This window comes from Spea bombifrons, chromosome 2, assembly GCF_027358695.1.
Source record: "Spea bombifrons isolate aSpeBom1 chromosome 2, aSpeBom1.2.pri, whole genome shotgun sequence".
In the NCBI taxonomy this organism is placed as follows: Eukaryota; Metazoa; Chordata; class Amphibia; order Anura; family Pelobatidae; genus Spea; species Spea bombifrons.
The window spans coordinates 95,748,098-96,036,455 of record NC_071088.1 but is presented as its reverse complement, the minus strand read 5'-3'; the positions used below and the strand labels follow the sequence as shown (position 1 = coordinate 96,036,455).

At 36.9% G+C, this 288,358-nt stretch overlaps 1 protein-coding gene and 1 pseudogene across 1 annotated transcript; both read right to left on the bottom strand.

Annotated features, from left to right (window-relative positions):
- Positions 1-55,313: 55,313 nt before the first annotated feature.
- Positions 55,314-57,510, bottom strand: LOC128475071 (acrosin-like). Its single transcript, XM_053457537.1, has 5 exons — positions 57,384-57,510; positions 56,833-57,031; positions 56,206-56,471; positions 55,841-55,986; positions 55,314-55,676 (listed from the first exon to the last, which is right to left on the bottom strand). The coding sequence occupies exons 1-5, from the start codon at positions 57,451-57,453 to the stop codon at positions 55,413-55,415; spliced, it is 945 nt and encodes a 314-aa protein (XP_053313512.1). The 5' UTR covers positions 57,454-57,510; the 3' UTR covers positions 55,314-55,412.
- A 27,659-nt stretch (positions 57,511-85,169) lies between these two features.
- Positions 85,170-85,333, bottom strand: LOC128481136 (uncharacterized; annotated as a pseudogene).
- Between the last annotated feature and the right edge of the window lie 203,025 nt (positions 85,334-288,358).

Below are 288,358 nucleotides of genomic sequence, written 5' to 3'. Positions count from 1 at the left end.
ACGGCCATTTAGCTTGGGTGAAATTTGGGGGCTTTTTTTGATTTGGAATGATGTTCGAGGGGAATTGCAAAAGGGGGAGGTCCCTGACAAACCTTTCATGAGTTTGGCTTATAGCATAAGTGGGCAACTATCTAAATCAACTAAACAGGGGGAAATATCTGCTAATGTCCCTGTAATACACTACAATAGGGACTACAGCTTCTCCAATCCACCCTACAACAATAAATGTTCTGCACTAAAATAAACGATTAATTAACTTGCAGTATGGTAGGTGAGCAATGAGCATTAATTACACGCCAACTCTCATCAGTCTGTAACTACTACTACTGACACGTTAAAATGGCGTCAACACACTTGTATAGCTAATGCTTGTCCCTTCCCCTTCTAAATGCTGATTGGCCAGAGTGAAAAAACTCCCACAGGTTGTTGGATCCAACAATCATAGTCATATCCATGACTGAAACAACCCCCTGTTTGTTTCGGCTACCAGTCATTGATATTTACCCTCCTACACACACTCTCTCCCACTTTCCCCCATCAAGAAGTGCCAAAACAGCTTGTAATTGTGCTAAAATGGCTTATAATGGTGGGTACATGCAGGGCCGGCCCAAGACAAAATGCCGCCTGGGGCGAAGTTTAAAATGCCACCCCCCCATTATCTACCCTGCTGCCCCCCCCATTATCTACCCTTCCTCTCCCTCCCTATTATCTACCCTACCCCCCCTTGTACTTACCTTTCAGCAGTCCTGCGGCGAGTCTCCCTGCTCGGTCTCGGTGCCGGCTTGTAATGCTGAGCGCCGGAAATGACATCATCTTCCGGCGCTCAGCATTACAAGCCGGCGCCAAGAAAGAGCTAGAGGGCTTGCAGAGGAGAGAGGAGCGCCGAGCAGGTATTGACAACTTGGTAAGTGAAAACCACTCGGCGCCCCTCTCTCTCTCTTCCGCTTTTTAAAAAAAAAAAAGGGCTTGGGGCAGTTGCCCCACTCGGCTCCATTGTCGGGCCGGCCCTGGGTACATGTTGCGATGAATGGATGAGGCATGACAAATTATCGACACTTTTGCAGTAAGTTTTCTACAGTTTCATTGGCGATTGCCCGTACTATCATTGATTTGTACGAACATATGAAACAGGCAATTTTCGTAAAAAAAATGGAACAGGTGGCAAGATCTCCCTCATAACTCCTCCAATGACCAGCAGCACAGCAGGGATCTTGATTGCTGGCTGTTTTGGTGGCAGAGTGGCTGCCCTAGGCCCAGTCATGCTAAACAAGAATACGCCTCTTGTTGGTTTCTTGACTATGTTCTCTGGATATTGAATCAGTTACTAGTGAGCTATTTTTTGTTTGTTTTTCTTCACTTTTGTTATTGTATCAACCCCTTTGTGTTTATCTGTGTAATGTTTTTGTATTTTCCTGTGCTTTTTCAGGTTTGGTTGATATTCATCCTGAAAATGCAGTGGTATCTGTTTTTGTTATACCATGAGCCAAACCCTTATTTGCTATTTTATTTATATATTTATAATCCACGCTTTTGTGATAGCTTAATAGATATTTTTGCTATGTTAATTGTATACCGTTGCACACTATGTGCATTGCTACTGAACATGATTGGAAAAAGATAATAACCATAAAACTCAATGGAGCAATAATGGCTCTCGAAGCTTGGCATTTTTAGGAGCTTACAATTGTTAATGTTCTTCAAATCACACACACCCTCTTAAGATTTTATGCACAGAAGGTACTGTGATCTCAGGCACAAAAAATGCCTGAAACCTGATGATCTGTGTCTTGTACGTGTTCATCTTTCTATTTATAATGTAAAAATGCGGATAAACGGCAGTCTTCAAATCTTTGTTAGACGAGTGAACTCTTGTTTTAATACCCATGGGTAATAAACAGAAGAAGCAAGCCAATGTGGCAAAAAAACAGGTAGGGGAATACATTTGAATGAAAAGGCAAGAATTTAGATTGTTGAAATCAGAAGGGACACTGGCAGAGTTTCAGACTTATAAAGAATGCAAAAATATTACAGAAGGTCAATGAGAATCGCTGAGACTGAAACGAAAGAAATTATTGCTGAGGAAAGGAAATAATCCTAAACTTTCTTAAAATATACTTAGAGAAAAAAAGGTTAGAAAGAAAGTAAAAAAGCTGCACAAGGAAAGAAATTAAATAAAGATAAAGAGAGAAAAGGCATTTAGTCATACCCTTTAATATATGTATTGTAAGAAGAGTAAATTGTTGGCGCTATGTAAATAAAGGCTAATAATAATAATAATAATAATAATAATACATGTTTTAACTATTTATTTTCCCCCTTATTAACATAAGCCTGGTCATAGTGTTTTTGGTCAGGAAGCGATAACCTGTAGTAATAATAATAATCATAACAACAACATTTAAGAGGATGTCACCGAAAGAGCTATCTTTTTTCCCTATGGCAAGCGAGAGCGAGATTGTGTGAGTGAATCTGAGCGATCGTGGGCACATGTATTTTAGAAGAAAATTCAGAGCTTTTTGCTTTGTTTTTGTCTGATTCGTGTGGGATCTGGCCTTATTTTCTTGGCTTTGTACAAATCGCAGAATTTACCAAAATAAAACAGTAAAAATCTGAATGCAAAAGTCTAGTGTACGGTTCAGTCTAACTAAGTCAATAGCTTCAATAAATGATTAACAAATAGTATTGTATATTGTAAGTACCAACCGGAAACCAATAAGTATCTATGGTCATGAGGTGTTTAACTCCTTCCACATTATATTCCTAGTATCATGAAATCACTTTAATTAGCATTATCGTATGATTGTAATGTAGCATGAAGTATTTGGTTTTTTCAATTAAATAATACATATTGCACTATTATATAGTAGGTTAATTTCATTTTCCTTCTGTAATTGGAACATTGTAACATCAGCATAAGACTGCTCACTCAGAACATATTCTGCATGGCTATTCCTTTATCATCAATTCCACATGCAATAATATCCTGAACAATGTTCTGGAGAAAATACTTCTAAATTACAGACTTTTAATTTGGTCAGGGCATGGTTTACACTCAGGGCTCATTACTTAAAAAAGATAAAATGCTTTGCGGGAGGGGTATATTCATAATTTGGTGAGTATTATTGTACAATGATAAAGATAAGTCTCTGAAGATTCACACTTTACTCAAAATATGAAACTGATCTATTTAAGCAGTGCCGTGAAATAGAAAAGGGTTAAGATATCTTCTAAGGAATGAAACCACAAATATTATGGGAACTAATTTCCCACTGAAACTGGCAGTGTTGATTTTTTTTGGTGGTGATCAAGCAAAGCTACCATGAGAACTTGAGGAGCCCAGAGCAGTAAGCATCTGTACTGAACCCAGGGCCCAGAGTGTTGACCCCACTTACCCCACCTAAGGGTGGCCCTGGTGAGAGATTCAATGTTTGGGGTTTATCTAATAAAGATGGAGTAGGTAGGAAACGTTTCAACTCTCTGAATTCTCCATTATGAAGACTTGACACGTTTTTCTACAGGGCTAGATATCTTAATAATACACTTAATAATTACATTGGTAAGGTAAGTTTTAAAAGGTCTCACTACTTAACAATATATTGTCCAGGGTCAGCCAAGCTGCCCTTACAGCAGATGTTCACAGGGGTTGGCCCTTCAAATTTTTAGAAACCGACCTTGTTAGCTGTGGAAAGAAAATAAATAATGACACCTTTACTGACAATACTGTATTGACAACTAACAATACAAGGTACTAATATGTCCTCTGTCATCTATAACATTTACAGGATGCAACAGTATGTGCTGAAGGGGTTAATGAACATGATGGAGGTTATAGGTCATATGGAGGCATTCCTTGCTAATAAGTAGATTGGACTACAACTTTCATCAAGCTCAGCTGTAGACCAGTTATAGTATAACATGTGGCATTAATTATCAACTTTATACTTTATATGGATCACAGCTCCTACATGTTCAACTAGCCCATGAATGTGCATGATGTAATTTAAGATTTATAGTGGGGGGTCCCTACGAGCCAAGCAGAAGGCAACCCGTCCATGTTTGGTTTGTAACTGTCAAAAAAAAAACCCTCTACCTCAGATGTGCTTACTTTATTTACAGGATTATCCATGCTTGTCTAGCGGGGGGGCATCTGTACTGTGCATTTTCTTGCAGATACTTCCATATTAAAACTCTGATGTGTTGCTCGCTCAAACAGGCTGATTGGGGGTAGACTTCTGTATTTTTCAACCTTCTCTGCCACCTGTCACAAGCAACTTTGTGCAGACTTCTGAAGAGTTATGGTCTTTGTCATCAGCCACTATGTTAATCCAGCCCTTGCCATAACACAAGTCCTATACTGCATTCTTATGGCTAGTTTTTTGACTTGGAATCATGAAAACAGTTTTGACTCTGCTATACATTAATCACTCAATATAATATAAAGACAAACTACAGTCAGAGAAGATGTTTTAAGGGTTAATGCAGGAAGAAAATACTTATAATTAAATGGGCATGCAAAGAAAATATTAAGAGGAAACTGGTGATCAAAGTTATTTTCACAAGACATAATGCAAATGAGGTACCTTGAAATTAAAGGTGCTTTTAATTTCAGAAATCTTTACAGGTCTTCTATCATTCCATTTATTTTGTCAAATATGATTATTCTGTGTACAAAGCAGAGAGTTAAGTCCTAGAAACAAATAAAACAAACTAGAACTGTATGGTTTAGGGAACCTAACTTTTTGTTTTTGTTCATTTAACTCATGCATTTGTTAGATCAAAATATTTTCTGTCCTGTGTCACAAGCATAAAGGTAGTGAATCAGCTACCTAGATTTAAAATGGAAATAGTTTGTGTTAAAGTCTTATTTATATTTCCAAAGTGGAAAAATACAAAGGACCCAAGGAAAATTCTATATCAAATTCCACTTACTTGCTAAAGGCTTACGGAAACTGAATGCACTGCAAATTACATTATTTAACATCAGCAAAAATATTTATAGACCATGAGTAGCGTATTTCTTGAAGAAAATTTTGCTATTCATCCTCAGATAATTGGCATTTAAGAATGCTGTTTTATCAACATTATTTAATTAAACTCTGTATCAGTTTTTTATCCTACGCTATAAGCAAATAAGCAAACTATCACAATAATGTTTTAATATATTCAGCTATGAGTATTCTCATGCCACATTTATTTAGACTTATACAGTACGTTAGTTGTATTTAGTGTAGTTTATATATTAGATATAAATATGTAATACTAAGAAATGAGTATTGCATTACTTAATCTCAGTTATTTGTGGGCTGCAGTACTTTACGTTATGTGATTCCTATAGCTGGTGACTTCAAAAAACTAAAGTGTGATACAATGGAGAGAAACATGAGAAATCAGAGTCAAATTACCATCTCCCCAAAATAAAGGACTTCTAGCTATATGGATATGTGTAAAGACGGTTTACAGCCTGTATTTGTGGGAGGGCTCATGGGAGGTACTTATAGTCCCCTTCAGGATCCCTTCTCTCGGGGGGGTTGTGCGTGTTCGTTTTTCAGGGTGTTCTTCGTTGCAGTGGGGCGGCCCCTAGTTTTAGTTCTTTTTGAGGACCATGTGAGCGGCTATTTTATTTTGTTTAGAGCCTTTAATGTATGGTGCACTCACCAGGGAATAAACCTATTCAATTGAAGACGTCAATTGGTACATTACTTGGACTGCTTGTGATTTATAGTACCAGTTTGATGAGGCCAAAATCTATGCTGCTTTTTAGGCCTATGACGGGAGGTGACCTTGTGTCAACAATGTAGAATGCTAGGCACATTTGAATGTCTTTGTGCTGGCATTGCTGGTCATATTTGCTTTTAACTGTCAGGCTTTACCACCCTAGTCATACAGGTGTCATGGTGCCAGTCGCAGAGTGCCCTAGATTTTCAACTTATTGTATTCATATAGGGGAATGACATTAGCTGAGGATTTTGAATCATATTATAATTTTTTTTTTACTGACTAGGACAATGGAAAAAGCTTGATCTGTGTCTGGACTCTGATTTCTTTGGGTCATGCACTTCATCTGGGTCAATGTCATCTTTGTTTACAGCATGGACATTTTTTTCCGTGACTGGAGTGGCACATTTTGGCAAAGTGGTTAAGTTTTCCACATCATTTGAATATTTTTTCCCTTCTAGAACATTGATAGCGGGCGGTATGTAGTCGCACCTTGTGGTAGGCGCTGAGTCAGAGCTACGAGGTTGTAAAGCTTGTCCATAAGTTTGGATGTGAGGGGCACCATGTTGCCTCCAGTTCAACGCCAATGCTCGTGTGGCGAGAGACCTTGTGAATAACGTCCCCACATGGAGTGCATGGGTCTTTACCTCTGGAGATGGACAGTAGAATGTTTTTTCTAGTGTTAGCTCTGACCCAACATTTAGCAATTTGCTCAACAAACAAAATGGTCATAATATGATTTTAATGTCATAGCACCATGTGCAGGTAAGGCCCATGTATTGAAAATGCCTCTGCCCTTTTCTCCAACCCATGACAGAAGGCAATAACATTTTTCATCCTCATCCTTACTTTTCAAGGGTTCGCTGAACATGAGAGCTACATGTTGTTTCCGCCATTCGTCAGGTAAGTTACTTGATTCCCAGTTACTTGTGGGCGTGGGGACTCCAGCTGTATCCATGTCAATAGATCAGTTTTTTTTCTGACACTATGTTGTTATTATTATGCTAATTAGGTTTATGTACCAATAAAACTCAAGCGCCAGTTGTGGGTAAAACTGTGTAGGTTTATTATAGGTTGAAAACAACAATGAGTAAATAACAATTGCTCACAAGGAGATTACCAAATCCAACTGCCCTAACTCAAACTAGATATTGTATATATACTGTAATCACACAATTTGAATACTGTTATGTGATTGGTTGGAACATACATATGCAAATATAATTTTAATGAAGACCCAGAGACCTCCATTGTAGATAATCATGTGATATTTGGAATGGCTTTCCCTGTGCGAACACCACACTGGGCTGTTTATGATTGGGCTATCACACACAAGCTAGCCAATCGCTGTTTAAAAAAAAATATACAAAAACTAGAAATGTTTTAAAAATCTGCAAAATACCTTAGAAAATGTATTTTTAATCAGACACCAGTGACTACAAATTTGTGGGAGTCCCCCTTTAATGATAACAAAACTATATAAGAAGTATTCTAAAAAGAAATCCCAAAAGTGTTAATAGGAGACACAATTATGTTAAAACGATTCTGGTTATTTTGTTCATTTCTGAATGCAAAACTGTAAAACGTTTCTATCTTTGGAATATATGCTGTGTGTTATTACAATTACGTTATACATAATATTTTTTAAATTTGCAAAGGATTAGCCTTTACTGTATATATAAAGAGCAAGAATAAAACATAGACCTCTTTTAAGATGATGGGTTGATTTAAAACTCTCTCAACAGAAAATCAGTAATTTGCAGAGTAAACGAAAGAAAAAAAATACAGACTTTCATGTTATCCAAAGTGTAGCAATGACTCTAACCCTTGTCTGACTTTTAAATGGAATAAATTTAATGATCTTAACATAGTCCTTAGTGAACCCCACAGGGATAGTGCTTTATATATAATTTAGTGTTCTACTTCTGACTTACATTATAGATAAAAAAATTGAGCTGTCAGTAGAAGACTGTCACATAAGCAAGTTCTTGCAAGAATTATTTTACTTCCTCTGTCACTTTGCTTTATTTCTGCAAGAGTAATTGTCAAAGCTACAGAAATAAGGGGCAATAACCAGAACACTCACTACTCAAGAGACATTGTGCGCCTCAGAAGTGTCCTTTTATTTTTACCTTTTCAGTCTTTCTAACTCGTCAACCTTATTAGCAGAGTAATGTTACACTTTAGTCCCTTTAAAATATTATTGATACTCATCAGAATACGGGACTATTATGAGCACGAGCCTGGCCTCCCTTCTTTTAATTAAGACTTCCGAACAAGGTTTATTGGTCAAAATGTAGCAAAAAAAAAAAAAAACGCATTGTGAGCAGGCTCAGAATGGCCTCTCATGTCCCTTTACTGCTGCTTGTGCAGCTGATTAGTCCTTTACTGTGTATAGGCCTGCGGGACACAAACTGTAAACACCTCAGAGTGTAGCACGTGCCTGCATGTACCCAGACGCATGATTATCGGCCACTGCTGAGGTGGATTTTAATCCTCAGTCCATTTGTGAATCGGGCCCGCTATTCTTAGATGGAGTTAGTTTTGAGAACAGATAGAATCATCTAGTGAATACTAAGCATTTTATGAATCACTTTTCTTTATTTTCCAACTTCTTTTGCAATAAATTACTAATAGTCAACTGCAATTCAGTAACACAAAAATATATCTATGCCCGATCCTTCAACTTCTCTGTTTTTTTTATCCATTATCGTTTGTTCTCTGCATCTTTGTCAACACACGCAATTCTCTTCTTAGCATACAGTATTCCACTCTATTGCCCATGGCTCTCCCAGACAAGTTAGTGAGACAGACACATATCTTTTATGATTATAATTATATCTTTTATAATTTAGCAGTAAATTCTAGTTTGATATGCTTAATAGCCTTTTTTTCTTTTCTGTTTCTCAACTACATTTACTTCTTAATGTACATAGATTTCATGTCATCAAAATCACTTATTTCTACCAGTATTTCCTCTCAACTGTCATGCTTGTGACTCTCATACAAGAGTTTCCTTCACTACTGAACTAAACTGAACTAAACTGGACATGTCATAGTATGTATTGCTTTTTAGAAGTATGTGAATTGTTATTAATCTACCAATCTTTATAAGGGATAATGTCCAGTTGGCTGTTGGCCAACAACACCACATTGACAGATAGGGTGCTACTGCATGGCCTGAGGCTGGATATGCATAGCCGCATGCTACATGTAGTGTTTTCACATGTAGTGGTTTCACATATAAACATGCCAAGGCCGCCTCGACATTGCCAGTCTGGTCCTGGTGTCCACCTTCTTACACATCCGTTTTTGCTCATGTGGGAGTTACAACAAAAAGCAAACAAAATTAGGAGGATTCATTGATAATTACAACATTCGGATTTGTAGGAACTTTATTTTTGAACAAATTTGCCAATTTCATGGGTTCATATGAATCTCGAATAATGAAGAGAGTCCCCAATGAAACAAATGAAAACAAATGGCAATTTTTTTTTCATAAGACTCATTAATACATTTGCCAAGTTTTGGGCAAACGACGACAGTTTTTTCAATTAAAAAGTTAACAGGTTAGTTTGTGGACAACACAAAACAATAACTCTGAGTTTTAGTTGTTGAAATACTGTTCCTGAGTAGAATGTTATTACATTTATGAGAACAGTTGCATATATTTTTCAAATTTTCAAATATTGGGGAAATTCACTCCAGCACCAAGGTGCTGCATGTGCCTTGACAGTGACATCTGACAGTGACTGACTCCTGTGTCATGCCCGGTCTCCAACCGCGTTTACTCTAGACTATGTGCGGTTTCCCTGTCTGTCTTCCTCCAGTGCTTCACATGCCTGAGCTTTTTTGCTTGCTGCATTTGCGAAACTCACCTGCTGGTCATCTCATCATCATCAACATCAGCAGCCTATTTACTCAGCATATAAGCCTGCCTCAATCAAGTCTTCTTGCTCAGTTGTTTCTAATGCTCATACACTGCAGTCCATTGTATCCTGACTATTTTCTCTGTTTACTGACCCTGGCATGATACCTGGATTATGTTTTCAAATCGATTTTGCTTGCAGTGCAAAAGTCTAGTAATTGCCCAGGAACAAATCATGACTATAAACGTGAGTTTAGAGAAGTTCATGGAAACTACCTTGTGATGATACAGAGGACAAGAGTGAAGAATAGATACAATGGTCTTATTAAGATGGCTGATTGTGGCTAACTTCAAATTGTTGACAAGAATTACACATTAGCTTTAAGCTTCTTTTAATCTACACTGTCCTATACGGTACATAAAGGAACAAAACTTGTAAAATCTTATGCCTAGCACTTTTGATTGATGCTTATATGTGATTCAAATATATAAAAATCATTAGGGACAATGAGCTATTAGGTGATTTTAACATCAGAATGGAAATATTTTAATTAGTAAAATACTCATTATCGCATTCTAATAGCACAAAATTGTTCATTTCCTTGGTTTTTGGCTTCCCTTTACAAATAATTAAACTTAACAGTCTTTGAAGGTCGGGTTTACTAATCTTTTTTTTTTATTTCAGTGAAGCAATATTTCTGTATTTTACAAGAGCTACATAAGTCACTTTCTCCCATCCAGTGCATTACTTAAGCAGACAATATCCATAGTAATAATAACTGATGAGTCTAAACTTCAAAAACACATGATAATTAAAGTTAACGGTAGTTCAATTGAATCTTATGAGTACTTCAATCACCATGCATCTGAACCATTAAGCAATAATAGCATAGCTGTGTTTTATTAGGCAATAATCCCGTCCCCAAGTGGGTAAATTATGATGCTATGGTCCAAGTTTATTTTGATTAAAGAATTGGCTTATAGCTGATGAAACAGTTCCTTGTTATAACCACAAACTCTTTGCATTCCTTTGTTTTAGATCACTTAAAATAATTAGATCATCAATGAAAAAGCAGCAGAAATTAATGCTGGACCTTTTAACATTGTATATGCAAAATCCTTTTAAGATATTTTGGCTACTTATAAGGCAATTCATATTATCATCATCATCATATGAACCCCACTGACCCTGCACCTCTGATTAGTCCATCTGAGGAATGTATAGAAATTGCCTATAAGAAGCCTGCTATTCGGAATAAGTCATAACGGATAGGAACATAAGAAATAGCGTACGTGCATTTGCAGTATTGTTCCAGGCAGCTCAACCCTAACTATATAAAGCTGTCTGATGACATTCCGGAACATGGTCCTGTAATGACATTGCCCAAGAGACGTGACAATGCCTCAAATTGCAGGACTAGCTTGGGTTATAGAGGGCATGTGATCATCCTACAGTGAATAATTCTGGTGATCATACATCGTTACTCATACTCATACTCACACAGACTCTCTTATGCAGACATGCTCACAGTTTTAGAATGAGACTCGGTAGGTGGCTACATCACACCAGGTAAAAACACTTGAGAAATGCTATACTATAACTGTATCATAGGTACGTTATTAATAGTATTTTATGAATATTAAAATGTTATATTAATTTTTTTTAATAGAGTCAGCAGATTTTGTAGTGCTGTTAACGGTAGGGAAGAATGACAACATTTACTAGACAATATAAAATAACAATTTTAACATATGTCAAAACTTGATGATACAGAAGAAGAAGAAGAAGGCTCTACTCTTGCAAGGCTACCTCCTATTAGGTGGCTGAGGGTGAAGTGAGACAATAGGAGAGGACTGCTTGGATGAGTTGATTGTAGAAAGGGTTATGTTGATCTTGCAAGTGGGCATGGTGGGTGGTTTTCTTAAGATGCTGATTAAGGGTATTTCGAGGCAAGGTTATATGCTTCTCTCAATGGATGGGCTTTTAGTTAGTGTTTAAAACAAGATGAAAGCATGGATACATCCTGCCTTGTTGTGGGGGACATTTTGAGCCCCTTAGTACCAATTGAGCATCATTTAAACACGACAGCCTACCTGAGTATTGTTGCTGACCATATCCATTCCTTTATGACCACAGTGTACCCACTGATGGCTACTTCCAGCAGGATAATGCACCATGTCACAAAGCTCACATCATCTCAAACTGGTTTCTTGAACATGACAATGAGTTCACTGTACTCCAATGACCTCCAGAGTCACCAGATCTCAATCCAATAGAGCACCTTTGGGATGCGGTGGAATGGGAGATTTGCATCATGGATGTGCAGCCGACAAATCTGCAGCAACTGCGTGATGCCATCATGTCCATATGGACCAAAACCTCTGAGGAATGTTTCCAGCACCTTGTAGAAAGTATGCCACGAAGAATGAAGGCAGTTCTGAAGGCAAAAGTTGTACCTAATAAACTGGCCAGTGAGTGTATATCCTATGCGACATTATGTATTATAAATTATATATTGTATGTATCTTAAGAAAAGATACTTGCATATCAATAATGTCACTTTATTAGATCATTACATTTATGTTTCAGTTAAGCACAGTTCAGTATTACAAAATAGATAGCAATATGTTCTAATTATCTATTCGTTGGCAAAATGTCTGTGTCTTACTTGGATTCAAGATGTGAGCTTTTCACAAAACTCTTAAAAACCTTTTGTCAATAGCCAAAAATGACAGCATCATGTTATGTCACAAATATGCAGCAAAAGTACCTTATGCATCTCCCAGAATACATTAGATGCAAGAACTATTCCTACAACAATTATTGTGTTAAAAGACTACAGAGAAAATGTGGGAAGTTACATGGTTTAACGTGTTCCAAATGATTCATCTGCAATCTGTGGAATATCAATTCAATATCTAGTTTCCTAGTTACTTGTAATTAAAAAGGTTAGCCTCATGAATAAAAAAGGTATGAATGCCTGCTAACTTGTAGGATTGCCAGCTGGCACAATACACATCACACGGTAAAGAAAGCACAGCAAGATTTTTCTAAAACTCCATGGAAATTATAAAATGTACTCAGCCTGTAGCCTGTTGGTTGTACAAGAACAGAATGTGCAAGAACTGAGATAACGTTTTGTAACGAGACAATCTTCGTCGGCTTTGATGCAGTCTAACACCAAAGTCACGAACAACTCCTCTTGTAGTAAATTCTGTAAACTTTATTTCATGCTTAAAACTCGGTCCCTAACATCAAACTTCAATATCTGTGATATGTGATTGAATATTAAGTTTGTATAATTTATTTAAAATTCTTTAAATCACTTTGATGTATCATCTGATATGAACTAGATAGACACAGAAGCAGAATGCAACATCTGAAGGGAAAATTATTATATATTTTATATATATATAAAAGTATTGGGACACCTGACCATTTCACCAACAGGGACTTTTATGACATTGCATTCTAAATACAAAGTTGGTCCCCCCTTTGCAGCCATAACAGTTTCCACACTTTTGGGTAGGCTTTCCAAAAAATTCCAAAAGAATCTCCATTCCAGTTCATCCCAAAGGTGTTTTGTTAAATAGGGTTGATATGTTTGTGCAAATTGGTAGACAGGTTGCGATGGAACTTATGACTGATGTAGTACAGGAGTGGCTGTGTGGTTTCTATCCAATGGTACAAAACATGTGTCAGTATTGAAAGGGTTAAACGCCCTTGCTAAGGTTTATTTTTGCTTGATTATGCATGTGCAGTGTGTTTTTTTTATATGGTGCCTACTTTTAGTTTAGTCAGGTCTAGTGGAGGTTAGATGAAAAATGTGATGCTTTGAAATGTACAGGCAAAAATTGATATTTCTATAATGCGGTGGTATAAATATAAATGGGTATAATCTGGTGGTATACTTAAGAGCAAAATTATTCTGATAACAAACGTCATGTGTGGAATCAAAGGTTTCTGATTATTTCAACATGGTAGGCAGCAAACTATTTCCATTCCTGGGAACTCTCTGGCGTTATATTTTCCCAAATTATACATTATTTTTCTACAATCTTATATAGCTCCTTTAATTATTCTGCCACCTAATTCAGTTGATATATATAAACGGAATGATATTTAAAAACTCGGTTCATCATCATTATGGAGTTACCATCAGTTTCCTAATGTTGCTTAAGCTTGTTGCTCCTTCTGCAATCATCAAAAGCTCCCATAAACATGCTTTCATCGGTGTTACAAACATTAGCCTAGCATTTTGGCCTATCTCTGATAATCATAACTGAGAAATCCCTGGCTAAGTTTATTCTTGTTTGGGGAAGGAAACATCATTTGGTCATGCCGACTCCCCAACTACTCTCCTTCCATTTCCAGCCCACAACCCGGCCACTATAGACTATCTGGGCCTAGCCCTAAGCACTGCTAGCCCCCTCAAGAATTCTCTCCTCTAAAAGAGGCTGTTGGTGTGGCAGAGCCTGTCCTGGCATATGTGTCTGGGTGTTGGTGTGGCAGAGCCTGTCCTGGTGTGTATTTGATCATCGGTTCCTGGCACTTTACTTTCTGTAGGAATAAATTGAACTATAGTCACTTTAAAGGACAAAAGTGAAGGTTTTGTGTTATTTAATCTATTTCAATCTGCATATTTTATTAAAAAGAATTAGTTGTGGCTTCAGGCGTCCCGTGTATGATGACTTTTTTTAGTGTACTGACGTACTCTCAACCCCATCACATTCCATTCCATTACATTACACAACATGTGTTAGAAAATCAGGACAAGATGGACATGGATGGTGGGCTGATTCGGTAGCGCAATGGACCACTTTACTAGACTTGCCCCCCAGGCTGTAGGCAGCCAGCCCTCCCCTGTGCCAAAGTATATTTGTTATGCATTTGTAAAAGCACTTTTGAGAATTAAAACATGTAATGTATTTTACAATTATCAAATTTATACAGACAATGTATTTTCATAATAATGCAAGCAACATTTTTACATGTACAGTGACATAGATTTTCCCAAATGTAGAATGTATGAAAATCTGCTACAGAATTGTTAATTAACTGTCTATCGCATGTAAGCTTAATTGGATATACTTCAATTTCAGAATTATAATTCCATAAGCAAATGTATGTGGAAACCTTTCTTTTTCCTAAACTTTATAAAGTTCTAATGTACGACAATGGGCTACGATAAAATACAAATTTACTATTGACATTACAAGACAGTAGAATACAAGATGTAAAAGCTTAAATTATATTAGGATAATGGGTATTCAAAATGCAATAATGTAATCATAACAGCTTTGTGAGACATTAAAATAGATTCTATTTAACTTTATTTTAAATAAAAGGTACAGGGGCGTAACTAGAAACCACAGGGCTATGGTGCAAAAATTCACAACTTGTCTGTGTCTTCTTTGCCCCTTGCCCCCTTCCAACATACACTCTGGCACACATATGTAAACATACTTACACAAATTACACACACTTACTCATACTTACTAACACACATGCACTCATTTATTCTCACACACCCCATTTCACCGACTTACACATACATGCTCACACACAAACACCTACATATACATGCTGACACACAAACACATACACTTAAATTCACACACACACAGCTACACATCCATGCACACACACACAATTACACATTCATGCTCAAACACAACTACACATCCATGCTGACACACACACACAATTACACATCAATGCTGACACACACAATTACACATCCATGGTCTCATACACAGACACACAATTACACACCCATACTAATGTACACACACAATTACACATTACACATCCATGCACACACAAGTACACATACATGATCACACACATAATTACACATTCATGCTGACAAAGAATTATACATCGATGCTCACTCACGCACACAATCACACACCCATACTCACTCACACACACAATTACACATCCATGCTGAGACAAACACACTATTATATATCCATCCTGACACACACAATTACACATTCATGCTGACACACACACACAACTACACATCCATGCTCACACACATATATACATACATACCTCTCACCAATCCAGCAGCTTTATTTCTGTAACATGACCCCACGATACGCTCCTGTCTCCCTGTTCCAGTTCAAAATAGTTTGGGAATGGCCCTTCCGACCTGGAGCATTGCGGTCAAGGTCGGAAGGGCCCTTTGTAAACTATTTTGAACCAGTAAAAGGAGACAAGAACAAGTGGTCACACCGGGCCCTGTAGAGGCACCCCGCTGCGACCGCTGCAACCCCTGTAGTTATGCCAGTGAAAGGGCATGAATGCTTAGAACGGAGGCACAGGCAGTCTGTTTGGTTGCAAAGATAGCACAGGCTATCTGTTTGGGGCAAAGATGACACATACAAGCTGTTTGGGGGCAATCATGGCATGGACAAGCTGTTTGGGGGCACTGACAAGTTGTTTGGGGCAAAGATGTCACAGACATGCTGCTTGTGGGCTAAGATGAGACAGGCAGTTTGGTTGCAAAGATAGCACTTGCAAGCCATTTGAGGCCACATATAACCTGTTTGGAACAAATATGGCACAGACAAGCTGTTTTGGGGCGAACATGACACACGCAAACTGTTTTTGTGCAAATATGGCACATACAAGCTGTTTGGGGACAAAGATGTCATAGGCATGATATTTGGGGCAAAGATGGCACAGGCAAGCCATTTGGGGACAGACAAGCTGTTTGGGGCAAAATATGGCACAGAAAAGCTGTTTGTGTGCAAACATGGCACAGACAAGCTGTTGGCTGGCAAAGGTGGCAAAGGCATACTGTTTGGGGTCAAAGATGGCACATACAAGCTGTTTGAGGCAAAGATGACACAGAAAAGCTGTTAAGAACAACTGCCTTTAAACTTCGTTTTCTATTTGGTTTAGCACACATTTTACAGCGAGAAAATGCATTTTCCTGTAGAATGGAGTAATTGAATGAAAATATTATTTATGTTTCACATTTGTTATGGAATAATCGAATCTATGAGCAAGGACTCTTACTAGCTTTCTGCAGCTTCAAGACATTGTCTAAGGGTTTGTGCTTTTAACTATTGATCACACTCCCTTTCCTTAAGCTTGGTAACCTGTAGTAACAGTGATCCTTTAATGTTGAATACAAATATTAACTTTTAATTTAATGTAATTTATTCTAAGTGTCCAAGAGGTTAATCAGTGGAAATAATTACCAATTATACTTTCTTATAATCCAAGTAAAAAGAAATTACAGAAGACAATAATTAATATTGTCTGTGCCGGTAGCTAATAACACAACATGATTTGATATCATTAATAATATTTTTCCCGAACGCTTAACAGGAAAGTGCATTTGGCTTTATTTTAATTCTGTATAATTTAAGCACTCCTTAAATAAATCCCACTGCATAAAAAAAAATCCAGCATTTGTATTTTAGATTGAATTTTTCTGTTTTATTATTTATAAATTTATATATGTCGACTAACTTGAATAAATTATATAAACAGAAAAAAAAATCCTGAACGCCCTTTATACCACATAAAAATAGCTTGTTCTGATTTTTATTTTATCAGCCAGAAAAGTCTGACTTGTCGTTTCCGCTTTCCAGTTTGTCTGACAGTGGGAGGGAATTTCCTCCAAGCCCTTATCAGCTTGAACCACAACCCCTGTGCTGACTTCTCATTCCCTGACAAACTGCACTTGCTTAATCCCAATCCAAGCGGTTTTAATGAGTGTTCATTTTCTGTACATGGTAATTTGAAATGATTTTGCACACTGTATTTTTCATACACAAACCCGACCATTTTAGTGCATTGATGAAAAATGTACAACGACTAAAAGTCTGTTACGAAAAGTCTCAAAACACAATAGGTCAAACCTAATGTAGTTACACAGTTTCATATTAACCTAATATACTATTATATTGATGGTGACATCAGAAGAGACACAGGGGTATAAATCACATGTTCCTCAGTATCTTGTTTTATGAATACAGTGACGCTCTTACATGTATCACCTATTAAAGACAATGGAGATGATGAACAAAGGCACAACAAGTGTCTGGTATGAGCCATGCCAAATACCATGCTTCTACCATAATGATGTGTATAAAGGAATACTTATACATAAAATATACCACTTTACATTGTTGCACATCTTTTCTTTGGCATTAGTATAACATTCTAGAATACTCTCATGTAAAGTAATGTATACTTTATTACTTTATTACAGCATTATTTAATACTTACAGATCATTGCTGCAAATAGTTTAAAGGGACGGTAAAGGTATGGGAAACTAGACACTCCAAACAGAAAAATACATTTGTATGCCTTTAAACCTGTATCATCTGCTGATTCTAATTGTAATCTAATATTTAGGATATATTGTCTGGGAACAAGCGTTGGCTGGGAGATTTCCTCAATAATTGTTGCATTGCTGATTGGTTTGAAAGTCAAATGTAACCTATTGGTGACCTTCTACTTTGATGGATATATACTGTACATACACATATTGAAAATACATTAAACTCTTGGACTCCTGATGTCTGAATATCTCAAGGGTAGAATTGTTCTGAGAGTTTAAGTGCGAGCTTTCGAGACCAAGTTGTTAGGTCCCTTCCTCACTCATTAATGCCTGAGGAAGGGACCTAACAACTTGGTCTCGAAATCGCGCAATTAAACTCTCAGCCAATAAATGGTATCATTTTAACTATACCTTTCTCCGATATGCACATTGGAAATAGAAAGAAGTTGATTTTTTTATTTGTTTGGCAATTTATGTTCAACAACACCCTCCAGTACAAAAAAAAATGATTAAGTATCCCAAGATTCCTTAGCCCAAACACTACAGTAAAAAAATATATTAAAATAATCACTACCTCCAAACCCCTTGATCCAGTGGTATTAATACATTTATAATATAGGGTAAAATGTAAAGTATGGATGTGATCCTCTTGAACAAATAAAAAACTATCTATGTGGGGCATTGCTGAAATCAGACGGTGTTGTAAAACATAAATCGTATCATTTTTCCGCTGTGACACCTACAGTGTAGAAGAAATTTGGAAATACATGTATTCTTTCCTATTTAAGTTTTTTTTTTTTACATATTATCAATATATAATAATTTTTATGTTTTATATATATCTATTATTTTAAAAGAAAGCCCCACTTGTCAAGACCAAAACAATATATAATTTTTGTGTGTAAAAACGTGGAAAATCAGGAATTGTAGTTTAACATATGGTAAAAATCCCACTAAAACACAATATGAAGGGTATAAAAAATACTGGTCCTGAAGAGGTTAAATTGTTTTTCCTGTATGGTTAAGTTTTACTACTAAATAAACAGAATTACTGTGATAATAGATGACATCTGCGCCTCCTTGATTTACTTATAACATATTATTATATATTTTACTGATTGTTACTCTTATTATTATCCTAAATTTCCACTGAAAACCTTACCTCGATGTCAAAAAGCTTACCATTGACCAATTATACCAGTCTGAATTGCCTTGTGATACATTTTCAGTCTAGAACTTTAGTCCTCACCAAAAATATCACTTTTCATTCTTTTTATTGTGTATGTGCACACTCCAGGCTTTATGAAGGTACATGCAAGGTATGATGTGAAAACTATATGATGTGAAAGGAAATACACATGAGATGACTCAGGAATTCTTTTGTTCCCATGACTTTTAGGAGCTAAATAGTTATGAAAACATCTCCTCCATCTTATAGCACATTGTACAATCCTGATTTGCTTTAGATAATAGTTTATATATTTGTTCAACATTCAGCAAAAGCAGCTGTTCCATATTACAATTACAATCAGTGGACATTTCCATATGTCCAGGAAACATGGTAAATGCGGTGTCTCTGAGATTAAAGGCAACAGCTGAAGAAGGACTTAAATTGCAACCCCTATATTGGCTCTCTTGGATCATTTCAACCAGGGGCAAATCAATTTATCTGTTTTATGTACAGGTACTAAAACATATGAGATGGCAGAATTTTGGGAGATTTTCTTTTTAGTTAAATATATACTTAATTAACTAATGAATCAATTAATTCCTATTTACTTTGCTAAAATCTGTTTTTTTAAAATATTTTCAATCAAGTTTTTGTTGCACTGTAATCTGGTGATCCTAATAAAGACGGGGATGAGTACATGATGCCTACTACAAATATCAAAAGGTGATCAATATCACTGAATATTCAGTAATGATCTTTATACTAATAACCAGTCATATTATTATTATTATTGTAATATTTAACTTTTATTTTTATTAAACTCTGCTTTTAAAAAACTGCATTTTGTAATATCAATATCAGAACAGGGCGATTTGGCAGACGCATCTAGAAGGCAGCACACTTTTAAGAAAATTATTAAATGGAAAGAGGAGGACTGGCAATATATAGCCCAGGGGACAAGTCCAAACACGTAGCCACCTGTTCTTTCACACTGAGTTCTTTCCAGTCCAGTCCAACTCAGATTCCCCAGAGGAGCTGCATAGAAAACCCACAAGGGAACATAAAAATGATCCAATAGGGGTGTAAATGCTGCCTTAAGTCCTTGTCCTTGAGACTTCAGGAGGTGGTCCAAACTTTGTCAATCAAAGCAGCTGTGGGGGTAGTTGTCCTCTTCCCCCCTTGCCAGTCGTTTCTGGAACTTAGAATCCATATATACGTGGAATATCAGGTTATACATAACAAAGAAAAAGGAGTGGGCCAAACTATTTAAGTAAGAACAGCTATAATTAATATTCCATAATGTTTACTTGGTGTCAAAAAGTCTGTATAATCCTAAAGAACATATTGCAAGTTCATACCTGCATTTATTAAAATGCAAGTTTTTGCAATGCCAAGTGTCTATAGGAACAAAGGACAACTATTTAAATTAATGAGTAGCAGTAACTTCATTTTTCAGGAATTTGGGATTAAAGTTAACTGATCCCCGCAATGACACATCCACGTCTTTGGCATTTCAACTTGCCAGACAGCCTAATGTGCTTGTGAGTAGAATTGACTTAACATTCACATAGGAATACACAGCAGAGCGCATGGAGGTTGCAGGAACTGCCCTTTCTACTAAAATTCTTACATGAGTTTGTAAAATCTTATATAGTGTTTTGTTTGTTTTTTATCCAAAAAATGATGTACACTCATGGGTATAATGCTGAACATCCAATGTGTGTCAATACCATGGCTAAAAATATACATATGGTATTCCAGTGTTAAAGAAGACATCACCTGGAGTATCATATATCCCGAGTTAATAGTCTACTGTTGTATCCACAAAGGTCAGGATAGACATATAACATATGTTCAGCATCTGCTCCATGTTTACATGTCGCCAAGTCTCAGTGCATTAATTCAATTAGTATACCTGACCAGCTTTATATATCTTTCGTTTCACTCAGGCTTCATTTATCTAATGCACTGTTTTTAAACAACAAACTTCACTGTTAAACATCGAAAAATCTGACCTCTATGTATTTAGAATAGAAATACATGCAAAAGGTTGCAGTTTAGTGATCCTTTTTTTTTGCTTAACCTGTCATTTAACATATGTACTCGCCTGTATGTTTCATTATACTAAATACACTCAGAAACATTATACTTTTACAACACGATAAACAGCTCAAGCATACATCAACAGACCACAAAAGAAAATATATCATTTCATTTCCTTGATCAGTATGAATTATTTTATTTTTAATGATATTTTGCAAGGCATTATTCAATGTTCATGCAGGTAGTATATTCTTTTTGTTGCATGTCATATATATTTAAATGACATTGAAAATGTAGACTAAAACATAGCAGATGTTAACAAACTAGATAAATATTATATGGTATATATTTTGTGGAAAAGAAAAAAATGTTGGTGCGCTAAGCTAGTCACAGGCTCAAATAATACAAATGTATAATACGAGGCCTATATTTTGTGCCTAAATCCTGGTAGCAGAGGGTTACTAAGCATGGTCATCTTGGATAATAAGACTTTTTAACACTGATTTTCTGGCAAACTTTTACTTTTATTTAAACCCAAAACAAAAACCAAAATCATAAAAATAAAGCCTAGTTCCCAATTAGAGCCATGTCTGAGATAAACTCTGCTGGCCCAGACTGACTAGCCCAAACATCCACTAATTTGGGACTCCCTGTCAGGCCCAGCTAAGCTAGACACCGAAAAACCTTCACAGAAGTGCAGGCATGTAATGCCGCGCGTTAGGGTCTCTCCTTGAACTGGGAGCACAGGGAACCTTCCTCTCCTCACAACAGCCTCCACGATTCTGTGGTTTGAGGGAGTTTAAATGTCAATTTTCTGTACATGTTGCAGGCTTCGTAAAAATGTTGGACTCCTGGCTTGGACATCCAGTCTGTCGCAATAATAAAGTGGGAGCATTGTCTCTCCAAATGCTCCACCCCAGGGACCTATGCACTAAATTTGCACATGATCCATGCATAAAATACAACAAAGCTTATCGTACTGTATATATATATATATATATATATATATATATATATATATACTGTATATATAATGTCAGGTCTGCCTTCTCTAATAAGGCAGACCTGACATTCTAAATATGAGTAAATAATTCTAAATACTCATCAATTGTCGTATATGTTTATTATTATTATTATTTGATTTATGGATATGATTCCTCCATTAAGCAGTGTAACTCCTTTTAGTTAGATTCAATGACAAGGTTAATATAAAGTGTATCAGGTGATAACACTATTGCAATGAAATAACAGGTATTATAGGAACTGCATATGGGAATGCTTTTCAGATTTCCTGTTATATCAATTAAGCACATTTCCTTCACTATGAAGTAACTTGTCTGAGTGTTGTTCACTTTTAATGGGAATTACAGATCACGTTTTTGACTCTTGGGTCACAGAGAATGTCTGAATTAATTAGACTCTTCTAATTACATTGATGGTAGGGCTCAAATAATTTCAGTTCATCAAATTATATACAGTTTCATACACTAAGTAGTAATTACAAAACACATTTATAGATGTTTTAGAAAACAAATATTTCAAAAAAATGTCTGTATAATGGCAGTTATCACATACAAAACAAAATAAATTAAAACACCTTTCATTTTCTAAATTTTAATAATAGTTCCTTTCATCTGCTTATCCATGATTATTTTCATGGATTTATTCTCTAAATTGTGAGTTTTATGGAGGACTATCCATTATGAAGGGCCAGCTCAGCTCTGCTAGCTGGACACACTTATCAAGATGAGTCCTTCAAAATGTATGATGAACACCAGGGTCAACACTGCAGCTCTCCTTCAAACTTACTTGAAAGTTTATGGTGTAACGAAGAAACCCTGGCTTCATTATAACATTGATATGCCCACTTTCTCAATTTGTTACACTGATAAACACTTCAAAACAGTGTTTTACATGAATGAACAGTTCAAAAATTGTATTTTACACACCAGAGGTTGTGATGAATACCAAATTCTCAGTACCGTGGAATGGGCAATGGACACATTGGTTTTATTAATCACGAGAATATGAAGTCCATGTACTTTCTGGGCAAACAGGTCTTCTCGTGTACACAGAAAAGCCGTAACAACCTACCCACTGATTATACGCTGTTAAGTAGGGCCCCTGATGACCCACATGTTCTCATTAATCAACAGCCAACCTCTAAGCTGGGTTTTTACCAGACCCTTGCTAGAATCTTACACATATGTTCTTCATGCTTATACAGTTGACAGAAGCTCTGCTTGTCACAGGCTATCACTGTTCATTGGTTCGATTCTGAAAAGTTGCTTGTCCATTCAAAGCATTGCACCGTTGTATCAAGAAGCACTAGTGTTGTCTGAAGCCATGGATCCAAACAAATACATTTTAATGTATCTTCTCTAGCTATCTGTACCGTGGTGCTTCCGGACGTTTACAACTTTCAATCCTCATTGGGAGAATTAACTAACAGCCTCTAATTATGTGAGTTCCTGAACTTACTAGGCACCTGGCAACAGAGAAAGCGATTTAAAGTAATATAAAACATTTATTGTCTCTGACATATAAAAGACCAACCCAGGCCCAACACAGGTGTACAAAAATTATTTTTTTACATCGATAATACAAATATTTCTAACAGATTACCAAAATGAGTCGTTTTTAAAACAGTTTTAGGCTTGAAATAGTAATACTAAAACATGTTGTAACATTCCTTCAGATAAGATAAAGTATATCGCTAATCTAGGAAAACTCCTGGAAAACGCATGAGAAAGTTAGCAAATATCAATGCATTTACTCAAGAAAAAAGTTAAGACGGAAAATGTATTTATGTTGTGATAACGCAAACTCCTCAGGGAACTGCCTTGCTAAAAATGGTAGTTTCATTAATATGGAAATGGTTAATACACGTACAAAAAAGAAAAAAAAAATGTTAAAAAAACAGTACTGCCATTCTTAGCTATCACCTATTATCCCAGATAGTAATTATTTATAAGTTGAGCCCAAATTCTTTGTCATGTATTCGTAGTTAACATAGACGATACCAGTTTCCGTTGATAGGAACTGCCAAGGGGATTTGCATAGACGAGATATTACTGTTTTTAAAATGATAAGTTATAAATACAACTGGGACTTTAGGAATGCACACAGTTACTACGAAGGCACATTACACGGCATTGTGTAATTTCAGTCGTTGCTTTGTGATTCTTTTAAGACTAATACTTTTGAATGTAAGATGTTTAAGGAGGGTCCTTTTGTTCCTATAACTCCAAGTTGTTATGTCCTGTTCTCTCCTTGTAAAGTGATACAGAATGTAAAAGTGCTACACAGATCAATAAGTAATAATAATATATGTTTTCATTTAAAACATTCAAATGCTTCTTTTAACTAAAATTGCGTATTAGGAAGATTCCTTATAAGCATTATTCATGGTGATAACTGTAACATAATTATAAAATTAATCTAACTATATTGTATTAAGTACATTGATCATTCTAACATTATAGGATTATATACATTTAACCAATACTACACCTGGCAGCGTGTAAACATTTTTTGAATTCCAACAGTGTACAATGGATAATATTGCCAATTTTTTCTATTATTAAAAAAGGCTGTTATTCATAATTTCCATTCAATCGATGACATTAAAGATTAATTATTTTTTAATAATGTTAATCTAATCTAAACGGCCGCTGGGTGCTGATGCCGCCGGCCGGCGCTACTTTAATACTTTTTTTTTAATTTTCATATGGCAAGCCGGATCGGCTATTAAATGAAAAAAAAAAGTAATAAAGCAGCGCCGGCCGGCGGCATCAGCACCCAGCGGCCGTATGCGATGGCCGCCAAGTGATGGGAGCAGCGTGAGGGGTGAAAGCTCCGCCCCCTCACACTCACCTTTCACCACTCACGCTGCTCCCATCAGTATGCGGCCATCAGTCTGCTGGAAAACTTATCTAAACGGCCGCTGGGTGCTGATGCCACCGGCCGGAGCTACTTTAAGCCTTTTTTTATTTATTTAATATGCCGGAACGGCTTGCCATATTAAAAATAAATAAAGTATTAAAGTAGTGCCGGCCAGCAGCATCAGCACGCAGCGGCCGTTTAGATTCGATTTCCAGCAGTCTGATGGCCGCATAGTGATGGGAGCAGCGCGAGGGGTGAAAGGTGAGTGCGAGGGGGCGGAGCTTTCACCCCTCACGCTGCTCCCATCACTTGGCGGCCATCGCATACGGCCGCTGGGTGCTGATGCCGCCGGCCGGCGCTGCTTTATTACTTTTTTTTTTCATTTAATAGCCGATCCGGCTTGCCATATGAAATTTAAAAAAAAAGTATTAAAGTAGCGCCGGCCGGCGGCATCAGCACCCAGCGGCCGTTTAGATTAGATTTCGGGCGGCCTAGGGGGCAATTGCCCCCCTGCCCCCCGGCCCAGTCCGCCCCTTGCTCTTTACTTAAAGGGACTCTCCAGCCATTATATATGCATTTAAATGCATATGATAGCAGTGTGGTTCCTTTAAATTTTTGTGTTGTCCGCAATAGACCATTTGAATGTATGTACTGTAAAGCTACCTACATTGTTGGAGCTATATACAATAATTAATAATAATAATAATAACAATAATAATACATTCATATCTGCCGATACTATGCCAAAACATAACAGACCACTTAAAATTTGGAATATATGGTATTGTATTAGACCTCATTTGCATTATCTATTCATTTCAACTATTAATTAAGGTTTTATCTGTATGTTTCTATGACATTCGTGATATCAGTACTCCATACTCCCCCCTCCCTCGTTAATAATTCTACCTGAAGATTAAACTCTTGTCCTGTTGGGAACTGTGATACTTTTGTTTATAGTTTAAAGTATTCACAAATAATGCTACAAACAACTACATAAAGGACAGCCTCTACACTATTGCCTAATTCATCATCCATGTTGAAGTTTTATATGGTAACAATGTTCATTCAGTAGTACTCTAGATAGTAATGAAGAAGTAATGTGTTATGGGACAAATGTTTCTCAGTAATTACACTCTGAATTCCCTTACAAACCAGCGACAAAAGTACATCTTAACATATGTTGAAAGGTTAGAATTGAAAAAAAATATTAAGGTCAACACATTTAACTATATTTACTGCACATAACTTTTTTCTTAGCCCAGTATTATACACTAAAGCTTATTTTTCAAAGTTTACATAAAGTTACAGTGGCTTTAAACATAGCTTAAAATTAGCTAATAATAGTAATAATAATAATAACAAGCAGCAATACACCTTTATGTTAAATCAATTGAGACTTTTATTGTGAGAACTGTATATATTTAATAACTTGAAAAATCTCTCATTTCCAGCATTATTAAATGATGTATATGGCTTCATATTTGACCAACTAGACATATGCTCAATAACATAAAATATTATTTTGCCTTGTCCTGTAAACTCTAGAGTAACATCACTGAGCTCTGGTGTATGGGCAGAGTTCACTTAGATCTTGGCCACTATGAATTCTAGTATTAATATACATATAACCCAACATGTTTTTTTGCCACCATCTGACTAGCCCTTAACCCTTCCTAGCCACAATAGTTTCCCATCCTCTCTGGGTATTTTTGAAGTAGGCACTAGTTCAAAAAAGTCAAGTTTATATAAAGTCAAGTTTTGGAGCTCATGCATTCTGGAGGACACGTACAAGCTAGAGAAAATGTGAAGGGTGCTAACATGGCTTACATTTGAAGACTAAAATGTAATAAAAAGACCACCTCCCCCTTTCATATGTATAGCTTTGAAGTATTTCAAAGGCAAATACAGGGTCTGCCTACCTGATTAGGTTCTAAGATGACAAGAGATTTAACTTTGAGTTAAGATCCAGTCCAAAGTCAAAAGAACACTAGATTTGAATGCTCTGTTCAGTTAAAAAAAGCATCAGGGTCACAGATTAATTATAACTTGCCCCTTATAGCTCCAGTAAGCAGTTCATATTTAAAAATATATTGATATGTAGATAAAGTGCGGTGCTGCAAAAAAAAATGTAATGTAAATATAGCATAATGAATTAAATATATGATGAACTTTGACTATAATCATACAGTTTGTAAAAACAAATGTTAAAATTTGACAGCAATGTCCTTAGGCTAGGGTGGGAACTTTAAGCAAATGAAATCAAACCACACTTGTTAAATCAGTACATAAATCATTCAGCTTTAGGAAAATACATCTGAATGTTCCATTTGTATTCCGGTGTTATTCATAAGCTTCAAAATGATTATTCCCTAGTATGGATCATTGCCTTTTTATATAGAAAGATTCATATTTATCTTTTGAAACAACTGCTGTGATAAATGACAGGATGGGAAAAAATAAAGATTGTAGAGCGTTTTGAAAGTTTGAAAAGTGGAGACAAAGTCTGATGCAAATCGTTAGATCTTCACGGGCGTCTTATAAAAGATATGGCAGAAACACAATGGTAAAAAAAGTAATCTGTTAAGTTTACAACGAATTGTGCAGACCATACATTTATTTATGTATGTCTCCAATGTGTCATCCGCAACATTATGTACAATCTTGAACTGTTCAAGATGAACAGTATTTATTTGAGTACATTAGAGCTATCAATCCATTCCATGCCTTTCTGCTAATGAAAGAGACTAATGAGGTGTCTTGAGTTTTGGTTTCTATAGCTCAAAAATAGTTTAGTTTCTATTGCTCAAACAGGAAGCAAGATATATATTTCTGTTTGCATATTCAGACTTGCCAGAATGTTAACCAGGATTTAAAATATTCCTTATACTGTATAGCAAACATCTAATTTGCTTGAAGGGACACTAAATTGGCAGATATGACCTAAAATATACATAATGTTATTTGTGCTGTCAAATATTTTCAGACGTAAGAAAAATATGTAATCATAATCATGTTACAAATTGCATCTAGTCAATTTATTCTATTCGCTTAACGTGGAAATACTTTATTTGCTGGTTCGCCAATAAAACTTACAACAAGGGAAAACAGTCTTAGCACATTTAATCCATTTCAATATTATGCAGTTTATATAAGTTTATTGAATATTCATGAATTATCGCTAAAAGCCCTAAAGTATTTCCTTGTTTCTGTTCCATGTTCTGCGGTCTTTTCTTTACTTTTAGACAGACAGAATTGCTCTAACTTGCGAGTAAAAGAATCCAGCCTTGATTAGTTTATAACATTGTAAAAATAACTTATCCTCATGCAATCAAATGTTAAAAGGGGGTTTTGAGGGACACTGTTAAAATAAACGTTGTACCATGCAAAAATAGAAAAGTAAATGGTAGAGTAAAAAAGGCAAGCAGACAGGATATATTAAATATCTGGATGCAGAGCAAATGAAATATATTCATTATCCTGATGCACCTCATGCTGTTGTATCTCAAACTAGAGCATTTCATTAATGTGGCACTGGCCAGATATACAAAAAAGACAAGGTTAAAAAGTAAAGGTATAGAGTAGTAAAGTAAAGTAAAGTAGTAAAAGTAGTAAAAGTAACGTTTGCACAATGATTATCTTAAGTGTTTGCGTAAATAAAAACTATATTACATCCCATGAGCACTTATATCTGCCTGTTAGCTTCTCTCTAACAGTATAGCTACTGGCAGTCTCCATACTGCACTGATGGATCATTACTGTCGGAAGCCCAGCTGTATAGACAGTGACTCTGCCAGCACCAGTACTGTGACTGTGATATAGTCTGTTGGGCTTTTTTCTCATGTTCCATCCCCACCAAAAACTACATGCATACGCACTTATTGATGAAATACATTTTATTTCTTCCATTGGAAAATATAGTATGGCTGCGATGGCCTCCAATTAAGACACAGTGATACTCCAGACTTAACATTGCTTATAACATACATAAACAGCATACAAGACATCATCAATATATATTATAACTACATAACATTACCCTTGCTAAATGCTGAAATAACCACATGGTCAATATGTGAAGTTGCACTTAAATCCTTCATCAAAGGGAGGGGTTCACAAACACTACAAAAGTATGACAAAAGTATTGGGACACATAACCATTACACCAACAGGCACTTTTATGACATCGTATTCATAGACATTCATATGTAGTTGGTTTCCCATTTTGCAGCTATAACAGCTTGAACTCTTCTGTGAAGGCTTTATACAAGATTTGGAGTGATTATGTGGGAATTTTTGCCCATGCATCCAGTAGAGCATTTGTGAAGTCAGGTACTGCTGTTAGACGAGAAGGCCTGGCTCACAATCTCCATTCCAGTTTATCCCAAAGGTGTTTGATGGGGTTGAGCTCAAGTCTCTGTGTGGGCCAGTCAAGTTCTTCCACACCAAATTCATCCAACCATGTCTTAATGGACCTTGCTTTGTGCACTGGGGCACAGTCATGCTGGAATAGAAAAGGGCTTTCCCCAAATTGGCTCCTCATGGTGCTTGCAGGCCCCACCAGATCAGGACTCAAATTGGGAGGCATGTTAGCGATGCAGGCCCCAGGCTACATCTGGACATGACACCCCCAGAAGCAACCCCTCCCAGGCCACTGAGCAGCTCCCAAATAATTTCTTGCAGCCACCCATCACCCTCCTCTGCTGCCAAAGACCTTAATTCATCAAATACATCTTCCATGAGGTAAAACAAATGATCACTACAAACGATCTCACTGCCTAACACACAAATCCCTGTGCCCTATCCTTCCTCAATCATGGTACCCTACCTGAGGAAAAGACCTGAGAGGCCCTGACAGCTTGCATTTTAGATATACTCAGCTAATAAAGGTATTAACTTCACTCTACTTGTCTCCTAAGATAACTGTTGTGCAAATCTTCTTATATAAGTAAGTTCTGCTGACTAATTTTCTTAATGGTTAAAAAAGTTTTATGTCATTTTGAACAGAAATGTTGCTTTTCCAGGCAAATATTTTCCAATTACCTGTTAGAAAATAGCAGTCACTTGATATTTATAAAAAAAATAAGAAATGCATCCAGGTGACTATAATGAACTATAACTTAGTAGTTACCTGCATATAAATATACACACTTATTATATGAGAAGGTAAAGAGAAATATCAATATTTGTATTATATTTATTTTGTAATTTAATTCAAAGCTGTAGTGCATTCTCTTTTATGGATAAAATTTGTAAACCTTAATATTAAGATAGCATAAAACAATGTGCATTAAAGCCCAGATATTTGTCATATGCCTTTGGCAGGGTGAAGATAAAATGTGATATATGTTAGGTATCCAAATTGCATTTAAATTTTGTACTCTGCTATCCCGGAAATAATTAAGGTCATGGAGTGCACAACTAGATCTTAAATCATTTGTATTAGTTAAAAGCAAAGTTACAGTCTTGTGAGCACTTTTCCTATTTTTATTGCATATCTTGGCATTGAGGACTCCTTTTTTCTCAAAGCGACCTTTTTGCGATGTGATTATAAATTCAAAGCTTGCCATAAGTTCATATAAGCAAGAGACAAACTCTGTGTTCAAACTATGAATACAATTTGGCACACAAAGAATTCACATATTCAATCTACCCATCAATCTTTTTTCTTCTTGGTCTTTGGCTTAGATCAAGTACCTGTAAGAGGCAAAAATTTAATTTAAAAAATCAAAATAAAAAGTATGAAATGTAATATTCTATCCAGAATGTAATAGACCAGTTAAACTTTCAGTCCATTATTAACCGTAAACATTACTGTGTGGTTTAGGTCGCCAGTATGAACGTGATAAAAGTGGAAAACACTTGGTGTAGCTATGAAGTCATTGTTGAGAACACTTTTAATTAAGATAACAATTATGCTCAATATAACAAGAGAAACATTGTATCCAAGTACTTTTTTTTTATAGAAGATAGAAAGGCACTATTTAAATTAACTAAAAAGTTATTATATATAGCAACCTAGCTAGTTTAAGCATCTAATACCATGTAAAAGCCAGACTGGAAAACATAACAGTAAGTATAGTAAATATCGAAAAAAACATTGACAATTTATCAGTGTTGTAGGCTCAGCACATGACACGTGTTTCACTGCTTTTCTACAGTTTAATATTAATGTTAATGTTAATGTTAATGCTTAAAGGAGTGAGGCTCAATGTATAATGGCAGCTTGTGTCTGCTAACAATCCTGCTGTCATTTACAATTGCACTTGAGATCTTGTAACATTTTATACCACCACCATGACTACTGTGAACTATTAACACATCGTGAGTAATATTATATGATCTTATTACATTACTGCGGCATTATAAGTAGCATTCATATGCTAGCATATCCTGTAGAACTGTACATTCAGGCTACAACAAACAATGTTTCAACAGATGCTGAAAGCATTGAAGGCCATGATCGCCCATAGCATACTATTTAAAGTCTTAAAATAGCATTTAAAGGGTAGTCTGACTTCACACACATTACAGAAATAGAAGCAAAATGATTAACCTTAAATGTAGGGAACAGTGTAGGCAATATAGTTACAAGCTCCCTATGTAATCTATCTCCCACCCCTGGCATTTACTCTCTAACAAACTAGAGAATCTTGTAGATTTGTGTGTTCAGATTCATACGAATTGCAAATGTACAGAATTTTGATAAATTCATACGAAGCCACGAGAACAAAGCAAAAAAGCTGTTCAAAATATGTGGGCCCACACTCATTCATTCACTCTCATGCTAAATATTTCCCTACCTTCTCTGCCGACTACTTCCACTTCTGCCAATTACTTCCGCTTCAGCATCTTCTTCATCTTCTATCTTCTTCCTTTTTTTCTATCTTCAATTTGCTATCTTAAATTTTCCATTTTCGACCACATCTCTGCAGGCATAACCTGGCAGGAACTTCCTGCAAAATGGCGGTGCCTGTGCAAAAGAATAGGCTGATGACCGTGAGAGAGTGAGAGCATAAAAAGAGTAAGTGAAAGTGAATGTGGGCAACTAAATGTGTTCCCGAAATAAAAAGGCCCCCGTATTTACAGCCAAACCAAATGGGCAGGGAAATTAAATTCATTGTCAAAAAATGGTGGACCTTGTGCATACATTTTGGAAACTGGAATGTTACTATGGCAACAGATGATAAATTATATTTCTTCCAACAATCCTCTGTTCTTGATCAAGTTCGTATTCCTCCACTATGTCAGATCATTGTGTTAAAGGGACACTCCAGCCATCATTTACACTTTAATGGATATTATAGCTAAGTGGTCCCTTTAAACTTTCACTGTGGCAAGTGCATGGACAAATCCTGCAGAACCTCCCCCAAAGCACTTGCTTGCTTGCCCATGCCCCAGCTATTTGCCATGCAGGAGATGTGCTGAACAGATCTCCTGATACGTGAAAAACTTATCACCAGCTAATTCCAGCGCTGGCTCAGTGAGCTATCCATTGGGGTATAATGAGACTCCTGCTGCGCATGCACAGAAAGTGCTCTCATTGATTTTATCAGTTTTTCCAATTGCTTCAAGCAGCTTCAATCAGTGGATTGAAACAGCGAGCCACAGAATAAATTGTTCTGCTGTAGTTCCTCTATAAGGTAAGTACCGTATTTGCAAATGCTCTGAAAAATACCCCTCGTCTTTTAATTGAGGTCGTCTTCTAAACAGACCTCAAATAGAGGTCTGACTATGAGACCAAGATCCAGATCCCCTGCAGCGCTGCAGGGGACCCGGATCCTCCTGTCTGGTAACCTCAGCTGCTGCCGGCACTTACACCTGGCGTCTATCACTGAGTGCCGTGGAAAGCGTAGGCAGCAGCGGAGGTTGTCTACGCGCATTGTGCATACCTTCCCCAGCTGCCAGAGAGGAGAATTTCCCGCAGCGCTGAGATTTTGGGGGGGGGGGTCGTCTGATAATCGAGCAAATACAGTACTTTTGTTTTTCACTCTTTTATGGTATATGCACTCAGAATACTTGTTATAGGTCATATTATACGCAGCCACACTCTTCTTCACACATAAATACATGTACACTTTTGCCTCTGCACGCAAACCTATATTCACACCTTCCTATCTCACACATAAATCAGTCACACATACAGAGTCACTATCCCCTAGTTATAAACATGCAGAAGTTGTCCGAAGCTGGTGTTGGACTGTCAGAAAGCCTGGCTCCTTCACAGTGTGATCCACAGAGGCAGCTGAAAATCTGGACATCTTAAGTGTCTCTATTATAGTGATGCAGCATGTGGGATAAACTTCTGTGGCACAGAGATCTGGACAAGTTGTTTCAGGATGCAAAAGAGGATGTATAAAGAAAATAAACAGATGGATGGGCAGATGGATTAGTGCTAGTGTCAAGATGGTGGCTAGCAGAGGGCTTGTGGTGTTTCAGAAAAGCTACAAGAAAAAGACAGGTGATTTTTTAAGATAAAAAAGAGAAGGGAGTTATGGCTGTGTTGCTTCATTTACAGGAAAACATGCATAATAACACAAAATATTAAATACCATATTTGCTAAGATATAAGATGAGGGTTTTTTTTTCAAAGCAAATGCTCTGAAAATACCCTTCATCTTATATTCGAGGTTGTCTTATAATCAGACCTCAAACAGAGGTCTGACTACAAGACTAAGATCCAGATCCTCCGCAGCGCTGCAGGGGACCTGGATCCTCCTCTCTATCAACTGGTGAACGTCTGCACAATGCTTCCTAACACTTCCGCTGGGGCTTCTATGACCGACCGGTGACTGGTGACATGACCTTCCGGTGCTCCACCAAATCTTTAAGAAATTTTGCTAAAACAAAAATATATCTTTCAATGTCTGTGTATGTATATCAATGTATATATATCATCTATGTAAGTTATTCAGCTTTTAACAATATGTACCATGTGAATGTACAGCTACAGTATAAAACTGTTATGAAACAGCATTCATATAAAAAAAGGATTAACAAGAATAGGAAATAGGTGACTGTATCAAACTTTAACTTGATGGTTACCTGGACAAGAATGTAAATGTTTATAATTTGAAAAGGGAAAGTAAATGTCCATGTAATTAGATGTTTTGTAATATATAAATATATTGTGACCGTATTTCAAAATGTATATTACTATTCACTCTTTGAATGGTCTACAAGTAAACACAGAACGTTCTCATATGTAGCTAGTTCTTTACTGAACTAATTTTCCTTTTAAAATACCTGATGAGTAAAATATATTCACCCAATCACCATGGACTACATGTTAATTCAAAATGTTTCATTAACTATTATTGATAATGACCACCAGCCAAAAGGGTTGATTTATTAAATAGACACATTGGGATGCCAGATAACACATTATTAATAGAATTGCATCTGGCTTTTTTTAATATTTTAATAAAGCCTCCCCTATCACATAAAACCAATTTGAAGTCGTAACGAATGCAAAATAAATCTCTGTCGGGTTGGGAATCCATTGTGACTTAGGAACCAACCTTTTAAACACTATTTTATCATCACCATCCTGGGCTCAACGAAGCTTTAACTACTAGTATTTTTCTGTGCTTGGTTTCTCAAGCAACCAACAGTAATAACATTCAAGCAGACAGTTATTTCCTAATAAACAAAGCCCATGCAGGCTTAGGAATTAGCTCCTCCTTAACTCATAGACCTACTTAAAATCAGTGTTCTCACTAGAGTACTGTTTAATAAAGAGTTTCATTCCTTAGCACTTTCAGAACCGCAGGAATCACAATTTCATTGTGTATAAGACTATCGTTTTAGTATAAACGACCACGGTAATGTGTTAGTTTAAATAGAAAATGTTCAACCCTACTGTGATATTTTATCAAACATGATGTCATCTCTTTGTTGTGCGACTAAGCTCAACACGCCTTGTATTGCTAATGTACATTTGGTTCTGAACCTTAGTAATGTTGCTTAAAGTTAACACAAACAGAGCCAGGCTATAGTTATAGTTAATAGATGTAATTTTTGCCCAAGTACATGCAGATGTATTATGCACTAAGTATAGAACTTAACATTGTATCTCTTCTGAGGATGTTACTGTGCATTACATCGTATATTTTTAAATGATGTCTTCGTTTAACCTCATTATTAAGCACTCAGTAAAGACTAAACCAGTAAATGTCCTTTTTTAAATATTTTACAGTGATGTGATTTACAAATGAAACCTTGGCAAAACAATTGGGTCCAACTATTTCTGAGAATAAGTAATGTTTTAATATCCTTGTTAGAGATTAAAATCAATAGTTTAGCATGATTTTTTGTAACCACATTTTCCCTTTCATTGTCTAACCGACTTCATTAAATAGGACTTCAATAACTGAACATCTGGTGTCTAGTGTCTGTGTGTATATATATATATTATATATATATATATATATAGGGCAGGATTCAGAATTTTGACATAGTTATTGATTTGAAGATAGTAAGGGTGTGGAACAAGAGGACTTCTTCAATTTCTTTATATGAGACAAAGTTACACTTATTTTGTAACTGAACATATACCCCACTGTTATTAATACTTATAGTAAAAAAAAACATATAGATAGTCTATAAATATTGACTGTAATAACTCCATAGAAAATGCAAATTGAAGACATACACAGTAGCCTTCTTATACAAAGCATACTACAATCATTTATCAGAATGTTTACATTTCATATTGATAGCCTTCTGAATGATTCCAGGTGGACCAATCAGTCCTGAATTGTTGGTTTTACACACTTCCTGAAAAGCACTAACATTTGAAATATCAAACTTTTAAAATCGTGATAACACATGTATGTATGATGTTGTGGATTATGTTCACAGCTGGTAAACAAACCACACACAGGTAAGAATCAGCACGGCTGATTAGGAATGCTGACCTTATAGCTACAAATTCTAGTTTTTGATGGCAGTAAACATTAAAAAAAGAAAGCTAATTAACTTCAAAAAGCCAATTTAAATATCTAGATTATATCGAGATTATAAAAAGTATATAAAATTACACATTTTACTTAATTTTACCTAAAACGCATTAGCCTACAGTATATGGATGCAAGAAAGAAGCTGCTGCATAAATAATACAAGGAAGTATGTAAAAGAACAAGAATTGTAACCTTTTGTTGTCAATTCTAAGTGTATGTCACCCATAAAAGATCGTACCAAACTGTCTTCCGCTGTTGTTAGTAGAATTACCGTATAATAGAGGGTGCCCTTCTTCAGAGCCTAGTAAGCTTGAGGGGACACATTGCTATGTGCTGGTCTTCAAAAATAGAACCACAGCGAACATTAAGAGAATTCTCAAAAAATGTCCAAGCAGATACGTATTATTCAAAAGATGAATGGCTGAAAATGCAACACTCCTGCCAAAGGAAAATTTAAAAGGAAGATGTTTTTACTCTGTGTTTCTGCAGGCAGTTATGTCACATATGTTGTGATTTTGATGGCATGACAATTGACATTTACGATATAAAGCACATGACAGTTCTGAGTTATTGCACAGGTCATGACGTCAGAATGTGGATATTTGCAGTCGCTGCTCTACTTTCACAGTAGTCAGCATTCCCACTGGTTTTGGAAAAAGAAAAGCCAATGAAGGGCCATGCTTAAGAATACCTCCTCAGGAGGAAAATGTCATTTTACATTGAGCTCAATGAGGGTGCTATCAAGACTATATTTATTTTTTCATGATACTTCACCATTAAGTGGATCCTACGAATCTATCTTCTAAATCAGCACTTTCTAACATCTTCATGTAAGTGGTGGGGGATCATATAGATCGACAGTCTGAAGGAGTTAAACCTGAGTATATTAATAATGGTGATATGGTTATACATGTATGTATATAATCTCCAAGAAGTCATTGGATAACTCTGTTGACCTGATTGAACTGAGGCTGGATGCCCTCAAATGTTGACAGTTCATATATTTACTAATACAGGAGATAACTGGAATACATACAAGCACATATGAGTTGCAGGTGTGGTAATTTTATTTGAATGACAACTTTTATTTCCTTACTTTAAAAGCAAATACTGAAAAAATAATGGTAAACATTAAAAAATGATCAATAAAAAAGCAAGTGTACCCAGAGGGTAATGCAGAACAGATAATCAGTCAAAACCAGCTACGATACACGGAGCAGGTAGTCAGACAAGTCAGGTGCAGTACACAGATTAGGGTAATAAGGTACAAAATCATTGGGCAGATGTAGGCTCTTGCATTGCAGAGCCTTGCCTGTCTCACCCCTTCTGCTGAGGCTCCAGCCTTCCCTACCCGACAAGACATGTGCATCCGGCAGCCATCAGGTAAGTGCACACTGCTTGAAGATCTCACACTGGCTGGCAGCAGCCTGTCTGCTGGTAGATGGAAAGAGTGGCATGACAATAAATTAATTAAACAATGCATGCTCTCCCTGTCCCTTCATCCCCTGCCATGTAGGATGGGAAATGTGCTAGTAAAAAAATATAAACTTAAAATAAAACAATAAATTGCCTTACAGACCCACCCCTAGTCCTCCAGATAAAGGAAGGGGGGAAGAAAAATCCAGGCTGGGAATATGTATTAAATGGGAAAACACTGGGGACGACTGACATGGAAAAGGACTTAGGAGTCTTGGTTAACAGTAAATTTACCTGTAGCGACCAGTGTCAGGCAGCTGCTGCTAAGGCAAATAAAATCATGGGGTGCATCAAAAGGGGCATAGATGCCCACGACAAGGAAATAATTCTACCATTGTACAAGTCACTAGTCAGACCACACATGGAATACTGTGTACAGTACTGGGCACCAGTGTACAAGAAAGATATAGTGGAGCTGGAGAGGGTTCAAAGACGGGCAACCAGAGTAATAAGGGGAATGGAAGGACTACAGTACCCAGAAAGATTATCAGAATTAGGGTTATTTAGTTTAGAAAAAAGACGGCTTAGGGGGGACTTAATAACTATGTATAAATATATAAGGGGGCAGTACAGAGATCACTCCCAGGACCTATTTATACCCAGGACTGTATCTATAACAAGGGGACATCCTCTACGGCTGGAGGAAAGAAGGTTTCTACACCAGCACAGACGGGGGTTCTTTACAGTAAGAGCGGTGAGACTATGGAACTCTCTGCCAGAGGAAGTGGTAATGGTAAACTCAATAAAAGAGTTCAAAAGGAGCCTGGACATGTTTCTTGAAAGCAATAATATCACAAGTTATGGATAGTAGATTAATAGGGACAGAACGTTGATCCAGGGATTTATTCTGATTGCCATATTTGGAGTCGGGAAGGAATTCTCCCCCTGGTATGGGGCAATTGGCATCTGCTTCATAAGGGTTTTTTGCCTTCCTCTGGATCAACACAGTAGGGACACAATAGGTATATAGGTTGAACTTGATGGACTTTGGTCTTTTTTCAACCTTATGAACTATGTTACTATGTTACTATGTAAGGTCCTTCAATGTATCCATTGAATACCAGGAGTGTGGATAGTAACGATCAGTGTTCACACAAGATGGGAGCAGATTCTTAAATGGCCGCTGGTTGCATGTTATTGATAAAGTATATAAATTCATTTTATAACGAGTATCTTCTTCAGGCATTGCCTTACATAAACGTGTAAAAATCCAGAATATCGTATTATGGAACAAAACGCTATATCTTTTTTGTATTATTCAAAATACTTGTACATTTGGTTCTTTATCCCACCACACTCTCCAGCATTCACAGCTTTTGTCAAAATACATTTTTACTTATGATCTCATCAAACATGTCTCTTACCATCCCATAAAAAATGTTTATTCTTTACAAAGTCCTCCTAATAACGCCTAAACCCTATATTTATTTACCACACATTTTTTTTTACGTCTGAATCCAGCCACTTGCACTGAGGATGGAAGCCATTACCAGATTATCCACTATATTTTTTCACCTTGAAACATTCTTACTTAAGCATAATTTTCACTGGGTAAATTTTACACCCACCATATACTGTATTTAAGTGAATACTTCAAGCACACTCTTAGGTATATTACTTCATGTAAAGCACTATACTTATACATCAGCAATTAGTATATCTATGAAAATCAGCTTTTCAAGTCCCCGAAGAGGCATTCAATGTACTATACTCTGTGTTTGCCTGAAATAATAACATTTTTTAATTCCTGGCGTAAAAAAAATTGTGTAAATACTGCTTTCATCAAGGAACCTCCTACTACGCAGAGAAAAGACAATCTCACCATACTGTAAATCTAAATGCCTCTTTTTGTGTGTAAGAGATACTGTTATGTATGTAAGCAATGATTCATAAATTTGCAGAAAAGTAAATAAAAAAGCAATGTGGTTGAATCCTTTTTATTTCATAAAACCATATTTGTCATTTCTATAATTCAACTGCTCTTTTGCGAGAATGAACATTCACGCTATAGTTGATCTCATTAAGATTGTGTTGAATCTCACACAAAGGTTCTAACAATAATAATAATACCGTTTCATTATTTAGCAAACCTTTGAGCAATTCCTAATTAAATAATATTTAATGCTCTAGCGCGAACATAAATCTTTAAATGCAAGTCAACGAACAATGAACTATTTTGCTCTTTGTATAATCTCAATTATTGCTGAATTGGGTTTCTTTGGAGCATATTTGAAAATAAGTTAAACTGCTTTATTTTCGGCAAATATTGCCTGGTTTAAGCTGACTGAAGCATAAACTCAGAGAGCCATTTAAGAAGCAGGATGTTAGTGGAGATAGAAAAACGTACATGCAATTGTTGTATACTGAAGTTATTCATCGTTTCAAAACATAGATTTAGCCACCTTTCAAACTGCAGCTACTGACATGCAGCGGTACGACAATAAAATAGCTGACACGGTCTTTTTTCTAAGCTTATTCTGATTTCTGACAACCACAATTTTCCTATTAACCTGTTTCATCACCAATTTTATCCTTTCTCATAAGGCACATCCAAGAGCTACAGATCTTTAACCCCTTAAGGACAATGGGCGGTCTCTAAACCCATTGAAAACAATGCATTTGGAGCCCGTACATATACGGGCTTTGTCATTAAGGGGTTAATGTACAGTACAAGTATTCTTTCATGGGTTTTTTTAATAGCAAAGACTGTATTCCTTATACAAAAAAAACTAAATGTCTACTTTGATTTACTTTAAAATGCTTAGTTGCTTAACTCTTATTTTAATTGCAACTGAAGATTCCAGCCATTTTCTGCTCGGGCATCTAAAAAGGTATTATCCCCTAATGTGTTATGCTTTGATGTTATTTTTAGTTTATTTTATATATCTAATTTGTAATTCATATAAAACCAAAAGTGTAATAATTAGTACGTAATGACAAAGCACAGGGGACACTTGCTACAAAGAGACTACTAGCCCACTGGGTGGACAGCCATCAGGGAGAGAGCACCATAATAAATAATGTAAAATATGTTCTATATGAAAACAGTTGCTAACATCTACCATTTAAAAGTCACAACAAACATGTGTACTGTGCCCAATATTTATATATTACTACTATTACTAGGTTATAAGCCAATCGAGGCAATACCAAAACTTTTAGGTCATCAGCTTCACAGATAGATATGCTTACACAAAGTGTTTTGTATATTCCATTTTACCTGTCATTTTATATCATTTTAGGCACATAAAGTGATGACAGCTTGACTCTTATGCATAGCAAACATTGCGTTTTTTTATTTCCCCCGTAACAATACGATATTGCAACTCATAACATTTAATATCTTCATAGTCATAGGGGGATGTAGTTCCGTTCTATAACCGTTATCACACCTTTTGTAATAGAAACAAAGCAATAATATTTTCATTCATGCATTCTTGAGAGTAATTGACGGATTTAAGTTTATCATGTAAAAATACAGAACTTCTGGGTAGGGTTCTCAAGTTGTCATATGATGAAAAAGGGAAACGCTGAATAGAAAAATAAGTGCCAATAGGAACAGTATTCAATCCAGAGAAAATATTATTTTGTGTCTATAAAATATGAGTTAGCGAGAATAAAATGAAACTGATTTGGCGTGACATAAATAATTTGTCAGAAGTTTAGATTTCCAGGTGATTTATTCAAAAGTACTCCTTACATATGATAATAATTCTCATTATAGCTCTTATATATCAAACTCTACCCGAAAAATACATGTACTCTAGCTCCCCATGCTTCCTGTAACCTCTGGTCAACTCTTAACCAATTTGTTTGGCATGCCACATTGCAAGAAGAAAAATCTATATTTTGTCCTCCAGATGAGAATAACTGAAAATGATATCCATTTGGCACTTAAAAATATGATTCAAGTTCTTATGTTAAATATATACTTATTATATCATCTGGCACTTCAAATTAAGATTCAAGTTCTTATGTTAAATGACATTTGTTGTCTTTGTATTAATGTTATTTTTGTTTCATTTTTAAATGTACTCCAGAAAACCAGATAGTTCTCAAGGTATTCTCTATGTATAATAAACAACTAAGATTAAATACAGGTCTTGCACTTAGGAGCAGGTAATTGGCATTAGTCACTTCTGTTTGCAAGTATTTCTGGAGAGATCACGTTGTTAGTCTCTGTGTTCAGATGTCTGGAGCATTAACAACTATCTATCTTATCTTGCTACCCTGTTTTAGTCCTCGTTGTGACAAACGAAAGTGCCCTAGAATGAGAAAAAGTGGAAGGGTTTTGAGTTGGGCACTGAGTATTCCTCGGCCGTCTTTACCGAAAATCCTACTCTGTTCCCTGGATTAGTAGTTAGCTCTGCTTGGCTTAGCACGTTGTCCTTTTCTAAAATTCCCTAATATGGCGGACAACACCAGTATTATTGGTTGAACAAAGAGACAGCTTTATCATGGAAGCATACAGCACATTTATAACCAGACCCAATCAGAACACAGTATTGGCAAAAGACAACCAATCAGTTTGCTGAGAAAGAAGCTGGTTGTCAGGTGCCGCCCTTCTAAACACCTTTTAATTCAGGGACCAATAGGAAGCACAGCTACCTGAACCTCCATATAAGGATATTCAGGGATACGGACATAGTGACCACTGGCAAAAGGGCCTACTTTGCTGCCTATTTTAACTTCCCGGCAGCAAGGCTTAACCTTTATTACAGCGGCCGTTTAAGTAGCATTCTCAGGGAGAAACAGTTAACAACAATGTAACCCACACAAGAAAAAGCAGCCCCTAGCAAGGCCTCCGTGACAGGTTTTCCCTCGTTTAGTTTGCCACAAACCACCAGGAACAAGGGGTGCAAAACCTTCAGGTCTCCGCCAAATCATGTAGTTAATATAACATATTTTATTTTCTTATCTAGTATTGTCTAATATTTGGCCTTAATCTAAATCGTTCTCCCATGCTTTTCATTTTAATACATTGAGGCTTTTACAATGTAAATAACATAAAATGTTAAACTTTATAACTATAAAAAACATGAAGTAATGTCTATGTGAATTTTCTACTTTAAAAATATCAGTGTGTATAATTTGAAGAGCATAGAATCTAAAACATATACATTTAATGTACTCAGATTATCCTTCAATCCACCAACCCACACATTTTTCTGATTATGTAGATATGAAGGTGGTAATAATTTCACTTAAAGGACTAAAAGCTTGTGTTTTGACTTCCTGGAGCTGCCACCTTAACATCCATCATTAGAAAACGCTCTCATGCATTTTACATTTACCTGCTACCAAATGTGTTTACTTTACGATTCCCTTAAATCTTTTTAATGCATACATAACTTTCTAATGTATTTAACATTTAGAAATATAATTACTTAGAATTGGAATTTGATTATTTCTATACATCATATCATCAGAATAAAAGTTGCTAAAATGCGAATTGTTTGTACTTGCAAAATTCACATTGCAACACCAATGCCCCCTCCCCTTGCTATAACTAAATAAAAAAACAAGAGTGTATTTTTATTTTAACCCTGGGGGCCAGGATGCATTGCTTGATGCATTGCTTGGAGCACTGCTTAGGGTCTGTGCCTCTGATTAACTAATTTAAATCCCCATCCCACTATGGAAGGTATATAGGGCAATATATAGGGTATATAGGGCAAGCCCTCCCCATCGCCTCACGCCCCATTTCCCCTATCACCATTACCTCATCCCAAATGGGATGGGGTGGGGGCATCGCCCCCCCCACTCCAGTTAACAGGGAGTTCTATTCAGTTGCCCTTTTGACTTTTCTAATTTTAGAAACAAAATTTGTTGCCACTCACCCTCACTCACGCTAACTCACACTCTCTTATCCACTTTCTCTCACATTCTTATTCACTTTCCCTCGATGTCTCCCTACCTTCTCCGCTGACAGTTTCTATGTCCCTGTCTCCAGGGGAAGGGGCGAGGCACTGTCATCAATAAGAACCACAAATTGCCGTCCACTATGTCAAAATGCAACCCCGTCTAATTGGCATCTTCTGACGGAAATGTTGGTCATATCTGAATCAGCGCTGACTGGTATACACTTTCTATGCTCCCCATATTAAATCCAGATACATGACAACTGGCGGGACATATCGCTGTCCTTCACCTCCACCTTTCGAAGAGGTAAAGGAAGGCCCTGCCAGCTCGCGGCGGCAGGCCAAGTCCAGGATTTTTCTTGGCACGCCATCTGCTTCTGTTCATGTGTAGGGCACGTGGGACTGTGCCTTAGACAAAAAGGAAACCTTGAACACATGGCCCTCCTCCCACTTCTTGGAACAGGCTCTGTCAATTCAAGCCTAACTGGAGCATTATTAGAAGTATTCTGTGCCCTCTCTAAAATTTCCAGCTAGGGGGCTCTACCACTTTTGGTAACTTACTACCTAAAAAGAGACTCCAGTTCTCCAGCATCAGCCATTATTTTATTCTCTTTTGTTTTATATAATTTTATGGGAATCACCTGTCCATAGAAGATCCAGGCAATAAAGAGGTAGGACCCATACACCACCATCTTTAAAAACACATTTTTTCCCCTGCAATATTGTTGCGGACACCAATACTAACTACAGTTATGACAACAGTCATACTCCCACTTCCCTACCAATCCAGGGGGGGGCTTTCTCTACATACTGCTTTATCTATGGCTGTTTTCTATGGCTGAATTTGCAGTTACTCCAGGGAATCTTAAATAAAATGTTAATTGTTGCATTTATGTACCTGGCAATTCTTCTATGACTAACTTTCTGTTCAGCGTGGTAGGCATGTTTTATGTCTAAATACATCACAATGAACATTTTACAACTCTCATGTGCACCATAATATGAACATTAGGAAATCAATGACAAGAAAAAAAGGCCTTTTACCCAATTATCATTTATATGTATTCCTGAAATGCAATATCAATAACTGAATGGTGTATTCCATCAGGTTGAGCATTTTAATTGTGTCTGCTGATTTTATAGTACATCATCACATTTGCAAAATGGACAGATGTATATATTAGTCTCACTAGTTAACATATTTTTTCTACTGTTTAAAATGGATTTGTTGATTTGTTTACCCAAATAAATGTCTCAGAACAAGGATACCAACTTTACAAACGTCTCTTTTCACAATCATATACATTTTGGAGATATACATTTAAACATTGTCACTTTTATTGTATTGCAATTTCATACCTTTTACCTAGTTTATAATTAGTAATTTTAATTATTATTCAAACATATTCCATGAGCAGCTTCAGACAATAAACCCCCTCTATTAAAAGACATGAGCAGTCTCAGACAATTAACCCACTCCATTACTAGACAGGAGCAGTCTCAAACAAGTAATCCCCTCCATTACCAGACCTGAGCAGTTTTAGACAATTAACCCTCTTTGTTATCAGACATTACACACAGTCACACAAACAGACAAACATTTACATATACACACATATCACACACACAGTCGGCTTCTTACCTGATGCTGACTGCAGTTTGCACTGAGCTCTGTCTAGAGGGACTCAGCCAATCAGGAGAGGTTTCTGAACTCTCAGCCAATTAGATTTACAGATTACTCCAGAGAACACGTTTCCACTGTCCCAGAGTCCAGTGTCGGTGTGCTTTACACCACTATAGCCAAAACTTGGCATAGCACATAGTGATCTTTGGCTTCTGTGCAGCTGGTCAGCTGGTTGTGTTTTCTCGCTTGTCTGAGCTGTTGTGACATTTCTACTTCACAATAATAGCCCTTACAGTGGACAGGGGCAGATCTAGCAGGGCAGATATTTCACAAACTGACCTGTGGCAAAGGAAGCAACCTATGACAGTGCCACGTTTAATGTCATTCTTCTTTAACCCCTTAAGGACAATAGGGGTTTTTACTCGTAGTATATTGTGGGACAATGGCTCTTTTAACGTTTTTCAGTGTTGCTGTTTAGCTGTGATTTTCTTCTTTCTCATTTCGTGCTCCCACACATATTATATATTGTTTTTTTCAGGACAAACAGGGCTTTCTTTAGATACCATTATTTTTATCATACCATCTAATTTACTATACAAAAAATGATAAAATATGGTGATTTTTTGTTAAAAAATTACTTTCTCTCACTTTTTAAACCAAAAAACTTTTACTCATCTGCAAAAACTAATGATAAAACCTGCTAAATAGATTCGACTATTTGTCCTGAGTTTAGAAATACCCAATGTTTTTATGTTTTTTTGCTTTTTTCTGCACGTTTTGGGGCAATAAATACAGGTAGCGTTTTGCTATTTCAAAACAATTTTTTCCCCAAAGTTAGTCATTCTGCCCCATGTGCCATTTCGGGTATCTTTGAAGCCGGCCAATGCAATTTACCCCATCAAACCATATATATTTAAAAACTAGACACCCCAAGGTATTTGAAATGCTGGTATTTTAACCCTTTCCATGAACTAATTCTACCACTAGCCTTTGTCAAACTTTACGGTAGTAATTTTTTTTTGTATTTTTTTCACACACGTTGTACTTCAGGTATAAATGTACCGCTCCTGGTATATGTCAGTGTCAAACACCCCCCCAATATGTGTTCAGTAACATCTCCTGAGCGCAGTGATACCCCACATGCAGGGGTTTGTTGGGTTATTTGGGAGGTAAAAGGCCACCTTTGTGAGGTGTGTATATTTTTGCCATTTATACATCTGGTCACTCTGTGCCCACGTCCCATACTGGGGACATCTTTGAAGCCGGCCAATTCAATTTACCCCATCAAATCATAATTTTTTAAAACTAGGCACACTATGGGCATTTATAATGCCAATATTTTAACTCTTTGCGTGTGGGATTTTTTTGGGAAGATACAGCGCTAATTGTATGTAGCGCTAATTGTGTATAAAAAAAACATACATATATACCTATTTGCACTTTTTTCGTGACTTTTTTTTACATGTAACTATATATATATATATATATATATATATATATTTTTTTTTTTTTTTTTTTTTTTTTTGAAAAAAAAATTTTTTTTAAAATTTTATTTTTTTTTTAATTTTTTTTTTACAATACACTGAGGCTGTGTAGCCCCCTCTGAGGCTACACAACCTCAGTGTATAGTTAAAAAACGTCATTGCCTCAATGAAGAGGCAGGCTGGAATGGGGGGTGAGTGACTGACAGACCAGGTCACTGGGATCGGGAAGTTGTGAATCCCCAACCCCCCCCCCCCCGGAGCATTGCAGGCTTGCCTCAATGAAGAGGCAGCCTGGAATGCCCCTCACCCGATTTGCATCGGGTTCGGGGGGGGGGGGGGGTTTGACAGACCAGTGATTTCAGTCACTGGTCTGTCGTTTAACCCACCGATCGCCGTGATTCACTGTGAATCACGGCGATCGGGAGGTTGTGAAGCCCCCCCTGAGCATTGCAGGCTTGCCTCAATGAAGAGGCAGCCTGGAATGCCCCTCACCCGATTTGCATCGGGTTCGGGGGGGGGGTTGACAGACCAGTGATTTCAGTCACTGGTCTGTCGTTTAACCCACCGATCGCCGTGATTCACTGTGAATCACGGCAATCGGGAGGTTGTGAAGCCCCCCCCCTGAGCATTGCAGGCTTGCCTCAATGAAGAGGCAGCCTGGAATGCCCCTCACCCGATTTGCATCGGGTTCGAGGGGGGGGGGGGTTGACAGACCAGTGATTTCAGTCACTGGTCTGTCGTTTAACCCACCGATCGCCGTGATTCACGGTGAATCACAGCGATCGGGAGGTTGTGAAGCCCCCTCTGGGGCATTGCAGGCATGCCTCAATGTAGAAGCAGCCTGGAATGCCCCTTACCCGATTTGAATCGGGCTCGGGGGGCGTGTTTAACAGACCGGTGATTTGCATCGCCGGTCTGTTGTTTCAACCGCCGATCTCCGTGAATTGCGGAGATCGGAAGGTTGCAAAACCTTTTTTTTTTGTTTGCCTGGATAGCCTCACTTGTGAGGCTTCCAGGAAAACCGCGATGCCGCCGATCGCGGCGAAAACGCCGCGGTAAACGGCAAATAACGTTACCACGTACATGTACGGGCATTGTCGTTATCGCGTTGCACGGCAACCCCGTACATGTACGTGGATTGTCGTTAAGGGGTTAAAAGCTCTTCAGTATGACCCATTCTACTGCCAATGTTTGTTTTTGGAGATGACATGCGTATGTGCTTGATTTTATGCACCTGTTAACATTGTGTGTGGCTGAAACACCTAACCTCAATAATAAGGAGTGTCCATATACTTTTGATCATACAGTATGGTGTACTTCTGTATTATTTATATATGCACAGGCTGTAACATCTTAGTTCAATTCAGGCAGACTGTAGGAAGAAACTAGGAGTTGACTTTGCTAGGGGAACAGGGGACAAGTGCTGCCTCCTGGGCAGTGAACAGCTGCTTTGGTGATTCCTGCCAGATGGAGAAAGGGAGAGAGGGGATTAAAAAAAAGTTGTTTTTATCTCAAATGGATCACACAATAGCCTTATCACATTTTTTTTTTTTTTTAAAAATGGTAAAATATAAAAAGAGTATTTTATTTCTGCAGTTCCTAAAAATAACATTAGGCTTTCTTTTACTTAATTTTGCACTGAGACCCTTATGTATTTTGTTGATCACAAAACCAACATTTTGCTTACCAGGGAACTGAATCAGTGGGACTGCGTTGCATTTTAATCCAAAAGAAACTTTCACGCACCATTAGTGAGGCACTTGTGTGGCAGGAGGAGCTGCTCAACTCTAAGGTTTGGTCAGAACCTGCAAATATGCACAGCACAAAAAATATACAAAAAAGAGGAAAGGCCAATCTAAAAAGTAGAAAATTTAAACTCCTGGGTTGTTGCTAGACTAATAATGACCAATACATATATAAAACAAAGGAAGAATTCAATACCCATTAAAAAACACTCCATTAACACCGCATTAATATTGGTGATTCCTTCAAATTATATGGCCATATATTGCTTAGCCCGCCATATAGGGGTGAGATTTGCCCCATACAGACATTAAAGGGTGGGCAGGGAGTAGACAGGAAATGGACAGGGAGTCATCATGGTCATAAGCCTATCCTCTGTCTGGAGAAATAAATGGATGACTGGGAAAAGCAGGGCTTTATCCAGAGTTTACCAAACTGTTTTATAATATAGAAATATATCATACAGAATGGAATCTATGTTTGTACTGACAAGAGCGTGTAACAATTCGTAAAGGTTTGCCAACAGCTGCCGGCAAAGCTCACTGACTTGTAGAAACTGAATCTGGCTATATTTACCAATTAGTACTTTATTGTTTTTCAACATTGGTAACACAACTTGCTCTCTGTTGTGAAAAGCTGCATTGTAACCTTAGATGTTAATTGAATGGATTGTTTGGTTTCTCACTATGAAAACTGATGTTTTATAAACCTCATCAGTCAGCACTTTATTTTTTAAACATAGCTAATCCTGCTTACCTTCTGAAGAGTGGCTAATTTAAATTGGCACGAAGTATTAATTTAAAAAAACTAAAAAGATTGTTCAATTTTAATTGTGCACTTAAACCTTAAATAAATTAAATATTGTGTATAAAATGTCATATATTCAAAAAAGTCTGCTTGTTTGTTTATTTGTGGTTGCTGTACATGGGCAAAATTTTACACATCAAATAAATTATTTTCTACTAAAAAATATTTTTTACTATGAACTACTTTATTAATCATGAACTCCAAAATGTTGAAACTCCTCATTGCTGTTATGTTTCAAACATTTGTTCAAAGTCCAAGAGCAGCAATTTAGATAAGGTATACTCGTGCAATTACCTATTACATTTAATTTTAGTTCATATTGCCCACTTCTATCAAAAAATTGACATAGAAGGTAATTATAGTAAAATTAGAGTGTTATTATCTGTTTCAGATCACTCTAATTATGTTTGATATTGTTGCATTATTCATGCCATAATCAGTTTCTATATAAAATTACAGTACACTTAACAGCCAAATATATTTAAATACAAATTTTTAAATCTGAATGATATATTCGTCATCGCACAGGAAGACTAACTTTAATTCTTCGTATTGAATACGGTAAATATTGCACTTGCACTTTGTAAAAAAAGAGAAGACCCACAATGTATGGTGCAGGAATCCGTTAAGGAGACATTCCTATTCCTGCTAATAATAGAGTTGTGTATCGTTGTGTAATCCCAGATCCCAACACTTTCTGCTGATATGCACATATGTTGTTGATTGCAGTGTCTAATTCGTGGTATGAACTTTTTTATCACGCAGAACACTTTGTCATATGCAGCTGTATCTTGAAATATAATAAATAAATCATAGCTTTATCTTGTATCCAGAAAAAAGTGTTGTGGAATAAAGACTGTTACTGTAAGAAACATATTTATATTTGTGGGGGCAAAAAACATTTATGTTTGTAGGTGCCTTAAAAAATCTGTGAAAATACCATCTTCCACATCCATAACTTTCCTACCTCCACATAATTAATCATCTCCAGACATAAGCCAGAGATTATAACTATAACCCTTGTTTTCCCCAATTTCTTGTAAGTTTTCTGGACACTCTGTAGACTATTATCAAAAGAAGGGGCTTATTGCGCATTGGTGGTATATGCCGGTATATATGCCGGAGTGGAAGAATTTAACTTGCCCACACAGAGCTCTGACCTCAATCCCATCAAACACCTTTGGAATGAACTGGAAAGAAGATTGCGAGCCAGGCCCTCTCGTCCAACATCAATGCCTGACCTCACAAATGCTCTACTGGAAAAATGGACAAACATTTCATTCAGAAGCAAAATCTTGTGGAATGCCTTACAAGAAGAAGGGATGAACAACTATATATCAATGTCAATGTATTTAGAATGCAATGTCATACAAGTCATAATGGTATAATGGTCAGGTGTCCGAATACTTTTGTCTAAATAGTAAATACTGTATATACATATCCATAATGCTCTACATGGTACACCTTAAATTATTATTAACTTGCTTTTAACAGTACTAAATATTTTTTTTTATTATTTTAGGCTGCTGAAGAAGCTAAGTGGCAAAAAATACATTTATACTATTTTAAAGGATGTTTAAAAATGCAGTTTTTCTGTTATTTCAACTTGACATAGTTCCTGTCACTAACCTCTTGCTGACCTTGACATATATGTAGAGCATTTTTGTAGCGTGTCCTCAAACAATTACTATACTAAATCAGATGTAGTGAAGCATGTCATCCTTCATGATGCATGTCACATCTTTGTAAAAGCATAGTGTGTTCCACTAGAGTGATATTATAGTTCTCTGTATGTTACACTGTTTGCCACACATATATATATTTGAAAATAAAACTTAAAGGCAGTGATTACAGTCCAGCAGAGCACATATGCTACATGCAATGCGACTATGTACTATGCACTATAAAGGCAGGATCATTACAGGGACAAAGACACAAAACAGGGCACTATAGCGATTTTACACCATATGGCTAATGAACCACCCAACTGGCAGAATCTGGGAGCCTTACTGATCAGGGTGAACATAATCCCTAAATTAAAGAAGAGACGGTGTTTTAATGTTGTCAGTAACAGCAGACTAGCAATACCCTTTTCTTCCTTAGATCACTCTTCTGCTTCTACTGCCCTGTCTTTCTTCTTCTTTTTTTTGTACAATCACTTAACTAATTTCCTGCCCTCTAATTTCCTCCTTGACCCTCTTGAGTCTGATTTCAAACCTCACTCTACTGAAACAGCTCTGACAGAGGTATCCAATGACTTGCTCTTTCCAAAAAGTCACTTCTCCCTGCTAATACTCCTGGATCTGTCTACTCCTTCTGATACTTCTTCTTCACTCAATTTCTTCCATAGGTATACATGGTACTGATCTTTTCATATCTTTATAATTGTTTTACTCTGTCATGTTCTTTGACAAGACATCTTCACCTCTTCCACTTTCTGTGGATCAGTCTTTGGACTTCTGTTCTTCTATCTTTACATCCTGTATCATCTATATTCCAATAATCTACCTGTTTTTCCTGGATCTCTCTCATTCATGTATGTCCCGTATTACTAACCACTTGTCTGCTATTTCTACTTGAATATCACAACACTACCTGAAACCTTACAAAATCTCATTATCTTCCCTCCCCCATCTCCACCCTAGAACCGGAACTCTCAATCCGCATTAACAGCATGCCTGCCAAGCCCATTTTAACTTAGCCCTGCCATTCATCCCTTACAATGAATCCCTTGCCAGATACTGCTGCATTGCATCCCCCTTTGCCATACTCAAGAAGCCATAAAATCTCTAGGTAATTCCCGTATTATCTTACTCCTTCACTATTGCAACACTCTTCTAGTCGGTACACCTTTGTCTCAGCTCTCTCCTCAGAAATCTATCCAAAATACTAATGCTAGGGTTATTTCCCTTACATTATGTTCTTTTTCTGCTTCCCTGCTTTATGAAACCCTCCGTTGACCCCTATATCCTCAAGAATTAAATTGAATATCCACATACTAACATGCAAACCCTTCCAGGGTACTGCCCCCATACATTTATGCTTTCTAAAATACTCCCATGTACAACTTCAACATTCTTCCTGTGGTCTAAGGCTGTGTTCCTCCATTATCACCACTATCTTTTATGCCACTAATACAACTCATCTATGGCACTATATCCCCCGATATAGATAGTAAGCTTGTGAGCAGGGCCCTCTTCACCTAATGTATAGATTTGTCTTATTCTAGTTTTGTCATGCCCTCTGAATGTATGTACTGTAAGAAAAGCTGCATAAATGATTGGTACTATATAAATAACACATAATAAATACACGTCTATACAAGGTGTAGGCATACATGTGAATGTTAAAAAATGTGAAATGTTACAATTAAAATTTAGGTAAGGAAACAAATCCTAAACTTTCTTTGACACGGAAAAGTATTTCAAATGATAAAAAAATGGCTTTGGCATCCCTTCAATAAATTAAAAAAAAAAAAAAAAAAACAGGAAGTAATGCTAACCTAATTCCTGCACTAACAGACATGTTGTAAGTTCATTAACAGGCTGGTGTTTCAGGTTCATTGAAGGTCACAGAGGTCAGCTGCTCACTGAATAAATTAGTTGACCTCCATGAACTACTTATCAACAACTTTCCCTGTGCAGTACTAATTCACTCTTCAAAACAATTTATCACCAGCTGTTGAAAAGTTATAGTATTGTTTTAAACTGCGTGCAAATTAGAGAGGACATTGTGATTAACTATCATTCCAAGTGTAGCAAACAGGGAGTTCTGCTTTTATCATTGAAACACATTTTATGCATTGTTAGCAATAGAGGATCTTTAATACCCCCTCATGACATGTATAATGTAATAATTATAAATATATATTAAAAAATATGCAGAGTTTTTACATTTAGACTGGTCTTTCCAGATATTTTGCTTTGTGTGTCTATAATAATTTTTGGATCAATTTTAATTAAAAAAAAAATTAAACGTTTAAAACTAAAATTTCATACTTAATAAAATGTATACAGAAAATTTTACTTGTCAGTAAAGTTGGTACAAATAATAGGCACAGCTTTGTGCAACAGTAAATATTCTAAGCACTACAATACTGAATCAAAACAACTGTTTAGAGATAACAGGCATAAAACACTTTAATACAAATATCATTTAATTGTAGATGGCTTTCAATTTGCAGTGATACACTCCTTGCCTTCATAATTATGTAATTCTTTTTTGCAGAATTGTCTGTGACAAATGAAGTTTTATTCAGCCAAAAGCAAAATAAAACATTTTGACCTAGGTCATTTGTTATTTTCTTTTGGCACACAAGAAAAACAACTAAAATTTGTTCCCCATGAATTCTTATCTTGAAAAGGAAGACAATATAACTTTCGAAAAGAATAAATGTAGAATGAGCGATAATAGTGCCCCAGACAATTATTTTTTTTAATCTCTACCATAACAAATGTGTAGTTAAAAAAAAATTGAATGATATTGTAATGTCTGAGATGAAAGGACAATTTCGTCTGTTTGTTGCATACTGAAACCATGAATGTTTACCACTCCGAGTAGAAGTTTATAGCTTGATAATGATATTTAGGACTTCCTAACCCAGTAGGTTTAACTACAAAGTAAGGTTCTTAAAGAGATACTCCAGCCATATGTTCTTTTACATTTTTTTGCGGTGTTTCAATTGCAAATGCATCCAGCTGTTAGCGTGGTATACCAACCCCAAGTACACATAATGAGATGTCAAGGTTTGTGAAAACAACAACATTTGTATTCATATAGCACCAACAAATTACACAGCGCTTCTTACAATACATACATTCAAGGGGTATGACAGGACTAAAATTGACAGATTGAATGTTTTTATTTGTGCACATAAATATTCTAAAATTTGGCAAACTTTTTTTTGTTTGTGTGTTGACATGTAGATGTTCTTATTTCGGTACAACAGCAATTTATTGAACATATTCACAGGGTTTTGTTTGCCATTTCATTTTATTCCATTCAGCACAGAGAGGTTGTATTGATTATCTGGCCCGGAAAGGATTATGTGTGATACAAGGCTTAAGTTCTCTGGTGAAAAAAATGATACGTTTCATACTGATAGCAAGTTGATGTGTTTCTGTTAGGGACCTTATCTGTGTAGCGGTCCTTCATCTAGACAATCAACCTTATCTGCATCACTGCTCTATGCGTGAAAGGATTAACTAGATTTTTGCAGGAATACCACGTTAAAGCAAATAGAAAAGTGTTTTCCCCTAGAGTCAGAGATTTCCCAGATTTTGTTATAACTGATACAGACTCTTTCGCTTTTATAAACAGAACAGCTTTTTAATTATTTAAAATTGTCTTTCTAAAATTAAAATCAATGTTTTAAATAAATAACACATTAATCCAGAGCAAAATAATAATAATGCTCATCATGCTCAGGCAACCAGTACATGCACATCACTTTCAGCCTCCTTGTTCCCTCTCCCTGTGTCCCCTACACACGGATCCATGCTACCACACACACAGATATATATATATATACATCCATACATTTACTCTCCCACCTTACCTGAACTGCAGATCTTCTGCTGCCGCTCGCTGACTTCCGTGGGGGCTGCTGTTTCCCCCCTGCCTTGCTCAAGCAGGAACAGGAACTGAGCGGAGTCATGTGATGCGATGTGCATTCACGTGACTCCACTAGGTTCCTGTGCAAGGGTTCGGATCAAGGTAAGCAGCAGGTCCCCTTTCTAGTTAAAAAAAAAAACCACCACTGTATAAGACGCACCCAATTTTTAGACCCCAAATTTTTCTAAAAAAGGTGCGTCTTATACATGGGGAAATATGGTATATATATATATATATATATATATATATATATATACACACACACACACATACATACATATATACACTGTTAATTTGGTAATATTCGTTCGGTGTGGCTATGCAAGAAAAAGTAGGCTATAATTCAGTAACATTTATATACATACTAGCCAGTCCTAAGCAATACACATTCAAGAAAATAAACTATATCCACAGCATTCTAAAGTAATCACACGTACACGGCTTTTTTATGCTTTCCTATTTATTGGCTTACTTATCTATACAATCAGGTCTACTCATCGCTGACATGTTATTCTCTATTATAAAGAAGATGGCCCAGATTTGATGGAGTCTTCTATTTCTGGAGCACCCTAAAATCAATAGGTCTTCTTGCCAGCTTTGCCGAGTTTTTCGGCTAACACAATCAGGTCTACTCATCGCTGACATGTTATTCTCTATTATAAAGAAGATGGCCCAGATTTGATGGAGTCTTCTATTTCTGGAGCACCCTAAAATCAATAGGTCTTCTTGCCAGCTTTGCCGAGTTTTTCGGCTAACACAATCAAGTCTACTCATCGCTGACATGTTATTCTCTCTTGTAGAGGAGATGGCCCAGATTTGATGGATTCTTCTAGTTCTGGAGCACCCTAAAATTAATTGGTCTTCTTGGCAGCTTTGCCGAGTTTTTCGGCTAATTTTGGCCAGATTTTTTTAGCGGCCTTCATCTTCAGAGATTTTGATGCAGGTTTCTTCTCGTTGTTGAGGTGTTTAAAGATCCACTCGAGGTAGAACTGGGTCGAGGTGTAGACTCCAGGGTTTTGCTTCTGGCCACAGCCGGAGCCCCAGCTGGTTATGCCAACCACAGCATAAAACTTAGTTTTGTGGTTTTTGCACATCAAAGGTCCACCACTGTCACCCTGCGTGATTCAAAGAAAAAAACATTCCTTAATAAAGACTTTATTATCATTACCAACCAGCTGTTCCTCGGCACATTTTTAGAAAACAAGTACTGCCCAGGATGTTGAAAACATTAATGCATCATCATTGAGTAAAAAGGACATGCAGGGGGAAATTGGCTTACCTGGCAGCTATCAATGCCTCCCTGTTCATATCCAGCACAGAGGTTGTAGTTACCCAAAGCTCCGTTATACCAGGTTGGGCTGTTGCAGCGTTCCACTGGAATCAGGTTCACAGGAGCTTCCTGGAGGATATCCGATGCTTCAGTAGCTGAAGAGAAAAAAGAGTTATTTAATGCAGAGTTGGCCTCAGAAATCTTTGGACAAATAGAAACCTACAAATGGACTCCGTGCCATCTACCACCCCATGTGCCTCCCACCACACTTACAATGGGGCCATCTGCTCCCAAAGTCCAGAAAGGCACGAAATCCATGGAAAGGGAGAAAGTCTATAGATATGTACAAAATCTATGTATAAAGCTGTGCTTACATCCTTCTGCAATCACACCCCAGCCTGCGATGTAGCAGTCGTCCATTTTACTCAGTATCGCCTGTTTGGCAGGGAGACACGCTGGCTGAGTGTAGTCGTCAAATATAATGGGCTTGTTCAGCTTAAGCAAAGCAATGTCGTTGCTCTCCGTTTCAGGATCGTATTTCTCATGCTGAATCTTTTCTGTTATGGTACGGATCTGAACCTTTGTCCCCATCTGTGATAGTTGGTTGGTGCCAAACACAAGTCTCCAGGAAAAATATTCACTGAATAAACCAAGGTACATTTTATGAGTTATCTTACTTTTTCAAGCATTAATAAATACCATATTAACCAGAACACATGCTGTGTTTGTTTTTGTGTTATGTCATCAAGGAACGAGTCCCCACATAAAGTCAGGTGTTTAAATTTCCCCCAAAATAGTTGTGTACTTTGCATATATATTCAGGAAATAAGCATATCCATGGTTTCTCCTAAAGAATAGATGACTAGGTTTCTGATTATGGGATTTATGTTAAATGTTTCTATTAAAAGATTCCAGTTAGTTGTAATGTAATATGCACTGGCCCCTGTCTCCTAAACCATTCTAATTCTGCATTTTCTGCCATAAAAAATTAAGTTACTTACTTGCCGATATCCTTAAAACAATGGGCAGCTGTCAGAACCCACGAAGGATTCAGGACGACACCTCCGCATAAATGAAAATACTCTTTGTCGATTTCCTCCTGGATACTCACTGTCCAGGGCCAGTTACCGGGCTCCGCATCCTTTCCCCCAACCACGCGGGAGCCACGGAAATCCTGCACTAGGGGTCTGTTTCCACAGACTGAAACGGAAAGGAGAAACAGGAGATTTTGGTTTAAAGTAAAATAACACACAAAAAATTTTACTCCTTTATATTTTTAAAGAATAAACTAAGATTGAATTTATTGGTATTAACAGAATATTAATAATCCAGGATTCACATTTTATATAATATGTGAGATTTAAAACTATTTGACAGTTAGGCAACAACCTGTTTAAATTAGTACAAAGGATGAAAGGGGGGTTAAATATTTAATTATAATAGAATAAGCTATAAAACTATAACATCCATAAATTGCAATGTTAATGGTAACAATCTCTGCCTTATATTTTCCTTAAAGCTTCTGATGCCAAATTCTCTGTAATAAACTCACCTCCATCTTCAGAGCTCCCAGAAACAATGAAAAGAGCCCAAATTATAAATCCGATTAGGAACAGCTTCATGGTTAGTGCTGTGCACTAAAAAGCTGTCATCTTATGCACAGACTGCATAGAATATGTGTACCTGTGTGTATTATGACATTGTCAAGGCCTCTACTAGGTCACAAAATAATGAATCTCAGCCAATCACAGGCACACATTAAGGATCAAGGCAAGAAAAATGCAAGAAAAAATTGTGCTTCTTCTCTATCATTTAATAAAAACTATTAAGTTGCTGCTTTCATAATACAAAAAGTGATCATTAAATGCAATTAAAGGAAGACATTGAAACGAGTACCCTGTGTTTGTTTATTCTATTTACCCTTATATATATAAGTATTAAGCAATAAAGCATGGATCATGCAAGTTTGGGATCACAGGAATGTTCCTGTTTTTAAAAGAAAAGCAAATTTTGTCCATTAAAATAACATGAAATGGATCAGAAATACAGCGCAGACGCTGTTAATGTTGTAAATGACTATTGTAGCTGGAAACAGCGGATTTGTAATGAAATATCGTCATAGGCGTAGAGAGGCCATTTATCACTCCCATCACTCCTGTGTTCCGATGACTTGTTTAATCCAAGTTAAAAAGGCTGATCGTTAGAGAACCCTTGCAAACAACTAGAAAATGTTCTAACAGCTAAGTAAACTGTGTAAACGGTTTAGTGTGTGTGTGTGTGTGTATATATATATATATAATTATTTATAGATATATTTATATAAACCTACATACACTTTAGCAAAATACACTTACTCATACACACATATTCAAGCTCCCTTGCACTGAGCCTAACAATGGGGCAAATGGGGCAGTTGCTCCGGAGCCCTGGCGGTTGGGGCCCCACCTGCTGCAGTGTAGTTGAAGCATCTGTCCAGTACTTGGGTGGGTGAGGTGAGGGTGTAGATGGAGACTCACTTGCTGTATGGGGCTCCTCTTCCAGCAGGGGTATTTGCCAACACACAGACTCCATTACAGGCATCAGAGATGGCAGAGTCAGTTTCCAACTTCCTGTCATGTGATCCTGTGACAGATCTACCAGTAACAAGCTCCTTCACCAGTCACATGCTGCAGTCAAATGGAAGAAGTTAAAATGGAGGCTTCATGGTTCTGCATGTAAGGAAAAGGCAAGGATCCCCAGCCATTAACAGGAAGAGATGCTCTGCAGGTAGGAACTGTCAGTGTGTATACTGCTGTGTGTGTGAATATATGTGGGGATATCTCTATATGGATGCTCATGGTTGTCCTATTCTGAATGTATGTCTGTCTGTGGGTGTACATGTATGTCTGTGTGGACATGTATGTCTGGGTGTGGACATGTATGTCTGGGTGTGGACATGTATGTCTGGGTGTGGACATGAATATCTATGTGTGTGTGTGCATGGATGTCATGTATGTACTTGGTTATATGAAGTCATGCAGTAGCTGTTCATGGAGTTTTGTTGTATAAAAAGTGGCTTTTCATGATAGTCCCTCTGGCTTTGTGGCCCTTTCTGTTCCTCTTGGATATGTTTCACGGGGATGATGCTGTTTGTAGGTTTTTAATCCCAGGTGCTCTGGCTGTCTATGGCTGAATAAAACAGCACCATATATATATTAGGGGAATGCAGTAATCCTATTGAGCAGCCAATTACTTTCTAGTGCACTGTGTGTGTTTTGTGTATATATATATATATATATATATATTTATATATATATATATATATATATACACACAGTGGATATAAAAAGTCTACACACCCCTGTTAAAATGCAATATTCTTGTGATGAGACAAAGATAAATCATGTCAGAACTTTTTTCACCTTTTGATTTTATTACAGCAATCGGTCTTTTGGGGTAAGAGTCTGTTAGCATGGCACATCTTGACATGGCAATATTTGCCCACTCTTCTTTGCAAAAGCTCTCTTTGCGAAGACATCTTCTGTGCACAGCCCTCTTTATGTACGTGTTCTTGCCTTTTTGCTTTAAGTAACAAGATCATACTAATCACACATTGCTAGGTACCCTTCTAACAATATAAATATAATACATGTAGGAAAAAAAGGTAGTCTGTTACCCTGTAAGGATTAAGGTATACGTTAAAAAAAAAGTAAAAAATTTGAAAACTTACTTTTGTCTTGATCTAACTGAACTAAACTAAACATTACTATCTAGCTCTGCATTTATCAAATATAGTTTCCTTGTGTTCTAGACAAGGTCATTTCCAATGTGCACACACATATAAAATCAGAAAAAGTGGCCCTGCCAAACCTTGGTACTGATTTTCTGCCAAATAACTTTCATAAGTGTGATTGCTAGCAAGGAAAGCTCATTAAACTACACAGAGATGTACAAAGGGCTAACCTGCTGCTTAATGTATTAAGAGCAGATTTCCCATTAAATAACCCAGGTCTATGTGTTGCAAGGATGCCCTTCTAGTATGATCTAATATTTAAACTCTATGCCAATTACTTGAATAGCATTCCTATGTATTTTCACAGAAGAATGAGATAACACAGTTCTGGATTCAGAATGAGATTACACTGTGACATTTAGTTTAGTGTCATCATAGGTTTTCATTACAGATGCAAATGTCCAAAGTTATCTCCAAACCAGGGAAAAGTTTAGGACCCCCTTTTACTTCTCTTAAGCGACATAGACAAAGGGTCTATACTTACTGTATGCACAATTTTATTGTGTCAAACACTGTTGTGGCTTCTTCTTCTCCCAGATGCACTTGCCTGACAACCCAGCAGGGGACAGGGTGATAACCTGGTGAGACTAGTGAGGATACTCCCCTCAACCAAGCCAGATGTATTTTCTCCTTTTCCATATCATACCAGAGAACTCTCCATATTTGACCCAGAGCCTGTGGGTGAAACCTTGCTTCCCCCTGAACACTGGGTAAGCTGCTTCGTTCACCAGGCAGAAGAGAGGTGTTTGGCCATGCCAGTTTCCTGCCCACTTCCCACCCAGTAAAGACTGTATGGGGCTAATCCTGCACCTATGCGTGACTGCCCCCCCCCCTATATGCATGGCAACCACTAGATGGTAAGCTCTTTTGAGCTGGGACCCTCTCACCTGTTGCTTCTGCATGTCATCTTGTTATGTTATATACCTATTGTTATATCCTGTACAGAGATGCAGAATTTGACGGAGCTATAGAAAGCCATAAATAATAAGAGGGAGAGCTCCGTCTTTCATACCCTAGGCATGCCCCCTATCGAGGTGCACAGAGACCCAAACAGTATTTGGTTGCATGTATAGCTTTGCATTCTCCAATCCCCAGAGGATAGTGCGAGGTGTAAATTTAGCTATGATAGAAATATAGTTACAGATACAGTTTAATATTCACTGAGAACCAAGCTTAAAGCTGCTTAAGATTCATACGTTAATAGTCTGACAGCTGCCTCATTAATTTTCCATGACTACTGACAATAAGTTTAAACATCTGCACCCATATTTCACTTTAGCGATCGTAGGCTTTATTGGATAGAAGTGCAAGGGGAAAACCTGAAAGTCCTTCGAGGGTGCAGTTTACAAGTTTACATTCTCTGCATAAACAAAAGTCAACTCTGTTTTATGAAGAAAAGCAAAAGGCAGGATTTACTATAATGTCAGTAAAATAATTTAAGGCCAAGTAGGTGATTATTTTTTATTGAAAATGATTAAATGAAATCACTGCTGTAAGTCACAGTATTACTTTCAGTTTGTTTTACGGATTCAGCATGAATTTTTATTTTATTAGACCCTGAAAATCTGTTACTTGGTTTCATTTAATGAGCAGGGAAATTTGCAAAGCTACAGAGGAACCCAGAGTGGCATTACAGACTCGTGACATTTAGGAAAAGAAATATTTTTTTGGTAGAAAAAAAGGCCTTGGAGGGTGGATGTGCTTTAAATTGCTCACGGCTAGTTTAATTAAAGTTCTCTAAGCTGGTGTAAATTGCAATAAGAAATAGTCACAATGTTAGCACTTTGAACTTTAATCAATACGTTGTATGGTGTGATCAATCAATTCCAAACATATTAACATATTAAACATATTAAGTGAAGACCTTATTTGACTTTCCCTTCTCAAGAAATGAATGGCTCAGTGACACTGCCTGTAGCATTTAGTGCTTACAAGCTGAGCAGGAAATGTGCTTGAGTTAAAAGTAAACTTTTCTTATTTTATGTTTATTTTTTACACACCTCTATCAAGTGAGTTATGAAAAAAATGTATTAAGATACAGTCCATATTAAGCACTCTATTACTGACTAAACATCATGTGACTGGCTGAGGATGCTGGGTGTAAAAGCGACAGGCTGTTGTCTGAATGGCAGCAGAAGAAGCTTTATACCAAAGCACCACTATAAAAATAACAGATTCATAGCGGCCAAATGTTCCATTCTAGGGGGCTTTGGTTCCCTCAGAATTCTTCGTTGGTTATGTGTTCTACAGTATACTTTTGTGTTCGGATCTGTACATATTTGTTGCAATTGAACCTTGCTTCGTGTACCTGGGCACAGTCATGCTGGAATAGAAAAGGGTCATCTCCAAACTGTTCTCACAAAGTTGGAAGCATAGCATTGTGTAAATTGTCTTTGTATGCTGACGCATTAAGATTTTCCTTCACTGAAAGTAAGGGGCCTAGCTTAAACTCTGATTTCAATAAATAAGAGTTGTGTCCCAATACTTTTGTCCATATAGTGGTGCACAATGCAAGGTCAATGAAGACATGGTTGGATAAGTTTGGTGTGGAAGAACTTGAGTGGCCCGAACAGAGCGCTGACCTCAACCTCATCGGACACCGTCGGGATGAACTGGAAGGGAGATTGCGAGCCAGGTCTTCTTGTCCAACATCAGCGCTCTGTTCGGGCCACTCTAAAATTCCCACGGAAACACTCCAATATCTTGTGGAAAGCCCTTTCCGAAGAGTGGAAGCTGTTAGAGCTGCAAAGGGGGGCAACTACATATTAATGTCTATGTATTTAGAATGCAATGTCATCAAAGTCCCTGTTGGTTTAATGGTCAGTTGTCCCAATACTTTTGTCCATACAGTTTATGTACACCATGTTTTTAAACAGATTAAAACATTATTAATTTGTTGGATTAAAAATGAACATCTACAGAGCACCAACTATTCCAAGACCATGTAATACAAAATTATCCTTATTTTTTAAAAAAGCAAACTATAATACAAATTACAGGCCTTGCACTGTTAAATTTATAGCCTAACATGCAAATGAAGCCACTTTAGAATGTCTGCATGGTTAAAGTGGATTCAATTGACTTAAATAGCAGTGAATTTTTTTAGTGATCTCCAGCATTCCATAGAAACTCTACAGGAGGGCTGGCAACCCTGGTTCTCTGAAGGCAATTACTGTATGCCAAGCTGGTCTATAACCAACGATTATATTGCCCTCAAATGAGTTAAACCATGCAGGCAAAGAACATATCACGCAGCACTTTGTAATCATCTCCATAGATGCAGCTTTTATAGCTATTACATTATGGCATTCTGGATCTGTAAAGTGATGTGTTCAAAAACCAGGACCATAATTTATGATACAAAAATTTTCTGCAATATCATGTCCTACATGGATAGCCACAGGACAATCAACAGAGTCTTTATATAATTTCAGTTTCGGTAAGGCCTTTATCAACAATATTTAACAAATTAACTTATTAATAGAGATTAAAGTGATGGCCCATATCCCCGTATGTCAATATTGCTGTTCTTTAATTTTTCTGTGAATTCTACACTTAGTGATCAATGTATAGCCCATCAAAATAATAAAAACTGAATAAAAATGCAAAGCACGGTGTGGGTTTTTATCAGAAAATGTTAACAGAATCCAAATACAGTCTGTGTTTTGGAAATGAGGAATTGTGATTTAAGAAATATTTTACAAATTTGGATAGTAAAGAAGAAAGTTGCACTTTCACAAAGACCTTTAGTTAGAAGGATTATATCAAAACCAATCTCTATTGTTCCATTATTATACAGCGCATGAAGGAATGAATAATTGTGTTTAACCCTTTCTCATATGATTGCAATTAATCAAATTTTTAGATTTCTAAATCTAAATAGTGGGTTATTTGCTGGGAATTTTAAATACATATATATATTTACTTAATTTCACCACATGTTAGTGTGTGTCATACACTGTATCACTGTTATTTTTTTTGCTTTACATGCTCATGAATGCAAACGGCAGGCAAACAATACTTATATAGATGTTTAAACATGCAGTGGCTCATTAACAGCTATATGCCAACTCCAGAAAATTCAACTCTTAACATCAGTATTTTCATTGCATCATATTTTCAAGATGTCTAAATGACCCAAAATTATTTGTTTACTACTGTGGTCAGTCAAGTTAAGGGTTAAATCAACTGAGCAGACTAAGCTGAGGTAGCATACCCTTGCAAAGCCAATCACATATTTACTAAAGTTCATATTGTTTGAAAGGGCACACAAGTGGCTGCAACTTTACATTTTGCTAGTTTCAGGCAAGGGCATGCAGAGGCATGTCAGAAGAATGAAAATGCGCATGTCGTACCATGAAAAGTGAAACTTTAGTACAAGCAGCAACCCCCTACAACAAGAAATAATAATACAAATAATAAAAAATAAATTACCTTAAAAATGATGATTCAGCATCAGAGGACTTTGGGTAAATTATACTTCAGTTTTCTCTACATAATTGAAGAATTTCATCATAGCCCATCTAGGCTAGGGTTAGTTCTTCATTTAAAGCCAAAATGTATGGAAAATGGCTAGTTATTGTAGAAGCCAAGATTAAACTAACCGAAAAAAGTTCTTGTAGTATTGAGAACTTAGATTCTCATCAGGGAGTGGAACCAGCACTGTTTCAATTTCTGGAGCCCTACTTAAAGGTGTAGCTTTTTAGGACGTCGATGGAGAGGATTATCTGAAATCTTGATTGAAATTTGAACGCAAGCTGAGGTTTTATGAAGAGTTGAATCTTTTCCAGAGTCTGTGTTTGCACATGTTGCGTAAATGGCTTATCAAAATAGGAACTTTTATTAAAGGTTCCCTGTTGGTTGGCCTACATTAATTCTAAACTAAACAGAAGGGGAAGATGTTTAGGGAAATAGGGAGCAGGAGGGGCCTGGGGGCTAGCCAACACCCTACAGACTATGGGCCCTGGCCTTGGAAGGAGTTCTGTATTTGGAGAGGTGGGTACAAGGAGTCTGTTGGGACTACTTCTCTCCCCCCCCCCCCGGTACAGTGTGCTTCCACAATTACCAGAGATTCTAAGGACTGTGGAGCTTGGATACAAATTTGGGGAACCTGCATTTTGGGAGGGGGTTTTAGGACTCCATTGGGTCAGAACTTACAGGACAGAAACCTCTATGGCATGTATTTCCATCAAAAACCGCCCATGTCTTCCTCATAGACTACAATACCATCCCCCTAATGGGCTGAATTGGGGAAGGGTGCAAATACTGAGCAGTGTGCAAAAGAAGGCCTAATTGAGAACTGTGTGTGTCTTGTGTGACTATTGCATGTAAATCACCCACTTATACTGTTTCCCATTAAACTGAATTCCTAAAGCATCTAGTCTCCATTGATGTTTCTTGAGGGAAAGGCATTAGAGGCTGATATTCTGACATCCGCCAATATTAAGCGAGAGGTTCAGCGGTCAGAGTTGCGGAGAAAGCCAACTTTAGTGGATATATCCATTCGAGATACTGAGATCTGTAAAAAAGGGCATTGTAATGTTTGAGGGGGAAAACGGGGTTTAAAGAGTACCTCTAAAGGAAAATCAGAGACTTTCCTTTAACAATTTACTGTAATCAAGGTCTAGGCACTGGTATAAGTAGCTTCCTACTTCATATGGTCTTGCAGCAGAATTTGAAGCAAAAAGAACCAAAAATTGTTACATCTGATTGCCGCAGTTTCCACCACCAATGAAGCAGGTCCCAAACAAGAGGAGGCTTGCTTGCCTGTGTTATGGACTTATTTTTCAGCCTATGACTGGAGAGATTCCAGACTAGAATAGGAAGGGTGAGTCAGAGCTGAGCAGAGGAGTAAAGAAGGTGTTAATAGTATACTGCTCTTCCTGCAAACAGGCCCTTGATGTGGTCTGCTGTTTCTAGAGTGTATACTGCTGATGTCCAAACAGTACACTGAAACAAGCGTCAGTGGGCAAATCATTTAGCAAGCTACTGCACAGGATCTTGAGGGAGTCTGAAGATGCTGCAAGTACCCATAGTAAGCCTGAGCCCTGCAGTGTCCCATTACCAGGGTGGTGAGACCAGAGCTACATGTGTGTGAGAAGGCAGCATCTGTTCCAGCCAGGAGAATAAAGAGGCAGCATTGAAAGGCTGTCTGAAGACATTAAAGAAGGGTACATTAAACTTAAACTGAACTACATAGGTGCAGCAGCTGGGTCCTTATTTTATGATGCCAGTTTATACATCATGTGATTATTCTAATGTGCATGTGCCAGTCTGATGGCAGAGCAAGGTAAAAGGGGTTAAATATATATCTTAAATACTTCAAATCAAGGTTCATTCACTTACTGGTAACTTGGAGGTAGATTGCAATTGGAGAATGTCTTGCATACTTGTGTCCCATTATACACCACCTTTGCAGTATCCATAAACACTTATGATGATATGTATTGGGTGAGAGATGGTTCTGGGAGTGGGTGGGCTGGAACACCCCTTAGCAAGTGCTGTTCCAGGCAGTATGGGAATAACACCAAACTGAGGCTCACAACAGAGAGGTGGACTACCTAGAAAAGTAGTCAATGAGCTTAAAATAGTTAGGAAAAAAATAGTAGTCATGGGCTTGATGACTGCAATTAGAAAATAATGATATCTAACAGAATTAAGGATGTGCCACATAAGTTAAAATCAAGTTTTCTGAACGTGTGGTTTATGACCACCCACAAATAGATTGCAAACATAATATGTGAATTATTATTACTATATTTCCTATGAGGCAGGTCAGGCACCTGCTTTATGTGTCTAAAGATTTATAGTCACATGCTTCTACTTCTAAAAGATCAAATTTAACAATGTTTTTGGAGTTGCTCTGAGGCTGTGCAGTCGCTCACATCCAAATCTAATTTCTTTTGATCTACATGAGATACAGCATGTGCACCAAGGTTGGTGACTTGTTTGTTCTTAATACCGCATCGTATGTGACTTGAATACAATGAGCAAAACACTCTGTTTAAGACATTTTTCCCCTGCAGAGATCTTGTGTTATCACAGAGAGCATATCATCACTTACCCTGAGGGTCGGCATTATTGAAATACTAGTTATTGTTCCTAGTCTGGCCCTGATAAAGGCTGTTTAACAGTCTTGAGTTGTGGGTGTACTGTTATGTAGCATGAATCTGTGAGATATGTACATTTGTAAAAGGCATATCTGCAGTAGGCGTTTAATGTTTAAATCTGGACTGATGCATAAATTAAACTTATTGAATCTTCCTCTGTAGATCATTTATCGGAAGAAAAAAAAATTGACCTGCAACAAAACATCATTGCAGCCAATTTACAAAAGCAAAAGTATTTTTTTTTTGGTGGGCTGTTTTACTATAATCCGTTCTAATTAATCATTAGACTTGTGAATTCTGATTAATACAAGTTAATACAAATTGTAAATTTACCAAATTTTGGTAAATTTGGTGATTCATACGCCCACATTTATACTCTCTCACACTCTCATCCCTGTTTACTCTATCTCACGCTCTCTTAAGTGTTTCCCTACCCTCTCTGCCAACTACTTCCACTTCTTCATCTGCTATATTTCATCTTCTCCATTATTTTCTTTGTCTTTAATCTGCTATCTTCAATTATTTTGTCTTCATCCGCATCTTCACGGACATTTCCCTGTGAGAACATTCTGTCCGCGATCCTCAAATGCACTTTGATTTTGCCCTAACTTGCTTGATTTTGCTTCTGGTGACGTCCTCTCCAAAAAGGGAAGAGAAGGTCACCGAAAGTGATGTAATTTTGCCCTAACTTTTTTTAGGGTTTTTCCCTTTTTTTAGGGTTTTGCCCAAGTCAATATGCCGGCACTTTTGGTGATGTCCTCTCTGCCTAGTTATGTCTGGGGGTATACTGAGGAAGATGGAAGATTTAACACAGCAGATTGAAGATAGAAGAGAAGGGAGAAGAAGCGAAGGTGGTCGGCAGAGAAGGTAGAAATTTTTTTTAGCGAGTGTGAGAGTGAATGTGGGCACCGGGCAATTACTTTTGTTCCCAAATTCAAAATGCCCCTGAATTTTCGGCAGAAGCGAATAGGCAGGGAACGTAGTGCGTTGCTTGAAACTGAGTGGGGGCAAAGACGAACCAAAAAATTTGTCCGAGTTGTTGGCCCATTTGCACATCTCTATTAATCATAATGATCTGTTATGAAGAACTTTTTTTGAATGCCATGCATATCTGTATGTATTATACATATATTATGTATTATATTATTAGTTTTGTTGCTTTATGTAAGTAGGTTGACATTGCAACACACAATAAGAGAAAAAAACAAAAACAGGTTTTTCTTATTTTTACTTGTATAACTATCCTTTTTATCTAATTCATAACTAATTATTCAATAAACTCTCGTCTGTTTCGCATTTGTAGAGTGATATAGCGGATTCAATATTTCAGTCATGCTATGATCAGCTATTCATCAAATTCTTACTGAAGCTTGAAAGGGTATCTGTTCACATTATCATATTTGTCAATTGGCTTATCAAGCAAACATCTGACAATACAGTTTTTGTCACAACATCTTAACATCTTTTACAGTGTATTATTAGTTTGTATCTACCTCTACAAAAGTAAAATAGTACAGTCAAAATTTTAATAATGCAATGTTTGTATTATTTTTTAATATTTTTTAATAAAAAAGTTTTTTTTTTTTTTTAAATAAAAATAGAAAGAAAATAGACTTGTACATGTCAGCTTTTATATACAATCAGAGTGAATATTAATTTGAGAAACAATGCTTGTATGTTATGGTTTGGGAAACTAAGTTTATTACTACTATAGCTTAAAAAAATATTTGTTGCACAAGGAGATCTGACAGTAAATGATTATACACCACATTATATATTTTTCACAGTAGCCATCTTTTAGAATGTGTAATTAAAAGGAAGAAGTGCTAAGCCAGCAAAAGCCTTTCCTGTTTACCCATGGTATGGCCGTCAACTTCTCTTAAAACATCTCTAATTGAGCATGTCTTAAAAAAACCTAAGGATAAATAGTTCATCCATCATGACCTGCCATGTGTCAGTTTTTTTTCCTGAACCTTGTGAAAAAAGTAATGGAAAAACAACTTGACATCATTCTCAAATGTACTCATATTATTACATCTAGGAGAAGAACATGCTTTTGATTACAAGCACTTTTTTCTTTACAATGACCTTTCAAGTTTTGACACACACATGCCAGGTACACTATATAATTTTGAAGGAAAATTAACATGGCACATTTTATAATCATTACTGGCTACACATGCTGTCAGCTGAAGTTTGAAGTTAACCAAATGTTGAGTGATCGACTTTGGTCCTATATAAAGCATATATCTAAATAAAGCCTATAGTATAACTTTAAAAATAATTTAAATTTAAAGGAAAAATATTTTTCTTGAGTATAAAATAGAGTGCTATTTACAGTAATGTAGGTTAGCATCGACAAAAACTTGTTTTTGGCCCATTTCGTTCCAACAAAGATTATAGTATGTGTGTTGTTCTTTCTAAACTACAAATAACAAAATCAGGTGGGAATACCATGTTTCCGAATATGACTGTACACCCATTTAATCAGTGGAGGAGATTATAATTGTTTATTCTCAGGTGGTGTTACTTTTTTCACAACGCCAAAGCTTTACCTTGGGATTTGGCCTAACCAAAAACTTAATTGTATAGTACATTCACTAATTGCACCTACATACATGCAGTATATAGATCAAAAGTAGCAGAAGAAAAAAATGGCCCATCTACTCTGTCTTTTTTTTTAATCACTTTCATACTTACTTTACAAAAGTTTCTTGGATTCCTTTACTGTCGCCTATACACAGATGCAACACATTATCATTTAGTATCTCTATCTATACAATACAAAAAGATTCTGAAGCGGAACTGACTGGCAGACTGTATCATTTGACTGCCAGACTCGGAGGAAGGTTGCAATAACTGTATATAACATGCAGCTCAGCCTTCCTCTTACATTTTTTAGCTTTAATTTTTTAGGAGAGCTACCTGTTTATTTGCACAAAATGAATTTAACAAATTTTCAAAATAATGAATGTCCTATTTAAAGTGTTATTTTTTTCCTGCATTATTTGGACCATACAGGTGCTCTTTCGAACTCACATGATCTCATGGGCCACAGTCATATTAGGAACAATGTGTTTTCATATGTATCTTATTTATGTTTTCAAATATACTTTTAAAATGCATGATTTTGAACAAAATATATTACCTGACGTATGTGCCGTGTGCCCAAAAATGCCACAAAGAACTATATGGGGCTCGTATTTAATTATCTCCAAGGCCAGTTTTAATTCCCAGCCAAGCCCTGATGCAATGTGAGATTCTCACCCTGACTCTGTTTCAATACTTGTAACTTTTTTCATTAATAAAATTATACAAAAAGTCTATGTTTTCATACAAATATAGTTCCAATATCTCCAAAGAAACAACAGTGAATATTTAGGGTGTCTATAGATACTGTACTCAATCATGGTCATTTTAACTATTATTATTATCATTATTATTACTATGTTTTGTTTATAATGCACCAATAAATTACCCAGGGCTGTACAATATTTGGCCACAAAACCACCAATGTCCCCAAAATACATATTTGGTACATATACAGGAAAACCGTGCAAAATGTGAGACTCAATATGAGACTGGTATTCACCCTCATTTTGACTTAGGCAATTCTCCAAATATACTAATTATTAAGTATTATTACAAGGACCTCTCTCTTTAGATGGTGGTTTGCAGAGGGCTTGACATATTTCAGGAAAGTTTTTGGATTCTTGCAAGTGCCTCTATTCAGGTGGTGGTTTGCGGAGGACTTGGGATGTTTAAGGATAGATGAAAAATTTTTTATAAAATCAGTGAAACTTGCTTACACCCTGTGAAAATATACAGTTATTGCAACCAACATGTTATTTTTATATTTACTTTTCTATTTTAAAATCTATGACAAAAATAAAATCTGCTGCAGAGAACAAAAATCTAGATACATTAAACAGGGGTTTATGTACAAACAAACTGCTGTGATGTTCACTGAATGTCCTAGGGGGTCTGACTCTTCTGAAGTTGTATGAAAGATGATTGAAATAAGTGAGTTGAAATATTTGAAATAGCTTTAAAAAGGAAATGCAGTCTCAAAAGGCTAAACACGCACTACATGAAGTCAACAATCTTACAGGAAGTCGAGTATCATGTAAACGTAAATACGGGTTTGTTTTGAAATAAAATCATTCCTCTTCATAATGTATATTTCAGCACCCAATGGCTTGGGTAGTTAAAATTACATAATGATTGTTAATTCTACATTTAATAACTTTACCAGTATGTTTTCTTTCCATTGGCATAGTTTAACATGTATGTTATTTTTCTTACATTTCCATTAAGGTAATGGAAGCAAATGAATTGCAAAAAATTGAGTTAATTTCATTTTTCAAACCAACACTGCATTAAATCCTTAGTTATAAGTTTCTGAAATTTAACAGAATTTATTATTATTATTATTTATTATTATTATTATTAATATTATATTATATTTTATATATATTATATATAATATATATATATATATATTCTATATAATATATATTATATATATATTATATATATAATATTTTATTTATATAGCGCCAACAATTTATGCAGCGTTTATTCCAGTACTTATATTCAGGGTATATAACAAAACTAGAATTAACAGACTAAGCCAAACCGATACATTAGGTAGAGGTGGCACTGCTTTCAAGCTTACAATCTAATTCCATGTATCTTTATGTATTCTCTATATATCTAAGTCACCAAATTATCTTGTAAATGTTACACCACCAAAATTGTTTTGACACATATTCTGAAAAATATCATAAAGTATACCATGTCATACTTAAAAAAATCCTTAGGAAACTAAATAAAGAGAGAGAGAGCAAGAGGTATCATTGATCAAGAGAAAAGCTGATCCACTGAAGATAGTTATGTCGCACAATGTTTAACAAGAATCTCTATCCTCCTTAAATTAATTGATTTCCTTAAGAAGAGCCAACCAACACTCCACCTTTGATTTGGGTACTGTTGATCATATTCAATACACTGCTTCAGCTGTTAAGGAACGTCCCCACAGTAAAGCCAGTCCCGTGTAAAATAACAGCTGCTACATGCACTCACACCAAATAGCAAAGCCTAATTCCAGCAACACACGAAATACTTGAACAATCATCCTGTTGCCGGTAAGGGAATTTTGATCTAGACAGAGGTCATTAGTGCCATGAAAATCTGTAGGAAAATTTCAACAGTGCATTAACAGCTGACTCACCTCAGGGACACTCTCCTGCCTATGTTGTGTCTGCCAATTTCTTCTAGTGCTGAACGAGGTGTGATAAGCATTTGCTAATCATTAAAATACAAGTGTGTGTTTGTGTGTAGCTCTTTCTTATAGTTTGTTGCTCTATCTATCTATCTCTATACACACACACCCATTTTGTTTCTAAATGAGGCAAGTTAGGTGAACCATTTATTTACCCTTTTGCTAAAGGCACAGTCAGTCATGCTCAATGAATGGATTAGCAATAGTTGGAATTGCAAAAATATCCACTATAATGTGTTAAAATATAAAATTATATAGTGACTGGTGCTCGATATGGCATTTCACCACATCGAAGTATTACAGTTGGCCGAAGAGTGAATTATTGATAGTGGGGCATTTAGAAAACCCGTAATATAATTTATGTAGACTAATTAACTGTAGAATTTTAAGGTTGTAGAACATTGCGATACACTCAGACCCGCCAATATGGGGCAGGGGAATTTGAAGCTCCAAACACAGACTGTCCTCTCCTAAACAGAAAAACTTGGGTGGTATCAAATCTAGGATTCACAGGGAGTGAATGTTCGTTCTGTACAGAGGTATACTGACCAGTCACAGTGTGTATTTAAAGGGTTCCAGATGCTGAAGTAAATGTGTGATGTCACTTGGGTGTGGGGGCCCTATTAAACTTCCTGCACACAGAAAAAAAAATGAATTACCTACAGTTCCATGCAGGGAAAAATCATTAGTGGAGAAAAACAAATCAGACTGAGGAAAAACACATTATAAGGTCAGACGTCCTATTCAAATGCCTGAACTTCACATTTTTAACAACCTTTTCCATTTGCAGTAATAGTCTGGTTCTTTAGTATCAGTTGTATTAAATTTTATGTATAAATGTTGTATCTCTGTTGCCATAATTGGCTACACTTTACTTGAAGCAGTAAAATAGGTAACAGCCCTGTAATAAAACCAAATAACGTTTGGTTACACAAACAGCCTTGTCAACAATTTATGTTTATTAAGTACTTAATAACTTTGAAAAAATGCTTACCTTGTTAAAAGCAGAATAGCACCCCCTCAGCTCTCCATGACCCCCCCCCAGTCATGGCTGCTAGAAGCAGCCAATCACTGCCAGGAATCAACAGGAGTGCCAAATGCAAATGGGAGCAATGGGTTGTATTAAAAAAGTGCGAGCCAGCATTGGAGGTGAGGGTTGTGGTATCTGCCAAGGCCTTCTTTTTCATTGTGGAAAAATGGGCATTTGACATATGCAAATGGGCCGAAAATGATTAGGACAAATGTTTCAGTTAATTTTTGGCCCATTTGTTTCAAGGCAATTAGTTCTGTTTCCTGCCCACTCGTTGAGGATAAAAATGGAGGGATTTTTAAATACAAAAACAAAATTATATACAAATTTAATGTAAAGCCCTTGCTATTCGTCTGCACTTTATTCTCAGATATAGGATGGGGACACATATTAACATCTGGCTATTCAGTCTTTAGTTCATGGAAAATCCAGCCCGCTTAAAATATAATGTATACATGCGTGTGGATATTTTTTTTTCAAAGTTGAACAAAATGAAAATATTGTTAAATTGCGGGCAATGAGCAGGAATTTTCTTCTTGGGTTACAATAAATTCTATTCAGTTGTAATAACTGCAAAGCGAGAAAACCTCCCGTGGGCACCTTGTTTTATTCCAGAATTTATGTCCAGAATTTATGTTTTCTGTAATTGCTAATACTTCCTTTTTTCTTTAAAAGTACAATACATAATAGCATATGCTTTTCTCAAAGGGCGACCACCATGCAGAAATCTCCCATGTATATAACCAGACCTTTCAATAACCTTTAAAAGTAGCTCTGTAGTTGTGTGCCCGCTGCAAATGTATGTTTATATATAAATTTGTCCACATAGTTTACATATACACATACCCATGTACTTACACTCAGTCCGACCATCCATCTTGCAGTTTAGCCTTCCAAGACATTAAGGAGGGCAGACTATTAACAAAATAACTATCTATGAGACAGGGAGGAAAACAAAACTGACAGCTATATTTATGAGCTTTTTAATTGCAGACATAATGCGTAGTAGTCACAAGCCACACACTGACTCAATTTTAAAATGCATTAGTATGTGGAGCAGTCTAGAACAACATGCAGGTTCATTTATATTATCTGTCACACACAAAATACTCCTACAAACAATGTGCATTTGTCAACCTAAAACAAGGAGTCATGGGGAAGAGTAACATTTTAAGATGTCACCGTAGAAAACAGATGATTGCTCTAGATTTAGTAGTGTGATTTGATGAAATTGGGTTGGGGGCATGGCTTAGGTCCTCATTTGTAGATATACTGGAAAAAAGGGGTTGTTACAAAAAAAAAAAAAAAACCAACAACAACATGTGAAAGAAATTATGTGCAATGACATTTTAGATGGTTTTTCTGGGAAGCAGCCTTTGACACGGATAATTTGGATTTTCAGATTACACTAAAGTTTGGCATATTTGAAGTGTTACACATGCAATCTAAATGTGTAGCATTCATAGATTTAACATTTCCAGATAATCTTATGTTACAATTATTGTAAGATTTTTTTTTTGTAATGCATTATAGTATTTTCATACATTCCACACACTCTATCAATTCAATATCTTAGGATCTACAATGAACTTTTACTTATAAATAAAAGTGAAATAATTCTTATAACAATAATAATGCACTAATAGCTACAGACAATTGGCCATTAAAGTGGCCAATAGATTCAAATCTGGGCAGATGGGACATGGGGACCAATTGATAAGGTGCCTATTTTTCTGGAGAAGGGGACATGTCGGTTGGTCACGTAGGTACCAGGGGACTCACAAGAGTAAGGTAACGGTTTCTGGTGGGGCATAACTATAACCAATAAGTATATAAATAATAATAATTTATAACAAATATATGCTAAAAGTAAATAAGTAATAAGTAAATATCTATTGTTTCAATGTAACACCAATGTGAATAAAGTGTAATTGAAAAGTAAAAAACAAATACTTAAATCCAAATTGTGGACAATGTTTTCTGTGAGACAAATGAATTGAACAACCCAGTTTGTTCAAACTGATCTCCGCTGTTTGTGGTATCCACAACCTCTAATAAAAGGGTTCCGTTCTGTTTTGTGACAGCTTCCTCATGAGCATTAGCTCAGGATATACAGGAATCAAACGGAAGAGGAGATGTTTTACAAGCAAGAATAACGATTTATTAAAAAATAGAAAACAATATGCTCACATAGATAATCGGCGTTCAAAGCTCCGTCTGTGTAGTCCGTGCTACTTCCAGGTGGGCATGACGCCAATGTGCATAACGCGTTTCACCCAGTCAGGCTTCCTCAGATGCATAGACCACAATTTGAATTTAAATATATGTATTGATGTTATTGAAGATCGCACAGCATTTCATTTATTCACTTTATGATATATTTGTTAGAAATTATTGAGCGCTGCACTTTATCTACTTAATGTCTATAGTCACATGGGGTTATGTGCTTAGTGCTGGCAGCTTTTCCAATTTTTGCACAAAGCACTAGATATAATTAATTACTTGTTTGCAGGGTGTTTTTATTTCGTACAAATCACAATTTATAAGTTTATTTGAAGTGCCTTAATTCACTTTGATCTAGCATAACTATAACCAACTATACAAATATATGGTAACTTACTCACAAATATGTTGTCTGCAGAAAGGTACTTTCCTTAATCTACTTGGAGATTCTGTACCCCCTTTTGGTAGTTTGTTGTTACATAAAGAAAATATACAGCAAGAAGAGAGCACAACCTAAAAAACATAAAGGGCATACATATTCAGATTCCTTCTGCTAGAATAATAATGACCAATAAATACACAAAGTAAAGCAAGAATTTAGCGCATACCAACCGAATACTATTAAAAAAAACCTAAGGCATAAATATTGGGGGTGTCTTCTCCTAGTCTTGTAAAAACTACAGTTCAAGTTGAGCTGATGGTAATTTTATACCTACATGCTACATATTCATGTTTTTTTTTTATAACAAATAAACTGTCACCGGTAACAAGCGTATTTCTTTTATTCATTAAAAATAATCAGCAGTTGTACTGATTATTGATCATAATTAATGGATGAGAGTTTGGTAGATATTGTACCTTCTGTATGGTTGGGCCCTACAATACCACACACTAGTGGTTTTATATAACAATGAAAATGTTCAGGGAAAAGTTTAAAAATACATAAACATTTTCCTCAATAGGCCAAACATTATCACTGAGTCCCCAGAACAGTCATTTTCTGATATAGCCCATCAACTCAGTGAAAATGCAATATAAATGCCAAGCCCAGTGTACCAGAGGAGATGCTGATGCAGGACAGGACACTGTGTCCCCACAAGAGAAAGTCTGGCGGTCTCCCCCTCGGGTTGAGCCTTTTGGGTTAGAGTGACAGTGGGACTTTCCAATGATCCCTCAATAATGGGGACAGACGCAAAGGGTTTACACACAGGATATCAATATATCAGAGTCAAGATGAGGAAGCCAGAAAAGGATAGTCAGGGTTAAACGGGATTAAATATACAGGATCTTGCCTGCCTGGACCCTGTTATATACTGGCTGTCATGTATACTTGCAGCCACCCTTCCCTATATGAGCATCTCTGCTACTAATTATCTGGACAGCTAAGCCATGTTACCTGGGTGGAAATCCCTCCTTAAATACCTGGGATTTCCATCATTCAAGTAGCCTTTTCTGTGTTACTTTGGTTTTGACCTAGATTGTTCTGACCCGGCACTCTGGTTCCTGATTTGGGCTTCTGTCTGTAATCCGCTGGTACTGACCTGACTTGCTTGACCACCTCTCCTTGCCCGAGTGTTCCTGCTGTGTGCCTTGCCAGTGGGTTATAATGCCGTGTGTCCAGCCAGTGGGTTATGCTGCCGTGTACACTACCAGTAGGCTATCCTGCCATGTGCCCTGCCAGTGGGCTATCCTGCTATGTGCCCTGCCAGTGGGGCATCCTGCCGTGAGCGCAGTGCCCTGTCTGAAGGCTTCCCATCTTGTGCCCTGCCAAAGGGCTTCCAGCTGTTTTCCTGCCATGCGCCCTGCCTGTGGCTACCAGTTGTGTTCCAGCTGTGTGCCCAATCTGAGGACTTTTCAGTAGTGTATTCAGCGCTCTGTCTGAGGATCTTCGAAGCCGTGTTCTCTGTTGAGAGCGGAGCCTCCCTAGTCACGCTTCAGTGTCCTGTCATTGGACTATCTTGTCGCGTGCCTGGCCGGTGGGCTGTCGTGCCCTGTGCATCTGCCTTTGTGCCCTATTCAGTTGTGTCGACCAGTCCTGTCAGTACAAACTGTATCATATATATACAACTTTCTGTGTTTCTATTTGCTGTCTGTACCTACGTACCAGTCACTATGCATCATGGGGTACAGACAGAGTCCCTGCTATGCCCTGCATATAGGCTCCTCCTTGACTCCGTGGCCTGTGTCCTGACAGACATAATTCTGTACAGTACTTCTGCCTGCGCCCATCTTTTGTTTCAGGCCGCAGCCGGCCGCTATAGTATGCAAGAATCATAGAAGAGCTCCTGGTGAATCTCTCACACTGTGGTAGAAAGGTGAACTACTACCGTATTTGCTCAATTATAAGACAACCCTGATTATAAGACGACCTCCCAAAATTTGAATATTAATTTAGAAAATTTAGAGTATAAGACTACACAAAAGTCTTAGTAGTAAACTATTTTTTCCTATTTAATAATAAACTATGATTGAGAAAAATGCATGTTTTTGTTTTTATTTCCTTTTAGTTGCCAACCTGTCCCCCAGTTATGCCCATATGCCCCACGGCTTGCCACTCTGCACACCAGATATGCCTTATACCCCCCTATATGCCACTCTGCCTCCCTGATATGCCTTATACCCCCTATATGCCACTCTGACCCCCCTCATATGCCTTACCCCCCCCGACTTACCAATGCATCCCTTGACTTGTCCCCTGGTGTCAAGTGGGGGCAGCCGGTGGACGTCTGCATGATGCGTGCAAACAATCTCCGCTGCTACCCGGGACTTCCGTTGGGGCTTTTAAGCGTCACAGAAGCCCCGGCAAAGTGTCGGGTAGAAGCAGAGGTTGTCTGCGTGCATCGTGCATAAGTTTACCGGCTGCCAGAGAGGAGGATCCAGGTCTCCTGCAAACAGGTCTGAGATTTTAACGTTAACTGGATAGACTCCAAAAATGACAATGCCTATTCCAATTTTAAGGAAACCTGAACAGTTAATATCTTCTGCTCTCGTAAAACAAAAAATATAAATATTAATATACAAATAAATATTTTTTTAAAACCCTGAAGAACACAGTTATGCTGTGGACAGTTAGCTATCAACTGATTTACACAATATTTCTATTGGTATTGTATAAAGTATTTTTGTCATGTGGCCTGTATACAATTGCACCTCTCTGAATTCCGTTTACTGAATTTTTGCTTAGCATATGAATTTTCTTGCTTCGTTAAGTGACTATGGTAGGTAATACACTGCTAGCACACCACATGGGAACCTATTAGACAATTGTGAACAATCAGCTTTTTTTATTTTGTTTTCTGTACTTAATAATTGGGAACTTACGCAGCTCAGGATAATAACATTTGATTTATTTACAATTCATCAAGGTATAATTCCCTTTGTTCTGCCTTTTTAAAAAATATTTATTTTATTTATTCAAAGCGTTTCTGTCATGTTTGATAAAGAAGAATTACAAAACTGAAATTTTTTTCAGTCTTTTCTCAAACCAACAACCAGAAATATTTGCTTATTTTAAACTTGTGTTAACTATAAACTGTCAGTTACTAAAGACGAATTAATGTCAGCAACAGCTGGTAATACATGTAATTGACCTGGTATGTAATGTATATGCACATCATAACAGAAGGCATACTTGATACTGTTTGATATTTTATGTTTGCAAACTTACATAAGCATATTACATAAGTTGAATCTTGAGTATTCAGAATTTGAAAAAACTTAAAAGTCCAAGTCCAATAACCTTGCATTTGTTTCATGATTAGTTGGTCGTTTCAACTTACAAAAGTGCAGGAAAGAAAAAAAAAGTAACAAAATGGAAATCAAAGTTCAAACTTTGAAGAATCAGGTCTCCAAATTGCGTTTTTATTTCTTTATACACGTTGGAGCTCATTTTGCCTGGACTACAATGAATTTTACGGCATACAAATTGAAGAGTGCATTCTTTATTATTACTATATTTTATTTATATATCGCCAGCAATTTATGCAGTGCTTAATACAATACATATATTCAAGGGGTATGACAAGACCAGAACTGACAGACTAAGACAAACCGATACATTAGGTGGAAAGAATCCTGCTCGCAAGCTAATCCTCTCCTGGCTTCCTCTACTAAAATCAGGAAGCATTAGTATGTAAGCTTATTGCATATGGTCACTAACATTGAAGTCAATATAATTGACTGAAGGGAATGGGAGTTTTACTGAGCATGGATGCACACCAATTCAGAGAAGCATACAACCAAGCCTCCTAATACCCTAAACTTACATCACAAAACAACATACATCCTTCCCACCTTCAAGTTCTCCACAAGATCTTCACTACAATCATATCATCCTCATACAGTCCCCCTCCTTCAGTCTCATCCATACGCAACCTCTTCTTCTGTACCAGTTGTCTTAACGTGTGTTAATATTAATAAATTCTGACTAGCTGATATTTAAGGCTATCTCTAATGGGCCGATCTCCCCTTCTTAGCCTTCTCTCCTCTACCATTCCTTATACATAAGCATATAGTTGAGCCCGTACCTTTTACTGTTCATAGAATGCCAGTTTGTTAGCCATAATGGAGTTTGATTCACTTACACAAAAAAACTTCTGCAAAAGTATGTTGATAGATTAATTGCACAAGTCAATAGAAGATCCAATTGCATTAATATAATATAATATATCATTTAATCACGGTATTAAATGATATATGATATTTTTTACATTTCATCCTGTATGCGGGGATTGCTATTTAATTACTTGGGACAGACTTAATTTAGCCATCGAGTGTTAGGTTGCAATTAGCAGTAACTTTTTTTGTCCTGAAATCACTACTGCCTTGAGTTTCCTTAATTGTTGCATTATCACTTGTTTATGGAAATATTTGCTTTTTTGTTCACATTTTATTCTTTGTTTTACATCTATAACTCTGTTCTAACACTGCCGGCAATAAAGGTGGCATCATTAAATGTGAAAGTTTTTGCTTTTATGCCTCATTGAGTTGGCCCTGATTTCCCAAGTCAGACACAGAACAACAAGCTGCTCAGTAACACGGTTCTACTGAATAAAATATTGAATGTTTAATATCATTTCAGGAATGCCAGAGGCAAAAAGGACAACTACAAGAGAGTTTTGCTTTCAAAATATGGGCATACTATACCATCATGTGTATCAAAGCAATTACAAAGGCAGTTCCTTGATAAATCTGATGTTATGTTTTGCTGCACATCTGGAACCAGATGACTTTGGGGCTTTCTATTAAAAAGATTTATAACTTATCCCAGCAGCAAAACACTATATAGCATTTAGTAGTTTTATGGATCAAAAATACAGTTATGCTATATGTTTTAAAGGTGCAGTTTCATCTGAAAAAGTAACACTTTCGCAAAAAAAATGTACCTTAAGAAACATCATTCCTAGTACTGTGGAATGCCCAACCCTCACCCAAAAATGATTTAATCACGTAAAATCTTTCAAGTCATATTTTTCCCCCAAGAAAGCTTCATTTTTACGTGACACAAAGCAGGTAATTTTCGGACAACAGTGTTGTCTGCTAGTTTCCGTGTGCATTTAATACATACAATGTCAATTGTTTGGGTTAATAGAAGTATAAAGTTGCTTCTGTAATTTACCTCCTTTTTGAAATTGTTTTGATCGTGACCTTAGTATTCGGAAATATAGTAGAGATTGTAAATATTGTAAAGAGTGTAAACATAGTGAGCAATTTTCCCAAAAATCTTTTGATGATTTGTTGCAAAAGGGCGGAGCCTCTTGGTATTCCTTCTCCCAGACAGGGAAGAGGGTGTGCCTCGAAGCTCTGCTCTTTTGCAGAAGTTCGCCAGGAGGCCAAAATAATGAAGACAGAGTCACAGAGATAGCATCTATCTGCACTATCCAGGCCTCTTGGTGCAATTCTGCAAAACGGCAGAGCCACGGGGACAGCCTTTCTTCATTCCAATTGGAATGCTCTGTCCTTTTGCAGAAATTCACTAGGAGGACAGTTTCACGGATAAGTGGACAAAGAAAGAAGATAGAGGCAAGAGAAGAAGCAGAGCTGTGGGGCAAGGAGACAAGGACACAGAAGTGGTTGTCGGAGAAGGTAGTGAGGCTTTCAGAGAGAGTGTGAGAATGTCAATAAGAGTGTGAGAGAGTGTGAATGAGCCTGAGAGAGTCAATGAGGGTGAATTTAATGTAAGACTTTAATGTAAGAAGTCCTCAGAATTTCATCTGAAAACTAGTGGACCAAAAACTAAAAGAAAAATTTGTATGAATGACTTTTTTTCCTCTGGGCTATTTCTTTCTTGGAAGTGCAATTTTGTAAGCAAACCAGATAAACAAAAAAAAAGAAAGAGGAACAACTTCTTATTATAAATAGCATATTATGAACAATAGCATCATTAGAAATAGTGTGGTTTTTGTGTAGTGACATATTTATACCTAAGTTTGTTTATGACACAATATGGTTATATCATTCTGTAAAAGAAGACATTCACAGTATTCTTTGAAAATCACACTGCTCTTCCATATTCAAATACTTCAACAGACCTAAAGGAACCTCAGTGGTCTTGACCAGCTACAACCAACACACTTTTACCTCTCTTTTCCAACATCTCAGCCTTCTCCTCTCCTGATGTTGGAACAGCGAACCACAGCCATACTCTACACATGTATTTTCAACATACTCTTCCCAATCTGGTTTTCATCCACAACATTGTACTGAGACAGCTCTCACCAAAATTACTAATGATCTCCTTGTAGATAAAGCAAAAGGTCATTTTTCCTTATTTATCCTCTTCGACCTCTCTTCAGCCTGTTGAATACATACTTCTCCAGCAAACTCTTCATTATTATAGCAGCTGTGGCACAGCTCTTTCCTGGCTTAAATTCTGTGGTCTCTGATCACCTCTTTAGTGTTTCCATCTCTGACACACGTTTGTCTCTTCTACTGCTCTCAGTTGGTATGCCACGGGACTACGTGGCCTCTATTATTTTGGATTCTAGTGCCACTTCTATGCTGACAACACGGTAATCTACCTTTCATCTTTTGACCTCTCTCTTACTAGCTTACTTCACTAACTCAACCTTTCCTTCTAGTTATTTCCATGTGTCTCCTATCCCCAATGCCTTTGTTCTTTCTGCCCCCTATTTATTCTAACCAGTCACTAGAGAAGCATTCTAAAAGAAGCATAGATGTCCTGATACCCACAACCTACATTTCTAAAGAAAAATCTGCTTACCCAGGGCCCTCTGTAATATTGGTTAGACCATGGTCAATCATTTGCTCGAGCTCCCTAGCATGCAATCACATCATCTACCCCAACAACAACAAAAAGAAGTATTTACCACACTGACTTTGCAGATTAGGAGGAAACGGTCTTCCCTTCTTCTGACCGTAGCATGACTTTGCATGAGACACCCTCATGCCACATGCCATTGGCATGATACTATGCCTATCGCAAACGAATGGTGAGGGTCTGGTGATCCTTTGTTCTATCTTTCACTATGCCACACCTCTCTTTTCCTTCCTTGTGTAATTCAGGTATAGATGAAATAAACATGTTTATTTGGGACATGGAACCACAGCATTGAAGATATAGATCAACTGAATAGGACATACAAACCCTGTATTGGAAGGTATAGAGTAAATATATAACACATGGACACATAGCATTGTCACACACACCAAAGGTCTGCCAGGCACCCAAATTGCATGCATAGGAATTGACCCAGCACCCAGACTGCTTCCACAGGATCTGCCCAGCACACAGATTGGATGCATAGGACTTGCCATCTTTTTCCCTAAATAGCTTGTGCATGCCATCTTTGTCCCCCAAAAAAATCTTTGTCAGTGTCTCCAAACAGCCTACCTGTCCCATCTATGTCTTCAAACAGCTTGCCTGTGCTAAACCTCCAAGCAACCTGCATGTGCCATATTTACCTCCAAACAGCCTACCTGTACCATATTTGCCCCCCAACACTTATATATCCGTGCTAACACACATATACTCACACACTGCAAATTCTCTTTTACCCTCCAGTGGAAGCAGGAATCCAGCAGTGTCACTTTAAGTGACGTAATGTGACCAAGCTGCGTTCTTGCTTCCCCTGGGCTGTAAAAGAGAGGTAGGCTGCGGGCTTATGCGGACGTAGAGTGGTGGGCACGGTGGAAGTTGCAACCCCTGAGACCGCGGGCTCAAGGGACAGCTTTTTTTTTGCCCTGCATTAAAGACGGCCCTGTTTTTTCCTGTCTTTGAGATCTCAATGACACTTACTTCTTTCAAATCATCCTTGCCCAAGCAAACCATCACCTACTGTCTTATTCCTCTAAACTTCCTAATAGATGGTAAGCTTGGAAGAGCAGGACTCTCTTTTCCTTCTCTACTAGTAACATGTGTTAATGTTTTTGTCAACAAATAGTGTTGTTAATCAACAATTAGTTAATCATAGCCAAGTAATATGAAGATCACTAAAGGTATACCTAAGAACAATTGGAATGCAAGCAAAACAACCAATAGGAACATTCCATAGTTTGCTATTTAGGTTGATTCACATTTTGGATGAATTCACCACTTTGCATTAACAATTTAAAACATAATCCTCATTGTGTTCTCAGTACACGTGGTGCTGTGAGAATTAAACAGATATTTTCTTAAGTCTCTTTGTTCCTTTACATCTTAAGACAAGACATCAGTCTTAAATGCTTTTATGAACCTGCTATTTCCCCTTTTCTATTCCAGTTAAGACGCATACCACAAAATTCATGTGGTTCTTTCCAAGAAAGTTCTAATTGTGTACATGCACAACTGTTCCGAATTGTTAATTGATGAATTAAATTTGTACCAACTGAAAAAGGCAAATCACTCCACAGTTACATTGATGTCCTATCAGTAACCACTATAGGTTTAAGGGATCCTGGTGTGCATTTAGTGGGATTAGGCAATCACAATGGGAAAACAAGCATGGCTGAAATGTTCCAGATATCCTTGAGGTACCTCTATACTTAGTTAGTCTATGTTCAAACATATCCATGTATGGGAATGATGACCTGCTAAAGTAACATCACCAACATCTGGATGACACGCCATGGAGGCAAAAGTAAGCATTATAACAGTGAAGGGAAGCAGACAGGGTAATTCTAATTATTTAATTGCCTTAGTATGGTAGCATTTCACATCACTAGCTCAAATTGCATTCATTTTTAAGTTAGAAAATACGTTATTAAAGTAATCTACTCGGCTTTGTAAGTACTAAAACCATGTGGCTGCATTTTGTTGGTGATCGTAAGACTAAATAATTAAATGCCAGTAAACTTATTAAACTCAATTATTAATACCTTCAAACAAAATGTAATCTTAAATGTTGTTGTGTCATTGTATTTTAAAAAGACTAAGCATGTGCTCAAGATATATCTCAAATATCCCAATTGATACATCCCAGTTTTAAGTAGCCAAAAACTGCAATTGTAGGCTGAGAGAGTTTTAATTTAATCAGAACTACTAGTTCTTCTTATTAATATTGGCCGGTATACTGATTTGTGATATAAAGCCTTTCCAGTTATATATTACTGTAGTTATCAAAGTCAAACTTGGACAACTAGGACAAATATTGATATTTCTGTCTTCTGCATTTGAAAACATCAAATTTTTGCGAGGGGGGTTTACTATTTTGCCGCAGATTTTTTTTAATGACCTACTTTTTTAAGACATGGTTACAGTATGAGACATGTAAATTAACCTATGGTAACAAATGAAGTATGTTTTAATGAATCTACACATCCAGTGACTGGATTTTATTTGGTAAATTGATGGATGTTACGTTGGAAATAAAAGAATATACATCGTTTTCATCTTATGGCTTATTTCTGCTCATCTGCATGTCCGCCTTTGATATGGAATAGAAAAAATGATTTATTAATCTAAAATGTGCCCTTGTATAAATCATTCCAAATCACCTAACGTATTTGCATTCATTTAATTTTGCACTTGGACAACAAGTTGTTCTCAAAATGAATTTATTATATGGTCCACAGATAGGGGACGTATCAGATATTAGAAAAACAGGTACCACACCTGATATAAGCCAAAATGCAAAGAAGCAAGTTTGCCATGAAATTAAACTGTAGCAAGTTTCATGGGACATTGAAGATCAAGAAAGGTCACTTATTACATTTACTACCCTGCAAATCCTTAAAAATAGGGCCTTTCTTAAACTTTAGGAAATAATGGCTTACTGTCTGTATAACCAATTGTGCAGATTATGTTGGCTTTATATAAGAATAATAATAAGAATGGGCCCCATGTCACCTTATTAATCTTATCAGTTCATATTTACATATTCCAAATCAGACCAAAATCACACATAGGACATCAATTGTGTTGGCACTTTATAAAAAAGAAATCCAAATAATAAGATAAATGTAATCACTATTCCGTTTATCCTTTCACCTAAAACGAACATAAGATGCTTTCCAGTCTTGGATAGAATGAGGCCAGTTTATCTCATTTTAATCACCAGAGGGTATAGTAAAAATAAACCAATTTAAAAGCAGGTTTCATTTTGCGTTTGATGTTGTAAACCCCAAGGATCAAATGTACAACCTTTTTTTTCAGGCATCCAAAACTTACTTTACACGTGCCAATATTCATGCTTTAATTCTACGAAACAATTTTAATTCTCAAATCGTATCCTTTGCTTTGCATTTCTATTTTGGCCTTACATTTTTACATATTTTTTTCTTTCAGCTCTTTGAGTTAGATTCACGTTAAGGTACAGTTCTTGCACTTTAATGTGGCTTTATGTTTTGACCTTGCTCCCTTGCGTTGGTTTTGTTTTTCTAAGACATTTGAAGCCTCGGCAGGCTGTGTCAGGTTCCGGTGTGAACCAAGAAAAAAACAGCTGTTTGCTATCAACTTTTCACCTGTGCCTCCTCCAATTATTGTACCCTTGATGGGGAACTGTACTTTGTTGTGTCTGTCTGCTATAGGCTCTGTTTTGTATTTCAGGGAAAAGGAAAGCAATTCAGTTACTGTTGAGGCATTTCAACCACTCAGTGTCAACTTATCACTAATATTTCCACTTTTCTTGTGCTAAATATACACTTCCCTAGCTATTTTTCCATATGTTTCCCAATCTGCATTTTTGTTCATGTTGTCAGTGCTTCAACAAAATTTCGAGTTGCTCTGAGGCTGGATCGTCTGTCAATTTCCATGATTACAGTAGTTAAGCCTCTTAGGCCTAAACTCATCAAGCATGATTAATTTGTAGTTCACATTGCTGGAGTTAAAAAAAAATAGAATCACTTTGCATTAGATCTCGAATAACATTTAATTCAGCGTGATTGTTGCTTCTTTTTTCTCTATAAGGCAGCATACGTCTTCTTAAAGGTTTTGATTAAAATTACAAGATTCTTCGTGTCAGTTATATTTTTTAGTCTTACCTTAGTAAACACAAAAATAAATGGGAGTACATGGGACATACAATTAAAACACATGATTTTATGTCCTGTTAAATTTGAGGTCGGCAGGATTTTAAACCCAATATAAGCTTCTATGAAAGACCTACAGTCATACCTGGGAACTCTTTGATGGGTTTCATGTTGACTTATTCCTACTCTGCACTGATGTGATCAGATCTAAGGCTCCCAACTGGTGCTTTTGCTGCAAATATGTGATGGTCCATACCCTTGCTTGAATGCAGGTGAGTCTTTAAATAATGACAAGTCATTGATAACCAGCCAACCCGCCACATACAGTCTTCACAATGGGCTGCTGGGCTAAGAGTTAATATTTCAAGAGTCTCAGGGTTGGCTTATTTCGAAAGTTGGCAGGTATGACTGTATACTTTGATACCTCAAACCAATAGTAAACCAATCTATAGTAAACCGAGCGTCCCAGCAATTGTAAATATGAGTGTTTTTATTTATTATTATTATTGTATCTATATGCTGGAGTCTGCATTTACATTATGCCCAATGTCAATACCTTAAAATACAACTAAACTATCACAAGGGTAACATTATTTTATACCATGCTAATTTTATACCATGGTTTATAGCTTCCTTCTATATATCTGCCTTTCTATCTAAAATCAGTATATATCTGTTTCTCTTTTATATGTTTATTTCTGCTACTAGTAAATGAGAAAGCTCTAGAGTAGAACCTTGAGAGTCAAACGGACATGGTCTTTACTTGTTGAGCAAATCGTACATGATTCATGTAATTTATGTTTGGGTGAAATGTCATAAAATAATAAAATTACATGTATCCCTTTGATATACTGAGTACTTGTATTAAATATAAATGCCCTTTAAAGTGAGCAGCTAACCTACTGTAGGTCAAATATACATTTCCGTTTAGTAATCATCTTGATAGCAACTGTGTCACCTAATGTCTCATTCCCCCATCAACCTCCTAATAGAGGATGATAGCTCTTAAGCTCCTCTCCTTTTTCTGTACCATGATATCTTATATTTCTTCATGGTATTATTAATCTTCGTCAGTATCTGTATACTCCCTTTATTATAATGATATGAAATGTGTTAGCACTTAATAAATAAAATGTAATGTAACATAGCGCAGAGGAACCAGCTATGGCTACAGGCCATGATCAGGGAAGGGTATTTATGAAGGTTCTGCTTTCCTCTATATCGTGAGCTAATCTAAGTAAGCACAGTGCTATAAAGAAGTAGGCTTCACTAGTGTACACTTGGATACAATAATAGTTAGGTCCTTTTAAAAAAAAAAACAGTTGCTCAGGCCTAATACTGTCCAATGTCCTACTTCTTTATGTGAGAGAACATAGGCTTGTGCCCTGAAACAAGTGAGAAAATACCTCTGTAGTTATTGGCATCACCTATGGGGAAATGCATTCATATAATGTATCTCATTAGTCTTGATGCATTTTTTATGATACAAGCCTAATATCTCAGTTCACATGCCCAACTGGGAATCAATCTTGTATTCTGTTTTGAAGGCCTCTATGTTTCATTCATTCTGTTGTAATAAAAACTAGACCTGTGCGTTTGGATGCATACAAACTTTTATTTTTAGCAGTCTTCAGTTTTCCTTAGGAATTTCCAGTAATAGTGAGTGTCCCCAGCAAAACAAATAGCAACATTTCTGAAATTTCAGAAAGATTTGTCCAATTGTTTCCCACATTTTGCTGCTATTACAAGCCTTTTGGCACAATTACAATCCATTTGAGTGGTCTTTAATGAGATAAAACGGGAAGGGACTATGTATAGGAGGGTACATATAAATGATATAATGATGGGCCGAAACCTACCCTAGAACATTTTTAGGCCTTCCAAGGGAGATGTCAAAGCAGCAGTCAAATAAACTATCGAGACTGCTTGGTCATTTTATTGCTGTTGGAGGTGCTTCCTTCTTCAAATAATGGGCAGTGTAGGCTGTCAAAACTAATTAAAAAGTGCAAAAAGATCCCTGGCACTTTCACTGCAGTGTGAAGGCAAGCCAGCAGTTGAGGGAGGAGCAGGAGAAGGCAGGTCTATCCAACCACTATCTACGTTAGGATGCAGTCAAACCCAGTCAACTTCACTCTGGAAAGGATGGAGTGGGCAGAACATTAGGGTGTCCAGCACATTGTGCAGAGTGGAATGGGCAAGCCATTGAGGGATGAGACCAAGAATCTAAGCCAGAGCACTGCCACTTTGGGCCAGGTCACCACCTACTTACCTACCTTAAAAGTACATGAAACAAAATGAGTGTATGAGCAACCTCCACACATATGAGATTATACTTGGAGGTTGAAATGCTGGTCATATGCGAGTTATCATGTACATCCCTCTGTGACCTAAGAGTTATGGGCAGGTTGGGTGATTAAAGCTTTAAGAGCCAGTTTCCAAAGCAATTTTGAATTTGCCTAAAACTCAACATACAAGGCACAAGTTTCCATACCTTTAGAGGGTAGCATGTTCAATGACAATATTTGCTTTCAAAACAGAACCGGCATTCTATACAATGCATTTTGGTAAATTGTGTTTGTGGATTTATACAACAAGGCAATGCTAAAGGAAGAATAGGCACCTTGACATTTCCCTGCAGCAAAATCCTTTCGCAAACATGACATTTGGCTATGTTTTCATATTTCTCACTGCAGTGAACTTCGGTATATGGCTTTGTGTGTACATTTGTGCAAACTGTCAATATACCTCTATATAAATCACCTAAGTCAACTTAGTTAATGCACAGGCTGCTTCCAACTATTTCTGGAGGTTTACTTCCATCACAATTGTATAACTCTGACTATTTTTTAAGACAATCATTTAATTTGCACCCACTCTGTTTTGCCCTTTCTGATACTAAGTATGGTATTTACTCATTATTTGAAAGTGACCTTTACATAGTTCATTTAAATCCACTAAGGTTATTGTCAAACTGCAAAAATGAGTTTATTCTTGCACAGTTTGCACATTTAGCTTGGAACAAAATGTAATTATTGTTAAATTAAAAAACATCAAACTCATATTAGACATTGTGATATTAACAACAATCTAATTAAATGCTGATGTAATACACTTCTTTGGGAATAGAACCTATGGGATTATCGCTCTAATGTCATTCTTACTCTGTTTATGTAAGCACTTTCCTAGACAAAATAAGTGGACTGTTCACTGTTCCTGACTCACCCTGTAAAGAAGAACTCATATTAAAGTACTTTGACTACTTTAATATGTATTCTTCCAAAATAAAGTAAAATATAATAAAGTACTTGCCTTAAACAGAAAAGGCTGCCATATGAAACCATTTTGACCGGAACTCACCGAGAATGTACAACTGCTTACTAACTAGCCTATTCTATGGAGCATCCCCACTTGGAAACCTCTCACGTTTTTGCTCTTGTGAGCCATTACAATGTAAAAATATCCACTGACATATCAGTCTAAACCTTCGACAAGAGCAGTCAAGAACCAAAGTGCTAAGCAAATTTCCTCCGAATGAGGGCACCGACAAACCCAGATGTGCATTTCGGTCTTCATGGGCCTCATCAATGGGTATGGTTTGTATTCCTCTAAACACAAGAGAGCAAGGAGATCCACGTCTGGACTCACCTTGAGGCAGTCCAAGGGACCCCTGAAATGCCAAAAAGCATGTTTGAGATGAACACACTGAGGGGGACAGCTGTTTAATAGCCTGTCCTACAGTACATCCCCGCCCAGGAGGGGATCTCAACTTTTAGCTTTTTCATGCCATTACAGAGGAAAAATCCCTACCAATAAATCCTTTTAATCCTGCCACAAGGGCAGTCCAGACCTGAAATGCGAGGTAAATTTCATGAACACAAGGTTACCAACAACCCCAGATGCACTTTTCAGCCTTCACGGGTCTCGTTAGTTGCCCCCCTTCTCCATGGGGCGACTAATCTTACCACTGATTGGCTGCTTGAAGCTGCCAATATGTGGCAGGAACTAGGGGGTGGGCAAATGTATATAGAGTATTATGTAGATTCCCACCATGCATTTGCAACCTGAACAACACAAAAATGTTACCTTACCTTGAAATAATAATTTTAAAATTGTTTTTTTATTAGTGGTGGAGTCATATTATAATGTTATATATACATAAACAATTTGTATCGTGTTTCAGCATACTATTTATGCATGGCTGGTTCTTATATTCAATATTTAATGATTCAACATTGGATGCTTCCGAAGTTTCAGGAAATTGTTTTATATTTATTATTTATTTTAACTGCAAAACAAACCGAGTTAAGTATTCAAAATGAAATCCTTGCCTTCTACAAATTAATTCCATATTTAATTTGACCCTGGGCGGTGCTAAGGGTCCTTACTATCCAAAAACAGGTTTCAAGAAAATATGATCGTATATTATCGATACAACCGAGAGCACGTCTCCTTAAAATTAACAAAAATAAATATAATTCTGTTTTACATTCAGTAGGAACTTGAATAACGAATATGGTTTTTTTAAAGATATTAATAATTCAGAAAGTTGCATGCGCATTTCATGCAAGAAATAGGGCAGGAGCGTTAGACACTTGTCAGTTCCCATTGGGAATACACTAGGAGTGCTACATTTCTTAGTCAGAGCCATTTCTGACGCAGATAGACATATCAGGCAAATGCTTGCTAAAGAACATAATGTCACACTGATCAAATGTTCTGGTTCCTTTTTATGTATATATGGTAGACACAAATTAAAAAGCTAGCCATCATAACTTGTTATGATCAGTTTCCTAGCAAATTACATCATTTTAAAGCATTTTGTTTCTGGTTAAATTCTATGTAAGCTGCTCTTACACTTATCAAAGGCTGGTAAAATAGTTACTCATAAAAAATATATTTATGAACACAGATATAATTTAATACTTTGTTGTTTATTCTGTACATTTAATGAGTATTACCGTATTGTCCCGATGATAAATCTTTAAATTAGGGGTGCGGCCTATAATCGGGTTTAGATATTTTAAATGTCCCCCTAACTTATCCACAGACTAATTCTGTGCCCTTGTCTCCTTTCATGCGGCTTGCTTCTTCTCTTGTATCTTCTTGTTCTGTCTTCTCATGTTATTATTATTATTGTTATTATAATAATATAATATTGCAGACGGATTCACAGAGAGGGTTCTGCATCTCTCTTACTCTGCACACCTGGCTGCAATATTCCGACTTCTTAGCCAAAAGAGCGGAGTCATGAGATAGCCTCCCATTCATCCAATCGGGGAAATTGGTATGCCCAAAAGTTCTGCCCTTTTGCAGAGGTGCGCCAGGAGTCAAGGCTAAACACACAGGGACATGTGGGAGACAGTGGAGAAGGTAGTGAGAGAGTGATGTGTGAGCGAGAGAGTGGACTGTGAGTGAGAGTGTGGGAGTGAGAAAATACGGTTTTAGCTTTTTAGTAATGTTTTTTTTATTATTACATTTTCTTTAAGTTAACATCAAACTTTAGGGATCCAGCCTATAATTGGGCGCGGCCTAATTATACCATAATCTCAGTGGAACCCCTTTACGCCATTCAGTGAAATTTCTCGGCCAAACCATTTCCAGAGGTCCCTAGAAACACAATAAAAAAAAAGTATTTAAGACATTCTAGCTGAAATTTGAGGGTCATAATAATATGCCCTAGGTCTAACCAAATATGTCATAAAGCAGACTTTATGAACTATCATAGATCTTGCAGATTTTTCCACATCAAACGGTTTGTACAGAAACAAATGTAAGTCTATTGCCATATGTCACTTGGAACTGATCGATAGTGTTGCTGTTACTGAATTCAGCGATAGATGCTTAGATTACTGACAGCTTACATTTATGATTAGTATCTTGTTTTAGCCAATTAGTATAGGGGTGATATATGGGACTTTACAGGCTTCTACCCCCAGGGAATAATCCGTTCCACCTAAGTTTTAATTTTTGGTCTTATAAGCCTTATTTTATTTATCTAGAGACTAATAATTGATATACTTATGCAAGAACTATTCACTGACTACTAGAGACATTTCTGATAAACAACATATATAGATTCTAAATTTTCTAAAAATTACCTAAAGAGGCTGACTCAGATTCCTTTTTACCTTTCAACCATATGACTTTTTTAAATCCCCTTCAAGATCTTTGCTTTCTATAAATGTCATGTGGCACAAAGCAAAATACAGTTTGGATGAGAAACTAAAGGACATGATCGTGGATAAAATAAATCATTATGGCATGAGCAAAGGAAATATTTAATATATTATTTTCTTCAGGTGATCTCCAATAGAAATGACATTTATTAAGTTTCTTATAATGTGATGTGGAAGTGGAATCTTCTATGACATTAACGACATAGAAACATACAATTTGATGGCAAATAAGAACAATTCGGCCCACCTAGTCTGGCTGTCAGATAATGCCAAACCACGTCCTCTAATGTCACTGTGAGGTTTCCCTTGGTCCATTTATACAAAAATACCAGCTTAGTAGTGACTGTTTTTTTTTTTTAAAGAAACCTATAGTAATAATAAATCACTGGTATTTAGATCAGTAAGATAAGCTTTGTACTTACAAGGTATTGCTGGCATGAAACCTGCAATCAAAAGTATCAACAGGCCCCCCCCCCTCCACATTCTAAGTCCAGAGGGTGTCATAAAAATCTCAAATGAACATATAATTAACCTATTAAGATCATTCTCAATATAGACAAGCAAAATGTTCAGGTGTTTAGTGGCCAGTAAGCTTGATCCATCCACAGCCTGGGGCATACTTGACCTTTTGGTCCACATGGGACTCAAGGGAATATTTAAGTGCCTTTAAAATTGCCACCAATTATCAACAGTGATATTGTATTTGAGCCATAAATACAGTTCTTGTAGCAATTTCTAACAGATATTTCCAATATTACTTGGTAGGCATGGTAAGATTATTTCCTTTGCTTTTTTTATTCTCCTTTAAAATTTAGAAAGTACCATCATGTGTCTGTTTATTTTATTCTTGTCACATTCCAGACAGACGGTTTGTTAATACTAAATGAAAAATTGTGCAGATGGAAACTCAAATGTATCAACTTCATACAACCATGTTCACTTCATAAATAATCTAATTTGTTAAATATAAAAATGCAGAAATACTATGCTTATATACCGTAAATAGAACGCCAGAATAATACTAGATACATGTAGATACCAACAAGCTTTAGGCAATATAAACAAAAATCCTACTAAAAAGTAAAAAAAAAAAAATTCTCTTCTTAACAACTATTATTATGTTTTTTTTTGTTCCCACATTATACCGGTTATATTGAAATCAGTGCATATTCAAAGCCAGTATCTTTGGTACTAAAATCAACAAAGAATTGACCAAACTACTCTACTTTTGCCCCCTTGCTCATTGCATTGATTGTTAAAAACACACCTGTCTATGATGATTGTAAAAATACTTTTTAACATTCTATGTGATACTGATGCTGGATTAAGGGATAATTGATTGTTACAGATATTTAGATTGCTAGAAACATATTTAGGTTGTTCGAAATATACCTGTCTAGGATGACTGAACAACTATTTTTTTTTACATTCCATGTGATACTGATCCTGGATTAAGGGATAATCCTGTTGATTTTTTGGGGGGAATATTTTAGCATTTTTATTATAAAGTAAGCATTATTGTAAAACATAAAATGCACCCAACTCATTTTAAGGCATTTCCTAAAGTCATCAGGGGAGAGAGAGCAATGACAAAGGTGTTCTCTATACCCATCATATGTTGGTACAAAATAACATATATATATATATATATATATATATATATTTTTTTTTTTTTTTTTCATGGTCCTGCGTTAGCTAACTATTCTATGACCCTGGAATTCACTGTGTATTATATTTGCTGTTGTTAACCAACTTTTAGGATAGAACCTTTAATTCATATATACTGTGAAGTTAAAAGTAGCACAATAGTTACATTGGTAAAACAAGCAAAGAAGAATATTGGCTGACCTCCTGTACCTACACATGATAACATCACAGACATGTACTATTGTGCACGATAAACCGTGGGTACTAATGTTTTTTAACAAAAGTGTTGTTTTTTAAAAAAAAAAAAAAAATATTTCCCATGGGATTAGACAGAACTTGGATATGGTACTCAGCTTTGGTGATGACTGGTCCATAAATCACATTCCTGAGGGCATCTCACTGAGCGGAGAGCATGCCCTTTCCTTGAACTTTCTCAAGATAACACTGATGTTTGGGAAAAGGAAGGTGATTAAATCACACAAAAGGTCCAGACATGTTATTATTGTTAGTTTGGCTTGTCTGTTACAAACCAGCCTTACTGCTCTATCTTAGCCGAGTATTAGGAGGAAGTATTTTCTCCCTGATAAGTCGACAGGGACAAGTGGAAAGGGCTACTTAGACGAAAATGTTAAAATGTATTAATGCATGTTTTAGTTTGCCAAAGTGAAATGCGGAGAGATCTACCATTTCATGTGATTCTTATGCTGTGATCAAACGAACAGATGGTTTGGATTTTGCAATTTGTGGTCATAAATGAAATATACAGATATTATGAATTGCAGTAAATGAAACATGGCCAATACTATTTACTTTTTATTTAATATGAGAAAAAAGAAAATTTGTAGGATGATGCATAAGGTCTGGTTAGCCAGTAAATAGTCCATATAGAAAGTGAACATAGTCACACTATTGCCATTATAAGATTATGTTTACATTATTATACTATAACTATTTGCTAACTTTACCTAACTTGGCATTTTAGCTTGTACTGCAATGTTCTTCATAGTTACACCTGCATAATTAATGAAATGAGGCTTTTTATAGCACTTGTGGTGTCTCTTGATCGGGCCTCAATGCACGTGGTACTTTGCTTATATTCAGGTAAACATATTCCCTTGATAATATGTGAGCATGTGAGTCCTGCTTTTTGTAAACGTGTCCTAATTAGATAAAAGAGGGTTAAGGTTTGTTTTTCATACAGCTCTAGGACTTTTTACAGTATATATGGATTTTAAACTCTTAGAAATGCCATTTGATCTAGCAAGTATACTTTCAGAAGAAAATAATAATAAACAATTCCAAATAAGTATATTTAAAAAATGTTTTACTTCACAGGTGTTTTTTTCTGAAGATAATTGAATTTTGGCTAGATAAATCAATCAGTGGGAAAGACATGCTGACTTTATAGCCAATGTTTATTTATAAAGTGTAAAAAGAAAGGCTTCGTACTGTAATAAAATGTGTAAGATTTTTTGTAACAAATCTAAAGTGACCAATTCTAAGGAAAAAATGTACTAGATAATTAATCCTTAATAGACTTATTAACAAAATATTTTTAATAAACTAAATTTCTTTTACTATACTTACCATGTTTAACTATACTTAGGGAACATGGATGTCAGCATTACTAACCTTTATTAAGACATACCGTTAGCTTGAATTTTTATTTGTCAATCGGTGTAATTTGTGGAGATACTTAGTCTGAGATATAGAATTATATAACCAATTTTCTGTTCTGAAGTTCTCTCCCTTCTCCTTATCCTATCCATACAAAGGTTGCATAAATGAACAATAATCAGCAACTTAATAGAGGAGAGATAGCTGAGATGGGGATGAATAGTCATTAAGATCCTAAGAACTGGATGTTAAGACAGCTGATCCCATGGTGTTCCCATAGTGAGCGTTTCCAATAAATAAATATTGCTTATCCATTAATAAATACCATTACCTACTGTAGGTTTATTCTTTGTATACAACTGTAAAATGTATGATTTGGGCAAATTAAACTAATTACCATATACGGACTTTGCAAGAACATTAATCTCCAGAATATAAACACAAACAAAATATTTTCTTCTAAACGTCTATTATAATAATTTGAAGAAAATGGAAGAGCTGGGAGGGGAGATAAATTATTGCGTCCATGGTTTGATCCACATAGTGTGTCAACCCTGAAAAACCTTATTAGTAGGAAACAGAAGTACATTTTCTTGACTTTAATAAATTCATAATATTCTCCACATAGCAGTACTAAGCATTAACTTTAATATGGTGTACACACTTAAAACACTGACAGAATACATTATCTATTCATAACCGAGACATGGGTACGACAAGCATAATTGATTCTATCAGTATCAATGTGCTTTATCTTGCTTTTATTTTAGAACAAATAAGATTACTCTTTTGGCTATTATGGCTATAGAAAGTAGCTTACATGCAAGGCCATTTCTCAAAAATTGTTTAAACAAATTCTCTTTACCGCTCCCTCTAAGCCATTAGTGTTTGTCAAAATACTGAGGCAAATTTAAAACGCCAATTAAAGTATGTTTTCACATGGGCGAACAGCAGCCCGATTTGGGGTAATGTACAACGGAATGGTGCCAAGTTTGCATGGTAAGAGTTGAAAACGTAAAAAATATGTATACCACAGTAATGAGAAAGCAAGATTTAGGTTAGAGGTACTCCAAGGGACAAAGACTACCACCATTAACACTTGGAGTGCCAGCTATGTATGACACATGCAGCTGGCAAACTGGGCTTATGATGCCAACTATGTGCCTATGTGTACTTTTGCCAAGCAGATTACCAGGCTTTTGGTGAGTTTGATCTGGGAGCCACCCACCCTGAACCTTAAACTTCCAAGTTTCCTGAGATTAGCCAGTCCCCTTCTATGGATTAACCTAGCTTCCATAACTAAGAAGCACCCATCTTAACTCCTATAAGGAGGACATTATCTCGGGGGTCAGCACTGAGAAGTTCTTATGTATTTACATACATTTTCCATGTACTTACAGACCGTAATATACACTATACGGACCAAGTATGTAAACACGTGACCATGTCACCTATATTAGCTTGTATTCCGCAGCCCTGTACAATGGTTAAAGATGACATAACAAGTAGTATATAACATAACATTTGGTGGCATTTTGCAGTAGGTTGATTTATATGACGAGACAGGGGTCACCGTCTTTTGGCAAGTTTCAGCATTGACTAAAGGTTAAAAGGAGTAGCACAATTTATTTGTTTAAATTGTTCATTTTAATTATTTTCCTACTTAATGTTAAGGTGTATCAATTTCCGTTAATATTAAACATTTCGAAACATTTGGTAAACCATAGCAGCCTTTAAAATCTGGATGAAGAGCGAGAGTGTTTATTTGTCTTTATTTTGCCAATCATGAGTGCAGAGCTCATTGTAGGAAAGAAAGATTTTAATTATTACAGCATAAAATAAGATAAAATGCAGTAAACGTGATTTTAACTTAAGAGATTGACAAAAAATAATGGCAGTAAAAAGGTAAAAATCGAATCCCTGTTTCTTATAATTATATGTTGGGAAAGGATAAAACATAGAACAGGCTTGAAGTGTCTAACCAACAACGCTCTCCACGGGTGACAATTTTGTGCATACTGTGCTCCCGTGGTGAACTGCAGTTAGTGGTTCAATTTGCAGAATAAATATGGTAGAAGGCTTATCAGACAGTCAAGACAAATGGTGCAAAACATGTTCCTTGGTTCTCATAGTACAAAGAGCAGCAAAGAATAAAGAAAGTCTACAGCCAGAATGCAAAACAAACTCTTATTTATTACGTTGTTCAGTGCTAAAAATGTTTAAAATAAAAAACTCATATATAACAATGCTTCATAATATAATACATGTAAATCAGGTTTTTCCCTTTTCTTGCATCTTTTGTTTCATTGTGTAGTAAGCTAAGTGAGTCTACTCAAGTTCCATTTACAAATAAAAATAAGCATGGCTGAACCATGGGAGCAGTCCTATATATCTATACTTCTCCAGATTTACACGTTTATACCCACCTGTAAAGTTGGAGTGGAGTGAGGAAAAGGGAGATGTCTGGACAGGACAGTAAGTAAATTTTCCCAATTGCCATCTTCCAAGAAATACATAAGGCCCTTGCATTTAAAGTCAATATATGTAACGGATTTACAAGCAAAGTATATAATTTAGGTTTGTTTTTTAAATACTTTTTACCACCCACTCTGCAGGTGATGGAGTGAGGGGGAGAGGCACAAGTGTGCTCCATGCCTCCCCAAAGGGTTGATTTGACTTTAGCCCCATCCCTATGGGCATGAGGTAGATATAGGTGGAACCTATGCCCCCTGAGGGTATTTATTACAGGAACAGGGTGAGGGAGGTATGGAGTAGACAACGTGCCTCCCTAAGGCTTTTATTTTTTGCTTTAACTCCTAGTGATGTGGTGGGGATGGAGTGAGGGTACGTATATATGTATGGCAAGGGCCATATTTAATAATATTAAAAAATATGTATTTTTGTCTTAAAGAGCTGAAAACCTGCTTCTTGTAGACACTTTGATAATATTTTCTGAAAACCATATACATCAAAAATAACCAACCCATTTTGGAAAGGTACATAGGCCTTTTTTATATTTTTACCCTTTCAGTGGATACAGGCTTTAGATATGCATATATCAATTAGAAAAGGAATACCAATTCTTTCCTATGTGGGTGGGGGGTGGGGGATTGCGGTCATTCAATTTTAATCCAAATTAAAATCCAAATTAAAAAGAACAAAATAAATCAAAAAGTAAATGTGATACAAAAGAACAAAAATAAGTCTTGTTCATACAATACGTTGGAGTCAAATGCTCAAGCAGTAAAGTAGTAAAAAAATGCAGCGAGGATAGGTAATTGGCTTAGTTTTGGACTACTGTATTGATTTAACTAGAAAGGAGAAGCTAAGAGGAATGATGAGGTAAAGCTGTTATTTATGTAGGCTGTGGTTTTCATTGCTTCTAAGCAAAGATGTCAACTGGAATAAGACACTGCTTATTCAAAGCAAAAATAATAGCACAAATCAAATATTTCTTCAGCTCCCATGCTGTGGTTAGTTGATCCTCCACTGCCCTCACTTAACTTCAACTTTACAAGAACATGTTGTTGGAACATCCCATAGTGTATGACACTACTGACCTAAGGACCTACCGAGGTCTGATTTCCCTTTTCACTGTTGTTGAGCGTGCTTCTTTATAAGCGGTAACAGTCTTCTGTTGCTTATCATTGATTCTGTGGCATGGCCTTCTATATTGGCCTTCCTACTTTTCAAATTACTGTAAGCAATTAGGTAAGGTAACGTAAGGTGCATTTGGTACATTTGGATAGCAGCTGCCTCTTACTAATTGCTCCTATTCTCCACGGGATTACTGACACTCATGTCCTCTGCTTTCCCGGTGTGGAGGTAGGCAAGGGTTTTGGCATCTCCCTAGTAGTTTTAGAAAACTAAAAATTTTACTCTGAGGTCAAGTATTATACATAAAAGAAAAGAAAAATATGTAAGGTGGAATAGCTGCTAAAAAGTTTAATAGAGACAGGAACTTCATAATACTATAACAAAGAAAAGTGTGGTACTTAAGTGGTATTGAATGTTTAATATTTAATACCATACTTAATTGTAGATATATATATATATACATATATGTTCATTACAGGTATTAACACTACATGCAAAACATATGACTGGGTTGGTCATATTTTTCATTTAAAAATTCATCCATCCAACAAAAATGTTCAGCATTTACTTATATTGTTTTTTGGTTATTTTCATTACTATGTGGTTTAGATTTAGTTTGCTTTAAGATTACCTGTTGTCAGAGGACTCATTTACATATTGTGTTGATTCCGTATCCATTTGGCATATGACATGAATATGTAAAGATCATTTGTCTCACTTTGCTTGCAGATTTTGAACTTTTCTCTCTTTGTATTTCTGTTTCTGTGTGATCAACTATGACTCCTTGCATGAATGTTACTGTACATCAATTTATTTGCTTGTTACAGTCATGTTTATTTTACTTTTTTGTGGAGCGTAATTAGATTTTCAGCGAAAATCCAATTTGCGAAGAACAGAGAATCAGCTTGAAATTAAACGGAGGAAAACAGAAAAACAAATAAATGTCATTTCTTTCAAGTGCAACATAAAACCATGCTTCCCCGTATTTCTAAGAGTTCCAGATCTCGTTTTACATGTAACTTAATAAGTACTGCATTTTTGTATATTTATTTTTCCCTTTAATTCCTACTTGTTTGGGGTTACAAGACTACATACACACAGACGTAGACACACGTACACAATTGTAAACGAAAATCAGTTTGGAAATCTACTCAAGTTGTAGCTTGTTATGGTTTCAAACATGCAGGCTAAATACATACCTGTCATCATGTATATATCTAGCATTCCAATCACAACCTCTGGCAGTGAAAACTCCCTCTCAAATTAAGGTTTATTGGAGTAACAATCCCTCCTCAATGTTCAGCATTGAAATTACTGACCTCACCAATCCAGTGACAGGATAATTGTGATCCGGACTAGTGTGAAATCTTAAGAATGTTCTTCTGGAATTGTGTTGCCACAGTTTCATATGATTAATGCTAGTTGTTGACATATTCATTTCACATTTCATTTTACAGAAGGAGCAGCACCTTGAAACAAGCCATATTTTGAAGATAGATTGAAAATCTGTTTTCGTGCGTGGCCCCTCTGCACACAGAATGCAAAGGATACACATTACACACGTATGCAATTACGTGTATGAATGTGTTGATGGAGTAGAAAGTAGAATGATAACATTCTAGCAATCAAAAATTGTTGCCATATAAGATCACAATCTTACAGTCAATACAGTTTTAAAATGTTATAGAAAATGTATACAAGTGAAAGGAAACATTAAGGAAACCTTAAATGTAAATAATAAAAATTGTCAGAAGAGGTACAGAAGAGGTCACGGTAAAGGTGACACAGTAAGGGAGTGATGAAAGGGAGTAAATCCAGGCCCGGTTAAATGTGTGAAGTTAAAATAATGGTGGTGCTCAATGCAGCAGTCATTACAGGTCGCACTGTGGATGGTATAACAGTAAAACTATGCGTCAAACAAAAAAGATGACGTTATAGTGCTGAGTTAATTTTGTTAGATATCTTTTTTAGAAACCAAGGTAATGGGACAAATCACAACCACCAGGGACAAACCTTTTCTCTACCTATAAATCAGCAAGAGACCACTGCTAGTGTTCTAAGTTCTTCTTGTCTGCACATGGTTCTTAGAGGTAAAGCCATAGATCTTGGGCTCTAATGTTAAGTATGATACGTTGCATTTTAGTAACAACCAAGTAACTGAATTAGATTTATACAGATTTAAACATTCTTGATTACTTCTGTTCAGAAATGTGTGTGTCTGTCAGTATCACTGGGCTTGGTGCATTATTTCTACCTCTCATAGGGCCCCAGTATCCCTTTACCTAAAATAACACTCAACCAGGTATCAGTTTCACACTGCCTACATCTGAGAGATAATAACCATACAGAACTATATTTATTCTGCTTTGATGCCCATATATCTCCTGGGGCTTCAGTCAACCATCAAGATAAAGTTTAAACCCTACCATTATTATTTTTACACTTATGCGCCACCCGCGTTGAACTACAATATCTGTAAAAGGCAATATAACAAGGATCTTAAAATAGTGTTAGAGGGTAGAGGAGGTATAGAGCACATTGCAATATTCAGCTGTGTAGGAAAAGAGAATATTACTCTCTACTACTATTGTACATATGTAGCTTTACAGCTTAGTAATACTTACTGCATTGCAGTGGTATCTCTAAATGGGGTCTATTTGCTAACAATTAAAATCGCTGCTTTAATTAGCAGTTAGATATTCATTTGATTCAATTTGCGTCACATGCTGCAACTCATATATTCATAATTATAGAAGTTGTTTGCAAGTCAATAAGAGTTTAATATTTGCAGGTTCCATGATGTGCAACTCACCACCAACTTACAAAATAAAAAGGCCAAAATAAAATAAATAAGTCAACTTATTAAATTCATAAGTACCACCAAAAAAGCACCCCCAGTATTAACCAAGGGAGGCGGTAAGTCTCCCACCTGGTTGGCAGTGGGATTGGGGGTTAAATTTAACCCATCCATCCTTCTTAACCCCATGCCAAGTGGGATGGGGGTTTGAAACACAAGTTAATAGACTTCTATTATAGTCAATGGAGTATGCAATTAATCTTTTAACTACTTAATGCCATTGGTGCAGGAGAAAATATATGTATATATACATATAAATATATAGATATAAACATATATATAGATATAAATATATATATACTTACATTTATATATACTGTTAGGTCCAAAAATGTATGGATAGTGACATACAAAGCCAAAATTATGAAAATTGTGTCACTGCCCAAATGTTTTACATTTTACAATCCTTTGTTTCTAAGAGCAGATCAAATTTTTAATGTCCGTTTATGTTTGCTGTTTTAATTGTGTTACAATGCAACACACACTGGAAAGTGTTAATCTATTTGAGAATTTGTAAGAGCTAATGGCTGGTGGAGAGAACTTTCACAATGATCCCACAGTTATATAACTGAGAATTTAAGAGAAAGCTCTTAGTACACATCCACCCCCCTCCCTGAATAAAGTCTGGTGAGATCTGATGCTGGAGTAGAGACGTAGGCATTAGTAACACTTGATCTCAAGCAACTATCTTAACACATTCGACATTCCTGTCTCTACAATGAAATTGCTACATGATCTAAATAGGGGAATAAGTGATTAAAAAAATATTGCTCAATATAATTGCAATGTGTCCTTGGAAGAAAGCTGGAGGCCGAAGCGTTTGGTTGGAAATTTATTGCCAGGTTTCTTTTGTTTTGGAATGGAAATTGATTATATGCCCATTCTCTTAATTACTAACTTTTTAGTGGCGTGGTTACATGTTTGGTGTACTAACTGTTTCATGATTTACATTTGCTGTCACATGCTTCTCCCCATCGGTCCACATGTTTCAGTACCCAAAAAGCTCTTGGGGATAATTTAGGGTGAAAGAGTTAGCAGTTCTGTTCTATTGCAAAGAAACTTAAGAACAAAAATATTTGTTTTAGCCAATTAGAATCCCTTTCATTTCCTAAATGTATTGCGTTAGCTTTCCGTTAATAATAATTTGGAATAATATTTTTTCTTTAAAGTAATCTGGTTTGAATTTTCAGTCAATAGTTAAAAAATTCATACTGCCAGATTTAATTTAAAAGCAATTTAAAAGTTAATGTATCCTTAACTGTGCATTAATGATTTCTTATATTGCTGAATGATGCCTTTAAAGTCACTTTCACTGCAGAAATATACCCCAATTTTTTTTAATGAAATCATTGTTAAAAGAGCTAGCTTGTCTTATCTGATTTTCCTTTTATTAAATGTTTCCATTATTCATTTTGCACATAATCCCATGGGAAGAAAGACACTACTTTATCAATTCTCATTATATGGAATAGATCCACTGAAGTTTTACACATTTTTCTTTTTTGTTATTGTTTTAAAGTATGTTCATTGAATCTATTTCATTTTTGACAACTAGGTGTCAAAAAAAAAAAAAGAGAGAAAAAATGTAAACCAAACTAGTGGACAATTTCAACATTAATGTTAAGAAAAAATGGTCTTCTTATATTTTGAATAAAGTATTACATGTATGCGATACTTCTTCCATCCACGGATGAGACCAAAAAGGATTAACTAATATCGCCATCCCCCCATATCATGGCCATACCCGGGAACTCTCCAGGCTTGAGGTGTAGCGCTGCTCTCCACATTCTATGGGGCAAAGTAGGGGTGCTTGGCCATGGCTACTTCCAACTTTTTAAAAGCCACTTGGGTTACCCATGTCCTCATATAGCCTCTCCCTCAGAAAAGGGAGATATATGATTATGACAATTTCAAACAAAGAGAAAATCCATGACTACTTAAATCTTATATATCTTTGAATTTATACTTATATCAGCATCCTTATTGTTGTAGATATTGTTTTCTACCTAGAAGACTATGTAGAACCTGCTTTTGTTTAGCTCTGTGAACTGTACATATGTACCACTGTTTAATAATTACATTTATTCACACTCTAAAAGAGTCCCTCACGTTACAACTGCAAAATAATTAACATTTGTATGAAATTAAGCCTTTAAGAATCGCCACTGAACTGTAAATACCAGTTGCTCAGCTAGGCAGTAGAAATATCAAATTATTTACGTAGTGTTTACTTCTTACACTTGGGTTATCTCAGGTTGAGAATTTTACAATTATTTCAAATGCCACCAGTTTGAAATGTCCTTTTTATTCTGCCTGAGAGTTTGTGCTTTGGCTGATATGATTAACCCCCGAGTCTCCCGCTAATGGAAATAGATTGTGTGATGAAGAACGGTCTTGATCTTTGACTCTGTACTAAAGTTTAATCTGATAAACAAACTCTTGAATTACCTGACTAGTCATGGATAAAAGCAGACAATAACTGAGGCAGAAACTTTCAGCTGCACTGTGATTTTGGTCGTAAATTCGTATTATGCTTGATATTTTTAACTTGAAATAAAAAAAAAATATTATGTAATTGAAATCAGTACTTACAAAAAGCAGCAGCTACAACATAAATTTAGTACCTATAAATAATGTATATGAAATTCACACCTAATACAAACTTTAATATAATAATCACACACGTATGTGGCTCTAATTTTTATGATTAATTCATAGAAATATAGAATGTCAGATAAGAACAATTTTGCCCATCTACTATGCCTTTTTTCCTAAGGATCACATCTTAGTCATTCATTGCTTTTATGCCTATCCTGTGCATGTTTAAATAATCTTACTGTATTAGAATCCATCACCAAATTTGTGTAATCTTGTAACACAAGATTATTACCTGTAATATGTTTATAACTTTTATTCATACTAAAATCACAAAACTTGTAACAGCGAAAATGTTGTATTCTGCACACATATTATGACAATGGCATGACACAGATGCTCTGTTCTTTTTTTTTTTGCTAGTTTTAACAATATCACAATGATATATAGTATGTTTATTAAACAGTTGCAATTAAAGTTTCATAATAAAAAGTAAAATTTCTAGGTTTACCACAAATTTGACTGACTAAAGTTTGAAACTTGTATTATTAAGCAGCAAAACTAGAAAAGTACCGTATATTCCGGCGTATAAGACGACTGGGCGTATAAGACGACCCCCAACTTTTACAGTTCAAATATAGAGTTTGGACTATACTCGCCGTATAAGACTACCCCTCTACCCAGCGTACAACAACCAGCCAATCACGGCAAGCAATGTACCTTACCGGTGATTTGCTGGTTGATTTGCTGACATATACATACATGCACTGCCCTTACACACACACACACACATATATATAATATATATATGTGTATATATATATATGTGTATATATATATATATATATATGTATATATCTACACATATGCCTGTCCATACATACACATTTATACACTGCCCTCACCACACACCCCTGCCTTTACACACACATGTATATGTATATGTATATATATATATATATATACACACACGTATGTGTATATATATATATATATATATATATATATATATATACACACACCAGCTTACAAATACACTGACCATATCACACCAACATACATACACTGCACTCACACCCCTTTCTCCCCATCTCTTACCTTATCTTCTGTCTTCTTTCTTCCATCCAGTTGTGGGAGCGCGAGGTCTGGCACTTCAGACCTCAGCTTCCCTGCTCCCTCATCACTACGCGCCGGCAATTGATGCCAAGCGCCGGGACATGACGTCATCCCTGCGCTCGGCATCAATAGCCGGCGCGTAGTGATTAGGGAGCAGGGAAGCCGAGGTCTGAAGTGCCAGACCTCAAGCTCCCTAATGTTGGTTTAGTTAGAGGGAGGTCATGATCTCCCCAACCAGCCCTGCTGATCAGGGCTAGTTGGGGAGATCACGATCTTGCACCTACCTCGGCGCGGCCCTGAAGACCGGCCCAGGGGAGGCGGCTTCTTCACTCGCCCCTCCCCTAGAGATTGGTGGCTTCGTGGGAACCTCCGGCTTGGTAAGTACCCGATGGATGCATTTCTTAGGGGTTTCTAAGTTAGTACCCGGCGTATAAGACGACCCCCCATTTTTAAGAAGATTTTCTGGGGTTAAAAAGTCATCTTATACGCCGGTATATACGGTACTATGATTGAATTTCTGTAAAATTTAAATTTAAGCACTTGTGAGAATGCACAATTTTAGATATCACTATACACATACACATGATGCAATGAACTATAAGACGAAAATCTGAACAAATACTGCTTAACGCAATATGGACGGAAACTATAATGCCTTTAGTATAGAACATTTCTGTAAAAGGACTAAAACCACATTTACAGTAAAGATGTCAAGGTACCGGGTATGCACAGCCAAATTGGTGCGTATGTGAAGATTTTCCAAGCATCTTGGCCTGGTCTCTATTTTAAATGTAATTTTCAATCCTTGGACACAAATTGATTTTGTGACTTTGATAACAAAAAAAAGCTGGAACTGGAGTTTGGACCAGAAATGTTCTATTACATTTCCCTCATTAAATTCACATGAGTGTAAGAAGAAAAAGCAAAGAGGCCAATACAATTAATACTCATTTGAAAAGAACAGAGGATGAATACTTAAAATGTTTGGAGATGACGCAACTGAATACCTTAAAAATCACTAACCTCGGGTAAAGATGGAATGTAGTTCACTCAAATGAGACAGTAGTAGTTCATTGTTCGTCATCAGGCTTTTCAAGCATTTGCAAATCTGTCCACATGTAAGTTATTTCATAACCTATTCAGTCTTTCTAATGCCTCAAAATATGTTTCTTGTTGCCTTCAAAATATTTTCTGTTTCAATCCAAAATGAACGTGCCTCCTATGAAAAGGTGTATGTTTGAGTTTATAAATGCAGGTGAGGGGTTGAGGGCAATATAATGTGTGTTAACAGCATTGCCTTATAATTAAGGTTCTTGATACATTTCTTAGTTGGTATTGTCACTAAAAATATCTATCCTGTCTGGGATGCCCACTGTCACAGAAGCCTCCGTGCCATGGGCTCCTGGAGAGGAATGAGTGCCAGCCTTCTTCCTACAGACTATAGGCCCTGGTACAGAGTGCCACGTTTCCCAAAGTACAAGAAACTCTAAAGACTGTGGAGCTTGGATAGATTTGGGGCGCCTGCATTGTGGGAGGGTGTTTATGTATGGTGTTACTCTCCATCGTTTCTGGACTTACAGGACAGAGACCCCCATGGCCAGTATGTGTGACTGGATCTGATATCCAGCAGGTTTCAGACAGAAGTCAGGAAAATGCCGTGTTCACCATCCTCCCCACAGACTACAATAGTGACCCCTTACTGGGCTGAGATGGGCTGACTGCAAATACTGAGCCATTTGCAAAGGAGGACCTGATGGAGAACTTTGTGGGGCTTGTTGTGTCTATTGTATGTAAATTGCCCCTTTACCCCTGTGTTTCCAAATAAACTGAGCCCTGTTTTCACCTCCCCATGAGTGTTGTCTGATGCTTGGGGTAGGCTATGATCCTTTATTGTCCTTTTCAGGACAATAGCCACACTATGTATCTACAACGCTGGTTCTGTCTGACACTGAAGGTGGTACTCACTCTCATTAATTCTCTCTTACACTCTCTATCAATGTCTTCCTACCTTCTCTGCCCACTGCTTCTGTGCCCCTGTCTCCTTTTATTCCGCTCCGCTTCTTCTCTTGTCTCTTCCTGTTCTTCTGTATTCTTTGTACAATTTTTCCCCACAATTGGATGAACATTGGAGAAATTGTCCCCATGGTGCCCAATGCGACAGAGACAGGCATACGGATGCGGTCAGTGAGACATTGAGAGAAAGTTTGACGGAGTGAATGAGATTGTGAGAGAGTATGAAATAGCGTGAGTGATGGATCTGAGGTCTGAATAAAAGATTACCTTGATTATAAGATTCATATGATTTTTTCTTATCCATGACAGGTAGAGTTGTCAGGAGAACTTACAGGAGAGTTGTGAGTAATTTCCTCACTTTACTATTCATTATGAACGGCCAGCTGAGTTGCCTCTAAATAATGTGTTATTTAATGTGTAAGGAGACTGAATTTAACTATACGTTATACAAGGCTAACCAACAAGGGAAGGAGCTAAAACACAAGTTCCCTTTAGTTAATAAACCCCTGAGTGTGACCTACCCTATAAACAACAGAGTTTTATACGATCACATGGGCATGTATTGTCCACCCACATAAAAGACACATATTAAGCCCAAAAACAGGCTTGACCAGGGCCGCATGATAATTTAAGGTGGGCTGAGGCAGGTCAATCATAAATATAAATACTACTGTGTTCGATGTATTTTACTGCATTTTGAAATGTAAAATAAAAGTTACATTTTTTGCTTTTTGGGAGGATACAGATGCTGCTGCATTAACCAAGAAGAACTGTACATTTATGATGAAAAAAAACAGCAACAGGGGGCACAAAATATCTGCTTAAAAAGACACATTGTAGAAAATGTAATTTAATTGGTTCAATCTCTCTAAAGTACTGCATCGAAAGTACTGATCATTGCCTTCAATTTTCCAGTAGGTTTCTGCTTTGAATAAGTAAATAGTGGGTAATGGTTTGTGTCAAAGTCCTTTTAACACTCCATTAAACATAAAGCATGACAATTTGATCAGATGTCTATTTTACAGTCAGAGACTGACTTCTGACTTTGGGAATCACTCAGCTGCATCAGGTCACATCATAAGAGTCCTATTCCTATCTTCTCAAAACCCTTCTTAGCTTTATCTGAGACATATTTAGAATAATTGCATTCTGAGATCACTTTTTAACTTGCTTTTGACATAATCCTACAAGTTCAAAATGAGGCTAAAACTCAGCTTGTTTTAATCTGTAAAATGAACTGCTTGTCCAAGCCACTTAAAAAGCCAAAAAAAGTAAAAACAGAAGCTATATTTGCACAAATGTATTGTAACCTGCTGAGAATCATTGCTGTTTCTCTCTCTTACATTTGTAAAAATATATCTATATATATATAAGTCTTTATATTGTGTATGCACATATAGTGGTGTATGTACATGTAATACTATTAAATTATATGTCATATTCTCAAACTTGATTTTTTTTCTTAACAGTGGTCACATCTGTCACACTGTGCTAATATAAGCCATTAAAATAAATCCTAAATCAATGTAGTTCTGCTATATTTTATTACGTTTGAATGCAGGCTCAATTGTAATGTTCTCCAAATCCAGCCCTAATTAAGGAAATTATTTGCCAATGTAGGTATCTGGCACATACTTATTTTTAAAGACACATGGCTATATGAATTAATTTAAATGTACGAATGGAGTTGGGATACACTATATTTTTTATGATGTCACTTTAATGATATCATATTTTTAAAGGGAAAATAAGTTAACCAACTAAGTAATTATAATTAAGCCCACTGTGACTTTCTGTCCTTATACAGGTGGAGAATTATCCTAAATAAACGCTCTTGGGAGTAGTCGCAGTGACAGAATATCCAGTTGCATGTAATTTCTATAAATATAAGACACGCTCATTTAAACTGAATTAAACTTTATTTAAATCTAGTTAAAATAGCTTTAATGTGTAATTGTCCCCCTGCCTATTTATAACATTTCAGTGCAATGCTATGCACTCCAGTGAATGGTTTTGCACTCCGGCACAACTGTATCTGATTGCAGAGCCAGACTAGGCATCGGGAAAACCGGGTAGATGCCTATTCGTCCTGTACCTGTTGGAGCCGTATGTACCTTAGTACAACAAGTGCTGTAGAGTCCTTCTTTAGGTGTGGCCACGTGCCAATAGTTTGATGACATCATACTAGAGCCATGCGCAGGACTGCTTTTTTAATCCCGCTCCCGCTGATTTTTTGCCCAATCCCGCCCTGCTCCCGCAATGTAGGTATTCCGCTCCCGCCACATTTAAGGCCAATCACGCCCACCTCCTTACCTGAACTGCAGATTTCCCGCGCAGTCCCGCAAGGCTGCTCTCGAGTTGCTCCCTCACAGCATCTCTTCTCTTGCTCCTCCCAGGAACAGGGCAGAGTCATGGGAAGTGACGTCACATCACGTGACTCCGTTTTGTTCCTGGTCAGAGCAAGAGAGGCAACACTGTAAGGGAGCATCGAGAAGGCAGCCTTCCGGGACTACGCGGGATTACCGGGACCCGCAGGTACAGTGCCTGAACGCCCGCTCCTGCCCGCAACCCCAGCAAGACCCCCCGCGCCCACAAGTTTTTTGGCAGGTCCCGCCTCCCAATGCAGTCCTCTACATCATACCCTCTGTGGGAAGATACTATTTGAAACAGGTCTTTGTTAACATGCTTCTTAAGAATGTGACATACATAGAGATATATAGAATGACATACACAAAGAGAGACAGAACTACACAGAGAAAGGCGTATAAACACAGAGAGCTCAAAGAACTTAGAACTGCAGTTTGATTGCACTCAAAAAAGACTACAATTTAACCAAAATAAGGTTAATAATTTTAAAGTGTCACTAAACTTCAAAAACAACATTGGTTTATTTAGTTTCCATTAATATATCTTTATGCCATCATTCCAAGATGGAAGCTTTCAGACACTAATGTTATGTTGTCAAAGACTTCAGCTTTACATAACAAGTGTTATTATTCAGTATTACTTACAGCAAGCCATCTGGTACAGAATGAGAAGATGGGCCTGTTCTTTTGAGGACACTGTCTATAAAGTATATGGATTCAACAATGTACAGAAGAGAAAAAATGCTGGCATGAGAGGGAATATATTAAAACTAGAAGAAGGTCCGCGTTTTAGATGTAAAAGTTTTAGTTCACTAGAGGGTGGTAGGTAAGTGGAGTTTGCCTTCCAGCAGGAAAGTAATATGGGGTAATACATTGAAGAAATTCTCAGCGTAGGGTTTTCTCCTTCACTTTTTTTTTTAAAGTTTACTAGTTTGTTTTTTTGAAGTTACATAGTTACATAGTTACATAGGCTGAAAAAAGACATGCGTCCATCAAGTTCAGCCTTTCCTATATCTGTTAATTTGTTGCTGTTGATCCAAAAGAAGGCAAAACACCCCAGTTTGGCTCTTTCCAATTTTGCACTAACTCTGAGGCGCCTTTTTTTCTAAACTAAACAGATTTAAATTAGTTAACCTTTCTTCATAACTATAGTGCTCCATTCCTTTTATTAATTTTGTAGCCCGCCTCTGCACCCTTTCTAGTGCTATGATATCCTTCTTTAGAATAATTGCACAGCATATTCAAGGTGCGGCCTTACCATTGATTTATACAGAGGCAAAATTATATTTTTATCCTGCGAATTGATGCCCCTTTTTATACACGACAATACCTTACTGGCCTTAGCAACTGCTGACTGACATTGCACATTGTTGCCTAGTTTGTTGTCTATAACAATTCCCAAATCCTTCTCATTTGTCGCTACCCCTAATTCAGGGTGTAGGTTGCTTGTGCATTCTCTACCCCAAAGTGCATAACTTTCCATTTATCTACATTGAATTTCATCTGCCATTTGAGTGCCCAGTCCCCCAGTCTATCTAGATCCCTCTGCAGCACAGTAATATCCTGCTCGCCCTGTATAACTTTACCTAGTTTTGTGTCATCTGCAAACACAGAAACATAACTTTCAATGCCTCCTGCCAGGTCATTTATAAATATGTTGAATAAAATTGGTCCCAGAACAGAACCCTGAGGGACACCACTTACCACTTTTGACCAGCTTGAAAATTTACCATTTATAACAACTCTCTGTTCTCTATCTCTAAGCCAATGTTCTACCCAAGAACAAGAATTTGCATCTAGGCCAATTTCCTTCAGTTTGAATACTAACCCATTGTGTGGAACCGTGTCAAACGCCTTGGCAAAATCCAAGTAGATTACATCCACTGCAACACCCTGATCGACACTTCTACTTACTTCTTCGTAGAATGCAATTAAATTAGTTTGACGGTGTCATCTGTATATTCTCTACATATATATATTCTAGTTCTGGTATCGTAGTGCAATCCACTAAACTAACACCGGATTGTCCTTATAATACTTAATGTTGTAAAAGATGGAATACCTCAGTCTTAATTAACTAAGTGGACTGTACTTTGTAGCTAATGGGAGATAACAGTTGCAATATAAAAATAAAACTGACTCATTCAGAGCTACAACAGATCTCTGTATGCAACACTTTATTAAAGAGATTTGCTCTTTAATTGTGCACAGGATAGACATAAGGCAATGCTTAACAATTTAGAAAATAACATTGCTGCCCTTAAAATATTTTTTTACTTCCTTATATGCCAGATTGGTGGTGTTGGGACTGAAAATGGCACTAATATTCTGGTATTTGAATGCCTTTAACAGATTTCCCTTCACTGATACACTTTTATTACTTCTCACTTGATACCAATGAATATATTTCTTCAATATTTTCTATGATTATCTTCAATGTATATGTATTTTGCTGGAATATTTTGGCACATTTCTTGAATTGTCAGCCTAATAAGATTTTTGTTACAATCATCTTTATTGAGAGTTGAGTGGTGATTCAGAAGGATATAGTGATATTTTTGTTGTTATTTTTAAGTATTTCATACTTTTTAATACCTATTCAAAAATTGATATCCATTTTTACTAAATACATTTATTCCAGGAGGATTGTGGATATTAGTTTGTTAACTGAAATCTAAAATAATCAGTAAAATAATGTTATTTTATTAAAACAGATGGTTTTCTTTTAATACTGTGAAACAGAATAGTTGTGCTTTATTTAAATTTCTTAAAGACACCAAATTTTCTTCACTAGCTCAATTTGTGTAGAGAATGAGAAGCTCATACTTTCTCATATTAGAGCAGCCCTGGACAGAGGCTCCACTGGCAAAGAGGGGGTGTCAGCCTTCTTGATAGATGGGTTTTAACGGGAGGACCTGAAATAAAAAGAGGACAGTGGGACCACTTCGCTTTTCACTAAAGTAAGACATAGACAGCCAGTTGTTTTGTTTTTTTTGTTGCTCTTGCCCTCCCTAGGTTTTTGGTTCCCGTGTTCTGTGTTGTTCTCCCGGTGTTATGTCTTAACCTGTTTTAGTGCGGGAATTTAACCACCGTGTGATATGGTCATGGTAGTGGTTCACAAGCCTGCAGGTTGAGCACAGGATACTCCTTGGACCCTTAGCCCCAGTAATGGAAGATCTAGTTATATGTAGCCACTATGGCATGGGATGGCCCTTGCTTTGCTCAAATAATACATCTATTGCTATTTCAACTATATACTTAAGTAAGGTTTATGGCTATATGTTAAATAACTTAAATATGCCTTATTACAATCAGTAATTGATTTATGGGATACGTCAATCTCATTGTGACAATGTAAAGTGTCAAGTTGTACAGTGTGGGGAAAATCCTCACGATGGCCATTTAATTTTAATTAAAGTGAGCTGTAACTTTCACAGTGGCTGTCTTTTAATTAATTGGGTGCAAATTGATCTTGAGTGCAATGGTCTTGAGTCACAAGCTAAAAGCAATGAAGTCTTTCAGTCTTTCTTCTTTGAAATCCTTAATTTCCAGATCTTCAGTTTACTAACCATTGTGCATATGTCCTAACATTCAAATACCATAGGGGTTTATTCACTCCTGGTTTGTAGGACGGTTGTCATTTCAGCTCCTTGTCTTGATTATACATTATAAAGAAAAAATAACTTTCAAACAAAGTAATGCATTTCAATATGTCGGTTTATTTACCTAATTTGGCCAACCTCAGTGAGGCATCAACACCCATTAGGTGAATGCCTTAAGTGTTTATCACCCAACAATGGCACTTAGTCGTAGGCATCTGCATTTTCTTGTTTGAAAGTTATTTCTTCTGGAGGTACAGACTCAAATTCTGTTGTTTGTTGTTCTGGATGAAGGTGGAAGTGCTGAGTGCTTGCACAACGTGTAAGTATCAAATCCTATGCATTATGGATCAAGGTGAGCTGTTTCTTGTTTCGAGTATGCATTATAAAGAACCAACTTCGGTCACAGAAAGGACATGGCTGCATAATCCATAGTTAAATCAATGAATCGTCTTCAGAGTCCCCATCACCCAAAGAATTAGGCATTATGCAGGACCAGCTCAGCCTTTGCCAGCTTTGGACCTTCACAATGAATAGTGGAGAGAGCAAGAGAGTTATATTGTCAACTCTTCCATTAGTGATTAAAACATTTTAATCTGAAACATAGCTCTATAAGATAACCCATTCGTTCTTTATGTCATCCACAGTTATGGACTAACCATTTTGCAGCATTTTTACACTGTTACTTGTCAGTTGCATAATTTGAAAGTTTAACAGGAACATTGATGTCACTGGTGTTTTGAGGGATCAATAATGCAAATTTGAGTTTCTTTCATCTAAACAATATTTCATTCTATTTATTCTCCAATATCCTATGAATGTCACTAGTTCTATTGCACATATAGTCACTATGCTGTTGAAATGATTAGCATGACAGAACACAAAACAAGGAAGGGTCAAGACTAGCTCATATACAGTCTGTAAAGACTTTAGTGTTTAGCTACAAGCAGTAATTAAAAAATAAGTTACTGTAGATCTTCTTACCGTACTGTATGACACAAACATAGCATTGATTAAACCAGCATCGGGGTGCGCTTTCTGTTTAACCCTCCAGAAAGCGCAGAGGATAAATTGTTTCAACATACACTTCTGATATACCATCAGCATGTTTACTGTACCTGATATCATATATACTACATCCAGCTTGCTGGTTAAAAGGCCATAGATTTACCATTCTGATACTGTTCTCCTGTGGATTTATATTTCACTGTGTCCCCTTCTTAATGTACACATTAATGTCCCTCTTAAATGCCCCTTGCCATCCCTGCTTCCGTAAAGCAGAGACAGGTACGTGTTGGCGTTTAAGTCCTGTGCAAGTGATAAGCTTCTTATGGGTTTCTGATTAATATTAATCTATTTCTTCACGTTCAAAAGAAAATCTCATTAAAACAATATATTTTTCTGTTCTATTATCCTGTGCACAAATATGAAAACTAGTCATGTACTAAGTCATATTCGGTTGAGAAGTAAAACAATATGTGTGCATGAGCCAAGCAATTATATCACTCAAATGTAGGCATTATGTAAATCTGTTCTTGTTAGATGGCCAATAACTGGCTTAAATTTCCCCCACATGGAAACACACTGAGCCATGTTAACTAATTTGTAAACAACGTCCTTTGATGCCAGAGGCAGCAATTTCATTTAAGTCAAGTATTTTTATGATCAGAACATCACATTCTAACCACAGGGCAAATTAGCTCCTCCCTACACACAATCCAGTTTCCTGTAAAAAACATGTCGTCGGTAACAAGAACGCAGGTTTTTTTCTCATATGTTTCTGTTACCAAGTAACAGATCTACGAAATATGTATCTCTACAAAATAAATCACAAGATTTCCCCAGGTTTTTTAAAACATTTTTTTAGAGATTTGTAAAGGTTTGTAAAGCTGATCTGTCAGTTTTCTCATTTCGTAAATTTTCCAGTTTTACACACCAGATAAACTTATGTACTTGAGTAATATTATATATGTAATATGTGGGCAAAAGTATTGGGACACCTGACCATTACAACAACAGGGACTATTATGACATTACATATTAAATGCATAGATATTAATATGTAGTTGGTCCCCCCAAAAAAATCCAGAAGATCTTGGAGTCGTTCTGTGCGAATTTTTGCGCATTTATCCACTAGAGCATTTATGAGGTCAGGCACTGATGTTGGACGATAAGGCCTGGCTGGCAGTGTCTGTTACAATTCATCCCAAAGGTGTTTCATGTGGTCTACAGGATTTTAATGGTTGAGGGTCTTGGTAGGATCTGCTCTGACGCAGGGGCTGGTTATAGGTGCACTGCCTAATCTCAGGGGTCATGCCTCTATGTTTTTGTAGGTTTAGGAGGGATGTCAATTCATCATTTATATGTCATATTGTGAAATTGCTGATTGCACTTGATTGGTTCAGGCAGCCTTTGTAAGGAGGGATCAAGGAGAAGGAAAAGAATTTCAGAACAGGAAATAACGCTGGCTCTGCCACTCTGAACACAGATCTAATCTTTAATGACGTGAAGTTTTAAACTAAATATCTCTAAAACATTGAAAAAAAGTACAAGCGATAATATAATTTTAATGAATTATATTAGTTATGCTACATGCTGTAATGGAGACAGTTGGCGTTAAATTATTATTTGTAGAAAAAGTTACTACAGTAAGGTTAGGTAATCTGAAAATGCCAATTAATACAGTTGCACTGTTTTGTAAAATAGAATGTTTTTCCAAGAAAGACTAATGGCTATACATATTATACACTACAAGGATGATTACAAGTGATACCTTTGTCTGAAAGCAATATCTCCATGCTAAGAAAAAACAATCACATATGTTTAAGGATGTGGAAAATTATGCTTGGTAAAAAAAGCTAGTTACAGTATATAGTAGATGACCTACTCCTAATTCCCCCATGGAGACGTTAAACAGCTTTAAACAGCACTGCTCCCCAGGAAGGCCTCTAATGACATAACAATATGTAACACATTTCTTTTACATCTGGGTATAGGGAATACACTTTAGAGAACTCACTCAATAAAAGGATTATTCCTTTTACAGAGACATTAGATCAGCAGGATTTTGTTCCATAAACATTCTTAACTAAGCAACCCTATAGTACTGCACTTCAACCGGAGAGCCGTTTTCATAAAACAAAGTGTACTTTATGTTACAATACTGTATAGCATGTCTAAATTACTTCTTAAAATCTCTGCTCGGGCATTTTACAATTAGCCATATTAAACCTTGTCTTTCAGAACTGCTACTTCCCAATGAGGTTTGTTTATTTAAGCTACTCTTGAAAATAAAATTAACTTCCAGTTCTTAGCACAACGATGTGAGCTGAAAAATTAAAAGGGTAGAAAGCGGATTTATGCTAAATCCTTTTAAAACATTAGTGCAGCTAATAGGAACCCATTATTCTCATGAGAATTTTGATTTTCTATTTTTAATATCCAGCGAGCTGCAAAAGCAAATTCTTATCCAAATATTTGGTGAAATTTGAGTTGTGCCAATATCCTTTCTTCTTGGTGCTTAAAAATAAGCTTTGTTGTAATTGTACCCTAAGGAGAACTCATTTCTTGCGAAACGCAAAACCAGGTGACTTTAAGCACAATCAGCAATTAGCGAGACTGTCTTTGATTCATATCCTTACAAATAATATGATTTGTGCTGTTGAGAATATTATTTTTAAGTTTCAAATGCATGTCATAACATTCACTATGCTTATGGCTTATCAGCAACTAATAATTGAAATCAACCACGATAAAGAGAATTCCACAACATAATATATAATGGTAGCAGACTGATGTGATTAACTACATATTGAATTTAAATTGATTCAGGTTCTCTTATATTTAAATGCATTCAAGCAAGTTAAATATTTTTTGTGTATATTTTCACCACGTGAAAGCAAGTAAACATAGACATTTAAAACTGTGAGCTTTTAAAAATGTATGCCCGGTTCTGCATTGATTCCAGTAGGGACTTACAGTATACATTATTTATACACTTCCTGAGTAAAAAGACAACTGAGTATCTTTGCAAGTGTTATAACTGAGGGTTACTAAGCATTAGGCTGATTTAACGTAAATATGTTTCATCAACTACATTAAACTTCACATCACAACAGCAAAGGCAATTATGCATATTAGCACTGTGGAATATGATAAATCAATAAATCATATTACATGTAACTATATTAAGCTAGTCATTTAATTTCAGCATGTCAGTGCTGGATCTTATATCTGACAATAAGTAACCAGGGACATAACTAGAAAAAAATAGACAAACATTTTTCCCGGTCCCCCCAACTTCAACAGATGGTCTGTGCAACCATTGCCCCCAAACAACTTATTTGTGCTTTCTTTGCCCCTTGCCCCCCTTCCAACATACACTCTGGCACACATATGTAAAAACACTTACACAAATTACACACACTTACTCATACTCACTAAAAAACATGTACACATTCATTCTAACACACACTCCATCATACCCCACTTACACATACATGGCCACACACACCTACACATCCATGCTCACACACACAATTATACATCCATCCTCACACACACACACACACAATTACACATCCATGCCCCGATACATTCCTGTCTCCCCATGCCGGTTCAAAGTAGTTTAGAAAGAGCGCTTCCAACCAGGACTGGTGCAGTACCTGTCTGAATGGCCCTTCCTAAACTATTTTGAACCAGTATGAGGAGACAGGAACAAAGGGTTTCTGTGGTTGCAGCTGCAATGGAGCCTGTGCCTCTAGAGGGCTCAGTGCAACTCCTTGCAGTTATGCCACTGTAAGTAAAATTATACCCATGTAGCTTATTTCCTTAACCCCCTACACCCTTCATAATATAATGTGCTATAGTAAGATCAGTTGGCTAGCATATTATACATCACTAACAGTCAACACATTGTCATTTGGACTAGAGAAGTGCGGCCGGATTGTAGTATAGGGAGGGAAGGTACTTAAGGGGGTGAAACTACCAGCAGGCCACAAAGCAGACATATAGATCCAGCTACAAGTACCTTGGTATCCAATAGTCACATGGAAAGCATGATGAGGAGGCAGCAACAAGTACCACCAATGGATAAGGCAGATCCTGAAGAGCCAGCTCAATAGGAAGAACAAGATCTGCGCCATCAACACATATACCCTGCTGTCATAGGGAGCTGGCCAATAGAAGAAACGGAGGCTGCCAATGTGAAGATCCAGAAGCTACTCACAATGTACAGGGGTTTCCACCCCAAGTCCAATACACAGAGACTGCACACCAGCAGGAAAGAAGGCAGCACCCAAAGATGAAGTCCTGTGAAAATGCCTGAACAGACATGTAACAGAACAGACATGTAAAGAAGATCACATGGAGTATATACCATGGCAAGCCAAGACCCTGCATGTGATGTACCATCGCCAAAAAGCAGGGGTGGCTGGACAGGGCTGGACTCAAAGACAGCACTGGGGCACTGATAATGCCAGCACAAGAGCAGGCACTAAGCACCAGTTCCATAGAGGCAGGCATCTACCTCACCAGGCAGTACCCAAGGGGCAGGCGATGTGAAAAGGCTTCTGAGACAGTCCAACACATAGTGGTTGGGTGTAAGATGCTAGCAGGAACACAATAGACTGAACAGCGCAACCAAGTAGTTGGCATTGTGTACAGGAACATCTTCACAGAGTATGGACTAAACCATCCCAAGTCCAAAAGGGAGATTATACAGAAGGTTGTGGAGAATAACAGAGCTAAGATCCTGTGGGACCTTCAGATCCAGATGGACAAGCAGGTACTGGCCAATCAACCTGACATTGTGGTGGTAGACAAGGACAGCATTGGTAATAGATGTAGCAGTACCAAGTCACATCAACATTTGGATGAAGAAGTATGAGAAGCTGGAGACGTACCAGGGTCTGAAAGAAGAACTAGAGAAGATGTAGAGAGTGAAGGCCTAAATGGTCCCACTGGTCATAGGATCACTTGGGGCTGTGACTCATAAGATAGGAGAATGGCTCTAACAGATTCCAGGAACGACATCAGAACACTCTGCCCAGAAGAGTGCAGTGCTATGAACAGCTAAAATACTGCGCAGAACTCTCAAACTGCCAGGCCTTTGGTAGAGGACTGAGGTTGAGAAAGACACATACCACCCATAGGGATGAGAAGAGAAATTATATATATATATATATATATATATATATATATATTATACAGAGCCAGCCTTAAGTGTTCTGGCGCCCTGTGCGGACTACTCCTCTGGAGTCCCCTTCACACTACCCCCGGCCCTTCTCACTATCAAATCAGGAAGCACTAAAAGTCCTGTTCTGGAATCCTCATCTGCTAAATGAGCAACAATGAAAATGTGGAATGGAGAAATGGCCCACCATTCTCTCCAAATAAGTACAATTGGACTTTTCAAAGTGAGATTTCCCCCAAAATTTGAAAAAAAAAAATAAGAATTCATCCCTCAGAGTGAGGAAGGAGGTTGATTTGCAGCAGCAGAGGCAGGACACAGCAGTGGCACAGGGCAAGCATTGCCAAACAGACACATCCAGATTGTATAGGATTGTACAAGACTATATTTCTTCAAATATATAAAATTAGTAAAATTATAAAAAGGAATGAGATTGAGTCACGGCAGCAAAGGCAGGGCACAGGGCAGACACAGGCAGACAAATACATCCAAGCACATGGTACAGGACCAAAATTCCCCATATTCCAAAAAAAAAAAAATATATATATCACCCCAGAGGAGCAGCAGCAGCAGTAGGGTAATGGGCCTGGGCAGGCACTAGCAGACAGAGACATCAGCCACATGGTATAGGAATCCCTAATATGTATGCCTTAGGTGGGTGTTTTATGAATGCTATTCACTGGGTATGCACTGATTTCTTGCTCTGATGATACTTATTGCTCATTATTATTTAAGCAACAAACCAGGAACTTGAATGTTTATGCCTTTAATGCTCTTTAGGCTGTGCATTTTTTTAGGGAATCTGCCTGCAACTGACATACCCCCCCATTAATAAAGCAATAATAAATAATAAACCAGAGAGTGAAAGAAATGCAGTCATACAACTTGCCCCAGTGGTAGAACAGTTGTTGAAATTATAGAAATGGCACATTAGTATGACGCACTTGGAGGTTCCCTCGCTGACCTTTCTCTGCTGATGAGTTTTTAAGGGTCATTTAATGTTCCAGAGGATGTTATAGCAGATTAAACCAGACTATGTGTTGTATGATGATTGTGGTGACAAGTAGTAAGATCTAGGAAATTGTCTAAGTTTGTAAAAGAGCAAACAAGGTGTCTGTTTGTGCTTATAATTTGCAATACTGGAGGGTTCATGGATTTCAGAGTCAGTACCATGGCCTCAATATGTTATATCATCACTTAATAGTGAAGAAAAATAGAGGCATATTGCAAATTTTTTCCTGATTACAGCTAGTAAAGCATCATCTATAAGAGCCAGAGAGCCAAATGTTATTCATTTAAAAGATGAGATAAACCAAAAGGACTAAATGGTTGTATATTTGAACAAACAAAAAATAATTTCAAATATTTGAATCTACAGTATGTTGATGAAGTAAATGCAACATTTCTTGGAATAATGTTGAGACATATTCTAAAGTAATTTTACGTTTTAACATAACATACCCCTTCCTAAAACATACGATAACTGAATTGTGATACCTGTTTTGTCTTTATATAGCTTTGGCTGCATAAAACAAAATATGCAAAGAATACCATTACTGCTATGTAGTGACAGGTTAGCTACCAAAGACATAGCCATAAAGTTTTCTTTCTGCTTCTTAGGTAACTTCATGGTATTATAACAAAGGCCCAAATCACGAGTGACATTAATTAATATAAGCTATTCAAGACAAATTTAAAGCAATTTAAATTAGAATATATCTTTCTATAGCCAAAAAAGCATGAAAAAAGTAAGTATTCTTGACAAGAACATTTTTTATTTTATTTCTTAGTGGTGGGTTCTTCTTACTAGGGGATTCCTGGATTATAAATATGTCCACACCATATACTGTAAATCTAAGTACATGTAATAAAAGTATAGATTTCAATTTGAAGAAATGGTGTTGGGAGCTTTTAATTTTCTCATTTGCTCTATTCCTCAAATATTAAATATTTTCAACATACTGTACTTTACACCAATACATAAAAAAGATTTGTACCATATATAATTCTGCAATTAAGCCTATTTTATAGCCAGAAATAGGAACAATCTTTTCAAAATGTAGTTCAAGTTTTTCAGTGTATATAAAATCTTCCTAAGTGGCCATTAATGCCCCTTTTCTCCGTATTACATATGGAAATGCTACTACTCCATTAATGGCACCTTAAAATAAATTCGTTTCATTATCAGCCTTTTCCAGCTTTAGTAATAATTCTTTTTAGACATTTTACTGCCTGTGAATGCTTAGTATACTGCATGGCTTAAAACAGTTTCACATTCTGCTCAAGCTTGCAGACATATGTTTTGAGGGCAAAGAAAGATAAAATCCCACACAAAACCACTAAATTTCTAGGTAGGTTGTCAGATAGAAGTTATGAAGATAGATAAGATTCTCTAGGCATGTTTAGCCTTGAAGACAGATTAAGCGATAACAGCTGAAGATGGAAACAGTAGAAAAAGAACAATTATTTCACCTGGTGTTCTATATTGCTCTAAAAAGTCACATACAACAAAAAAATGTCAGATCCGATACTAGGCCCAAATGATGCATACTTGCCACTTTCTTGGTCAGTGTTGTCATTTAAAGAGTGTGTTGTATATTATGTGTTCATAAATGGATTTGGGTGTGTGACATGACTGTTTCCTTAGGCTTCTCTTGTACACAGATAGCTTGAATATGAATAATACTATGTCATTTCATTTGTATGCTGAGCTGATAGGGTGTGAAATGCAACATTGAATTGCCTGAGACTTCTTGGAGAGTATTTCAAACCCTTTTCTGCATCAAATGTAGAGATTCAGAAAGAAAAAAAAATCACAAAAATAAACAGGTAGTTTCTCCAATGAGAAAAAATAAAGACAGATTTCCTCAGCACTATACAATGGTTATTATTATTCAAAAAGCAACTAAGATAGTATTTTAAAAGTGAATAGAAACAATGCTCGAAGCATTTTTTTTTACCCATACTGCATAGATGTCAGCAAATATAAACAGTTTTTTTGTTGTTCTACCAACATATTGGAGTCCACAATGTAAATTACATTATTAATGGATTAAGTAGGGCATTAACACAAAAATAACTGTTTTATCCCTTTTTTGTAAGGTTTGATTAAAAATGCCTGATGTGGATGAGTTTAGTATTGAATTAAATGGCACCCTTAAAATATTTTGTCATGGTGAAGTAGGTGGTCAATGGTAGGCCACTGTTATTTCAAATTCTGGCACCATTACTGGTTGCTTTTTTATGTATTTCCTATATATGTATATTATTTCCTTTACAGACTGAAGGTAAGTGCAGCCATCAGGTGGATATGCGCGATCACACACTTCATTTTTATTCTCACATAGTGTATGGCCGGGCATATCCCATCCAGGCCGCTGCTAGAGTATAGGGCGCCGATGGCCAGTAGCCCGTTGGGCATTTGGGCCTGCGTTCCAATATATTCTAAAAAATGAAACCTTTTCATTGTTTTCAGTTGAAAGGAGGGGACATGAACCTTTAGAGTTATTATCAAAGTAAAATAGCGAACGTAATGTTGAATAAACACTGTAGTGTTCTTTAAAATATATCCGTGGAGATGACATCAGGTAACACTGGTACCCTGGAAGTGTGCTGAAAGGCAAACTATCACTTCCAGGACTCATTGTTCTTATTTAGGCTGAAGATAGTTCTTAATGACTTTGGCTGTATGTTTGGGGTTGTTGTCACGCTGCAGAGTAAATTTGGGGCCAATCAGATGCCTCCCTGATGGTATTGTTTGATGGATAAGTATCTGTCTGTACTTCTCAGCATTGAGACCATTCATTCTATCCCTTTTGCAAACAATCTGCCAAAGCCAAATATTTTACATTTTGAACCATCAGTCCAGAGCACCTGCTGCCATTTTCAGCACCCCAATTCCTGTTGATAGTTGATTCACTTGGCTTGGTTTCTGGAAACCCCTGTCTGTCTTGACATTTCTGCCTGGGAAAGACCTTGCTGATGCAGCATAACTACCTTGTGTCTTATTGTTGTGCTCCATCTTGCCATGGTGTATGATTTTTGACACTAAACGGTCTTCAGCAACCTCACTTTGTTAGTGAGTTTGGCTGTTCCTAGCCCATTTTAATGGGCTGTTTCTGTTTCCACCTACATATTAAATTGATGAGCATTAACACCTGCTTTGTATAATTGTTTAATCATACACCTAGCTATATGCCTGACTTTGCACATGTTTACCTAGTAGAATTGATGCTGTGGTCACACCAAATATTAATTTGGTTTATATTTTTCTTCAATGTACTCTAGTTGCATTTTGTAAAATGTAGTGTCCGTGCACTAAGCTAGTCACAGGCTCAAATAATACAAATGTATAATATGAGGCATACCAAACAGGTCTAAGCATGCTGCAAATACAGTGTGTTGGCTGTACAATGTATACAAAAAAACAAAAACTGTCTGCGCTTTTTACTCTAATAAACGTGTCTATTTTCTTACTTTACAGCATTTTTTATGCACAGTTTTGCACAATACTGTATATATATATATATATATATATATATATATATATATATATATATATATATATATAGTGGTAAAGTGTATGGGAAAGTGGTGGATGGGATATATATCTCACCTGGTTTCCTCAGCCAGGCATGGTAGCAAACCCAGGAGCCCTCAGGTGAGGCTTCCTAAGCTCATTACTGGGGAGGACGCCTTAAAAGAGAGGGCTGCAGCCCGCCAGGTATGAAGCGTTACCTATGGAAAACCTGTTACTTTGCTTTGTGCCAGACCTTAGGCCTGTAGTGGGATAGTGAGGTATCCTGATGTTTAGTTAGAGCCGGACAGGCTTAGAGTTTGTTTTGTTTGCAAGGTGCTCTGTGCCTACAGCATCTAAATAAACACGCGTTACGTTTGAAACCTGTGTGAATACTGTCATTGCCGCCCCATGCGTGAGCTGTTCCCTACAATATATATATAATTTTTAAGCATGTTTATACTGTCTTTATACAAATTAGCATTTCATTTTAGGGCTGTACAACAAGCTGCAGCTGGGATGGGGAAGCAGCATATGTGTGAGTATTATTGGATGTTATTTGATTTTAACAAAAAACAAATAATGGTGTTTTTCTTGTTAAACAAGAGATACTTTTGTGTTTAAAATGTACTGAACTCTATTTGTGGCTTGGATTAGCCACAAATGAATCACAGGTGTTAGTTCTTCTATCCCAATTACTTGAATAAATGCAACATTTACTAAACTCTATTGTTTTTGTGACTTATTTATTGGCTAAGTTTTTTTTCACAGTTCACTTTGAGCTGTGAGCTTAAGTCGTTTAAATCTATTCACTAGGAAGTTAAGTGATCAGTTGAGTTAAGCGTTAACTCGGTTGACCAGACTTGATTATTGTATTGATTATTGTAACATTTTCTAACCTCACACACATTCTCTGTTTAGTAACTAGGACTCAAATTGTGTTTTTTTACATCCAATGTTTTTGATGCCTTACCGTCTTAAAGATAATGTAGTTTAAAAGCCACTGCAATAAACATATACTGTAGAAATAACATACAAATAGTCTAATTCAGACCACAGTTTTCAGCAAACTTGTCAAACAATAAAAAGGGTGTACTTCAAAAACATTAAAAGTCCCACTGATTACCAAACCCTGCAGTTAAAGTTTCCCTCCAACCATGTTGGCATAATTGTCTTTATAACATGCTACCAACGCTTGTTAGTTAGTTATATATACTGTAGTTGCAATCCTCATTCGTGTGTATGACAATGAAGTCAATAAAGTTCCATTTGTCTCGATCTGTAGGTTGATTTCAAATGATTTCTATGATTATTTACTTACCGGATATGGCGACCACATGCTACGCTCTTACACTCTTACACTCTTACAGCGTAAGTCCTTGTGTATGCAGCCAGCTGCCACACACTGAGGGACCCGAACTGCTGCATGAGTGGCAGTAAAGGTAAGTGCACAGGCAATTGGCCACTGGCCCACTGAGTATTTGCCTGCTTTGTCAGATAACCGGTACAGGCCTGATTTACATGCGCAATATAAGTAGGAATCATTATAAAACATTTTATACAATAAAATCAACATATTTATTAAACACAAGTGAAACATACTCACAAGGTGTTTCTTAGGAAAGACTTGGAACTGTTCTTGATGGATACAGTGATAAAAGTCTCACGTGTGGACTAATTATGTTGTTTTTTCCCCCCAAATGCAGACACATTTTTTAAACCCTGCTTTTGTATTTAAAGAAAATATTTGTGGGTTACTACTTTTTAATACATATCTTACTTGTCTAACAAATATTACTGCATGACTCTAGATTTTAAGCTTGTGAGCAGTGCCCTCTTTACCTAATGTATCTGCTTGTGTTAGTCTTTGAATTCTAGCTTTGTATTTCCCTTTCAATGTACCAGTATGTAGTGTAAAACGCACTGTTTGATTTGTTGGTACTATATAGATAAAAGATAAAATAATACAATTTCCCCTTAGTAGGATGAAACTCTGCAAATCAAGTACATAAACAAGAACTCCAGTTCAATACAAAATTCCATGTACCAAACTCTCATTATAAATTATCCTTCTCATCCTTTTTGTAAACTCAACAGGTAGAGATGATGGTATTTTTTTCAATACTGAAAGATATTTTATAAATCGTTAGTCCCGTAATAAACTTTTTAAAAGGACCCGCTTGTTTTGTTGTTGCGTATAGTCAGACTAACTAAGTACACATTATAATCAATTCAATTCAACTGCAAAGCTTACGGGGAATCTAGATTAAAAACCCAACTGCTGTCTGGTTGCTATGTGATGGGAACTGCTATGTCAAACTAAAATTAAAGTACAAGAACACAGACAATATAAATTGTTCCAGACAGACAAACCACTAATCATTTCTCTGATAATATGGAGGAAATTATTAAACCCAATAAATGTGTGTCTGATCAAAAACCACAGATCACACATGGTCTGGCTCTTAAAATGATGAAGAATTATAATGAGTGTATTCTGCGGTTAATTAATATGTTCGCAGTGTATCATCGCACACAATATGTATTTTGTCTTTGCAAAAAATATGAAACACATGCCGAAGGACTATTAAATTAAATAATGAATGGTACTCAAGCTGTTCAAAGAAAAGAATCAGTGGTAAGGAAACATCCCCGATTTGGTAGGAAGGAATTTATTTTAAATCAAAATAATTGCTACACTGATGCTGCCATGTATTTCAGAAATAATGGGTTGGATTCAATGCTGGAAATAAATCGAACACAAGGAATAGCAGCCCTCTCATAGACCGCAATAGTGAAAATGAAAAAGTGATATATAACTTTTATCTGAGTTAATGAATCTACCCAATGTATCTTTGTTTTTTTGTATCTCTTTCTTCTTTGCAAAATGGGGCAGCTGATACAAATACTTAGCTTCATATCAATTATGTCACCCATACTGTTGATTCTATTATTTATCATTATTTATTGATGTATATAGCACTATTATATTCCACAGCTCTGTGATGTGTGTCCACAACATAATAATCAATGAACACCATATTAATTGAAAGGTGAAATGTGCATATGACAAAAAATTCAATAGTAATATGTACAAAAACAGTGTAAAAGATGTCATCCCTCTGGTCCTATCGCTAAACTGTGTATACTTACATTTTTCGATATGTGATATTCCCAAAAGGTGCTATATAGGTGACCCAACTTTGGGTATTTTCTAATATGGAATCAGTGGTATCACTAGAATGTACAACATCACAATAAGCCATATTGACCCTTTCCTTGTGGCTTGGATATAAATAAGTACCGTATTGGCTCGAATATAGGCCGCACTTTTTTCCCCCACTTTAAGTTTTTAAAGTGGGGGTGCGGCCTATATTCGGGGTCTAGCGCCCGACGCCCGGGACATGCAGTCCCGGGCGCCGGGCAGGCAGCGGGGTTAAGATACAGATCCCCCGCAGCGGTGCAGGGGACCTGCATCCTTCTCCCCGATACGCTCAGACAGCCTCCCCTGCCAGCACTTCCCACGGGGGGGGGGGTGCCGGCACGGGAGGTTATCTAAGCGTTTTACCTCTGCCCACCCCCGACTTACCGGAGCAGACTCCCGGGTGTCTTGCGGGGCCGGCGGGAGACATTTACGCAATACGCAAATGCAACTTCCGGTAACGGTACCGGAAGTTGCATACGCGTATTGCGTAGATGTCCCTCGCCGGCCCTGAAGACACCCGGGAGTCTGCTCCGGTAAGTCGAGGAGGGGGGGCAGAGGAGGACAGCGGCAGCGGATCTCGGGGAGGGAGGGCAGCGGATCGCGGGGAGGGAGGACAGCGGCAGCGTATCGCGGGGAGGGAGGACAGCGGCAGCGTATCTCGGGGAGGGAGGACAGCGGCAGCGTATCGCGGGGAGGGAGGACAGCGGCAGCGTATCTCGGGGAGGGAGGACAGTGGCAGCGTATCTCGGGGAGGGAGGACAGTGGTAGCGTATCTCGGGGGGGAGGACAGTGGTAGCGTATCTCGGGGGGGGGAGGACAGTGGCAGCATGTTTTTTTTGGTGCTTTTTTAAAGAAAAAAAACTTTTTCTTTAAAAAAGCACCAAACTTTTAGGGTGCGGCCTATATACGGGGGCGGCCTATATCCGAGCCAATACGGTATATTCTGCTCTATCTGTGGTTGCAATTGAGAAACCTATTTAATGGAGTAGATTTTAATGACTCTGTCTGCTACATTTATGATCTATAGGGTGGCTGTAAACATAACCATGAAAAATTTGTGGATTTGTCATTGCTGTGAATACATATATACATATAAATCATTCCCTCTTAGCGATAATTGCTTCAAACAAAATATCTTTGCTTCATTGTCATCTTGTATGCGTGAAAACATCTTTCTTAACCTAGGCTGACACGGGTAAATTACCATAGTGCTGAATAAGATTTCTGTTTTGACAATACATAGAATGAAATATTATACAACCACTATAGGACCAAGGTTATTTAATACAGGTATGTGAGCTCAGGTCAGTAAAAAGGTTAATGCAACATTTTGTGTTAATTAAAAGGTTTCTTTTTTTATTTTATTGACTAATATAAAAAGAAGATATCTATAAGCACATATTTTTTTTCACAGATGGTAGTTTTGAAGCAATGTGCCTTCAATTCAATAACAAAATAAATACAAATAAAATGTGCAGATACTTTGGAAATGTTTCACATCTACTCGTAAATGTATCAAGAGAGGATGCAAATAAAGCCAGAATATCATCTCAGATGTCCCTGGCTAAAGGCTACTGGAGAGGAAGATGCGTTTAAATAGAATGAAGTATGGTCAACTGTTTGAAACATGCTAAAAAGTATCCTTTTAGAAGGAAGAATTGTAATTCAATCTTGCTACACTGTATAGGGTCTAGTCACTAACGGGAGAATTGTGTGGATAATTTGCAAGTTTCAGCTCCCAAATTGTACTATTGATTATGAAGGACCAACAATAGCAGGTTTCTCAAGGAAGAAGAACTGAGGCGGCCCTATATAATGCATAATAGGTGAGGACACTACTAGTGAAATCTCATTGTTTTAAGTACATATTATCTGTGCCAGCCAAGCGCTTCTTACTGCAGAAGTTCATTGGGATTGGTCCTTCAAAATCTATAGTGAAGTCAAGGAGCTGAAACACAACTCTCCCACAATTCTCCTGTCAGCCCTCTCTTTTGTGATGTCCCTAACAAATAGTGTTCTAGGCAAATGTTTAGGCATCTTGCATTTGGAGAATCTGGCCCAATGATAAATCCTATAAATGTGTTTCTATATACTCATATATGCTAGGGTGAGTTGACAGATCTGTCTTTTGGCTCTCCTTATCCTCTGCCACCATAAAAGTACAAAAGGCAGGCGAAGCTGACAGGGTACTAAAATTTCACTTATATAAAAAAAAAATGTGGATATCATCTTCTAGATCTTCTAGAATCCTAGTGTAGACTAGATGAGCCAAATGGTGCCTGGGTTTCTATGAGTCTCTCAGAAAGTATTAGAAAGCAAAGTGTAGCTCAGGACATATTGTCTAGAACAGTTACAAACTGAAACTTGCAGCATTTTACTAATCTGTTAAAGCCAAAGCAAAAGACTATTTGTTAAAATCTGTAAAAGTTGCTTCCTGAGGACATGCATTCCTTTTGTTTTTCTGCTTAGTAGCATTAATATTCACTTCTAATGTGGTTGATATACATAGACCCTGGGTGCATAACTAGAAACCACAGGGTGCAAAAATTGGCCCATGGCACCCCAACTTCAGTAAGCAACATGTCCCACAGTGCCATCTTTGCCACAAACAGCCTTTGAGTGTCGTTGTACCCAAGCGGCTTATCTGTGCCATCTTTGCGACTGCTGTGACCCCTGTAGTTACACCACTACATAGGGCGATTTAGGGCGATACTTAAACTACTGCATGAACAGTATTCTTTAAAAAAAATACAATTTTTTTTTAGAGGTTATTTATGTTTGTGGGTTTGTGACCCAGACAGTCTTCTGTGATTTTAAATCAAATATCTGACCTAACGCAGTGGATACGAAAAAGTAAACAAAGATTTAAGTGACCCATAACTTCACATAACAAAAAGCATTCTGCCAACTATTCATGTGAACATAAAATGAGTGCCAGCAGGAGGAAACCCTGCCCAGCTGTTAACAGAGTTGATTATGGCACACATGTTGGTAAAGTTAAACAATATTTATTGTATTTTCTTGAACCACAGAATGCGCAGTATGGAATGAAGCCTTAACAGTCTTACATTTAAAGAGAACACATAACTTGAAAAAGCTGATGTATTCATAATTACCTTTCTCTGCTACAATTTATTTTGAATCCTACAAAAAAGCAATTTTAATTGTGAAATAAAGCAATAAAGATTTATATAACCAAAGTATGCCTCTATTGATGTGAAAACAAGGCTACGGTTGTTTAATTAAATACCATTATTTAAGTTTAAGACCCTGTTCGGGTTTAATCCGATGTTTATTAATGGTTTATATTCAATAGTATTTATATTGGGAGAAAACAATGGTAAGTGTTTTATACAAGCTGTTAATTTGCTTTTTATTTTGCTAGCTTGGCAAACTTCTACTTTTAAATGTGAAAAGTAAATGATAATGGCATTTTTGTAAAAGAAACAAGTATTTCGTATTTTAATTCATACAGCTGTAAACACAAGGAGAGAGTCAACAACAGAAATAAATCATCTATACACACTAAATGACAAACTCCGAGCTTTACAATTACAAAATCCAGTCCATAGAAAAAAAAAAGATAACAACCAATGTGCCCATAACAATTAACACTACAACGTGGCACTTTCTGTTCTGCTACATTAGAAATGCTATGGGTTTACTTTTTACAGATTAATATAGATTATATCTAGTTTAGAAGAAATGGGGGATTTAATCTTGAATATCCTCATAAAATAAAATCAATGGACCATTCTAAAACCATGCTTGCTAGTGTTCAGTCTTGCTCTAAATATGCTCAGGAACACCACTCTCAGTCACTCAATGTCACGAATGTTCGTGCAAGTAAGGAAACAAATATAATCCCAATGGACCTGTAGTACATTGTAAAGTAATATGTTTAGAAATCATAGTTCATACTGTAGCTCTTTACCTGAAATTTCCCGCCAAACCTGCCGCAGACAAATCCTTCTACCTCCCTATATAGGCAATCGTGGCAACTAGCCACTGGTAGATTGGGGAAGGGGTTAGTGCAGTACTTCACTCTCTTCCATCAACACACACACCCTATTACATAGGGCAAAAGGGCATAATCTAAAAATAGAGGGTCAAATATTTAGATGTAATGCAATGAGATATTTCTTTACTGAGAAGAGGTAGACAAGTGAAACAGCCTTCAACCAGAAGTGATGTACACTGCAATGTTTCCTAAGACACCAAGAGAGTGGATGCATGTTATATATAAGTACAGCAGTATTGATTCTTAATTATTTATGTTTAGAATCCATGAGTTGGTATTTTACCCAAGGTTTTGCGGAGTATATGGAAATTTGAAAGTGAACTTAATATTACTGGTACACACAAAAACACTCAAAAATCTTTCAGAGATGATGGAATATACCAACTATATGGGGAGTTCATTTTGGTAAAAAAAAAACAAAAAAAACATTTCCTTTAGTAATGCTAGAGAATTAGCTTGACCCCATCTGTCAGAGAACAGGCAAAAGATTACCTATGATATAGGAAAGGAAGTTATTATTTTCAAGGAGAGGAAATTTGTTAAGGATCCTTTGGACCATGGAGACCTTTCAGTAAATGTATCAGTTCACCTAAAATCCTTCTATTTCTTATTGAGAACGGCTTTATAGGATATTTTTGCATTCAGTTGTTGAGCAGATGGGGGAAGGAAAGTATGACATACATGCTCAGCTGATTCTCTATTTGATTTTTTTTCTTGCCGTGTCAGTTACTTGGTTTTGTGATTTACAAATAATAATATCTCAAAAAAACAAAAAAAGTGATGCATGCGCTTATAGTGAAGAAACATAAAAAAAATCCAATATTGAACCTGTTTCTGAGAGCAAATTCCTTTTTGATAAACCGGCTCATAAAAAGGAGAGAAAATAAAACAAAAAAAAAAACATAATTTTTTTATTAGTGATAATAATGCATCAAATGCACTCACATTAACCCAAAAGAAATCAGACACTTTATTGGATCCTGTAGGAACTTCCTTATGTAGAGGAAGCTTTTGAGACATCTTGAATTATTTGTTAATTCTGAGTCACTAAATGCAGTTAAGGAGAGCCAATCAGCAATGCTTTTAAAGCCTGAGAACCCTGTTCTATAAAATGTACTTATACAAAACAAAGGAATGGTTCCCCCACCACTTGTGCTGGTGCACAGGGGTATATTTTATTATATATATATAATAGATATATATATAGCTACATATTCCATGAAGCTGTTGTAGTAGAGAAAAGTGAAACGTAACATTAAAATGGACAATAAACAATATACAGTAAAATTGCATGTTGAGACATACTGGCATAGAAGAAAGGGGCCTTGTTCTTGCGAGCACGCATTCTGCTAAGAAAGGGGGGATGAGACAGAAGGTGAGAGATTGCTTAGGCAAGGATGATTTGATTGTAATGAGGTCATGTGGAGAAATCAGTGGCCTGGAAATGGTTTCTTTTCATGATGCAGGTTGTGGGTTGGCAGGATATATATATATATATATAATGTCATTGCATTTATTTATGTTAATCTGGTTTTAACTCCTCCATCCCAATGGATGTTTGGGAACACAGTTGGGTATAATGTCTCCAATTAATGAATAGATCCTCAATAACTGCAAGTTCTGTCACAGCATTAGAATTTTTTACGTGTTGTCTGATGCCATAATCAGATGTAACGGACACATTTTGTTCAAAATAGCAAATTCAATATTTTATGTATTTTTTCATGTTATACTGAACTTTAGTTTTGGTTACGTTCAATGGGACTGGTAACATATTATATTCTAAGGGATGCTATAATTGGGTCTTATTAGCATTGTTTCCTTTACTCTTATTAGTTTAGCAATTACTCTTGTAGGAGATTACATAATGTCTTCATGATTGCTGAGGCAGCAATCATTTGCCTTTGCTGTGGCTTAGCAAGCAGGATCTTCCATTTCGTACATAAAATTAATCCTGTCTAAAATGGCAGTGCTAAGGGAAGTAGGTCTGGTTAAAAACAATAGTATGTCTGACTGCTAGTAAGATGGAACAATTTCTCACTATTCTTTCCTGAAACAGGAAATCCCAGTAGTTGAATTATGTAAAATATTGGATAATAATATTCTAACTTATCCCTAGTATTTAGAAGTTATTAACAGGTCATAGAACATTAAGTAATTACAATGTCTGACTGCTACCAGCCCAACATGCTGTTATAGAAAATAGTACCAACATGATATTATTTCTAATATAATATTGACCAATCTATACGGTTAAATTAGCTTCACAGTCAATGCAAATGCCCTTTTAAACTAATTCATTGGGGAAATGTACACTGTTCTTTTCTGAGCACCTTTTATAAATAAATAGTTTATTCACTCACATGAGCGAGATAGCACACATTCTTCAATCAAAATTACTGTGAAGTAGTCCTTCTCATTTTCTCTACTTGTGTCCAAAAAACCATTCAAGTCAAGTCTCTCCTTGTGCTATTTGAACATTACAGTGAAAGTCACAACTATATGGACAAAAGTATTAGAACACCTGACCGTTACACCAACAGGAACTTTTAGGACATTTCATTCTAAATACATAGAGATTAAAGGTAGTTGCTCCCCCTTTTGCAGCTATAACAGCTTCCACTCTTCCACAAGATTTTGGAGTGTTTCTATGATAATTTTTGCACGTTCATCCAGTAGAGCATTTGTGAGGCCACACACTGATGTTGGAGGCCTGACTCCAACATCAGTTTTTCCATTCCAGTTCATCCCAAAGGTGTTTGATAGGTTTGAAGTCAGGGCTCTGTGTGGGCCAGTCAAGTTCAAGTGGACTCCACAAAGCCATAGCCCCATTAAACACCTTTGTGTTGAATTGAAACACTAATTGTGACCCAGGCCTTCTTGTCCAACATCAGTATCTGACCTTACAAATGCTCTTTTGTAAGTCTGAATGGGCACAAATTCCTACAGACACACTCAAAAATCTTGAAACTGGGGGTTCCATATTAATGCCCATGGTTTTGGAATGAGATGTCCATCAAGTATATAGTTGTGATGCACAGGTGTCCATATGTGTTTGGTCATATAGTGGATGTGCATGCCATATGAGATTTATAAATGTGACTTGGTGTAATAGACTTTGAATATACATTTTTTTAAGTGAATGTAACAAAAGTCACAAACCTTTGACTAGTAAAACAAAAACGCAAGTTGATGTTCATGCATGTTTCACAACCTAATGACATAATCCATTGAAAGAAACCCTCATTGCTATTTTTTTTTTAAATTGATCACTATTGTAAAATCAGTTCTCTGTCTCTCAGTCTAATAATTGTCTGGATAATAATTGTCAGTCAAACTCTTTTTCACGTTCATTTTCTGAAATGTAGTCATTAGCCACTCAATAGTCTTTGTGTGTATGTCTAGTGAGGGATTTATCAAGGGAGTTAACTGGAATAATGAAATTGTAGAGTGACAAGTCATCTACAGTACCAAGAAAGGTACTGCTGTGTTCTGAACTTCAGGAAGCACTAGAGGTTTGGAACAAAGTAGAAAGCAGGATACAATATACTGTATTTCTAATTTACTGTTTTTCTTAACTATGTTTTAGTATATTGCTTTGTATAAAATATTAATTTTAACAAAGATGTTTCATTTTCTTAGCGATTTTACTATATAAATGGCACTCATTTGACTTAAATTAGGGTTAGGGTAGCAACCACAGCAGGGCAGATCTATGAGTGGTGTGGGACAGATCTCAATCATTTTTTTTTTTACCATGTAGTTTAGAAAAGTATGAATGGCAAGATATGATGCCATAAGGGTGGGATTTAAGGTGGGCTTTAGTTTTCCAAGGGGTGGCTGAGGTACAAATAAACCATACATGCTGACTGAAATTCAAAGGTTTCAAAATATGAATATGCTACATTAAAGAAAACATGTCAAAGTAACAAATAAAAAATAGACAAATTGCAAGTATATTTTGAACTTTCAGATATAATTAGTCAAAGTAGATTTTAACGTTGAATTTATACCTTGCAATACCTTGCGTTGCTTACTAAGATTATTGATTTCGGCACATGTAGAATGTCTATAATTAATCTGGAACTCTTTCACCGCATTATTCATTCCTAGTAAGAAGCTTAAGAAGAAAAAGCACAGCTCCATACTTACTTACTGTAGTTATGCAAACTGATACTCCTTTTGTGAATAAATTTTGAATGAAAATCGCCTGCAATTTTGGTAATGGTGGTTGATTTCATTCTTTCTTTTAATATCTGTTGGTTTATTGGCTAGCTTTATACTTGCGCATTGTGAAAAGACAAAAGCTTTTCTATGTGGCTATTTATATAGAGAGGCTTTCTTTGTATTTCCTTGAATCCGTCCAGAAGGTTAAATCCATTAGAAAAGAGTCTCAAAGCCGACCACAACTATAATAGTAAAAAAAAAATGAAATGGTGTCTTTTTATATTCAACTGAGTGATTTATTTTGCAGTCCATAATAATAGCTAGTTTAAACAGTGTATTGTTTACAAATGAATAAAACATAGCAAAATGTATCTCATACATCAAGGATTTAGTTGATTTACCCCAAATGTAATGAAATCTATGTAATGTGTAGACATAATATGCAAGCATTAACATGTTCAGTGTTCATATGCCATCTGTGTTTCATAAAATTACTTGGATGCAGGTCTAGTGATCAGACTGTAAATAAATATAAGGTATTAATGTTACACTAGTAACCCAAAGCCAACTCATATTGAGTTCCAAAACTCACTTGTGACAGGCTCCTCCATATTCTTTTTTTTTTTTTTGGGTGTTGCTGAATACCTCAATATCGAGCCATTGCAGCAACGTCTGAGTGAACGCTTTCTACGCTTGTTTCACCCCACGACGTGCCAGGCTTGTCAACTGTCACAAACTGCCTGGCACGTCACCTGACGTCAAGGGGTTAAAAGGAGATCTTTAAATATGTAATGAAAGCTGCTTCTGTCCTTAAATCATCAGATTTGAATCACAGGTATATTTAGTAGACTTGTGCTTTCGGATTCTTATGGATTGCAAATTTAACTAACTTTGCCAATTTCGTCAATTTGTACAAATCTCCAAAAAACAAGGTTAGACCCACCCACAAAACGGATGTATACTAAGCAAAAAAAGCTCAGAATTTGAATATGTGCAATTTTGGGGCTCTTTCACTCACACGATCTCACACTCTCTGAACCTCTCCATACCTTCTCTGCCGACCACTTCTATTTCTGTGTCTCGCAGCTCTGTTTCTGTGTCGGCAAACCTCCACCTTCTGGTGACATCCTGAAAATGGGAAGCTCTGCCATTTTGCCCTAAGATAACCTTGTTTTAACCTTAGCCAAAATGGCAAAGATTATGGTGACAACCTCTCACTGAGAGGAGAGAGAGTGCAACTGGAAGTTCCACCATTTTGTCGGAAGTTCGTAGGAGGCTGTGTCTGCAGAGATCTGAACGAAGAGAGAAGAGAGAAAAGAGCAAATAGGAGAAAGAAAAAAAAGAAGATGCAAGACACGGACACAGAGTTTTGAGACACAGAAGCAGAATTGAAGGTAGGGAAACATTCAGAGAGCATAAGAGAGAGTGGACGAAACTGAGAGTGTAAGAGAGTGAGTGAAAGCCTGAGATAGTGTGAGAGAGCAAATGTGGATGTGGGACCAACAAATGTTGTTTCCAAATTTAAAATGACCCCTGATTTTCGTCCAAAACAAATGGACAGGAAACAGAATTCATTTTCAAAAAACAAATAGGTCTAAAAGAAACCGGAATGGGTAGGAAACGGAATTCATTTTCTGAAAGCAAAAATGTTCCCAAATGATTTTTGTCCAATTTGCACGTCTAACATTTAGTCCTGCAGCTGCTCCAGCCAAGAAACATTATATACATGTAGATATGGACATACCTGGGAATTCTCAAGTGTATATGTATTTAGAATATATTTAGAACTTTTTTAAAAGTCCCTGTTGGTGTAATGGTCAAGTGTCCCAATACTTTTGTCCATAGAGTTTTTGTGTGTTTATATATATATTATATACTTGAAAATGCACAGGAGTTATTTAAGTAGAAAACCATCTGGATACTTAGTCTTTCTACCTTAATAATCCTCAATTAAAAACATTTACACTCCAAAAAAATTAATTTCACAGACGATGAATACTGCCAGATAATCTTTCTCAACAGTATGATGGAAGTCAGAAACCACAAAGCATAACTAATGTAATTAAGTGGATATGGTTCATACATGAAATAAAGTAAATCTGATTGCACAGCTTAAACAATAACGATAATTTTATACTAATATATTTTTGTGAGATTGATTTACATCTGAGAATGGCCGTTCTTTGTTTTAAACTGTTGCATGACATTTATGCTCTTTAAAGGTAAAAAAAAAGTATAAGCCTGATTGCTTCCATGCTGTATAGAACGAACTACATACTGAAGTCTGTCGTAATGATATATCATAGATGAACATGTTATGAAGTTGGGTGTTTTTTAACATCATGTAAACATTAGTGATTGGTTCCTTAAAATTAATGCTTACATACTGTATGTATCATGCATGAAACTGCACACGTGTCAGTTGTTTTCGGTATGTATGGAGTTTGTGACTTATTAGTTGAGAAGTGGGATTGTGTGAGAAGCAGGACAGGAGATTGACTAGTGGGCAATACCAATTAAAAAACCCGCCACTACATCATAGTACCCAAATTTTGGTAAGTCCTAATTTTACATGGCTATATTATTTAAAAAAAAAAAACAAGCTAAATCAGTGGGACTGAACTGCCTTTTAACCAACTGAGACTCTAAAGCAATTTAAAGCTTTCCATGGACACCATTAGTGTCAGAACCTGCAAATAAGCACAACAACAAAAAATATACAGAAAGGGGAGCACAGCCTAAAGAGCATAAAAGGCATACACATTCATAGTCTCAACACTAGTGCTGCCAGACTAATATTCTTATCCCATCGCTCATCTGTTTCTCACTATGCCAGTTCCTCCATTGAGTCCCGTGTCTGTGTAGACCCTTTTTTTAATAATGCCTCTACTACCCCCTTAATTTTAAGTGGAGTGGTTTCCTACCACCTTTATCCTACCATAACTTTTGTTATGTGTCCTTCTTATACTGCTGTACAGCTGTGCGTGAGTTGTGATCTGGCTTCTGAATCTCTGTCCTGGGCTTTGTTTAAAGGCTGTTTAGTACAGCGAACATTTGCTCAAAAGGGGTCCATGTATAAAGTTGATATAGAGCATTTCTGAGGTTGTCTGATTGGTCTAGACTAGTGTTACATAATGCATCTGCTACCCCTTTACTGTAACTTTAGATGCTCAGTGTCATGCCACTGCATGAGTTAACTTGTGCTTGACACAGAATGGGTTACTGGATATGACTACATGGCTCAGTTAATTTAAATTTGTTCACACCTTTCTGTGAGGAGCCAGAGCTCAAATAAAACGGATTACCTATGCTGGAGATTAGTAACTTTCAAAGGAAGCTGTACCAGTGAAAGAGTGAAGGAAATCTCAGCTACATCTCCCTGGGGGTGGAGAGGTCAATCAATGGACACACCAGAGTACAATTATGGAAGGCATAATGTCCAAAATATGATGGGTTCATAACTTTGGGCCTCAGCATACATTACATCACTATGACTTGTGTGCTTGTTTTAGGGAGACCAAACATGCGACTCAGGGTTGACCTAAACAGGAGTTATGTGAGTGTCCCTTTGCTAAGAGGTATGGAGTTTGGTATGAAAATAATCAATGGTACTGGAGAAATATGACAGTCTTGATATTATAATTGTACAATGGGCCATGAGCTTTCTATGGCCCACTTTATAATATCAGACAAAGTTTAGGCTCAAACCTTATGACCAGAGCCATCCAGTATGTCACAAACTGGTGAGCTGCCCAGCTTTCCTCGTGTGACACCAGATGGGCTGTCCTTTGTGTAAGATTGGAGGGATAAAGGGAGGTAACGGGGACGTTAGGGAGAGTCTCTTTTTAACACCAAGAGGCCAGAACAATGCACAAGACTCCAACAGAATTATTTGTATGGTATATCCATACTCTGTTGTTCCTGTCTATTTTGAAAACTCTTTGCATTTTTGTATGGAAAGCACTGTGACCTTTTACTCAAATAAAATATTAAATTTATTAGTTCTGTCTTTCCTCTCCAATCAATCTCTGCCTGGAGAGTAACCAGGGTTATTGGATTATCGTACCTCCTTGTAAGCTCACAAGGACAGAACCTTATTCTCTTTCTGTACCAGCATGTTTTAATTTGTTAATTTTATTGTCAAATTCTATATTGTTCCTCTTCTGTTATAGCACTATGCAATCTGCTGGTGCACAGATTAATCTAATGAATGTCCCATGAAAGGGACAAGTACCGTATTTGCTCGATTATAAGACGAGGTTTTTTTCAGAGCAAATGCTCTGAAAAATACCCCTCGTCTTATAATCGGGGTCGTCTTCTAATCAGACCTCAAATAGAGGTCTGATTAGGAGACTAAGATCCAGATCCCCCGCACTGCTGCAGGGGACCTGGATCCTCCTGTCGTCGCCCCCCCCCCCCCACACACACACACTTACCGGTGCTTCCGGAGGTGAAGTTGGCAGCGGGGGTTTGTATGCGTCCGTCGCAAATACCTTCCCCGACTGTCAGAGATCATTGTTCCAGAGTTCCTGATCTCTGACAGCCGGGGAAGGTATTTGCGACGGACGCATACAAACCCCCGCTGCCAACTCCACCTCCTTCCGGCTGCCGCGGAATGAGACGTCAACCCGCTGCCCCGGCAATACACCAGGAAATTGGAAGCACCGGTAAGTAAGTGTGTGTGTGTGTGTGTGTGTGTGTGTGTGTAGGGCATTTCTGGAATGCCTTACACCCCTATATGCCACTCTGGCACTTAGGGGGTTAAAAGGCATATTATGGGGCAGAGTGGCATATAGGGAGGTATAAGGCATTTCAGGAGGCAGAGTGGCGTTAAGGGGGCATTTAATAGTGCACTCTGCCTCCTGAAATGCCTTATACCTCCCTATATGCCACTCTGCCCCATAATATGCCTTTTAACCCCCTAAATGCCAGAGTGGCATATAGGGGTATAAGGCATTTCTGGAGGCAGAGTGCTCTATATAATGCCTTTTAACTCCCTTAATGCCACTCTGCCTCCTGGAATGCCTTATACCTCCCTATATGCCACTCTGCCCCATAATATGCATTTTAACCCCCTAAATGCCAGAATGGGATATAGGGGTATAAGGCATTTCTGGAGGCAGAGTGGCACATAGGGGGTCAAAAGGCATACCATGGGGCACAGTGGCATATAGAGGGTTAAAAGGCATATCATGGGCCACAGTGCCATATTGGTGTGGCAAGCCTGGGGGCAGATGTGCGTAACTGGGGGACAGGTTGGAAAATACAATAGAAAATATAAAAGAAATAAAAACAAAAAAAAAATATTTTTCTCAATCATAGCTTTTATTAAAAAAAATAGTTTACATGAATTAACATTTACTGGTAAAACTTTTTTCCTTTAGGGTCGTCTTATATTCAGGCTTTTTCTTTTTTTCCTAAGTTAATATTCAGATTTTGGGGGGTCGTCTTATAATCAGGGTCGTCTTATAATCGAGCAAATACGGTAAGTATGATGATATGTAGTCACAAGACAGTGTCTGGATCCCAAGTAATGGTCATTAAAAAAATATTTACATATATGTTTTTTTCACGCACATGTCAGCTTTCTATACTCTTTACTGTGTTTTAGGGTGAAATACTCTGCAAATATGTTTAACCCCACCTTATTTGTGGCACAATAGCTTGTTAAGAATTTGTTTGCAATCCCAGATCCCATTTACACTGTTTAATTGCACCTAATACATTATGCGAAATATGAGTTAAACATATTTTAACATGTATATATACACACACTAAAACTGCTCATATACCTTTTATTGATGGCTGATAAACAACATAAAACTTGATCACTTATGTATTTAGCCTTCAATAAACATGTGCTGTGACAGATGATGAAACCATAGATTTTGAAACCTGCTTGTTGATTGATATGTAAACATGTACCACATTGTCTCAGCAAAGGCTAGTTGCTGAAATGGGTTTGCAATTTACAAGATTAGTAGGTAATGCAATTACATGAAACCATATGGACTGGATGGCCTTTATTTTCCAAACAAAATATCCTTAAGGCATGTAGGTTTGTTTCACAAAGTGATTGGCTACTAGAAGCAAACTTTACCAGGGTCACTTGGGTTTCACTTTAGAAAGCACACTTTGAATGTCACGAAGGCAACAAGTCAGTCCATAGTTATCAACATCATCCTACATTCTTATGCCATTTATCGATAGAATTTCTCCTTATGTTTCTCTCATGAGAATGATATTGAGTTAGTCTCTTTCAACCTGTCTCAGGTTTACTCTTTGACGTACCATTAAAAATTAATGGCTGTTTTTGCTGTTAAGATATATGTCAATGTCCATCATAAGAAAATCATGAGAAATTCAAACCAAAAACTTAAAAATATGACAAACAAAAAGCTGATTGCATATAGGTTTAGAATTTTTTTTTTGATAAGTGTTTTTTTTTATTTTTTGTAGGTTAAAGATGAGAGAAGTTAAGTCATTAAAGTGCATATGAAGACTGGAGTGTCCCTTTAAAGAAAACACACTCTTACTTGTCTCAAAAGACTCTCATCAGGGCTGTCCTTAGTAGGTTATGGGGCCCCTGGGACTTGACTTTTTGCGAGCCTCCACTGACCACAACATCATATACCGATGCACCTTTTCTGCAATTCCTATCCCTTTATATAGGTATTTAATTGTACATATTATTTAATAACTGTTGTATTAATACTTTCCCCTCTATATACTTTTACCCAGCTGATTTGTGTCCTTGTGGCTTCCCTCCTTGTATCAAAGCAGTGCCATTTGTATCATGGACTGCCTGCAGGAGTACCGGTATTGCATCTCTACAGTTTTCTGTGCAGCTGGAAGGGAGAGCACATGAATATACTCTCTTTACAGATTGGTGACCTTAGAGTGAATAGGTGTTAGAGAAACTAACGTTATACGCTAGCACACTTCACGCTTACTCTTAAACACAAACTGACTCTAACACCATATACCCAATCATGTACACACATGCCTCTTCTTTCCCCCATCTCTTAGGCTCCACTGACTGTAGGTTCATGTGCTGCTACACACACTCACACTACACATTAACACACCCACACATATGCTAACATCATACACTCACACATGCACACGCTAACACCTTACACTAACATACACACACTATAATGCCATATGCTGGCACACACTCACAGTATACACTAACACACATACTCTAACACCATACATTAACACATATACATGTGCTAGTAACATATACTCACACACACTAGCAAAATACACTCCGTACAGTTACAAATACACATATTCTCTTACATACACTTACACATACATATATACATGCTTACTAACTCTCTCTCTCTGGTAGTTCTACCACTTCCCTTTTTGCTTAGCTGCCCCCTCACAGATGCCCCTCTCACTCTCTACTGCTTTCCGCCTCTCATTGCCCTCATTGTTCCTGTCTCTCTCCTGCTCTCACAGCTTTCACTCCCTCACGCTCACTTCATGCAGGTTCCTTTCTTCATGCAGCTCACACTGCCTGTGTGGGCTGACAAGGGTAATGTAAAATGTTAGGTAATCACACTCGGCACTCTGGTTACTGAGGCTCCCAGGATGATGACAGTGGCAGCGCAAGGCTCAGCGTGACTGCCCCATTTTGCCCTGTAAAAGGGATGGCCCTGTCTATTATCTAAGTATTAAACACAAACGCCTGGACCTAAAAACTGTGATAACAATATCCCTTCATGTACATAAAAAATGCTTGGGTGTCATGCTTCATAATGCATATTAAAGTTAGCAAAAATACTTAATCTTAACTGTGAACTCATAGGTTAGTGAATAAACACTTACCAGGCATAAGTGATAATTTGGGTGTTAATACAGGATTCAGGAGCTACATTAACAAGCTGGAAATGCGGGAGCCCCAATCACTTTTGGTAGTGCTATCGTAAATTAGTCAATATATTTCTTAAATATGAATTAGATATGGTAATATTAAGCATGAATCCTACAAAGAAAAGAACAATGAAAAACCAAGAAGACCAAGAATAAGAAAAAGAAAAATATATATTCTTATGTTCAAAAAGAAGATATTTTTGTACCTTTTATCTTATAAATGATATTCATTTACACATTTTGGCTTATAAACAAATCCATCTCTTGCAAGTTCAGTTACATATTTTATAGCAATGTGCTTCATTAGCTTTTGGGATCACGTTGCAAATCTCCAATGCTAAGAATTTTCTAAGCCCCATGGCAACGCTAGGTCAGAAAGATCAAGTGAAGATAAAGGTAATGCCTTTATAAATTATCTATCAACCGTCCAGAGAGAAATGACATTTCGAGAGTAAGGCTTATGAGAACATACAAAACAGCTGTCTTGTAGCTATAATTTAAAATGAATGTTCTTTATTTTTATTAACTCAAGTCATTCTAAAAGGTGATTACATTCAGACTGAAGTATTCACAATCTTTCTTGATCGTAATCTTATCTTATGCTGTTTTTATAATTTCAAGCTACTACAACATTCTCTCCTATGCCTCGCTTGCTTTATTTAATTTTAGATACCAAAGCGCTGTTAAAACTATATGGACAGACGACTGGAGAATGTGACAATTTGTTGAGCTGATTACACTCTCGACAAGTTCAAACCATCCAGAACATCTTGACTTGACAAGCATGCAATTTTTTGTTTTACTTCATTGTACTGTATATAGTAGTAGAAAAACGGAAGCATTCAAATAATCCGTATTTTTCAGAGAGTTATATTTTTTGGTCACAACACAAAATTAGTTATTTAAAACAAATGAATGTATGGTTACGAATGTGTTTTCCAGTTTTTTTCTGATACTTACCAATAAAAATGCAAAGATTTGCTAAATTTACTATCACCACATATTATTATTTTACCGCACTTAATTGAGAAAGAAGAATTTAGAAAGAAGAATTAATATGATTAATGTAAAGACAAAATAATGTATCATTTTAATTTTAAAATTATATCAGGTAGCCAGGGGTTTAAGTGTCCCATTCAAAAAGGTGATTATTGTTGACCTTATTTGCATGCGCCTGCCCAGAATCCCTTGTGGCAGCGCCATAAGATTTCTGAGGGAAAAACAAACCTTCTGGCGTGTCTGGTGTCTGTAGATGAGTGTTTAATAATGATTCTACCACACCCATTCAAAAAGATAACCCAGCCCAAAAAAGAAATGGAATGTGCCCCATGGTACATTTTAATAGCAACAGTGATTTATTGACTTTCAAGAGCCTAGAAGGCAATTCACAATAGAGAGAGATTTTCTCATCCTATAGATTTATACTATGATGGACAATGCCTAGACAGTACAATCTCCATAGCACATAGTAACTAGCACTGCTCACCTTTAAAGACACAAAATACAGCAGGGTGGTAGGGAAGCTACTTTCAGTCAGGCCTAATGCAGCGCCCAAGGTGAAAACATCACTGTTTACAGTAGCTCAAGTCACAAAATCAAGGTAACGAATGTCTTAAAACAGCATTGAACATACCTGAGTCCAGCACACTATGAAATGAGGTTAACCTCAGTTTTAAATATATTTTCCAAATACCAATAATTAAAAAAATATTCAATACAAAAACAGTGTTTCTGTGGGAATTTTTGCCCATTCATCCAGTAGAGCATTTGTGAGGTCGAGGACGAGAAGGTCCCCAAGACATTTTAGACAATACTATGCTTTTGTGGGAACAGTTTGAAAAAGGCCCTTTTCTATTCCAGCACGGCTGTGCCCCACTGCACAAAACAAGGTCCATAAAGAAATGGTTGGATGAATTTGGAGTGGAACAACTTGACTGGTGCTCACAGAGCCCTGACTTCTACTGGATTAACTTTTATCCATATTGTGTGTACATATACATACATACACGCTATACTGAAAAGTTTAAGGTGTGAACAGGTGTACCTAATAAAGTGGCGACTGAGTGTGTATATATATATATATACATATAGATATATATATATATAGATGTATACGCTATATATATATATATATATATATATATATATATATATATACTCTATAAACTTTGCAATTTTGCTTCTGCTTCTGCTGAATAAAATAGATGTACACTGATAAAATAAAATGCCAATGTGACTGTATGTGCCTTACCAATGCCTATAGCTAAGGATAAAATGTTATTACTTGGAGATTTTTATCTGGTTTAATTGCTGTCACAATTCCTATTTTGCGATGGGTAAAAATCACACCACATCTATTAAATATTTATTATAATACAAACCAAGGCTCAAGAGGTCAAAGACACTGGCTTTATTTGTAATCATCCACATTCTTTGTAAAATGTTGTTCCCAAGTGTTCTTGAATTTATTATTTATTATATAATTTATTTTCCATGTCTGATTAATTCTACCTCACAGTGATGTGACATAAAGAGACATAAAGGTGGGGCTGAATGGTATGGTATATTGTCTTTACATAGTAGTATGTATGAAAGAACATATCAGAGATATTCTGAATTTTTACTTGCTTTACGCAATGCATAAGGCCACTCCTAAATATTTTGTCTACCTGTACTAGCACATAAGCGCCATTTATCCTGGTTATGTAATTAAAAGTGAGATTGTGGTTGCTTATGGATTATATATTGCATCTTGACAATTGAGGACATTAGTGCTGACTGGGAATGTACGTTTTCAACAAAAAACTTCTTGAGGTAAAATATAATTCTACTGCCCAGTTCATACATACAAATGTGGTTAAAAATATGCAGTCTTTCTGCAGCCAACTGGTGCACATTTCAATATCAATTGAGACATCAATTTTTCAGAAGAAAATAACCTTTCTTGAAATATAAAACGCATGACAGACTAGTCAGCTTATGCCTTAAACTACAGATGAAGCTCTGCTAGCTGTGTGCCTGCAAGACCCCTCTAGTGATCAGACTCACCTCAATAAAGCCTTTTTATTAGCATTTAATGTGTTTAATTTTGGAGGGATTAGAAGTGGAAATGTTACAATAACAACGTTAAGTCAATACGCATTCCACATCTCCCTTCTTCACTTATCCAGATATAATTTCTTATTACAAAATAAAAGACTGCTCCTCAAGTCTGAAAAATCAGCATTTTTTCCCCTAGCACACAGACACACAGATTTATGGATGCTGAGTGAAGAAAATTAATAGTTTGTGGTTTTCCGCTTAGTGCCTTCATAAGAAGAAACCAACTTTCAAGAAATAAACTTGTGCTGAGTCACATGAAATAGTAATTTCCTACTTCACTTTTTTTATTACGCTCTCCCACTTAGTTTGTGCAATATATTACTATACGTACCTTTTGTTTTCATTCCTCACCTTTATCCCACCAGCATGTCATTTTCTTTTCATATTAATGTAATATATTCTCAGAGCTCATTTTGTTGTTGTCACTGCAATTTTTATAAAGGGTATTTTAGAAAACCTGAACACTCTCGTTTATTCAGTTCTCATGTTGGGTTACATGAATAAATTAAAGGGGAAGTCCCATGGAAAAAAAACCTCTTGGAGGTTTAAACACAGTACTGTGTACAGTAATGTAGTTTAGCGTTGAAGAAAACTTGTTTTTATTCGACTAATTAACTTCCACTCTGTAGAGCTTTTGGCTGCATTGTATGTAGTCATGTCCACAATGTCCACAAATGTGGAGGCTGCCCCTTCAGAACCCTCTTCTTCAGGGCATTTTGTTAGCGACTCCCCACCCCCATTGCACTCGTTTTGCTCCCCTCATTCTCTATTCTCTATATTCTCTCTATCCCTCTTCTTTCTCCTTTCCGAGAGGTAGTCCCTATCCTACCTACTAAGGTGGCATTTTCAAGGTCTAGGCACATTTCAGACCTACTTGGTGTTGTTTTACACACACATATATATATATATATATATATATATATATATATATATATATTCTCCAAAGGGATCAGCTCACTCACATCAAACAGGTAACAGGTTATAAAGTCTCAGAACTATACATTAAGACTACTTAAAAACACCTTTTCAAGATAACAAAATTGGAGATTTAGTCACATTAGCCATATTATGCCTGCCACACCAGAGTACTCCAATATATGTGGGTCCTAACACTGAATATTATTGCTTACATGGGGCTAAATCTCTTCAAATATATTACTTACCAGGAACTAAAAGGTCTTCATATTGTACAGACTCATACATACTCCTGCAACGTATAGCTTTCTCGTGACACCATTTATGGGGCACCTGTTATGGTGAAACCCAAATCCTTGTCAAAGCTACAAATATTTAAAAAAAAGGGAAGCACTCACCGGAAATATCATTAACTATAAGGGGATGCTGCTGAAGACCCAGTAGTTATATACAGTCCAAAAGTTGAGCACAGTCACAAAAATTGTAGATTTAGTCACATTATATGGACAGTGGTCTCCTCTCATAGTCTCAGTGCTCCTCTCAGTCAGAGCACCTCTCATTTTGGCTCATATGTAGCCTGTATTTATTCTATACCCTTTAGGATCAAAGCTGTAAAATGGATAGGCTGTCAAAATACACACATATATTCTGCCCTTAGAAATGCCTTCCGATAAACACGCATGTCTGCCCATTCCTACATAAATGCACACACATTCACACTTGCCCTTACACATAAACATCCTGGCTTACACTTTTCCTTGCATCCACACACATGCTTGCCTTAGACATACTTGCTCTAACATACAAACACTTTCAAAACACTAATACACTCCCCCTTTATACCCATCACTCACCTTTCTCTTTACCCCCTTTATCTTTCCCCTTTCTATTTACCTCTCCCCTTCTCTTTGGTCACCCCTATTTCTCATTAATTTTCAACTTTTTCTTTATTTCAGCTATCCCTTTTCTCTTTATCACTCCTCCTTTATCTTTATCTCTCCATCTTTCTCTCTCCTCTGTCTATTGTATACCTACTGCCATGCCTACATGCAGCCACTAGTGGACACCTTTCCCTCTCAGGAGCACCCCTGCTACTAATTTTCGGATAGCTAAGCCACGCTACCTGGGTGTTAGCCCTGCCTGTAAATACCTGCTCTGCCTAACATTGCTCTCTGCTCCTTATTTGGCTTCTTCTGGTGTTGGCCCGGCTTGCCTTCCTGCTGTGTGCCCTGCCTGAGGACTCCTTGCCGTGTGTCCGGTGCCCTGCCGTGAGTCCAGTGCCCTGCCGTGACTCCAGTGACCTGTCTGTTGGTTTCCAGCCGTGTGTCCTGTCCAAGGAGTTCCAGCAGTGTGGCCTGCCAAAGAGCTTCAGCCAAGTTCCAGTCTGTGTGGGCTATTCAGCCGCACCGTCCCGTCCATGGACTTTCCCAGTTCTGTGTACCCTGCCTGTGTCTAGTTCCCTATCCTCTCTAAAATCTGTACCCTCTCCACTCCAAGATCCGTGTCTGAAGTCTGTATCCTGCCGTGCTCCTCTAGTGGCAGGAAGCCCCCGATGGTGTTTCAGTTGGGGGTACATATGGGTGGAACACCTACAATCGGTACGTGAGCATATGACCTGGACCATGAAGCAATGTAAGAAGGTGGCCTAGTCTGAAGAAACACTTTTCTTTTTCATCACATGGATGGCCGGGTGCGTGTGTGTGTTGCTTACCTGGAGAACACATGGCACCAGCGATGCTTTATGGAAAGAAGGCAAGCAGAGGCAGGCAGTGTGATGCTTTGGGCAATGTTCTGGTTTAAAACCTTGGGTCCTGCCATTCATGAGGACATTACACGTACCTCCTACCTAAGCATTGTTGCTACCTGAGGTATTTCCTGATAGCATTGGCATCTTTCTGCAGATTAATGCACCCTGCTACAAAGCAAAATGGCTCAGGAATGGTTTAAGAGAGTATACTCTGCACAAAGAGTATCAGGACTCATTTGGAGCAAAACTCATACATAGGCATGCTGATGTACCATTTCTTTTTTTTCTTACAAAAACGTATATAACAAATACTTAAATCAGAAGAGATGCCAGAATGGCTTTAAAATTAAAAAGTTATATATACAGTATTTTAAAATATGCCCATACATAGAAAATTGCTGAATCCACTCATAGTTCTAGATGATTTAATATATATATATATATATATATATATATATATATATATATATATATATATATATATATATACTTAATAAATATAAACACAAGTGGTAATCACAAAGAAAACATTTTTCAATACCTGGTACTTAAAAGTGTTTAATGAAACCAGTATGCAGTGGCCTGGTAATGGGATATGTACTGGCTTTGATCTCTCAAAAAATATCTGTTACTCAAAGAACATCTAGAAGTTCAGTGAACATACTATTCTATAACCACAACCGAATAAATATACAACATATAGAGAGTCAGAGCAAAACAAAAGTATTTCAATGATGTAAAAAATATCTACTTTTAAAGAAGTTCTCAGGAAGTGAAAAGAATTTGGCACAGTATTCGTACCATTTTCTTAATAAATCTGATATTGAAATTTAAAGCAATTTATTTTGATTTCCTTTCATTTATACATAGCATAAATCCCACAAAAAAAATCCACAAGGCTTCTCAATTTAGCTCTAAGGTCTAATTAAAGGGGCAGTAACACAGTGTTTGCTGGATTGATGCTCTTTATCCATATAAATAAACACAGCCCCTATATTTAACTTCCTTCTTCTGCATACCTTCTGGTAAAAAATATTTGATTTCTGACTTTTTGTTTGCAATGTACCATAAAATAACTATTTGACTATGTTGACATCATACAGTGAACATGACCACTATCTCTCCACTTAATGTATCGGTTTGTCTTAGTCTGTCAATTCTCTTCTTGTCATACCCCTTGAATATATGTGTTGTATTAAGCGCTGCGTAAATTGTTGGCGCTATATAAATAAAAGATAATAATAATAATATGTGGCCCTTACATTTTAAAATACTCATCATGAGGGTGAATATTGCTGCAGTGTTTATTATTATTAATAACACCGATGGTAGATAATGGCCTATGTGTGCGAATACCAGTGATGTATTCATCTTGGTTGCTGCCATAGGTCTGACCCAGGCCACCTCAACTGCCCTTTCCGCTGTTATATCCAAGAACGGTGTGCCTGCATGCTATGAAGGCTGTGCAGGCTCATCACAGTCCTCCAAAATGTAAATGGGACACCTGAGAGATCACAGCAAGGCATTGGGGCCTGATTGCCCAAGAGGACAATGTGCCCTCCAATTCTGAGGTACTGCAATATCCTTGACACCATGGGCATCTATAGGATTTTTTAAAGGGTGGGCAAAATATCCTCCCACCCTTTCCACTCTCCCACCCAAGTACCTCCTTAACTCCTCCCCATTGCCTACCTTCTTTGGCTCAGGAGAAGGCTCATTTGGTAGGGGGCAAATGTTATTAATAGGAAAAATGACATGACCATTGTAGTAGTAGCTAACAGTCCAGCATGTACCAGCGCAACAAGAGAACTTTAGTTTACAATAACTGGGGTTGTAAAGATTAGCCACAACTCCCCTCGTCTACAATTCCTAGGTTTTCAGCCAGTAATGACTGACTGTATATCACGAAAGCTTCAGTTAGCAACAAAAAAAGTTGTACTTTAGACAAAGCCCACTCTACAGTTACTAGCAACTTTTCCCGTAATAATCAACTAGCAATGTTGCTTGTTCAACATCATGGGAGTGACAGTAAATACAAGTTAATGCTGTGTGGTCTACACCTGTGATGCACAGCAAACATTCTGAGGAATTACAAAAAAGGTAGTTAAGGGGTAGTTAAAAAAGGACATAAAGGCTCGGAACTGTCAGCGGTACCTGGTATTTTATTAACAACTCTTTTTCATTTCATTTGGCTGATTATTTTCCTTTTGTATATCATTGGCCCATTGAGTCTTTCAAGTATTTTTCCAGTGTCTCTGCCAAATGACATTGATAAGTACTTTCAGTTTCTTTACCATATATTTTTTCTCTTCTCAGTGAAATATGAAGAATGCTATTTCTATATATGAAATTTAATTATTATTTCCTCTCTAGGGAGATTGCCTCAATAAGTCCTCCAGGCTAAATGGGATGTTTGAGATATATGAAGCTTCCCTGATGAATGACACTGACAGAAAAATGGATGGTAAATGACAATGTACTTTGTCACTAATGAGTTGTCATAAACTATTATAAAATAACTGAAAAAACACATATTTACATTCAACTCTTTAGATTCTTCATAATATTCTTCATTAATATTATTTGAAAATAGCTTCAGTACTTGTTTTGAATAAATGCTATATTAATTTATTTTTAAACTTTAGTAAAAAATAAATCAGTAAAAATGTCACCTCATGGGCTTTACAGATAATATAAGGTTTGGATTTTATGAATCAGACAAAAGTAAGGTTTTAACGGCTAACTAGCAACATTTTAGATTGTTTCCCCCAAGAGAGTCAACACTGATGGACACAATATTGATGAACACAATAAATAGTCATTGGCTGTGTTTTATATAAATAGTACATGTGCTTATGTCAATTTGTACATTCAGTAGTAGACAGTAAATTGATCAATGTCAACCTTTCAAATTTCAGCAAACATTTTTTAAAAAACAGTGTAAAATATGTGACATTGCATTTTTGTTACCTTTGACAGAATATAAAATAAAGTTAACATGCATTGCTTAACTTTTACAGAATCATAGAACCGCATTATTAGCTTAGTGGATCAGGGTCATCCTTTCTCTATATTGTGCCTTTTGTTTTAATGTACATTATAAGTATTTTAGTGGACTAATTATATATTTTGGTTTCTTTACAAATATAAATATACATTCTAGCACTTGTTTTTTGTGTGACTTAAATCCCTGTATCCCACTTTGCTACCCTGACATAAAATGGATAAGCTTGGACTAAAGACTCCATCTTCCCTTTGTCTAATATCGGTGGCTTTATTCACTGGCATATAGGTGGCCACTGCATTGTTCAGGGGGTTCTGTCCTGTAGGGTCTCCAACACCAGAGTTTCTAAACTTCTACCTCCTCAGTGTTTTTAATCAGGTGCTGTAGTACGTATAGTCATCTAAAGTCTTGTGACTCCAGGCATTAGTGTAAGTGTTGTCCCATAGTCTACAATACAACAAAATAGTATATAAAAATATATTTTTTTCCACTGTAGTCTTATGCAATTGCTGTACAATTAGTTGTTATGGATTTATCTCCTTCAAATGAACCCTGGCCATTGCTTGCTTTATGTGACTTCATCATAGTGCTCTACAGCAATATATATTACCCATATGCATAAATTGTATTGTTTTGAAATATTTTTTTAAAAATTGCCATAAATAGATTTTTTAATCACATAAAATCCTGGAAAAACCCCAGACCACCATCCCTCTTTGGTTGTTAAAGTTGGGACTTATATACTTTTCCTACATTCTTACATGGTAGGCAAAAATAATTAGTACAAACGATCATAGTACATTAAGCCATACAATATATCTGGATTATTCACAACATGATGGCACTCATAGTAACACTTCCTAAATTCAATGAAAGGTTACAAAACATAGCTAACAGCAGTGAAGGCTGCTGTCAAATTTATAGCATTTTTAGATAAAGTATTTCACGGATTTGTCAGATGCAGTACAGCTCTTACCTCCCACATATATCTTAATGTGAGTATTAGTATTATTTCATTTTAAGTGTTCATTTGTTGAAACCTTTACTGACACATTTGCATATTTTATCCATAGAATGTCATGAATTAGACCTAAGAAGTTTCTAAAGATATAAAGAAATATAAAGCATACATGTCAGACAATGACCAGCCCGTTCTTGCCATTTGCACAAATATGCACTTGGCATTATCAGATTTACGAGTGTGAAAATTGAAAATATACATCCTTCCCACCATTTAGAATGTTCTCATAACTTATAGCTATCTGGATGTCAGGAACTATCCGGCAGGATGATATGAGGGTAACGGAGCTCAGTATGCAGGAATACAGGAAGAGGCACTTAGTGGATAAGGGCCACGCAGAGTCAGGACACAAGCCGAGGTACGGTACACTAGCGAGCAGCGAGGTACAAAAGGGTCAGGCAGTAGCGAAGTCAGAGGGAAGCCAGGTAGGTACATGGAAACCACAAGCCGTATAGCAGATAAGGGTCAGGCAGGAGAGAAGTCAGAGGGAAGCCAGGTAGGTACATGGAAACCACAAGCCGTTTAGCAGATAAGGGTCAGGCAGGAGAGAAGTCAGAGGGAAGCCAGGTAGGAACATGTATAAATCAAATAAGAACAGTGCACTCAGGATGTAGCAGGGAAGCACAATAACTGAGCAAAGCTCAGTGCTCGGTTTTAAACTTGCCGCTCGGGGGGAAGCTACAAATTACCATGCTTTTTCCAACGAAAGCATGGGAAATATGGGAAATGAGAGTACCAAAATAAGTTGCCCTCACATACACCAGGGACAATGTAGTTTTGCAACTCACATATATTCTGTGATCTTTATTTTTACCTGGATTGTCCCAACATTAGATGACTCTGATAATTGTAATGTGCCAGAATCACTAGGTATAAAAAAAATAATAACAGACCACTAGGTCACAAAGTCCATCCTAGGATCATTGTTGGCCTTTGTGAAAAGTATTTTATTCAAATGGAATCAACTATAAGCACTGTTATCTTGTGACTGGTTTACTGTATGTAGGAAAACAGGACTCTGCCTTTTTGTGGGGGCACTTTGGATTTAACCGCACACAAATTAAGAAAGCCCTGAAGTTATAAGCGCAAAGACACCATGACTAGGAATCTGAACAACCTGTAGCCCGGCCATTCTGATAATGCTTATGTGCCCATGTAAGTAGAGTCAACATGTTACAAATTTAGATAATAGGTGTTTATTTTGGGTTTAATGATATTCTTATTGGAATCACAATAGTAACTTCCCCACCTTTTTCATACAATGGATACAATGTATTTTTCTCACACATGAATTTGCTTTTAGTAGTCTTTTATATATTAATAATGCCACATAGTGTCACATAGTGATTATAACCCCTCATTAAGAGGGCATGGATCTGTGACAAGTGAAAACCCCTAAACAATGGCTCAGCTTCACGAAATATTATTGTCTTTAATCAACAGTTCACTCAATTTAAACTGTAATAAGTAATTTAGGGCTGTAAAGCAAATATACTTTTCTTTTGGCAAAATATTTGTTTTCAGATTTGTTTTTATCTACATACCCAATTTTTCTTCACCAACATCCTTAAAGTTAAGTAATACTCCACATACATAGTTTCTTAGGTTATGCAGGGTTACACCATACCACATTTTATAAATGTTTAATACTTTTGGAGTCAGCAAAAAGGGACAGAGTGGGTGTATGTATGTTTAAGTGTATGGTGTTAGAGTGAGCGTATGTTATTGTATGGTGGTAGAGTGTGCGTGTTAGTGTATGGTGTTAGTGTGTGTGAGTGTATTGTGTTAACATTTGTATGTGATGTATGCTGCTAGAAAGTGTTACTGTATGGTGCTAGCATGTGTGGGTGTGTGTAAGTGTATAGGTTTGGCATATGTGTTTGTGTCAGCAAAGGGTGTTAGAGAGGTGTGTATGTTAGTATATGATGTGTGTGTATGTTAGTATTTGGTGTCAACATGTGTGTGTCAGTTTGTATGGTGAAAGCATGAGGGTGTGTCAGTGTATGGTGTTAGAGTTAGCCGTGCAAGGCAGAGGTGAAAAGGAGATAATGTGTGTGCAAACATGTGTAAGACATTAAAATAAGTGCCAGTTTGTATATTATTATTATTACATGTGTGTGTTATGCGGGGGGGGGGGGTTGGTGCTAAAGAAATTCTGCACCCAGGCTTCACTAGCCCTATGCTTACCCCTGAAGCTAGAGGTCTAGAGGTGGAAGCATACTGTTGTTGAACCGGTATTTAGTGCAACCGGTACTCTAGTGCTATTACACATAATGAAATGATTTCCATTGTACAGTGCGTGTGAATATGATGGTACTGTATACACAAATAAATAATAATAATAATAAAAGCTTAAATGTTTTACCTAAGGATCAGTATTGTTTAAAGCAGCATTAAAAATCAAGGTCTTAGAAATTGTGTGAATAAATGAACAAGTTTTATAACTAAAAAATGTACAATGTGTCTGAGTTGATATTATTATATTTACATACATAGTCAAGTTACAGTTATAGAGTGCTAACCATGAATTAGAAGTTATTGGAATGAATTACCCTTGTAAATCAAAAAGTATTGGCGTATGCACATCTGGTTTAGTAGAGATGATGAGGTAATGTATTTTATGAAAGTGAAGGCTATGTAGAGACCTGTTTAAAGATGAGAGGAAATTGCCTAATGAGTAAAAACAATAAAACAAATCAAATTTATATTCCATTGTGAACCCTAATCACTTTGGCAGGCAAGCAATTAGATACTGACTTTTAAAAAATATTCCTATGATTACATTAAGTTGACGGAAATAATTTTCTAATTATCCATGGATTTGATAGAGAATGCTACACCTGAATATACATGCGTACACGTAAAGAAGGGAGTTGTCAATGCATGATCCATAATATAAACATAAGAGCCACAGACCAACACATTAAGGAAATGACATGTTGGGGAAACAAATCTGCAACTCCAGTACTGCCAACGAAGTGCGTCAAACGCACAGAAATTTGTCCAAGTGTCCCACTTCCACCAAATATTGCGTTACTCCACCTGCGTTTAGATGGCAGGGGTAGTTAGTTAGAAAGAAACTTGTTTAAGAGTGTCTGTAATTGACTATAACTATCCTCAGTAATCTCATTCTCCTACCCTAGACTCAAGCACATGTACCTTGCTTCCTCACACTGGGTAACAACTTCCATTCACAAATTCATTGGGAGGAGACATAGGCTGGCCTCCGTAGGTAGGTCTCCAAAACTGACTGCATTTGGGTTCCTCTACTCCTGAAAGTGTCCACATGTGCTTGGAAATTTAGTTATTTAACAGAAGATATTTCATTTGCTCTGTGAATTTCATGTTAAGCCCCCTCTCTGCCTGTATTACTGGCTTTGGTATGTGATTAGTGAATTAAAAGCTCTATATGAATATCTAAATGTGTCCTAATACAGTTTAAGATGCTGAAAGCTTTAAGCTTAAAATTGTAGAGCAATGCTGCTTGGATGATTTTCATCTGTGTAATAAAGCATGTCTGGATTTTATCATGTATCCTGCTGAATACAGAAGTTTGGCTCAGAACAGCTTGGAAATGTCCCAATGGCTAAAAGAAATATCACATGGCCATACCTCCTAACAGTGACACATTTGATGTATGGCTATCTGCACAGGGTGGGAATGACCTCATTCTATAAACGTGTGAGCAGTAGGTGGAAAGTAGGTAGGTAGGTGTGGGCAAAACTTTGCTGTGGATTGGGTGGGATGAAACACCACTTGTCTACCTGGTGATTAAAGAAAGTTACATGACATTTCAAGTAAGTTTATCACCTTGTAACAAGAATATATTTTACATGTTCTACTAGTTACATATGCTGTATTTAGAACTGAAGAGGACTACAATGCTATTATATCTACCAACCATACTGAGCAAACTGATGAACATAGCAAGGCAGAGAGATTTATTTAACAACTATAAAAACATATAGCTTGACTCCGGATAAGAACCAATAGAGCCATTTACTCTACACATTTGAAGTAAAGACTCAAACCTTAATCAGTCATTGGTCTTAGATCTAGGATACCCATACATCTATCTCATGCTTGTTTAAATGTCCTCACTGTGTTAACCTCTACTACTTCTGCTAGAAGGTATTTCAACTTACAATATCTACCACCCTCCAGTTATAGATACAATCTTGGGAGGAATATATTGCAAATATATGCATTATGCTCATTGGTTTGTCTATAATGATATCAATTATATTTGCGAACAGGTTTGGCCCCATAAGTTTTTCTCTAAAAACCTAGAACCGCCCGTGAAAATATTCACTATTAGTATCCAACTCACGTTAATTTTATTAGCAGCTGACACAGGCCTGCAAGATTCATATGTTCAGCTGTTCATGTATCTTTCCATAGTTTAAATTTAAAGGCAACTAAAAATGATTTTCATTTATATTCCAGGTTGAAGGTCTAAAGTTTGGTTGAGTAATAGTCAGTTACACCTTCAATCAGACCAATCCATATTGTACATTTTCATGGTTCAGAAATAATTCACAGCCAAACAATCATTCCTATTCCCTGTACTGACAGAAAAGATACACAGCTCAGTATTAAAGATGCATAGATATCCAATGTTGACATTATTTACTTGTTGTTTAAGGTTGATGTATAGGCTGCAGCCTAAATTATCATTTCAGATGCTTCTTAAAGAAACACCTTTATAATGAAAAACTCCACATAATTTACAGCTCTGAAACAAGTGCATGCTTTTTCTCTAATATTTATCAACGCTATCCCTAAATCTTTTATTCAAAGTGAAACCAAAAGCTATTTTTTATCATGTACTGAATAGTTTGATACCTTGTGATGTTGGAAATAATTTCCACTGTGCAAAAATAAAAGAAGGATGTACTGGTGCCAAAGTTTTATCAGAACATAAATTAGGTTACGTCGAGACAATCTCTCCAGGACAAATCTAAAATACCAATGAAGACGTAATGTATTATAGGAACCACGTGATTTTTTATGTTTCTCTCTATCTGTTTTCCTTATCCATTTTCCAATGTTCAACCAATCTCATATCAGCTTCTTATTATACGACTATGACAAAGAAGCGCAGGGCTAACATCTTTCCCAGTTCCAAAAAAATGAAGTTGCATTTAAATATGTAATGGCATATTATAGTTAAATTGTACTATATTTCATCATGTAAGGTGCTCTTAGTAACTAAAATATTGATTATATATATATATATATATATATATATATATATATATATATATATATATTTAATACCTTAGTTGTTTTAGTGGCTAGTAAATAGAGAGACTAAAACAGTTAATTTTATATAATTACAAAAAGAGTAATAATGAGGTGGCGTGATAGTATGTATCCGCTATCATTTAATTAGATCCTTTAGAAAAACAGATACAATCATTGATAGGCATATTAACCCCTTAAGGACCGGGCTCATTTTTCGTTTTCTACCCTGTGGGACCGAGGCTGTTTTGAAACTTTTGTGGTGCTTGTGTTCAGGTGTAATTTTCTCCTCACCCATTTAGTGTACCCACATAAGTTATATATTGTTTTTTTCAGGACAAGATGGGCTTTCTTCAGATACCATTATTTTGATCGTATCATCTTATTTACTATAAAAAAAATAAAAAAAACATGGTGAAAAATTGAAAAAAAAGACCTTTTATGACTTTTATTTGAAAAATCTTTTACTCACCTAAAAAAGCAAGTAAAAAAACTAGCTAAATAGATTCTACTACTTGTCCTGAGTTTAGAGATACCCAATGTTTTTATGTTTTTTTGCTGTTTTTTGTAAGTTATAGGGCAATAAGTACAAGCAGCGTTTTATGATTTCCAAATCTTTTTTAACAAATCTGGTCAGTCTGCCTACATCTCCTCTTTGGAACATCTTTGAAGCCGGTTAACTCAATTTAACCCATTCAAACCATATATTTTTGAAAACTAGACACCCCAGGGTATTCCAAATGCTGTTATTTTAACCCTTTCCATGCACCAATTATACAACTACACTTTGTCAAACTTTGTAATAGTAATTTTTTTTATTTTTTTTTTCCACACAAATTGTACTTTAGTTATAGATATACAGGTTCTGGTATATGTCACTATCAAACAACACCCCAATGTGTGTTCAGGAACATCTCCTGAGTACAGCGATACCCCACATGCATGGGTTTGTCAGATTGTTTGGCTGGTAAAATGCTACTTTTGGGGCATGCGTAATTCAGGTGGTCATTTGGTCATTCTGCCTCCATCTCCTCTTTGGAATATCTTTGAAGCCGGTTAACTCAATTTAACCCATTCAAACCATATATTTTGGAAAACTAGACACCCCAGGGTATTCCGAATGCTGTTATTTTAACCCTTTCCATGCACCAATTATAGAACTACACTTTGTCAAACTTTGTAATAGTAATTTTTTTCACACAAATTGTACTTTAGTTATAGATATACAGGTTCTGGTATATGTCACTGTCAAACAACCCCCCAATATGTGTTCAGGAACATCTCCTGAGTGCAGTGATACCCAACATGCATGGGTTTGTCGGGTTGTTTCAGATTTAAAATGCCACATTTGGGAAGTGCGCTTTTTTTCTCCATTTTGGTCAGTCTGTACCTATGCCCTATCTGTGAGCTAGGCCACTCCAATTTACCCCATCAGCCATTTTTTTTATATATTAGACACCCCTTGGGTATTTGAAGTGCTTTTATTTTAACTCTTTGAGATTTTTGAGAAATTTTAGCACTTGCTCAAAATAATAAACTTTATTTTTTTATTTTTTTAATACTTTTTTTATATTTTTTTTACACATTTTGCTGGTACTGGATGGTTCATCTAGTGACATCACTGCATAATTATTTTTAAATGTTAGCACATTTTTTTTTTATTTTTTCCATTTTTTTTTTTTTTTTGAATATTTTACTAATCACATAGTGATTAGAAAGCTGGGCTCCATTGACTTGCATGGTTGAATGCAGTACCTGTATTCAACCAGCAAGTGGAGCCAGTTCTCTAGAGGGTCTGGAGACCATCTAGCAAACTTTTTCTTGTTTACTTTTTTTTCAGAGCGGCGGCCATCTTACTTGATGGCGAAGATCACCGGCAGCTGCAGCTGTGACCGCTCTCCGGAGCGGTCACAGCCCACCTAAAGGTAAGTGTTTGGTGTCGCTGGATGCCTCCTGATCGAGGCATTCCAGCGACACCATTTAAGTTTAGGAGGCGATCGTTGATCGCCTCCTAAACGCTTTTAAAACGGGCGTCCGCCGCCATACAATGTATGGCGGCTGTTGACGCCCCGGGGAGGGGCCAGACATGGCCCCCGATGCCGATCTCGGCCTTGCTGAATGCCTCGACATCGAGGCATTGCAGCAAGGCCATTTAAGCGAAGAAAGTGATCCTTGATCACTTTCTAAGCTTATTTAACTTTTTGACGGTTCAGGACCGTCAAAGGTCATTTAGTGACCTTCTTGTCATGACGGTCCTGAACCGGCAAAGGTCGCGAAGGGGTTAAAAGGATTGCTTATATGCCCAGTAAATAAATAATAAAGAGTATGTGATAACTTTAAACAAGCCAACATTTATACACCATTGCCCGTGTTTGGTAGCTTTTAACAAAATCAGTTTTGATTGGGGAGGCGAGTTAGTCTGTTTTGGGTGCCACTCATCACTGGGTGCCTCACTGGCACAGACCTCCAGCCAGGGCATAACAATCATGTCGCAAGGGTCGCAGCTGCAACCAGTTATAACAGCCCGTATGAAACAGCCTGTCAGTTATAACAGCCCGTATGAACAGCCTGTCCCTTTAAAGCCACTTGGTGCGGGTAATACCCACATGGCTAACAGTATGGAGAATGTAAAGATCATTCATGCGGATGACAAGCTATTTGGAGACAACGATGGCACAGACAAGCTGTACGTGGGCACTGACAAGCTGTTTGGAGACAACGATGGCACAGAAAAGCTGTTAGGGGCACTGATTAGCTTTTTGGGGACAAAAATTGCAAATGCAAGCTGTTTGGGTGCACACGTTGCACAACCAGTTTGGGGTGAAAAATATAACAGACAAGCTGGGGCAAAGATTACACTATAGGTGAAGCAATTTTCCCAGCAATTTTCCTGTGGTTTCTAGTAACACCCCTTCCTCCAGTATCGAGGCGGCGTGCTTCCAATACAAAGTGCTGCTCTCCATCCGTGTGGCAAGTCTCTGCTGTGTAATGGCGAGTTCTGAGCGCACTAGGTAACACGCTCATGATGTCATGCACCCTGCATGTTCGGTATGTCCTACAAGTGGACTGCTAGCTAACTTTGAATCACGCCATTGTTTGTCCCCTTGTGAAAACACAAGTAAGCAATCCTGGAGGTGCAGAAAGGGAGGACAAATGCTGGGATAAAGCAAATTTGTGCAATAAATATTCTTGTAGACATAAATTTTTTGGGTGTTTTTACATTTTAAATTGGGGGGGCAAATATAGGATCACCCCGGGCGCAAAATAATCTAGGTACACCCCTCGTTTTGATCAGAGTTATTTACTGCCTGTATGAATTCTTCTAATGTAGATATAATTGAGGGAATTTTCTGTTTTTCAGTACTTATGTCTTTCTCTCTCATAAACAAGACACATGGCATGTATTTCATACTGGCTAAATATATAGATTTATATACATTTTATTAGCTGTTGCATACTTTACATGAAATGTCTCACCACATATCAAAAGCATCAGGGCTGATTTTAAAATTTTAATGAAAATGTAATATATTTCTAGCCACGCCAGGAGGTTTCATTTACAGTTGAGTAAGCAAAGTGTCATTTCTCAGGCATCTTTAATTGGTTTTGTTTTGTTAACAGTGTAAAAACTAAAGGCAGCAGCACTTACACAATATGCATCGATTTTACTATGTTGGTTTAGCTTTTGTACTTCCTGAATTCTGAACAAATACAAGCAGGCGTATTTTAAGACATGTCATCCGAAAGGTAAATGAAACCAAGCAGTTTACCTCAAGAGCGTAACATGGCTTTTTGTGCTCGTGCGAGATATGCAAAGATTGATTTCCCGTGTGTAAATAAGGTATGTGTATCTTATCTTTTTTTTTTTCTTTTTTTTAAAGAAAACATTTCTTATTGGTGAGATTTTACTGCTGTATAAATAATAGAATCCTATGTCATATCATTTGTATCTGTCATATTGTTTGCATGTATGCATTATTCTTTTAGCTGTCTCGTTGAGACGTAACGTACACAATATAATCCAAGACAAAAGGGAATGGGATGACGTCTGCGGTTTTCAGGGAAATAAAAAGTTGAGAATTATAAGTTATATATTTTTAGTGATGCAATTATTGACCCAACCAAGGAAAAAATCTGCATGAATTTGATTTGTTTTATAACAATTTTACATTTAAGTAATCTTGCGCTCTTACAGCTTGGGGTCCTGTGTATCCAGTCGGCAGCTGCACACTGAAGGACTGGATCAGCTGTTCAGGCACCATTAAAAGTGAATGTGCGGCAGCATGGGTCCACTGGGCATTTGCCCAGTTTGCCAGATGTCCAGTCTAGGTCTGTCGGGGCTCAATTTTGCTCATAGGAGATTGGAACAATTTTTGTCGTTTTGCTTGTTAGATTTTGATGACTACCATATAAACAGTTTACACTTAACCTAGAAAAACCTGTATTTGTTTTCATTCTGTACAAGCAAAATAACATGATATAGGGGTAAAAGTATAACAAAACCCCACAAAAAGTACCCCCAATATATCCTAATATATTCCCAAATAGTAAAAAAATGAAAATTAATAACTTTCTAAAAAGCTTTACCCCCTATGTAAGTGAATGTACTTACACCTTAGTGGTACCTACATGTAGGCGACACACATAGATGGTGCAAAATAAACTGCAGGGTAAAGACACATTATAAGTAAATTACCAAATATGCCAAAAACTTAAAATAGAGAGAGAAGATATAAATATCCAGAAGCATGCCACCGTTTTTCAGTTAGTTAATCTGCGCCAATATATATATATATCTTTTTTATTTGTTTTTTAATTGCAGTCAGCGGAGGGGTTAATATACAGTTACTTGTGGTGGTATACAGTATAGACCCAATATATAATCTTAGACATAATATTAAAAATACTGTAGAGTCTGCATCATCATCATCATTCCAAAAATGTACCCAGTACGTGTATAACTGCTGGTGTAATTCATGTCTTCAGGCACCAATATACCAAGCGGCATCTTAAACAGGAAACATACCAGAGATCAAATATAGAACCGTGGGAATGAAAAGGGGCTGTTGATTCTGATTAGGAAAAACATGAAATGGAAACATATAATTCTTCAAATGGAACATCGTTTTTTCTTATTTTTAAAGCATCAGTGTGATGTGAATGCCTGTATATGGAAAACATTATCACAAAGAATTTATGATCATAGAGCTGTGTACACTGCTACAAAATGAGGAAAAGTGAACATTCTGAATATGTCAGTATGAATATACTGTTTTCCAGATCATACATGTTGCAGTTCTATAAACAAAATAAATCCAGGTAATTGTGCTTACTGATTAAACTAAACAATGCATACGTATAAACAAATGAACCATATGTATGTACGCTCACGGCGCACGTGACTAATGTTTAGAGACGAACTCCCACCGTGCTTTCATATTCCTTTGTTAACATCCTATGGTTGTAAGGAATGTGTCGTATGGTTGTAAGGAATGTAGTATTTGTTGCAAAAAGTCACATAAATAGTAACTTTATCATGTATTTCTATGTTCTATACGTGACAACTCGCCCACCCACCATCCTCTGCACTTCGAGAAGCTAGATCACTAAACCTAGGGATTGGAACAGAGCACTGGGTATGTTTGCAGCTCGCAACACGTATTTATCACATAAATACTGATGCCATGAGTTGCATGAAATGTTCTTGCACAAGCCAAATTGATTTATTTGGATTTTTTTCGAAGAAGAAGAGAAGACTAGCCCAGAGACTCAAGGAAGCGGCGTTCTACTTGAAGACGCTTGGTACAATCCAGAGACATCTCAAAAATGGTAACGAGTTATACCTTAATGAATATATATAATTTTTACTATCAAAAACATATTTTGGACATTATCAAGCCGGACCAAATATTTTCTAGATATGTTGGGTATGTCACTTAAAAAATACTGCAAATAAAGCAAAATGTCATTTAAGAAGTAGGCGTTTTTACTTGTCATCGCAAATGGTTTTCTCACAAAAAGACCATTGTGCCTTTTTTTCTTAAAGCGTTAGTATCAAAGAATGCATGACTAAGTGTTTCATTGTTTCTTTTTAATTACAGAATGTTGTTTTTTTTCTTCAGGTTTTAATTGGAAATCACAGCACCAGAAATCTGTCACAGCTGACTCATCTATTTCCAAGCAATACCTCTAGCGAATCCTCTCAATCTTTAAAATGAAATGTGTGTTTTCCTGACAAACTGTGGAGAACGGAAAAAGTACAGGTTTCATTAAAAGCAAATATAAATTATGTCATGGTATTTAGATCACAACGAGTTTGTGCTAAGTTTTTAAAACAGGCTGAGATAAAATATTTCACTCTAGAGGTATTTTTGTTTGATAAACTAAGAACAATTTGTACGGATTTATTTCCTTAATCAGCAAGCTATGGTAATTGCATTTTAAAGGCAAAAGCAATTTTTCTGTCATGAATTGTGGAAAAACATACTCAGACTACTAAACACCGACACATGTGAGAATGGGATTTCAGAATCTCTGGGGATTGTCAATGGCATAAAAGGTATAAAGTATATTGCTGAATCCTCAAGCATTCTGCTGAGATAAGGCCTAGCAAACTCATACGTACTATGTTTATTCTGTGGCACAAATTTAGACTGTTTTGGTAAAAAGTGTGTAAAGATATGAAAATATCTGTAATTTACGAATGTCATGGTAGTAAAGGAAAAATACCTAGGGTAAAGATAAGGAAAGGAGAAAAAATGGGATAAATGAGGTAGCGTGCCAATACTGATTTTCACCATTGATGGAGAAGGTTGCTGGTTCTCTGGTACATCTCCCTTATATCTAAAGCCTAATTTACCTTTGTTTTGTCCTAATTTCCAGTTTTTTTACTTTACACAGCGAGCATAGTGAATTTGCCGCTACCCAGAGACACAAAGTGAGGTGGAAGCGATGTGCGCTGTCTTTTAGGGATGGGAGTTAATACCCCTTAATATCCCAAAATTGCAGCATTCAGGCATATGCATACAGTATTTTAAAGTAGACAAAAAAAAATAAAAAAAAATATATATATATATATATATATATATAATTATTACAGGCAAATTAAATATGGAAATACATTTTATTCTCGTACTGTATTTTTAAATATATGAAACTTATACATCACACAGTATATTAAATTATATTATATTGAATTAAACAGTCAAATATATATAATTTGTAATCTTGTCTCAATTGTCGCATACAATTAACTTTTGAGTGTTTTCTCCCAAACGGGGTTTTGTAGTATTGTAATGTCTGATGGGACTAGGCAAAGTCATATTAATTAAATTGTATTACTGGGCAGACATAGCTGTGCTGGCAAAGTGGTCTAAAAAGCAGTTTGCCCAGTAAGAAGTTTGGCATACAGAAATCAATTTCTTTCCTAGAGCTTGGATAATTTATTGACAACATCCACAAGATAACTGTTCAGTTTCCCTTTCTACCACCCGAAGTACTTAAATTAGTCTTGTTTTTTTTTTCTTTTTTTCTTGCCATTTCTTAATGTATTTCACAATTCTAATGTGCATTGTTACTGTTGCTATACTTAAAATGTCACATTTTACGAGAATTTTATTGAGAATGTTTTTTTTATTAATATTTGGTGAATGCTGATTAATAGAATTACTCCATTAGCATTTTGTTTATTCTTTGTTTTATACAGGCCTTTGCGGGAAATCCAATATTCTGTTTGAAAGGTTAGGCGTGGAAACATTTATGTTATAATCCTTTACATTTTATCTCAGTTTAATGAATTCTAATTAAACTTTTTTTCATACTTCAAAGACTACTTATACTGTTATTATTCACTATGAAATTTAAACAAAGCATAATCAATTTTGTTTTCAAAAACAATCGGCTGAACAATGCAGAAATATATTCGGCTGAATTCATTGCATCATGCATTTTAAAGAGTAGGCAAAGTGAATGTTGGATGACATTAAACATCATATTTTCATCTCATCATATAATTCTACTTAAGAAAAAAAAATAGAATTGGAAAAAAAACAAGACATTTGAAGCTGCGATTACATTCAATGTCACCACAAGTACTTTAATAAAATACGATACCAGATTTCTGCCAAAACAGTGTATTAAGTAACAATGTCTTTCTTCATGTTTAATTGACATTGCAAAAATGTACAAGTTTGAAATTGCAGAAGAAATTATGTTCACATAGACAAAAGCCCTTCTATTCAGTAGAATTAAACATTGGCCATTGACTGGATACATATTTTCTGCTCTTATTCTCAGGACAGAGGGAAAAAAACAAATGTATCAAAATAAGAATTAGTGATTTACAATATGTGTTAGTAGCAGATATATAATGTAAGAGAAGCAGATGAAAATGATAGATGGAGTAAAACCATAATTTCCAAAGAAAAACACATATGTTTTATACTTTAACCCCTTAAGGACAATGGGTGGTCCCTAAACCCATTGAAAACAAAGCATTTTGAGCCCGTACATGTATGGGCTTTGTCATTAAGGGGTTAATAAAGCCATGTTAATCATAGGTAATTCTGCCATAAAAATGCATGATCTGCACCCTATTTGTGGCTTTGTCAATACCCATACCTTTACTTCATTCTAGCTCTAGCCCTGGTTTCTGCCAATGCACCACATTTTCATTTAATGTCTGCCCAGTGGCAAAGTATTTAATTCCTTAAACATATTTTAGAATGACTAAAGCCATGGACTGGTTTTGATATCTATTCTACGAATGTATGAAGCATGCCTACTAAACCAATGATACTGTAGACCCTCTGAAATACTTGGGGATGAACAAGGGATGTCTGTTCTACATTTGTCCCTGTATATATAGTAGTAACATAAGCACATAACACATTTGCTTATTAGCAAATAACTGCTTAAGTCATTGGACTAGAAATTGGCACGTATTATCAGGCATGTACAAAATATCTCAACATTCAATTTACTAATAAACCCATTTTTATTAAGGTGAATTATCAATAGAGTTCAAGCGGTTTCCTGTCTTGGATGCATTTCAAATTAATAAACAGGAGGAAATTGCTGCATAGATATCGGTAAATATAGGTATGATATTAATCCTGGGCTTGTGGCCATCATACTTAATAGATCTCTTTATGATATTGTTAAAAATCTCTCCTTTGGTTGGTCTGACATACATTTATTTTGTTCTGGTAGCCAGAAGGAAAAGCAAGTATTTTATTAAAATCCAAATTGAATTTGTAAGTATCATTTTTCACTGCAACATTTATCATTTTACATTTAACTCCACCGTGCTACTTATTCTTATGAGACAGCAAAGGGACTTGGATTATGGCAGTAGGTAAGGACCAGCTGTCCCACTGCTCCATCTGTTCTGCCCATTTTAGCTAGCTGACAGTTATTTTACCAGTATGTCCTATTTACTGCATAACCCAATCAATCTTCTTTCGCTTGTTGTGTTAGTTCCAAAACTTACCACGACAGACTACACTAGATACCTATTATCCTTCCTGAAGCAAATTACATTGACACAAGACCCATGGGTGTTGAGGTTTAGTACTCACATGGTATTTCATAAGTGCTAGATGGAATTAGTGTTTATTTTAATGACACCAAAAACACAGGAACGCAAAGATTTAGAACAAACTGCATAGCCTTTCCTTACCAGAGTTCAAGATGGTAATCGATATCGGTGAGTTATGTAATGCAGGCCAAGCAAAGAAGTTATTAATTACCAAAACCCTTGACATACTGAAATGTTCTGATAATGTCTTCATATAATAATGGCACTACCACCCTTAATGGTTCTGATTTAATTCTGTAAAAAAAAAAAAAAAGATACATCTGATACTAAAAATGCATCTAAAAGGTATTAAACAGACCCTAAGAAACATGCCTATAGAAAGGCATGGTAAATTTTCTATAGATTCTATAAATCCTACTTCATGTATTACGCCAAGCGTTAAGCAATATGCCAGTATCCAACCTCATGCTGATAAGTCCAATGAAGGACGAAACAGCTGTCCATTAGTGTTTATCTAGCTTCTGCACCTATGTACTAGGCTTTGTTTAAAGGCTGTCTACAGTGTCTAGTACAGTGGACATTTGCTCCAAGGGGCCCATGTATAATTTGGATATAGAAGTAAAAGGGTGATTATTGTTGGCCTTAATTACATATACCTACCCAGAATCCCTTGCAGAATCCCTGGTGGTAGCACTACAATATTTCTGTGAGAAAAGTAGGTCTTCTGGCTTGCCTGAAGGACAATGGGTCCTTAAACTCATTAAAAGCAATGAATTGTGAACCTGTACATGTACCCTTTGTCATGAAGGGGTTAATGCCTCTGCTACCTTCTACATATTAGAAACTCTAAAATGTTATATTATCACCAGTACATTTGATAGCAACACTAGATCCACTATAATGGAAACAGGTATACCTCAAACATGAGGCCTGTATACATTCCTGGAAACAATGCACATGCTGCCTCACGCAATCGGTTTGAACCCTTTCTTCGCTGGAACAAATTAAAGTCTCATAATAAAAGCCAACTAATACCAGTACCAATTTCTTATATATACATATCTACTCACATTGATATGCTCACAAATATCTAGTGGCAGTACCTATCACACTGCCACCCCATCTTAGCTGGCTGCGCCAAGCATACATAAGGCTCCCCAACATGGTTCCCCGATGTCATATCCATGGATTGCAAATATTTGAGGTTTTCTTTCTCCCTGGTAGGAAGAACATCTCTATATAAACATGAAAAACTTCCATTCAATGAACATATGTGTAATTAGGACACAATGTTCTGCATGGCACCCTACCCGAGTCTCCTCAGCTGAATGTCCAGGTATGTTTGTTCCAGGCAAGGTTTGGAGAGAATAGTCCTCCTGCTGCAAGGAAAATAAACCTTTCAAAAGCCCATTGAAGAGGTTTTGTTGGCTGAGGGATTAGTAACGTGGAAGATGGAATTGATGAATGAATACAGCTAGGCAAAAATCATTTGAGCCTCCAACATCTAGTTCTTCTCCACCAGATGAACTGTATGTAGCAGGCTGCATTCTTTTGGAAATGTGGCTAGAAATGAGGGTGAAGAAAAAGACAAATATACCTGTAAAAAAACAGGCGAAAACATTATTATTATTATTATTATTATTATTATTAGTTAGATCTTATAGCTTAGCTTTTTATAAAGCTTCTTATACAGACCATTAAACATGTAGCTGGGTCTTCTCCAGAGTGGCTCTCTGATGTTGTATCAGCTTTGCCACCCTTTTTTCCATGATTCAATTGTAGCATAATAATCTCTTCTGAATTGCTCCCTTGGATCTTCTAACATCTGAGACTTCATTGGCTGCATCTTCAGCCTCCTGTCATGCGAGTTATTGTGCTTGTGGTCTCCTGAACACTTTGTGTTGCTATATACTTTGATGTTTGATCATTTCTCTGATTGTCATATTGGTGGGCTACATTGGCTCTTCTTTTTTTAGTATTAACCTGGATTCTACACCAGGAATGTCTCAAAAATCTATTATTTAGTTGCTTTATATAAGTACATGGGATATGTGTTTTCACTTACTTTCTTCAGCAGTAAAATGTCTAATAATTTAAAAGCATTACCTTAAACTTCCCTTACAGTATTTTACATTGGCAGACCAGATCAGCTTGACAATAGCATTAATTCAATCTATAATTGTCACAGCTCATACTGGGGTTTGCGTTTTACAAATCCCTTACTGTGTTACTGCCAATATTTGTTTAAATGGTCTAATTATACATGACTGATTGTCCACTAGCTTTTCTTATACCACCACTGAGACCAGCACAAAACAATCAAGTCATATGCTAGCTAAATCCCTGGTGTGGATCTTCCAGGGTTTGTATAAATAATTAATTATGTATGACCAAATTCTCTCTCTAATATACTGCAGTGAAAATAAATGATGTATTTGGACAAAAGCAATCCTCCATTTCAAATGAATACTGCTCTTCATTAACTTAAGTGAAAGGTTTGAATACCACGTATGTTTGTCTCATGTGAATATAGTAGTGTAATCTGGTAATATGTACACTGTTGGAGTTGTAAAACATAAAAAAAAACATTAGATGGCATTCCAAAGACAAAATAAGATGTATATTTTTGTAAATGACTGACACTGAGACCACTGTAATTGTGTACCTTTTTAACAGCCTATTACAATAAACAGATTAAGACTTTAAATAGAATTAAACAAGTGAGCAATCACCAGTTGGGAAGCGCACATTTCATCAGATCATTTTAGAATAATATGAATCTTGACTGATCAGTTCCCATATGACCCTATTGGCAGTCATGACAGTCTTTATTTTTATGAACCGTTGAAGCAAACAATTTTTCCCCACAGAGCCTAGTGATCCTGTGCTTTGCAATATAGAGGAATAGGGAAAGGGTTTCGAAATTATATTTAATACAACTATTAATAAATGTAATTTGTATAAGCAAGCCCCAGCCAGGTCTCTATTTAAAAGCTGCGACAATAATAATTTCCCTTCAAGGGGAAAATTGTCTGTACAGATCTCTAATGACTCCCCTGTGCCTGATCACATGTACTATGATCATTAAAACAGGGCTGCAGATCCCTGCTTCCTAATCACTGCATGAACTGCAGGAAGTGTAATCAGAGTGAGAAGTGGGGGATTTAGTTTCTCCATAATCAAAGTATTAATTTCTAACTGTATAAAAAGCAAAGCATATTGGTTCCTCGTTAGTAAATCAAACTAGCACTAAACAATGTCATTTTTCTCAGGGATGGCTCTTGATTTTTAATGGTACTACATGTAGATGTTTATCATGGTCCTCTCTCTGACTTTGATTGCCATAAGTTCCATTCTTTTTTTCCATGACACATATACCGTATTGGCTCGGATATAGGCCGCCCCCGTATATAGGCCGCACCCTAAAAGTTTGGTGCTTTTTTAAAGAAAAAGTTTTTTTCTTTAAAAAAGCATCAAAAAAAACATGCTGCCACTCTGTCCCCCCCCGCGAGATATGCTGCCACTGTCCTCCCTCCCCGAGATATGCTACCACTGTCCTCCCCCCCCGATATGCTACCACTGTCCTCCCCCCCCGATATGCTACCACTGTCCCCCCCCGATATGCTACCACTGTCCTCCTCCCCCCCCGATATGCTACCACTGTCCTCCTCCCCCCCCCCCCGAGATATGCTGCCACTGTCCTCCTCTGCCCCCCCCTCGACTTACCGGAGCAGACTCCCGGGTGTCTTGCGGGGCCGGCGAGGGACATCTACGCAATACGCGTATGCAACTTCCGGTACCGGAATTCTACATTGTTGTAGAAGACAAGCCAGGATCAAAACACTGAATGGTGAGCCAGGATAGAGCCAGACCCCTACCTTGGCTGGCAGGGGAGGCTGTCTGAGCGTATCGGGGAGTAGGATACGGGTCCCCTGCACTGCTGTGGGGGATCTGTAGCCTAACCCCGCTGCCTGCCCGGCGCCCGGGACTGCATGTCCCGGGCGTCGGGCGCTAGACCCCGAATATAGGCCGCACCCCCACTTTAAAAACTTAAAGTGGGGGAAAAAAGTGCGGCCTATATTCGAGCCAATACGGTATATGTTACCTATAATGTGCTGCATTACAAGATATGGAAACATGGTGTAACTGGGTAGCTGATTCTCTTCTTTGAGTTTATACATCTGATATCTGCATGACAGTACTTAGCCAACATATGAAATCTTCAACAAAAGTGACACAAGAAAAAAAATGAGTCCTGGTCCCCTAAACTCACAGGATAACTTTTCCCTTTAGGAGAAATATCTACACCACATAAAAGTTGTGTTACAGGTGCAGCCTGTGCTGTTCTGTGCTCCCTTACGCATAGCAGACTGCAAACTTCCAAAGCTTCTCATCATCCCTTTATTGTTATACATCTGTACTCCATATTGTTTGCAGTGATTATTGCCTTATGGTGCTTTATTGCAAGAAATGTTTATTCCTCAGAAATAGCAATAACATTTAAATACCTTTAGAAAGAAATCTCCCTTAACATAGAAAGAATAATACCAATATTTTATAGCTAAACACATGTGTGGGTTCATTCAGTGGACAAATTCATATGATTTACAACTGAAACATTTATGAGAGCTTGTTCTATGATTGCAGAAATACATGGGTTTTCACCTAGACAAATGACTTCATAAACAAACAAATTATATAGTGATCAGGAGCATGAAGATACCTATCATGAAATCAACAAGCCTTGTAGTGTTTCAAATTCAAAGTGTTGAAATTCAAAGAAATTTCAAACCAAGGTACTTACCAAGGTATTTAGAGCCTATCTTATTGGCTAACATCACCGAGTTCAGTGAGAGTAATGCTGCGAATCGTTACGAGTTGTCTCCATATTGAAATGAAATATCATATATTCCCCATTGCTGTACAATTGGTAAACAAAACATAACCAGCAGGCCCGGACTGGCGACCTGGCACACCGGACCATACCTGGGAACTACTTCTCCTGGTCACCAGGTCACTAAGAGGAAACTCTGGGTTGTGGGGGCAGCATTGTGGCATGCCTCACTCCCCAACTACTTCCCATCCAACAATAGCGTGTGTCTTGCAATGTCAGCAGGACTGCTGGCAACATCAGGGGGACCCCCGCAATGTCAGCAGGACCTCCCTATGGCATCAATCACTTAGGTTTGATTAAGACTGATTGGTTGGATAATATTTCATATTACATAGTTACATAGTTACATAGTTATAAAGGCTGAAAAAAGACATGCGTCCATCAAGTGCAGCCTTTCCTATATCTGTTAATTTGTTGCTGTTGATCCAAAAGAAGGCAATTAATGTTTAATTAATGGCTAATATTAAGAAAATAAACAAATACGATTTTCTCTAGGATTACAGTTTAATCATGTCATTTAGTATAGAAAGTGATATATATATATATATATATATATATATATATATATATATTTGTGATTTAATTTGTGACAGGAACATAAAATATTCCAATAGATCATTGATATAAAGTAGCTTGTCCTCTATCTGTCAGTGGCGAAACTCATTAGCCCACTGATGTTGGGTCATCCTTTGTGTATTACACACCCCATTCTGTACAAGTGCAAACAGGCACAATAACAAGTTAATTTAGTACCTGAACAAAGACTTGGTGTAAGTTATTTGGCCCTTTTTTCCCCCAAGCTTCTGGGAATATCTAACTGATGTTCACAGACTGATCAGGAGAGCACGGACAGCTGTCGGCCAAATGCCTGGGAAGATTCATCCCCTTCTATATCTGAGCATCAGGTGGAGGTCCACCTCCTTCAAATTTGTGTGATGCATTATGCTGGTTTGCGAGATATGACGTAATACTCGGGCTTTTGGAATAGCAGGCCAGAAGGGAGCGTTAGTAGAGAGGTCTATGTCTATATGTCTGTATACACACATTATCCTTCAAAGGTTTCCCCTTAACAAGGACATTTCTAGTTGTGTAACCTAATTGCAAAAGGGTTTTCTGATAATCAATTAACCTTTTAAACTCAAGCATGGATTAGCTAGCGTACACAACAAAAAAGGGCCTCTGTACGTCTATGAAGATATTCCATTAAGAATTAGCCGTTTACAGAAACATTAACCATTTACAACATTAACAATGTCTACACTGTATTTCTGATCCATTTCATGTTATTTTAATGGACACATTTTGCTTTTCTTTCAAAAACAAGGCTATTACCAAGTGACCCCAAACTTTTATATATTACCACGGTACAATGGTTCACAAATGCAACTCATGCAATAGAATTTTTTTCTATGTTACCAACTCAGTTTTCAGGTTTTTAGTCAAGTGTTTCATCTAGTCATGGATTTGATGCCTCGAGTTACTTGAATCTAGGGCTGAAACAACTAATCGATAAAATCGATAATAATCGATTATGAAAATCGTTGGCAACGAATTTCATCATCGATTAATCGGATCGATTTTTATCGATTACAAAAAGACGTTTTTTTCAGAGCAGATGCTCTGAAAAACCCCTCTCCTTATATAATCCGACCTCAAACAGAGATCGGATTATAACACCGGAATCCAGATCCCCCGCTACGCTGCAGGAGACCTGGATTCCCCTCACTGTCGGCCGGTCTCTCACTTCCGTCTCTCTCCCCCTCCCATCTGCCTCCTCCCTCCTCCCTCCTCCCATACGTCACTCTGCCTCTCTACCCGGCACCGTTACTGACAGGAACTTTCCCTGCAGCTTCATAGAAGCCTCAGTGTAAGTGAAGGTGAGTAACGGAGTCTGTCTGTGCGATGCAGACCCCCACCGGCTAACAGAGAATCATCCTCTCTGATAGCCGGTGAGTGTCTGCATCGCACAGACAGACTCCGTTACTGCACTTCACTTACACTGTGGCTTCTATGAAGCTGCAGTGAAAGTGCCTTCGGTAACGGAGCCGGGTAGAGAGGCAGAGCGGTGTATGGGAGGGGGGAGGAGTCAGAGGAGTGTATGGGAGCCACCCTCCAATACACCACCTTGGCTCCTCCCCCTCTCATACGCCACTCTGCCTCTCTACCCGGCTCCCTGGTGTCTTGTCAGAAACGGAGGTTCACAGGAGGCAGAGTGGAGTATGGGAGGGGGGAGGAGGCAAAGTGATGTATGTTAGGGGGAGGAGCCAAAGTGATGTATGGGAGGGGGAGGAGGCAGAGTGGAGTATGGGAGGAGCCAGAGTGGAGTATGGGGGGGAGGAGCCAGAGTGGTGTATGGGAGGAGGCAGAGTAGAGCAGGGGAGGGGGAGGAGCCAAAGTGATGTATGGGAGGGGAGGAGGCAGAGTGGTATATGGGAGGGGGAGGAGGCAAAGTGATGTATGGGAGGGGAGGAGGCAAAGTGATGTATGGGAGGGGAGGAGCCAAAGTGATGTATGGGCGGGGGAGGAGGCAGAGTGGTGTATGGGAGGGGGAGGAGGCAGAGTGGAGTATGAGAGGGGGAGGAGCCAGAGTGGTGTATGGGAGGGGGAGGAGCCAGAGTGGTGTATGGGAGGGGGAAGAGCCAGAGTGGTGTATGGGTGAGTTATAGTGGTGTATGGGGGGGTATTATGAATTTTTAGGGCATATAGGGGGTATAAGGCATATGGATATTAGGCATATCAGGGGGGCATAAACATATCTGGGGGTAAAAGGTATATCAGGGGGCTCAGTGGCATATAGGCGGTATAAGACATATCGATATTAGGCATATCAGGGGGGCATAAAACAAATCTGGGGGTAAAAGATATATCAGGGGGCTCAGTTGCATATCACTGGCATATAAGGAGTATAAGGCATATCAGGGGGCACAGTGGCATATCAGGGGGCACAGTGGAATCTGGCATATAAGAGGTATAAGGCATATATGGGGGCAGAGTGGCAAGCTGGGGGTCAGATGTGCATAACTGGGGGCAGTTTGGTAAATAAAAAATTTAAACAAGGCTTTTTTCTCAGTTTTTATTAAATATGAAAAATAGTTAACATATGAATTAATATTTACTAATAACTTTGTATTAAAACCTAGTTTGAGAAACACCTTGTTTGGGTTCTTGTAGCTTTTATTATTATGTCAGTAAAATAAGAAGGTGAATAGAGAGAGGCCATTACAATAAAGAGATGAAAGTGTAAATTGTACGTTTTTTATTGCAATTTTTCTTCAATTTAAAATAATGTATTTTTTTATCCGATTAATCGATTAATCGACAAAATAATCGGCCAACTAATCGATTATTAAAATAATCGTTAGTTGCAGCCCTACTTGAATCCTATTTATTGACACTGGTATTTGTGTGTGTGTGACGCTTTTACAAATAAAAGATTTCTTCTTTTGTTTCTCATGAATCCTAACCTAATAATATGTGTAAACAAAACATGGTGAATTACCCATATGTAATCCTGTAGTTATAAACTGACAAACTGTGAATTTGGTTCTGCAAAAGACTATACAGTGGAAAATGAAAATTTTCTAAGAAGAGGGGTATTTTTCAGAGCATTTGCTCTGAAAAAAACCTCGTCTTATAATCGAGCAAATACGGTATAGATTTTTCTACAAATGAAATGGTTTGTTCTTTTTAAAAAGCCTATTCGGAATTGAGAAAATCAAACTAATCCAACTTTTTTGATGCTTTCTTCTTTTTATTGAGTTTTATCAAAACAAGTTCAGTGTCACTTAATCTTTTGGCCATATTGTCATTTCATAAAATTCTATATTGTCACTAAATCAAGGAAACTTTGGGGAGCTAAAAGGGTAGAAGTTACTTGATTCCGCAGTATTTGTCTTTTTCTAGAACATATTTTTTTGCCTCATTGATTAGGAAATTAATTCTGATTTAACTAGTAGCATATAGGTTTTAGGTTGTAATTGGTATTAACTGAGGTGAAGAAGTACATGGTGTGGGGATGCTTGTATATCGGGCTAGGATAAGAGATGATTGTACCCATGGATACAGTAAATGTAAGATTTTGTTTTTGTATTCCTAAATGAAGAGCAACATAGACCTTTCTAGTTGAAACAAAGTAAGTAAGGGTAGGTAAGGCTAGGGTATTGGTGCACAAAAGGTTGGATGTGTGACAAAACAGACACAACATGCTTTAAAGCACAGCATAAACATAAATGTGTGGGACAAAAGAAAGAATCATATGCCTGCTTATTCCTAATTATCTCAGACAGTATCTCAAAAAATGTACATGACTAGTATTCAGCTAGCTTTTCAAAATATCCTGTATTTATTGCATTATCATCTATGACAGACCCTCTTCCCCTTTGGTTAAGTATCTGGATACTCAGTTGTTGTGAGGACTGTTTGCATACCATGCAGTGGTAAGTGATAAAGTGTTCTTGGGTAGTGGCTATAATGACACAATGTCAGGTAATGATTGGACAAAAAGCAGGATCACTGGGTAATACTCAAGTGACATATCTAAGGGGTCTAGAAAACATTGTTGTAGAAGACAAGCCAGGATCAAAACACTGAATGGTGATGCTGTTTAAGCTGAGCCAGGATAGAGCCAGACCCCTACCTTGGCTCATCAATCTATGCTCACCTACTACGTAAGGATGCACCAAAGGATCAAAGTACTGAACAGGAGGAAACATTTAGCCAGCTCTGCTCAAGCTCACATTGCTCTCCTCTTGACAAGATGAGCCAAAGCACTTTGGGTTCAAGCCCGTTCTGGATCAAGCTAACTGGAGGGCCAATATACCTTTGTTCTACTTTTAAACCCACCTGTAGTTTTCAAATACTAAGATAAACCTTTTGAGTAGAGTCCTAATCTATTGTTCAATCTTCAGCAAGTCCAAATGTCTAACGTTATCATTACACTGAACCAAAAACATTATTGCTTTGCAATGATCAAATGCAGGACCATTTTTACTAATACAGCTAATTAATCATCAAATTAATCTGCTATAGTAAATCTTTATTACTGTTACTAGAAAAAATAGTAGGCTATACCATACACATGCGTATCATTCTTTGTTATGCTGTGAAACTGAAATTTCAATTTTGAGTATCTTATGAGATAATGGAAAAGAAAATCTTACCAAGAGTTAAATTAATTCATCCTGCTATGTAACCTTCAGCATAACCAAACAGAGAACAGAACTGAAATGTAGGTATTACCCTAAATCCCTAAACAGCTGAAAAGGTCAAATGTAAACTAGTATGCATGTTACTAATATATATGACCTTTAATCTTTGTTTAATGCGCTTCTGAAATGAACCAAAAAAAGAAGAAGAGGGCAAAAAGTAGTATGATAAAAGTATGATTTCTTTCAAAATATACCGTCATCACAGAGGTAGACTACAAGGATCTCATGCCTGGTGTTGTACATCGTGCCAATATACATATGTTGGGTTCCTTTGGGTAGTGTAGAATTACTCTTAAGGTCGATTTTCTATTCCCTTGATACAAAGATCAGTTCAACAAGCAGCATGGGTCTAATCCAATTATCTGGCACAGTTATGGCTACTTTAAATAAATCTCAAAAATGTTTTTAAAAAAAGGAACCATTTTAAAAGAAGTATCTGCTAGATAAAAGTTCTAGCTCTTTTAGAAAAGATAATACTCAAAGCTGTTTCATTTTGTTGTTTTATTGTTACTGTAGATTGTTGATGTTTTTCTTCTAATATAATTTGTAGCTGCATTTGAATGAATACAAGGTGAATTGCATGAAAGAGTAAAAATGTAATGATTTGTAAAAACAGTTTATTCAACAAATAATACATTTTAAATAGTAACAATTAAATATACTGTAATTAATAATAGTAATAATTGTTTATCATTAAATAAAATAAGCTTGAAAACAAAATTTGCTTCCTAGAGGCCCCTAAAAGTGACCAGCTTGACACATGGGAGAATCTGATTCTACAGGACTAATGGAAACTTATTCTGTAGGTTATTGCATTGCTGGAGCAATGATTGTTCTTTGACACATTTAATAGCCTAAAGTGCACCAAGTACTTTGTTTCTATATAGTACATTTTTAAAATACTGAGGGTTATTATTATGAGCAATTCTGTTGTAAAGTTTTAAAAGTGGTCTTCTCACTATAACAAGTAGCGGACTTGTAATATTATTAGGAAGATTGCTTTGGTTGCTATGGTGATAAGACCACTTTGAAACATTGCACTTAATAAATAACTGCCATTCCCTACAGGAATCTGTATTTATGTGTTGTGAAGTACCTGCTGGTTCTTTCTCACAGTCAATAGAAAAACGCATGACATGGTCCAGACAGGTTTCAGCAGAAATAGATTTCTTTCAAGAAAAATTATGTAAAATCTGTGTCTGGAATTTAACAATTTTGCATTTTAATATCATAGCACAAAAAATATAATGTGTAAATATTATACTTTTCATGCAAATAAACAGAGCCTTGTTGTAAAATAGTTCTGAAATAACATAAAGCAGTATATGTTTTAGTGGCATTGAGATGTAGCCTTTAATAGGAAATTAATCTTTGAGAATTTATAATTCTGTGAATCATTAAAAATGGGAAATGGAAAATACTCAGACTTTTCATAACATTAACTTTGCAGCTTTGTAATTAAAATTTGAAAATATTTCATTATAAAGAAATGCTGTTTTGTGGTTTCAAATAAAGAATAGCAACACGTTTGACAAAAGGAACATTTAATTACTGCAAGCAATAACAAATGCAAAGAAACACTATTGTGTTGTTAGGTTTTTATTTTGCAATTCATTGGCTTTTAAACTGGCAAGCTAACACATTTCTGCTAAATGTAAGACATGCATATGGGTACTCTTTGGTTCATATTTTGTTTTTAATGTTGACATTTTTTTCCAAAATATATATTTCATGTACTCATTCACATTCAGTGAGGTCTTCTCCCCTGATTGAAGGATCATGGGGAGAGGATGTCACCAGAAGCGCCCCCACTTTCCACTAAGATGAACTTCCACCAAAATTTTGGCACTTACGGTGATGTTCTCTTTCCTGATGGGAGGATCAAGGGAGATGACGTCACTGGAGGTACCATCTTTTCAAAGATGAAAGAGAGAAGAAAGAACATGAAGATGAAGATCAGGCAAACATTCTGAGCTTTTTGCTTCATTTGCTTCGTGGGTGGTCTGGCCTCGTTTTCATGGCTTTGTATAAATCGCCAAATTTGCCAAATTTTGGTGAATTTGCATTTCATGCTAATCTGAATGCACAAGTCTAATATATAGTAGCCATCTGAAGTTCTTCCACTGGTACAGTGCTTTATTGTTTGTTGGGAGATTGTCAGTTTCCCTACAGAATGCAGAGAGGCTCATACTTCCAAAGCATATTACTCAGTAAATACTGATCAATGTGTTTAGGAAATATAAGCTCAAGGGGAGAAGATTTCAAAAGAACAGCAACAGTAAAACTGTACTTCTTTGAGACGCAGTGTTTCACCTGGAAGGAAAACTAAATGTAAGCAATTAAAAGTGAGCACTGATGAATAATGAATTGATGCAATTTACTTACCAAACAATGGGTTTGCAGGGGAGTGAACCATTTAATTTTTTTTTCACTATGCATAATAAGGAACATTCCTGTTTCGATTCTCCTGTTTGAGCTTGAGTTGAGATTAAATTTGAAAAAATAACCGATTTATGTATTGGATTATGTAGGGTCATCTCAGCACATCTTGTAGAAGGTTGGCACTTTGTCGCATGGTGTATGGGACTTTGTGCATGGTAATGTTGGTGAGTTTTTCATTTCACTGCAGCTCGCCTGTGTAGTATCACTTGTGGTGAACATAAACGTTACTGAATAAAGGTATTAAAATGTCTTTTTTTTCCATCATAAAAATATAAATTGCCTACAACAGATAGCTTTGACAATGTATAAATGATTAATCTGTACTAGTTGTATAAGCTATACTTGGTACTGTGGTACTGTGGTAGTGCTTTCAATAGAAGAGGTTTTTGTACTAACCAGTAGATTTGTGCACATAGGCCAAAAACAGTTCAGACATTCTTTTCATGCTTTTTCGGTTCAGATGAAATTCATTGTCACTCACCCTCATTCACTCTCTTTTTCACACTCTCCCTCAATGTCTCTCTACCTTCTTTGTCGACTGCCTCTGTGTCCCTGTCTTGTTTTCCACAGCTCCACTTCTTGTTCTTTGCTTCTATTGTCTTCTTCAGCATATAAGGCCCCTGGTTGCACTCATCCACTATAGCTAAAACACACAAACACACACAAGCTGGAGTGAGTGTGTATGTTAGTGTTTGTGTGTGTTAGCTATGGTGAGGGGAAAGCAATGAGGTGCTTTAACCCCCCCCCCCACAAACACACAAGCTCACTCTAACACACTTGCGTACATATACACACAGTTACTTCCTCACTTTGTGCAGAACCTGATCCTGTCTCCAGTTAAGAATGTTAACCTAACTAAACCTCACCTCCGGAAAGGGGCTAATCAAAATTGGGCTTTAGGTTGTCTCTGTTTTAGGTTGTCACATGCAAATTCTGTTGAATAACCAGGGTTGCATTTGCTTGGGCCCCCATGCTCCCTGGCATACAATCACACCCTCCACTCTAACACCAAACAAAAACCCACAAAAAAGTACTTGCCACAGAGATTCTACAGATTAGGAGGAGATTGTCAGAGTGAGCATGGTCTTTGCTCCTTCTGACCCTAATGTGGCTCCAGGTGAGAAGCCACATAGGCAGGGGAGGAACGCAATACTTTGCCTATTTGCATAGCAAATGAATTGTGCGGAATGCGAGTCATGATCAGGTGCTCAGGTTCCCTGTTCGGGCCAGCCCCGTGGTACCCCCTCCCCTGTCATCACCCCCATAGTGCCTCCCCCCCCACTTGCACATGCTTGCTATCACACACTCATTCATTCACAGATACTCATTCATTCACTGGGCCCAGGACAACTGCCCCGTTTGCCCCGCGTTAAAGATGACCCTGTGAATAACAAATGTGTCCCTGTACATATGGCGTGTGCGAGAAAAGATTGACTTTAATCAGCAAGTTTATGGAGCAGTGCCTGATATAAAAAAAAGTAGAAATAAAATTATCCTGGCTGGATAATCTGCACTTATCAGTCATCTCCATGGTTACTGCTTTGGAGCTCACTGTGGAATGCTGAGCCTGTACGATGAATTGAGAGACAAATTTCTGGGTCATTAGCAGTGCCCCATCTGGCTAAAAACCTGGAATGCAGGTTATGTTCCCTAACCAGGAAGCAAAACTGGATAAACACAATAAAACTGGACTTAATATTTAAGAGGGAATATGTATTAAATTCTGCAAATGATATCGCTTAACATATAAATCTAAACAGCCAAACGTACAACCCCTGTCTACTCAGTCTCATGTGATCTCCCTCCAGCCAGTCTCCACCCCTCTCCAATAACCTCTGAAGAAATCGGTGGCACATGTGTTGAGGCCCTTAGGTTGATATGGAAGCGCTGCAAGTCCCGCTTCTTCCACTCTGTCACAGGGGTCCCCTTGCTATCAGGCAGCATACAGAAAGCTGCCCTCAAAATGAATGCCAGGATCTTTCCTTAATCCAAAATCAGCAGAAACTGGGCACAGGATTATGGCACACGGGATATACTTCTCTGGTAATGGCAGGATACCTGGATCACTGACACTTGGCTACACCAGGATATCATTGTTCTGTCCTGCAAGTTCCTGGGGTCCACTCATGTGGGGATCCCTCCTCCACAATTTCTTCAATCTCTCTTCCTCTCCAACTGCCCAGATCCTGCAGCCAAAAACCCCTGGGAGATCCCCTTGACTGGTGAAGCAGCTCACATGCCCCAGAAGGTGATGAGAGACACAGCCAGTTAATCCATTAGAACTCCTGATGTTTGCTATGCAGCTGGGACAGAGCAGTTACTGCAAAACAGAGAGGCTACATTTAAATACCAGTTTACTTTGTTTCAGCCATAAGTAATTTTATGCATCCATATGAAATGAATTTAATGTATACATCACTCCCGACATGCCCAGAACATAAAGGATCTGAATGGAGAACTTGGCTGTGTACTTGAGTGCAATGCAGCATGCCTCATACTTGTGTTACAAATAAATGGTCAGCCAAAAAAATGATTAATAAACTGAAGGACATTGAGGACATAATTAACATGATCTCCATTGAACTAAAATAAAGCAAAATCATGATGGTGTGCATGACAATCCAAATTCTCTAAACATTGATAAACACTGATCTTGTGAATGTGATCAATTTGTCTTCATCTTATTTATTATTTATTTTGTTGTTATTGTAAATGTGAGACATGTACTTGTTCTGCTTATAATTTCCTTGCCAGGAGCAAAGATATATTTTACAAGAAATAAACGACGGCGAGAGTGAGTCTTGTCATCGCATAAAGAATACTGCACAAGCCGTATGTTTAGACGGCTTGTGGGGATTTGAAACAGTTGATTTAACGGAGCATGACAATGAAAAAGTAAACGTTTTCCTTTTTTTCTTTCCTTATTCAAATTAAAAAATATTACTTTTGAAGGGTGAAGAGTTAATTCAGCACTGAAAAAAAAACAAAACAATATTACACTTCCTGCCAATGATTTGAATGTGTACCTTGATTTAGCAAGGAAATGAAAGTAATAAATTATAGGCTATATTTTAAAGGTTTTGACCAAGCTCTGGTATTCTCAATAACGGCTTTCACTATTACTAATTTATTTATGGTATTTAAAGCACTTAAAGTGTTCTTCCTCTGCACAACAGGTTCGAACAAACATACCACGCTAGGGAAACGGAGCTGCCAGAGACCTCACCATAGGAAGCATTCTTTCCTTATTGGTGAAACTTTTACATGCTGTTTATTTTCCCCCTTTGTGGTCATTTGTTGACCTAACCAAAGAATGTAATCTTTATTAACATTAACCAAGCTAGAAAATACATGAATTGTGTTTGAATACCGGCTATAGAGTTAATTATTTGAGGCGTTAATAATTAGAGCTGTTCCTAGACTGAGTTACATACATATTATTAGAATACAAAGCCCTTAGCAAACATAAAGAGAATCATACATCACATGGATATTCTTAAGAAAATGTGTACTCTTTGATAATACGAGGTTAGTAAGCATGGTTTATCTATCCCAAATAATGAAGAAATATGCTGGTTTAATGACATATACGTTGGCTGAATTGTATCATAAATCTGGAAGACAAAAGACCACCTGTTTCAATATGTAGCCATGATATATAGCTGAGTATTTTCATACTAGTGTTAAAAAGTATGGTATCTTTAATTAGTTTAAGGAAATACATATTTTGCAATGCGTGAGAAGTAATGTTCTTGGCACATGGTCCATAAATCAAAGCTTAATGCTCCAACTGGAAAAGAGTTCAGCTGCATTCACAAGGCCATATGCATTTTCTTTCTATAATAATACTTTGAATAATACCAAATGTGAGCTGAAGCATTGCACCTTTATACATTCATTGACAAACTTCATTGTTTTTTTTAATTTTGACTTTAATTCATGAATACCAAGTCATGTTTTAAAGAAAACACATTGTAGCAAAACTGTGCATTCGGGCTCTTTTAGGTTTTCTTGATAAATATTTGTCCATCATAGTCTTCTCAATCCATTCACATGTTCCACCTCAGAATGTTGGTCAGTAACTTGACCGTAACTCATGTAACCAGTGGCGTGTTCTGACCTAGGCCATCTAAGCCTAGGGTGGCAGGTCCAGGGGAACAACAGCTGGAAAAACTGTGTCATTGCTCAATGGGCTATTTACAGTGGAGAACTCTGCTCCGCTTACACTGCAGAGGACTGTTTCTACAGGCACAGCCTCCATACTATGCGGTGCCTAACACCGTGTATCTTTAAAAGGCCAAGCGTTGGCATATGACATCATATCCTGTAAGCAGGGGCATAACTAGAAACCAGGGAGTCCTGGTGTCAAAAATTGCCCGGGCCCCTCAACTTTAAGAGCTGATCTATGCCATCATTGCCCCCCCCCTACACAACTGGTCTGTGCCATCATTGCCCCCCCTTTCCAACACATAAACACACTTACACAAATTACAAACACTTACTCATACTCACTAACACACACCTCACTTACACAATTACACACAATGTCACGTCACCTCAATATGTTCCTGTCTCCCCGTGCCAGTTCAAAATAGTTTAGAAAGGGCCCCTCCAACCTGGATTGTTACGGTCAAGGTCAGAAGGGCCCTTTCTAGACAATATTGAGCCATCTCGAGGAGGCAGGAAAAAGGGGTCGCACGGCCACCTAGAGGCACGTGCCTCGTATTACACATTTGTATTATTTGAGCCTGTGACTAGCTTAGCGCACCGACATTTTTTCTTTTCCCTGTTTGCACATATTTGAGGTTGTTGGCTCCTCATCAGTCTGGTTGCAGCTTGCTGTCCAGGGGTTAATAGGGAGGAGGTTTAATTGCACCTCCCCCAACACATTAATAAGGTTTTGGTAGCAGTATAAACTGCTTTGTGTGCCCACTATGTAGGAGGTGAGAGTAGGTTCTCACCCTATTGAGAGTGTGCCTTGACGTGGCGGGTGAGCTTAATTATGCTTTGGCCAATTCATATAACCAAAACCTCTCATTTATATTATGTTTATATATTTGTTGCCAACTTTATTAGGGTAAGAAGCGCAGACAGTTTTTGTTTTTTGTATACATTGTACAGCCAATACACTGTTTTTTGCTGCATGCTTACACCTGTTTGGTAGGCCTCGTATTACACATTTATATTATTTGAGCCTGTGACTAGCTTAGCGCACCGACATTTTTTCTTTTCCCAGTCTCAGCTGCGACCGCTGCTACCCCTGTAGGTTACGCCAGTGCCTGTAACTCAGTGGTAAGGAAAAGGAAACTACATGGAACATTATAACTACACTTAAGACTGGTCCATTACTTCACTTTCAGATTTAGCTTCTGATTCAGATAATCTGTCCTTAAACAGTACTCAACTGTTTTTATAGAACTATTTTAATCTATACAATGCTTTCATTTCTATATACCGTCTACATTTCTAAAATGCTGGAAAAATGATTTGCTATTTAAGAACTAATATTTTTATGTGATATCTCATATGAGCATTGAGCAGTATGACATGTTTGATACCACATACACTAGTTTCATCTTATGGTTATTGTACTGCGAGCTCTGATGTATACTAATGACAATATAAATATTCATTTCCTTAATAAGGTCCAGATAGGTGTTCTAATATGAGAATGACAGAAATACAGTGATTTCTATGGGACAGTGAATCCATATTTTTAGATATCCACTTAAGATAAGGAACAAGAGAGGCAAACGATAGAAAAGGCTATGAACAAGCAATTGGATATTATGTGACCTGCTCCATGTGTCAAGCACACAGATTTGTCAATCATAGTAAAACTTTAAACTCCTAAAAGAATATGTTTCTGCTTTTGTATTGCTTGGTAAAGAGTCAGTATAATCTCTGTACCTTTTGTTGGGATTAACAAAGGTTTTCTCAGATATGTCAAATTTTCAGAGATGTGCTAGAATAAAACAAGCAATACAATTGCATAGAATTAAAAAAAACATATTACCCTCATTTCTGAGTTATTAAGCAGGTGGCATGGGGTGAGTGTGAATACAGAGTATTTATATTCAGCAATGAGTGGGTTTACAATGTTAAATCAGGTAAGTAAATATGACTATAATAGCATGGTAAAATAATCAGACCTCAACATATAATGGCTATTCTACATCGCACAGTGTTTTTAAACTTAGAGAACCTTTTCTTGAATTATGGTTCATTCAATCAATGCATTCCTATTGAAAAGGAGCAGGGCCCTCCTTCTGTGCCAGCATGCCTTATAATCTGTTAAGGTTATTATCAATTTGTTTATTGTAAATGTTAATGTTATTGTTAATTTTCATTGTCCATCTATTACCGTGTAAGAGCAGAATCTGCAGCTACTTTAGAAATAAAATGTAATGTTTTTTTCAAATGCATACAACCATCTAATAGTCTACTACTCTGAGTTTTTTTTCTAATCTTCTAATGCTGTCATTTATGCTCTACGTGGATTATTTTATTATTTTCCCACATTTTAGCAAGTAAATCTTTTATAAATACTGAACACACAGTTGATGTCAGACATATGACATAGACAGTGACCAGCTGCGCTGACCAGAATTTATTATTTTCCGAGACAATAGAGAGACATTTTCCATATCATTAATTATCCCAATGTCTTTGAAGCATCTTGAGCATAACTACAATGATGATTTGTAGTTAAGCAAGTGTACTTGAGTTAAATTTCAGACATGCCCATCATTCAGCTATTGATATTCAGTTGCAGACTACAAGTAATATGAAGAGGGTCATAAGATTCACCAGTAGCATAACATATAATCCGACAGTGTATAAGAACCATTTGGCCCATCTAGTCTTAGTCTTAAAATTAAAAATTTTCAAAATAAAAATGCATTGAGGGGTTAATTAGAATCCACCACCCCATGCATTTGCCCTCTTTCCCTGCCACCCAGCTCCTTGACTTGCAGGAGCGACCGAATGCATCTACTGCTGAACAATAAATGCGTAGCATACTCACCGCCATCCAGCTCTAGCGCAAGAATTACAGTAGGTTTCAATTGGAGTAATTGGTTTCTTCAGCCAGACACAATTGGCATGAAACTTGGGGAAGCATTTTAGGAATGTATTTTTTTCTGAACAAGATATAAAGTACTTTAACATGCATCTTCTTTGGTGATGCCCTATGGGTAATATTATTATTATTCTCCATGGGCATTATATCCCTTTAAATAACTGAATGCACTCAAAAATCAGTCAAAAGGGTATATTCAAATATGATTTATTTAAAAAAGAATGTGTGCCAGTTAATAACCTGCAGACATATATAATTACAGCGAAACAGAAATCTTTCAGAGTCTAAATCAAATGGATCAGATTTTTTTTCAGCAGCCCACTTTGGATTATAGATTGTTATTATAATAATATCACATTTAAATTACTCAGATGCTAAGTGTGCATATGCTTAGCTTGTAAATCTAACATATATCCATATCTTAAGACATGCACATACATTTCTGGGAAAGTCATGTTTCTGATAAAGGTCTAATGTGAAGTATTTCCACTTGGTTCTAAATTCTAATTCAGGTTAAATGCATAAAATAAAATAAAGAGCTGTGACAGCTAATGCATGCTGTTTTAATAAGACATAAGCAGATTTTGCATCCATAAACTAGACAGGTAACGGAAAGCATGAAATTTCATAGGAGACTCATGTAGCCTCAACAAAGTAGAACTGACATGTAAATCCAGATGGAGACCACCTAAAAAATATATGTTCTTGTGCTGTGTGGTATTGCTAAATTCAATAAACTCTCTGTTTCATGGCTTTTCTAAGCCTATATTAAAAGTATGTACAGGAAAGTCTTGATTTTCATGGCCAGCTAAGCAAACCCATGTTTTTTCATCAGTCTTCTAACTATATTGTCAGATCTATTTGATTTAAAATCTTCTAGTTTAGTCTATTGCTTGACTTATGTGAATTGGCTTGTAGTGTAGTTTGCAGTCAAATGTGCAAACAGTATTAAAAAAAACAAGGAAAAATGCTATCATTCATTAAACATCAGTCCAACATCTAAAGCAACTGTGTAATCTGTGCATTTCTGTGTTTATTCTTCATTTCAAGAAATGATTTACTATATATATATATATATATATATATATATATATATATATATATATATACCGTATTGGCTCGGATATAGGCCGCCCCCGTATATAGGCCGCACCCTAAAAGTTTGGTGCTTTTTTAAAGAAAAAGTTTTTTTTCTTTAAAAAAGCACCAAAAAAAACATGCTGCCACTGTCCTCCCCCCCGAGATATGCTGCCACTGTCCTCCCTCCCCGAGATATGCTGTCACTGTCCTCCCCCCCGAGATACGCGGCCGCTGTCCTCCCTCCCCGAGATATACTGCCACTGTCCTCCCTCCCCGCGATACGCTGCCACTGTCCTCCCTCCCCGCGATACGCTGCCGCTGTCCTCCCTCCCCGCGATCCGCTGCCCTCCCTCCCCGAGATCCGCTGCCCTCCCTCCCCGAGATCCGCTGCCCTCCCTCCCCGAGATCCGCTGCCCTCCCTCCCCGAGATCCGCTGCCCTCCCTCCCCGAGATCCGCTGCCGCTGTCCTCCCTCCCCGAGATCCGCTGCCGCTGTCCTCCCTCCCCGCGATACGCTGCCGCTGTCCTCCCTCCCCGCGATACGCTGCCGCTGTCCTCCTCTGCCCCCCCTCCTCGACTTACCGGAGCAGACTCCCGGGTGTCTTCAGGGCCGGCGAGGGACATCTACGCAATACGCGTATGCAACTTCCGGTACCGTTACCGGAAGTTGCATTTGCGTATTGCGTAAATGTCTCCCGTCGGCCCCGCAAGACACCCGGGAGTCTGCTCCAGTAAGTCGGGGGTGGGCAGAGGTAAAACGCTTAGATAACCTCCCGTGCCGGCACCCCCCCCCGTGGGAAGTGCTGGCAGGGGAGGCTGTCTGAGCAGAGAAGGATGCAGGTCCCCTGCACCGCTGCGGGGGATATGTATCTTAACCCCGCTGCCTGCCCGGCGCCCGGGACTGCATGTCCCGGGCATCGGGCGCTAGAGCCCGAATATAGGCCGCACCCCCACTTTAAAAACTTAAAGTGGGGGAAAAAAGTGCGGCCTATATTCGAGCCAATACGGTATATATATATATATATATGTATACACACACCTATATGATAATTGTAATTGCTAGTTAAATTATTATAGAAATAGACAAATTAGCTACCTTCAGATTTTAATGCCACACTCATCTATATCTAATTACTGAGTTATGTTACCAAAATTACCTATCTGGTTTACCTTACCCTACATAACCACATGCAACTCCCTGTCCTTCCATTGTGTCGAAGCTAAATGAGCCAGTCACAGGACATATCTCTGATCTCCCCAACTAGCCTGTTTACACTATGGAAGCTGTGCCAAACACCCACAGACTCGTTTAATATGTTTTGTGTCTCTAAGGTACAGAGCCCTAGGATATGAAGTCATATCCCAGTCCTTATCAGTGAGGATGGTGGCCATGAAGGGGCAGTTGGTGATCCATAGGTGGCAGAGTCAGAAGTAGAGGCTACCTTAGATTGCTCAACTTCAGATGACTGCTAAATGTCCATGTGGGTGTGCTACAATGGCTTGGGAGTTTGGACCCTGTGGTATTTTGGGGCAGGATACAGGCTGCAAAAAAATCTTTAGGGACAAGAAGTTGGACATCTTATTTATCAAAGATTAATCACACACTGTAAATCACACTACTCACACACTAAACTGCCTCTCGGGACATAAAAGAACATACAGCACACATATACATGTGGTTAATTTTAAAATAAATTAAGCACCATTAATTTGTATAATATAATCATGCATTTAATACTTTTACAGTTTTTAAAACCATATAAGTCTCTCTTTAAACAACACAAATATGTCAAATTAAGAATCAACTTTAACAAAATTCAGTGTTTGGAAATGTTGAGATCCTCAACGGTTTCTTTTATTTTGTTTAATCTCTTCAGAACTCCATAATAGCTATACGTGGAATCATTAAATTTTATTTGAGAATTAAACAGACGGAACTTTTTGATCTTTGCGCTTTCATATTATAAAGGGATAACTTTGATAACTATTTATTCTGTATGGTTTGTCACCCAAAGAGAAACTCAGAGACTGGTTCTCATAAAAAAAGGTTTATCAGGTCAATATATCATGCAAACTATAAAAGGCATGGATTTTGCTGAAGCAAGCAGCAAACAAAAAACTTAAATAAAAACTTAAAAGAGTTGCGTGTTTCATTTCACTCATTAAGCTCCAATAGTGCTTGAATACCTTATAAAAACGTGCATCTCTTTTGTTGATTTTGAAATAACATTATTTGCCCATTTTCTATCAATTTCATTATTTGTGGTGTAATGTTAGCTGCAGAATGTTTTAAACTCATATTTATATTTTGAATAAATAGAATACTACACAACAAAATGTAAGTCTTCAACTTATAGCTCAGATATGCAAAATACAGAAAGCGAGGACATAGAGGAAAAACACTGACATCAAAGGTAGGTAGAGCATAGAGAAGCAGGATGCCTCATATGCTTCAAGGACAAAATATCAGAGCTGCAAAGGTACAGCAGACATAAATCTCAGACTAAAGACTCACTGTCAGGGCCTTGGAGCATCAGGAATCAAACTAGAGTGTCCTACAGTCTCATTGAAGATATGAAATTGCTGTCCAGAAATTGGGCAGCAACCTGGTCTCAGTGATTGAGACCTGGGTTTTGTGTGCCCTCATGCTAATAACATGTGATTAAAGCAGGAGTGGAGTACATGGTCGAGAAGAAAGAATATTTGGGTTGGCTGGATCTAGGCGTATATGCAAGCACGTGGCATAAGCAGAAAACTAAGAGGAACATTATTATACTTATACTTTATAACGACAAGTACAATACATCAATTGACATACAGATACAAGATGAATGAAGGGCCCTGTTCCCGCAGGAACTTACAATCTAGGTGAACATAGAGAACAAGCCACAGCACGGAGTAGATTAGAAGTAAAAGACCACAGATATCACACACATTCTGTCACAATCCCAAACAACCTCCTGATAAGCAGGGCACTCTTCTCTTTATATATCTGTATGCCCTATGTTATGTCTTCATAACAACTTCAAAATGCAATAATTATAATAAATGTAGTAACACATATGGCGAGCTGGAACGTATGGTACTGATGATAAGTGAAGTATTGGTTCTATCTAATCATAGTACACCATATAGACCATTAATAACACTAACACTAAATTGGAACTCTGAGCTATGGAAGGATACATGCAGAAGTAAGGGCTTACTTGCTATTGGCATGAGACAAACTGAACATGCAAAACAGCAGGATGGGGCAGGTTAAATTTAGCAAAAACATGATTATAAGATCCTAAAGAGCATAACAGGCAATATGGTTGGGTGAGCTGTGCTAGGCTTGACCTTTGTTGTCAGGAACAAAAGGGGGTTCAAGATGAAGTCAAGAAAGCTAATAACCTCCTCCCCTTTTGACTGGCAGGCGGCGGCGGCAGCAGCAGCAGCAGCGGCGGGGAGCAGAGGAGTCCTGGATTTCTGTCAGTCAGGGGCCCAAGAAGTGCCGAGCGGTCATTTTCAGCAACCGCTCGGCACCCCTTGGGCCCCCCTGACTGGCAGAACTCCAGGGCCCGGTCGCAGTCGCGACCCCTGCGACCCGGTAGTTCCGCCACTGGTGCTTATCCCGGAGTTCTCCGGGTAAAACCCGGAAAGTTCCCAGGTATGCTTATAGAGTTAATATTGTCTGTAATTTATATTTTTAATAGATGCTAGTAAAATATTCACTAGATGTTACACTTTTTTTAATGTATCGCTTTGGCTTCCATAGCTGCCAACAGCCCTGAATTTTTCAGAACAGTCCTCAAAAGCAGGCTGTTGCCTAGGAAATACGGTGATGGACGTTTTAACAAAGAATTATTTATTTGGCCCTGTTGCATGGAGATGTTGTTTTTGCTCCTACTGTATGTAGTGTGCATGACCATCAAGTCTATTGTTAGCCCAGAAAACGTTTTATCAGTTAAGGCCACAAATGCCATTCTGTATTTTATTCCTTGAAAAGAGACAATGCCATTAGTGCTGCATGTTGATTGGTAATACTGTATATTTCAATTGCACATTTGCCACAAAAACTTTGAGATTAAGGGCTGTGTTATACACTCTGACTGTTCTGCAGTCATTCTTGAAGAAAGAACACAAGATCTGCAAAGTGATCAATAATGAACTCCCTGGGAATGTGACACAATGACTTCTATTGTTACTATATTCAACTTTCTTTTTTTTTCTTCCTGCCAATGACAAATAAATGACACACTTATTGATTGCATCACCACCTTTACTAAATCTAAACATATTTCTAGCTGTTTAGTAGTAGTTATTTTGCGTGTCTAAAGCAGTATTACATCTAAATAAAAGAAGACACCAAACTTAATCTACTCCATCGTGTTCCGTTCTTGTTTATGGCTTGGTGTGTGCTGAAAAAATCTATGTGCTTATTTAATCATTAATTTATGTTCTGACATTGGCCACATTCCAAATCCAGAAACAGCCTGGGAGTGGGGGACCAGACATTATTAAAACAGTTATGTAAAACAATAGCACACATGGGATTTCCAGGCCAGGTGAAGGCCGTACAACTCAGAGGGTCTTTCGTTGGGCAATAACGTATATGGTAATTTTGTTTGAAAACAAAAAAGTTGTAATTGTAATTAATACAACCTTGAGCTATTTTTCACTTTAGACAGTTTTTGTTTTCTCTCAGTCTGTCAAAATGATGTAATCGTTCAAACCTGTGTTCCTGTTTTCTCAGTACAAGTGGAAGGTTAAAGCGGATGCCTTTGTAGGTTAATTTATGAAATTGTTTAGCACTGTTAACATAGGACTGGATAATAATAATAAAATTAGATTGTCACTTAGGGCTGACATCATTGTGTGCACAATGCAACAAATCGTAAGGAACAAAACCCTTTTCAGAAATTAAGGTCAAAATTTGACCTTTGACCATATGTGTGTAAAGGCCATTTTATGCACTACTAACTTAAAATAAAGTAGTAAGATGTAATACAAGTATTTTATATGGATAGCGGTGGGACAATCTTAGCACCAGGCATGCCATGCAGCTTGCTGGGTCACCTGGGCAGACCTGTATTGTCCCTAGGAAGAAAAATCGCCCTAGTAGGCCCTAAAGCTTCCTGTCCTTCTTTGCTCCCTTCATGTCTCTTTTTTAGAAGCTCAGAATGTTTGCTTCAGAATAAGTGTATAACAGAGTTCCACGGTCCTAAATGTTATGGATAATGTTTAGATAAACTAGCAGGAAATTAGTTTATAAATTAAAAACAATGTAAACAAACAATGATTGTGTAAAACCATAAGATTGGGAGAAGGAAGGCCAAATTGCATTCTTGCCTAGGGTGCCATGTGGTCTACGTCCGTTCCTGGATAGCATAGAGACATTTATTAGCTGTTTTTTAAGCTAATCGGTGTCCTAAAAGCTTGTGTTTACTATCCTCTCAGCCATTAATGGAATCCTTTCATACTCATTTTGTGATTTCTTTCTGACAAAAGTGCCTTGACTTCTCTTTACGTTCATTTAATGCAAGTTTATTTTGGATAGTATAGGTTTTGCTTCCTCTTCTACTTGAAATTAAAATGTCTTGCTAGAGTTGCAGTTCTTATCTCACCAGCCCTCTTGAATAAATCTCTCTCAAGTCTTGAGTCACCATGTGTTATAATACAATGGTAACCAATTACATCAAGAATGGGGCTGTTGTTCTAAATTAATCTTAATTGACGTGTTCGAAATGAGGGTTTACAAACATTACATTTTCAAGTAATCAGAGTATAGAAATATATTTATAGGAAATCCAGCTTTATTTGGTTTGTTTATTTATTATAAGAGGTTTAAACTTCGTGGAATATGGCATCTAGGTTTCCTAGGTCACTTGCATTAATTTTCTTTAAAAGGTCCATTTAGGATTTGCGGTGCAACTGTTTGCTATGTGGTTTTTATAAAGACTGTCCTTCCGTTAGCACTGTTATTCTAACATTATGCAAGAACAGCAGAGAGAGGGGGCATTCTTATGCAAATCAACTATTCCAAACAGTTCAAGAATGAAAGACCCTGAATCATGTGAAAAAGGTTGGTTTAATTAATATTGTAGTTCGATGGATCTATTTAGTCACAATCCGTGAACAGTTGAATAACGCTGGTGCGTATTTTAAACATATATTTTACTTTCCATGAAATGTAAAGATCGATTATTAAGATGTGAAAATTTAGTACGTGTAAGTATTGAACGTAGAGAAAAATAATCATTACTTTGTTCAGTAAAGAATTCAGAAGACAGCGTGAAATCCAACTTCATTGAGGTGAGGTCTAATTTAAAGTGATTGTTATTTCTGGCATTCATAGACTGTGAATAGGCCCTTAACCCTATGAAAAGAACTACACTATATGAACGCAAAGGCGGTTCACTGCTGAATAATGAAACGTACAAAATAGAAAGAATGAAATATGAGTCCTGATTGGCTAACTGCATTCACTAGACATACGCCGATAACTGTGACTCCGGAACCTATTTCATAAGCTTCAGTAGGCAGCTAGATAACAAATTTTCTAATAGTTTCCCAAACCACTGGTTATACAGTGTGTTACTAAATTAGGTGACCAGATGTCCCTATTTTCAGAGGGCAGGCCCCACAATTGAGACTTCTGTCCTTGTTTACTGGTTCCCCCAGGTCATAGAATTTAATTTAAGTTACCAATGAAATAATAAATAAACTTGTTTAAAAAGTGATTTTATAATAAGTCCTACAGTTTACTGTCCCTTTCCCGCCTTTCTTATGCATTTCTGTTAGATTTCTTCCTTGCACATAGCAGGAGTGTTCATGCACTCACACACAACCACTATGGGTTGTCTATGTCCTCGCTAACTAACTCTAGTGCAGTAAAATAAGGCAAGCGAAAATAAAAAAAAAATAGAAAATCTACAATGCAAAGTAAACACAGAACACGGGATGATGGGAGGCAGGACAGAGCACTTGACAATTGTCATACAAAAGGGTTTAATCTTAATCCTTTCAATCTTAATGCTTCAATGGTTATGGGCTGTTTTGATTAAAAAAACCACTGAGTTGTATTCAATGCCAGAGATAAACTTATCACAAGTAACTGAATAGTAATTCTTACATGATTGAAATGGAAAAAATGGAGAAAATGTGAATATGTATGTAGCATGTAAAATTGTGAACGGGGCCCACTTTTCCTAATGTAATAATAATAATAATAATAATAATACTATTTTTATTTATTTAGCGCTAAAAATGTAGAGTTTTGCAATTTATAGTATAATAGGGGAGGTACAATAAGCACAGTTATATAGTAAGCAGAATAGTTATACAGATACCCTTGCCAGGGTACAATAGGTAGAAATACATTAGAAAATGAGATCCCTGTCATATTTAGCCTGTAAGCTCTACACGTCACTCTTGATAGTTCATTTTTATCCATAGCAGTCCAATAAACCTCTCTCAGCATCTCACTGTGTTCATGAACAACTAGAGAAAGAAGTATGATCATTCTTGTTGTGGACCCATGATTTGCTGTAGTAATTAGAAGCGGTTAAGAGTAGGAAATCTTACATTCATGTAAGTGTCATAAATACGGGTTAGTTACAGATAAAATATTTATTATAAATTATATAAAAAGTTTGCTTTAGACATTATAGAAATTATTAAATTAACTACTGGAAAATACCTAGCATTTAACACATTTTAACACATGTTTTACTGAATGGGAATTTAATCCATGTTTAGAAAAAGGAAAAGGAAAATGAAATTAGCTGCAACCAAAATAACAAGCAGGAAGGCATTCGAGAAAGATTTATTTTTCAACACTCAATTCAATAATCTAGGGGCAATTCTGTGTTTCGTCGTATGTAATATTAAGAGACAGAGGATATTTCCTTTTTTGACATACTGCCATGCACACTTGTGTTTAAAAAAATGTATGAATAAAATATACCGTAAATGTAGATAATCAAGAGTAAATTGAATAGAAGGCTTGGGGACTCTAGCATTATAAGATAAAGTCTCTCTTTGATCTATAAGAGATGAGTCGTAAAGGCAGCTTCTGTTCCTCTAGTAGGAAACTAAGGAACTAAGAATTACTTTTGCTGCATTATGCATTAGATCATTACAGAAGAAGTACATGCCCGGAGCATGTGGTTCAAATAGCCTACAAGCATACTAAACATAATCAAGGCTAGAAACATAGACACATTCTACATTGCCATCCATAGTCATGAGAAAAAATATACAAACTTGGGTAAGGACAATCTCAGCTATTCCAGCTGTTCAGTCTACCTTTTCTGTTTGCTGTCTTAGGTTTATGGGTGTCTTATGCCATACAAGCCTATTTTTTTGTATTCTTCATTACTTGAATTTGTAATTTGTACTCAAGTCTAGATTTTGTTTTTTCTTGCAAGGCATCATGACTGTTTGCAATGCAAATATGCTGTGACCGTTTCGATAAGAACTCTTATCAGTTGCTGTTTCTAAACTCCTGAACGTTTGGAATAACAACTGCCAAGATCTAACAATCACAGATAATCTTACAATTCAAACTGTCCTGGCCATCTGATATTGAGTAAAAGGCAGCATGGTGTCCAGGCAAGGTCAGATAAAGATAACATGGTGAGATAAGACACTATTACAAGTGGAACATTCTGAGCAAGGTCTACCCATAAATCACCGTTGCATTAATTCTTACCAGACAACTCTGTGACCACATCCTAGACATACTTAGCCAAATACTACCTTTTTAGAATTCCGCCACTCCTCAGGCATTGTGCCCAGTAATGAGTCATTTTAGGCTATACTTTGTATAATGATTAGAGTTAATAAACCGTCTCACCTGAGAAGGCTTAACAATGGTATTGGTAATAAAATGGTTTTTTTAGGATGATCTCACAGGACACAATACATTAAATGTGCTATTTTCATTATATGGTTATGATTTATATGTACCATCCCAACAATAATGTTATTTCAAACATATTGCATGGTATACAATGCAGGTCAACAGATAAAGTAAAATTCTGAGTTAACATTTTGGTTTTAGCATCCATTTTACTATTAATAAACATGATTAAGCTTCGCTGTTGTATAATATCTTCATTTGCATATATGCTCACAATAATTTACTAGAATTCATTACGGTAGGAATATTATCAATATTATGAAGTTAGATCTACAAATAAATGACCTGAAAACACAAAAAATAATTTTAAAGGCTATATAAAGAGTTTATTTAACCAAATATATATATATATCTGTTTCATGTATTATGATATTATAATTTCAGGTATAATGTATACATGTTCTTTATTTAGAACTAGACTTGTGCATTCGTATTCGGGCGAACATGAAAACGAACACAAAGGGTAGGTTTTCGTTGTTCAGCCTGAATACCGAACATACAAACATGGCGGAGGCAAAACGTATATGAAGACACACAACACGAAGAATCTTTGTGTTCGTCTTCGTTTACTAATATCCCTTCCCCATCTAGCCTACCTTATCTACGCAGCATCGCAGGGGTTAACGGGAGTGGAAATCCGTAGGTTCACCGTCAGGAGTTAAAGGGCCGTGCAAGCGACTCTATTGGTCGCCTGCAGGGGCCTCCTCTGGCATCAACCAAGATAGGTAACGGGAGAGGAAATCCGTAGGTTCGCTGTCAGGATTAAAAGACCTTTAACTCTTGGAGCGGGGAGATGGCCTAAGTTTCCCGTCAGGAGTTAAAGGGCCGTGCAGGCAACCAATAGAATGTACACAAATATTCGACCGAACCGAACACAAGAACGGGTGAATATTCGGGGAATACGAAGATTTTTTCCCCCACGAAGACGAACACAAACACGAAGAGTTGGCCGACGCCCAAGTCTATTTAGAACTATATTTTTGGTTACATTTTAGATATCGGCTATGTTATTTTCATACTTGTGTTTAACATGCACCCTCAAGAATTATATGTGAGATTTTACAGTAACCAACTTTTCAAATAGCCCCATAGGGACACTTTTAAAAGATTTAATAGCCTGAAAGGTACAATTTTTTAAAACAATGTATTAAAGAGCCCTCTGCCACATAAGTAGTTATATCTCGTATTATGTTCTTCTATTTTTTTGTCCAACTCATATTGTATAAATTATTTAAAAGGTATATTAAATCATTTTTAAATACATTTTCTATTTAATATACTGAACTATATTTAAATTACTATTTTTTCTCTCTGAATAGCATGTAGATCTTCTGCGGATACTTGGCTGGGATAGTTCAGAATGAAAAGGATCTCTTAAATGTAACTCTTTGATGAAATGTCAAACAAAGTCCTTGTAATGGTGCCAGCGTTATGATGTAATTATATGTAGTAATACGGGAAGAGAATATTTGGACATAAGGACACTTGAGAATCTATGTATGAAAGAGGCATACATAAATGTCGTGGTAGGGGAACATGATATTTGGACATAGGGATGGTTTAGAAACAGTGGAACCTGATTTTCATATACCTGTATGCAAGCTGAGCTTGCACGTGCTATAGAGCACATGCTTAACTAGAAGCAGCCATGGAGAGAAGGAAAATTGATCAGGGTTAATTTTTATTTCTACTGTACAGAAAGGGTTTTAGACAAATGGAAAGTCTCCCAGCATAAGTTTTGGAGGCTAATACAGTGAGGGAATTAAAACATGCATGGGGTAGGCATAAAGCTAACCTGATTATGGGATGGAGCAAGGACTGATTGAGGTTTGAGTCTTTACTTTAGGACAGATGGGCAGACTAGATGGGTTGTTATCTGCCATCAAATTCTATGTTTCTATGCACCAGATGGAATTCACTATACTTCTGGACACCATCTACATCTTTCAAAGTTATGACTGCTACTTTTTGTGAGCTATATCACTCTTAATCCGTATTGCTGTACGGTTTTATACCAGGTTTTGGCTCCCTTGCCTAAAGACAGAGTTAAGCACAAAACAAAACCAGATATAAAATTGTATTTATCAGTGTTGCGCTCGATTTTATATACTCTCCTGTAGGGGGGCTTGGTGTCCTAATAAGTGCAAGAAGACATGAACAGAGTTTTTTTTTGTTATGAGTGCCTTCATAAATGTACAGCAGTCCTATAATTAATTTAAAAAGGTACAATAGACATACATAGTAATTTTCCATAAAGTAATTTATCATATAAGAACATTTGAACCTGATTGTTTATTTATAACTCATGCTAATAATTAAGCAGAAGTATAACACAAATCCTAAGAGTACAGATTTAGCTGACATGTTTAGTTTTAAGCATTATTTATCTCAATACTCCTCTGTGAAAATCTGAATATTTTTTTTTGGTTTGATTTAAATACAAAAATATTTTTTTTCCAGTAGCTTTACAGTGGTCAGCACAGTAAATGTATCTGTTTGCTTTTTTTTTTACCAATCAATGTGTCTGGTGTTTTTTATGTGTATCCAATGGTCAACTCGGTCAGTGGTATTTGTTTTAGGAATACGAACCTGCAAGCAGCACATTTGATCCTATTCTATTGTATCCTCCAGAGGATATTCATCAAAGTAGGCTTATCTTTTAATTAGAGGTGTTCCAAGTTCTAGATATTGAGCAGCTAAAGTGATTTTAACAGAATGCAACCCTAATGTTCTGTGGTATCCTACACCTGCTGTATGTAGGTCCGTAGAAGGAAATTAAATATGAAATATTTTAATGTATTACTAAGGCTCCCTTCCCAGGTAAACTTGTGGGCTTAGCATAGGCTACACCTACTCATTGAGCTACACATACTCATGTAGCATAGGCTACACACACTCATTGAGCATTTACATTTTGGAACGGACCAGGTTTGATCTTGGTATAATAAGTGGTTTTCCGTTCTGTTATAGCTATGGCTATAAATATACGTGTAGTTGGCCTTAGCTACTCAAACCATCTTTACTTTGCTCCTATATGGAGATAAAAGGGGCAATTCCTGGGTAGCAAGCCCTAGACGTTTCTAGGTATGCCCATGCTCCGCAGGAAGTGTGCACACATGGGGTTCATCATTTTGCACCTTGCCCAGGGCCAGATAGAAATGTAACACAGCTTTTTGGAGGAAATTGCTGTACTTAAATTACCTGGTTTTCTTATTCTGAGAAGCTTAAATGGATTTATGATCAGAGGCAGTTGTACATTATGTATGCAACTTAACTACGTAAATAACTAATAATAATAAATAATGACTATGCAGTCATGATTATGTCATAATATTTCTACATTGCAAACAAGAGCTATAATCATCAGCTAACACACTGTGTGATGCCTTCCGGTTATTCTCTGAGCTATTACCAGTTTAAATATTATTTAATGTCAGTACTGTTGGTTTATGTCAGACATAATATAACATGAAAGTGTTTCTTTTTTCATGCTGTTCAACAAAACAGGATTTTACCAAACATTACATTTTTTAAGAATGTCTAGTGTAATGAATCTAAATCACATATAATATATATTGCTACTTTTTAGCCATTTAAGTTTTACTGGGCTAACTAGTATTTTTTTGCTGTCCTTAAAGGCACAGATTCTTCTTAAAGACGTTTGGGAATTAACATTCTGGACATACTGTATTTCACTTGTAGTACGAATTACAAGTGAAAATAAATATGGTCTATTATGAGATATGTTTTTATATTTTACACAGAGCATTATTAACTTTCTTTTTAAGAGGCACCTATTGGTTACGATTTATTAAACTTGTGTAATGGAATACAACAGTAATATGACTCAATGTCACATCTGGTAGGGACCAGTATCGGGAAGCGAGCACAGTCAGGGGCAGGATTATATAATGACAGCGAAATAGCCAAGAGTTATGGTAACTCTAATTTAAATGTGACATATCAATAAGGAAACTGCAAAGAAAATTCCTAGACAATGCAATATTTGGCTTGGACAATTTCCTGGGCAACATACCTGGAATGTCACCCGTAATTAATTATAGGTTTGGCTGTCATTTGCGAACGCAATGCCTGACTGCATAAAAATGTTTTTGATTGTCATAACAGTGCATAGTTGTATAGTCTGCTCATAATTGACTATATATCTTGGCAGGCTTTCTAAAGAGTATTGTGACTGTGTTTAAACGGCTCACCTACATATTAGGTGAGCTAATTCCTGTAAATTAAAGCCACATATTATATACATTTTCTGCAATGAGAGTAGAATATGATCCACATGGTCACACTAAATAAAGGATTCTTAATTCAATTACTAATATATTTTAATAATATATGTATTGTTCAGGCCGGTTATGGATTTATTTATTTATTTGGGGGGGGTGGCTTTTAATATTTTGTAACATTAGTATACATAATGCTAAATTAAATAAGAATAATTTTCTTTGCCAATATTTCATTTTCTTGGAGCCACTGTAAAATCATCCCCGCTCCTGCTATTTCTTTCATATAGTATATTTAAGTGATTATAGCTAATGTTTGTTTTTGGCAGAAAATGGAAACATTTGGAGCACTAGCAGGTTAGCGAATCATAACTAAACAGCACTACACAACACACTATGCCTATAATCACAACTGTGGAATAAGAAGAAAAAGTTCATACATTGCTGCTATTGTGATTTTGCTAATTTTTTGGAAATTTGTTATGCCTGTGACATCTTTGGATTTGGTTCCACTTTAACGTCAGAAAAATTGGTTAGTAAGAGGAGAATTGCATGTTTATATTCTTCGCCCTATGGTCCCCAGAATGTATGTGAATTTACTTCTACATCACAAATGTCTTCAGACTTCATCAGAGATGAAAATTCATAGCTTTTAAGCTTTTTCTTTATCCCAGTTTTGTGGGGGTGTGGCCTCATTTTCAGAGATTCATACAAATTGGTGAAATCCACAAATTTTGTTAAATTTGCAATTTGTATGAATCTCTGAAAATGAGGCCACACCCCCACAAAACTGGGATAAAGAAAAAGCTTAAAAGCTATGAATTTTCATCTCTGATGAAGTCGGAAGACATTTGTGATGTAGAAGTAAATTCACATACATTCTGGGGACCACAGAAGGCAAAAGGGACCACTTGGGTCTTAAAAGCTTGGATATTGTATGACATCATATCCCAGCGCACTGCCTATTAAAGCATTTAGCATGCCAACTAATAGATAGGGCGGCTAGGCCCAAAGTAGATACAACACTGTATTCAGGAGCTTAACATGACAGTTCGCTAAAATAAAAACATAGATGCTACCCATTGGTGCAACGGTGAGGGGCATTGCAGATCCGTGCAACTGTTCCCCAAGTTCTATGGAGTGGAGCTATCTGTGCTCGCCATTATGATGATGCTGGAGATCTGTCACCAATACAGGAAACGTCTTTACTTTTAACATATATCTTTACTTTGAAAAAGTTCCCATGGGGGTTGCAGTGAAAAGGGGTGACGTCGTAACTATAAATCCTGAACAAATTCTCACTTTTCACCCAGCACTAATCATTAGACAGGGCCATTAGACAAATAAAACAATGCACACTGGTGCCAGTCAAGTGAATATAGTTTGTGATGGCCTTCTCTTTACTCTTTGCTACTTTAAAGCATATGTGAGATTCGGAAGTTGCTAGATTATGTATGTGTGGGTGTCACCAGACATAACTGTCTTTGTTTATTCAGCTTGCATAGGTTTGCAAAAGTGATTTGTTTTTCTTGGACATCTGAAATAGCTGAACTAAACCGTGTTTCCAAAAACCTGAAAGTGGAAAGTGAAATGATAGTTATTTTCTTTGATCATCGCTGATTCCCCTTATTTAAAAACTGAAAAAATAAAAAGACTTGGAGAGCGATGGGGGAAAAAAAGATCCATATGTCTAATAGGATGCCATTTAAGGCAATTTACGCATTAACAAGAATGAAAAGGGTAGAACCGCAAAGCTTACATTTTTTTCGGAAACTATCCTCCCACTGGTGTTTTTCTAGGTATCTCTTTACCTTTACTTGTTGCCCTTAGAGATTCCAAACCATGTTAAAGCCGGAACATGGCAGCTCAGCATCTTGTCTGCCTATCTCTCTATATGCTTGAGAAAGGAAACAGTAGGTGTGGAATTTGCTTTAGAATTTTCATAAATGCCTGCATTTTACATTTGATCTTCCCAGTGAGTACACTGTTTGTTTTGTCACTCCCAGTGGAATGGTTATTTCAATTCACTTTTCACCTCTTTGGCACTGATAACTACAATTTCATTATTCACAGTTATTCCTTCATCCATGAGCTTCAGGACCTGAATTGTAAACCACATAAAACTGTTCCTGTGGTGTCTTAGAACTCATTGCTAACTTGTCCACCATGTCTACTAGTAAAGCACTTTTTTTTTTTTTTTTTTTTATAGGACAGGCACGATTACGAGTTTCATACCTGGATTTTAAAACAGAAGTCCTGGACCACTAAGGCTTTAAATCTTTTGCTGAGCACATAATTAAAGTTATGTTTTCTCATATGGCCAAGCTTATAATATAGGTGACCTAGGTAGCTGTAACATATTGATCTTTGTTTTTTGTAGTAATAATAAGACATATAATATTGTTTCTCATATATATATATAGACATATAAATATATATCGACAAAATACCCCTTAACTCGGTATTCTGTCAAGGAATCTTTGCTCACACACAGTCTTCCGGGGTTGCAGAGACGGCTCAGACCCAAGGAGGATTAAATAAAAGGCTGGCGCTTGTTTTTATTTTTTAAGATAGGCACAACAGAACAAAACAAATAAAAAACAAAATCCTTGCTCTTATGAGCGCTAACTAAACAAAGTTCTCCAACCTAACTGCGGTTGGACGGCTTATCCGTTACCAACAAAACCAGGCTACATGCAATAGCAGCAATCAATAATATAGCAGCTTTCTCCCTCTCTCTCAGGGAGCCAAATGATCTCTCTCTGCTCAGATCCAGAGGCTATTTAACTGCCTCTCTTATTAATTAGTGAAAACAGGTGAGTACTGATGAAAGTGTGCTGGAATCTCCGGACTGGATTCCCACCTGCTGTTCCGCTGCTGCTCATAAACTGTGGAGTGGGGCACTGGCCTGACCTACTCTCCAAGTGCTCCACCCCAGGGACCCAAAATACACAATTAACATAGAAGCAATAATTCTAAACATCTCCCTGGGGCTGGTAAAAAAAACTACTGAGGGTAACCACCCTGCAAAATATAAGGGGATACATATACACTCCGTCCATTACTATCCCATGCCTTCTGTTACAATATATATATATATATATATATATATATATATATATATATATATATATATATACTGTATATACGCAAGGAGGAAAAATCCTAAAACACGTGAAGTCAAATAGAGATCTCCTTACAATTATATTGAGTTTAGACTTTCTAATATACCCAAATGTCAGCAGTTTCCATAGGACTATTACAATAGTGTGACAATGAAAATTTACAGTAACATTAATATTGGTAATATGCAAATGGACAATAAGATTACCACACATTGCAACATACTGGTACAGTATACTGTAAGTTTACCATCTCTAAGGAGGTTGAGGGGGGTTGAAACAGAGGTAGCTGGAGCAATGACTTTTAAAATACTATGTGTTCCCAAATAATCTTTGCTGCTAACATGCATTCCATTTCTTAAAAGCCATGCTAGTACTTTCCATCGATAGTTCGCAGCTTTCATAATTTAAAGCCGTTACCGTGTACAATGTCCTCCTTATAATATGCAGCCTCTAACTATAATAATTAGCATTTTGTTATCTAATCTGTCTTGGCCTATCAAAGGGCTAATACAGCCTTCTAATGTATTTAGTGATGACTTCTCTAGAGTCACCTCTAGAATAAATAAATCCAATTCAATTTATTAATATATCATATTGTTGCACTTATTACCAAATACAGATATATAGTAAGATTGTATCCACCTAAGATTGTATATTAATAATATAATACAAAATGATAATATTTGCTGTGGTTTTTATATATTTGAGGCTAAATACACTTTAAAGCTTGGGATGCTTAGCACTTGATTTAGAGTAATCTAAATAAAAATTAATTACATGTCAATTAAAATTATCTCAAGATGAGATATATTTTAGCAGTATCATGGTTACAAGTTTCCTATCTGCCTATAATTTCTATATACCTAGCAGGAAAACAAATGTATTCCTATGTATTACCAGAGAGTACATTTCATTGTGTTTACAATTCTTGTCTGTCAAGACCGTGAGGTCTTTAGGCATGTGTGCGCATGCAGTGCTCATTCATCTTTGTGAAGGACAGCATGGTGTGACTGTTCCTTTACATTTTTCCCAGTTATAGGATAGGAGCATATTAAATACATAGTATGATCATTCAGTTGCCCTCTGATAAACCTGTTATTATATGCAAACCTTTCTCTACCCTCTGAAAAAAATCAAGAAATTATTATGTTATATTGCCTTTTTAACCCATTTCTCTTTTGTATCATCTGACAACAAAACATTCACAAAGCTTTTGCCCATACTTCATGATATCTGGTAAATGCTTTACTTCTGGAATTCTTAACATGGAAATGCTTTTGATAAACTGATATTTACTAGCCCCAGGCAAGATTGTGGTGATATGGTTGTTATGGTCCTCTGTTTGTTGCATGTAAATATTACCTCTACTCAGACTACTGAGCGTGTGCTACATTATTACCTCAATACCATTCCGCTTTCACAGCTACTCCATTGTTGTAGACATTACTTGTTACACATGACCCTACAGGTTCACCATCACCGTCTATCTTTTTAAACTGAGTATGCCAAGTTGCCATTTTTTGTATTTTAATTTCTACTATATAGTATGTAGAGTTGACAGCTGAAAACCCAATGAAGGGCTGTGCTGTTGAAGCAAAGGCCTCCATCACTGCTTCCATGTGGCCACCTTGTGAAGCTCTGAAACTAAAAGCTGCGAGTTGGCTCTCCAGGTAAGGTAGACAGGCATACCTGCCCAAACCCACCCTGTATCTGGTTTCTCCCTTCCTCATATCTAGCCATAACAATCCAATCAGAAAACTAGTTATACCATATTAATATTACTAGAAATAACATATTAACAAACATTAATACTTTAGAGCTTCATGATCCATGGAGAAATCTGATTGCCTTTTGGAGTCTCAAGGGAATGTTTTCCCCCAAGTGGCAAAATCAGAAAAATAACTTATTTTGGGGGGTTTTGGATCAAAGGAAGAATAAGTAAAAGGATTGAACTTAATTGACTTAGGTCTTTTTTAAAACTTAAATTGCTATGTCACTATGTTACTAAATGATATCCACCCAATGCTTTATCCAATGTGAAAAGGGTGTATCGCATAACAACTTTGACTTACAGAAACAAAAAGAGAGAAGGGCTTGCTCAAAGGACATGGAATACATAAATATGTACACATTTCATCTGTACAAACCATTTAACTTCAATTAATGAATATTTGAATATGATTTGATGGGCAACATACAAGAATTTGTTATGCATAACGTACAAATACATTGATCATGCATTTAGGAGGAGATGAGGTGGTGCACTATTTGAGCATGACCCTACTTTAAAAATAAAAGCATATTTTAACACAGTAAACTATACTAAATATTTGAACAGTCCAATATCCCTGTTTGTTCAGTATGACAGGGAATAATAATTATATAATTGCATAAAAACAACTTATACCCCATTCAGAATAGCTACAATAAGACACGGCCTGAATTGAGATACTACATTTATTTATACAATATTTTAGTTGGCTCTTTAGAGAATAACACAATTCAGTTGCAAAGTTTTAAAATTAATTGTAAAGATGGTTTGCCATCATGGTAATGATGCCATGCGTTTACTTTTATATGTTTTGTTTTACTATATATTGCAAGCTATTTATTAAAAACAGTTGTATTCTCCTATCAATAGATGGCAGTATTGAACAGTATGCATATACCTTTGTGTTTGTCTATCATGGCTTAATTCATTGTTCTTTGCAAATATGTTTTCCTCTTAGTTCTATACGTATGTATTAACATTTTTCTGTACATTTATGTCTTACTTTGTTGCTTGATGAACACTACAGCTGGAAAATATCATAGGGGGCTTATGAGCAATGTGTTTTTCTTTTTTTAAAATATGCTGAAGGTAAGCTTAAGCTCACTAAAATGATAATGTCATAAGTAACCCACCTATTAAATAACATGGAGCTCTGACAAAGTAATAATACATAGTATAAAGTTTAACCGCATGCTGAGGGAAGCTATACCATAATATACAATAACCCCTACCCCTAAAAGAAAAGAAAGCAAAACTGAAACTACAACTCTAATGTTCACATCCAGTACTTTGATCTTCTGTTATCTTCATTTCACCTTCAAGCCCAATACAATTCTGAAATCACTTATTCGCTCAGAAAACATCTTTACCCTCAGTACACATACTTTTCGGCCAATAGCATCAGCAGAATTATCAGCATTAGCTGATATCATGGTGGAACCAAACTACACTTCATATATGATTTCACAGAGGCTGGTCAGCTCCACTAACAATGTTCATTTTACATAAACACGCAAGGCTTGGCATTGCGTTGCCCAAGTTCATGTGTATCAACTTATATAAGTAGCAATAAAGAGGGACGCTTAAAATGGTTGGAAATATCTTATGGCTGCTGGCATATGGCCATTTATTGGACTGCCAAGTGGGTAGAGATAGGTTTAGCTATTTTGTTTCTGCTAGCAGCTTAATATAGGCTCTCTAGCACGTATAATTAAGTCATTGTGATCTATGGCAGTGGTGTGTAGCTCCAGGCTCCAAGTGTTGATGGTATATAAGTGATATAACTGATTAAAGTTTGCGTCTTTAGATCAAGAGAAGTGGGCACACTAGATGGGCTAAAAGGTTAGTCTCTTCTGGCAAATTCAAACAAGCACATATCCTATATATCCTTGCTGGAGAAAAAGTATTTTGATTTAATAAAATCCCTACACTTAAGCTGTGATATCCTCCTTGAGGCCTGCAAGGCCTGAAGTTGAGCACCACCAGTATATAATAATGAGGTCCTCATACCTGGAGGGATTACTATTACACGACCTTTTATTGTGGCAATTATCTTCTATGGTACTGTAAAGCTCATGTGCCTACCAATAGTTATTAACCTGTAAGGTTTAACCCTACGTGGGAACTCTTGAAATCTTCAGGCCTGCTGTTTGTCACACTTAGGTAGGGTCACAGGTGGGACATTGTTTGCTCCTCCTGCCCAGGTCTTTATCCTCCTGGTTCCTATAGAGAAAAGGAAAAGGAGACTTCATTGGTATCATGCATGACAGTTCCCAGGTATGGTTTTTACTGTCTGTAAAGCTTTAAGTAGCAAAGATGTGTTTTAAGGTTAATCGTTTAACTAGGTAATTGTGTGTTTAATTATACCAAACACCATGAATAAACACTCTTCCAGAAATCTATATGAGCCTCATACAGTTGGTTATGGGGTTTAGCTTAATTCGGGGATGTGCAAAACAGTAATGCAACTGAAATGTACTAAGGCTAAAAGCAAAGATATACTTAGACATTAATCCAGAAATGGAAGCTGCTGTAAACCAGGTCAAGTATGCAATTAATTCACACAATAATATAACTAATTGCAAGCCCAGGAGTTAATTATCTATAATCAATTTCCAGTACTCTACATTGCAAGTTCTTCTGTCAAAGCCTTATTAAAATGTTACGTCTACATTCTCAATCAACTTTCAGACTTCCTTAATCGTATGATTTTATGCTAACCTTAGCGGCCAGGATTTAAAGTTAATAACCTTAGCCTCTTCTTGCTTTAAAAAAAAATAGGAGGGTTATTGTATTAAATATTAATGCAAGTCTACAGAGGAGGGAAAATAGATCCAAAGATCTATACAAATACCAGCAAAAACTACCTCTAATCAGCTTCCCAGCACGTGGTCCCAATCCTGTCTCTTCATTATAATAGTCAACTGTATCGACCAAAAGCAGGCATGTACCTGCGCGTTTCTCCTGATATATTCCTTACTGTAAATCCTGAGCAGTCTTAGCAGATTTAACTCGTGTGCAATTAGAAATGGTAAGGCCTTCTTTATACTATGTTTTATCAAAGAAAAGGCTAAATTGTACTTATTTGCAATTGACTAATTTCCCTATGTATAGTAAGTAGAACTACAAAAATGTGTTTAACCATTTAATGATTCCTTGCACAAATGTGTTAATCACTTGTTAATGGTCGCAAAACATTTTTTTTCTAACAGCCCTTGTGAAAACCATTATTATTGTTATTATGGTTTATTTATATTTATTTACGCAGCGCTTCTTACAATACATTACTTACTAGGAGGTACCTGTGTTCAAACATGGATTTCAGCTGTAGTATACCAGTGAGAAAAGCACCAGTTGGGATGCTGAGATATAAGTAAATCACTGCACAGCATTAAGTCTTTAGCTCCAGACCTTGTGATCTTTGAGTATCTCCCCCTTTTACTCTGAGACCCCGAGATTGAAATAAAAACACAAAGACTCTGGGCCAAACACTGAGTTCTTACTTAATTTCCAAATGCAACAGGTCATAGGAAAGACTGTTGAGGCTTGTTTCTATGGTCAACGCCATGTTCAAAGATGTTTTTGTTGAACTTGTTCTGTTTGTGTAAGCAGTATTTACGATCAATAGAAAATGTGTGTGTTCTCCATGTTAATCTGGCATTTTTGAGGAACGTGATTACGAGATAACATGCATTGTTAATTTCCTAAAAGAAAATTAGTCAAGGGTATATCTACTGATATGCAAACAATTGAATATCTACTGATAAACCTGTAGCTTACTGATACTGTATCTCAAGTGGATTGATTGTAGAGGATTTCAATCCCTGATCTTTATAGATGTAAATCGTGTGATGGCTTTTTGTCAATTTACAAACTACAGTAATAGGCAACACGATATTTTATCCGCTAACAGAAGCAGAATTTAGATTCTTGATAATGGATAAGAAGTGCTTTGTATACATATCATTACTACTTAAAACATACATTAACATGCAACTAACATTCTACAAAATAGGAGATAACAAACTCAGCATGTATATGAATAATAAACAGCTAAGAAATCATTTCATGTTGTCACATCAGCAATCCATCGCATGTTTTTGTGGTTATCGATTGTATTGGAGTTTGTGTGAATTATGCTTTAAATGGAGCTCAGTATATATGTTTGATGATTTTGATGATGTAAGAGCATACTGCTTTTTTTAGATGGACAGTCATATGCCCCTAACACTCCAACTTTATTAGAATGTGTATTAAGGCATCACAGTGGGCAAGGAAGCACAAATCCCTACCAGGGACCAAATATTACGGTCAGGGGCGTAACTAGAAACCTCAGGGCCCCGGTGCGAGAATCTGTTAAGGCCCCCCCCAACCCATCTATGTCTTTCTCACGATCTACCCCCCCTCCCTACCCCCCCTCACGATCTACCCCCCCTCACGATCTACCCCCCCTCACGATCTACCCACTTTGTAGGTCACTTACCGTCGCCGCTGCTGCTGCTGCCGCAGCCTGCCTCAGCGCTGCCCAGAGTGCTGTGTTGGGAGCGTGAGGCGTTTGTCTCGGGTGCCGGCGCTCAGCGTGAAGCGCCGGCACCCGAGACAAACACCTCACGCTCCCAACACTGCACTCTGGGCAGCGCTGAGGCAGGCGGCTGCGGCTGCGGCAGCGGCGACGGCGAGCGGAGGCATCCTGGATTTCTGTCAGTCAGGGGGGCCCAAGAGTTGCCGAGCGGTCGTTTTCAGCAGCCGCTCGGCACCCCTTGGGCCCCCTGACTGGCAGAACTCCAGGGCCCGGTCGCAGTCGCGACCCCGGTAGTTCCGCCACTGATTACGGTACATCAAATTCAGACACAATATAAAACAGAAAAGGGTATCCCAAATAATAAAATATTTGAAAAAAAACTCGGAAACCTTGGTTGAGTACATTTCCAATAAATATCACAAAATTCATATAGATAAATTAATTCTATTATTCAGCAATATTTTCTTACCCGGTTCTGATAGAATATTTCTTGATAAGCAGCTTGTATCTTTTTTCTTTCTGTACATTGTTATGCTTTTGTATTGCAGCTTTTATGTATTTTATATGTATGTATGTATATATATATATATATATATATATATATATATATATATATATAATAAAAAAAAAATTCTTTTAAAATACACTGTGAGTGCTTTTCATACACGCTCACATGAGTCTGACCCCCTCCCACAGCATTCACCCAAGCCAGCATTGTATGGGTGGAGAAAGAGTTAAATGCATACGGGGAGATTCTGCAGGATTCCTCCATGCATTTGCAAACAGTATAACCTGAAAACATAAAGGGACCATGTAGCTATCACATGCATTACAGTGCATATGATAACTGGGTTGTATATTTAAACATATGGGAAACTATAGGAGTCTAACACGTTTATTAGCAAACCTATTTGCAGTTTGGGTTTTTAGTAAGAGGAGCCAATTTTGCCCTGCATAATGAACAGTGACATTTCCTTAAAACCCCTTAAGGACAATGGGCGGTCCCAAAACCCATTAAAAACAATGCATTTTGAGCCCGTACATGTACGAGCTTTGTCATTAAGGGGTTAATATTCTCTCAATGACTTAAACTATTACCAAATCTGGGTGTGCCATCAAACTGATGTCTGGCATAGCTATAAACAATGCCTTAGTCAAATTAGCAATATTTCCCCCTTAAGATTACAATGTGCAACTGAACCTTATGACCTCATTTTAACCTCTACAAAAGGAAAGCCATAAAATGGGATCATGGTGCAGTTAGCTGTCATAAACCTAGGTCACGCGATTACTTAGCTAACTAGTAGGTCATGTGACGTAAACAAACATACACCAAAAAACATAAAAGTAATTTGTACAAAATCAAAGTATGCAATCAAAATTACTTTTCCAATTACATTGTTTTAGAATGTAAATCTAGTAACCTCTAGCCATGTTTTCTATTGATCTGATGTATCACAAACACATTTTAAATAGAACTTAATATTTATACGGTGACTTGTTCATCGAAAAACAATTGTTGATATGGATTTTCTATTAATGGAAGGTTCCTTCCAGCAGTGATTTTTGATTAGTAGTAATAGAACGGAAAAAAAAAACAAGAAATAGGGAAACTTGCCTACCAGGGGTGTGATCGCTGTACTTACATGAACACCAAAAATTAAATCCCATTGCTTTCTTTAGCAGCTTCAGACATTAAACACTAATGGAATTGACACTACGCTAAGTGAGATTGATTAGCAGGGTCATTTTAAACACATATGTGTGAAATGCCCAAGCAAGGCCTTTTTAGTTGAGACGTTTCAGAAGTAAAAACAAACCAGCCAACACCTGCTCCCTTATTTAACGCCACCCTATCCCCTTCTTTCCGTTAATTAAAATTAAAGAGTGTATATTTGTTAAACACTGTTCGGTAGTTGCTAAATATAGTGAACCTGAGCACATACGAAAAGGAGACCCGACCATGGCTGTACCGATGTTTAACACGGACTGAATGGAACATAGCAGTACAACATCTTGTTTTAAGACTAGCAGCAGGGATGTAAACATTGCTGATGACCTAAATCATTATGGCAGAGGCAGTCTAGAATTATTAATATCATTGATAATTGCACGAATACAATCCACAGAGAACGTAAACAGACCAAATTGATGAGACCAGGGCACTGATGACCATTTCCTGTCTGCTGCCCTTGTGTTAAGGCATGTGTGCTCTACCTGTAGGCAGTGCAGAGAACAGGTCCTTTTGTCTGACACGCATCGATGACCATCCATCCAAGCATGCCACACTCAAGCCTGCGTATAATTATGTAATCAGAAACAGATGGACAAACAACATGCTGAATTTCTTTTTTTAGTGAGGTTATTAGGGATTCAGAAAGTCACATTAGGGAGTGCTACAGTGTTGCAGGGGTTAAACAGATATCTGCTGATGTCACACAAGAGAAAGGACCATTGTGTTACCAAAGCAGGGAGAAATTAGAAGAAAATATAACCAACAAGTACATCTCCAACTGCTGTAAAACCATAACCCCCCTAAATGTTTGGGTAGCCTGTTGCTCACTGACTATGGTGTGATTTGAGATTCTGCAACAGCTGCCTACCTACTTCATTTATAGCTGGAAAATAAGGGGTTAAATCATTTTAGCTACTGCATTATCCACCTCCTTCCTCGATGTGGTGAACACAGCCTTAAAGTACAGCTAATAAGGATGTCTTTCTCAAGTAGCATGGGAAATGACCTACAGGTCCAGAGGAAGAGATGGCACACACCCAGATAATATGATACCTAATAGATGTACATAGAGGATTATTTAGCAGTTTCATGCAAATATCCATACAATGTATGTAATCCTTAAATTAAGAAAGGATCAGGACACTTAAAACACATTTCAATGCTAGTGATGTTTTACCAAAAAATCACGTGAAAACCACATTATTTGACGTAATAGAGACAGTAGGATAAACATTTGTATAAACCAATTGTCACCTGACAATGAAGACACAATAAATCTAATTCTGTCTTTACTTCAAAGTTTGTTTTCTATATTCTTACAATAGAAGTTTCTACTTGAAAAAAATATATATATTAACAGCATGCTTTCTGCCTATGTTATAGACACACTATCCCAACAGTGTCTGGTTTTTAAGAACAAATCAGAATTCTTTTGATGCCTTAGAGTAAAGATATGTTAACTGTTTCCTTTACATGAAGACTTATCTGCATATCATCATTGAATCAGAGATAAGGGAAAGGGATTTACGGATGCCTGTAGCAAAGACCACTGAATGACCTCAGTCATAAGGGTGTGGATGGAGCTTTTCAAACTTAAAGGTTTTCACATCAAAAGAGTATTATGGTGGGACATGAATAATGGCTTAGAGATAAAACTCAAAATTTGGTGCAAAGCATTTTCGTCCATATGTATTATAACAAACCTGTAACATATGTACGCTACCGTTCAAAAGTTTGGAGTCACTTGAAAATATCCTTGTTTTTGAAAGAAGAGCACATTTTGTCCATTAAAACAACAACAAATGGATAACATATACAGAGTAGACATTGTTATAAAAGACTATTGTATGGGGAAACGGCTGATTTTTAATGGAACATCTTCATAAGCTCTACAGAGACTGCCTATCAGCAAACATCACTCCTGTGTTCCAGTGGCACGTTGTGTTGAGTAATCTAAGTTTAACACAAATCCAATGGGTCTGCAACACTGAAGACAAATCATCCATAGCCTTGCTGACCCATTGGATCTGTGTATTGATTAGGAGGGTCAGAATCCGACCCGGAGGGCATTTCTGTGCACTGGCTGTCCGTGTTTAAGTGGGAATGAGCTGATGTACTTGGAATCTGGCGTTTGTAAATTTTAATCCAGTTTAAATTTAAAAGACTAATTGGTCATTAGAAAGCCCTTTTGCAATTATGTTAGGACAGCTAGAATCAGGACAGTTGGAATTAGCATTATATTGGTTTCCAATGCAGTTGTTCTGAATGTATGATACATGTGACAATTGTTTATTGTGAAACTTTTCTTTTTACTCTGTTTTGGTTCCTTTGAGTGATTCAATTATGTCAGAGTTAGGGTAGGGCCTTTTTGCCAGGTATGGTGGCTATCCAGTCTTAAGGAGCTCCTAATTTTAACATCATCTTTCCTGCAGGTTTACAAACCAGTGGTGAACATGGTGAAATCCAGCCAGATCTTGGTTAAATTAATATGCCTTAGATGACAAAGATCTTTAGTAATCAATTAACACAAACATCCCTTCTCCTACTGCCTGTAAACATGAAGACCTTGATGTCTTGGGTTATAACATCAGGCACCCAAGTCTCCATAGAGGTCATCAAGTACAGGACAATGGCCAGGCTCTTCGAGACTTAAGGCCTACTCAAAGATGCAAGTTTGTTAACCACGTATAGTTTGTATGAACCTAGTCTCGCTGCAATGCCAAACTTCAAAACTTGTTCAGGAAACTATATGGCCTAGGGTTTATCTCTGACTATATGCATTATGAATTCATTAGGAAACATACAGTTGCCATTGAGAACATTTGGCATCACTATTCATAAACTTAAGGTAAGTCCAGGTAAGTAAATTGGTTTAAAAATCTAAATTAAAGATAACAAATTGCCTAGAACACCATCAGACAAAACAGATACCAGGTGTTCCTTCTGCTTACGGAAATGATAAATACACCTTTGTTCTTGAATTTTCTAATCCCATAAAGCCTTATGCCAATAAAACGCTTATTAGTTCTTGTCCTTCTTCAGTAATTATTAACAGTGATAAAAGAGTTATTTTAGTTATCTTTTTTTAAGTTAAGAATACATAAATTAAATCTAGATATTTAAACATGTATTAGCAGCCCGGATAATAAAAGACAGGGACTCCATTGAACATTAACCTTCTGTTATTATGTATTGATCCTTAATTGCACTACATTTGTATAACCTTTCTTGAAACTTCACTGATAAACATTACACAACTCTGTGGGTAAGAAGATGCATACGATTATTTGAAAATAATTAGTCTCTACGGGTGATGTACATCGCTGGATATATATTACCCAAGGCACACAAATTAACATAGTATTTGATTTAAAATGTCAAGATATCTTTGAGCATGAACACTGAAAAGCACAGCAACCGCTTAGCAGAAATCCCAAACAGGGCTGTAAACATTACAGAGTCGATGGTTTTAGAAATCTTTTTGCTTACATGTAGAAGAATGTCAGCAGTGAGATGGCAGTAGTTTATGGCATATGCTTTAAATACCAATTCCGTTATTATAATGTATGAAGCACCAACGCAGTCTTCCATATTGTACAATAGGTTTAAAATAATAAATTAAATGCTACATCCAGTCTAAGAACACACAATATACATGTTTCAATATTTTATATAATTAAAAAAAAATTCCTAAAACTAGGAGACTGCCATGCCAAAATTCCACTTAGCCAGAGATTCTGGGCAATGTGAATGAACACATACAGCGTAACGCCATTTTACCTAAATATAGTGTAAACGGGCATTCGAGAAGCATATGCTGACTTTAAAATAAGGTATAAACGCAAAGCCAGATCAAAGGCTGCAATGCCAGGCAACCCATTCACAGACAGCTGCTTCAACCTTTGGAGACCTTACTTTTGGCCACCATCATTTCATTACAAATATATGATATATTCAGTTTGTGTAATGTGCCACGATCGCATGCAGCATGTTACAGAAAGAAAAGTTCACGGATATATACTTATTACCAATAAGTAATAAAATTTTCAGGAATCACTACTCCAAAAACCCTTACTTTAACATATTATAGGGTTATAGTTATTTTATCTATCCATCTAGATCTAAATATCTATGTGTCTAGATAGATACAGGCGATGGTTAGATAGATAGATAGATAGATAGATAGATAGATAGATAGATAGATAGATAGATAGATAGATAGATAGATAGAGAAGTTGATACTAGTTGATACTAGATAAAAAATATTTCATACTAAATCTATACACTGTCAGAATTATAACAGTTACTTCTAGATAAAAGAAGAAAGAACAAACACATAAACATGATGTAAGATACATAACAAGATTGCATTTTAATATATTATTGTTAATGGAAAAATAATCTAAAGCAGGTTTTCTTGGATGTGTTTTGTGTATGGAACACGGTAGAAAATACATTACTACACCAGATGACCTGGCCAGCACAGGCACAACTAATCTAGAAAGGTTTGTTTTCACAGCTTGGCTCTGAACAGAAGTGTTTTTGGCCAACACTCCCTGCAGTGCCTGGGAGCATATGGTAAACCCTGATACCATCATCACAATCCTTTTCAACTCACGTGCCTTATGCTTTGGGAAAGAAAAAAAAATAGTTTGTAAAAACATAAATTAGTGTTGCAGGTCTTTTTTGTAGCAGGATCCCTATGGGAGCCGAAGCCTTTGCTTTTGGTTTGCTAATTAGGCATTCTTTTCAACTCAGGGTGGGGTCATTTTGTTGTGACAGATGAAGGCAATGTGACATAGTTCAAGAGGAATGCTTCCTCACAGGTGCTTTACCGAGTCATATAAAAACGAAATCTCCCAGCACTTTACATGAGTCAGCAGACATATTACACCACCATTCCCACAAATGGCAAAGTCAGTTTCTTATCACAGATCAGGTGAAACTGTATAAGGGCTTCCGAAACTCAATATGACCTAACAAAACAACTTTTATAAACAAACACCGTTCCGCATTTACTTTCCGATTAATGTTCCACTTCGTATTTTCTTTAAAAAACAAGGCCGAGTAATAGAAAAACAGTATGGATTTTATCAGCAAATTGGTAAAGGGAAAATGATACCACTGGTATTTTCTCATCACTTACAGGCACCTCAAATGGTAGCCTTAATAGAAGGGAATGTTGGGATTAATGCAGTGGTATATTAATCTTTGGAGCTGCATAAGACAGCACAGCACCACCAACTGCCACCACTGTACCTCCATCCTTCTTCTACGCGCCGAGATAGGACACCATTCAGCCGTTTAAGGATGTGTGGTAACAGATTCAGTATAGGCCTCTATAGTTTTAATGGACCAGTTGGGACGCTCAGCGATCTACCTTTTAACTGGCCCAGTGTCGATGGCACAAAAGGGTGATTGGCTCCTTGTTATGCGATCGAGGGATACATGGCCAGACTTGCCTACCGGGAAACCGGGATTTTTCTGGTGGCGTGCTGATATCTATGTGGCCCGACGGCTGCCAAACACGGACACACAGCTTACTGCTGTCTGGGGAAAAGAGTGTTCCCTCGTACAGTTAGGCAGTGAAGCTGGGACCCTGTGGTTTCTAGTTACGCCCCTCGTTTGGCATGTGGGCACACAAGCTTGAACATGCAATAAAATATATGAGCCTGGTGTCCAAATATTTCCAGGGCCGCTTTTCATTTCCATTCTGACCCTGGAGATATGGCTGCTCCCATGGACCTGCCTAGTTGGCCTAGGCCCGGTTAAACCACTGGACTAATGTATTGTTATGCCATCCTCACCAGTCGCCTGAGCAAATTATAAGAAAATTATTTACTACACATATGCTACACACACAAGGGGCTGCATACGTTGAGAAAGTCAGGTTATTTCCCCTGAAACATCTGTTTGTTTGCAGATCTTCCTCACTATGCTCACAATAAATAGGTGAGTGTCTCATCATTGCACAATAATCTGTTTGCACTTGGATTTCTTTGTTTCTCCTTATTTGAAACCTTGTTTGAACTGATAGAAGCAAAGAATGGCACAAATATGAAGACTAAGCTAGTTCAACATTTTTTTTTTGTATCACAAAACCGGTGATTGTGCTGTACAACCCAAAAGTAAATATCTTAATAGAATTTTTTACTCTGCTGGTTTAAAAAAAGTTAGCTCACTAAAAAAATGTTTTTTGGTGATTTATCATCATTTATTTCTTTATTACAATATACAAACTCTCGAACAAAACATAATGAACATACATGGTCCTAACAAGTTGTAAATTATAGCGTCTATATCTCCAAACTGGCTGCTTCAAATCTATAAAATAAATCCAAGAAACTGTGTAGAAGCGATGATGGAGCGGCTTGTTTTCATTGTATTACAGCTAAAAACACAAGCTGATTAAGCAAGTAATACAAGCAAATGTGAAGACTCAATGACCCATATAACAATGTATTGCTTTTAATTCACCTCTGTAACACAGAAGTGAAAAAAAATCACAACAATTTGTGTGTCTTCCCATGGAAAGCCTCATTAACCCACTAACTTATCTCTCCCCCTGTAACCTGAAGACATCTCAATTAAACTAGACCTGTCAGCTAAATGGTGTTTAGAGCCAATAAATACATTTATTAAAACTACCTATAGTTTGTGCCTTTTATTTTTCAGCCAGGGTAAGGGATAAAGAGTTAGAAAATATTTTACCTCTGTAGAAATGTATACAACGGCAAATGTTCATTTCAAATATACTTGTTATTTAACTCATCAGCACATTCATATATGTGAAATGAAATGAATAAGTGCAGGATGCAGAAGATAACACTTGTACTTCTGTAGGGTAGAGATGACAGGAGTCACGAGGAAGCCGTTTAAGAGATCTGTGCTGGCCAGATACATTGATCCACACTCCCATCCCAGTTTAATTACACGCTTACTCATCCATATTATTCTCCTTATCCTACCTTATCACTCCCTTCTCTCCTCCTCAAAACTCATCACTCTTTCCCCTCCCTGATGGCATCTGTGTCTCTAAAGACTAATCAACTGTCAGCTCCATCACTCCTTCCCCTTTAACTCAATAATTCCTCCGCAATTCTCCCCTAAACCTCAACACTCACTCCTATGCATTGTGTCCTCCCCTCTTCCCTATCTCCATCCTGTGTTCTACCTCCTCATGCTTGTCCCTCACCCTCCGCATACTTGGCACTCCCATGCATTTGCTGCCAGATTGCCTTTCTTACTCATACCTTGTTACCCTGTTTTGCTGCAAGGAAAACCAATCCCCCTGGGACTTGGGACACTATAAATGTGACATTTGAAATGTTTACGTATCACCAGTTTGATGATTTTTTCCATCAATTTATAGACAGTGTCTCCTTTTCTTTACCAAGATAGGAGGAACAGAATACCGTATTATCTTATTTCTGGGAATATGGCATTTTTACCCTAGAATGTCATTCAATGTAGCGTGAGAGGAAGTGCCTAGGGGGAAACAAACACCACCTATGGTTCACCTAATTGAAGTTTAGAGATTCCTATATGATAGCCATTTCTTCTTACTGTACCTTACCATATTGCCTCTGGTCTATCCACTAGCCTATTATTATGATAATATGCCAATTATACTTGCTTTTGTCCTTTGGTACAAAATGTTCTGAAATAGCTAAGAGTTTCTGACATAATCCAAATTAGTGCAAGGGAGGAGGGAAGCGCATGCCTGTACCTGCTAACTACTGCACACAACTAGATGTATCCAAAAAGTTCTATTTTGAAGCAGGCCTGAATTAACAGTAAATAATAAATAATACAGTGGTCATTAAGGGTCACAAACATGGCTATCCCAGCTTGAGCACAGATATCTCAACTAAAAGCTCATTACATTATTGTTTTCTGGCATAATTACAGATGTTGTCGTAGATGAGAATTATTGGTATGTACTAAAGAGATATAAGCCCTCAGTCATGATTCGGTTCATCTCCCCCTAGCAGTGATTGATGGAGTCTACTGCGAGTTCATGGGAAACCTTTCACTGCACAAATAAGGACAGCAGTTACATGCAAACCAATGCAACATATACCAAAACTTGAATCCTGGATTCTATATATTGCGAACGTATTGATGTGCCTTATACACCATACTAAAGAATTCCCATATAGCTTCTCGTAAGACATATAGAGGTCAACACAATTTAACAAAACAAAATCTTATCCCGTTTACATTTGGCACATGCTAGACTCCTCAGTTGAATACATTTACATACAGATGGGGGACTATAATATAAATAGCTCTCATTTTTGTTTAATTATAGGGTGGAGAACCTTTGTTCGTCTGTAAGAACAGTGATTGTTCTCAAATGGCAACACGGCTGTTGTTTTGAAATCAGGTCATATTGTCAAAACTAAGCTTAATAATGTACGACGGTAACTTTCCAGATGTATTTTAAATATATACATTTTTCTATTAATCTCGATTGGGTTATATGAGGCCGTGAAACTGACTGGAGCTAAGTATAACACAAACACTGACTACTAATGGCAGGGAATTCATATTGAAGGCATCCAAATGTGTTAGAAATTCAATCTTATGATTTTCGAACCTACAAAAATAAATGTTTTTTTTTTAAGCTTTTATTTTTATTTTACATACCTTTGGAAGTATAATAAAATTAAAATATATACACCATCAGTCAGTGTTTTCTTTTTGCATTCCAATATAAAAGCACATTTGAGCCTAAACATACAAATAAATTAAGCATTGCCTATACTTACAGATGCACTATATCTGCATCATCGCTGCTTTGGGGGCAGAAGAGCAACCATTATAGAAAAATAAGTTAACACTCTAAACTTAGATCCACGGAATATATAAATTTTTATTGGCTAAGTATACTACATAGCATAATGTTTTGCTTTTCCCACATTAGCTATAAAAAACTATTCAGAACTCAAGTACATTCTATTTTATGTGAATCGTTAACTTAATATGCTACACAGGAGATGCATTCTGTAAAAAGAAAAATAAATTACCTATGGGGATTCAATTATTTACATATGCTCCACAGACCTAATTCATATTATGCAACTAAAATATAATATGAAAAATATTAGGAAACTGTTGGTTAGCATTCGGGAAAAAAAAGAAAGAAACAGCAGCAATCCGTTAATCTCAAATCTGGGTTTTTAGAATGTGTTGTAGGGAACCTCTGTGTTGCTTACTTGCTGTCTTTAAACATCATAGATTTCCTATGATCACAGACATTGTTTATGCTAATAAACTAAAAGACAGTGAGGTCCTTCACCTGTTCTCCCTAACAGTCTGGTGCTAAACAAACTGGGTTACAGAGCTGATATGGCGATAACATGACTGAGGCCAAGACCTTCCCTACAATATAACTGAATTTGTCTGCTGTCATGAGTGCCAAGCTACAGGGGAACCTGTATTGATCACTGCAGATCATAACTCATTTGAGAAACAAATCAGCAACTCTTGGTGGTTGGGTGGACACCAAGTTCCCAGCTCATCCACGACATACTTGCCTTCCTGTCTCATTCATGCCAGTCAGCAATATGTGACACTTGCCTTGGAAAGTGTCAAATGTATTAGGCAAAACTATTATTTTTTGTCCTAAGTAAAGAATCAATACAAACAGCATTGTCAGAAATAGAACATAAATGCCCACGTGTGTTGCCCAAAAAGCAATGTCTTTGTGTGTTGCGTAACTAAAAAGCCTTTTTAGCTCAGTGGCTTTGTTTGCAAAGTAATCCAAATGGTGTTATCATCGTCTAATGATTTTGGCGATTCACAAGCTGTTGGTGGTAATACGTTTATTGACTGGTGAAGTAGATTATCAGAAGTATGCACTGTATTTACAAGAAGCCATTGATTTATATTCTTGGGAACAAACTAAACATTCTCAGAAGCTTTCAAGTAACTATTTTGGTGCTGCTAAACAATTATTTCACGGAAAAATACCAAACTTTAGTTTTTTATCATTTTGTATTATTCCTTTATTGCCTCAATGTTCTTAAGCTGTCAAGTACTCCTGATTAGCCCTGACTCTTCATTTGGTTTTCTTATGATGTGCTCTTTTTTGTGTTTCTTGGCTCTATGAATTACTGGCAGCATCATTTTGTTCGGACATCAATCAGCATTTGATGTTCCGTCACACTGCCTCCATGTAAAGTGTCTCCGCCCTTTTTGTGCATGCGCGATTGTACATCTATCGTTTTGTTAATCGCGACCCTTATCTTACACAGTCTATATAATAGTAGACTCTTCACTATATGTACACATGTATAGCTTTACACATATATATGACTAATAACGGCCCTGACTTGGTAGAAATGCATGACGTTGCCCACCTGTAAAATTTCCATTGCTCCACTGACATGGTTATCAGAATGAACTTCATTATAATGGCATACATTGGTTCAAAGCAAACACCATAAGAAATGTGGAACTGATTGATATGTCTTTCTGCACATAGTGAAAACAGGGATTTCTGGAAATTTGTGTCAAACATTTCCCACAAGTTTAAACATTAAAAAAACGACTAAATTGTGGGTCTTTGTGAGACACCAAAAGACCATAAATGAAAGTGTAGAGGTCCTGCTGTTTCAAAGAAGGGTCTGTGTGTGTCTGTGTGTGCGGTGGTATTGTTCTAGTCCTCGACCAGGAGACCAGGACAGTTGTCATTATGTTTATTTCCTTTATATATTACAACATGATTGCCCAACTTTTTAGATCTCTCATCTTCCTTTAAATTTAAAATAGTTTTTTTTTAAAAGATTTATGATTATAAATAGTGACTTGTATTCTGGTAGGTTTCATTTTACTTTTTAGATTAAGTGAAGAAGATGTCTATTGTGGTTATCTGGATACAACAGGTGACCTGAAGCCACATACAGAGACACATTTACACAGTATTCCCCTCCATATCCATTGTCCTTACTGCGGAGCTCTGGGATATGACTGAGCTTCCTTAAATTTTGGTATCCCACCTAGCTGCTTCACTGGTTGGCATCTTCCATGGTACCCCTGTCACTGCTTTTAATGGGTGGCCTGTCTCTGATGTGGATATACTGCCAAGTGCGTGTTTTCTTACCTGCCTTTGTACACACAAGCTGATGTTCTAACTTGATGAGCACGCCATGTGCAAGATTGTGCTTATTTCCTGAAAAGGCTCCCTACTGGTCCATGTCTGCCCTTGGGTATATTCCATCTTGACACCATCTATACACTTATATTTAGTATGATACATGCATAGACCAGCTATTATATACCACATCTTTCTCTAGTTTGCTCAGCATGCACGAATATGCAATAATAGTTTCAACTTGCCTCTATATATAGGTTTTTTGTTCTTAAGAAATACATTCAAAAAGTGCACTCACTAGGTCCCAATGTAAAAGTTCATGTCAGAAACAGAAGATGTATCCAAAGTCTTTTCAAGTGCATCATAGGAAAAAAAAACACACATAAAATGCTTCCATGGAAAAATCTAAATCTATTTCTTACACCATTAAGCACAATCTACCATTTGACATCAAAATAGAGAACCAAAACTAACTCAATGATGTGTTGATCTATCTCACTGCCCGGCCATTGAACTGATTAATCTGTTTGGGAAAGTATGCAGTCCTGCTGGAATTCCTTATTAATCCTTTGGCTTTCTCCTGAGCTAAAAATGAGGAAAGTCTCATTTTCATTTCCTCCCCGTCTACCTTTAAGGAGTGTATCCCCTTCATTGCTGCCATTTCTCATCAATGGTGAAGGCCTGGAAAAGGGAGGAAAGAATAAGGAAGAGGGCACAGGGGAAAACCGCTTAAGGTCTAATCTTTGCTCAGTGCAAAGATTTTGCTCCAAAAATGCTACATTGGCTTTAACTGATAATTTATTTTGCATATACATAATGCAAAGAGTCACTTTGTTACTTTTAAACTAGCCAGATAAATGTTCCACTTTTCCTAGCCGTTGTTAAACACAAAACATGGTGTATTGCAGTATTTGGCGAAATGCCCAGCCTCACATTGACAGATGTACCCCAGGCCCAGGGATAATATCACACAAGCAATAACGCACAGGGACAGGATAATATTCTTTTAATTTGCTACTCCTCTTATGGCACCATGAGAAAATAAAATTAAACGGTATTCTCTACATCCTGATATTGCTACTGACATTTAATCAAGCATGTATACTTATACAAAGAAACTAAAAAGGTAATAAGGGGTCTGTTATAACATTTTTTCCAGCATTTTGTTATATCCATCTGTCTTCTATGTGTAGATCAGTGTTGCTCAATTTCAGGATCTCTTCAGGACTTGCCTGGCTTGTAGCGTTATTGTACACCCCCTTTACCTCACCGTAATCAAATTATTTGACCTTAAAATGAACGGTGCTATGGAGCTTATTTTAAATAATGATTTCCTGTGAAAATAAGAATTCCTGCTTAAACCACTTCCTGCTCTTTTCTCCGTCCTAATTCTCAATTTGCAAGAATTGGACTTTATGGCGCAAAATAAAGCATGAAAAGGAATAACTTCTATCAAGCTTCAGTTTTTAATTTAACCTTTTCATGCTTTGCTCAGCTTCTGGGAGTGACAGCGTTAACTGAAAAGATATGTTCAAACAAGCAATGGTTTCCCACCCCATCGGAAACCAGGCCCAATGGAGCAAAACTAAATAAATTAGAAGTGTATCTTTTTGTTCTTATATATTAGGTAAATCTGCATTTTACTTTTACATATGAAAAAATACTTTTTTTCCCCAACAGCTAATAGAATGTACGCTGGAAGATCAAAGAGTAGAAATGTGGGTTAAAGCATTGATGTAAACATCTTAAGTGAATTGGCGATGAAAAGGATACCTAGAAATAATATACCCGCAGTACGATTTGAATATGTTACAAATATAGAGAAGCGGTAAGAGTATTTATATTCTGAAAATAATAAAAATAGGAGTTAAAAAACGATGCCCTTACAATTTAACCCTTTGAGATCACATGCTGATACATTCCTCGTGATTCCAGTACTTGACAAATGATGTCCCAGTCTTGGAATCATATTAGTTATACAGTATATAAGTATAACTGCCCATAGCTTGTCTTATTTCTTTGGTAGCCAGTATAAATATCTATAAATACACACGTGTTATATACATTTTTTACAATATATACATGTTTATGGTTAAATTTAAGTAGCTCGGAATCTGTTTTAATGATGATCCTTTTATGTGGAGATATTGCAAGAGTTGAAATAGCAAGATAAAAACCCTCTATATCAAAACTAAGTAGGTTTGTTTATTATATTCATGTTTTTATTTTATTTTTTTTCTTCAAAGAAGAAAATAATGGTTTTTATTAGAAGAATGTGTTATTTTTTTTTTCATTTTTGTTTTCCCAACATTGTATATATAACAGACATGTATATAGATGTACCCGTAGAGCACAAACATATGATCCGCAAACCAAATAGCTTTGCAGGGAGCTTAGATTACATGCATGACATCAAAGCATACATAGGATAAACACGGGTAATTCAGCCACTGAATGGACAAGCGAGTACATCAGACAGTGGAACATTGAGCTATGAAAAGTAATGGAAAACAATGCTGATATAATGGATAGCATATTATGAGGGAGATGAGCATACTGTTAAAATTGCTGATGATACGTGTTGTCTGAAACCTCAACCTTTACCGATGAACATGCCTGTACTAGAATCAGGTGGGGCCTCTGGCCGACAATGCTACCTGGAACAAGGTCAAGATATTCAGAATTGACCCCAGGGGAAAAGTTAGGACACAGGTGATGCAAACAGACGAACAAGAGATCCGTGAGGTCAGAAGCAGGGTCACATGCCACATAATAACACAAGAGGCTGGGTTGGAGACATGGAGGTCTATTCCAGACATATCAAGCAGTGCATGGGTCAGGTAGGATTGGGAAGTCTGACAGGAACTGGTAAATCTGGAAACAGATAGCAGGTACAGGCCTTAATGTCTTAAGTTGTTTTATTGTGACAGGCAAAAGATCTTAATTTGACATAGTTTGTCACTTCTTTTATGACTAGTTAGGTGGCACTGTCTACCTCGGTCACGGATGACAGCAACGATTTTATGGCCATAAAATTTAAACCAGAAATAGCATAGATAGCATTCCAGAAAAATACAGCCTGTTGTATAAACAGCTGACTAAAAAAGATTTGTCACGTCTCGATATTGTGGGTGTATTGTAATTTGGGTGTGTTGTCCTTATACTTTCTGTACTTTGAATTCCATTATGAATAATAATTAGTTTCCCAGACCTCACCTAGCTGGTCTGTCCATAGTTTCACATATCACTGTGAGATTTTGGAGACATAAAGACTAAATTGCAGCCTTCCAACCTATTGGCTATTCCACTGTTTCCAAGTACAATTTAATAGCAGCAAGTGATATTTATATCAATCACAGCAATAAGACAGCTTCCTCTGTAACTGCAGATTTGAAGTGTTTCCCAAGAATAGCGGTAATTAAACAAATAATCATCTTTTATAAACTGAATAATACAAATTTTATTTAATTTAAATTCTTATTGTGTCTCACTAAGATGAATTATGATTAACTTGTTAATTTAAATTTCTCGGGATCCAGTTGAGTTAATAAAACAATAGACTATCAATTTAAGTCAGCATACTTAAATATATAAACGATTTTGGCTTCATCTTCCAGTTTTAAGTAAAAACATTCTGAAACCAATGTGCAGAAAGGGAATGGAGAAAAAAAATATATGTACTGTTTTTCCCCGCTGTGGATTTTATTTGATCATGCTCCATCTTAGGTTTATCTGTCTCTCTCTCCCCTCTGTCTGACCACCACCTTCAAACCTTTTCTAACCCCTAACAAAACAACGTTGCAGCGCTCACCTCATATTTATAGGCCACTACCAGATAATTACCCTTGTCATCCTCACTGGAACCTCTCTTACCTTCCATATTAACCCTTTCCTGTCCAGACGCAGCAACCTTTTTTTATAATAATACACTTGTCTCATCTCTCGACAGCATACCCCCTGTTGCTGTATGTTACCCCCGACAACTGAGACGCCAACCATGGCATACTAAAATCACACGCTTTCTTCAGAAGTGCTGCTGCACTGCTTAACGCTACTTCAGAAAATCCTGATCCAGCAAAGACTTTACTCACTACAAATTCATATTTAGCACCTACAACTCTGGCATCTCTCTTGCTAAACAACTCAACTTCTCTACTCTCATGTCCTCCCTTTCTTTCAACCGATTCAATTTTTCTGACTTCAACTCCCTTCTCTGTCCTTCCATGCCCACACCACATACCTCTCTCACTGCCCAAGATCTTGCTACCAACCTCAAAGACGAGATCAAAACTATTAGACAAGACCTCTTTGCAACCCCCTCCTATACCACCCACCATCACTCCCCCTGCCCATCCCATACTTGCCACTCTCCTTTCTTCATTCAACAACCTGTCCCCTTGACCCCATCCAATCACATCTCGCAAAGTCTCTATCCCAATCCCTTTGTCTATAATTTATCCACCTATTCAATCTTTCTCCATCCTCTAGAACTGTACCAACAACCTTCATGCGCTAATCACACCCATTCTTAAAAAACCTTCCTTAGATCCCATCTGTCTGACTAACTACCGCTCTCTCTCTCTCTCTGCTTCCTCTTACCTCTAAGTTAATTGAACAGATTAAGTACAATCGCCTTACTAATTTCCTCTCCTCTAATTCCCTCCTTGACCCTCTACAGTCTGGTTTCAAACCCCTTCACTCTACTGAAAAAGCTCTACCAAACATATCCAATTACTTGCTCTCTGCCAAAGCAAAAGGTCACTTCTCCCTTCTAATACTCCTGAATCTCTGTGCTGCTTTTGATACTGTTGATCGCTACCTTCTTCTAGACTCACTTTCCACGATACAGCTCTCTACCTGTCTTCTCCTCATCTCCTCATGTCCTGCTTGTCCAAAATATCTTCATGTATGTTACATCGCTACATGAAACGTAAATCATTTTAAAACTGCACTCTGGACAATCTTTACGTTCTGCCCATGGTTAGAGCCTTTCTCCTCACTTATAATTTCTTCTTTTTCCTGTCTACAAGACTCGTGGTGCCCCATGCCTTCTTCCACCACACCTCCAGCTTTCTTCTTCTGTCCCAGCACTCAAACCTCATAACCAACTTCTTCAGGGAAGGATACCATCTTAGTTGCTAGTACTTCCCAGTCACCAATACAACTCCCTCACTACCTCTCCCCTTTCTCCACACCTTATGTTTTCCTCACCTCATTCCCTATTGATTGCAAACTTGCAAGCAGGACCCTCTCTATCTAATGTATTGTTTGTCTTAGTCCTTTGAATATATGTATTGTAAGAAGCGCTGCTAGTGCTGCTAGTATGTTATAAAACTTTACTATCCCTTTAAAACGGCACAGAGCACAATTTTATAGTATAGCATTTAATAAATAGTTATGACTTATTGTTACATTAAATGTACTTTATCATATTATCCAAGATTTAACATGAACCAAAGCACATTAAGCCTTTATCTAAAAGTTTGTATCTATTTGTGAATGATCCTCAATTCCACACCAGTTAAAAAAACAAACGGATTAAAGGTTTTTGGAATCACTGCAAACCCCTGTTCATTAACCACAGTCTGCTTTTATTTATCTCTGATTTTATTTAAACCCTCAGTCTAGCACAGTTTTGGTTTGCATGTCATAAAAGAGACATTATGTCAGGTATTTTTTTTTATTCAACAGTATGTATACATATATTTAACTTGTAAAGGCTTTGCCCCTAGCTGCAGACATAATCAATGTCCATGGGGAGTAAACAGTATTGTAGGAATGTGGATTAAAAGTACCTCGACCACTGACACTGAAATGAGATCTCTCCATTCCTTTTACTTGAAGACATCTTGCCAAACTAACTTAGCTGTGAAATGTGTTACATTCACCTTCTTTGAAAGCAGGTCCAACCCTGTAGTTTCAAGTGCCTTAAGCAATTTTTGTGGGTTACGTATAAAGGTGAGCAAAATATTAAACATCTCATCTCAGAAAAGCTGGCTTCTTGTGCCTGCTTCTGCACATTGATGTCGCTCTGCACAAGACATCACCATACCCGGGTATTCTCAAGGTCTCACCTGGAGTCTCCAAGTGAAGTGCTGCTTCCCTGGGTCTCCTCCAGACAATTCAATGCTATTTAGGGCTAACCCTGCCCTTTTTAGTGGTAGGCCCCTCCCATTGCATGGCTAAACATGCCCCTTACCTGATGTGCTAATACTCCCATTAGTTTATTGAAATTGTCAGTTTCATAGACCAGAAAGAAACGTGGACTGGTTATTTGCACTGGTGAGATGGTACTTGATAGCGCTGGTCATGTACCTTTGCTCAGTCTTTTAATGTTCTGCCATGGGCATGTATGTATGTATTTTAACCAATTTGTGACCTAATGCCAGAGTGCTGCTGAAAATGACAGTTTATAAATAATCACAAAACATATATAATATTAAAACTTTATTTAATATATTATCATAACCCAGAACAAAAAAAGTTATTCATCAAAAAGTAAACTTAGACCTAACTATGGTAATTGCCCAGGCCATGTGCTACCTTCCTCCTGCACAAATAATAACCCTCAATACAATCTGTGATAACACTGTAAACTCCCTTTCACGTTATCCTGTGGTCCACTAAGCTGGTCCACACTGGGTCGTAGGAAGAATCACTACCCCAAAACCTGTGTGAACACCTCAAAGGTTCAAATCACATTACATTGTAAAAGGGAAAAAAAATTGTATTAACTCATGGTCATGGATCGATGATATCGTGCCCTGCAAAGATAACTTTACCTGGAGTCTGAAACACTCATAAGAACATAATAGATTTTGAAGAACATAATGGATTATCTGTTATCTGCTGAAGTCATCCTGATCAAAACTTAGATAAAACAACAGAATTCTCTTTTAGAATATTATGTGAAACATAAAAAATTAAGATGCTACAACTCTGGCTTCTCTATTACAAAACTAAACTAAAACTGTAGAGCGGTTGGACCCTTTGCTGCATCAAATAGAAACAAAAGGGGTTAATCCTTTTTCAACAAAGAAAAAATGTTAAAATTATGTGGGGTTTTTTCAAAAGATTTGTGTGCTGCATCTGATACAATTATCTTCGAAGATATGAGGTAAATTAAAATGGTTCTTTGAAATGTATGCTTATTCCTGTCAGTGCAGCCCGACTGCCACACTTGTTCAAATGGACCTTTCATTTTTTTTGGCTCTTATGTTGACATGAGTTTATTCGTAATGTGTTCCATTTCTCCTTCCTTTTTGAAAGTTCTTACTGGAATTGGAATAGTCACATATGTCTGGTTGTAATTCACTTTTACAATACTTTATTTTCATTTGGTCCCAAGATATTTGAACTATGCACAGGTTACTTTGAACCATTCTGTTAGTAGCACAGTAACGTATAAGCACCATCGGCTGATTGATGACTTAATTTTAAAGGAAGTAAACACCTACGTTTTATATTCCGTCACTGTCCCAATAAACTGAAATTCTAACCAGGCTAGATCATTCCAAGGCCACTGGCACCACAGAAAGCTTTGCAGGAGGGACATAGGCATAAAATAGGTGGCACATGATGTGGCTGCTGCTTGGTCAACATGGGGAGCTTAGGTGAAGGTAGACAAATATGCACCTTCCTGTTTCCAGAAGTACCCCTAAAAAGCATAAAATTAGTATATCTAATGATAAACCTGACTCTTCCCACATGGTCCTCCCTACTCACATGCCATCCTTTCATAGGATCCCTCACTGAAACAGTCAAGCAGACCAACTGGGTCAATGTTGGAGCGTGCGTACTCCAACTGGGTTTAGCCAAAAAAATTACATTGTAAAATAATCGTGTAAAATGCCAGATGCAGGAAAGACTCATGCACTATGTAGTCTAGTATTACTATTAGGAAAAAATAAGGTCTGGCTGGTTTTGTAATCATGGGATGCAATTTTCCTTTAAATAAAAGTCCTATTAGATTAACGCAGAGTCGGGAGACAGTTTTCCAATTGGGAGGCTCAGCCAATAAATGTAGTATGCATGTTTTACTTTAGTTAGATTTAAGTTACAGGATAGGCATACATAACAAGAGATTCAATTTTACAATAATTCTAATGAAACAAGCACAAAATATACATTTCCAGACACATGACATACTTTTTGCCCCCCTGGCTCACCAACTTAAAGACTACCATCCCTATCAACCCTATCATCATTTTGGTAATAATGGGAATAGTTCACAAATGCTCCTCTGCTTTTGTAATAAATGTTCTTTATTATATTATATAGTGACAGGACACCTATTATATCACTACCATGAAGAAACAGAAGCAATTCCTATATAGGCCCACACAATGCCGCTAAATACGACAAAATGATTGCACAAAGATTTTGCACAAGCATTTTTCTGAACAAATAGCTTTCTACTACAAATGTTGTCATTCTAGTGAGTTTATTGTAATATCTTACTTTTGTCTTAAAAAGTCAAATAACACACATAGTCTTCTTTGTAGTATATAATGGAAAGCATCATGCTGAGTAAAAATGTGCAATAGTTCTAGATGTGAGCATTAAAAATACACTGAATGTTTTACTAGCAGCAGAGAAGTGCAAGTATAATTTTGACTGTCATTTAAAACAGCCATCAAAATAATGATACAAAGAGGGAGATTAGAACAGCTTTCTTTGTTCACATTCTTTTTATTTCCCTTATTGTTGTTCTTTTATTTTTTATCTTTCCTTTACTTAGTGTTTGAGAACCAGATGTGTTTGTCTCAAATCTAAATTAGATTTGACTGCGGCATGAATAGATAGGGATGCAATGTACACGAATGCCATGAAATTATATATTTATGCTCTTAAAGTAATTCATGGAAATAGTATTTTTTTCCCCTCTATGGTCTGGTATTTTCAAAGTGTAATAAGTCTTGAAGATATCAAATCAATAAATTCCATTTGTTTCAGTTCTAGAGCATTATAGCGTTTCACATCTCATTTCCGAGAGTGATAATGACTTATGTTCAACCATTCACACTCAGACCACGAGTTGTCATCTCTTTCTGCTGAATAAAAATGCTACGCCTTATAAATGATTTCACGTGAATTCTGTACTCCTCAGGTTGTACTATAATTTAAAACAGACGAGATATTCTGCAGCAAGTAATCCTGCTGAATTAGTAAGAAACTGGTAACATATGTGCATGGAGACAAGCAGTCGGAAGATTACCATTAAGAAACTATATTCCTTTGCGGGAGGAATTCTAGAACTAGGTTCTTTCAAGAGAATATTAGTATAGATATTTCCTGTGTTTGTATAGTTTTCTGACCATAGAAATATCTTGTGTGGCCTAAGAACATGTAATCTTGGGCGTTAATGATGCTATGGACTGGTAGTCCCATTAGAGCCAGATAGCCGTTATCTGGTTGGGGTGATGGGAGTTCACAAAAGCTAAAGTATATGTCCCTACCTTCAAATTAATATATGCCTTGTGTAACTGTGACCCCTTGTCACCTAAAAGTGACACAGTCTTTGTAACCGTTGCTATGGAAGCTATGACTTTTTTTTCCATGGAAATGCATAGAGGGATCCATCAAAATTTTCATGTGTCTCCACCAACCAGATCTACCAATCTCCACCAATCAGACCTTGCAGGAGCAGCATTCAGCCGAAAACGTATCCTGCTTAGAACTGTGCATGCGCAATTTGCCCATCTTTTCCACATCAAGCACTGGTTTACCCCTGGAAATGAAAGATTTCATTAAAAGGCAATGGCATCATATGCCGGTGCTCCATTTCTTAAGCACCATTATAGGAACTGGACGCCAACCTGCCCCAGGTCAGGCCGAAGGTGGCCCCAAAGATCAATACATCACTGCCTATAGCTAGGTGAAAACCATATAACACTAAAAACCCCAAAAAATGTTTTTCCCCCCACATTTTCATAAATAAGTCACGTAACTAAATATGTGACAGATCTAACTCTTTCCCTTTTTTTTAGGAAGGCTGAGCATGTAACAGTAAATATGCAGCTTTCGTTTTAACAGAAGTCCTGTGCTTATGACGGGTGGCTTTGTGAGGTGAGAAGAGTAGCCATTTGTGGCGGTGGGGACTAGCTGTTCATCGGGGCAGGGGTAGCCCCAGACAGTCTTTTGTGGGTAGGGAATAGGCGTGCAAGTAGGCAGGGAGTGAGCATGACCAAATGCCCTCCCATGCCTGGTTATTCGGTTATTTCTGTCTATATGTGGAAGTATATAGGCCCAAAACAATCACAAGAACAGTACTATAGAAAAACAACTAGCCCTTGCGTATGCGACAGCAGAGGACTGGCACATAACCAGCACTTTCTCTCTCTCTCTTCACCTTTCCAAAAGCTATTATTTCAAGCCAAGACTTTAACTCACAGGAGGTGACATTAGAGAGAGCCAGAGCACAGTATTGTTTTTTCCTTGGAAACTTGTCTCTGAACTATATAAATCTAAGGCTGTCATTATAAGGGTCTGGATGGATATTTAGGGCAGTTAAATTAAACATCTCATATCCCATATATTGAACTTTTGCAAAGGCCATTCAAATGGTTGAAATTAACTAAATAAATGTGTTACTGCACTATAATAATCAATTATATGTAATTATTCATTTCCAATTCAAGTGGTTGATTTACTAAAGTGTGAGCTTCCATGTTACCACTCACTGGTTTTACTACAAAGGGCCAACCTCACTGACCTTTTTCTGCAAAAGGTTGATTGGCCTTTATAGTAAAATCAGTGAGGTTTCTTGAAAGTTTCCTGTGATTGAGTTATGAATTTACCCAAAAGAAACTTGTCACGGCTGGTCCTTCATAATGAATAGCATGTTTGGTGAGTTTAAACTACAACTTTCCTGCACGTTCCTTCTTTGATGAAAAAACCTAAACAGATTAAGAAAGGGTAACTCTTCTTAATTAAAGAGGGGTGAATTACTGTTGCTGAAACTGAAAAATCTTTTAAAATGGTGATTTGTGTGATTCTGTATCAACGCAAATTGTGATTCAGCACATGAAAAATCATTAAAAAAAATAATAGGATGCAAAGTTGGTTGCGTGTTCCATTTAAATTCACTAAGCAAAGTATTCACAATGATCAATGATTGATTGAGTACCTGAGATGAATCTATCACAAGTAATTGAACAGCAATCCTTTCTCAGCTTGCAATAGAAACAAACGACCCCCAAAAATCTGATATATTGGCACAGTTTCATTAATAGAGAAAAAATGTATCAATTGTTAACTCGTTTTTTTCCACTGCTGTCTATGAGGAGATTGCTATTCACTTACTTGTGATAGATTTATTCTTAGATGCTGAATCCAGCCCAATATCCCATTTAGGATAGTACATTGTTACACAACTACCGTGGAAAAGGAATGTTATACGGAATGCTGAATGTTTTCACAATTCTTCATCTCAATAAGTTAAATAAGAGGGACACCGATTTATTTACATGATAATTCAAGCTTGTAACTACCTATGTTCATGGTACCCTCTGGGTGACATCAGGGTGCTTATTGTATTGATCCCCTCTAAAATAAGGTAGCATGGAGACAATAACTCTCACAAAACCTTCTTTAGTCAAGCACAAAAAAAGGGTTAAGAAACATGACCAACACCCACAGCTGTAAGTCATCAACCAGGTTGTAGTGGCTTGTGTGTATTTAAAGGTAATGTATCATGGAGACAGTGATCATTTGTTACGCAGTATCCTTGTATCATTTTTTTTTTTGTAAGGACTACTTTTGTTTATTTTTGAAATTTACTTTGAATCTCGCGTTTTACATTCCTGTGCCTCTTGTAATGCTGGTCAAAGTGAGCTTTTCCAAATCAAGCACTATGACATTTCATTTTTTTTTGAAGTAAAAGGAGTACACCACAAATCAATACCATACCTAGGAACGTTCAGCATTTTCACCACCATTTTCTTACCCAGGGTCTTGAGTTAAATTAACATATTCTTAGGATCGAACATTCATCCTGAGTCAATCAAATTCTACTCTGATTTAATGATATTTGAGTATCCCACCCGACTCTTTTTATATTGTATAATATTTTGGTATATTGTATCTGAAATACACTATATGGACAAAAGTATTTGACCAGTACACCAACAGGGACTTTGATGACGTTGCATTCTAAATAAATAGACATTAATATGGAGTTGGCCCCCCTTTCGCAGATATAACAGCTTCCACTCTTCTGGGAAGGCTTTTCACAAGGTTTTGGAGTGATTCTGTTGGATTTTTTTGCCCATTCATCCAGTAGAGCATTTGTGAGGTCCTTCACTGATGTTGTTCTAGTTCATACAGTACCAAAGGTGGTCTATGGGGTTGACGCTAGGGCTCTGTGTGGGCATGTCAAGTTCTTCCACATTAAACTTATCCAACCATGTCTTAATGGACCATGCTTTGGGCATCACTATATGGACAAAAGTATTGGGACACACTATTTAATTATTGAAATCAGTTTTGGGCTAGGCCCTTCACTTCCAGTGAAGGCAAATCTAAATGTTTCAGCATACCAATATATTTTGGACACTTTGTCGGAACAGTTTGGATAAGACCCCTTTCTATTCCAGCATGACTGTGCCCCAGTGCACAAAGGAAGGTCCATAAAGACATGGTCGGATGAGTTTGGTGTGGAAGAACTTTACTTGGACTGCACAGAGCCCTGACCTCAACCCCATCGAAACGCCTTTGTGATTAACTGAAATGGAGATTGTGAGCCAGGCCTTTTCACCCAACATCAGTGCCTGACCTCACAAGTGCTCTACTGGATGAATGGGCAAAAATTCCCACAGGCTGATTTTTAATGGAATATCTTCACTCCTGTGTTCCAATGGTGTTCGCTAATTCAAGCTTAAGTTTAAAAGGCTAACTGATCATTAGAAAACCCTTTTGCAATTATGTTAATTTGCCTAAATGAACTCACAGATAAATCACTAAACTAATCAATTTCGGGAAGTAAAATTCCACCCCTTTTTACCATAATGAATTCAACATATTCAGGAAAAGAGGGTGGCGACTTCTAAGGACTGGCAGCAAAATCAGCAGAATTGTAACCTGACACTTATCTCATGGCTTGCCTCTTACTTTTTTCTTTCTTCACCTATGCATATATTGGTTAGTTAATACTCTATGGCTTGATATTTAAACCATACATTTTTTGTGGACATCTGTCTCAAAACTTCTAAGGTAATGACAGACTATGAACATGTCCTTTGGGGCATGTACCCGGTGGATAAAACTCCTCACACTGTATAGAGGGATTCACAACAATGAAAGTTTATATATATATATATATATATATATATATATATATATATATATATATATAGATAGATAGATAGATAGATAGATAGATAGATAGATAGATAGATAGATAGATAGATCTTACAGCGATCTAGCCTATCATTGAAAGAGGAGCAAGGATTGGAACAGGTTTATTTTAATATTTTATTGTGCCAAAGCTTCTAACGGTTTCGATTAAGTTAAAAGTTATCTTTACTCCAACAAAAGGCTGGCAGAGCTAAGTTTAAATAATCCTGTACAGGAGAATGCACTCATTATTCTGATTTTTTTCACAGGAAATGTTATGAGCTATTCAGTATGCGATATTTTTGTATTCTGGATGGGTCGCAATTTTCAAGCCATCTGCCTTTGTTTTAGTCATCCACGTGATTAATAATAATCTCATGTTAGAAAAGACTGCAATATTTAGAGGTCCATTTTGATACTACAGCAGAAGCCACTACCTCTGTTGCTTTATTAGTGGCATTGAGGTGGTGTAATGACAAACTAAGTACCATTAACTTCTCTACTAAGAAACTATGGAACACTATTGTGAGTCACAAAGAAAAAACTTACTAGCAATAGTTGTTCACCTTCCAGCCATTCTCACTAACACCAATGGATTGGAAATATTTAGAATTACTTCATGATAATTATGCAAACAAGGAAAAGCTAATGAATAATTGGTATCTGATTAAAGTATTAGGTTCCCCTAAAAAACAATGCAGTCCCTGAAATATAAAACAATATCTTTTTGACCTCAGCAAGCTGGTCCTAAGCCTGGAACTGTCTAAAATTGTCTCTTACCATTCCTTTTATAGATCATTGTGCATGGCTGGAAGGCACGTCTTGTTATACTTGCACATGGGATCATCAAGCTGGGATCTGGCTTTGCCCTTTCTCACCTCTCACTAAAATATTATGTTTTTTTATCATTTGTTTTCCTGTTAAATGTCCATTAACAGCTTCGTTCTTGGTGAGCCAAATAATGATAAATCTGTCCCTAATACATCTCTAGCTGTTGGTGAATTGACCCCAAATCTGAAAACCATGCAACTTAGATAGTTGTGCCAACTTACTGATACAGAATAAAAGCTAAATATCACAAAACCTCATATACACACAACAGTTTTTCTAAGATGTATACAAAACCCAATATTGGCCAAAGGCATGTTTTCTACTGCAATGGAATATATCATGGCTGGGAAAAAACAAAGGACTCCAGATGTTTTACACTTTCTAAGAAAAAAAGGCACAGTATCCAAGTAAAGTTTCCCAGAGAATACCCTTCAGTCCCAAAGGATGCATCATGTTGATGTAGAATCTATCACTCATGGGTCCATTTCTCTAGCAAAGCTACTGCTCCTTGTATTTGCTGTACGTATGTCATTACATGATGCCATTATGTTTACCTAACAACATTTCTGACCCTGGGATGCTATTGAACATCATGAAGCTGGTGCTTTCTGTCTCAATCGATAACCTGACTGACATGTCCTGTCATCTACTGTCAGTATGGTATTGACACCCCTGCTGTGTTTGTCAATCACTCCACTGCTGATGTGCTACTATTAAACACCACAGTGGATTTATTTATCGTATTGTTGCACCAGGCTGTTATTAGGTTAACTCACTGGTGGAGAAATGCGCTTTGATGTGAAGATTTAGCTTCCTCTCTCATTCCCATGACACTAAAAAATAACATATCACACAGAACTTGAGAAAGGTAGATTACCTTAAACAAATATTGGGGATTCTTCTTTCAAAATGCAGGTAAGTGTGAAACTTACAATGCTCCATCCACTAATAAATCCTCTAGCTGGATACAAATGATGTCAGAATCTATAATATGTGCACATCTGTACATATTTAAAATGATTTCAGTTATCTTTTTGATATAAAGCTATATACAGAACAATACAGCTGCTGGGGTGAGACAAACATTTTAGTTGAAACAGTTAACTTATGAAATTGATGGATACCAACATACCTATTTATTTTTTTTGTAGGGCAAGGGGATCATCTACTGCCATGGATTTTTTGGATAACCTCTACTCAACCTGGCCATTGATCTTATAAACATTGATATCTTGGATAACATTGGTATCTTTATGTACAAGAACACACAAAGGCATTTTCTGGTTTATAGTGGATGTATAAGCTCAATTACACGGTTTCTACCTGGACCCATCTTTGTTTGTCTTAGCCCCATCGAGACCAAAAACAATCTTTAGACCTCCAGAATTGTGTTTCCATAGCATTTTAACTTAAAATGTTAAGCTATTTTTGGCTAACACACAGTAAGTAACTCTGAACTTGAGTTTTCTGAACAATAATGTTTCTCTTTGTTCACAAAGATTTCACGCCTCTAGTGACTAGAGGGAGAATATTTGGGAAAGTATGTTTCTAATAACTTGGTATTGCAGCAAGAAACTTGTGGCATTTGGGACCCGTGGATGAAGTTTAATTTATTTTTTATTATGTTTCTTTTTTTCAAATAATTATATATATATATATATATATATATATATATATATATATATATAATGTCTAGCCACAACCTACAGGACATATATAATTTATATAACGTTAGGTGATGGTGTAAAAAACACTGATGGTGTAAAATCAGGGATTCTGTTGCACTCTATACCACTTTCCATAAGGGACTGCTTTCACATCATGATAACATGTCATACCTCATATACATATATTGATTTTTAAAATGTCTAGACCAGGCCCAGACTGGCCAGAGGTTTAATAACACCTCTGAAATTCATCTGCCTTTACCAAAATGTATATAATTTTTTGCTAAATCTTTATTTCCCTCACCATTTTTTTATTTTGATTTTTAAACAAGGATAAATAACCCTGTGTAAACGTATTTCAAAGCACATGTTGAGTCTAAGTAATGTTGATAATATTAGTCCTTTAGTTACTTAAGTCCTTATTATAAAAATTTTCTGTAACCTGCATTATTTTTTTAAAAAACTTTTAAGATATCCATGGTCATTAAAAAAATAAGTAGCTAGAAACTAAAGCAGGACTCTAGATAACTGTCCTGTCCTGTAAGGATAACGCAAAAGTACTATTCATCACCTCTAGGAACTGAGTATCCTAGTGCAGACAGAGCACAGGTTTCTCGTCACTTGATATGAGCTCTTATGCTTCTCACGCAGTGCCATAAAAGCAGGTCTGCAATCTCGAGCTTCACCTCAAAGAACTATATGTAACTGGAGCTGCCTTCCACATGCTATTAATGTAACAGCCTTTACTGCTTTGCAGACTTGGAAAATATTATCTATATGTTTATCTAAAAATAAAACTACTAGGGATCAAGCCTTTTGTAAGCTATCCATACCACAAGGAAACTAGAAAAGTAAAATTATTTCTTTGAGTTCCAGGGATGAGGGAACACCATATTCATCCATACAGAATTTAAAGTATATACCCTATATGAGCAAATATATATGGTTATTTACCCCTCCTAATTACCACACCTGAGTTTAGGTGTTTCAGCCACAACAATTGCTAACAGGTGTATAAAATAGCACATAGGCATGTCTCCATAGACATATATTGACAGTATAAACAATACTAAAGCCATAGGTAGGTGTTTTTTAATGGTATTTGCTGGGTATGGGCTGAATTCTTGCCTTGTTTTTTTTGTAAACATTGGCAGGAGAATGGGTCATACTGAAGAGCTCAGTGACTTTAAACATGGCACTGTTATAGGGTGCCACCTTTGCCACAAGTCCGCTTGTCAAATGTTTACCCTCCTAGATCTGCCTTGGTAAACTATATGTGCTAATATTGTGATGTGAAAGTGTCTAGGAGTAAGAACAGCTCTAACACTACTAAGAGGTAGACCACTCACATTAACAGAGAGTGGGCACTGAGTTATGTAGCACAGTGCATAAAAAACATTGTTTGGCCTCTGTGGCAATAATCGCTACAGAGTTCCAAACACTGTGCATCGGGAGCTTTATGAAATGGGTTTCCATGGCTGAGCAGCTGTACACAAGCCAAAGATCACTATGCGCAATGCCAATCGTAGGATGGAGTGGTGTGAAACAAAGCCCCACTGGAATTACCCTGGAATTAGCCTTAACTATCTGGAAGTCAGATACTGGGATTCATAGTGCCTACTGTAATGTTTGGTGGAGAAGGGATAATGGTCTGGGGCTGTTTTCAGGGTTTTGGCTAGGCCTCTTAGTTATAGTGAAAGGTAATATTAATGCTACAACATACAAAGACATGATAGACAATTGTATGTTTTTGCAACTTCATGAAAAGGCCCTTTCCTGTGCTAGCATGACTGTGCCCCTGAGTGTAAAACAAGGTCCATACAGACATGGTTTGACAAGTTTGGTGTGGAGGAACTTGAGTGGCCTGCACAGAGCCCTGACCTCAACTCCATCAAACACCTTTGGGATGATTTGGAATGCCGGTTGTGAGCCAGGCCTTAAATTCCAACGGAATCTTGGGCAAAACCTTCCCAGGAGAGTGGGAGCTGTTATAGCCCCAAAAGAGGGGACCAACTAAACATTAACAGCCATGGTTTGAGGGAAATATAGGGAAAAGATGAAAAGTTTGAGGCTTGGGGACCTCAAAAGTCTCCTTCAGCATCTTGACTAATCATGGCTATCAACTTAAATTAAATATTCTTTATATACAACATAGGGTCAGTGCGTAAGGAAGTTTAAAAAACAAAAAACAACAGTACTTTATGCAAGCGTCGCAGAAGAACACAACATTCCATGAATGACAGCTCCATGGGTAACTCAGATCTTTTTCCTGTACACTGTTTTCATAGCCATGGGAGTTCCTATTTACCTTTTCGCAAGCTATCATCTTTGTAACAGTACTCTATTATTTGACTATTTCTTTTTTTTTTTCGTTGAGCTGGTGATAGGAGGTGCTGGTAAAAAAAAAATATACCTAATCCATAAGCAACACAATTGGCAAACCCGCCTAAATCCTTAATTGAAGGGCTGTTTCCTGATATTGTGTTGGAAGAGACACTAAACAAACAAATTTTGGTTAAAATAGTGATCGGTAATATTCTCCAAATTCCTCTAAAATGTCTTGACAAAAAAAATGCATTTCTACACTTTTCTATTTCCATACTTTTGCCTTCTTTCAGTTTGGAACAATGATGCTAATCTGTTTGCTGAAAGACTTGTTGCTGAGGTTTGCATGAAGTGCAGATGTTTCCCTTGCAGTGGCGGAACTACCGGGGTCGCAGGGGTCGCGACTGCGACCGGGCCCCGGTGGCAGGGGGGCCCAAGCCAAGGGGCCGCCCGAAATCGGGCCCCGGCGGCAAGGGGCCCCAAGGTCTATGAGTTATAGACGGCCGTAGAGGCCGCATAGGCCCAGTCAGGACCGGACTGACTGGGCCTATGCGGCCTCTACGGCCGTCTATAACTCAGGGCAAAAGGGGCACTTGCCCCTTAACCCTGCAGCAGCTGCTACCGGGCCCGCCACTCTAGGGGGCCCGGGCAACCCCCACGATTAATTCCGCGGGGGGCCGCTACTTACTGGCAGACGAGGATGCCGGGGGACGCAGGAATCCAACAGTCACGTGACGTACGTGGCGTACGTCACATGACCCTGCTGCGCATCTGCTTCCCCCTATACACTGAACAAGTTGGTCTGCGAACGCCGAGCGGCACATACTTTTTACATCTTCGGTTGTTCAGGTAAGGGGAGGCTGCATGAAGGAGTATTTGAGATTGAGTGAGAGAATTAATGAATATCTGTGAAGGAGTGAGTGAATGAATGTTTGTGAATGAGTATATGTAAATGAGTATCTGAATGAGGGAATTAATGAGTATCAATGTATGAATATCTGAATGATTGAATGGATTATCTGTGAATTAGTGAGTAAATATTTGTGAATTAATATATGAGTGTGTGTGTGTGAGAGATAGCATGGATGTGTAAGGGGGGGGCAAAGATACCACAGTCAGGCTGTTTTGGTGGAAAGATGCCACAGGAGGGCTGTTTTGGGGCCAAAAATGCCACAGGAGGGCTGTTATGGTGGCAAAGATGCCACAGGCGGGCTGTTATGGGGCCAAAGATCACACAGGCGGGCTGTTATGGGGCCAAAGATGCCACAGGCAGGCTGTTTTGGTGGCAAAGATGCCACAGGCGGGCTGTTTTGGTGGCAAAGATGCCACAGGCGGGCTGTTTTGGGGCCAAAGATGCCACAGGAGTGCTGTTTTGGGGCCAAAGATGCCACAGGAGGGCTGTTTTGGGGCCAAAGATGCCACAGGAGGGCTGTTATGGTGGCAAAGATGCCACAGGCGGGCTGTTATGGGGCCAAAGATGCCACAGGCGGGCTGTTATGGTGGCAAAGATGCCACAGGCGGGCTGTTATGGTGGCAAAGATGCCACAGGCGGGCTGTTATGGGGCCAAAGATGCCACAGGCGGGCTGTTATGGGGCCAAAGATGCCACAGGAGGGCTGTTATGGTGGCAAAGATGCCACAGGAGGGCTGTTATGGGGCCAAAGATGCCACAGGCGGGCTGTTATGGGGCCAAAGATGCCACAGGCGGGGTGTTTTGGTGGCAAAGATGCCACAGGCGGGCTGTTTTGGTGGCAAAAATGCCACAGTCAGGCTGTTTTGGTGGAAAGATTATTTATGTATTCAAAGAAAAAGGGGCGCATGTACAAAAAGGGCCCTATGTACATGCGCCCCTTTTTCTTTGATTATGCCCTTTGAACATGCGCCCCTTTTTCTTTGATTTTTTTACAGAAATGATTCAATATGTAAATTGAATTTGTTGAAAAAAAATTGTTGGGTAAAAATCATGTTTTTTTGGGGGGGTGGGGGGCCCTTAACAGATTCTCGCACCCGGGCCCTGAGGGGTCTAGTTACGCCCCTGTTCCCTTGTGATATTGCACAAATAAAGTTCAGACATTGTGCTACCTGATATAATCGGATTGTTTTTAAGCTTAACCATTTGAATACAGGCGAGAAAGTCATTGCTTGATAAAATAGTTCAAGCTCTGCCATGCATTGCCCACTTAAAAGCTCCAATACCCCAGCAGTGAGATAAATGAGCGTTACTGAAGTTCATGCCTCCACAGTGGAATGTAGCGGAGCTAAGAACAATCCATTGTTCTCCCTCAGGTACCTAAAACATGTAAAATGTGGAACAGATTTCTGCTTAAAGAAAAAGAAGTTAATTACTCAAACACAAGTCAAGACAGTTATAATCTGCATCCCCTTCCATTTCTCTTCCAAATGAAACCCATGGTGTCTAGTGCTACAGATCTCTTTTTTTGTCTTCTCCTGACTTAATCGAAAACCAAAGGTGCCAAGACTTGACTTTATATATGGCTGTGATTATTTACTTCTGTGTAGACCCACAGAGGGAGTAGTAGAAGAAAGATGTGTTTGTAGTGAAACATTTCTGTTTGTACCTTACCCACCAGACCCCAAAGGGGTACACACGAGCCTCTTGGCTGGGAAGAAACTGGATAGGTCTCAAAAATGATGTAGCAACTAGCCATTGGCTTCTACATGTGATTCTGGCTAGAAATATTATTGGCAATATATATACATATCACAGAAATCATTGATGTATTTAATAAAGACGCTGTGTCCTGTTTTTTGCAAGACAGTCCCAGTTTTGGAGCACTGTCCCACATAGTCATCTCTGACCACTCCAGGGAGCTGTACAATTAATGGGGGGCTGTGCTGTTGCAGCTGAGTACCATGTGATAACTATATGGTTAAGGTGGCCACATCTATAGGTGTATATAGAGATATATGCCATGTTTGAAGGTCATGCCTCTCAGGGAGAACTAAGGAGGTCTGTGCCTGCTGAACACTGACCTCCTTATAGTAAATCGTCCAGTTACAAAAGCAAAATTGACCAAGCCAGAATATGCACATGATTGTCACTACTAACTGATAAGATTTTTTCACTGAATCCATGATATCAGATGAATGCTGGGGGGTACTGTTACCAGCTATCCTATAATGCTCTAGACGCTACCAGTGACATAAGTTTTGTATTTTACTGGTCTGCAGAGAATCTGTAAACCGCTTATGCTATAAACTACTTCAATTGCTGTGTATAGATCTAGTGCCCTTACCGGATTGTCAGGGCACACATTATAACAATACTGTCCTGTGCAACCTTCTGGCTAGGTCAGATGAATCTGCAGGCATTTATAACTTTTTTATTCCGGCCATTCATTTCGAAACTGCAGAGCTTCTTGAATAACCATTCTGTTGCAAAAAAGATTTATTGATCGCAAAACTCTTTGAAGGACAAAAACGAATTCAACTTCATAATAGAGTTAGCTGGCAAAATACCCAGAAAGAAATGCATTTGTGTACCTGTGCCATATTAATTCTAGAGGACGTGTTAAAAGGACATCATTGACTCACTGCAAATCATGGTAAGGGGAAATTATACCCAGCAAGAAACACGACATCCTCCTGAAAAAACGGTATTGTCGCCAGTCCTTTTCACTTATGTGGTTGTAATCTTTCAAAAATATATTTAAATAAGGTTGCTTTGAGCCTTGTCTTCTCTGTGCAACAAATACAAGCTAATAGTTATAATACAATTATATATATATATATATATATATATATATATCATTGAATATTAAAAAAATATATACCATGCCTCCTTATATGAGAAAGCACAGATATTAATATAATCTTAAGGTACTCATCACATGATGGTGAACCTGCTCCCTTTAATCATCAGTTCAGAGGTGCAAACCAGCAAAAAGGTCCATTAATATAGTTTCATAACAAAAGAAACATACTCTGTGAAACCCACCACACGTCACCTCTAACCCTTAGACTGTAAGCTCTACGTGGCAGGGACCTATGTTCCTTATGTATTTGTATCTATTGTACCCTGATATAAATACATATTATACAGAAAGGATCCAGTCAGGGGGTAAATGGTGCCCAAGGGAGCCTATACGTGAAACTAGAAATATGAAAGTTAAATATGAATGCTTGTGTTTGTGACCTCAAGTCCTAAATCCGTAGCAGTCCAAGAAGTAATTGAGTCCCTGCTCACCTTGTTAGCCCAAACCTGTCGTGACTATGTAACAATAGATATGTGCGCAATACACCAATTCATCTCCGTCATCTGTTTCTGTTTTAATAAATTGCTTTATTGCTTAACTTGTCAATACACATTAAATTCTTTAGAAGCTGCCTAAGTAAATGTAAAGATCATGTGTCTGTCATTACAATGCATTTAATTGATATGGTAGGATATTTACATTGGATGTGCTACCGTATTATTTGCTTTAAAACAAACATATAGACCTTTCTACATGCAAACTGCATACTGCTATTTAAGAAAACACATCTAAAAGACCTGCAGTTATCTTTTAATTACAGCACTGACTAAATGCGTCATGTGGATATCAGCACATTCTGGAAAGGATTTCATTAAAGTGTCATATGCAATTTGAAATGGACAAGATAATATTATTTTTGCAAAACCCTCAATGAAAACTGGTGTTTACGTTGGCTCCTGTACCAATTTCTGGGGCAACTAAAGGAAAAAAATGCATATGTAAACACAATGAATGCACTATTAAAAAGCAGGATGCACTGAATCACTGTGTGTGTGCATTCTTGTTTTAGTTGGAAATCGGTGGCATGTATGTCACTCTTACAGCTAGCTAACTCTTTTGTATTTTGAGATTATCAACTATGGCTTGAAAGTAAATTAGCCATTTTAATACAATTAACACAAATGTATATGTTGTCCTATTTATAATATAGAATTTATTTAAATCGGACCTTCGTGAATTTCCATAATCCATTTGCCTTAATCTTAGTCTTTCTTTATTAATTAAGGGTTCTTGCTCAAACTTTTTATATAAAAATTCAATGCAACCCAAGTAATAGAACAGAACAAAAGATCCTGAAACACAAGCGCCAGGGCACGTGCCACTTGGTTACCAAGGCCAGATTAAGGAACATGGACTACAGAGAAATGCCTAATTCCTGTGTTTTGCTTATTTAGATTAGGAGCTTTATCACACAGTGTCTGCTTTTTTCTTTTACCAATTTGGCTTTTTCATTTTTGGTGACCATATGCTGTATATTAGTTTGCCAATCATACATCAATATTTGGGCCTGAGGCCCTTTATGTCTATGCTGTGGGAATGGTCACCCTATGGAGAGGGTTTCTTGACCACTAGATTTGGCTATGGTCGGTGCTTTGGTTGTCAAGAATTTTCTTTATTTTGCCGGTTCTTGAAGATACAGATCTTGAAGTTTATTCTGAGCTTGGCCTTGTGGAGCTCTGTCTTTAAGAGGTTATCTTGAAATTAATTATGACTAAGCACATTCAAAGATTCCGTACAACTTAAACAAAACAGTATGTTAAGCGGACAGCTCTTAGAATATCTGTTATTTTGCTTCTTCGTCTAAAAGGTTGTATCACCTAAAAACAATACATAAGCTTTTTACAAAACTTTTTCTATTGCAACATCAGTATCTGCTTTTGAGTCACATGGCTAGCGTTTTGACACATTATACACGCGGATAGAAAGATTTCTGGAAAGGGCCTGAGCATTTAACAGTATATGTTTGTAATACTGTATTTATTTACAAAAGAGAGAAATTCTCAGTAGGCTAGCTAGAACCAGCATCTTCTATAATTTAAATCTGATGAAATATGCGACACAAAAACAATTGTCAAAAGCCCCTGACTTTTTTAAATTGTCTTGCCAAGGGAACATTGAACTGTCAGGGCTCAAAGCATAACTTAATTCATTCATCTAAGGCTGTGCTTTTTGTTTGTCAACCAGCAAAGTCATTTCAGACCTGTTTGGTAGAAAACTAAAAGGATATTTTACCTCAAGTAACCTGAGCTCTGTTATGTAGAAGAACTAACATATCAGTTAGTTTCTTGTCCTAATGTTATCTCCACGTCTTCTCTACCAACTCTTACCGATGCTGCCTGAACAAACAAACTTCCACATAGAAGAGGACAATAATCGAACAAAAGGGCAGAAATAATGAGGAAGAATAATTGTGCATAAAGTCATTTAATGTACTTTGATTTAACCTAGGTTTGCCAAGGGCATGGTTAACTGCAAATAAGTGGGAAATCAATAGGTGTCAGCACCCTCCATTCAGAAGTCAAAGGCTGTTGGAGCCAGTTGTCATACGTACACTATAGCCTCCTCAGGATAAATTTGGAGAGCACATAGGCAATTGATGTTTACAAAAAATCTTGTCCTAAATATCTTATGAATGCTAAAAAGCCTAGACACCTAAGGCTAGGAAAAGGTGACAGCGTTGCTACCCAACTTCAATTGACGGGTATTCATCTAAGTTCTGCATATATTGCACATGAAGGCCAATGTCCATCTCTACTGTAGTCTAAGGCACACCTATACGTTTTGATAATTATTCCCAAATCTGAGTTATTTGTGTTTGCAAAAAAAGATTAATTGGCGGTTAAAAGTCCAGGAATCGTAAGTCCAACTTGACCATGCTGTTAATACATGGTCAGCTGTAAACCTGCATTCCGGGCTGAATCTATGGAATGGGTCCCAGGACAAAGATCTTTGGTGCAGCATTTAGGCTAAATGCTGAATAGATCTCATTTTTTGGTTTGCGTTCTACAATATAAAAAAAATGAACTGGAAACATGATATTTCGGCCCATTTGATCTATATCATAGCTACTACTTTGCCTCATTAAATAAACACTTTAGCTCAGTTTAGTCAGTTTATGAGTCAATTGGAAGAGAGATGATTAGCGGAAGGTACTTATTATTGTTATTATCTTTAATTTATGTAGCAAATTCCACAGAGCTGTGCTACAGTGGTTTATGAAGACATTAAAAGATATAAGCAAACGGAGACAAAAGATGCCTAAATGTTGTTATAATCTAAATTGCCGCACATGTACATAATTGTGCCATACAATGTTGTAAGTGTTGAATTCAATTGATCATAATGATTTAATACTGTATTACTTTTTATTATTGCTTCATAATATATACTGTATATATTTGTCACAAGGAGCATTTCACCTCTTCTTCACCCTAGAATTAAATGTAGTTCTTGTCACAATCCGTTTACATGTAGCAGAATGAATGGAAAAATGAAAGGATATTAATTAGAGTTGCTTCACAGGTGGTATACCACAAACGTGTACAGCATTCCAAGACCACCTCATGCAGCTTGTCCTAAGTTGTTTTAAATCCCGTACATAGTTTCATATGTGCAAAATGTAAAAAAAAGTCACAAGTCCATTCATTTTTTTTATTGTTATGTTGTTTTTAATAATAAACACAATGACATTTAAATACCTTATAGAATCATTGTCCATATACCATTATAATACAATCTTTTTGGAGCTCCAAAACAAAAAGTGGTAAATGAATAATGTTGTACTCAGAAAATACTGTTTTCTTGATAAGAATTCAATAATAACATTAGAAATGATTAAGAGCCTAAAAACTATATTACATTAATGTTTGACAGTCTATATGGTGTCGATAGTGTGCCCACAATGCACACACCTCCTCCCAGAATATGAAATATAGATGCATATGTACTAAACAACCATAGTAGAAATACAATCTCAAACTTGACTTAAACAAAAAGCTTCAATATAGAAAGTAATTCAAAACTTCTTTTATACTATGTATTTGGTTTCATGTGTTTACGTATCGGATGTATTTAGAGGGTAGTTTTGGTTCGTCAAAATTATAACATCCCTAAGATTAGAGCTTACCTTTCTTTTTTTTATCTAGACCTATTTCAAACTTGAAGTGACCTCAACTGCCCTCTTCAAAGATAACCAAGTAGCACGTGTCCCTAAGTAACATGTGCCTCCATCTGGCAGTAATTTCAATCACATCCAATTATGAAGGGACTTGAAATTAGCCTGTATGTTATATATTTTATAAAAAAAAATTTGTTTATATTGTATTGCTCCAGTACAGGAGATTTTGATTGGCGGTGGGTTTGTTGTGTAAACTTTTCCCATGGTGGCATGATCCCTGACATTACCTACTGCAGTTGGTCACCGGATTCTATTGATTTCTCGGCTGACCTTGACATAGCTGGGTTTCTGTCTTAACTGACTTCTGGATGAACTTTAGTGTATGCTCAGTTGATTCCACCTTTTGACCCTTTCCTGTCTTCCATTAGCAATTGAGCTCTCAAAAGGTCTCTTCTGATCTCTGTTTTCCTTTGTTCATACCAACTGTTGCCAGCTTTGACCCTTGCTTGGCCCTTGTCTGCTTTCCCTCTGGATACACTTGACTTTCTTTTTCCTTCCTTTCTCATATTTTCCTGTTTAGAAACCTTATATGTATATCCCGATTCTTGTGATACAACCCTCTCCTCTGGCTAAGGAAGAACATAAAGGGGGGGAATAAGTCTAGGAAAAATAAATATTATTTCCAGTCATTTTAAAATGTGTTAGTTTCTGTTCTTATAGATTTTCTCAGAATTTGATAAATGATAAACATTCCAAGAAAACCAAAACCTACAGTGCAAATCTGGGCCAGACGTTAAATTCAGCACTGACACCACTACCTGCTGAAACATGCTGATGCATGCCAAGATCTTCCACTTTTACAGTGTGTGTGTCGGCAGGAATCCAGCCGGTGGCAGCACGCTGGAGGACTTGATCAATCAAACAAGGAGTAATAAAAGGTATGTAGGATGTGCCCTCGGGTTCTGGCCCACCAGGAATCTGTCTAATGGCCTATATTTTCATAATCAGACAAAGTACCCAAGGTATGAAAAATAGGCCAAGTATAAATCTTTACTCTAGAAATAAACTTTGAGATCACATTATCAAAATTTAGAAATTTATACATAAAAAACAATGTTTATTTACAATACAACAAAAACATTTAAAACCATGCATTCAGATCCAAAGTCACCTTTGTACTTAACACTGACCGTCTTGACTAGAAGTTATTAAATAAGAGGACTGTAGTGTCTTTTGAGTGCACCATTTTCAAAGATCAGGAATGAACGGATGACTGTCCACCTGAGCATGCAATTTTAAAATGCCTTGTTCTATTATATCAACTCTATTAAATTTGCTCTTCCCTTGTAAAATTAGATTTGCACTTGCTTCCTCTTCTTTGAATCAATGAACCAAGGATCCCTGATAATCTCCACAGCCTTTCATGCCATATTTAACCTCAAAATACACATATTAAAAATGCATTATCTTTTTTGAGATGCTTGTGGCGAGTTAAATATCCAGTGTTTTAGTCAAAAAATCAATACACATTTCATGGGGAAAAAAAGATTTAGGTGAACAGTCATTTTTACAAGCACTGGAAAGCTTCATTGGCACATTCAATGTATGTGTTAGCTACATTTGATGCTAGAATAATCTACTAAGAATTAATCTATGCTATGACAACATAGAATTCCATAAAGCACATTGAACCACTTTCATACACTTAAATGCATTACCCAAACTCATTTTAATGTTTAAAACATGAATTCACAATTTGTCTCACATTCAAATATTTAGAATGTAGAAAATGTATGAATCAAGGCCAAGAACCTCAAGTCTGTAGCTTAAACTTGCCTTATGTGGTCAGCAACAATGATTAAGATGGTAATAAAATAATTTATATAGTTTGTAAAGTAAACTAAAAAACTAAATATCAAAAGTATTCATTATGGCAGGGGATGAAAATTTGCTACAAGGAGAACTACATTTGCAGGAGCCATCTTTAACATGAGATGGTAGCCCATAGAACGTCTTTGCCATCGAGTGAGTTATAAATGCAAGTTCCAACTGAGTTGTCTTCAATCTACAGTTAAAAATTGTGTAAACCTGAACTTTCAGAAAGCTGATCAAGGCCTTCAGTGGTACTTGAAGAAAACCAATCGACCAGAATCTATTGGGATGTCATAACAAATACATTTTTTGGTATGTCAGGGTTTCTTCAACTTTAATGGATTTTTCGATGGTGTGAACTTTACGATAGGTTAACATATATTATTACAGACGCAGCTTCTTTGCGGTGGATGCCTTCCTTTTAAATATGTTTACATTTTCTTCCATTTTTGTGTGCTTTTATAAGATATTTTCATTTGCATCTAAAACTGTAATAGAATTTGAGTGAAAAAGCATCCAAATGTGATTAGCTCTCACAAGATAAATAAGACTAGCTCCCGGGAAATTTAATAAACAGTCCATTATCGTGGGATTTAATAATGGGACAAAATATTACTTAAAGATTGTTATTTTTTTTCTCTGGAAATCTCCTCTCCTCAGTAATTCTAACATGTAAATAATCTAGTCTACAGCTTCATTCACTAAAGCACACTAGCTCCATTAACTCCATCATATAACCACGCAGTAACCCATAAGATTTAGCGAGTAAGACGGTGAAAATTAAATATCGCATTTAACTCTTTGAGCCACGTTTTCCTATCTTAGATCACTAGATACTAAACAAGAAGTTAGCTTAATTAGGGTTTAAGTGAAAGCTTTTATTTTGGCAGCGCTGCTGGGTGAGCTGAGTAATTAGCTGAGCATGTGAAATTAAAGTCCTTGCAGCAGTGTAATTATGAACAAGGAAAAGTGTATAGTTTGCTTTATCTTCAGTCTTGGCCAGCCTTTTATAACTTCATGATAGCTACAAAAACATCTTTTCTAAATTGATAACAGCTGCCTGAGCAATTTTCTTGTAAGCTTTTATCAAACATATCAAACTCTTTTTTTTTTTGATCTATTACATTTTCACGCAAGTTATTTAATATACTGAAAGAACACTTACCTTGGTGTATTCTGAAATAAAGGCATTCAAATGTCATTACATTGCTTGGTTAGCTATTTAAATTCTTATTGTCATTGTAATATTATTTTACATATTAGCAAAAGTGTCCAGCAGCCAATTTAAGCAGGCATTCCGTGACGGCAAGTAATATATTTTGGCATCTTGAAATGAGAATGCACTGGAGCTTATTTAGTTTCCTAAAATGATTCATTCACATTTCATTTAAGGTGATGAGGCAATCACATCCGTTAAAGTGAAGTTAATGGCGGGCATGGCAATTAAGAGGTTAATTTCGTTGACATCACATAACCAACCTAACATTTGTTTAAGGAAAGGACCAGCAAGGCAATTACCTAGATTTTTTTAAAGTCAGCAATAAAAACATCCTCACTAACGAGAACTGCATATTTATTAAAAAAAACAACAAAAAAACCATGGGTTAATGTGTAGATAAAACCACCAATCCATCAAAAACCAATAGTGTATAAATAAACATTGGGAAGAAATAAAGCCATATCAAATTAGCAGTAAGGTTAATTAGGCCCTCCTGGGATGGTGTAGGTCTCCTCATTAGCATTAATGATGTTAATGACAAAGAGGGCATACTCAGGGCTTCTGTCATTGCTAAAGCGTGGGTGGAATGCATGGGCAATTTAGATTTGGAAACTGTGTTAATAAAACAATAAATTAAGTTAAATTACCTTGTTATTCCCGGATTGACATCATATTTCACCTAGCTCCATACCTCTGGTTTAAGTTATTTTCAGATTGAAATAACCTTTGGTATTTTGATGTCTTACAAACATAACAGAATGTAATATCATGCGCTGGATATGTAAATGATGATCCAGATTTTCTTGCTGTGGCTGGTTGACTGAAATGTCTGCAGAAATAAACATTCTCTTTCAATGTACAAGGGTACAAGATGCTGCAACGGTTCTGTTATGGATAATAACTGATTCCATTGTACAGTGCTCCACATATATATACAGAACAGACACTTGTTCTGTAGCTTTGTTACAGGTAGCATTGGGACTAGATTAGAGATGCACCTTCCACCCAAATCCATGCCATGTCATCTAGGCCAATGCGCCACTGCGACACTATTTTGCGCCTTTTGCATTGTTCCATTTGTCGTATGTGAAACGTACTTAATATGTACAATTGGGTGATTAAATTAAAATGTACTCACGTGGTCTAAGAACGTTCTCACACATGATCACATGTTTACACGTAACCTTAAGATGTCTGTTTTCACATATTTACAGCAATAGATTTAGTAGTAAGTTGGATGGTAGAAGTGTGCAGCTATAGGTGCGCCTTTTTCTACAGCTGAAGAAGTTTTTCAAAACGCGTCCCTGTATTTGCCGTTAGCCTGGCCCGGCACAACTCTCTCTCTTCCTTTATTTGTTACCCCTAGTTGGGACCAAAGAGGTTTTAATAGTCTTTTATTGTGGTTATTTTAACTATTATTATTTTGATTATTATTATATCTATTTTACATTCGTTATTTATTATTATTATTATTATTTGAATTTGTATTTTTTTTAAATAAGTTTCTTTTTCTTCTTTTTTTTATCATTATTGTGCTATGTATGTGTTTACTTGTATTTAGTAAAAATATTTATTTTTATATTAATTTAAGCGCTGCCTCGTGAGTGTGTTTTTAAGGACAAATAATTGTTTGGACACTAGGCAGCAAATATATATAGCCTATGGGGAGAGAGGGGGCAGAAAGGTATGGACGATTGGGGTAGGCAGAGATCTACAGACACTGGTGGGAGAAAAAGACAGATGGGTAAGGGCACTAAGGAGGAAGGCAGCAGAGGGGTATAGATAGTGAGGGAAGGGGACAAAAAATGGAAATAGGGGACTGGGTAAGAAAAGGTGATGGGGAGGGGTTGCAACACCAATAGGGGGCCCCATGCAAGTAAATACATATTGGAAGGAGGTTATACTCTTCTTATAAATAAAGTAATTGTGGTTTGGAGGGTCATCTGTATAGCAGGTTAAATTACATGATGCTTTGTTGAGAAACAATTATGATTGGTTTTTGATGCTACTACAGTAGTTTTGGTTGGTGGAACTGATGAGGAAACAATGATAGTGTTTGAATTCTGAAGTCACGAAGAAGGATTTCTTCAGAAGAATATCTTTTTACAACAGGCAAACGTAGGCAAACTAGATGGACTAAGTGGTTGGCCAGGAGACATAGTGAATAGTCACACTAATTACTAGACAGGGATGTCTGGTATTTTACTGAGTCTACTTTACATTATTGACATTAGTAAAAGAAATCCAGATGGATTTAATAACTGCAGGTCCTGTACATCAGCAGCTAGGAATAAAAATGGAAAGGTTCTTACTAATCATAGAGATCTATAAAAAAATAGGTTAGCAGTGTTCTATTCGCAGCAACTGCATCTTATAATTAATTTTTTTACAATATTTTATCAAATCACCCATTTATGTGGATTTGATTAAACTGTATAGTTTGTTATTCTGTAAACAAAAAAAAATATAGAATGTACATATAGAATGTATAGGACTGTAAGGAAAAATAACTGTGTCTATGGGTTGCTGTAGTAAAATGGATATTGCTCCCAAAAAAGGCAGAATCTTTAGAAGCTTGTGTTAGGTTATACCGGGCCAAAATAATCAGCTTTCAAGATCTCGGCAGAAACATATTCAGATGAATAGGCTTATAGGCTACAGACCCAGTTTATATAATACAGAGAATAAATAAATATGCACTGATTATATACATATGCAATTTGAAATACAAGGTAAAAAAGATGAAAGGTAAGCATACAGGATGAGAGAGAAAGGGAATTCCTGCTCTGCTGGGATAGCAATGGAATATGATGTGGTAGGAACATGCAGAGACAGCAGTTAAGACGTAACAGCATGTCTGATTAATCAGTCATCTGAGGATGAAGACCTCATTGTTGACTTTAGTTATCTGAAAATAGTACCGTTTATTAAAATAAAAGCTAGAATGCCAAAGCAACAGCTATATAACACAAAATAAAGAAAATATTGTGGTCTGACAAAAAATATTACATTTCAACAGTCAGCATGCAGGAAGAAAAAATAGAGATATATATAATTCTCCCTATTTCTAGACATAAAAACATCAAAAGCTTTGGTTTATTTCTATATCCATTAAGTAAGTGAACAAGATCGTTGTGATGTAGCCATCCAGCGCTGCGGTAAAATATGAGAGGCAGAGAAGCTGACAACCATCTTTCATCTGGTTGGAGAATGATAACTGGAGATATGTCAACATTTGTTCTTGACAATCAATATTACACATGAGATAGAGACACAATCAAATGGCACAGCAATCAGAGGAAGAAGAAAAAACATGACTATGCCACCCTGCATCATGTCGGGGAAAGCGTTTATAAGATAATGTACTCTAAAGGTGATCTAAATAACACAAACACCTCAAAGGCTTCAATGATAATGTAATTTTGTCACCTTTTGTCAGCTAATCTGAATCGATAATTATGCTTGTTAAAAAAAAAAAAGAATTACCAAAAAGCATTATGCAAGAGAGACATAAAAAAACACAAATCTCAAATCCAGTAATAATTGCACATTCAGTGGAAATTACCATACGTAATGTGACTTTTTAGAAAGTATTTGAAAGATTTACCATGCTTTGATTAAATTATGGGAAATATGCTGATACTATACAGGAAATTGATTTGTACTTTGTAACATTTAGTTAAATAACACACATGTCAAACAATACCATATTCATTTTGCAGACAGTTTATTATATGCTGTTTTCCATCAAATAAACAGTTCATTGGTAATACCAGATCACTTAATCATGTTATATAAAGCAAGCAGGCTGTTCCATATGGCTATATTGCAAGTTTAGTTCACAGTGATTTTGAAATTATTATAATTGTTGTCAAATCAGAGTCTGACATGCCCGTATGTCCTTAAACATCTAGATTCTGAAATAGTTCATGCATTGGGTTGTCTAGAATGTGGCTCTTGAAGTCATTTTCTGTGGTTGCCAATACGCCAACATGTTCTGGTGATCAAAGATGTGTCTACAGTCTTGTTCAGGTGGTTTCAAATATGTACTAAGTAATAGGATACTCACATTTCTTTTTGGGACTCTACAGCAGCCAGGAATAGGTATCTTAACAGGGTTGGCCATATCATTTGTAGTTCCCTTTGGTGAAATGTCTCTGGATCTCCCTCCCCCAGTTTGTACTGCCCTCTTTCACTTCACCAGGTGGAATAATATCAGGAAAAGCATAGTATTTCTGCATTTTTGACACCACCGTGTATGCAGTTTAATTATGTAAAATAATTCACATTGTTACAGTAGAGAGGCAAAGAAGATTGAAGACACCTGCCGCCTCTGTTCAATCCATTCATTTTCTGATTGTCAGGAATGCAAAGTATTCTATTACAAATAATACAAAGTACAGCTAGTGGAAAATAACAAGAATTCAAAATGGTGTTTACGACTGTAGTTACGAATACTGCGAAAACATTTCCCGTATCCTGTGCGTGAGTTTAAGGCGATACAAACTTCTCTTCATAAGATATGTGTGCTTCAAAAGAATACCGGTAGTCAGAATTAGGGTGATAATACTCTAACACTCCATATTACAAATTGCTCTTTTTTTAAACAGGAGTGTTGTTATGTGTAAATGTGATTTTGACCACTCTTTATCAAATAGTGGACTTGTTGAATTTAAGCAGGGAACTGAGCATTCATGATCAACAGAATTCTGAGGTACTTCTCAGCCACACATACCACACTCACCCATACACACACAGGCTTGCTAGGAGACATATACCCTACACATGGGTCACAAACGTGGATATATTTTCATTTGTTTTCATCTTCCCCTTTTATATAGTGACATTTTTACCCACAGAATATAAACTTAAATAGCCTGCCCCAGAAGATATTTGGTGGGGGGTGTGCAAGTCCCACTGATGAGCAAAACACTCCCTTGTAGTAGAATACAGTAGCGCAGTGTAATTAATGCTAGAAGTGACAAAAATGTAGTAAAAAGACAAGGGTGTATGGATATGTAAGAAATAGTCACCGACCAGAATCAGGTGAAAATTATATGGGGAACCAAGACTCTAAGTGTGATTGACCACCGGAAATCTCTATCCATATAGTCAAGCAAGAATAAGTAAATGTTGATTTAGCAACAGAAACAGAATTGTATATATATATGTTAGGACAGTGCAGGATGGATATATCAGCACTATTTGCTATCATAGTTATTTATAATTAAGTATAGAAAGTAAGACTCTATGATGGTGTCTAAATACCATAGATCACAGTAAAGTAATATGAGTGATAATCCATTTAGAATGAAATACCGTATTTGCTCGATTTTAAGACGACCCCTCAAAATATGAATATTAATTTAGGAAAAAAAGAAAAAGCCTTACTAGTAAATATTAATTCATGTAAACTGTTTTTTCATATTTAATAAAAACTATGATTGAAAAAAAATATATATATTTTTTTCCTTTTATTTGCCAACCTGCCCCCCCCCACTCTTGGGACAAAGTGGCATATAGGGGGTATAAGGCATTTCTGGAGGCAGGGTGGCATATAGGGGGTTAAAAGGCATTTCTGGAGGCAGAGTGGCATAAATGGGTTTAAAAGGCATATCGTGGGGCAGAAAAGCTCCAGAAAAGCCTTATACCCCCCATATAACACTTCCCTCCCGACTTACCAGTGCTTCTGACTCCCTGGTGTCTAGTTGGGGCAGCGAGTGGAGGCCGGCGTTAGTTCTATATTATTATTATATTATTATAAACTTTTGTTGTAATGAACAAGAGCAAACATGGGATTTGAATAAATGTAAAAGGGTTGGTTTGGGAGAATTCAGACTGTCAAGTTTTTGGTCTCCTCTTTACGATTTACAATAAAAAAACAGCATATGGATATAATACAAAGATCCCAATCAAAGTGGAGTACCCAACATTTTTATTGATTGTATGTATCTTGGGTGTATAAACCCTTGAGATATATAAGGAGATTTTATTTTGACTTGTAATATTTGATGTTTTAAAGTATAATGATGGAGACAGGTCAAGATAAATATAATATTCTGAAGCATGTTACGATAAAACAAAGATGTCTGTTCACATCCATGAACATTTGATTTGCACCATGTGGCGTATATCCTGTTGCGTTTGATGATTACGGTGTGATAATTTCTTTTAATAAACCAGTGTCAATGAAATGTCTAATCTTCATATATTTTTCTTTCAAGAAGAGTTAAAATTAAACTCTATAAGGGGTGATCAGCTAAACAATATTAAGTCTCTGAGTTCCACGTCACTTGGATAATTATTGCTAATTAAAGTAGACATGTCCACGCTGTTTTGTGTATTATATATCCACATATTCGTTCCAGATTGACAGTAATCTAAACACTGTCAAACTCCAGCAGCCAGTAACGTGTTTTTTTTGCTAGTGTGTACCAAAACCTAGCATTTGTGAATGTGTCCAATATAGCATACGACACAAGGAACTTCTTATAAGCACTGGGAACACCACCAAGCACACTTAGCAAATGTGTACATACTGTTCGTGAGAAGAGGGGTAGAAAAACACATTTAAAAAACTATATTTCTGTTCTTGTAAGTACATTTTGTAAAGCTTTCACTTTTAGGTTCACATAACATAACTAAAACCCAGAGTTTTGTATTTAATAATGCACCAGCATCACTCAATGATACATAACTGTGCTAATGATAAATGCGCTGTAAGTGTCAAAAATGTATAAATGTTTGGGATATGTTTAAAAAAAGTTATACACAACACAGAGCCCCACATTAAATTGTAAGGGTAACTGTAACGGATTTTGTATATTTATCCACGTTTTTCTCTGACAAAGAATATACTGGCTGAGCTTCAGGAAAAAATACTCTCAGAGCAAAGGAACGTGTAAGATGATACCGGGTCAAGAATACAGTGGTGCCCAAATGTACCATGACTGAACAGAATGGTAGGAAAATGCCAAATTCACACAAAAAAAATTGACACGGCAGAAAATATTTTGATGAAGTATTTCAAACTGCAATGTTCATACGGTTCTTTTAGACTTTTTTCTTTACTATAGTTGTAGTATCATTTCATAATGGCATTATATGGAGATCCACTGTCACTAGAGGTGAGCATGCCAACCAAAGCATGCTCTGCATGCGTCCTTTTCCTTATAGGATGCAGGAAGTGGCATGGTAAAGATAGTGTAGGCAAGGCCCAAATAGACCTGAAAAGGGTGGGAATGGGCAGAACCTGTATATATAGCCCAAATAACAACCTCCATGGGACAAACTTTCCACAAGCATGCCTCACTAGTTTCGTTCAAACCTTGAAATTATATTACAAACAGGCTGTCCGACAAGTCCTAACAGTATTTTTACCATTTGGCTTGGTATGACACCTCAGTGTCTACAAATGATATGGCAGTACTGTATTCTTTCTTATAATACCGCTGAGCTGTGTGGTGTTGCTGGAGTTGTAATTGTGTGTCACGGGGACCTAGTAGATTAGAGATTTCTGGTAGCAGATGATGTCTGAGATTAAATTCTGCATTATGTCAAAAAATGTTATTCCCAAGGGTTGGAATTTGGACTTTTTGTCTTAGGTGTCATCTTCTGCTGTATGTAACAGACTCCTAAATGAGTGTAACCTAGAATCAATGCTTCAGCGTTAACAACTACCCAAATTTCACTGATGAAGAAAATGTACAGTACTGCAATAAGGGCAGACTGCCAGAGGCGTAGTGTTCCAAGATTAAACCTCTAACTACATACACTTTAGAATGCGGTTGGATAATTTGGAAAACGTAACGATAGGTTTCATCTTTTGCCATTGCAAGCATAATGTGAAAATGCCCACCAATTTTACATTTTATGTAAAATAAATATAAAAATAGAAATTGTGTTTATTATGCAATGAATGCAATCATGGTAATGGGCAATGTTTCGGTTGTGTTTCTTGGCAGAGAATAATGAATAAACAGAAATGTAAGACTACGTATCGTTCCAACACATCTTTTAATTCTGAGGTTAAGTAACTCGAGTCCTTAGATGATGACTATATTTGCACATTTTCAAACAACCTTTCATGGAATAGCAAGAATCTTCTAATTATAATACCTATTTTTTAATGCTGAAAAGGAAGTTTATCTTGTATCCAAAGAAAATCCATGACTCATTTATATGTCAGCAGGTGAAGAAAAAAAAGCATTCAAAAAACGTCATTACTTACAAAAATGGCATATTTGTCAGATTTCTCAGGGAAACATCATCTGAGTGGTCATCAATATAAGAAACAAGCTTCCTTGAAAAAAACATTACTCAATATCTCTCAGCATGCACAATTGTTTCCTATTCTAAAAACTTCCCTTAAAGGGATTCAATGAACAATAGCAGACGATAGATGGGGAATAATTTATCATTATGAAGAAAACATAAAAAAACATAGCAAAGATTTAGTTTTTGTTGTCCCTTGATGAGCACATACATCTCAAAAAACAATTTATTACTGCCTAAAATATTTTTAGAAGATGGAAGACAACATTTTTTCCTCTTTTGTTTACTCATATTTATACCTGTTCTACAATTCCCTGTATGATATATCTTATTGGTTTTTGGAGGAAGATTTCAATGTTGCATAGATTAGAAAACCTGACATTTTTTGGGGTGGGTGATATCAAAATTTAAATAATAAGCAGTGTTCTCCCTACAGTTCTATAAAATCAACCACACTCTCAATTTCTGCAAGTCCCTCCATGGTTTAATTCCCTCATTTGTCCCCCTTTGTCATTAATTTAATTACCGCTTTATTTTAATGCCACCAAAAACCACTAGACCTCTTAAGCTGTGCTGTGGTATTTAGCACCAAGATATTAGTAGCAGCTCCTTTAAGTCCTGTAAGTTGCGAGGTGGGGCCTCCATGGATGCATCCTTGTGCTATGTGTTCTCCAGGTAAGCAACGCACGTGCACCTGGCCGTCCACATGATGTAAAAGAAAACCTGATTCATCAGACCGGGCCAGTTTTTTCTGTAGTCCAGTTCTTATGCTCACGTGCCCATTGTAGGCGCTTTCGGCAGTGGACAGGTGTCAACATAGGTCCCCTGACTGGTCTATGGCTATGCAGCCCTATACACATCAAACTGAGATGCACTGTGTGTTCTGACAGCTTTCTATCAGAACCTTCATTATATTTTTCAGCACTTTGTGCTACAATAGCTTGTCTGTTAGACTTGACCACACAGGCTAGGCTTCCCTGCCACGTGCATCAATAAGCCTTGGCCACCAAGGACCCTGTCGCTGGTTCACCGCTTTTCCTTCATTGGATCACTGCAGATGGGGAACACCCCACAGGAGCTGCAGTTTTGGAGATGCTCTGACCCAGTCGTCTAGCCATCACAATTTGGCCCTTGTCAAAGTTGCCCAGATCATTACACTTGCCCATTTTTTCCAGCTTCTAACACATCACTTCACTTGCTGCCTAATATATCCCACCTACCGACAAGTGCCATGATAACAAGATCATCAGTGTTATTCACTTCACCTGTCAGTGTGATCATAATGTTATGGCTGATCAGTGTATGTATGTATATATATATATGTATGTATATATATATATAGATATAGATATATATATGTATATCTATATATATATAGATATAGATATATATATATATCTATATCTATATCTATATAGATATATATATATATCTATATCTATATATATATATATATATATATATATATATATATATATATATATATATATAGGCCCATATCTGCCAAAATCTTGTTTATCATACATATGAACGTCATGAATGCCAGGTGCCCTTTTTGTTGATAATTCCTCAGTGAGCACACGTTTTGTGGGATAAACACGCTAATATGTATGTATGTATGTATCACATTGATCATGATTACAACAAGCACTGAGTGGAAAAGGCTGCTAAAATGAGAGTTGCATATTGAAATGCATCTTTTAATAATGACAAATATATTCATATGTGATTCAACAGCGTGCCATACATTATCATTTACATAGTTTCCAGATGTCTATGGATACTGTGCCTACCACTAGCAGAAACATAATTGCAAAGAAAAACAGTTTCCTAATTCTGTAGAGAACCAGCCCGTATTTTATATTGCTCTTAAAGTAGAGGCTGATAGGCCACATACGGTCACCTGGACTTTTTGGGCTTCTTCATTCTTTGGTTTTATTATATCAAATCACTGGTTCTTCATTACATTTTTATAAATGCTAAGTATCCCTCCACATTAAAAAAAAAAATCACAAAACCGTGATTATCCACAAATTACTTTATCAACAATTATTTAAACAAAAACATAATACATTCTTGCTCATAGCTGCTAAATGGTAGTGTAGCGGTGTTTATTGCTTTTGTTGAATGTATATATTAGGTTTATTACATTTATTGAATACATTTTACCCCATATTCTACCTGATACATTGTATTAAAGTGCTAATAATGCTAATATTCAAAGGTCTTTTCAATGTCAGTGTTTTATGGAGGTTCTTACAATTAGTAAAGCACCAGTACCAAAAGCAACTTTATCCTGAAATAAAAATGTAGCTTAGTTCGTTGTCTTTTTTTCAGTGACCCTAAGAAGCAGACAAATCTTTGTAATTTTAAAACTACTTCTCATTTTCACATTGTCATACCGCAATGTTAGAAGCAGTTTTTACTATCTAATATATCTGGCCTTAAATGCAATATTGATTTTGTAATCTCCTGAAACATGCTTTTTCTCCTTTATGAGATATAATGCTAAATACATTGAAACCATATTTTTGTGTAGTTATTTAAAAGAAGGAAAGTGAGAGAGATTCTGAGTGTCACATATAAAACTTGTATGTCCATAACTATTTTGATGGATGCTATTGATATCTGCAATAAATTATCACTTAAATGCATTATTTCACATTCTGATTTTTATTATCAGTCCAGATTGTGAGACATAACCTAGTTTTATCTTTTTAATGATTCCATTTTGCATCAACAGCAGAAACTATAAATATATGACTGATGGCACTTTTGCTATCTTTGCATTTCATAAAATTGTAGAGTGTGGTATACTGAAAAGTATTAAACATTCAGTGCATTTAGGCATAGTAACCGAATTCATTTATCCCACAAGATTTTACTTACCCTTAGGATGCGCATGAATTGCTTCACTATAATGACTTGCTCTATATTGATTTTTCAACTGGTGGACTATAACCTTTGGAAATATATATTTTTTAACGTTAATAGAATAGAGGTGATTTTGTATCGCTTTATGTATAAATTAGTGCTGTAACTAGGTCATTAGAACGAGGCATTCCTATGCTAATAATTGTTATGCTTGTTTTCTGTCCTTTATCTTCTGTCATCAGCATCCACTCACCTCCATTGAACAAGCAATGCTAGGCTGCTGGGTAATTACCTCTTTAACCCTTTCAGTTGTAATCACCTTTGTATCTCATACATGGTGGCCCATCAGGGTACCCTCTCCACAATTGCTCAAAAGCAATGGCATAAAATCCTTGTTTTAGTTTAGTGGGGCTGATGGTCGGCTCCTGGGCCTATGTAACTGTGCATGCAAGACTTCCTTTAAAGAGCAAAGCTTCACAGTTATGGACATACTGACTTCCGCTTACAATGAAGAATGACTTGTTGATTGGTAGCTTCTCAAACTATAAAAATAATGTTATTTTAAAATCCAATTACTTCATGGAGTTGGCAGCCTAATATTGTTGCTTGCTACTATAGCAACAAAAGAAGAGGCAGCATTTTGCCATCTATTGTGAGATAAGTTGGCTAGCATGCTGGAAAAAAGTCTGATGCCTACTAAGATGCCGGGATACGTAATTGTGATGTCACATATGCCCCCCCAAGACAATGTAAAAAAAAACAACACATAGACCAATTCATTAATTGATTTAAATAAATAGATTTTGTTACATTAAGAAAATGACTGAAACAATGAGCTTCTGTGAACAAGCCCTGTGATCCTCACCCAGTGTATTCTCTAACTATATTTTGTCTTATCGCATTATTACCTAGAGTATTGCGTACAGTTCAGAAGACCTCATCTCCAGAAGGTTATAGCCACAGAAGGGTTACTAACATGGTGAATAGTTTCTTTGTTTGGCATACAGACAGATCAGACATTTTGAGTTTTACATTTCTTTGAGTATATTTAAAAGGCATATCTGTGTATCTCCATAGTAAGTAATCACACAGATTTCGAAATAAAACCTACAAGCTACATGTAGATTTAGTAAACCGATTTATAGTAGAAGCTGATTGCTATAAGCTCTGTAGATAGCTGGGCTCTGTTTAGACACCAGTGCACGTGTGTAAAGCCTTTGCGTTGATTTCATTGGAAGTACTTTACTTCTTCTGATTGGCAACTTAAGCAGCCAATCAGTGACAAGAAATGTTCATTATGTTTTGGAAGAATGCATATTAAAGGACCCAAAGAGTACTTAGCTGGGTATAGTATGGGTGTTAGTAAGGCTACTAATAGAAAGAGGGGGTTTGTGAATGCAGACTTTGAATAGCTATACACATGAAATTCAGCAGGTAGAACAAGCAAACCCAGCAGATGCGCGACAACTTATTCATATATACTATTATGTATACAGAAAATCGCATGGAACCCAACTAAAGTTAAGGACTTACCCTTTTGCATACAAGTAAGAGGCAAATCTTGATACATAACCCACCATACTTCACACTAAATTTTGCTGATATAGTTATTCAGGTCTAAATGGATGATGGTGTCATCGGTGCAGGCAGAAGGTTTCTGACTGGCACATGGACACAGCCCCAGATTGTGATCAATGAGACCCAGGCAGATCATATCCTGACAACAGAACTATAAATCATATTAGTAAAAAATAATACAAGTGACAAAATGATGCATGGCTTTGTAATCATCAATCGCTTCCTTTGTCATGTATGATGCACCACTTCTTCATATGGCAAAGATGAATTTTGGAAAAAAAAATGAACTGGACTATATGTCTTAATGAAAATAAAGCACGTGTTTTTTGTCATCATGGTAGTTGAATCCACATGACTGAGGGATATTGTAGGAGGGATATCATGAGATAAGGAACAATATTTCTGAATGGAAAAGAGAAGGAATAGGAAATACACAGGAGAGAATAAGCATGGGGGTATTAGCCACAGGACAACCAAGATTATCAGTTTGGACCACTTCAAATTGTTGGCCACGCATACTCGCCATTGCCCTTCCTCCATATTAGCAGCATGTTAAGCCTTAACTTGCTATCCTGCACAGGACCAACTGGAATCTAAATCCACCTCTGACACAGAAGAGTGGGCATAATAAATGGGAAGATGAGATGTGGCAGAAGAATACAGATGTAGGGCATACAAAATGTGGTAGGGAAGTACAAATAGGGAAAAGCAGGAAAGAGAGGACTAGGAGGAATGAGTAGTTAATGCAAAGATTAGTGTTTTAGTGGATGTATGATTGCAGTGCAGAACAGACTTGGGTAAAAAGCGAATTGGGCAATAGAAAGAAAAATTGTAGAGCAAAAAGATTTAATAACTTGCATAAAGGAAGTCAAATTACACTATTTGCCGTAAAATCAGGGGTCTACAATGATATCACTGTTTGAAAAAAATGAGTGTATATTCCTCCATGAGATGGAAATCTCTTAACTGCCTGCCAAATATAGATGAGACAAAACAATATTTTCAATAATTACTAATAAGTCAAAGGTGACTTTTTAATGGTCAAACAATTTGAAATATAGGTCGTTGCAAAATCGTGTAATTACAATCATAATATAAAATAATTAGTGGTAAAAATTGTTATAATAAAAAAGGAATTTAGAAAAAAACTTGCTTAACAATACAGTTCTGAGTTATAATTAGTGATATTTCAAAATAATTACATAAAATGTATATTGATGTATTTAATAATAATAATAATAATAATAATAATGTTCTTATTAATTCTAGTTTAGCCCTCATAGCCATATTTTGCCCTTATGAATAATATTGAGAGAAGAGACCTGGCTGTAATTTTCATTGGATGTTGGATGTTTAAGCTACTAATCAGAAATGGTGTTGTCTCCTTAATATGATAACAAAATAGAAAAACGTTTCATTGTTCATTCATACTTAAGATAAAACGACACTTGAGATAGACATGTGACGTGTTCGTCTTATTTCTGTAAATGCTCGACCCGGGGAGACTGGTCCAATCTGGGGACCATACCCTTCTGCTACGATCGATCAGGAAGCAAGACTTAGACACAGTGTGTGACTGAACCTTACTTTGTTTGTTAAGTGTAAGCGAGCCTCTTTTATAGTATATTTAACACAAAAAGTGTGAACGTAACAGATACTGTATACAGGACAATCTTGAACATTTCATGGTGGATTACAGTGTAAATATGTAGCTAAACATTTGATTTTGGTACGTCTCATTTTCATTATAGAAACAGGATACCGACATTTTATCAAGTTTCTGTGGTTAGCTACAGACCGAAAATTCAGCAAAACATTTTGAACAATAAAAAAAATAATAAAAATATTTCCCCCTTTCAATATGTTCTATTTCTTTATCCTTGATACAATATTAACAAATCCTGCAACAAACAGGAGATAAAGAGCATATTTAGAAAACTATTTAGAAAACTATTTAGAAAGCGCCGTCCTTCGCTTGAACTCGGGGAGCCGCCATATTGCCCACAGTTCAAGTGAGGGCAAAATGATGGCGTTTACAGTGACGTTGACGAGTGTGAGAGAGTAAGTGAATGCGGGCCCACAAATTTCGGACAAAAATCCTGAGCCTTTTGCTTTGTTTTCGTCAAATTGTTGGGGGTCTGGCTTTGTTTTCAGGTCTTCAAATGAATCGCTGAATTTACCAAAATTCAGTAAATCCCTACCAATCTGAATCCACTTGTCTAATACTAGTCCAATTTTAGAACACCTGACATTTTTGTTTGACAACAGAATAAATATAGATTTAGTGTCATTAATCTGTAAGTCATAACATAGAACATTTAGAATGACTATTAACCTCAAATTTCTAGAAAGAGGGCAGAAAAGAGAGCTATGGAACATGAACTAACTCTTTTGCTTTCCTTTCAATTTCCTTGAATTTTTACTGAATCGAATATAGAATTTTAAACATATACAATTCTACAATGAAACAACTGACTGATGCTAAACACAAACTATAAAACATGTGGGTAATCACAGAGCATAATTGCATTTAATGTCATGTATAACCATTCCCCTGAATAACAATCAAACGTTAAACAACTTTCTGTGGGAAACAAATACTGACAAGCAAATTATTAAGCTATGTGCTGAATACATAACTGAACGCGACTTCATTCAGAGGTAATTAAACAAAAAATGGCTGACTCTAAAACGTTTCAAAGGATTTGTTAGATATATATCTGATGCCATGCTGACAAAAATATTAGAGGGCATTTTAATATGAGTCTACTGTTTATCTATAGCATGCAATGCTGTAAAAGAACAGCACATTTTAATATTTGATATGCAAGGCTATTTTCTGTAGCATTTGAACGCAAGTCAATGTCATACGAAGTTTATCTTTTAAAAATCCAACATCTGGCTCAAAGCCGTCATAAATAAATTTGTTCCACATCTCCATTTCTTAGCAACATCTGTCATTCACGTCAAGTCCACTGGCGATGTAGTAAATCATTTTTCTTTAAAATAAAAAAAAAAAGGCAAAACACATAGAAATGGCATTGTGTGTACTATGACAAAGGCCCCCTTGTCAGCTTTTATTATCTAAAACAGGAGATGATTTTTTGTTTCCAAAAGAAAGAATATGCTTAAATTATCGTAGCAATTTTCTATTTTCTGTTCCATTGACTCCTAAATTTAATTACTTGAAATCACTTTCCGCTGCGAAAGACAAAGATAGGCTTTTCAGACGCATTTCATGCCTTTAGTCTTTAAAGTGTATGAATACATTTATGAGCTGGAAGTTTTCGTTGATTCAAAAGTTGTCAACTTTTCAAGTAATGCATGGTTTAGTGTGTCATGTTAAAATATGAAAAAGCTTTCTCGGCGCTGATATTGTGCAGGTGGGGCTGAACAAGTGATTTTAGCTTGATGTGTATTTTAGCATCACTATGCCAACATTCTTTGAAACGCACTGAACTTTTTCAAAGACCTGAACAACTTGGAGGAAGGAAAAAATATAAATACATGAAAATACAGGAATAGATGAATGAGGTTCTTCTACATTGGATGTTTAAAGCCTACATCTTCTCACATTAATAAAAACATATAAAAAAAAATTTAAAGCAACACTTTAATGCATATGATAGCTGGGTGGTAAATTTTCATGTGGGCCATTTTCCAAATCCATGGGGCATTCAGGGAAGGACTGGCGATGGTAGGGCGACCCAGGCATTTTATGGCTGGCAGCCACTCGATGACATCAGTGCGGCCGACAGCTGAATATGTGCGGGTACACACACATCATTTTTCTGGTCAAGTAACATGAGGCATATCCACCCACCGGCTGCACGCTCCAGCACCCGATCTATTGATTGGCCAGTGGCATTTGACCCTTTCCCCACCACCCTGTACCTTATGTCCTCCAGTCAGTTATCTCCAGTTCAGTGTTGTACTTCTGCGACTGTCTCAATATTCTGTACTTTGATCATTTTCAACATATTCACACCTGCTTCCATATCTAGGTAATTTACATGTAGGCGTTCACTACCCCTCTCTGCTATTCCTACAGAGCTGTTTACATAAGCTGTATACGACAAACTTTAAACACTGGGGTCCTACAACAAGCAATCAAAATTACCCCAGGGACTGGTTCTGGGCCTAAAATCTTATTATGTCAATACTTCTTATTGAATATTATTAAATGGAAGAAAAAAACATTTTAATAACTCACGTGGTCCAATGAAACAAAGTATTTCGTAATATGGTTTGTTATTTTTTTATATTATTTTTCTAGTGTTATCAATATGAAAGGCCTCGGTCTCCTTCTAACAGTACTGTAACTATCCTAAAGAACTTAACATAGAGAGTGCCCAAATGATTTGTAGGTCTGCTCATTGTTTGCCGTCTCCACATTTCCAATTCAAACATTTAAATCACCCTGACCCGTGTTTTGCATATTTTACATACTATATAATTTTTCCATTAGTTTTTCTGTTTAAATTGGCAATTTTGGTCTGTTTATATATCCTCTGGAATGGCTAAACCAATTGAGAATGTCTGGTTTTAAGAATTTGGCTGACATGATAATGGATTTTATCTGCGACTTCCAAATTTTCTAAGTGCACATAGAAGTTGTGTTTCTCCTGTATTAAATCAGAAATACATATCAGATTTTCTAAATGAAAGAATAAATAAAGAAAGTCCACTTTTAGCTGAAATTGATCTTTGGTGACTCATTTAACCTTGCTGGAAAGCACACATGCATTAATACATTTCAGAAGGTTATGACGGGACACACCCAAATAAAAAAGAATATTTTGCACATGATTTGTTGTTTTATGTATATGTTTGCCTATAAAAGGTCATTTGTTCATTTCATTATAATTCCATCTAATTTTTTCCTTTCAATTGAATATATTACTTACGTTAAAGCTTTATTTACTCAATCTCGCCAACTAAAACAACCATAAAGCAATTTCCTAGTGGTGGAAGTAGTCTGTATCTTATATGGATCGTATTGCGTGGGTTATTTGCCAGCGCTTTTGATGTTAAGGTTTTCATATTCCAATTAAAATATTTTGATCAAGAGAAAGTATTGTATTTTATAAGCCACGTATATTTGCAATAGGTTTCAAAACATTATAACACTTCCATTCTCCAATAAGACATTGCAAAACAAGTACAAAACTCAGTGCGGTTCATCATAATGGCTATAATAAAAAGAATGGCCACAGTTGAGTTGTGAAAATCAGCACTGGATCGCTGGCAAGACCTGCCACCTTTTAATACGTCATACAAAATAGTTATACATCATGATGCTTGTATTGTATTCCTCCCCAAAACATAACTACATAAACAGGTCCTTTCAGCACAGGAATTGTTGTCAGTTTTGGAGATGGGTATTTGTTTTGCAAATTTAATCTACATTTTTTATTCATTTTAGGTCATAGTCATTTATTTTCGTTACTTCGGTTAGAAGCATGCATTGCTTTACAAAGTAGCCTCTATTAATGGCTAAGTACTCATCATTTTCGTATTGGCATATGCAATGAAGCAGAGAAGACGGTCGTTTGTTTGTAAGTGGTTTAAGGGATCAAGGAACAAAGCTGAGCACATTCAAAGATTACAAGACAAGGATGTAGAAGCAAACAGACAGTCAAGTTGAAAATCCAATGGATCAATACTGAAATCAAGGCAACATATATCAGCTGAAGAAAGGCCAATGTGGTGATTGAAACAACACAGCAAGAAGAATCTGCTGAGATGGCGAAAAACCTTGTTAATCCATGAAAACCAATAAGTAATACCTGGATGCCTGATTACCTAAAGTTATCCCCTTCAATGACCAGACCATTGCTTGAGTTCCTGATATGTCTTCATTTGACCGTAATTTTCCTTGCTCATTGTCTACCCACACAAAAAAAGACACTGGAAAAAAAATATTCCTTTACTGTTCATTATAATAATCTATGATGTATGTCCCCTTAAGCTATAAATGTATAAATAAATCTAAAATCTGTATATAGCATTTATAGTATAAATCAGTGCATCTCAAAATAAGATTTTGGTAAGAGGCTATTACAGAGAAATGTGGGATGGAGCAGAATTCATTTTTTCTTAAAATAAGTTTATTTTTGGCCTGAATAAGTAGGCTTGTGGTTTGTTCCTACTTATATGCAAATTATGCATAAAAATAAGCTTGCTCATTCAGGTGAGTAGGCATAAAAAGGCACGCAAAGTTGATTTGTGACATACCAAGCCTCCTGTGAATGGCCATCCTGAATTAGAAGTCTATTTTCAGAAAACTGCTGAAAAATATTTTGGTTCTTTCCCTTGTCTAAATAAAACCTATTCTTCTGCAGGTGGGCAAATGAAAGCTAACAAAATGGTTCGAAACAGCATGTTTTTTGTGGCTGTAAAAAAAATATTTTTAAGATATTCTCACAGACACAGGATGGTAGTTTTTCATAATGCAAGTGCCGTTAAAAAAAACCTATTTCTTTGTTATTTGTATTTTGTGTTTATTGGTTAAAAACAAACTATTTTTGTTGCATTCTTAGTTTATTCTTATTCATCAGTACAGAGGTTTTCGGTAATTTCTATTTTAGTGAATAACCACATCTTCACATTTGGAAACATAATTGTGTAAGTCACATATTCACAGATGGCATTTTCAGACTCTTGTAACCCTTTTATTGCTTGTTAAATTTCTTTGTATCTATAATATATATATATATATATATTGTTTGTTTTTTGAAGAAAGAAAAATATTTCTGCTATGTACTAAAAGAGTCTTGGCATGCAATGCATGTTTTATAAAAAAAATAAGTTATGTCTCTATTTGTGAACTGTTGCTGGGAAACAAAATTGTGATTTGTGAGTCTTTATTTCAAGACCAGCATAGAAAAAGATGAAGAGTCGCATAAGCTTTGTGGACCAAAAGTACTAATAATAATAATAATAATAATAATAATAATTTACTACATATTACGGTGTCATTATTGAAAATACCTATCTTCTTCCTCTAACAAGTATTTGGACTTTCCAAGCATATGTCGAGGTATATGATTCTCTTATAAGAAAAATATATAATGTGAAGTACCCCTGAATGTGTTAAACAGAATCCTTAATAGTGAGTGAAACCTTTGGAAGATGCATAATTCAGAGCACCAATGTGCCTATATATATATGGATATAGGTTATAGATGTTAATATTGTAAATGACTATTGAACATGGAAACGGCTGATTTTTAATGGAATCCACACAGAAAATATACAAGGAACCCCTTTATCAGCAACCATCACTTTTGTGTTCCAATGGCACATTGTGTTTGCTACAATATACACTCACTGGCCACTTTATTAGGTACACCTGTTTAATTGCTTGTTAACACAAATAGCTAATCAGCCAATCACATGGCAGCAACTCAATGCATTTAGGCACGTGGACGTGGTCAAGACAACTTGCTGAAGTTCAAACTGAGCATCAGAATGGGGAAGAAAGGGGACTTAAGTGACTATAAATGTGACATGGCTGTTGGTGCCATGCTGTTGGAAATTTCACGCACAACCATCTCTAAGGTTTACAGGGGATGGTCCGCAAAAGAGAAAATATCCAGTGAGCGGCAGTTGTGTGGGCGAAAATGCCTTGTTGATGTCAGAGGTCAGAGGAGAATGGGCAGACTGGTTCGAGATGACAGAAAGGCAACAGTAACTCAAATAACCACTTGTTACAATCAAGGTATACAGAATACCAGCTCTGAACGCACAACACGTTGAACCTTGAAGCAGATGGGCTACAACAGCAGAAGACCACACCGGTTGCCACAAAATACAAAATTGAGGCAAACCAAAATTGGACAATGGAAGACTGGAAGAACATTGCCTGGTCTGTTGAGTCTCGATTCCAGCTGCGACATTCAGATGGCAGGGTCAGACTTTGGCATAAACAACATAAAAGCATGGATCCATCCTGCCTTGTATCAAAGGTAGTGGTGTAATGGTGTGGGTGACATTTTCTTGGCACACTTTGGGCCCCTTAGTACCAATTGAGCATTGTTTAGACGTGACAGCCTACCTGAGTATTGTTGCTGATAATGTCCATCCCTTGATGACCACAGTGTACCCATCTCCTGATGGCTACTTCCAGCAGGATAATGCACCATGTCACAAAGCTCACATCATCTTACACTAGTTTCCCGAACATGACAATGAGCTCACTGTACTCCAATGGCCTCCTCAATCCAATAGACCACCTTTGGGATGTGGTGGAACGGGAGATTCGCATCACAAATGTGCAGCCAACAGATCTGCAGCAACTACATGATGCCATCATGTCCAAATGGACCAAAATCTCCAAGGATTTCCAGCACCTTCAGCAATTCTGAAGGCAAAAAGGGATCCAACCCAGTAGCAAGGTGTACCTAATAAAGTGGCCAGTGAGTGTATATAATTATATATATATATATATATATATATATATATAATTTCTGCTTTATTTTTATAATGTTTGCCTAATTTTTCATGGCACCCCTGATGATATAATGGAGATGCATATATTGCAAGGTATCAGCACCCACTGAATATGTCATCAATGACTGCCCCTGTCATCATCAAAAGATGATATATATCCTAATACTGTACTGGGTATTGCTGCCAATGCAAAACAATTTAGGATGTACTATTATGCCCTAATGGTCATTGTGACCCCTTTTTTTCCCACAATATAATAGTAGGCCCTTAGTATGGTAAACAGGTTATAGTGTTACATGCATTAGCTAATATCAATATAATATTAAATACAACAAACTACAGTATTTAGCAGTGCTGAGCAATCCTCCTCTATTCAGACTCAGTGAATTCCTTTGTCCAGTTAGGTCTTTAGGTCAATTTCTGACATCTCCCAAGATCAATAGAATATGCATTTTGATTAATATGGATGCTCATTCTATGGATTAGTAGAAGCAATGTAAAAGTGACTTTGAACAAAATTAGCATGATTAATATTCAGTTTCTGAATCTATAGCTGACTTAATATAGAAATTTAGATTGCAATTCATGTATTGATTTTTTCCCCATCCAGTATAACATGAATAATTTAGACTATAATCTTTATTCTATTGTGGCAAGAAAACTTTCAACCTGTACTTTTATATGGCGTAGGTTAAACCACCATACAGAAAGTTTATGCTGCCATTACAAGATGGGTTGTCAACAAAAACAAATAAAGCCTTCAAAACTAAGACACATGGATTCACAGCATGTTTCACCATTTATGGTTGGGCTATATCAACTTCAAGAATGCACACTGTTTGCAAGAATGCAAACTTCTACTGGATTATCTGATGGAGCCGTTAATTTCTATGCAAGAGAAAACTTTCCACCTAGTGAGGTTTACGGGATAGTTGACTGCAAAATTATGAATAGACTGTTGTGACACAATTTTTTTCATCTGCTAGCACCCAAGTCAGTATTAGGCAGTGGGCTTTGGCGGGAAATTTGCAGTAGAAATAGTGGAACCGTTTCTAAATAGTCTCTACCACCCTCTATGCATGTCCCACGAATTAAAAAAAACACAATTTAATGAAGTGATTTTGAATTTGAGCCACAGCCAGATTATGCCTTGACACTTGAATAGATTTGTGGTTTTGATGTGGTTCACCATAGCACTCTGACTGCATGACTGCGATAAGATATAAGACTGATGTCGAATAACACACTATGTCTCCTCTTGCCTGCCCTGTGTCATCTACCCTACTCTGCTGCATACACCCAAAGAACAGAGGGGTCTGGAGTTGTGCTTTTCCTTTGAGACCTATTGTGGAGGTTTTTGACAAACATGTGTGGTTAGAAAGTTCTATTTTAGAAATAGTACCAGGAACATAGTTTATTATTTTTTATGAATATATTTAAGAGCATTTTTTTTTAAAAAAAATGCCTTTTCTGTGGAGAGGTGGCTTCATATAGGGGTGCAGCTCTCTACACGTGGTGGTGGTGGTGGTGAGGAAAGCAGGTCATTGGGTGGGTCTAGCCACACATGGGGTTGGTAACCTCAGACAGCCTTAAACTGTATAGGAGTGGGTGCGGGCATTCGTCAAACATGCCTCTTTGGCCCAGAGAAAGAGGAAAGTGATGCAGACACACGAGGAAGCAGCACTTCACCTGGAGACTCAGTGTCAAACCTGGAGAGATCACAGGTATGACTGTGACATTAGACTACAGAAATATGTGACCTGATTTACAGGAATAAGAGGACAATTAACATATGTTTTTGTCACAGGCCACTATGAACATTTTTAGGGTTTTTTTTAAGAATAATCTCTTATTTGTAGTTCAGAAGATTCTTAAGTTCATTAATTTTTATTATTTTTTAAATTCATTGAGGTGTATCAATGTCAAGTATACTCTAATATGTTAGACTGACCTTGGAGATAATATCTATCATTAATAAAAATTTGTATAACAGAGGGAGTAGAGAGTAATTTATATTAGAAATGATGACTTAGGTAGGGAGTAGATTGCAGTGTAATAAGATGTTTGGACTATGTGGATGTCTTGCTAATTCAGAACAACTACTTTTAGATTTATTGCTTTCTAAAATCAGTCTTAAATAAAAATCCACAAGTGATGTAAATGGAGAACATCCACGCCTGCTTTACCCTACATGTTATACATGTATCACATTGGGTGCAGTTCATATCTAGGATTATATTGTGAAACAGAGCAATACATATTTTGTAGAGTCATAACTTACCAGGGGCAAGAGGGGAAGCTGTGCCAGGCGCTGCAAGGTAAACCACCTGCATTGTCGAATGGTTCCTTGTACCTCTGGCAACAAGAGGCACCAGCACTATCTCTGATGTAACCCACGCAGGTGCAAGTGGCGCTTTATGTGTTGCTTGCCCCAGATCAACTTTGTTTATTAGGGATACCTTAGTAAAAAATGTTGGTGATCATTGTAAAACACTCCAAAAACTCTGTTCTTGAATTTATATAAATATGGTTGATTTTGTTACAGGAGAACAGAGTGAGTCTTTTCATTTTTCAAATAGGTGTGGTAAGAAATGTACATGACCTTGGAAGAGTAGTGTCATGACTGAGTTGGGAGCTTTAGGGCTAGATATGTAGAAACTCAGAAGCAGACAGTCCAAAACACAATGAAAATGCCTGGGAACTCTCCGGGTCAACTCACCCGGCAACAGCCGTTGCCGGGGAGCTCTACTTCTCCGGTTCTCTGGGTCAAGACCCAAATCCTCCGGGTCATGGGAGCGGGGCTTGTCCTTGAAATGGGGGTGTTTCCCACTGCTGTCAGTTTCCCTCCAACGTTACGGAACCGCCCGCTGACGTCAGTGGGCAGTCCTGGCCACGTCCCGCAAGGGAAGGCTCCGGGTAGCCAGAGCCCAGAAGTTCCCAGGTATGCCAATAATCAGTCTAGAAGTTGAAAGCAGGCAGCATAGGACCTGTTAATTAAATAGCATTTAAAACTCAACAGGACTCAAAGACTGCAGTGAAGAATCTCCACAATCCACTTAACACACACGCTGAGAAATATATAAAGACAAACTTGGTAGAGTTCATATTGTGGGACCTGCATTCCTTTATTAAGAACACAATTGACAACTGCAGTTTAAATGGAGCTCTGGGGTTTTTAATATGGTGCTCAGCCTCACATGCAATTTCATAATTTCTGTTAAATTACATCAATGGTTTCACATGGTCTTGTTTATGCAACAAATCTCCCTTGTTTTGTACTATTCTCCCTGGTCTTTTCTTTTCATGTTATGTATTTTGGTGTCTATTAAATTTTACCAGACTCTACTCCAGCATACCCTCTGTGAATTTGCAAGATACAGGCAAGGGCATGTGAGTTCAATGGGAACTTGCATATCCTTGTTTTTTACTCAATTAACACTCTCTCCATTCCACCATAGTGGGGTGCGGGTAATAAAATGGCCCTGGAGAACTATAAGTAGGTTGGTGAGTATAATATGTAAAAAATATATTTCCATGCCCCCTTTTTTATTATTATTATTATTATTATTATTTTTTAATAAAAATAATAATAATAATAATAATAATAAAAAAGGGGGCATGGAAACAGCTGTGTTCCTTCTCACCTCCCCCCACTCCCTCAATCAATAAAGTCCCTTTACCGTATTAATGAAGATTTCTTAAAAGAAGAATTGTTTTAGTTTTAAATGTCAGTCATATTTATTCTGTTTTATTTCTTACAGAAGTTATTTCTTACAGGAGGCTCTAAAGGAAATGACAAAATCATTTGACATATTAATTTATACTACAGAATAATTTCCCAATATTTAAAACACCTTTTAATTTAATATTAAGCTTATGTGACTGAAAGTTTTTTTAAATCCAATTTATCATAAATATGTAGCCTTTTGTCCCTGACACTACATAAATATACCTTTTCAATCTGCTGCAGGTGGCCTCTATCAACTGTAGATATTGGTCTGGCTAAGAAACAATCGTATGTTTTTACAGGTTTCTGATATAAATAAAGCTGTTGATGAAGGAAAAACCATAGGTAACATTCTTAGCATGGTTTATGGTCTGACCTCCTTATTTAAAGGGGACTGTACCACACACAGACTCAAAATATGTCCAGGAACCCACGTTTAGTGATGTAATGAGAGACAAATGCAAAACAGTACCTTAGTGTACTAGTTAATAAGGGACATTTTTTTGACCATGTCTATTTATTATTAAAGACTCAACCTTAATCAGTACTTGTTCTTCACGTTAATTCTGGATAACCTCTATCACTTCTCCTGGGAGACTCTTTTACCGTTTTACCAACCTCTTAGTAAAGTACATTACATCTAAACCTCTGCCTCACTAGTTGTAGATGATGACCTCTTGCTCTAACATCTGTCCTACTTCGAAATGGACTTCACTCCTGGCACCTTTGAATATCTTATGTGAAAAGGCTTTGGTCAAATATACACTCATATGTTTGATACAGAACGGCAAAGGATAAAACAACATGAGAGGAAAAGGGATAAAAATGAAAACATTGCATGATTGCGTAACATGATTATTGGCACCCTCTTGAAGATTCCAATCAGTTTAAATGTAATGTAATTGCGTAAAATTAGACTCATCTGTGATAAATTGCCAGTGTTCTCATGGCTTGTTCAGATGACACTCATAAAGAAAAGAATACCCCACCTAAAGTTAAACATGGCGGAGGATCTGTAATGTTACCTAGTTACCTAGTTACATAGTTACATAGGCTGAAAAAAGACATGCGTCCATCAAGTTCAGCCTTTCCTATATCTGTTAATTTGTTGCTTTTGATCCAAAAATAATATATGTTCTGGAGCTGTCTTGCTGCCTCTGGTACTGGAGGAGCTTTATGTTTCTTCCACTTGTTTTGTGGAGTTTCTTTGGACATTTAATTAAAGTATTCTGATAATACAATAAAGTAATGACATTTCTAATTATTTCTAAAGATATTGTACATGACATACAAACTATTTAATTGTGCCCATATTTTTGAAGATAACTGTGTGTAAATGCTTCTGTCACATCACATATCTATCTTCTCCCCTAAAGCTATACATATTAAGATCCCTTCGTCTTCCCTGATACTTTTACCTGTACAATGTTTACTATTTTAGTAGCCCTTCTCGGAACTCTTACATATCCTTCTAGAGATGGTGTCCCCAGAACTAGACAGAATACTCTAGGTGAGGTCTGACCAGAGATCTGTAAGGTGGCAGGTCCACCTCCCTCTTCCAGCTACTAATGCCTTAAGTTACACAACCTTGTTTTTTTAATGGATTGTTGTGATGCCTGCTTACCTCAGAAATAACTACTCCCAAGTCCCTCTCTTTTGCTGTCGCTAACAGAACAGTACCCCCTGACACTATATATTACATCACAATTAGATTATTTTACTTTTATCAACATTGGACTGCAGCTGCCACAGTCTAAGTCGTTCTTCTAATTTATTTCAATCATTAGGCATTATTATTTGTAGTAGTAGTATTGTAGTATTCATTTACAAATAAGGGTCCCAGTAGTTCTAATGCCTTAAGTGACCTGGGTAACCTATGATGTAACATGTAATGTAAATCCACCACAAATATCAACCAATGCAGGCAACAGGTAACCCACAAACTACCATATTCTTCCAATGCCCAGACACAATTCTGTTTAGCTGCTGTAGACTATGCATTCAGAATTTACAATAAAATCTGAGAGCATATATCAATAGATGTATGTGATCGATACACTCTGTCTGTGGCCTTTAGATTGTAGCCTGGAGCAAATGCCGTGTCTTGTGGTTTTGTCAACAGCAAACAAAAACAATTTGTTAATAAAAAATCATGGAAACAGGCATTTCAGCTGACTAACGTAGCAAATTAAACTTAGATTGCCAAAGATAGCCATCCTATCGATAAAGATTCTTCAGTAAGAAAAATAGCTGTTCTGAAGTACATTCAGAAAAAAAAATACACTGGACTTTTTGGTGCAGACAAGAGATTTGAGTAGAGACGTACTGAACAATTTATGTTCCTCGGTTTATATTAATGAGGTGCCAGTGGTGGGACATTCACAACAATCTGTAAATGCAATTTTACTAGATGGATGGCTAACACAATATGAAGTGAAAGTGTAAGCAGACAAATTTATGACTGGTAAGGCACCATGGTCTGATGGTTTTCAGAAGTACAAGACCTTTATTTTCAATACTTTGGGACCTCATATGCAATGGCACACTGCCACAGGAGCGGAAAAAAAGCCGCTGTGACATCACTGTTTAGAAAAAGAGGATCACAAATACAAATTAAGAATCAAACTAATAACCTTAAATTTGGCAAAAATACTTAAAGAAATAATTCAGAATACTGTGCTTATAGACAATAAAATTGCTAATGTCAGTTTTGTGAAGAACATATGTTTCTAAACAACCCTGCTTGGGATTCCAAGATAATGTGGTTAAAACTTGAAAGTGCCTTATACTATTTATGTTTGGAAATTGAGATTTCACTTGAATATAAGGGAACTGCCACTCTGGTAAAACCCGTGTTTATCTATAGAAAATGGATTATAGACATTAATAGAATAACAAACATATCAATATTTAAAATTATAATTTGTATTATTACAGAAGACATCAAACTATGCAGATTATTAAATGCAGAAAATTGCAACTGAGATTCCATTAAACATTGTTGAATGACAGGTAATGTATATGGTTAAAAAAACTATTTTTTAACTAATGGGCATGACTTGGTGAGTCATTGGTGTTTCTTATGGCTCATTACCGGAACATATATATATATATATATATATATATATATATATATATATATATATATATATATATATATATATATATATATATATATATATATATACATATATATATATATATAGGTACACAGCATACAGTATACTAAACATTCACAGTTTTGTGCACTAGTTCTTAAAATAAATGGTACATAATAGAGGATAACCTAAATGCAAGATTTCAACTGTGATTACTATTGCTAGATTTATATATATATTTATATATATTTTTATTTCAAAATGGTTTGCAATGCCTTGGGCACTGATGTTGGAAGGGGAGGTAGGTAGCTGCTAGAAGGCAAAGTTGTGTGTTAAATGTGGACAGCAGACGTTTACAGTTGCAAGAGAGGTAATATATAATTAAGACAAATTAAGATGCAGATGGAGAACAGAGATATAGGAAAAGAGCATGAATCAATCGCTGTCCAATGCTGCCTAGAATACAAATGGCTTTTGACAGAACAGTCATCCGCCATGAGGGTTACTGTTTTAGAAATCACTGTAAACAGAGCATTGGTCTGTTGCCAGCCGTTTGTTCCCAGAAACACACCAAACATAAATCACAAGGATACATAAGGATAATCGTCATGTTGGCATCACAGAACACCTAGGTATTAATAGAATAAAAACTCTTACAGCTTGCCAATAAATGTTCCTTGAACAAGGTAAGGACAACCCTGGCATGGTTGCTGATGTTGTCTCATGAAGTTGGGGAAGAGCAGCCTGACCCTAGCCCACTTCTACTGGATGACTATACAGCTATTCGCACCACTACATGTCTGTTTACGTCTATAATAATAACGTGTTCCATTGCAAATTTTAACATGTTCCTAATCTTTTATTCTAGCATTTTTACTTTATAATCTGTTACATACTCATTCATCCTATGTTTCCCAAATCAATGTAATTTACTTAACATTGTTACACGGGTTTGTGTTCTTCTCCCCCCTCTACTTTATCCTGCCAATTCACCTTCCTTTTTCTTCTTATTGTTCCACATCATATTACCGCTATGTGACCTACCCTTTCCAATGTACTGTCCCTTGCCCTTATTATCCTTCTGATCTTGTATCCTGTGACCTTCTTTTGCCCTTCTTCCTGACCACTGCAAATTACTGTACAGTATATCCTTTGATATAGAATGATGATAGATAAATATACTTCAGAAAAAAATAAATAATTAAAATTTCCCATCATCGTTTCACTCTAAAGCACTTTGTACTACCGTGTGACCCTGTAGCTTGCAAATATTAAGCATTTTGTTACAACGAAATGGATGTCTTTTGGTTACCATCTTTCATTGTAATTGCAATGCCCAGAAAGTTGACTGTCTCTGGAGATTAATATGTTCATAGTTTAATGTATCAGCTGCTGCCTTAAAACACATATAAAAGCGTTGGGATTTGATTTGTTGTTGTGCTCAAATGTTTACATTCATTCCTTACTTTGAAATAAGGGTTTATGTTCAAATAAACCACTTAAAAACTAAATTTCTAAGAGATTAGCTACTTAATGTCAATTGGATCTTGTTTAGTGTTATTTAATATGCATCACTTATTTTACATAGATTTAAAGTATGCTCGATTATTTTTAATATTCAACTGCTTATAATAGATAATATTTTGTTAAGCTTGCTTACATTAAAAGAAAGGATCATGGTCACGCATGTAACATCACTTTTGTTGAATGTTTCAACGCATTTCACCTTTGCCGCTTCTTCAAGAGATGTCTTCCACTTACTGTTGGCTTCTAATAGTCCTTAATCGGTATTGATTGGTGGATAATGGTCCTTAAATGGTACTAATTGATGGATACCTCACAAGGGTGACTTCAATGGAAAACCTCATTAAGCAAAACTAATACCGCAAATTTAATTTTAACTACCTATAGTTTATTTTTCATGTGAATTTATATTAATTTTTTAAAGAAATTTAGTTTAAAAGCTATGAATTTTAGCGATTTTTGGCAAATGTAGCGATTTGTACAAAGCCACAAAAACAAGGCCAAGTCCCCTCGAAGCGGACTTTTTCATCCAAAATGTGCGTGCCCTTTCCCTTATAATCTCACGCTCTCATTTCTGTTCACTCTCTCACACTCTCATTTTTGTTTACTCTCTCAAAGCTCTCTAAATGATTCCCTACCTTCTCTGGTGACCACTTGGACTTCTGCCTACCATTTCCCTTTGTGTCAGGTTATGTCCGACCCTCCAATTGGGTGAGAATTGCTCCATTTTGGTGGAAGTTTCCGCCAGTTTATGTGCGCGGAGATGCCGACAAAGATAGAAGATAAATGATGAAAGAGAGAAGATGCGTAAATGTAGCCAACAGACAATTAAGATGGCGCCCTATTTTTGTCCGAATTGAATAAGCACTGAACGTAATTTTTTGTTTCAAAATGAACGGGCCAAAAAAAAAACAAAATATTAGTCCGGCTTGTTTTTGGCACATTTGCACATGTCTAATAGGTACATTAGTTTTGTCTACAGTCTGACGTGCCAGCTCATGGAGGTTATGGTCACCTTGATGCTCTGTCTGAACCAGTGTGTAAGAGAATACTCAGAGACAGAGATTCCACATAAACTTATATGACTATAGTTCAGGATTTTGATTTTTTATTACATGTTTTTGATCAAATGTATTATGCTGCTTAGTTTATACATATTTATTCTTTTGATCATGCTTGATGTGTGTTTCACTATATTGTTAAAATGTCACAGCATCCTTTCAGTAGTCTTACCTAGTTCATACAATTTGAGTGATCAGTTGTAGTATGTGTAACTGGTGACATGTGGATGATTGTCACTATAGAGAAAAATATGCATACATATTTAATAGACAGCAGCTATATTTTCTATAAAAGGATTCTTTTTCATATTGACATCAGTAAATTCTTAGTGTATTTGTCAAATTAATTTCATACTTTGCCCCTTAAATATTTTTATAGTGCCTTTCGGGAAAAACAAAGTATATATATATATATATATATATATATATATATATATCTATCTATCTATCTATCTATCTATCTATCTATCTATCTATAGATAGATAGATATAGATATATATATATATATATATATATATATATATATATATATATATATATATACTACATACAGTATTTGGGAGATAGATATTGAATAAAAATATATTTCCTCCAGATTTCAACTGACCTTTCGTGTCATGGGACTTTTTACTGGAAGAAAGCCAACAAACACCTAAAACCTGAAGCAAAAAAGTAATGGACAGTGGGCTTAAAAAAATTCACTCAATCAGCAGTACAGACATTTATACAACGTGGTACCCTAAAGCCACCTAATGCATTTTGTGCATTAAGCACATAGTCATATACCTACTACTAGATGACCTACTAGAACTTGTAAAGGACATGACATTTGGCCTCTATAAGACAAATGAACACCAAGGTAGAAACTCTTTTTTTAGGGAGCACACCCTAAAAAAGCATAAAAAGCATACTCATGTAAATGTCCGGGTTCCTGCTAAAATAATAATGGCAAATACGTAGTATTTATTACCATGGGAGAGCTATGTTTTCATATAAATTGTTTGCACCCCTATATATTCAATTAATATATCTTGAGTGTGTGGTTATATACACCCATTAGCATTGGCGTTATTTATCTAAGGGGATTATGTATAAAAAATTATTCTGATGTGAAATTTGCACAAGAAGGCCAGATCTGATGTCACAATGCCAGCACCTACATGGCAGGGCGGTGACATTACTTCATTAGTATGTAACATGTAACATGTGAAAAAATTATTTACAGGAAGTGAGTTCTTTCGTTTTGCCGGCCCTCATCTTTTCGCTAGACTGTGGCAAGGAGTTTAAAATAATACACAATAACCCATGAAATGAAGAAGTCTTTATTTTAATAAACAAATAAACCTCACTGCCAGAGCTACAGTATCTAGCTCAAAATCTAGTTTAGGATTAATTAATTAAAGAGCCATAGACACATAGAAAACAATAAGCGCCATAAACAATAAAGAATGGTTATTTAGTCTAGTGACACAGATTTTTTGGTTTGTTTGCATGGCAGCTCATACTTTTTGAAAAATATATATGGAAAAAGGGAATCAAGAAAAGACAACAGAGTTACTACATTTCTTCAAACAAATTCTCCTGGTAGACAATACGGAAAACACCATACAGAATTTGAGAAAGCAAGTATACATTGAGCAAATGCACATTACCAGGCATGACAGCTTATTCTTCAGTAAAGTGTGTATATTACACATCCATATCATCACACAAATGGTTACACAGGTGGATAATTGGTAATGAACTAATACAAATTTAAATTCTAACCTCATTAAGGCACAGCAAAGTAGCAATACTGGCCCATAGTAATGTACATAAATATCTGTAACTGTAGATACCTTGTCAAAGTTTGAATGTTTATGTTGGATACCGTATTGGCTCGAATATAGGCCGCACTTTTCCCCCCCACTTTAAGTCTTTAAAGTGGGGGTGCGGCCTATATTCGGGGTCTAGTGCTGAGTGCCGGCACCGGAAGTTGTATACGCATATTGCGTAGATGTCCCCCGCCGGTGCCACAAGACACCCGGGAGTCTGCTCTGGTAAGTCGGGGGGGGGAGGCAGAGTGGCAGCATATCTCGGGGGAGGGGGAGGACAGTGGCAGCATATCTCTGGGGGGGCAGTGGCAGCATATCTCGGGGGGGGCAGTGGCAGCATATCTCGGGGGGAGTGGCAGCATATCTCGGGGGGGGAGTGGCAGCATATCTCGGGGGGGGGAGACAGAGTGGCAGCATGTTTTTTTGGTGCTTTTTTAAAGAAAAAAACGTTTTCTTTAAAAAATCACCAAACTTTTAGGGTGCGGCCTATATACAGGGGCGGCCTATATCCGAGCCAATACGGTATTTTAATGTTTGCTATGAGTATGGCTTGGTGAGGGCTAATGCCCTGCTGGGTCTGGATAATTATCATTAGATAGACCTGAGACAGCTAAAAACGTAATCCACTCTTGTAGGTTGTGGCCCTTTTCAAACGCTCAAAGTTCTGAGTATCAGAAAAGCTCATGCACTGCCATGACTTGCTCTAAACCACTTCTACTTATGGCCAAAGGGTACACAGAGCTAGCGAGTGAGTGTAACTGTGTGGGGTGCTGAGGCAAAAGCAGTAAGGGGTGGCACATAACAGCAGGAACAACCTCATCTTGGGCAGGGGCTATCATGGGCTTGCAGTGTGTTAATCGTTCAGGGCTAAGGTCACAGAGGTTTCTCTAGGTATGCAGGAGAGTTTTAGATACAGGAAAGGTGGAAGGTAGGACCAGGGTTCAGTAAATCACAGCCACACCATAGTGGAGAGACGATACACATAGAGTGAACCGATTGATGACAAGCACTGAAAGGTATATATATAAATGTATGTCTGCTTTAGTAAGAACTACTAAACAGATATATTAAGATATTGGGTTGACTTTGTTTCCTTTATTTTTAATTGTGGGTTCTAAATCTATTAAACTATATCATATTTGCCAAAAGATAAGGATTATTTTCTACATGCACTGACTTTGTCTTAAACATAGGTTTTATTTGCTGCGCTTCAAAATTGCAATAATCTCTGAAAATGTCACCTTGTGTGACACCATTGTTGAGCTGCTCTTTTTAAAAGGGGTTCTGTGTGTTCCTTCATCCATTTCTAGTGTTGTCCCCCCATACTTTTGACCAGTACTTGTCACCACACAGCAACCTCATTCAATCTCACTCAAAGACAAGGACTGGGAGTACTGATTCAGCAGATAATTATGTGGTTCTTGATTTTTATGGATGGAATTCGAGTGATATATTAGCAATGTTATTTCATTGGCAACCACCAGCTAAACAAATTGTATACTCTGAAATTATTCATACAATAACTCCATTGTTCACTGGCATTTGTAACTCACTCGGGTAGTGCCAAGATATGACTCATCAGATCAGGACGACGATAGGAATCCAACAGAATTAAGGTGCAGAAATGACTGCAGGGTTGTGGTCGCCTCTTATGATGGAACGTGAGACTGGATGGGAAACCATGTTCCCTGACAATTTTTTTGTTCTGCATTCTAAGAGAACATATAGTGTGGGTGTAGTTGCCAATGCTAAAAATTGTGTTTAGTTCCATCCCTAAAATCCTGGGAATTTGATCCTGTTCCATAACCCTGCTTTTTTTCATCCATGTTCTTGGAGGAGATGATTGTGCACAATAGTTAAGGGAATTTATGAGTATGGGCAAAAAAACATTTGGTCGCATGCTTGACTAAT

Coding starts and splice junctions, on each gene's coding strand:
- LOC128475071 (XM_053457537.1), bottom strand. CDS start 57,453: ATGAAGCTGTTCCTAATCGGATTTATAATTTGGGCTCTTTTCATTGTT. Junction 57,032..57,383: donor TGGGAGCTCTGAAGATGGAG/GTGAGTTTATTA, acceptor TTTCCGTTTCAG/TCTGTGGAAACAGACCCCTA. Junction 55,987..56,205: donor GGGTGTGATTGCAGAAGGAT/GTAAGCACAGCT, acceptor TTTTCTCTTCAG/CTACTGAAGCATCGGATATC.